The sequence below is a fragment of the Scomber scombrus genome, chromosome 23 (genome assembly GCF_963691925.1).
Source record: "Scomber scombrus chromosome 23, fScoSco1.1, whole genome shotgun sequence".
Taxonomy (NCBI): Eukaryota; Metazoa; Chordata; class Actinopteri; order Scombriformes; family Scombridae; genus Scomber; species Scomber scombrus.
The window spans coordinates 9,929,564-10,194,224 of NC_084992.1; the positions used below are offsets into that span (position 1 = coordinate 9,929,564).

At 40.3% G+C, this 264,661-nt stretch overlaps 7 protein-coding genes and 5 non-coding genes across 12 annotated transcripts; 4 read left to right on the plus strand and 8 right to left on the minus strand.

The window, feature by feature from the left end:
- Window positions 1–19,835: 19,835 nt before the first annotated feature.
- Window positions 19,836–34,613, plus strand: nat8l (N-acetyltransferase 8-like). Its single transcript, XM_062444661.1, is given in 4 exon segments — window positions 19,836–20,139; window positions 21,604–21,768; window positions 34,245–34,588; window positions 34,590–34,613. Coding segments are annotated over 4 exon segments (837 nt in total).
- Window positions 34,614–44,772: 10,159 nt separating this feature from the next.
- Window positions 44,773–97,530, minus strand: poln (polymerase (DNA directed) nu). The gene is made up of 24 exons (XM_062444448.1): window positions 96,786–97,530; window positions 95,356–95,474; window positions 92,402–93,211; window positions 91,752–91,927; window positions 91,450–91,568; window positions 91,217–91,353; window positions 90,654–90,722; window positions 90,417–90,477; window positions 89,996–90,060; window positions 85,850–85,933; window positions 85,575–85,670; window positions 85,268–85,324; window positions 84,968–85,024; window positions 83,413–83,478; window positions 72,428–72,485; window positions 68,694–68,771; window positions 60,849–60,960; window positions 57,714–57,796; window positions 52,389–52,520; window positions 47,863–47,973; window positions 46,500–46,578; window positions 45,705–45,772; window positions 45,444–45,505; window positions 44,773–44,865 (listed from the first exon to the last, which is right to left on the minus strand). The coding sequence occupies exons 1-24, from the start codon at window positions 97,528–97,530 to the stop codon at window positions 44,773–44,775; spliced, it is 3,537 nt and encodes a 1,178-aa protein (XP_062300432.1).
- A 3,650-nt stretch (window positions 97,531–101,180) lies between these two features.
- Window positions 101,181–105,578, minus strand: haus3 (HAUS augmin-like complex, subunit 3). The gene is made up of 5 exons (XM_062445015.1): window positions 104,547–105,578; window positions 104,239–104,448; window positions 103,775–104,007; window positions 102,768–103,053; window positions 101,181–101,858 (listed from the first exon to the last, which is right to left on the minus strand). Exons 1-5 carry the CDS (start codon window positions 105,576–105,578, stop codon window positions 101,631–101,633), a joined length of 1,989 nt encoding a protein of 662 aa, XP_062300999.1. The 3' UTR covers window positions 101,181–101,630.
- Window positions 105,579–107,357: 1,779 nt separating this feature from the next.
- On the plus strand, window positions 107,358–112,569 carry LOC134005789 (prostaglandin reductase 1-like). Its single transcript, XM_062444784.1, has 9 exons — window positions 107,358–107,436; window positions 107,983–108,111; window positions 108,276–108,321; window positions 108,438–108,497; window positions 109,946–110,113; window positions 110,796–111,069; window positions 111,265–111,370; window positions 111,670–111,788; window positions 111,947–112,569. Exons 2-9 carry the CDS (start codon window positions 108,006–108,008, stop codon window positions 112,055–112,057), a joined length of 990 nt encoding a protein of 329 aa, XP_062300768.1. The 5' UTR covers window positions 107,358–107,436; window positions 107,983–108,005; the 3' UTR covers window positions 112,058–112,569.
- Window positions 112,570–114,299: 1,730 nt separating this feature from the next.
- On the plus strand, window positions 114,300–118,632 carry txn (thioredoxin). Its single transcript, XM_062445114.1, has 5 exons — window positions 114,300–114,425; window positions 116,211–116,315; window positions 116,737–116,802; window positions 118,026–118,091; window positions 118,218–118,632. Exons 1-5 carry the CDS (start codon window positions 114,402–114,404, stop codon window positions 118,281–118,283), a joined length of 327 nt encoding a protein of 108 aa, XP_062301098.1. The 5' UTR covers window positions 114,300–114,401; the 3' UTR covers window positions 118,284–118,632.
- An 89-nt stretch (window positions 118,633–118,721) lies between these two features.
- svep1 (sushi, von Willebrand factor type A, EGF and pentraxin domain containing 1) lies at window positions 118,722–218,421 on the minus strand. Its single transcript, XM_062445111.1, has 49 exons — window positions 217,882–218,421; window positions 190,524–190,779; window positions 189,091–189,267; window positions 167,283–167,441; window positions 165,608–165,787; window positions 162,673–162,852; window positions 159,543–159,737; window positions 156,340–156,458; window positions 155,504–155,633; window positions 154,135–154,248; window positions 151,777–151,908; window positions 151,381–151,572; window positions 151,148–151,269; window positions 150,869–150,974; window positions 150,546–150,758; window positions 147,181–147,414; window positions 146,929–147,090; window positions 146,553–146,714; window positions 145,942–146,103; window positions 144,915–145,003; window positions 144,539–144,635; window positions 143,669–143,782; window positions 142,878–142,991; window positions 142,312–142,513; window positions 141,959–142,116; window positions 141,373–141,571; window positions 141,099–141,274; window positions 140,812–140,936; window positions 140,505–140,634; window positions 140,162–140,332; window positions 139,605–139,778; window positions 139,366–139,485; window positions 139,077–139,253; window positions 135,839–135,923; window positions 135,520–135,711; window positions 134,662–134,829; window positions 133,472–134,144; window positions 130,162–132,854; window positions 129,155–129,389; window positions 128,792–128,947; window positions 128,118–128,181; window positions 127,314–127,487; window positions 126,822–126,998; window positions 126,155–126,334; window positions 124,023–124,193; window positions 122,379–122,474; window positions 121,153–121,248; window positions 119,892–119,985; window positions 118,722–119,074 (listed from the first exon to the last, which is right to left on the minus strand). Exons 1-49 carry the CDS (start codon window positions 218,413–218,415, stop codon window positions 119,044–119,046), a joined length of 10,860 nt encoding a protein of 3,619 aa, XP_062301095.1. The 5' UTR covers window positions 218,416–218,421; the 3' UTR covers window positions 118,722–119,043.
- trnan-guu (transfer RNA asparagine (anticodon GUU)) lies at window positions 147,674–147,747 on the minus strand. Its single transcript has one exon. It is a non-coding gene; the product is annotated as a tRNA-Asn (tRNA).
- Window positions 148,260–148,333, minus strand: trnan-guu (transfer RNA asparagine (anticodon GUU)). Its single transcript has one exon. It is a non-coding gene; the product is annotated as a tRNA-Asn (tRNA).
- trnan-guu (transfer RNA asparagine (anticodon GUU)) lies at window positions 149,094–149,167 on the minus strand. Its single transcript has one exon. It is a non-coding gene; the product is annotated as a tRNA-Asn (tRNA).
- On the minus strand, window positions 149,607–149,680 carry trnan-guu (transfer RNA asparagine (anticodon GUU)). Its single transcript has one exon. It is a non-coding gene; the product is annotated as a tRNA-Asn (tRNA).
- trnan-guu (transfer RNA asparagine (anticodon GUU)) lies at window positions 150,143–150,216 on the minus strand. The gene has a single exon. It is a non-coding gene; the product is annotated as a tRNA-Asn (tRNA).
- A 23,128-nt stretch (window positions 218,422–241,549) lies between the features above and the next one.
- On the plus strand, window positions 241,550–261,839 carry slc7a8a (solute carrier family 7 member 8a). Its single transcript, XM_062444533.1, is given in 15 exon segments — window positions 241,550–241,682; window positions 247,800–248,004; window positions 251,398–251,549; window positions 256,762–256,775; window positions 256,777–256,820; window positions 256,822–256,886; window positions 257,870–257,889; window positions 257,891–258,024; window positions 258,627–258,750; window positions 258,945–259,022; window positions 259,024–259,049; window positions 259,745–259,841; window positions 260,002–260,151; window positions 260,828–261,005; window positions 261,685–261,839. Coding segments are annotated over 15 exon segments (1,575 nt in total).
- Window positions 261,840–264,661: the final 2,822 nt, after the last annotated feature.

Below are 264,661 nucleotides of genomic sequence, written 5' to 3' on the forward strand. Positions count from 1 at the left end.
AATTCAACCTGCTGATGAATTCAGGATAGCCAGGTTCTAGGCTCTGTGCTAGGGAAGAAATACATTGCTCTACGCAGGGGTTCTCCATTGTTGTCTATTTAATGGAGGGTGAGATTAAGCAGTTGTCATGTACAACAAAACAGTGTGATTGGCAAAGGTGTTGTGCGGTAGACACCTTGTACTGTAGCTTGGACAGTGCACTAGCCTAACTAAATGTGGTGGCCTACACTATGGGGAGTAGCTTACTGTATAAGAGGGGTAGCCACAGCAGTTTCTAGTAGCTCTGGTGGTATCTCAGTTTCTATTTCTTAATCAGGCTGAAATGCATGGTAGTAACAGACAGTTACAAGCTCTCTGTGTCACAGGGCTGATGGCACGCTGTGTTTTAATTACAAAAGGAAGGGCATTTAAGTTAATAGCCAATTCTAACTGCTCCACTACATTGCATTGAATATGTGGTATTCTGATGCTATACCAAAATTCTTGCAATTCATACAGGGCAGGCTAAACCTGAATGGCTAACAGTATTATGAGGGCTTGCTTGCTATTTCTGTTAAATTTGATGAATAAATCACTTCTCACCAGATTGCACTTGTTTGTGAGTACAGCTAGATATCTACTCCTGTGCCAGACTAGTTGTGATGAAAGTAAAGACTTTTGGAATTGGACAATGAATTATTTTCAGAAATTATGCTGAAATTAATATTGCCCAATTATGAGTAATTGGCAGCGATATTACGCCTCACATGGGGTACCATTTGGTTTGGCCTCTGCTACAGGTCTGGCTATTGGTAATACTTAATGATTATCAAAGACAATTATTAATGATCAAATTCAATAAGAAGCAAGATGTGCAAGTTGTGGGTCTCAAACCTTGTAACGTTGTAAGTCTCTGTCTGAGGCCAACTGGTCAGGGCTATAGGTGCCAGGTTAGGAAGATGTTAGTTGCATGCAAGGCCTAGTTACTGGATGTAACATTTGTGAAGCATGCTAACATCAACTTAGCAGTGTAGTTGTACAATAGCTGATTATGAACAGACACCATAACAACAGCACTCAACAATCTTAGATCAAATAGCAGCTCCTGCACCAGCACTGGAGAAAGAGCATTGAATATTATAATAATAGAATAATATATTGAATTGCCTCTGTGGGGAAGTTGAGTTTCTTAACTGAATTTGTCCAGAGCTGCACAGTTAGCAACTATGCAATAAACAAAGCCACTGATTGAAAAGGCAGTCTTTAACACATCAGTGTTTTCCATCTGCCTGTTTACAGACGCAACAACGTTTTGCTTAAGCACTGCTGATTTATTAGTGAATGAGCAATACAAATAAACACAATCTAAAATGTTATATCTACACTGACTTATTAGTGCATTCATTCACCTGCACAATACAATAGCCCTGCAAGAATATTATTTTTTTTAGCTTAAAGTGTTCAGTGTTACATGACACTTTGTTACAGAGGTCATGGGTACATTTTAGTGTTAGAGATGTATTACATTTCCCCACAATAAGAGGTGTGTTTAAGACGTATTTCTCCTTAAATGAAATGTATAAAAAGTCGGAACAGCTTTCAATATTAATGCAATCCAACACAACACAGGTCAGAGTCACAAAGCCACACAAGAGGTTGCTTCTGAGAAACAAAAATTCATTACTAGACCTGTGGCCTTATACATGAAGTATTTTATCTTAGCTCTATTTATTCCTCCAGTAGGAAAAATAGTTTGACGCTAACAAATTCCTCTTGAGACTCACTCATGAAGCTGAGCATGAAAGCAACCCTGAGTAGTGGGAAGGAATGATGTCGACTGGGGCTGGGCGATGGAGAGTTGATGACAACTAAACTTGTTACGTTCACTCATTTTTACTTAGTTCAGCCATGTTTGTTTATGCTGCTACGCTAGCCTGCTAAGTTGCAGAGTGGTGAGCAATGCACCTGCGCAGTAAAGCCCACAACTGATCTACAAGGCACGTTGATGGCTTGTTTTAGACAAGTGGCAGTGAATTCATGGACGCTCAAAGCAGTTTTTTAATTGTTTTTTTACAAAGTGAGGGACATACTCGATAATGTCAGCTCGCACATCGTTAAAACAACAATTAAGATGTAATCGTAAACTATATATATCGCACATCTTTGATATTGACCTTAAGATGTTTTACAAATACACCTGTTATTGAGGTTTTTGAAGCTTCTTGACCTGATAGCTTTTTTCATAGCTATTTAAACTACATACAGGATATATGAACTGACCAAATGTGGAATAGTTGATGAGGGCAATTTTTCTTTATGGCATAAGCTTCCTTAAACCACTGACAAAAGAATATAATTTACCTGCGGGTCAATGATTTACATTAGAGTTTAGTAATTTAAGTCTTCTTTAGTTTAAGGCAGGAATGTCCAAACTGTCCTATGAAGGGCCATGTGGCTGCAGGTTTTCATTCCCATCACACCAGGCTTGACTCATTTAATCAACTGATCTCAGTCGTCAGACACTTGATTGGTCGAATCGTGTGTGCTCTTGATTGGTTGGAACAAAAACCTTCAGGCACATTACCCTTTATGGAATAATGTTGTCATGCCTGCTTTAACCTAACATCAGAGACTCTGTCCTACTCTACATTGCATCATATGCCTTGGAGCATTATTTGCTACTTCTGGCAAAACGTGTGAACACTGGATTTGATGGGCTGTGGGCCAATGATTTAGTATAAACACAGAACAAATATGCTCAACAGGAACTCAAAAGTATATATATTTGAAGTGAATCAGTCAGAAAGTCAGAATACTACTGATTTGAGTTGAAGTATCAGCTTGTCGACAGAGATAATACCTGACAACAAGGTGAGCTTTATTTGATGCTGTACATATACCCAACAGAATCCCTTTATAATTACTCAGAGTATTTGTTTGTATTCTTGTAACATTTTGTGTTCTCTTTCAGAAAATGAAGATCCAAATTGTGTTTCTGCTCTTTGCTTTGGTGGCTGTGATCAGCGCAGCACCAACTCAAGACGATGCTACACAAGTCAAAGGTAACAAGATGATGAAGTAATGTGTTATGTGCACTCGTCGATGTCTTATATGTTGAAACAATGTCATAACTATTTATACTCTTTATGTACAAGTTCATTTGTGGATATCTCATGCTATCACTTGATGAAATGAGACTATAAAATGTATTTTTCAATCCCTATATTAATGGATTAAATTAAATGTCTTTCTAAACCCCATAGCCTCTGATTCAGCCAGTCATGAAAAGGTGAACAGTGAAGAGCCAAAGAAAGATGCTGCTGCTGTTGAAGAGCCAAAGCAGGAGGATTTGGAAGATGTAGAGCACGAGAAGATAACTGTGGAAGGTGACGAGCCCAAGTATTTCTCTTTGGAAGATGAAGAGTCCATGGAGGATGATTATGAGGATGAAGAGCTCAATGATTTTGAGGACGATAGGCATTATGAAGACCTCGATGAGGACGAATTGGAAGATGAAGAGCTCATGCAGGCCGATATGAAGGATGAAGAGCCCAAAAAGGAGGATTTGAAAAAAGAAGAGCTCATGCAGGCCGATATGAAGGATGAAGAGCCCAAAAATGAGGATTTGAACAAAGAAGAGCTCATGCAGGCCGATATGAAGGATGAAGAGCCCAAAAAGGAGGATTTGAAAAAAGAAGAGCCCAAGAAGGATACTCAATAAGCTGTGGATGCTGATCCCTCACAACATCCTGTCTGTAGGTATATGAAGTATATGTAACTTATTTTCATACTTGTGTCAATTAGCACCAAAAGACACAGAAAACTACCATGATGTGAGGTAACATTTAATCTCAAGAGAACATGATATACAAATCATTGAGTGAAGAACATCTCTGCCTAAAACAGATCACTTTTATCACATTTGTAGCCTATAAATTAACATGTATCTGTTTCTGCTCTTCCTCTGCAGCTCTCCAAATCAAACCTGATCTTCAGCTTCACAGCTATCACCATCGCTGTACTTATATTGACAATATAAAGCATTTCAGCATTGAACCAACTGAGACAATGTCTTACAGTAATGGGATCATGTAACAGCTTTAAATAACCTCATGAAATAAAATGTGTCTCAACATCAATTCTAACAGTTTTTGTGCCTTTGACTCCCAAAATATTTATTCATGAATCACAATCCACTAAAATAGCATTTTTTTCTATCATTACTCTATTTTAATTCCTGAAGTTATATATTTAAGAACTTTGATATTACAGGAAAAGTTTAAGTCTGTGTCTATTTAATTACAGAGTTGGTCACATTGCTTTGTTCCTAGTCATTTCTTAAATCTGCACATATTGACCTTTCTGGAGATCTATGACTGATGCCACTCTGTTACATATGTTTCAGTTTTTTACATACATTGAGTCACTTCAGGACCTTTAACTGAATTTCTCCAGAGCTGCACAGTAAGCAAATATGTGATAAACAGAGCCACTGATTGAAAAGGCAGTCTTTAACACATCAGTGTTTTCAATCTGCTTGTTTACAGATGCAGCAACTTTTTCCTTAAGCTCTGTCTGAACTCTTTGAAAAACAGTTGTAGAAAAGTAGAAGCAGTAAAAGTAGCTTTGGTAGTTGTAGTGACTCTGACATCAATAGTTATATTAATCATACCAACGAAAGACACTATTGTACCTCAGTAGTTACAAAAACTGATTATACAGTGATCCCACAATTTACCGCTTACATCCTGACAGTGGTGTTGGAAGATTGTTGATTTACTCATGAATGAGCAATAAAAATAAACACAATCTAAAATGTTATATCTACACTGACGTATTAGTGCATTCGTTCATCTGCACAATACAATTGACCTATAAGAATCTTCATTGTTAAAGTGGTCAGTTTTTCATGACACTTTGTTAGAGAGGTGATGTTCATATGAGCGTTGTATTAGATTTAACCAGATTGAGAGGTGTGTCTGAGACATATTTATCCCTTAAATAGATATATCAAAATTTATAACAGCTTCCAATATTTATGCAATCCAATGTAACACAGGTCAGATTCACAAAGCCATACCAGAAGTTGTTTCCGAGTACATACAGGGTGCCTACTACAGGGGAACCAGGGGGAGCTTGGCTCCTCTTAATAAGACATGAATTCCCCTGAAAACATGATTTATGACATTTTGGGGGATCTCTAAAATATGACAATATCCTTCTTTTGCCATGCATTTCTATTTTCCTGTATCTTCATCATGATGGGTCATGCATAAAATTGAGCTATTGTTGACGTATGATTCACGCATCAGGGTTTTTTTACCACTCGGTCGAGCATTACTCCGCATTTCTCCTAAATGCCATTTGTTGGGTCTCACCAGCTGACCACATGTTTCAAGACTCTAACAAAGACAGTTCTTAAATGTCCTTAAGTGACAGAATGTATGTCAAAAATGTAAACATGTGTAGCTGAGTTGCATCATTCGTAGACCTTCAGAAAGGCCGGTATGTGCAGATTTAAGAAATTATTAGGAGCTAGGCAATGTGACCAACTCTGTAAGTAAATGAAAATAGACACAGACACTAGACATTCCCTGTAGTGTTAAAGTTCTTAAATATATAACTTCAGGAATTAAAATAGAGTAATGATAAAAAAAAAAACCAGTTACTTTAGGGGTTTGTAATGCATGAAGGAACATTTGGGGAACACAATTAATGAGTCAAAGACACAAAAACTGTTAGAATTGATGATGAAACATTTTATTTCATGCAGTTATTTAAAGCTGTTACATGATCCCGTAACTGTAAGACATTGCCTCAGTTGCTGAAATTATACTGTCATTATAAGGTGGAAATCATGATAGCGTTGATGCTGAGGATCTCTATTAAGGGATTCTGTTGGGTATATGTACAGTGTTAAATAAAGCTCACCTTGTTGTCAGGTATTATCTCTGTCGACAAGCTGATACTTCAACTCGAATCAGTAGTATTCTGACTTTCTGACTGATTCACTTCAAATATATATACTTTTGAGTTCCATATTTGCTTACTGTGCAGCTCTGGAGAAATTCAGTTAAATATCCTGGGGTGACTCAATGTACGTTAGAAGTTGAAACATATGTATCTGAGTTGCATCATTCATAGACCTTCAGAAAGGCCGGTATGTGCAGATTTAAGAAATTATTTGGAGCAAAGCAATGTGACCAACTCTGTAAGTAAATGTAAAATAGACACAGACTTAAACTTTTCCTGTATTATCAAAGTTCTTAAATATATAACATCAGGAATTAAAATAGAGTAATGATAGAAAAAATGCTACTTTAAGGGGTTTGTAATGCCTGAATGAATACTCGGGGAACACAAATAATGAGTCAAAGGCACAAAAACTGTTAGAATTGATGTTGAGACACATTTTATTTCACGAGGTTATTTAAAGCTGGTACATGATCCCATTACTGTAAGACATTGTCTCAGTTGGTTCAATGCTGAAATGTTTTATATTGTCAATATAAGTACAGCGATGGTGATAGCTGTGAAGCTGAAGATCAGGTTTGATTTGGAGAGCTGCAGAGGAAGAGCAGAAACAGATACATGTTAATTTATAGGCTACAAATGTGATAAAAGTGATCTGTTTTAGGCAGAGATGTTCTTCACTCAATGATTTGTATATCATGTTCTCTTGAGATTAAATGTTACCTCACATCATGGTAGTTTTCTGTGTCTTTTGGTGCTAATTGACACAAGTATGAAAATAAGTTACATATACTTCATATACCTACAGACAGGATGTTGTGAGGGATCAGCATCCACAGCTTATTGAGTATCCTTCTTGGGCTCTTCTTTTTTCAAATCCTCCTTTTTGGGCTCTTCATCCTTCATATCGGCCTGCATGAGCTCTTCTTTGTTCAAATCCTCATTTTTGGGCTCTTCATCCTTCATATCGGCCTGCATGAGCTCTTCTTTTTTCAAATCCTCCTTTTTGGGCTCTTCATCCTTCATATCGGCCTGCATGAGCTCTTCATCCTCCAAATCGTCCTCCATGAGCTCTTCATCTTCCAACTCGTCCTCATCGAGGTCTTCATAATGCCTATCGTCCTCAAAATCATTGAGCTCTTCATCCTCATAATCATCCTCCATGGACTCTTCATCTTCCAAAGAGAAATACTTGGGCTCGTCACCTTCCACAGTTATCTTTTCGTGCTCTACATCTTCCAAATCCTCCTCCTTTGGCTCTTCAACAGCAGCAGCATCTTTCTTTGGCTCTTCACTGTTCACCTTTTCATGACTGGCTGAATCAGAGACTATGGGGTTTAGAAAGATATTTAATTTAATCCATTAATATAGGGATTGCAAAATACATTTTATAGTCTCATTTCATTAAGTGATAGCATGAGATATCCACAAATGAACTTGTACATAAAGAGTATAAATAGTTATGACATTGTTTCAACATATAAGACATCGACGAGTGCACATAACACATTACTTCATCATCTTGTTACCTTTGACTTGTGTAGCATCGTTTTGAGTTGGTGCTGCGCTGATCACAGCCACCAAAGCAAAGAGCAGAAACACAATTTGGATCTTCATTTTCTGAAAGAGAACACAAAATGTTACAAGAATACAAACAAATACTCTGAGTAATTATAAAGGGATTCTGTTGGGTATATGTACAGCATCAAATAAAGTTCACCTTGTTGTCAGGTATTATCTCTGTCGACAAGCTGATACTTCAACTCAAATCAGTAGTATTCTGACTTTCTGACTGATTCACTTCAAATATATATACTTTTGAGTTCCTGTTGAGCATATTTGTTCTGTGTTTATACTAAATCATTGGCCCACAGCCCATCAAATCCAGTGTTCACACGTTTTGCCAGAAGTAGCAAATAATGCTCCAAGGCATATGATGCAATGTAGAGTAGGACAGAGTCTCTGATGTTAGGTTAAAGCAGGCATGACAACATTATTCCATAAAGGGTAATGTGCCTGAAGGTTTTTGTTCCAACCAATCAAGAGCACACACGATTCGACCAATCAAGTGTCTGACGACTGAGATCAGTTGATTAAATGAGTCAAGCCTGGTGTGATGGGAATGAAAACCTGCAGCCACATGGCCCTTCATAGGACAGTTTGGACATTCCTGCCTTAAACTAAAGAAGACTTAAATTACTAAACTCTAATGTAAATCATTGACCCGCAGGTAAATTATATTCTTTTGTCAGTGGTTTAAGGAAGCTTATGCCATAAAGAAAAATTGCCCTCATCAACTATTCCACATTTGGTCAGTTCATATATCCTGTATGTAGTTTAAATAGCTATGAAAAAAGCTATCAGGTCAAGAAGCTTCAAAAACCTCAATAACAGGCTGTATTTGTAAAACATCTTAAAGTCAATATCAAAGATGTGCGATATATATCATTTATAGGGCCGGGACTTTAACGCGTTAATTATGATTAATTAATTACACAATAATTAACGCGTTTAAAAATTGACGCATTTTAATCGCACTTATTTTTGCACCGCGGAACGTTTCTCACTGGATGAGTTTCAGGCGGAACGATTATACTGGAGCACCAACTAGCGTAGTTCAGACAACAACAAACCACAGTGAACATGAACGAAGTAGCTGATGAGACCGCTTTGGTTGGCCCCGTGGATGGGAAATTTTGTTACAAAAAACGAACGGATGGAAGTGTCGATAAGAGCATGGTTAACATAGTTCAAAAGAAAAGGGCAGCCTTGAGCTCTGAAAATGTGAACAGGCTAGTTTTTCTCAGCAACTGGCTGAAAGAGAGGTAGAAGAAGTAGTCATAGAGGTATCCTGAGGCCAATGGGCTTGTTGTTACTGAAATGTTGATCAAACAGTGGCCTAAGCAACAGAGAGATTTTGTTTTTCATCAGGATATTGGAAGAATAGAAGGGATTGAGGTCAATTACTGGCACTTTTTTATTTTTTATTTTAAATGGAGCACTTTATGTTGAACTATGTATTATGATGTTGGTGCAACTGGCACTTTATGTTGAACTCTTTATTGTTTTGGCCAAGGTTATTGAGAGAGTTGGACTGAAATTAATTTAATTTTTTTAAACCAGCTGTTGGTAAATCAACAAAGTCTGTTATGGCCTCTGAAGCAACAGAGAGATGTTTTCTAATAGTCAGGGTTTCCAATGTTCTGAATGTACTTGAAAGTATTGTGTTTTACTTAAAAAACCAAAGTATTATAGTTTACAGAAGGTCTACCTACCTATAGGCTACCTGAATTTCTGAAATGTACTATATTTCTAAATATGCTATTGCTACACTTAATGGCAAAAATTGCACTGGTCTGTTGGACTTGAACAAAAATAAACAATATTTTTGTTGCTTAAGCTTATGTATTCAGTCATTATTCAATGGTATACTAAAAATCCATGTGAAAAAAATTACTTCTCACTGTTCTCAGGTCAAATATTTATATGCGATTAATTTAGATTAATTAATTACAAAGCCTCTAATTAATTAGATTAATTTTTTTTAATCGAGTCCCGGCCCTAATAATTTATGATTACATCTTAATTGTTGTTTTAACGATGTGCGAGCTGACATTATCGAGTATGTCCTTCACTTTGTAAAAAAACAATTAAAAAACTGCTTTGAGCGTCCATGAATTCACTGCCACTTGTCTAAAACAAGCCATCAACGTGCCTTGTAGATCAGTTGTGGGCTTTACTACGCAGGTGTATTGCTCACCACTCTGCAACTTAGCAGGCTAGCGTAGCAGCATAAACAAACATGGCTGAACTAAGTAAAAATGAGTGAACGTAACAAGTTTAGTTGTCATCAACTCTCCATCGCCCAGCCCCAGTCGACATCATTCCTTCCCACTACTCAGGGTTGCTTTCATGCTCAGCTTCATGAGTGAGTCTCAAGAGGAATTTGTTAGCGTCAAACTATTTTTCCTACTGGAGGAATAAATAGAGCTAAGATAAAATACTTCATGTATAAGGCCACAGGTCTAGTAATGATTTTTTGTTTCTCAGAAGCAACCTCTTGTGTGGCTTTGTGACTCTGACCTGTGTTGTGTTGGATTGCATTAATATTGAAAGCTGTTACGAATTTTTATACATTTCATTTAAGGAGAAATACGTCTTAAACACACCTCTTATTGTGGGGAAATGTAATAGATCTCTAACACTAAAATGTACCTATGACCTCTGTAACAAAGTGTCATGTAACACTGAACACTTTAAGCTCAAAAAAATAATATTCTTGCAGGGCTATTGTATTGTGCAGGTGAATGAATGCACTAATAAGTCAGTGTAGATATAACATTTTAGATTGTGTTTATTTGTATTGCTCATTCACTAATAAATCAGCAGTGCTTAAGCAAAACGTTGTTGCGTCTGTAAACAGGCAGATGGAAAACACTGATGTGTTAAAGACTGCCTTTTCAATCAGTGGCTTTGTTTATTGCATAGTTGCTAACTGTGCAGCTCTGGACAAATTCAGTTAAATGTCCTGAGGTAACTCAATGCATGTTAAAATTTAAATATATGTAAGTGAGTTGAATCATTCGTAGACCTTCAAAAAGGCTGGTATGTGCAGATTTAAGAAAGGATTAGGAACAAAGCAATGTGACCAACTCTGACTCAGACTTAACACTTTCCTGTAGTGTTAAAGTACTTAAATAAACTATAACTTCAGGAATTAAGATAAAGTAATGATAGGAAAAAAGTGACTCATGAATGAAAATTTGGGGAACATAAATAACGAGTCAAAGGCACAAACACCTTTGTGTTGAGACACATTTTATTTTATGCAGTTATTCAAAGCTGTTACATGATCCCATTACTGTAAAACATTGCCTCAGTTGATTTAATGCTGAAATGCTGAGGATCAGGTTTGATTTGGAGAGCTGCAGAGGAAGAGCAGAAACAGATACATGTTAATTAATAAGCTACAAATGTGATAAAAGTGATCTGTTTCAGGTAGAGATGTTCTTCACTCAATGATTTGTATATCATGTTCTCTTGAGATTAAATGTTACCTCACATCATGGTAGTTTTCTGTGTTTTTTGGTGCAGCATCTGGGATTATTCTTGTATTCCTTATCCAAAGGACAAAGTAGTGCTGCGAAGCCCGTAAAACAATTATTTGCTTTATCCTCCATGGACTCTTCATCTTCCAAAGAGAAATGCTTGGGCTCGTCACCTATCGCAGTTAACTGCTCGTACTCTGCATCTTCCAAAGAGAAATGTTTGGGCTCGTCACCTATCGCAGTTAACTGCTCGTACTCTGCATCTTCCAAAGATAAATGTTTGGGCTCGTCACCTATCGCAGTTAACTGCTCGTACTCTGCATCTTCCAAAGAGAAATGTTTGGGCTCGTCACCTATCGCAGTTAACTGCTCGTACTCTGCATCTTCCAAAGAGAAATGTTTGGGCTCGTCACCTATCGCAGTTAACTGCTCGTACTCTGCATCTTCCAAATCCTCCTGCTTTGGCTCTTCACTGTTCACCTTTTCATGACTGGCTGAATCAGAGGCTATGGGGTTTAGAAAGACATTTAATTGCATCCATTAATATAGGGATTGAAACATTTTTTTTTTTTTAGCTTCATTAAATTAAATAATAACATGAAATTTTCACAAATGAACTTGTACCTAAAGAGTATAAAAATAGTTATGACATTGTTTCAATACATAAGACACAGACCAGTGCAAACAACACATTACTTCATCATCTTGTTACCTTTGTCTTGTGCAGCATCATTTTGAGTTGGTGCTGCACTGATCACAGCCACCAAAGCAAAGAGCAGAAACACAATTTGGATCTTCATTTTCTGAAAGAGGACACAAAATGTTACAAGAATACAAACAAATAATCTTTGAGTAATTATAAAGGGATTCTGTTGGGTATATGTACAGAGTCAAATAAAGCTCACCTTCACTCTGCCGGAGTTGTCAGGTAAGAACACTGTCGACAAGCTGATACTTCAACTAAGCTTCTGACTGATATATATGTACTTGAGTTCCTGTTTAGCATATTCGTTGTGTCTTTGTACTTTGGCATCAGTTTGCCCAATCAAGAATTTCCATCTTTTGCTTGTAAATGCCAACAATACTCCAAGGCATTTGGCATACTGGTAATTACAAAGCAATCAAGAGTTGCCATGACATATAATGTCATGAGGCATACGAGGCTGTGTTCAGCCCCTTACAGAGCAAAAACACAGTTTAACTACACACTTATATTCACTAATGTCAAATACTGATCAGATGTAATGTGTTTCGAAATTTCACAATTCAACAAGAAAAGGATTTGAAACCTTGTGTTAAATTAATCAAGACTTACTGACACTAGTGCTGTTATACTACAACATGTGTTACAACTGTTTCTATAACTACAACAGCTAGTTTTGGTACTTTCAGCATAAGAGGAGTGTTGGATACTGAGATGATCATGCAAGGTTAAAACCTGTGGATGTCCTGGTTACAGAAAGTGATGGGAGCTGGATATTTACAGGAAAGTAAACAGGAAAGCAGCTGTTTCATAAATGTGTGGTGGAAGCTGAAGACTGCTTCTGGAATAATTACATACTTTTTAACTGATGTGTTCCTGGATTGTAAACTTCACCAAATCCAGTAAAAGGCAGGACATAGTTTCTAATGTAACCTTAACTAAATTATCTGAACTCTAATGTAAAGCTTTCCAGCATTGCTTTGCAGTAAATTATTTAACTATTTTATAACTTTTGCTGATGGTTCCTTGATTGTAAGCTCCCCCAAATCCAATAAAGAGCGATGTAGATGTAATCCTAAACTAAAGTGAAGTAAGGCAAGCTAAATTCAACTAAATATAATATCAAAAAGCTTTACTTTCCCCCAAAACAGGTCATGTTCATAAAATATCTTAAGGCCAACATCATCCATTGCAAAGAGTTCAGACCCGCTAATTTTTCTTAGCTCAGGAGATCCTCCCATTCCTTAAAGGTTCAAGCTTTCTTTACAGCTAGCAGTAATACATAGACAACAGACACAGCAAACAAATACAACAACAAACCAAATATGAATTAAATGTTAAGAGAGTCATTTACAAGGCTGATAGCAGGAGGAATAAATGACCTCTTGAACCTGTTAGTTCTGCATTGTGGCAGATTTTCATAAAAGTGATGTTGATGTTAAAACTGTGAAGCTTGCGATAAAAGTTCATACGCTGATGTGCTTTTTTGTTAGCTACGAACGATTGTTCCTTCTGGAGGAATAACTAGAACTAAGATACAATACTTCATGAATAAGGCCACAGGCCTAATGCTCAGAAACAACTCGTGTGGCTTTGTGAGTCTGACCTGTGTTATGTTGAATTGCATTAATATTGAAAGCTGATGTGACTTTTTATACATTTTAAGAGAAGAGAAATACTGTACATCTTGCACACACACCTCTCAATGTTGTGAAATCTAATACAACTCTAACACTAACATTTCTTCAAAATTTACACGTTCACCTTTTTAACAAAGGTCATGAAAACCGAACACTTTAAACTTAAAAAATAGGATCCTTGCAGGGCTATTTATTGTGTAGGTGAACTGATGTTGCTGACATTGCTAATGTATGAATAAATCAACAGTATTGCCCTACCACTTGTCAGGATGTAAGAGGTTAATCGTGGGATCACTGTAGTCTTTTTTTAATACCTTCTGAGGTACAATCGTGTCTTTTGTTGATATAATTAATATAACCATTAATGTCACAGTCACTAAAACTACCAAACTTACTTTTACTGTTTCTAATTCTCTTATGCTGTGTTTTAAAGACTTCACACAGTTCTTAAGCTAAAAGGTTTTGCCTCTGTAAACACTTACATGGAAACATTCATGTGTTAAGCACTGCCTTTCCAGGATGCCCTGAGGAATTAATTAACATTTTTAAAAACCGCTTTGTTTTTTCTTTTACTTTGTTTGTCTTACACCTGTTGCTCCAGTACTGGCAGTCCGCATAGTTAATTATCTCCTGCAGGGAAATTATGAAAGAACATGGTGAAAAACAAGGAGCTGTTCTCAATATCTCACCTTTAAAGGCAGAAATGATGTGGGATAATGCATTTCTAAACTGGCAGAATAAGGGCATAATAACACTGTAGGACCATACCTCACACTGGAGTATAGAGAAGTTGTCAGAGAGATTCCCAAACATTGAGCAAGCATGTAATCGTTGGAAAATGATCCAATCTTCATATATACATACATTTTGGAACCGCTCCAAGATATCAATTTAATGGACCTCTCAGTTTAAGACACTCTCAGAGGTTGTTGCCCTATGATAGCTCTTTTTGGAGTACCCTCTAATGTCTACTCTTAAAACAAGCTCTTTCGTGACTTCTATGCATTCTGTATGCTGCTTGCTCATTGTCTAATCCTGCTGAATTGGAAACAAACAACTCCTCCATCTAATACGCAATGGATCAGAAATACCTTGTTTTATTACCTTGAGGTTAGAAAACATTTAGCACACACTGCGAGGTTCATCTGTAAGATCTGGCAACCTTTTCAAAGACAGAAGAGGAGTAGTGCTACATGAGAACCCTTAGAGCAACATTGATTATAGGAAAATGGTTTTGGTTGGATATCCTGCTCTGAAAGACTTTGAGTATTAGGTTAGTCTCTCCTGAATCAAACTTCTTCTCTATCTCTATATTCTCTATTCTGTATTTCTATGATATTTGATGTTCCTATTTGATGTCCCTTTTTACTTTTTTCAATGCTGGGGTGGGGTGGAGGTTGATTTTCCAGTAGCGCTAGTACTGACGCAGTGGAAAATCAAACATTTACTTTAAATATTAAGACGTCAATTTCACTACCGATTCTTCTTACGGACTTTTTTTGGTGGCATCCCTCCAATTCTTGGGCATGAGAATTTACACGCAGCACAACACCCTCCCTCCTGATATTTGCACACAGTGTGCTGAATGATGGGATTCATCATTCGACACACCTGGCCAACAGCAGACTCAGATAGTTAAGAACATTTGTTGAGAATTTTAAGAGTGTTGCTGCATAAAGCTCAGTGTCACTTAAATAGTGTTTATAAGCAATATGGTGGAAGAAAAATCATCCACATCAACTATTCCACTTTATTCGGTTCATATTTCCTATAGATAGCAGTGAGGTGACCTGAGCTTGCTTAAATGCAGTCATTGATCAGAATGGAGAATAGGAGGACAGCGGCCCTGTTAGCTGGCCACATTGTCATTTTAATGGTGCTTTTATGAGATGAAAGAAAAAACATCCTCATCAATCATTCCACTTTGGTCTGTTCATATTTCCTATATTGTTTTACTGGTTATAAAAAAAACCCTGTGTGTTAATGCTCCCGGGTCAAGAAGCTTCACTTACCTCAATAACAGACTGTATTCATGAGACATCTTAATGCTGACATCAACCATTGTAATAAGGTCAGACCAGCTCATTTTTCTTAGCTTTGGAGATCCTCCTGTTTCTTTCCACTACTCAGAATTGCTTTCAGCAGATTCATGAGTGTGTCTAAAAAGGCAATTGTTAGCTACAAATTATTGTGCCTACTGGAGGAATATTTAAATGCTAAGATCAAATATTTAATTTAATATGTCCACAGGTCTAATGGTGAATTTCTGTGTCTCAGAAACAACTTCCTGTGTGGCTTTGTGCCTCTGACTTGTGACCACAAGAGGGAGACAGGCCTCTGGAAGTAAGTGACAAAGAGAGATTTGAGTCTGAAAAAGGACTGAACTACTTTGTAACGCAGGCAGGCACATATGACAGAAGGACAGATAGAAGTACAAAATACTAAATAGCTTAATGCTTTACTTTACTTTTGTCTTTCCTTTTTTTATTGCTTCAATATATATTAGTCAAACATTTTATTAACCTTAATTCCCTGTTTCCATACGTGTTTAAATCAAATGTTCAAATGAAAAAAAATACACACAAGTAGTCTATGTTGATCTTTCTGTGTTCTTTTCTTATTCTTATTCATAATATCTTAATGTATTACCCAGTACGTCACATAAGTAGAGATACCATTATTTCCATTTTATTCTATATTTATGTCAGCACCAGTTTGTGCACATTCATATGATGTGCATATTTGTCAAGAGGAGAAAATGTGTTACACTCTCATTGAGAGTTGTGACCAAGCTGCTTTGATACCTGTTGAAAACAGGAGAGGAAAACTAACCCGGCGCACCGTGCACACTGTGGGAAACACGCTGAAGCTTTAAACTTCTGAGCAGACTCCTGCCGGGCTGCCAACTCACTGAAAGGAGTCAGAGGTCACGGCAGAAGCAGGAGAGCCAGCAGTGGCATGGTGTGACCTTTTGAGTGGGGGCAGGGTGGGGGTTTCCTCAGCTGCAGGGAGACACAAAGTGTCAGAGTTCACATTCAAGATAATTAGAACAATATGTGGAGCTCTGTGTGGGGATTTTCAACTAGTCTGTTAATGTGGGGAATGACTGAAAAGTACATGGACACACAGTACTTTGCATTTTGTTTATGTGTAACCACGCTACACATGTGGCTTTAAGATGGCGAGGTTGCTCAGAGTGAAATATTTGTGAAATTTGGTTCAGAAATTCAGTCGTATTTTAAGATTAGTGCTAACTGTTTAATACAGTGTATTATTTTTCTTTCCTCTTTCCTCTGGTTAAACATTCACAGCAAACTTGACATATTTTTTGTTTTCTAGTTTGTAATCAGAAAATATAGCATGTAAAGGAGTAATAAATCCTCACAGGGTTGCGTGTGACCAGACTTTGGGACACGTTTAAGTATGATTGTGGTGTAATTGTTTCCTTTAGGAAAGACGGAACCTAAGCATGTGTTGGACATGCTGATGTACTTTTCCCTCCTAATTTACAGCACATTGTAATCCAGATAGTACAAGTATTGTTCACCATTGTCATGGATGAATTTTAAACAGGTCATTATAAATCCATTCCCACACACCTCTGATCCATTAAGTTTTGAGAGTTTTCATCAGGTTGTGAGTTCAAAGCAATGTCATGACATGTGATAAGCATTCAGCTTTCTGTTGCGCTCAACCTCAAATGTCTTTATTCTGTTGGTTGATTTTTTGTGTTTTGACTTTTTGTTTGGCATTCACAGTCATTATATAGACATTACTGTTTGGTATTGTACATATAAACTACTGCATATGATTTGTGTTGGACTGCCGCACATTCACATATGCTTCAAAATATTATTGGCAAAAAAAGAAAAGAAAATGTCATGAACTATCCACCAGCTGGCTGAATAACAACAAACAGTAAACTCAGAAAGCTAAACTAATTTTTACTAACTTTTTTCTTGGGGGGTAAAAAGTCTTTAAAAAAAAAAAGAAGCAAAATGTGTGAACTGCAATCTAAAAACAATACTGCATTTTGCATGAATATTTTTTCTCATGTTTTAACACACAAAGTACAACATGGGGCTGTTTTACATTCTCACTATGTATATTTTTTTAACTTTAAATTATGTTTTATGGATTTTATTTATGCATTTATGAATATGGATTTTATTTATGCATTCATGAATATATTTTTGAACAGTCTAAATGGCCACTGCTAGTGCTTTTTCGTGTTTATTTATATTTGATGTGGAGTTGATTCATATGCACCTTGTGAAAATAGAAAGCTAACTGAAGTTGTAGCATTTCCAAAATTGTGGCACAGACATAGTACTGCAGTGGCAACATGGAGATAATTAAACTTACATTTGGGCATATCATCAATATTTATTTTCATCATGTGCCTTTTAGTAGATTTATTGGGGTTGTCATATGTATCACATCCCAGTCACTATAAAATGAGTGTTATTATGAATGTTTTTACAACCTCATGTCATGGAAGCGAAATTATCGACAGCACTTGAAGGCGGCATTGCCAGGAGTGAACCAGAGGGAACCACTGCGCATGCTCGGAGCATCATCCACCCGGTCGGCATGGTGATACCCGCTGCAGGTGCTGATGCATAGAAAAAATATCTTTCTACCGCATTTTCTTGTAGACTAAATGTCCAGGCTGAGCGGGGACATGCGAGGACTTGCAGGTTATGTGTCTGCCCTGCACCTGCAGACTCCTCATGGGTGGGAGGGGTGGGGGGTAGTAAGAGATCTCACAGAGGCAGGAGTGGGGGTAGGCGCAACCTTATCAATAGCAGGTTGCCTCCGATGATCCAGTTCAAACTAGTTCTGCTTTTACATATGCGACTGTGACTCTGCGAGGTTCAACTCTTCATCCAAGAAGTCTCAGCTTTAGAGCCAAAACACACTCTCATATGTTCTGTTGGCTTCAAGGAAAATACTCATTCCAGTTTTCTTCATTTCAGTGCCGAGGGAAACTTTATCGCATAATATTCATACTGCGTGCCAGTGATGCGCAAAAGTGATATTGTACGGACGTAATTTGAGCATGTTTTTCATGCAGCATCTTCATGAGTTCTCTTTGTCTCGCTTGAGAGGGATAATTACACTATTCTTTATGACATGCAAATATAAACTTCACCCCTTGGTCGTTAAAAAATAATGTGCTATAATTAAAAAAAGAAAGAAAAAAAGAAACACACACACAAATAGTGACAGCACTCATAGTTCGTGACTCTGTAATAACAATCACGGTTAATTACAGGGAGTGTCGAGGGACAACAAAGACCGGATCAAGCATCATCACCGTCGTCATCACCAGCAAGTGCCGCCGCCGCCGCCGCCACAGTCGTGCGTAAAAGCCGGTATCGTCGTTGCTGTTGCTCCTACGGTGCTAGTCGCCGACAGATGGGCTAATGGCAAGTTTCAGATATGAAGTAAAGGCGAGATAATCTCGGTGTTAGGAGGCTGATAGATGACAGGAGCAGGGCGACAAGGCGAAGGGAAGCCGTGGAGGAATCACTGCACTGCAGCAGAGCTGTCAGTCAACAGGCAGATGAGGCTGCACACAGTGATGTGCAACCACTGCTCAGACATTAGGGCGACTCCCAGCTGAATTTAAGGCTTTGTGATGACCTCTTAATGTCGATTTATATCAGGATATAAATCTATAGCCTATGTCTCACATCAGGGTCTTCTCCACCCCCCTCATTGTCACAGTAGCGTCAGTATAGTATCGGAGATGTCCACCGATGCAAGTCATTTAGGAGTTTCAAAGCAACATCGACTCATTTTCACCTCAAAATGTAATTATAACCCCAAATGAAAAGTAATTGCAAACTCATTTTTTATTCTTCTAAGGAGCTGCAGTAGCCTTGACACTAGGATTTCCTCCTGTTTTGACGCATCGCCCCCTCTTTACCTTGCGTCTTTGTGCTGCGTAGGCTATATCTCATCCTTTTCTAGCCACGGTATCTCAACAAACCGGGGGATCCTCCTCATTGTGAGACATTATGAAGACAAGCCCTTGCTCAGAAACATCCTCTCTACGCAATCTCGCCAGCACCCCCCCCCCCTCCCCCTGGGCCCACATCCTCAAAATACACACTTCGCCGGCACAGATGCAGAGAGAGATAGCGAGAGAGACAGAGACAGAGAGAGAGGCAGTGTATGTCTCTCCCTCCTCCCTCGTCCATCAGCATCTAACGGCGCATCGCTTCCACCAATCTGTGCAGCGAGAGGACCACCCCAACCCCTGAACCTGAATCTACCCGCCCTGCCCGCTTATAAATACTGCTTGACTCACGCCGGCAAGTCTTGGTCGTCAGAAACGCTCAGGGTTGCAGCAGTACATCCCCCTTCGTCTTATCCCCTTCATCGTTTCTCTGTTTTTTAAGAAAATCTCACGCATCATCCATTTTCACTCTCATTCTTTCCCCCTTTTTTCCGAACTGTAGTTGTTTTTTTGCGGCCAGTTGCATGCATTTTTCGTCTCCCAAAATGGTTTGCGAGACTAAAATTGTTGCGGACGAACACGATGCTATACCTGGGACCAAAAAAGAGTCGATCATGTGGAGCTCTCCTCCGTCCAGCGCGGCTATGAACCCCAGCGAGGCCAAGGATGTGAGGAAAGATGCGGTTTTTATCCGCGAGTTCGAGCGCGGGGATCAAGAGGAGGTGCGCCGCATCTTTTACGAGGGTATTATGGAGAGGATACCCAACACGGCGTTTAGGGGGCTCAGGCAGCAGCCCAAGACCCAGTTTTTATATGCTCTGCTGACAGGTAAGTACCCTCATTACTTTTCATCATGTTGTCAGATAAAATGCATCACGTCGACTTTTGCAGGCGTATTTATTCCCACAACAAGCCCCAAACCCACTTTTCTAAAGATGAGAAAAACTTCAATGAAACATTCATTTTGTACAAAGTAATTATTCCACTGCCCAATTTAGCCATTTCCCATTTAATTCCCAGCTCATATCACAATATAGGAAGCTACATATTTCTGCTGCGCTTTCTTTTGATGTTTGCATCCCTCTGTGATTTATTTGAGGAACTTGTTTTTTTTAAATCCCACACAAATAACGTTTCTCTGCACCATGTAGCCCTGTAGGTAATGTATACAGTTAAGTTGAAATATATTGCAACACTTAATTTAAGGTGCCAGCGCGGCATTTCTTTACCCGGCACACAACACCGGCATGTTGCTCATCATGCAACAAAAGGCATGGCCAGGCGCATGGTGCATGTGTATAACCGGCGGGCCTGCTGATGATGTGATGACATACCGGTGCCGTGAATGAATGAGTGAATGAATTTGAGGATTGGCCCACAGGGTGCGCGCACGTTACCCAAAAAGAACTCCCCGCGCAACCCTAACACACATATTAGCCACCCTCACCCCTCACCCCCCTCCCCCATGGGCACTCCCCCGCCTCTGCACAGCAGCCAATGCGCCAGTCATGCACGGACCTCGCTCGGCTTTTGTCGATGTTGCCGGCGCAGATAAAAAGCCTCATGTTTCGTGACCGATGCCGTTAAGCACGTCGAAATCAGACAAACTGTTTCAAACTCAAACCATATTATGAAGTTTTGGCGTGTGTTAAAAAAAAAGAAAAAAGCATGGCGTTAATTAGACACATGCAACACATATAGGCTATATCGATTATCTTGCCTGTAAACTCGCCCAAATATTTTTTTCCCAGCGCGTTCTGAATGTTTATGTTTGGATAGTTAGATGCTTTTTAATAGAGAGTGACGCGCTGAGGTTTCACACCACGCCGGGGTGCAGTGGAGTAAACCAACTACTGTGTTATTGCATGCCACACAACAACATGCTATGCAGCATCCAGCCTGCCTGTTTGTGTTCCCCTTTGCGCCCCCTAGCGACACATCTGACTAATTACTCCAATATGGACAATACTGGTTTGAAGAATTCAACACTGACAAATCAATCTCAATTGAAATCTGAAGTTTTATCATGTGTAATTGTGTGCTCCTGCAGCTACACTGATATGCCTTCTTTCAAATTGATGAATGTTATTTTGCTGCCTTGTGTGAAACTAATCCTAATGTCTCTTGATCAGACTGTTATATTGTACTGTCATGTGATGAAACTGTTGCATTTATTGATGCTCATGTCATGTTGCCTCTTCTGTGTCTGTGTGGGGTCAAATTCTGCCAAAATCAAACATGTGATTCTCTTTTCTGACAGGTTTCGTTTATTTTTCTTCCATTTCTCCATAGTAATGTGCTTTTTCGTGACCAAATCCGTCACGCTGACCTGCTGTGCACCCCTCATTCTCATGGGTGCGCGCTACTACTACAGCAGGAAAGTTATCCAGAGTTATCTCGACTGTGCTCTGCACACGGACATGGCTGACATAGACGCTTATTACATGAAACCCACAGGTAAGACGAGGGACAAACCTCAGTGTTCTCACTTTAGTGTGAATAAATACACATGTGTTACCTGGTTTGTCAGTCGGCAATGCTCCACCACCAGTGTTGTTTCATGAAGAAAGTCGAGAGGGATGGCGATGAAGAGAATGTATAAAACTCTCTGTTTGTACTTTAAGAAGTTCAGGGCTGAAACTTTTCTGCAGCCGGAGGGATAAAAGACAAAATCCCCCAAATAACAACATGAAAGGCAGAGTGACTGACGCTGTGAAACGTGGCTGCTTTTTGGGAGTCTTCAGGCAATGCAGAGGCAAGTCATTAAATATGCAGGTCGTCTCTCTGATTTCCTTTTCCTCTCTCTCCTTTCTTTCCCACCCCCTCCTCCCTGTCTCTTTCTCCACTGCTTCCCCCACTTGCTTCCAATCTGAGCTTCACTTGGTCATGGGCGGGGGTGGGTAGATGTATACAACACAGGACTATTGATCACACGGAGGAAACTGCTGATACACTTTTCTGCGGTATACTCGGTGTCAGTGAGGCTCATTTCCTCCACTGAAGCTTCTAATTCGGAAAAATCAATCCACGTCGAGTGAGACTTCATTCCTCCTCAGGAGTTTAGCTGTTTCAGTTGTGAGTGATGAGAATGAGTCAACCACAAACACATGACACACTTCACACATTCCCCCTGCCCTGGAACTTCTTGGACGCATTTATCCCCTGTTAACCCAAACCACGTGGCCAATATAAAAAGCAGGTGTTAGTTAAGCCAGTCAATTGCCCCCTCATTGTCTCTTTCTTTCAGACATTGTGCCCTCTGGCTTGGTAATCCACTGCATACACAATTGCAATTTAGCATTCCCATTATTGCTGCAGGGCTGTGATGGTTTAGAGGGGGTCAGGCACCACTGCTCTTGGACAATGCTAATGATTATATCCATGCAAACTGAATGGGTCCAGGGGGATGAACACCTGGGCACCAACATGCAGTCCTGATGGAGAGGCACCGCTGACGTCACTGTCATTTGTTGCGGTGTGTGTGTTGTTTTGTGTGAAGCGTGTGCAGGATGGCACGGCATGTGGCACGTAGGAGTGGGCGATTATGTGAAGAATACATAATTTGGCATACAGCAGAGAACTTGTTGAACTTAAAGAAAGCCGAAAACATATTTTCTCAATCGGGTTCTTACAATGATTGAGTTTGACATAAAAACATGATTTTCTGCCAAAGTTAGCACAGTTTTGATCATTTTTACTGTTGTTGCTGGTTTAAAGTTGTGGCGCTCGGTTGGAAAAAGGTGATAGGTGATGTCATGTACTTTCCTGCACCAATCAGAATTCAGCAACGTGTGAATGAACATCTGATGGCAGCCGTGGGGTTATTTGCTTAATCAAACCAAACCTAGCGAATAGTTTTCAACTTTTGCACTCTTGGTAAATAACACGTGAAACCAAGTTTTTAGGGCCTCTAAGCCTGAATTTCATTAATGTCCGTAAGAAAATAGATCCAAAAAATCTTTCTGACATATTTTCAGACAATGGATTAATGAAAATGGAGATATATCAGAGCGTGGTGAAAATATGTCTTGTAGTGTGCCTTGTAGAATCACATGTTCTGGGCTAGTTGACAACTAAACAGCTACTTTGTGCGATTTTGCATTTTGGTAATTGGCTTTCATTAGCAGCTACAAGCAGCTGGCAAAGGGAAGCAATTGAGCGTAGCTGAATCTTCCAACCTGCACAAAATTATGGCATATTTGAGATAGTGTCAGCACATTTCTGTCAGGCAAGCAGAAAAGTTTGCCCTGACACATCTAAACATCTCAGTACACAATGTCTTCAACTGAACACTGTAAGAACGAGTGACAAAAGTTGGAAATTAACGAAAGGGTGGAAAATTTGAATATCCTCCCCAATACTGCATGTATACACGACAAAGGGCTTCTTCTGTAAACATGGTTGCCATTCAGATATAACATAACAGAGACAATAAAGACACCAAAATACAGACTTAAGGTGTGAAGGTATAACAAGGGTATAATTGTTACATGGGTGCATGAGCTGTGTGTGTGTATGGACCTTTGTGTTTAAGGGACATTTGTGAGGCTTCATCTTCACTTCAACATTATTTTAATCAGTGTTCAATTACTGAGTTGTCGATCAGTTAGAGGATCAAAAAATGTAAATGTTGTATTTCTGCAACTCAGCACTCAATCAGCTTATAGGCGAAATGCTGCTTTAGATGTCGAAAGAAAGACAGACTCAAACAGAGATAACTGTGTGACCCGTTCTTAAATTTTTTTTATAAACTGAACAAAGCGGACACTGACCAGAGACCGTTTTGGGTGACAGGAAAAGAAGAAGACAGAACAGAAGGTGAACAGTAATAGAGAGCTGAGAGCGGCCACATGTCCCTGCCCACATGCCTCGACTACACCGATCAATACTCTTATCTCCTCTGTGTGTGTGTTGTGATCACTCACTCTGTGGCACTTAAGGCCAGCTGTCACCTCTTCATTCGCCCCATAATAAAGTGTGTGTGTGTGTGTGTGTGTGTGTGTAGGCGGTGAGGTTGTAAAGCAAATTGAGGGAACAATGGTCAGAAGCATGAATGTATATAACTGTATAAAAAGCCACAAAAGCTTGTTACTTTAACAAAAACAGCGGCCGGCACAGCAAGTGCTCAAATAGATCAATATCGAATTTCATTCTAAAAAGCTATTATTTAAATTCAATAGTTCAATATGAGCTTGACAAATTCAAATCAATGGCAAATCAATGTAACTGTAATATCTGCTGGCACAAATCTCTTTGTACATGCTGACTCCTCCCTATCTTTCTCTCTCCTTCCCTGAGGTGATAAACCAATAATGAGTCAATCTGGCAATCAATAAGTGACCACCAATGATATGTTAACAACTGCAGTGCATCTTCCTTAATGTGAAACTGTAAATGAAGACAGAACACTCATAACTATTGAAAGAGTTTATCACATTTAGAAAAAACTATCACAAAGTGCTATTTGAGCAGTTGACCCTGATTCATTGTACTGTATTCATCTAATCCACTTTGTACTCCTTCACTGGAAAATGTTAATATGCATATTTATTAATCCATGTGGTTTTATTACCAGAGAGAGGAGTGCATGACTCACACAAGAGAGACAAGACTTGTAATTTTCTCAGATAAACGAACAAAATTCAATTAAACTCAAGCCCAACCACGATCTGCAACCGCGTTTCACTGCTGACGAGTTGCAGGCAACCGTGTTGGGTGTGGTGATAAACGAGTCAAAAATGTAATTAAATAATAGTAGTGAACAATCAATCAAAGTGAAATATTATGCTTTTTATTGTGTGAACATACCAAAGCCCATAACCGACCATGTTTTTACTCGCACTATATGTGTGTGTCCACTCCAAACAGTAAAGTTAGGCTTCAAGTCAATTTTCCTCTGGTTTGTAATAACTGTGTATTTGGCTCTGGACGGTGCCAATGAGTGGATGACCTACACCCCTCACTGTTCTTGAATGCATCCTGTGTAGGCTTAAGACTGAAGCTGCTGCTGTGCTACCAGCATCACAGAACCAGTTCAGTTTGTGGCAGGATCATTAGAAGTGCAAATATGTGTGAATGGAAATCTAATTTGCTTTTCAAGACTTTCTTAATTTCTTTTCGTCTAATTAGAATCTCTGGACTTTTTTTTTTTGGAAAGTGCAATCCGAAGATTTTTTAGAGTTTTCTCAGAGGAGCAAGCTAGAGTTGAGTTGGGCTGAACCATTTGTAGCATACGTAGCTGAAATATTTTACTATTGTGCTCATTTGGACCTGTTCATGTCAAGCACTGATCTCATCTAAGGAATGTTTACACAGTTGTTCACTCCTCTCATAGGAAATTAATGTCTGAGCTACAACTCTTCATAATCAGATCAATCTGAAGATTAAAATTTACGCCAACTCTGATGCAATACATCAAATACAGTTGTGCACAAATTCGCGAAAGTGCAATGACAATAAGGTTAACTGTAATCTAATATAATGCTAATATTTATATTTTATATTGAACTCACTCCCTTACAAATCAAATCAAACCAAAATAAACACACCAAGATGTTCAAACAGTAGGTGGACAACTTTCCTCCTCCCTTGTATACTTTACTTGCTAAATCACTTTAGGTCACTCTGGAGCAGCTTAGCGCCTAAAAAGTGAATATAATGTAATGAGGGTGGCACTATACACCGAGCCAAACCCTCCCCATCTGGAAGTGATACCCACTCAGTAATACTGGCTGTTTAATGAGGCGTCATGACCACTGCAGAGTCTCATCAAGGCAAGAGACCATTATAATACTTGCTGGTCATTGTCACTGTAGTTGTGTGTGTGTGTGTGTGTGTGTGGGGGGATGAGTTTGAGCTTGCTCTGTTCCAGCGGAGAGAGCAGCTTCCTCCACCAGTACCTGCTGTGCTTATTTTAGCTCTGAACGACAGACAGAGAGAGAGAGAGAGAGAGAAAGGGAAATATGTGAAGTGAGGAAGTGAGTGCTAGATAGAAAACGGGGGCATCTGTGGGAGGGGTGTGATCCTCAACTATAAAAGATATGTTTTGTGTGTGTGTGGGAAAGAGAGAAAAATTAGGAGTTTGCTGGTTAGCACACAGGCGAAGTAATCTCTTGGGGGATATTTCAGACTCGTCAGCTAAAGCAGTGAGACTACCATTTCTTCCATCCTTTCCTCTACCATCACACCATCGTTTCCTCCGACTAAACTCTAAACAAAATGTCAAAGATGTAGCAATTTTCACACAAATCACTACTCTCGTATCACAAATCGTGTGTGAGGCATGTTATTAGCTAACGAGCCACTCTGGTTATATGTGTCTTACACTAGATATGAGCTGCAACATCATTTTCTCTTTCTCTCCCACCTGTATCGCTCCTCCTCCTCTTTTCCTCATCTACACTGAAGGTGCACTGGAGGCGCTGCAGAGGCCAACTGGGTTATCCATTATCCTGGCACAGAGGAAGTGATGCCTCCTCCCAGGAAAGGAAACAGCCTTCGGTCTCATTTAAAAAGCTGAAAAAATGCAAGCAAAATGTAATTTACTTTTAATTTGTTCATTTATCAGCGGCTACAGACTTTAACTGCAACATAAATACAAACTAGGCATTTAATTTTTAGACAGAAAAACATATAGAAGACTGTACACGTTCACAAACAGTAAAATTCACATTAAGGTAGAATGTGCTGAAAAATAAATAAGTAGTTAGTTAGAGTTAGTTAGAGTAGTTAGTAGTAAGCCAACAAGAACTTTACCCATAATGTCAAAATGTCACTTTAACCACAACAAATACATGTTATTATTTTATGTACTTTTCATTTATGTTGGACATACAAAGCCAGTGTATCTGAAAAAATCAAAAGGTACTATCCAGAGATGCATTCACTGATTTACATTGATTATCAGTACTCCCAAAGCTCTTTTAGACTACTGGCTGACTGCTGTTCCCAGACTGTACATGTGAGAAACTCAAGGCCTCACTAGTCCATTACCCCAGCTGTGCTCTGCACCTATGTGAACATGCGCATCTCGTCTATTCAGCGTTTTGAAGAAGTGGATCATTAATAATGCCCTCAACCTTTTGTTTCACATTCTGCTTCAATCAATACAGAACAAAGAGACTCATTGGAGACACAATATGACGTGTCAACGGCAGCATCATTAATCGCAGCATTGTGCATTTTCTCTTCATGATGACAGTCTTGTGACCAATCACACATCTGATCATTAGAGAGGAGCTCTTTTTAAAGCCCGTTATTGACATGTGAGTGATTACATGTGCGCACTAGAGATTGAATGTGCTTTCTAGATGAAGCAGGCAGGAGTCACATTTGGCATCTTGGTGTAAAGCCCTATGTGGTGGCCTTTGACCCCAGGAGAGAGACAGAGAGGGAGGGGGAGAGAGAGAGGGAGAGTAGCCCTAGCTGCCGTAGTAAAGCTGTACATGTGAACAATGGCATGCACACAGTAAAGTGTAGCATGTGTGTAAAATGCGCGCATGTACATGCATGCTTGTTTACATACAAGCAACATGCATAGATGCGTTGATGGGCAGGAAGGCAGTAAAAACCAACAGTAAAGGGCCAGATAATGAGTTCCTGTGAGCTAATGGACACAGTAGAGAAACTTGCATATTGTATGAGTGCGTGAGCCTCGGTTAATTGTGACAACACACAGGTCAATGCGTCAGTCTCCTTTGCATATCGGGTTTGACTTCAAGGCCAAGTTGATAGTAAGACCTCTTCCACTTTAAATCCAGGCTTCGATACACATGAATTATTCATTTTTTGTAAGTGCACTGTTGTGTGTTTGTGTCTCAAAAGTGTGTTCGGCATCTGACAGTCACCTCCTCTCACCCTCATTTGTCCGTGCCTGAGGAAAGAACTGCTGATGTGTGGCTTACATGTGACAGGCTAATCCATCCTCCTAACATGCATTCTGACCTCAGGAGAAGGGTGTGTCTGTATAGAGGGGCATGAAGGAGGGAGTGTGGGTTATATATAGGAAAAAAAAAAACAGAAATCAGTTTCAAAAGCATCTAAACCATTTTCTACTACAATGAAAAAGACGTATGTTAAAAAAAGAATAATATAAAGATAAAATGCATCAAAATAATTTTTAATTTGTGCCTTTTGGATTGTCGGTTCCTTGTTCACTCTTTTCTAGTTAGCTGCAGCTTCTTGTCTGGTCAGTTTTCAGGCTGCTAATATATTGAAAAAGATATATGAATGTTGCTTTTGGAGCATCTATTGGTCCTATAGGATTTCATATGTCATTCAGCTCCTTCAAAGCACAACATGCATGTCTTTTTAGTGAAGAAAGTGACAAAATTGTGGTTAGGATGAATAATTATTATAGACGGTGATGCTTTAACATCATCCGATCTAACACTGTGTATATGTCAGGTGTTCAGATCATCGCCAGAGGCCTATTCGCCATTAACACCTCCGAGGGTCACATTAATCATGCGGTGATGCAACTGTTTCAGAAACACTCCTGAAACATAAATCACCACTGCTTAATGTACCCTGCAAATATGACACACATGCTGCGCTGAGATATGAAACTCGCACACACACAAATAACCATATAAATATGCTGCTTCATTATTAGAACACAAAGCAAATAGCAACTACACACAGAGACTAAAGTCGAGCTTTTGTCAGCGCTTACACCCACAGAGTGCTCAGGACAGTGTTTGGCTCACAGAGGAGTGAACCACAGCGCAGAGAGGCGGCGTCTAGACTGAACGCTTATCAAATGAATTAGCCCTCTAGGTTTCATCTGAAGGAAAAGAGAATAATCTCATTAGACACCATAAAACTATTCCTGTGTATGCCCCATGTGTGTGTTGAGAGAATGTGTGCACTATTTGTGCCGGGTTCATATCGCAGAATCAGCCAGGATTTAACACTCCCACACACATGCATGAAGGCATATTAATATCCTTGTAAAGTAGTTAAAGATATTTGATCCGTCGCATTAAGACAGCGGTAATCAGATTTTTGCTTGTGAGAGAATCCTTCTGAATAATTTCCAGGGTTCACAGCTCTTCTTCTTTTTTCTCGCCTTCACTCTCTGCCGTGATTTATTTTTTGTCTTGAGATCATCTGTATTCTTCACGTCCCCTCCCCCCTCCGTAATAACGGTAGATTCTCTGTTCGCCCTCCCCCCCTTTCGGGTTTGTATGCCCTAACAGCAATAATGGATCCTTTCAGGCTCATCACTATTACTGTTAACACAAATACTTCCCTCCTCCTCCTCCTTCTCTGCTCACTCTTTCTTTCAAAGGAGAACAGATGCATGACTTCTTCTTCTTCATTGTTCCTCTTTCCTTTCTTTTCAACATCTTTTCTATGTGAGTAAGCTCCATTAATATGACTTTCTGGCCTCACCTAATTATGGGTGTTGCATTAATATTATATAATATTCATGTATTATCGCTGTATCAACGAGTACTACACCGAGTAATCATTGCACTACTACAATGTTGTTGGACTCAGTTAAAAAAAAAAGAGGATAAAACCGATGCAGCATAACCAGAGATATTAAAGCAATTCTTCCTTCTTCCAAAACCTGGTGCCTACATTACCCACAATGTAACCTCACTGCTCACAATTCAGATGGACAATAGTGAATGTTATGCTAGTAGCAGGTAATGTGGCTTCAAGCCGCCAAACTCAAGCACAGGAGCGGGTTATACAGGTCTGGTAATCTCACTTCTTGATGCTCTTTATTTTCAAAGCTCAAATTTGCATTTTCACAAGTATTAAACTTATCCTATCTCAGGTACTGGGTTGACAGGAACCTTTAATTAATCCACCTCATATTCACACAGCGCCACTGAGGCAGTTATAAGAAGTGTCTTGCTCAAGACAGGCTTTACAGTGACTGTAGGAACTTTTTCTCACAGTCAGTGTTTTGATTCCAATTCGCCACCCTCTGGCCACAAATTGAGGAATGATGCATGACACAAAGCACCTTTTATTTTCGTTAACCGTGACATTTTAATTGAAGATTTGCAGACTTGATGAGGGTCTAAACCTTCTCCACTTCTTTTCTCATGAGCTACTTTCTAAATCTACCTTTAGTTCTTTCTATTTCTCTCAGTATCTCTGTCCATCTTCTTATCTCTGGGAAGTGCAGTTCCCAGCAGAAATAGTGATAGGGCATTACATCTACGTAGTTTAATAGTAGCAGTGTCAGATGCAGCAGATGTGAAGTTCCTTGAACCGCGATGTCAGGAAGCTTAGAGGTCAATATACCCTTCTTAGCTTTCGGAGGAAAAGTAGAGTCAGAGGGGGAGGAAGGGCAAAGAGGGATGTAGAATTAGTTTGTTTCACTTTGGTTCATTGTAGTGCTGGGAGATATGGACAAAATCAAAGATCCCCATATTTTTGACGAAATACCCCGATATTGATATTGCAACAATATTGCAGGCAATAATCACCAGAAATGTGGATATAATGATGTGAAGAGGGTAAAGACAAATAAAAGCAGCTAGAACAGTTTGGCAAGTTTACAAATTACATAATTTTACTGCAATGCAGCTTTTAAAATTAGGGAAAGAAAACACTTATGACGTATCACGATATTACAATTCCCAAATCTTAGACGATACATAGTCTCATATCGCGATATCAATATAATATTGATCTATTACCCCATCCCTAGTTCATTGTCTCATGTGATCTTTTTGAGACATGTTAAGTAATACGCACAGTCTGACAGGCAGATATGCAGAGAGGCGGTTGGCGTGCATGCTTTCCTGTGCTGTCCTCATTCCTGGCACAGGGCTCAGTTCAGACAGATGGTCAGGAGGGCTTTATAGAAGCGTACCCCCCCCCCCCCCCCCCCCCCGCCTCCAACACACACACAAACACAGACACACATGGGCACGAGCATAAGAATGCCGACCGAGTGCCCCAGGAGTTGACAGTGCAGCTTTGACATCTGTCCATAATGAAACATCATTGCATCGTATTAGTGAAGGCCGTGAGACCAGTTACAACTTTGAAGCATTCAGACAATCGCTTAAATCCATTAGTCAAAGCTGTGCAAATTGACTTCACACTTTGACGGCCCCGAACGGCAGCGAGGAATTAGGCTTTAATGTCCTTAAAGTTTGTGGAATTTAGTAACCAGAAATGTAGCGTCAGAAAACTTTCTTTCATTTCTTGATCTGTCACTTTTCCTACCAGCTTGTCACCAAAATTGGGCCACGTAGGGTGAATCTACAACATCTCAACTGGGGTTATTGGATGCTCTGTTGTTATCTTGGATGTTTGGGAGGGAGCCTTTTAGCACTTCAGATAGCTATGAATCTTCCTGCAGATATTTCAAGAATTCCCTCAGAGATTAGTGAAACACACTGGTTGCACATAATCTCCCAGTGACACCATACCCCCGTCTAGCTATCAATGCGGGGAGTGCTTGGGCTTGTCTGTTTGCCGCTGCAACCTACATGAGACAGTTGTTTGATTCAGTACCAGAAGCCTCGAGATCGGCTTAACGCGGGCCTGCGAGGGGCATCAAATCCCTCCTGACACACAGGAATCCCGGAGAAGCGTGATGTAAATGTCACCACCTGCATGTGTTTGTGTTTTTATTTAAAGTTTTGTACGTGCAAGAATTCAGCAGGAAAAAAAGTGAGTAATAGTAAGAGAAAGTTAAAGAGAGAATTAGGATTCAGTTTTTATGGACAGACGGATTTTTATTGTCAGGTCAGGTCAGGTCAGGTCAGGTCAGCCTCTGCCAGTCACGACATAGTCAGATTTACTTTATCTATAACAAACAGATGGCATTTTAGTTCAAAACCATGTAACCACTGTCGCCACATGCCATAAATATGACTGACATTGATAGAAAGGCTATTTGAACATGGTTACGTAATAAAAACGGGAGGATGAGAGGGTAATTTTCCTTGAAAGATTACGATCGGTAAAGGAAATTAAGCAAGGGCACACACCTTTATGCCCGGCTTGGTTTAAATGCTAGTTTAAAATTGCCTGATAAAGATTCAAAGGAGAATGATTTCAAAAGAAGCATGATGACCTGTTACATTACTTACTTGTGACATTTTTCCCTTTTTAACTGAACCAGTGTAGTTTTTGTAGATGTGTTGAGTCAGAGTAAACGTGGGGACTTTGAGTAACTGAGGCATTTCACTTTTTTTTTTGTGGTTGTGAGCATTTTTCAAGCTCTGTAACTACGCACAAAAGAAGGTGACACAGCCAACAAGATACATTTTGAGTTATACTGTAGGTGCTCTGTATCTTTTTCTCTCATTGTTATGTCCCAAACACTATCATTGTGAAGAATTTTGCAAACACAATCACTCAGTGTCAAAATGAACACGCTACAAACTGCAGAGCGAATATAGATTGATATTAAAACGGGTTGCTATTTAAGCTCTTAGCGGGACTCTGGTGGAGGAGCATTGTCTGCTGACATTTTATCTGTATTGGTCTAACCTTGTTTGTCTGTCTGTGTATGTGCTAGTCTTTTTATATGTCTGCCTGTCTGTCTGCCTGTCACCAGTACCTGTCTGAGTGTCAGATCTATTAATTCTGGGAAACAGCAAGTCCCTTACACAGTATGAGTTGCTGTAAAAATGCGTTATCCCTGCCTATTTTCAAATTACACAATGGTGTTTATCCAAAATGAGAATCAGTTCATGTAACACAATTGACCATCTAAATCTGGAAATGCCACATTACTTTTTCTAATTGCCAAAAAAATGTCTCTTTTTCTATTCTTTTTGTCTCTGCTCCACTACACTGTAATCCCTAAGTGACCGCTCTGTCATGCCTTTGCTTTTAATCAGAAGCATCTAACTGAGTGGCTAATGACATTAAGCGCCAGTCAGATACTGGTCTCTGCCCTACTCATTCATCTACTCCCTGCCTTCCTTATTCCTTTTCTCCCTCCCTTGTTTTCTCCACTCAGACCATTTAAGCCATTACGACAAACCACATGCTGCTAATGGAAATAGACAACGTTCATTTTTACTTGAGTTTGTGGCGCTAAACACTTTCATCCAATCCCCCTTGCCATTCCAATCATTGCTTTGACCCATCTAATTACCAGTTTTGTTTTTGCAAACCATTCATGTCGCATACTTGGTTAAATAAGATTTGCGTACCATTACGTTAGGGCATGTTTGCAAGGCAAGTTGCCAGTTTTTCTTCAGTATCAAATCTTCAACCGTAGAAAGTATTTGGTTTCAACTTTTCTATGAAATGTGGTCACGAGTGTCAGTGTATTGGAGCGGCTGAGAGTGAGAGTCTACCCTTCACTGCTTCTACTTAAAAAAAAATCAATTTTTCATTGATCCCAAAAAGATTAAAACAATAGAGCGATTAAACTAAAACTAAACTATATTCTGAGAAGCATTAGACTCTGTTACTTTTATATCTTGAAGGTATAGTTTGATATTTTTGGAAACAAGCATATTTGCTTTGTTGCTGAGAGTTAGATGAGAAGATTGATACTGTGTGGTGACTTTGAAGCTATATGGTAGGTCACATTAGCTTAGCACAAAGAGTGGAAACAACTATGCTACCTTTTCTTTGTCCAAATGTAGCAAAATCCACCAACCAGCACCCCTCATACTCAAAAATGAATTACAGAACATTAAATGTAATATGTCAATTTAAATTGTTTTTTACACTTCTGATTCTGATGACCTTTGGGTAAAACTATGCTAGCTGTTTCCATTTGTTTTCAGCCTTTGTGCTAAGCTAAGCTGACCAGCTAATGATAGTAGCTTCATATTTACCATACAAACATTAGAGTAGTATTGGTCCCCTAATCTCTTGGCAAGAAAGCAAAACACTTTGAAGTGTTTATCCTTGTTTCCAGCCTTTGCAATAATCTGCTTGCACAACAAATCTAATTATATCAAACTTTTTTCCCTCTTGCTCTCTGTCAGGCTCCTGTTTCTGGGTGGCAGTGCTCGACGGACGTGTGGTGGGCATCGTGGCTGCGCAGGGCCGTGAGGATGACAACACGGTCGAGCTGAGACGCATGTCGGTGGACTCTCACTACCGCGGCAAAGGCATCGCAAAGGCACTGGGTCGTCGTGTTCTGGAGTTTGCCGTGCGCAACAACTACGCTGCTGTAGTCCTCGGCACGACGGCTGTCAAATTGGCCGCTCACAAGCTGTATGAGTCGCTGGGCTTCCGCCGAACAGGCCAGAGCGAGGACTACAGGCTCCCTGGGATGAGCCGCTCGCCGCTGGAGAGGCTCTTCTTCCAGATCCGCTACAGCCGCTACCCGCCTGCAGCTCCGCGAGGAGTGAGAGGTGACAGGGAGAGGGAGAGAGAGATGGAGATGGGGAGTTGGAGAAAGAGAGGGACAGAGAGAGAGAGCAACAACCCTCCTTCACCTGAGAGCCCCGACTGCATCCTCTCCTCTGACAGCTTTTATTTATTTTGTGTCATTAGAGATAACTTCGAGTACTACTTAACACTTCTACTATTTCATCTTTAAAGTCACTAACGTTTTTATTACTATTATGCTTTTGTTGCTGTTGTTTTTGTATTATACTTTTACATTTTAAATAAGAGTTTGTTTCTTTTCTTCTATTTTATTAATCTATTTTTTTGTATCTTTACCCCTCCCTTTCCATTGTGGGAGAAAAAAAAAAATTGGCATTCATAGAAGACATCTAAGTGGCACCCTGATAGGCACCCTTCCGTGTCCCTTTGGTTTCAAGATCATGTGATTCAATCAATACTACCCTTCATTACTATTCCACAATGCCTCTCTTTACCCCTCCCCCATTACCTCAAGCCTTCCCCTCCACCTCCCCTTATTTTCCCAAGACAAGTGCAATGAGACATTTGCATTGTGTTTCACTGGGGGTGGACAGAGCAATGAAAGGGTTGGGAGGGGCAGATATGGCTTCCTTGAGAGGAAAACCCATTTAAAGTGGCTTGTCACGTACACTCAGACACACTCTGTTAAAAATAAGAGAAACACAATTAAAAAAATAAATAAATTGCAACGTTTTATTTTGTGTGTGCATTGTGGACAGAGTGTGGTCTCTCTCTCACATACACACACCAGGTCATATGGCTCTTAGCCAGTCTCTCAAGACACCATATTGAAGCACAGCAAGAGTGTGTTACTGACCCCCATAGTGAGAGAGAAAGATGACAGGATGGTTACCGGAATATGCACTGTGTATCCTGTGTCCTAAATGGACATGAAAAAGCACAGTCCATCTTCCTCATGAATCATCCTCTTAATTCTCCTCTCTGCTTATTTAACTGGGTGGAATTATCCCTCCTTCTTCTCTATTTTTCCTCCAGATCTATCAACAGTGTATCACTCCTTTTCTCACGGGAGTTGTGGGGAGGGTCTCTGATTGGTTGAGGTGACAGGAGGGTGGAGCTTTCTCGCTTCAGTGTCGCACTGACAGATCCCAAGATTGAATAATAGCTGCATGTCAGTGCTTGTGTGTGTAAGTGTGATTGTTAAGAGTATGTGACTGTGTATTTGTGCGTGTGTGTGTGTCTGACGAGGCTAAGTTCACACATTAGAACATGCCTCAACCGTGTATGATGAACAGTTATTTTTAATTTGCGTGAACCGACACGCACTTTTCTTGCTATGAGTCAAGTATAATTTAATTAACATTAATACTGTCTGTGTACTTATAAATTGTTTACTGACTGAAGAAAGATAAATTCTAACATTTTGAAAATGTTTAGTATTTGATTGATAATTAGTATTTTATAACTTTAAACACATATTACCACATTGTAATACGCAATTTTACTGTCAAAACTACGACAATGACAAAGAAGCTGCAGTCTACTCGCTGCGTCCTTAATCCAGGTTATTTGGGTACAACTTGGGTAAGACATGACTACAAGCAATATTTGCAAACCTTCAGTACATAACTGAGCACAAAAGGCAAATAATTATTTAAACCAATATATTAGGATCGGTACCCCCCACCCCCATGTATTTATATTGTGTAACTCATGTAGCAAAGAAAACATAAAAGTTTCTCCCATGTCATCTTTCTCCATCTCCATCCTCCCACCATACAACCAGCAGTAGATTCAGCCATCCACTACTCTGAGCCTAAGTTGTGTCATCATATCAGTTGTAAAAAGTAAAATAAAATAAAAATGACCAAAAAAAATCACATAAGAGGAAAAAAAGTGAAAAAAAATTGAATACAAACGTAATCGTCATGAAGTTAGCACTGACCCTCTTTGCCTTGCCACCCTTTATCCCCTCAAACTCCCTAAATCCCATTCATGAATCTGTCTGCAACCCTGGGCAAGACCCCACACCTTCCATTTGAAACCTGCACACCCTCCACTAACCCTTGACCTTTCCTGTCCCAGGCCCCACCCAATCCCCCCATCCCTCTCCCCGCCCATCTCTTGCATGCGCCACAGAGCCTTGCTGCACTGCTTTTATTATTCCATTTGAAGCTTGTTGGACCAACCCTAGACCCCGCCCCGACTCTGATGTCATCTGGGCAGTGTGACTCTGCCTCTGTAGTGTCACAGGACAGATTAGTGCCTGGCTGCAAGAATGACGTATGGTTGTGTGATTATGGATGTTATTGCAGAAGACTGAAAGAGAGAGGGAAAGTGTGTGTGTGTTCAGAGTTGGTGAAAAACGTAGGATACACTCACCAACTGCGGCGCTGCCTGGATGACATCTCGCCTGCCAGCCAACCAACTGTAGAATGCAAAAGCAATGCAAGTGTGGCATGCCTCTGTACCCGGTGCGTGTACGGTGCCTGCCCTGGAAAAGTGTAGAAAAAAATTAACTGATATACATATTCTATATATAAATATATATAAAAAGAAAATAAGCTTCTTTTTTTAGATGAACATATAAAAGAAATGCGTGTTTCTTTGTTTGGAGAAAAAAAAGAAAAATTGTACCATTTGCATGAAATGTGTCTTTGAATGCAAATATAACTTTTAGGGGAGAAACTCCTAGCACATGGCATACAGTGGAACCATAGACTTGTAATTTTTATAATTTCTTTACTTTATTTTAAATTAACTTGAGTGTAAGCGAGGCAAGGATGAGAAAAGAAAGAATAGCCACTAGCCAGTGCTCATAAATCTTTGTTGTTTTAGAAGTTGTGTCCCATTCTAGCAGGAATGAAAGTGGATATTACTATTCAGATATTTTTGGACACTAGCTGGTGGACAAAAGAGTTAGTTTCCCTCCTTGATCACTGTGGGAGAGTCGGCTTATGACTACTAACTGTCGTAGCTCTTCTTCTATTAAGCCAGCTCATGGTAAGGATCCCAAACACTTGTCAGGAATAAAATCATCAATGGGCATTTCAACAAAATGATGCAAAGGAAAACATGTATTTCCCTGCAGTACATATAATTATTGCAGTTAACGTGATTGAACCTCAACCTGTGTCAGCTAAATGCCTAAAAGTACACACTACGTACCTGTTTTCTTTTGGATCTAACTTTGGATTATACTTGCCACAATCATCTTTTTTTTTATATTTAGGGATCTACATAATAATCCCCACAATGGATAAAAGTTGACTTTAGCTACTTGAAGCTGTTGAGATGCATATGTATGTCCCTCCCTTTGTTCAAACCATGTGAAATGTGATGCGCTTAGAGAACGTTGAGCAACTGACACGTTCCTCGTCTTTTAAATTACAGCCAACCCAAGATTTCCCTATGAAATCCTACAACGTAAAAGCGAGCCGTAATGGCTCAGAGAGCGTCAGACAGTATTGTTTTCAAAACGACATAAGATGTTTTCACCGGGCAGCATGTGGAGGATGCTTCAAACCTCCTTGATGATTCTGCTTTGAACTCAATTGATGCTGAATAGAAGGACCAGACTGTATTTTGTAACGTGTCTGAAGCAACAGCTACCACTGACCTACTTTGAGGCAGAATACTAAAAAACTACACGAGGCACAAAATTAAAGAGCAGGATACAACATCCAAACTACATTATGAGCAAGATCAAATTCCTGCCAGTTCTCCAAATATATAAATCACTCTATAGAGCAGACTATTAACCATCTTTACTTCACTTAAAGTAAAATGTGATATAACAGCCGTGCTGAGGCTTCAGATGTCCTCACTTCATTAAAACACACAGGCATCAAAATTTGGTGCGTTGTGTATGTACTGTATAAACTTGGCTAAGGTCTGAAGGTTGAAAATGAAACGTGGGCTTTGCTGAGGTGGGTTGCAAAATAAACTGTGGTCTGGATCCTGTGGAAGAATGTGAAAAATGTAAATTCTGAGCCATTTCTGCTGCTGCCAATCTCAGTTTTTGCCTAATGAAATTTAAAACACTCCTTCATGTATTTTGGGAGAAATTATTACCCCATGCTGTTACAGGCTCTGGAAGAAGGTATTATCATTCAAAACGCCTTTGCCAAGGCCTTATGAACTGGAATCAAATGCGGGAGTTTGAATAGCTTGTGGACTGCATGGCTTAAGGTAGTTAAAAGGGTGATTTTGAATTGTAAAGATGAAGTGCACTGACTATAATGCATTAATTTGTTCTCTGGGTAATGTCTGTTTTCTACTTCATGTGAATGCTATGCCCTGTGAAGTCTCACCTCCCGTTTAAAACTGCTAATGCATACTTAAATGTTAGAATGTAGAAATGTATGCAACTTCCACCAGGGTGTAAATTTAGTTACAAACCATTCCTCTGAAATGTTCTGCTGATGTACAATCCAAAATCAATCTCACACTTTTTTCTATTTGGTTTTCTGTGATTTGTTTGACTGTGAGGGTGCTTTCCTATTGGTTGAGGTTTGAGAAAAATGTGCTGCATAAAGGCCTCTCTTGCTGGGGAAGGCTCTTTTAGTTTAGAGTGCTTTAGAACCCAAAAATGATCATCTGATGCTCTCTGATGGCAGACACAAAGGCACAAACTAAAACGACTAAAGCCAAAGCTTCAACTTCAGAAGTTTTTAAAATCCTAAAATGTGGCCACATTCAGTTCTGACCATTAAAATAACTAAATAGTACAAATTTCTGTATTTCTCATGATCAGTATTCCATTCAGTTTATCTACTGGTGAAAGAGCATAGAATTCAAACCTGCACAAATGTACAGATCCTGTGTTACTCTGATGGTGTGTCAATGCTCAACAGCCTTGGGGGCGAGCACTCGCAGGCATGAATGTAAACTGCCAACATTTAAGGTCTTAGAAAGATTTTTATGTTTTAAATCTTTCCTGGTTGCTTTTTTTTACTTTATGAATGAGACGAACAGTGAAAAAAAGGTGAAAAGCAGCTATTGGTTCTTTCATTAAGTGACTAAATCACTACATTAGATGTTAGACATTTTGTGTGATTGTAAATAGCTGTATCTCCATCTATTGCCGATTATTTACTGCAACCTGTCATTTTTGCTAGTTTTAACCAATCCTGATGGAGTTCATTTTTTGTCTGAAGATGGCTGTCGCCTGGATCGTTCCACCTAATGAGGAGTGCGAGGGTTGAGGGAGGAATGTGGCATATTTGCAGTTAAAAGGGGGATGTGTTGGGGCAGTGGGAGGAGCTCTGCAGCAACATAGCTCCACAGCATGGACTCCCTCTCTCTCTCCACCTCTGGTGAGGATTTTGCTCCACTGTGGCTATTACAGAAGGACTCACTCTGGACTGAGGCCACAGGTGCCAAGAACACATAAGCACTTGTAGCACAACTGTGTCTTGTTTTGCTATTACGGTACAGGTAGTTTTGATTTTTTACATTTCCTATGAAAAGTATGGATAAAGTTTCTCTTTCTCCTGTAATACCAACTGTATGTATCATAAGCATATATACAACAGATGATGATACCATAATGTGTAATTCGTACTATGACCCATGGCTATTTTTTTGAGGTGGAAATTTGCCAAAGGTGACAGTAATTGCTGCATTTTTATTCCTTATGTGGCTATATTTTGTTCAACACAATCCTGTACTTGGTATTATTTGGAAAAGAAATCCTGCCCACGTGCCATCTAATCAAGCAATAAATACAAAAGAAACAGACAAAACTACAAAGCAAATTACACACTATCAACAAGGGTTTTATTATAAACATGAAATGCTGCATTGATGTTATATCCCTTATACTGTATCAATTAGTGGCAGTGATGCCATCACAGTACTGGCATTGCAACGTTACCACTCATAGAGAAGCCTGAGGGGGTGATTGATTGTAAAATGTTTCTGTTTTTTGTATTTTTCTTTACAAAGAGGTGTCAAAGATGTGTTTTTTTAAAACTCGAAATGGAAGTACACAGGTGTACCTCTACATATTTGTACAGATGTCAATAGGAAATGGGAGAAATGACAAGAGGGGGATAATGGACGCTATAAAATGAGCAAGTTCAAGCAGACAGGAAAAAGATGGCGCCGCCACACTCTGAAAGTGGTTTCTAGTGTAAGTCTCTTAACTGAGCTTTTATTTAACCACAAAGACATCCGGTTAAAGGAGACGTGCACTGCATCTCCACTACCACCACTCTGTCAGTACAATTGAAAATAATCAATTTAAAACATGCTGCAGCTGCCAGAATCAACTCTCAACGTTGTTGAATTTTCTTACAAGTGAGATTCAAAGTCTTTTTTTGAATCTGTAAGTTAGTAACTGTAAAGTTGTAAAGTATATTTACTGTAAATAGCATCTGGGGGTCATTTTTACTCCTTTTGTAACAGAAACTGTGGATTTAAAATATATAAAATTATATTTTAAAGATATTTACAGCACTAATAAAGAGATTCTATAGTAATGCAGGTGTCCTCATCTGTATAACCTCACAACAATCCCATACTGACTTACAACCACTTTCAGGGACTACAGCGCTCGTCATCACAGCCCTGGTGTCTCTGGCCCTCACTGACGGGTTCAGACACAGCCTTCCTTGTCCTGTCTGTCTGCTTGAACTCTCAAGTTGTCAGAGAGATTCTGTCACTGCAACAGCAGCAGCTCTGTTAGCTTATAGCTCACACCAGCTGTGACCATGAATATCAGTGGTTCTGGACTGAGCTATCTAGCTAGCAAGCTGCTACGATGCAATGGGCTCTCTCTGCCCTGCAGCCCTGTCATGCCTGTTGTCTGTTGCCAGGAGACCGACCCGCACAAAGCACAGCAGGGGATTGATATGCAGCCACACTGTGGGGAGGCAGGCAGGTCAACCAGCCGGCCATGATAGAGGAGAGGAAGGAGGGATTGATGGATAGATGGAGATGAGATGGATGGGCTTAGGGGGAAGGGAGTTAAATTATAACTGAGGGAACTTTGTAATAGGGGGTTAGGGGACTTGTAGGGGAAGGAGGGGTGCTTTGGCTACTGCGAGGAATTTGAGAGAAGGGAGGCCTCATCTAGGGGAGGAGTGAATAAATATTGCTCGGGGCCCGTTGGGTTACAAAAGGTGACAGAAAAGAATGTGAATGAAAAAGAGGAATAGCAGGGTCAAATAAAAGAAATAAAAAAAGGGATGATGTTGGCTTTGATTCTCGTGTACAGTACGGACGCCAGGCATTGTGTGGTAATCTATCAGATCTATTGATCAAGCGCCATCTCCCAGTGCTTAAGATGAAGAAGAATGTCAGAGATGGAGTCTGGAGACTGTAAAATAGTTCAGGCGCTGTTGGTTCACCCAGTCTGCCCCAACCTCAGTGAGACTGCAGTGAAACCTGATTTTTATTGCGGTCTATTAGCTTTCAGTTCCCTTTCTGCCATTCCTTTGGAAGAGTGCTGCATTACGACACCAGGATTACTACTATTATTGTGATTATTAACCCTTTCTTTTATACTGACAACAAAAAGGAACTGTATAGATGTAAAGATGGGATTTCCTGCATTATGATGACTATGATTGAAACATGGATGTACATATATTGTATCAATTAAACATGACGATGCATTAAGCTTTTATATGTTGCCATAGTAAACAGTTTTTTCCCCCCCCTTGGCGAACAAGAGGGCAGGGACGGGAGGGGAAATGACGCACACTGAGAATACTGAGAGATAAATATTAGATTTGAGGAGATATAAGTGTCGTTAATCACACTGTGAGGATATGTGCCGCAGGGTGTACTTACACTTCTCATGGTCGCCATGGTAGCTAGGGGAAGCTCATGCTGTTGCCCATGACAACTGGAGTCTTCCCGGGGACCGGCAGGCCTCGGCTCCTGATAATGGCACAGGTCATTAAAGCCAAGGCTTCACACTCATGAGCATACTCATAACCAAGTTCACCTCTTCAAAATGATATTAACGTCCAAAATATATAAGGGAGGTCAATGAATATCTGTCCTGCATTTGCATTGTAATTCAATTTAGTGAAGCAGAAGAGAGCTTGCATAGCATAATAATTATCCCATTCGTCATATGAGTGTTGCAAGACCATTTTCACAGCTAAATAAACAAAAATGAAAATGTTTCCACTGACTGTTGAGCAAAGGTACAGTGCCAGCATGCTGTTGCACCCTGCACAATGGCTACAGCTAAACAGTGCACAAAGGAATTTGTTAAACACCACAAAACAGTTTTATTGGTATTTGTTTTACCTACATACCTACTTTGAACACCCCTACTCCAAAAGTGCAGAGTACCCTCTAGAATTTAAACATACCAGTCTCACGCTCCCCTCTCAAAGGGGGGAAGGCCGCGCACCCTTAAACCACAGAACAATGAGAGAATAGAGGGCCAGATTTCCATAACACTGTCCATTTCTCTGGCTCTGAACTGCTCATACTGACCTGGTGAGAAAAGCTTCCCTCACATCAGAATAGTCACACACACACATGGAGCACATTCCTGTCAGTGGGTTCAACAGGCAAAGTGAAGGTTCATTCCACTGAAAAAGAAAAGAAACTAGAGGAATGTAAATACAGAGCTGCTCCTGGATATGCTGCATGCCACCTTAGTGACAATTTAAAAAGTGACAACTCCTACAGTTAGCAGCCAACATGAGGTGACATTTCAAATAGGTAATGGGGGTTAGGCTTTGTTTAAAATGTCACAAGAGGTACGGTTATGCCTAGATGCATTTTGTAGACTTAAAAGGACCTAATTGGAGGACAGCATAAAAGGGGCAAAAAAGGGTCTTATTGTGACTGCCAGAGACAAGGAAACTCGGTCAGTGTGCCTGGAAGTCTGCGACTGTGTGTACATGCATTCATGGTGGCTGGAGTGGATAAAAGGTGTGGGCGTGTGTGTTTCTGAAGTGTGTGAAGACTCGGGAACGAGCATTTGTGGAATGTGTGTGTGACAGAGGCACGGACAAGACAAAGGGGAGAGTGGGTTAGAGCCAAGTGAGCGGATAAAAGATGAGCTTGGAGGGAGAGAGCGAGGTGCTGGATGTTTCGCGGTTGAGCAAAATTAGATCATCTGCTTTGAATCAGCTGAATGTAACCAATACATGGGGGAAGTTTATTAGAGAAAACATCCTTCAAAATAACATGGTTTCATGTGATTATAATAACAGGACACAAGCTTAATACTACAGACTTTTTTTTATTTTTTAATATTCCTTTTTCTTGCCATTTTTCTCTTAAATTGCTCATCAACACTTAATATTGAGATATATTACCATGAAACTGGTGTAATTTCTAACATTGTGGTGTTGAGATTTAAGGATGAAATGCTGGATCAGTTGTTTCACGCCTGTGTTAATAAGAGCATAATCCCTACAATTAATTTAGAATTAATTCCTAGTGTTCATATTAAAAACCTGCACGAAGAAATGAAAATGAGTTAAGGAGGTCACTGGGTTTATCAAGTGGGAGCTCACGCAATTATTTATTTATTATTTGCTTTATTCAGCACGAACAAAGCATATAACAATAAATACAAAGAAGAATAACATTTTATATGTACAGTAGCTTAACGGCTACCAACAAAATGTGAGGATGGCTTTTTTAAAAAAAGACAAAATCATACTAACAACCAATTTTATGAACCAATAAATACCAAGCACTCTCTCAAACATGTAGCTTCACCATGGCAACGAGGCAGAGAAAACAGCGTTGGTCTTAACAAGATAGTGTGAAAATAGAGGAGGAGAGGAGGAGGACAAGGAATCTATTTTTTTTGTTTTTGCAGGATGGAGAGAGAGAAAGAGAGAGAGAGAGAGAGAGAGAGAGAGAGAGAGAGAGAGAGAGAGAACTGGTGCTATCCAGTCTGTGGCTCCTGCCGTTGCCCCCGGATACGGATGGAGTGAAAGCAAGAACTGGGAGCTGCGAGGAGCTGCGAGGAGCTGCAGCTGCCTGGTTTCCATAGTAATGTGGATGCAGGACAAGTGAAGAGAGAGATAGACTGATTGAAACAGAGAGAGAAATTGAACAAGAAACTCAGGAACTCAGGTAGAACATACCAACAGGGAGCAGAGAAAATGTCCACAGCGGTAAAAGTAAAAGTATATTCAGTACATGGGCGTGGTGGCTGAGGTGGAAAGAAGAAAAAAGAGGCAGAGCGAGTTAAAGGGAGGGAGGAGGAGATGTTGGAGGGATGTTTAGCTCAGACATGGATCCCCAGGACTTGCCACAGGAGACTGCCACCTTCAGGGGGACCTGGTAACACACACACACACACACACACACACACACACACACACACACACACACACACACACACACACACACACACACACACACACACACACACACACACACACACACACACACACACACACACACACACACACACACACACACACAGGGAAGAAAGGAAAAGGGTGGCAGTCTGCTGGTATACATGTGTAGTTGTGACCAGCATCGATTTTCATTATTCACCAAACTGTTCCCTCACACACAGCTAATGATGGTTTGATATCACTAATCCCTTTCCTTGGAGGCATTATATTTGCCATTAGAAGGTATTTTAATCCATCATTTGAAACACTTTTAAATAATAGAGGGATCCACATTATACCTGCTGTACTTAAGAAATGTGTGTTTGATCACAACACTAGCATATAAAGGTGAAACCAAACACTACAAATACACTATGTGCATATTTCTTGGCCATGTTCTTATCCAAGCAAATAAATAAATAAATCATCAACGTTGTGTCTATGAATAAACAAATGGTGTAATATTGACACCATCATATCATTGAATGGTTTTAATTGCAGGTTTGATTCACTCACTCTGAGATGAACTCCGAGAAGGTCGATGTGCTGAAGAGACTCCATGGTGCTCTTCACCAGAGCTGCACACACAAATATTAACATAAATTCACAAAAACATACTTCAATGTCCAAAGGAAATTTAGTACAAAACTGAGGTAAAACTGTATAATACAATGTAATACAGTATTATACAAATGGTGTCATAAGTACAGTGTGTTTTTTGATAAAAGTTTAATATTTGATAAGTTTGAGTGTTAATATACAATATAAGAAATTCACCTGCGAACTGCTCCATCTGGGAGTCCTCCACTTCGTACAGAAGCTCATCATGAAGCTGGGCGATCAGCCTACAGTTACAAACACATTCAGAAAAACATAACACACGAGGGTGCAGCTGTTATTGATTATAATCAATTCATCTTTGGATTATGTTCTCAATGAAATGATTAGTCATTTGGTCTATAAAATGAAAAACATGTATGACTGTGTCTCAAAGCCCAAACTGATGTCCTCAAATGCCTTCTTTGGTCCTGAGCAACAGTCCATAATCTAAAGATATTCAGTTTATAATCACAGAGGAATAAAAAAACTAAATATTCACATTTGACAAGCGACGAGTATTTGGACTTCAAATGATGATTAATCGATTATTTAATAGTTGGCAACTAACTGAATGATCAAATAATCGCTTCCCCTCTATAACACGCCATCCACTACTGATAATGTGACACTGGGTTGATCTTCATCAGCAAACCACCAAGATGGCTCCAGTCCTCCCATTAATGTGCGCCCTGCTCTCTCAACATCCAAACATATCAAATGCTGGTATATTCTGGCTGTTGCTTCAAGTGTGTTTACTCTAGCAGAATGTTTGGCGTGTAACAGCGGCAATCATTTGGGAACACTTCTCAACTCTACAAATTTAGCTGGCTGGTAAACAAGTGAATGTTGCTTATGTGTTTTGGCATGATAGACTCAATCAGTTTCCCGAGTATAAATACAGCTTGTTTTGAAAGCATAGATTCAGAAGGACGTACGGAAGAGTTATGGTTTAAAATATTTAGTGGTCGCTACCTGGCAGAGATCGAACTAGAGGCCGAGACGAGGTTGAAGATTCTGATCATGGCCATCTTACAGAGATCAGCAGCCGAGCCTGTACATATACACACACACACACACACACACACACACACACACACACACACACACACACACACACACACACACACACACACACACACACACACACACACACACACACACACACACACACACACACACACACACACACACGTATATAAACTCATCTCATACACATCTGTTCAACCACAAGCGTGCTGTGAAAGGATAGTCATAGTGATGACTGATGTTGCCCTGAAAGAGGTGTGCAGGTCAAACAATGTTAGCAAGCAAACAGAGGAAGCTGATTTAATGATTGAGACGTAATGTCCACATATTTTACTCTAAAGGTGTCACATTATATTATAATGATTACCTTTATGTACAAAACTGTATTTTCTAGCTACTGCCCCTTCCTTTATGACCTAAGATTATGATATTGATCATTAATTTATGCATAAAAATAAACTAAAAACACTAATTCAAAGGCTGAACCCTTTGATTTGCGATTTTAATATAGTGGAGAATGTCTTGGCTCAGACTTGGAGATACGATGAGGAGCTCCGACATCCTGGGGGGAGGTCAGAGTAGAGCCGCTGCTCCTTCACAGCTGAGGTGGTTTTAGGCACCTGGTTAGGTGACCACCTGGATGCCTTCTTCTGGAGGTGTTCCAACTGGTAGGACACCCAGGGGCTGACCCAGAACAAGCAGGAGGGATTACATATCTCTTCTGGACTGGGAACACCTTGGGATCCCCCTGGAGGAGCTGGAGGGCGTTGCCGGGGTGAACGATGTCTGGTGCCATTGTGTCAAAGATAAGTGGCAGAAAATGAAAGAATGGGTGGACTAACTCAAAGGTTTTTAAACCATTTTGTTATTGTTTTTATCACAAGTTTGTATTGTCTACCTTTTCATATGTAGAGTTATTTGACTTATTTTCTGATCTTTATATTTGGCTTGTTTTAGTTTTTCTGTTTTTACTGATGAGAGTAGATGTTTCTGTGATGATCTTGAAGATACAAAGATGAGGAGAATCAGGAGTTCTTTCTTAATGCACGTTTAATGCTGGCTCGGATCATCAGACAGCATGCAGGATAGATACAGTTGTGATGAGACTCGGCGACCAAGAGTGAACAGCATATATAGTCTTACTGGTATGTCAGGTATTTCCCAAGGAGTAACATAAACAGAATATGATCTATGCATATGAGGCCCTGCCAAGTATTCTTATCCAATGTGTCAGAATTTTCCAGTAATCTTAGACTAGCGACCGCTTTGTGGAAGCTAATGGAGATCCAAATAAAGAATGCCATCCTACCTTGGACCACAAAGTTGACAGCCTGCCTCTCAGCCTGCATGCGGATCCCCCAGTCTGGGGAGTTGATGTTGCGAAGGGTCCGCCGACGACCCATGATGGATAACACATAACCTTAACGAAAATAGATCATTCAAATTTTATAATTAACATCCATCATTCTGATCAGCCTGGTCCATTGCTGTAGTTTACTCATACTGAAAATGGAAGTGTGATAAAATGAAGTAGCTTTACTTTGTGATCTTTCTCCAAATCAAGGTGAGTGTGTTTCCTTATGGTGGACCACAATAGGACACATTATATTATATATTCAAGTATTAGATGATATGACTGGATATGATTGACAAACACATTTATACTAAAAAATTGTGAATTTGCTTTTCTACAGTAGGTGTTGCATTCTGCTGAATTCAGGAATAAGTTATATTATACGCAGCGAGTATGTTTTTTCTTTATACAGTAAGCACACAGAAAGCCAAAAGTATGGAACCATGTTAATGGCTATCGGGATTGAACGGAAATTAATAGGTTAGAAAGGCAAAAAACCCACATTAATGCTGTGTTATTTTTGTCAGATATTCTTCTGATATTTGCACTTTTCTTAGGAATTACTGTGAAAAAGTATCTCAGTCCTTGCTTGACTTGGCGATAATCTCTACCTCCACCTCAGCTGGTGATGATCTGTCATGACATTGATGCCAAAATAAAAGCCAAATATCAAAGACGGAAAGAAGGATGATCAAAAACCAAGATCTTCCAAGTAAAAAGAAATCCAACGAGACAGACACAACTTTGAGATAAGTAGAAAAAACGGTTTCTGCCTCTTTTTCAGAACCGTCTCACTCCTTTCAGTCAAGTGCGTCACCTGTAACGACATGCTGAGCAGAACTGAAGCTACAGTGTAATATACGGATAACAGTTTCATGAAAAGTCATTTGTTGATACAGCATTATGGGTGATTATGGTAACAGCAGGCTTATACCCACACCCACACACACACACAAGCATGCAAAACACAAACACTGGCCGGCAACCGCGTGACAAAAAACCGCAAAGAGACACACATTCCCACTCCCGAATACATTCACGCCAAATGGAAGAAGGTAACACGAGTGCGGTGACGTGTTCGACTCATAACACATAAGCGCACACATGTTATCACACGCAGGTATGTGGCACACACACACGAACGCGCTCACACACAGTGGCCCAGTACATTCCACGAGCCGGACAATGGACCGGGCTTTACAGCTAAATCCCTCTAGTATCCCTTACTATGAGGAAAGCCAACCAGGGCATGAAACCTGAATGACCCTCTTCCTAGAAAACACATACACACACACACACACACACACATAGACTCACAAGCATAAATACATAGAAAATGGGCTCACGACAGATAGTGACATACACGAAAAAAACACCCTTCTACTCACTGTGAATTGACCCGTGACACACATGCATGTGACCTTTTTTTGCCAGGAATGTGACCTTTGTTCTGGGCCCCAGTGACAGCGATGTGCGGTCTACTTTGTGACAACACATTGCACAAACGCAGTTTCTATACGGACAGGTATGACAGTAAATCACACTGGTATGTGTGTGTTTTTCATACCCAAAAGGACGTTTCTTTCCAGTAAGTAACACGGTGCTGTGAAGGCTTTTCAAGTTCAGCCTGTTTTCAGAGTCAATGGTGTGGAGAAAGTAGTACTGTACATTTAATGACAGCAGCACTAAAAGGTAGGGCCGGACTACAATTCATGAGTCATATATCAACTTTCAGTGGTGATGATGTGATCATTTTATTTTATTCTGTTACAATGAATGATTCCAAACAAACTGCACTTAAAAACAACGATGTGGTCCTTACAGGATCACACAGGTTGCAGATCGAGTTAATAAAACAGCTTTGGCTGGACTGAGTTGGAAAAAGGGTGATGTCATGTATTTCCATGCACCAATCAAGATGTAGCAATATTTGAATCAAAATGAAATCAAACCACACCCAAACCCATTGTTTTACACTGTGTCAGTCTTTTCTCCAAACTTTGACCTTGTTTTTTAATGCGACGGAGAAACACTTCTCAGGGACTTTAAGGTCTTTGCTTTACATATGTGACGAGTTTAGTCTGATTAATTGCACTGAACATCTGTTTGGTTATTTTCTAGGTAATTTGGCAATTTGCATTTTTTTGCCATAATATCAAGATATACTTATTGGAGGAACAATTACATTGGTATTGTGATTTTGGCTTCAAAGCCCAACTTAACAGTGAAATGAAACACTAGCACGAATGATTTAAACATTTTTTAGCCTATCTTGGTCTCCCTCTTGACAAATCTTCGGGTAATCTCTTGTAAATACATCTGGCCTTAATTTAAAATCTCTAAATGTTGAGGAAATAACCTTTCAGAGAAAAGGAGATGACTTTTCTTATCATCATGTGTGTTTGCAGTGTTAAAACTGAAGCAGCTGTGTTATGCCGCCATTTGTGCTTACGTGCTAATATCCATGACAAAGCATAATATCGCTAAACTGCACATTTTAAAAAAACATTTTTTTAATGAATGACAAGCCATTACCGGCTCCTTTCCCCAATTAATATGCAGTTGAAATATCTACATATGTATTGTATGTGCATGGAGAATTTGACAGTGAATCAGCCAGGCTGTGTTAGCCCAGCGGGGGGTGGTTACATATCTATGCAGATGTAGGCTTCTCTGCATCTTCTGTGGCCTTCAGAAGATTTCATCTCTGTGATTCCCTGTTGTTCCTCAAAGAAAAATCCTCCTTCTCTCCTCATCTTTTTATATCAGGCAGTCTTTACAAGTGACAGTACAGCATTCATCCCAGGAGCATTAATGAAATGTTGTATGACGAACAACAGGAAGGGCTTACCCAGAGAGTGGTTTTATCTTATTTTAATATCAAGGACAGAGTCTGTCAAGCAGAGTGTGGACCATTCAAAGAAGCGTGGCCATGGTAGCGATGGCTATGAGGTAATCTTTTGTAGTTTATATATTATAAACTATAAAAATATCCCCTTCCCCAGAGAGACACAAAAGGAGGAGATGTGGAAACTGTGAGTCGACTGGCTGAGGATGGAGTAAAATATGATAAAAAGACAGACAGACAAACCGAAGGGATAGCAAGACAGAGAGACAGGCAGAGAGTGTGGGATGAGCAGGGCAGATAAATCTCTGATGGGAGTATCACCATGGTGATGAGCTGAATAAAAGCCACAACTGTTTGGCGCAACATCCCTCTGCCCCTGGGAAAGAGGAGGCTTCCACTGTAATCTGCACGCAGCATTTTGGAAGAATGAGTCCATTACGCCGCTGTGATTAGGAAGCCGACACCACGGAAAAGGAAGTGATGAGCAGGGAAGTGGGGTATTTCACTAGTGATAAGTTACTGTGGGTGATGGAGCACCTGTCTGTGCATGACACCGGGTCAGTCGTCAGCGACACAGGCATCCGTGATCAAATCTGGCATGAAAATCATCTTCTGCCCTGACCTGATTCTTCATGTTTTCTACGAAACGGGTTATTTTCCCACGCTTGTTACACAAGAGAAAGTAATAAAGGACCTACTTCTCCCTGCAGCAACCGCATGGAAGAGTAGGTGAAGTTGACATTGTGGCATTCACTGACACAACCGGCTCTTTCTTATGATTTCTACTAATTTGATTGGGGTGTAATTGGTTTACATCGAAACTAACTAGTTGATTCTCTAAATGTTTTTATGGACGGGAAAAGCAAACACAGGAGCATAGTAAGTTAAAATGGGATAAGATATGGGGCCATGGGCTGAAGTCTTAATGCCCCGTCTGTGTTAAAGGTTGGGAGATACTGCTTTGCTGCAAGCTGACCTCATCCCTCTGCCTGTCGACACTAGGCTCATGCACTATGTAGGATGAGGGTTAAAGTGCAGACTTCACAGTATTTTGTGTGAACGTGTTCAAGTCTCAGGTGTGCTGTGTTGGCAGTTCAGTACGAATATAAATAGCGCGTCCCGTCTGAACCATCATGCCCCTTCACACCCCAACCCGCATCCAACTCGCCCCCCCTCAGGTATTGACCCGATGCAGTTTGTCTCATTCCTGCCAGTGAAAGCACATACACAAAGCCAAACACACAGAAAGAGAGGATTCCTGTATGTTTGCACGCCAAAGAAATTCAATATAGGTAGTGTGTGTCAAAAGGGCAAGACATAACCCATAACCCAGACACACAAGTTTTTGTTATATTTGTGGGGGTATTCTGCTGATCTAACACTAAAACCTAATGTCCCGTGCCTCAACTGTCACTCTGACTCCAACCTCTAATCTTTTAAATAAACATTTCACTACAGAGTTTACATGTGTCATATCTAAATACTTTATGAGCATTTGCACTACGGCAGACACACACACACACACACACACACACACACACACACACACACACACACACACACACACACACACACACACACACACACACACACACACACACACACACACACACACACACACACACACACACACCTTGTTTGTGGCACTGCTGGATGGTCCTCTGGATGAAGGCCTGGACTTCTCTGTAGGTCTGCAGGAAGCTGTCCTGGAACCGGCTCGCCTGCTCAGCGCTCACCCCCAGGATCCCCGACAGACGCTCACGACCTGCAGCGAAACAATTATAACTCATTAACTGACTAACTGATATTTAAAGTCAACGTCCTCTAAAAAATGTCATCGTTAATTCATCTGCTAAAGGAGGAAAGTTTCTCGACGCTCTCCTGAAATCTGAGTTTAAGGCGTGTTCCTACGACCTGATCTGTGACATAGCAACTATTTTGGGAGCTAATCCTGGTCCAGTTTGCAACTTACACAAATTGAAGCCTCTAGTGCACATACACTGAGAAAGGACTTTGCAGTTAAGTAGAAAACATCTTTCGCACCGCAGTTCAATTTTTTTATATTTCCATATACTGGATTTTTCAATGAGGAAGAAGGAGGAGCTGTACTTTTAATGATTTTTAATATAGTAATTGGACTTTTATTTATTTTTTATTGAAAAAAGAAACATCAAACACATTGTTATTCCAAGCAGAGTATCCTTATATATATTGAAACATGTCTGGAGGGGATGTTTAACTATGCAAGTTAATATTGGGGCGTGAGGGCAAAGTTACAAGGGCGACACGGCAGCTATGCAAATATAACATAAGCATGGACTTGTATAAGGTATAAGAAGTTGGATTTTTTAATTCATTGCGGGTAGAGATAGAGATAGAAAAGTTGGCAAATATCTGCAGTATGTTAATATTGATGCTCTGTGATGATCTGCATTGCCAGCGACCAAACTACTGAAGACCTTGAGCTCACAAATGAACAACCGGAGACTGAAAAGCAGCAAAAAAACGTTAACATTATTGACTGAAGAGTAGTGAAAAGAGACGGCAAAGGCCAGAGGAAGAGGAGAGGGTTGAAAGAGGGAGAGGTGAAAAGAGGACAGACTGGACCAGAGGGTAAGATAAATGACTGGGTAAAAAAAAAAAATAGAGCCAAGTGAAGGGTGAGAGATAGAAGAGGACAAGATAAAAGCAGAATGGGCAAGGATCAGGGCAAGACTACAAGGTGTGTGTGTGTGTGTGTGTGTGTGTGTGTGTGTGAGTGTGTGTGAATGTGTGTGTGTGTTTGTGTAAAGCCTTTTTCTTGCCAGTTTTGTTGAGTTAAAGATGCACAGTCGAACAGGAGAAGAGGAGCAGGCTAGGAGGTTAGGAACAGATCGATAGAGGAGTGTAGAGGGAGAGCTAATGAGTGCCACTGTTATTGTGTGTGTGTGTGTGTGTGTGTGTGTGTGTGTGTGTGTGTGTGTGTGTGTGTGTGTGTGTGTTTGTGGTTTTGAGCTCTGAGGGGTGTGTGTGATATGTGGTCGCGGATGAGTAATGTCATGCCAAACAGCCTTAGAGCTGGTAGGAGGGTCAGCAGGAGGGGACAGTAAGTTCTGCGGAGATTCGAAATCACAGCAAACACACAAGAGACACACACACACACACACACACACACACACACACACACACACACACACAAAGACTTTAGTGTTCTTTGTGCGTTGGCATAATGGAGCCATGCAGTATGATTAGTGCACTGTGGGAAATTCAATCAAGGAAATGTATGGATAAAATAACTGGTAATTATTTATGGTGAATCAAGTGAGTTTTATACTTTAAGTCAGATTTATTCCAAATATGAGTCAGAATTAATGATCCCTGAAAGTTGACTAAAGTGAGATTTTTATCAGGAATTACTGGTGCTGCTATTTTACATATTTAACATTTTGAAGTCCATAAAACAATTCTAATGGTGCCAACATGGGCTTAATTTTTTTTTTTTTTAATCTGCCTTTTAGAAAACGGGGAGACATCTAAATTAATTCAAGATGGCACATCAATGTGGCTGATTATGTGTTGGGCCAGAAGCCACTGATATGTCATTAGTGTATGAGTGTGTTCCTGTGTGTGTGAGTGAAGCCCCACATTCCTGCTGAATGAGGTCAGTTTAGGGAGTGACCTTTAACCTTCGTTACAGATGCTCCCTGCACCCCTCTAGTACCCCTGTCAATCTTTCAGTTTGCCCTCACGTTAGATCTGCCCTCTTTGCTTTCTATTTCCTCTCTCTTTCATTTTGCCATTGTCCTTTCTGATCCCGACTTATTGAAAAGTTTTTGTATATTTCAAAAGGCAAAAATGGTCCACTCAATTAAAGTCCTTAGCTGACAAACTGTGAACAAGATGTAATGAGTCAAGTACTTTAAGTTAAATTCTATGTATTCTTTTTTTAGTCTTTATTTTCACACTGTACTGTACCTGTGTCTCACCTTCTTTCTGTTACATTTTTAACTCAACATCACCGCCTGGCCTTCTTACTTGTTGACCTATTTGTGTGTGTGTGTGTGTGTGTGTGTGTGTGTGTGTGTGTGTGTGTCTGTGTGTGTGTGCGTACGTGCGTGTGTACGAGTCCGTAATGACGCTCTGCCCCTCCTCCCTGGCCTGATTATTGTCTTGCCGGAGAAAGCTTCCTTTTAGTATTCGGTCTCCATGGCAACGCATCCTTCCATGAAGAGCTGTCTGTCTATGCTGATCAGGAGCTCTTTCCCATTCCCTCTTCTGGTTTCCCCTCTCTATCTCTCTCTCTCTCTCTCTCTCTCTCTCTGGCTCAGCCCCACCCACTTCTCACTCTTCCCCTTTCCCCTACATTACACTCTCTTCTCCACCACCACCCCCACCCACTTCTTTATTGCCTTCGGCCTACATTTTCTACATCTGCCTTGTGATTTCTCGCCCTGTCCCGCTCTTTTACATCTGCGTCCACACTCCATATTTTATTTGCATTTTTAGTGCTGACCTTTTTGCTTTGTGAACTGTCCCTGCATGCATGTAGTGCCATCCCCTCCACCCCCCTCTGTATGTCTCAGATGAATAGCTTTTACACATTTGCCTCATTCGCTATTATTGTTGAGGTTTATTGAGTTCTTTGGAACTGACTCATTCATTGTGTGAGTGACTGTGTTTGTGTGCCTGTGTTTGTTTTCTCCCGCTGAGCTGTGACCCCGGCTAAAGTAGAAAATACCACAGAACCCTCCATCATCAGCTTGAGAGCATCAGATATTGTCGGGCTCCTGAATGCATCCTAAGCACACTCAAGTCAAAGTAATAACCGCTGGCTCCATTCCTTGCCTGTAGATTCTGATGCAAACCATGCGCTTTTGGGTCACTGATTGGTTAATCGAATCAAACATTTTCTGGTTGTGTCATGATGTTGTCTTCAGGGAGAACAGTAAATGTCCTGTTTTGATAATATATCTCGTCTAGGTCACAGCGAGCGGCGAGCACATGAAACTTGACAAATTCACAGGGTCAGAATGGGTGTTTTCTGTTTCTGCTTTAATAAAAACAACATACACTGAGTGATGTGTTTGATTACATTACAGCAAATAAGGATAAAGATATTTTCTGACTCAAATATTTATACTTATTGAGGTTTAAATGTTGTTAGGATACAAAAAAAAATGGTGAGAAATGATAACTGGTGCAATCTATTTAGCTGTGCACCACAAGTTTAGCACATGTGTAGGCAACTGATCATTCACATTTATAGTAATTTCACGCTCTGAGTGGAATGAGCCAGAAATTCTTTCACTACACTGACCTACAAAGCCAAAAGAGCAGCGCCTTTCTGAGTACTGTAACAGAGATAAATGACTGATCTCAGCTTCAACCCAACATGTTGGCACAGACACGGACTCTGAATCATTATAACCCCTGCATGCTATCCTATAATATGCTTATTGTGAGCATGTGTCTCCTGTGGCCATATGGTGCCTTTCCCCCCCCCCCCTTCTTCTTTACTTTGGCTCAAACACGTTAAATACGGTTAAACATAAGCAGATGCCTCAAATTTTAAAAAGCAGCAAAAATGTTTCTGTGCATGAAATACACTTCTAGGTAAACAGAACTGCTCAAAGCGTGACACGTTTTTTAAAATCAAAAACATCTGGATCTGGAAGAGAAGACTAGTTGAAATCAAACCCCCAACAAACACACACACACACACACACACACACACACACACACACACACACACACACACACACACACACACACACACACACACACACACACACGTTTATAGTAATAAATTAAAGCAAAAAATAAATACTGACAATAATGAGCTTTACATGTATAGCTGAAGCCATGCATGTTACCCTTTTTAATGAATTATGATGGATTATTCATATTTTGACCACTTGCTGTAGTCTGGTATAATAGCAGTTTTGTCAAAACTGTTGTCATACCACGTTACAGGCATTTGGAGATCAGGTATTTAAGTTGATCAATATCTTATGGCTCACACAAGACCAGAAACTGTTATAGTGCGTTGTGTTAGCCTATGGAAAAAAGCTGCAGGTCTACGTAAGGATTTAAAAAGGCCACTGGCAATAAAACCTGATGAAGAGTGCAGATCGACTATAAAACGTCCCTTCATCACACACTTAAAAGCACAAATGCACAAGTAAACATGCATACGTATATCAACATAAATAAACATCCGATTCTTACGGCCCCCCTGCTGGCTCAGATATCTACCATATGTCCACTCCAAAGCAAACAAACACCACACACAACACATATGTTTGTGTAGCCTCCTGTGACACCGTGGCGTATCACTTTGGTCATGTGTGCGAGTGCATGTTCACGAGAACGCCGTAAATAGGTCACAAGTGACACGGACGAGCCTCTCTATGGAACACAAGGGTGCATTATACATTTATCTTCCCCTCACTCTTTTTCTCTCTATTCTATTTCTTCTCGTACACTCACATCTCCGTCCGTCTTGTGCAACCGGGAATGTGAGAGCAGAGCAGGGAATTTCTGGCACAAGTTCACCTGCTTCTAAGGTGAACGGAGAAGGGAAAAAATATTGGAGGAGCTCAAAACTCCAGCAGCACTACAGGCAAGCTGAAGCGTGCCGGTCTAACAGGAAAGATGTTCTGTATACTACAAGTGTTGATGGAGTTTGGAGTTGTTTGTGTGATCCACAGTTTGACAGAAACACATTGAAACAGGTAGTTTTATGTGCAGATAACCTGAAATCTTTGGATGAAATGATGACATCCTTGTGCTACTATGATGTCCCCCCCTCTCTCTGGTGTGTGTTTTATCTCTAAATGATCATGGATGCTAACAGCTATCCTCTTAACAAAATCATCCACTTGTAGGCTTTCGAAACCTGCTGCTAAAATGACACTTAAACCCGCTGTTTTATCATTTTGAAACAATACAGGTCACCGATCATTTATCACCCACTCACCTGCCCCGTAAACGACAGAGTACACGATGCGCTTGGCGTGTTCTCGGTCCTCAGAAGTCACGTCGCCCTCACTCACCCCTTTCCTGAGTGACACAGATATAGAGAGAGATAGAAAGTGTGTTTCGATTGCTTAAATACAATGCATACGATGTTATTATACATTTTATTGGAACCATGTGGTGTGGAAGTGAACGATTTGTTCCAAACTGTACAAAATGTGACCGTGTTTTCTAAAGGGAGTCATCTAACCTAAAGGATGGGTTCACAGATTTTCAAGTTTGTCCTAAAACAACAGACAGGCGCCCAAACAAACACTGACATTTATTGTTCTTGCCGTAATCATTCCTCCCGTTCATACTTGACCATTAGAAGATCCCTTAAAGTAAGTGCAATGTAAGTGATGGGTGCCAAAATCCACAAGCCTTCTTCTGTGCAAAAAATTTAGTTAAAAGTTCATGTGAAGCTACTATAAAGCTTCAGCTGTCAAAATTAGTCAAATCAAGCCAATATCTTTCAAAGTTTTTGTCTTTTTAGCGCCAAAGTCCTTTTTGTCTGATACTTCCATTGCAGCTGGACAGAAAAACAGAAATTAACTTGTGGACACCGTTTGGATTTTCTCCCCATCACTAATATTATAATTGCATTAGGTGGGGATCTTCTAATAGTCAGTATGAACAGAAGGAATTATTACAGTGAGGAAAACATGTACTAATATATGTAATACTATATAAATATACTGACTTCAGTTTGTTTCTCGACCAACATAGAAATACAAAACTGTAGAAATGAACACTTTATTGGTCAGTGTGGTTTCTTGTGTATGAATGCGGTCTTTTCTACATGTTTATATAACTTTTCGATTGTTGTCTGGTGGGAATTTTTAAAATGAGATGAAGAAGGAGGTGAATCAAAACAAATAAAAAGAGGGAACAATGGCAAAGGGAAAAGGCTGAAGTTAACAAAGTGAGACAGTTGGAGAGGGAGAAGGGGGGAGGGGAAAAAAAGGAAAAACGCAGCACTTTGGTTGTCATGAGGTCAGAGAGAAGAGAAGGGATGGGAGATGTGGAGGTAAAAGGCACATGAAATATAGAAAGAGGAAAAAGGACAGGAAAAGAACAGAGACGGAAAGAGAGAGAGCGAGGCAAGGGATGGACGGACAGACACAGACAGTTATGTAATGTGACTTGTAGACAGCCGTAGTACTGGGGATCAGACAGGGTGGGGTGACACGTCTGCAAAGTGGCATGTCTGGAGGCGCTGACGGGGAGCTGCCACTGCTGATCAGTGTTGAGGGAGTGTCCCACATAAACTAACGCAGAGGCACACACAAACACACACGCACACACACTGAGAAAATGTACAAACATGTCTGGTGAGCTTCAACACTCCAGCAGGTCCTGATGCCAAATGTCTTATTGCCTGTAGCCTCAAGAAAGGGACTCAAAAATATGAGGTATTGACACTTGAATTGCCCCATCAATGAGTATCCTCTCTCTCTCTCTTTCTCACAGACACACAGACACACAGACACACAGACACACACACACACACACACACACACACACACACACACACACACACACACACACACACACACACACACACACACACACACACACACACACACACACACACACACACACACACACACACACACACCTCTGTTAAGTGACAGGTGAAGGTTGATGATAGGTAACCTGTAACCTCCAGGCTCCTTTCCCATTTAAGGCTCATCTGGCTGTGGGAAATCCACACTGGATTTTCACTGCCCCCTGCTGGATAGGCATTAATCCACTGGACACTTTTTATTTGCCTCCCTTTTTTTTTTTTTTTTTTTTTTTTTACCTCACCAGCTTCATGTCACTTTGTAGAACTGAAAGAAACATCAACATTTGTTTTAACCTCTTTCAAAATTAGCTTACTGCAGTTTGTCGTATTGGAAGACAAGAAAACTGTAAAATGTAGCTGCAGCTTCTGAAGTTTCCATGAATTTGTTGCATTATTAAATAAAATATAAATAATATTGGCTGTGAATGCAAAGCTTTCAGCATGCTTCAGCTTCTGATCTATAGTTGTTTCTCTCTCTCTGCAGCAGTCTGGTAAGAGCTGGTTCCAACCAGACTAACAGAGGGATCAGGATCAAGACACTGCTGGTGGGAGAGTGATGTTGAATCCTGGGAGGAATTAAAGAACCGCAAAAAGAGAGGGAGAGAAAGAGGTAAAAAGACGACAAGAAAAAGGCTGAAACTGCAGTTAACAACCAAAAATGGGAAATTGGAATAACAGAGGAGAAACAGAGGGCAATAAACAGAGCAAAACTACTTGAAAGTAAAATCAGAGGGAAAAAAAAAACAATAGAAAAGAGAGAAGCATCAGAGGGTCCAAAAGAAGAGAGTAAAGCAGGGTAATCCTAGAAGAGCTTCAGTGTCACAGGTTAATTTGTTTAAAGGTGAACGAGAGATAATGAAAAAGACACAATGTAAAGCCCCTACAGAGCTGTTAATATGGTCTACGTGACCAGGTAATCTGTTTAACCGACCGCCCTCTGTCACTTACTCGACTGTGATGGATGACAGGACCAGAGGTAGAACACTGTGACACTGACACTGACACTGACACACACACACACACACACACACACACACACACACACACACACACACACACACACACACACACACACACACACACACACACACACACACACACACACACACACACACACACACACACACACACACACACACACACACGTCATACATTGGAAAGATAGACAGAGGAACATGTAAACACCAGCAGCGAGAGAGAAGCAGAAAAACACACACACGCTCACAAAAATACTTCAAAAGTGCGACAATGTAATCACCAGGGCGACCGGCCCAGGGGTGTCCTGCCCATCGGAGGGAAAAAAAAAAGAGAGAGCCTATGAGTGAGTTGGCATGGTAGTCATGGCAACAAGGTTATTAGCGTTTCAAGTGCAGGAGCCGGCAGTCTGGAGAGAGCGAGGGAGCAAGAGAGGGGAAGAGAAGCCCTGTGGAGCATCAACACTCACCTTGGCAAGGAGATCTGTGTGTGTGTGTCTGTGTGTGTCTGTGTGTGTGTGTTTGTGTGTGTGTGTGTGTGTGTGAGACGTACCACTGAGAGGCCAGCATGGTAAAGACGTCGGCCTGAGGGTTGGTAAAAATGCGGAGTAGCTCAGGGTCAGAAGAGAGGTGAGCCAGCAGACGTAGCTCCACCTGGCAGAAGTCTGACACGTATGTACAGAGACACACATACACACACACACACACAGAGCAACTTGTTTAGCTACTAAATTACTATATTACTCCAATGCTATATTCAGAAAACATACAGTACATCCCAAAGGTTTTGTGTAAAGGCCTTCCACATCCACCCACACAAGTGTTTTCACTTTGCCTGATTAGACATCTTTTCAGGAGTGTATCGGCATGTGCGGACTGCGCTTGATTGATCTGATCTGTCTAACCCTAACCTCACCCTCATTAGTGTTGTTTTATCAAAGTATTAATTTGTCATTCTTCGAGGCCTTTGTTAACAGCAGTTATTTTGACTTGTCACACTATGAAAAACGCAGGTGTTCCTAATAACATTAACAATGTGTTATTCTATTCAAGTGTCCCAGTTAAGTCGTGACAGCCGTTACACAATACCGAGAACCTGAACCTGAAGCATTTGAATGGAATTCAGCCATGATACATTTTTATTAGATACATCTGTGCTTTTCCTACTGTTGCATGTCAAAATCTCCTTTGTGAAAAAAGGTCTGTTGGTTCATGAACCTCGAGTAATTTCAGTAAAGCTCAGCCAAACTTAATCATGAGCAGAAGTGGTCTGATAGCCAGAATAAGTGAAAACACCTGCTGTGTGAGTGTGCAGAGCCTTTAAACCATTTTACCCAATAGATGTATATGATGTTTATTTTATACTTATACTATATAGGGAAGATTTTAGATATGCAGTACCAAAATGCAATTCACGCTGAGTTAACCCTCCTGTTGTCCTCCCGGGTCAAATTGACCCCATCTCTTTTGACTGTTCCTTCTTTCCTCCCTCTTTCTTTAATTTTTCCTTCGTTCTCCCCCTCCTTCCCTCTTTCTTTGCTCCCTCTTCCTTCCTTCCTCCTTTCCTTCCACCCTTCCTTCTCTCCTTCCTTCCTTCTTCTTTTCCTCATCCCTCCTTACTTCTTTCCTTCGTTCCTTCCTCCTTTCCTTCCTTCCTTCTTTTCTTTCCTCCCTCCCTCCTTACTCTTTTCCTTCCTTCCTTCCTTCCTTCTCTCCTTCCTCTTTTCCTCCATCCCTCCTTACTCCTTTCCTTCCTTCCTTCTTTCCTCCCTTCCTCCTGTCCTTTCTTGAACTGAGGACAACAGGAGGGTTAAATACAAGTAAAATTATGTGCAAAAAGTTGTGCAGTCATAAAAAATGTCTACTTATGTTCAAATATTTGTTTTAGCCAGATATAACTTTACCAAAGCACCAGAGCTCATATATAAGTGACAGTTAATGTAAACTATGCATATAAACTATAAAATGTGTGTGTGTGTGTGCGCTGTAGAAAAATGGAAAAGTGAAAGTTTAAAAGGGAACATCGTGGTGCAAGAAAAACACACAATACTTGTTCATTGTTACAGTAAACACTATAATTAATCTGGGACATTCAGTACATGGGAGGTTTTTTTGTGCTCAAGTGTTGCAACAACAGGTTTTCCTGTACTTGCTGATCCTCAACCTGCCATCTCTGCGTCATGCAGTGACTTCTTACATTTCCCGGAATAACTTTGAATGAAGAAAATACTGAGAGTGGCTTTGAAATTGTTGCTGTAAGCCACATGTGAAGGTGAAGAGTGCAACAGAAAAGAAGAGACAGTAGAAGCAGAAGAGTGAGCGCTTCCCATCAAGGAAAAGAGGTGAGAAAGTGGAGTCTCTGCAGCTTGTTTCTCGATGTGTTACTGTTGATGGCAGTGAAAAAAAGTGGGTCTTTTTTTCATTCCCTCACCAAAGCATGGCGCTCGCTATTCATGTTTTAGAAAGCAGATCAATTTTGTGCAATCAAACTCAACCGCACCTAAGCTGGAAAAAAAACATTTTAAATTTCAAAGTAACACCTATACAAGAAACATTCATATTGTATTCATTCACTCCCAATGCAATCCAGCTACATCATAACTGACTTCACCATCATTAAATATAAGGATTATATTTAGATATATGCATGTGTATAACAGCAGTCCTGAAATATCCTCTAAACTGGAACTGAACTCACTGATGAAGCAATTAAATCTGAATCAGGACACTTGATCCAGTGACACTAATGTTACTGTATCTTAGTGCACCGTCATCATTGTGAGCATTATGTTAACACACAAATACAATTATTGAACTCAGAGTGGCTATCAGAAAGCTAACAATAGAAGTTGACCCTGTGTTTCTCTGACATGACAACATAGTGAAAAGCTAATGCTGATATCACATAAATCCATTTAAGCTAAAGAGAAGTCATGCTGCTTCTCCAAAAATAAGAGAAAAGAATCTTTGCACATCTGAGCAGTGGCAGGTGCATAGGAGGAAGGTGCAATCACAAAATGCACCCTATCTCACTAACTGTTGTTTGTTTTATTAAATTACTGCAACGTTTTGGTCTCTCAGACCTTCATCAGGCATCATGATCATGCCTGAAACCTGGCAGTAATTTAATAAAACAAACAACAGTGAGCAAGACAGTGTGCAGGAGCCCTTTTTCCACTTGTGAAAACATATAAAAGCTGTAATTTAACCCTAATGTGACCTCTCTCATTGAGGATTGTGTAAATGCTGGTGACTATTTTGTGTCAAGGTTTTTGTTCATCTGTAACTTATGAGGGAATATATTTGATATCATCATTCAGAGCTCAACAGGATATAAAAGGGTCGATATAAAGAGTCATATTCATTCTTGTTTAATGTTTTCAAAACTACAATGGATGCATCTTTTGTTCAAGAGTTAAATTAGCTTGTGTTCAGGCATCTGGTGACAGTAGAGGCACTGCAGCTCTGTAGTGGGTAATTGCAGGACAGACACAGTTTCGGGAGAGCAAATTTGCAGAACAGACAGAAAAACACACCAAATAAAAAAGGCCTCTGAGAGCAAACCGTTTCAGAAAATTGCTGGAGGCAGTTACATAACAGAGAGATAACCAGAGGCTATAAATGGGACACACTGATGGGCACACAATTAACACAGGCGCAAAATAAAGCAGAAATAAACTCCCGCCTTACCGAACTGCACACCGTGATACACACAAGTGACGACAACTGTGAACAGAAATGTGGATGGTGACACAGAAAGAGGAAGACAGACATCTCTATAAAGACAGGTGACAGCGTGATGGGGACAACTCCTCTTGTCAGTTTGGCAGATCTGAGCTGAAAACATCTCTTAAGACACACACACACAAACACACACACACACACACACACACACACACACACACACACACACACACTCACACACAAACATGAACACACTCGCAAAGTAACAACAGTTCATTCCATTACTGCCACTCCAGCCGGACACATCTCTTCCTCTGCTTGGCTACTTCGAAATCAAATTAAACTCGAACAAATGTGAGGAAATATGACTCAAAATGGACGGGGGGGGGGGAAATTGAAAGATTTTCCCACTTGGTCATGATGAAGCAACCAGCTGTAACAGGTTCCTGCTAATGTGGGAAGAGCAACGGTGATGCATTTGAAAAATAAGTTATTTTTACATTTATCATTGTTGTGGAAAATCTGATAGTTTACTGATGCAGATTTCAGGTCCTGCTGAAAAAGGGAAAGAGTGAGAAAGAAAATCCCTAAGGTGCTCAGTTCACAATGTAGGTTAAAATGAACACCAGTTACCATTTAACCCAGGTCAGAGATAGACTGCAGAGGAAAATAAAGATTAAAAGGGGACAGGAAAGCATCGAGACTCCAGTGGAGGAAAGGGCGGCGGAGGGGTGATGGTGAGGAGAGAGATGGAGGAGAAGAGACGACTGGGTTTGGGTTGGGATGAGGTGAGGAGGGGAGTTTCTAAAGATATCTTCCCATCAATGTTTTATGAGTCAGATCACATTTCCTCCAAGCATGGCCGGCAGCCTCGGAAAACATATTGCTGACCAGGATCTGTGTGTGTGTGTGTGTGTGTCTGAGAGAGGGAGAGAGAGGGAGAGAGAGGGAGAGAGAGAGAGAGAGAGAGAGAGTTTTCCTTTGATTGATATAAAAAGAAAATATATGTGTATGAAACAGAGAAATAATAGACAACTCACGTGAACCTTTGGGCGTTATATGTGCGTGTACATGCTCTCCCGGCATAAAAACACCACGATCAAGAATCCTTGTATTGATCCACACAGGAATATCTCTATCCTCTAACAGGGTATAGATTACACTGGATCAGTCCGATGCCTTTTATGACCTTAAACTGGAACTACACAGCTGGGAATTTATAGGTTTAGATGCTTGTCCTGGATGGATTAATTAGGATCCATCCATCCATTTTCTTTAATGCTTCTCCTCTAGAAGGTCACGAGGCAGCTGGAGCCGATCTTAGCTACATAAACAGTTAGTAAGCGGTTTATAACAGACTATTGAAGCTGACATGATTAGTCAATCCACAGAAAATTAATTCAAGTTAAACTATTTTGATAATCAAGAAAGAAAAAGAAAAAATCCCCAAATTGTCTGACTTCAGCTTCTTAAATATGACCATTTTCTAGTTTATTTGGTCCTTTATGACAAAAAACTGGTTATCTTTGGGCTGTGGACTGTTATTTGAGACGAAACAAGACATTTTAGATTACATCTTGGGCTAAATGGTGATTCCCATTTTTCACCATTTTCTGACCTTTTACAGGCCCAATGACGAATCGAGGAATAATCAACAGATTATTCAATAATGAAAATGTTCATTAGTTGCAGCCCTACAGACTATAATGTAGTTGTAAGCAGATATAAGTGTGGATTAATGTATTTGTCAAAAACAATAACTCCTCCATCCATGACTGAATGTTGGTGTATAAACAGATTCTGAATGACAATGTAGTAAAACAGATATATAGATATTAAATATGTCCTTATAGGAAAAGTTATAATTACAGACCGATACTGAACATTAACCCCTTAAAAATATAATTTTAATGTCATTTTAACTACATTATTTGTGTTATAAACTCTTTCTTAAATATTTATATACTGCATTTAAACACTAGATAGGGGGACTTTAAGTAAAATGTAACCTGAGTCAGTGTAATTTTTCGATAGGAAGAAAATAAATATGCGACAATTTGAATAATTGTTCCAATGTTACAGCCTGCAACACCTTGATTGCATTGTTAGGCTAATCACATCGAGCACTTATGATGGGTGCTTGTCATTACTTTTATGAACTAAAATGAGTAGTAATCTAATTAAAACAATACTAATTGATGTAATTTGAAACCATCTCTCGCTGCAGTTCTCCTGAGGTATACTGAGGTAACTTTTTTTTTTTCATCTGCACAGCAAAGAAATGTAGTAGTTTAATCTGAAAGAACAGAGACAATGATTTTCCCCTCCGGATTTCATGTTTCTCTCAATTTTGTGGACAGCATGAATGTTGAGTACAGAGGCATGTAATACTTGAGACAGTAGATATTAAAAACAATCCTGTAGCTCCTTGGACAGCATGTGAGGACACTTAGGTGACTAAGCTGTTTCTCATACCTATTTAATTCCACCTCCAGCAGTACCTTGAACAAGCCCTCAGTGATGCTTCACAGTGCAGGATGGAGAGAGAGGGTTATGGATAAAAGCTTAAGAGCTCGACTAAAACCTGCACAGTGAGAATATGAAATGTCTCTTGTGGGTTGTAGTGATTTACAGAAGCTGCTAGGAAGAATTAATCGACCAGCGTACAGGTTAAGGGCATAAAGGTTGGGCAGCATTGTGAAAGTTAGAGTCTACTGAGGGAAAATTAAAATATAAATTACAACTGAAGCCAGAAATGAATCCAAACAAAACTACTCTTAATTGCTACGATACATTATTTGAGATAATGTTTCAATTTGAAGCAGAACCAAACCTGAGTGAACGCATACGCATCTGTAAAATATATTATTTAGCAATATAAACCTTGCTATTTCACACCAGAGATACATGTTGCTCTTCCTCTCTGCTGCACACAACTACTGAATTTTCTTTTTCTACAAGAACAGGGTTCAAAAAGAAAAAAAAAGAAAAAAAGAAAGAAACTTAAACTAATTTAAATGTGTGCTTTTAAGAGGACTAACAGGACTCAATGAGGGAATTAGGCCTGCCTTTGTTCTCATTTTGGCTAGCTTCTCTTTTCTCTCTCTGCTCCAGCACACATCCCCTCCAATAGAAGGCACAGGCAGGTTGCTCAGGGACAGAGAGGATGTTGTTTCCAAATTTTAAAAAACTAAACAAATGTACTATAAAGAATAGTTTGTTTTATCTTTGGTAAAACAGATTTAATATGCCATGCTTCTTTTTTTTTCAACTGAGCCATGACTTGGATTCTGCTGAAGCTGGAATCGATAAATAAACACAACGTGTACTCAAGACAATATCGACAACTAACACACACACACACACACACACACACACACACACACAGACACACACACAGACACACACACACACAGACACACACACACACACACATATACACAAAATGCTTTCGCAGTCAGAAAAGTCAAATTCAGACACACAATACCTCTTGACGTGCCTCTGAGTTGAACTTTTTCCTAGTGACTCTGTGATAGTGATAGTAGTTGAAACACACACTACACACAGACAGCAGTTGTTCCAGTTTGTGAAGGACATCGGAGGACATGAAGGGGGTGACTGGGCGAGGGCTCCCTAGGAGGGATTGTTTCCATGCCAACCTGGCCTCTGAGTGCAAGTGTATGTGTGTGCGCATGGTAGTGTGTGGGCATGTGCTGGCCTGCTGGCGTGTGTGTGTGTGTGTGTGTGTGTGTGTGTGTGTGTGTGTGTGTGTGTGAATCCCCGCCGTGTTGTGTGTATATGTGGGATCCTCACTGTTATCCTGCTGCTGTCCTCCTGCTAACCCTGGTTTATCTGTCTGGTTATGTAAGTGTGCGACACACTGTCAGGGCCAGCAGACACCCTCTGTTCCCCACAAAGCTCTCCCAGGCTGACAGTGTCCCAGCTCTCCCCTCTGCCTACACAGCACAGACCAGCGTTACACCCTGAAGTGACCTTATGATGCCAGCTGAGGTCTCGTCAGTGTAAGAGGTTTTATAAGCTAACGGTAACGAACTTGAACAGACAAATCCGGCGGAGACAAAATATTGACGCTGATATCAGACTGTACATACGAATCCAAAAGTACAAAACTCTAAATATAACTGTTTGATTGTGTCCCCTTTGATTATGGAAAAGTCAAAGTTGATGTGCTCACACTGGCCAAAGGCTGAGCCATAAAAGCAGAATTAAAGTTTGTGTAACTTCGGAGGCGGCCTTAGGTTTAGTTAGTGGCTGGGTCAAAAATGAAGGCAATGACATGCCCGAACATCTAACATCTGTGTCAAAACATGAGCAGTGATTTGTTTAACTTTACTAATTTACTAATGCTAATCTGTGTTATGTAAGTAGAATCTGTCTTTGTTTCAAAGTCAATCATTTGTTAACTTTTTAAACATTAAACACATTTTTAAGTGATTGAAACATGAAAGAAAAATACAAAATAGGCTTTTTTCTATGTGGCATATTGGCAACCAATATGAACTAATTTCTTCTAGGGGAAAAACACACGAAACAAGTGATACTTCCTAGAGAAAAATATACCTGATTGCTTTAAACGTATTATATTTATGGTATCTGTACTAATGTCTTTCTATTCACTAAGTCGACAGATAACAGGAAGAGTAATGAATGACAAATGAGTAAAATTATGCTTTGACATCACATATCGCCCTACCTGCAGCCAGAAAGCCCCAACCTTCCTGAGGAATGAACATGGCCCGAGGATGAACAGTCACCACCTCTTCATCCTTTCCTGTGAGGACCAAACACAGAACCCTGATGAACACCTAAACACATCATAACTCACCGCAAAATTACTTCAAATGTACAAACTATTCTGCATTGGCCTTTAACCTTTCAGTTTCAATTTCAATGTTCCTGGGATTCAGTAGTAGGGACAGCCTTAAAATCCAAATATATGGAATTCAATAGACATTAGTCCATTGTGTGCCATGTGTTACAATAAAGTGACAAACACAAAAATTGCAATTGTGGACACGTATAAAATACGCTGTGTTCTGTCACGTCTCAATTCTGTTGTGAGAAATGCTGCCAGAATTCAAATTAAACCATTATTTCATCAAGTAGGTTACTGTGGACAACGTAACATCACATTTCAAAACAAACAGATTTAGCTCTAATACTCTGTGTGTGTTATCTGACAGAGAGACTCAGACAAACCCAGACAGCGAGCGACTGGGGACCTGGAGGAGTAATAAAGAGAGCTAACACCGACATCAGACTTAATGAGGAGTTAAGTTATGAAGCCGCAACAACCCCATTCAGAGGCAAATCCGGCTCCAATCAGTATCAGTCAGTCAGGATCACTGCACTCTGCTACGAGGACTTGGACTGAAGTGCTGACCTTAGTAGAGCAGGGATGAGGTGGTCCATAACAATGAGCCATCACATCCCACATCAGCAGGATGAAAGTAACGCAGTACACGCACTCACAAACACGTACATGCTGACACCGACAACGTGGCCTCGCTCGCTCACGCACACTGTGAGTAAACTGCAGCGATGTAATCACTTACAGTACGATTAGGGCTTCGCATTTCACCTCAAGACACAAGAAGATAAGTGATATGGGGATGACAGAAGGAGGGATGCTGATGGAGGGAAAGAAGGGATGATACGAGGTGATGTAGCTGGGACACAAAGAAAGAGAGAGAGAGGGAGAGAGAGAGAGAGAGAGAAGAGGATTTGATGACAAGGAGCTTTGGGAATCTGAGTGAGTGAGGAGCAGAGGTGCTGATGTTAGCACCACTGAATCATTCAAACAGAGAGCGAGAGAAAGAAAGATGGACAGAAAGACTGAGAGCGCCAGGGACAGAAATAGAGCTGAGTGTAGCTCCACTAGCTGTGAGTGACATCTAGTCAATGTGGCCTGGTCATGGCAACAGATGGATGGACTTTGTTTTGATGTTTTATGCATCCACAGATGGAGAATTGAATATTTGTCCTGTGTGTAGGACACACTGCTCACACTGATCCTCCAGCACCCCTGGAGTAGGCAAATATGATATATATATATATATATATATATATATATATATATATAAATCAAAGCAAGGCTGTAACTTTGGTTTGTGAAGTGGGGGGAGACACAAAACAAGGGGATCTTCCATTTCCTGTTTTTTTTATACATACATTTAGGGACTATGGTGATACAAAATCCAGGAAATAATGAAGTGGTCATAATGATATATTCTGCTAGAAAGTATAGTACCACCAATCTAGACTAGTAAAATCTGGACAGGATGATCTCAGAGAGACCAAAGTCTCTTTAAAACACAGTTTCGGAATTGTGAAAGTTTTATTCTATTTGTGAAAATACAATAAAGGCAGATTTCACTGTTTTTTCCATATGTAGACCACTTTAGACCATGCAGGAATAGATGAAAAAACTGTGATCGTCCATGGAGATGACGCCATGCGGTTAAAAAAATAATAATAGATGAACTTGAAAAGTGTGTGTGTGTGTGTGTGCGGGGGGGGGCATGTTCCCTCTGTCCCCAGTGGAAATTACTCCTCAGAATCAAAGCTCTCCAGCAGTCAGATGACCTTACAAAACCACAAACTTGGCAGCTCATCATTGATCAAGTAGTGAATGAGCGATGACAGTCAGACGCCCTGACATCAGATTCGTGGATGAAATTTTGGGTGCATGGATAAATGGGACATCTACTAAGGCACAGATTACAGTGCAGTAAAGATTTAACTTAAGTTAAAGTTCCAACTAAAATAATGTATCTCTTCTTATTTGCATACGGTGTGTGATCTGAACATCCATGTGTGCTTTTTAATATATGAGAAAATCTAAAGTGCCCTGCAGGAATCCATCTAGTAATTTGACTCTGTGGAAAATAAAACGTCTTTATCAGGCAATAAATCCTCCTTCAACAAAGAATGTAATCTAAGCGAAATAGGTAATGTGTCAGTGTAAATCAACGTAAGCTTTAGGAAATGATGTCTTTTAGAATTTGATATTAAATCACTTCAATTGTTACAGAGCAAGTTATTTTTAGCAGAATGCCGTCATGCATTGTAATTGCGTTATAATATAATTGCTGCAGAGCTCTCAAGCTATGGCCCCAAAAAATGAAGGGTCATGTTGTTCTCCCAAAGTGTTGGCGTGGCAGTTTTTAATCAAATAATAATTATGTGCAACAAGGGTAAGACAAGGTAATTGAAACTTTATGCACAGCAGAGAGAAGTGAGTCTTTTGTTTGTTGACGGCGAGTGTGAGAAGAGAGGAGGAGCGATTAGATAATCATCAAATCTCAGATTGCCAAGATGATGTTTGTGTCCGCTCTGTGCAGATAATGCTCTCCTCAAGATGTCTTCGAGAAAACATTGTTCTAATGAAAGTAAACAGAGATGCTAAGTTACTGGTCAAAGATGGGCTTCGTATGGGATGCATACTTCATCAAATACATTTTTTACCCCCATTTTCTCCAATCTTTCAACTGACTATGAAAGATACAAATAATCAGGGTATCTGCACATTTAGAGACATAATAATAATAATAATGCAAAAGCAGGATTTTACTGTTGTAGTGGGTTGAAATGGAGCTCGTTTAGGACTGTAACTAATGATTAGTTTCATTAAAGTTCCAACTGCTGATTATTTTTCACTTTAATTAATAAGTTGATTGGTTGTTTATGTAAAATAATCCGAAAAATAGTCATAATCATTATGATGAACTGATCAAATATAATTACGCTCATTCACTCTGCCCCAGCTCAAATCCAATGTATTGCCTTAACTTCCACAATTCCAGACATTTTAAGACATTTTAGGGATCTGGGACCCTGACAATACACAGATTTTCTAACAATGAAACTTGTTACTTCCTAACTCTATTTGTTATTAATTCACCGTCCACATGCGTACATGAAAACCAAAAAAACCCCAACTTTAATTATCTATTTTAGGTCCTCATTAAATCAATATAAGCTTACACCAGAAGAGAGAAACAACTTTGCATTTTAAAACACAATTAATCTGTTTTACTCCAACCTTCATTGCCTTTTTTCTTATCTTCAAACTTTTAGACAGCAAGACAAAATAGGAAAAAAAAGGGAAAAAATATTGAATTGTTTATGTCATGTATTTATGTCCGGCTGAATAAACAATTTGATTATGTTAATTTAAATAGACGTTACACGGCTAATTGTGTAATTAAGTGACCGGGCCTTTTGCTCTGCTGCAGACTTTTTATCATCCTCGTAAACCCTGTTTACTGGCTCACTGCTCATCTGTTTTTGTATGCCCTGAGAGATGTCTCCCTCACCCACACCCACACATTTATCACTGTCTCGTTCTCTACGGCGTGTGGGAGGGGTGTTTCTCTGTGCGTGTGTGTGTGTTTGTGTGTGCGTTAATGAGTGTGTGCACCTTACCCTGGATGTACTGCTTCTTGGTGATTTGAAGTGGCTGTCTTGGCAGCGCCTGGAAGTTCTATATTTGGGAGAATGCACATTGTAAGCCAGCTGGAGTAACAATCGGCCTGAACGGCGTGTAGTTATACATAGATGTACTGTAACAGTGTCTCATTACTCTATAGAAGTGGGTCTTCCCCTTCTCAGCAAATAAAGTATTCCCTATTGGATAAAAACCCCTCAAATTAAAACGGATCTAGCTCTACATAAGTGAGAAAGGTCAGCTGTATATATCTGCAGCCACTCCCAGCACGCTCCTTTGAGGCTGTAATGAAGGGATAGAGGAGTAGATGAGTGGAGGTGACCTTAACATGTGTATATTTGTGTTCCTCCTTCCCCAGCTGTCTTCTTTTAATGTCTGTAGGCACGTGTTTATAGCACATAAGTCACATTTAATCATTCATACCACATCTGACATCTGTGAGAAATCATTTGGCTGCAAATATTTTCATAAACCATAAATATAAAGATGTTATTTCTTATTATTTTAAAGCTTATGCTGTACATGATTTCACGCTTGCATGAGTTTTGAGACTATCCTCCAATTTTTGCTGCTGCAACAACCCAATGTCCCTATGGAAATTGATACATTTGCAAATAAATGAAGTTGGACAAAGTAAGTTTAAATTTATGGACCCCTGCAGCTAGAGTTCACAATGTTGGCACTATAGAATTTTTCAATGACTTTTTTTTAATACTTTACCACAATATTCCCTCACAAAACAAACAAAACAGTGCTTACATTACTTTAAAAAGCTTTCTGAGACAGCTACCATCTATTGCAATAAATGTGGATTTTCTCAGTGTAATTCTATATACATGCCGGTGGCTGCTCTGATTGGCTGAGATTAGACAAACAGAGCCATCCTGCGACTCAAGCCAACACTACAGATCTTTCAAGTTTTCAGACACACGTCTTAAAATAGGAACAGCCTGATGCTCGCTGGGCTCCCGGCCCAAACCTGCATCGACCCACAGAGTAATTTAAGACTGTGCTGATATAGACATGCGCAAAATTACACGCGCTGTATGCAGTTTTTTTTTTCTGCCTAAGAAAGGAAAAAACAGAGGAAAGTGCTAAGGCACACCAGCACATGCACAGTGTATGATGGAATGAAGGTTCGGACTCAGCACATCCATTTTAATCCGTGTTAATCCCGCTGTATCCATCCTTTTAAACACACACACACACACACACACACACACACACACACACACACACACACACACACACACACACACACACACACAAACAACTCAAGGTGTGGGTGTGTGTATGAGGAGGGTGTTAGGATGTTAAAGGTTATTATCAAGGACTTGAAGGACACATTAATCAGTGGTTGCACAGAAAAACACACACACACACACAAGGCAGGCAAAGAAGAGGACAGAAACACACACATACACAGGAACTACACATAACAGGGTTTACCATCATGGTCAGAATCTTAAATTGTATGTGGTTAGCGTGACCGTACAGTGGCTCTACATGGTTGTATGTCATCGAAAGAGGGGAAAAAAAGCTCCCTGCTCAAACCACTCATTTATTATTCACTAGATAGAGATAGATAGAGAGAGAGAGAGAGAGAGAGAGAGAGAGAGAGAGAGAGAGAGAGAGAGAGAGAGAGAGAGAGAGAGAGAGAGAGAGAGAGAGAGAGAGAGAGAGAGAGAGAGAGATAGGGGAGATAGAGAGAGAGAGAGAGAGAGAGAGAGAGAGAGAGAGAGAGAGAGAGATAGGGGAGATAGAGAGGACTGCAGTGGCAGGGTGTGGACAGTGGAAAGAATACATTAGGGACCAGTCACAAGCGCGCACACACACACACACACACACACACACACACACACACACACACACACACACACCACACACACACACACACACAGAGGTTCAGTACAGTTTAGTACATACATGACCTGCAGTGTGTATTTGGGGCAGAATGAATGAGCAAAATTGCAAGTACAAGTATGTGTGTGTGTGTGTGTGTGTGTGTGTGTGTGTGTGTGTGTGTGTGTGTGTGTGTGTGTGTGTGTGTGTGTGTGTGTGTGTGTGTGTGTGTGTGTTTGTGTGTGTGTGTGTGTGTGTGTGTGTGTGTGTGTGTTTGTGTGTGTGTGTGTGTGTGTGTGTGTGTGTGTCTGTGTTTCCTTGTGATGTGACAGGCGATTCAGCGTATCAGATGTGAACGCTCAGCTTGCAAATCGTACAAAGTGTTGCAGTGACGACAGCATAAATCAGTACTGGGGTTGAAAAAAGAAAAGTACACACAGGCACACATGCAGTGTACAGAAAAAAAACCCTATTCAAACAGTTAACTTAAAGGAGACATGTTATTACATCATGCTTTTTCTGGTTTTCTGTTATTTATACACTGTTAAGATGTTTGATATCTATATTAAACATGGTTATAGTCGAAAACTTGAGATTATGCAGAAAGGCTCCCGGGCAGGAAAAGAGAGGGACAGAGATAAAGAAGTAAAGGGAGAAAAAAAAGGAAGCTGAACAGAAAGAGAAAGAATCAAAGAACTGAATGGCGAGGACGCAGAAGTACTACAGTATGTGCGTCATTGAAGCTTGAGCGAGAGGATGAATGAGAAATTGTAAAATATAAAATAGTCTGGGTCAGCTCGCTGCTGACTGTACAGTTTTAAACCCACACAGGAGTAGATACAGACACAATGGCTCTATACATAAAATAAAAACCTCTATGTACACACAGATGTCACACACACACACACACACACACACACACACACACACACACACACACACACACACACACACACACACACACACACACACACACACACGAAACACAACAATGGATCCATAATTACACATATAAACACAAGGTGGAAAACAAACAGACATTATATTAAGAACCGCTGATGTTGCAGGACAATGAATCTGTTGACAGATGTAAAGTCAATGGATCCTGTTTATTTTCTATGGAGAGCATGAGATCTGGCTGCACAGTGCATGATGGATACGGCGAGTCAACTGACCAATCTTCATATCTGAATTTACACAATCATGACTCAACTTCAAGATTATGGAAATGAGGTCCATCCAGCGCAACACAGCTGGCTCACTAAACTAAGATCAAGCTGTCAAACTAGGCCATGCTGATCAAATATGAATCAAGATTATGTTACTGTATTGCTTATTTCACAAGCTCAAATATTCTCAGAAAGCAAGCATGCTCCATTACTAGGGAGGGAGCATGCTTGCTTTCTGAGAATATTTGAGCTTGTGAGTGACATGCAACCAGCCAATCATTTAACAGGTGTGTTGAGAGAAAATTAGCTCAGGAGAAGAGCAAATGTTGATAAAGTAAAGGTAAATTAAAAGAAATGTAATTAAACTTATTTATTCTTTATTAAAAATAGATAATTAGAAATCACGTTTCCCACTCTTTTCTTGAAATCACTTTCCAGGACTTTTCCAGGACATTTTCAGCTGCTATAGTATGACAGACAAGTACATTTTATTTTGTTGTATTTTATTATTTATTTCACTAGTTTTCACTATTTTAATGAGATTTTATCCTTTATTCTATATCTTGCATTATTTTATCCACTCATATTTTATTGCTCAGTGCACATTAGTTACCAAGTACATTTTTTCTTTATTTTCTATTTTGTTTTTGTTTTTTAATCAAACTGTAAAGCACTTTTAATTGCATCTGATTTGTTTGAAAGGTGCTATATAAAGAAAATGTGACTGATTGATAGCTGTGATGCTAATTTCGTCATTCATTTAGGCTAACAACATTAGCAATAAGAACCCTTCTAAACCAAGAAGCAGAGGGAGGAGAATTAATTTTCCAAGGCAACTCAAGCTTTTCCAAGACATTTTTATTTTTTCCACTAACCCTGAAAATGATCAATACTGACTAGAATGAGACATTTTATTGTGCTACTTTTTTCAGCTATATCGCACAGCCCTAATTCTACGTGAACTGTCTTTCACAGTAAAGTGCAGACGTGCAGGATGACACATGCAGGCGCGTCTGTCTAACACACAACTCTTAATACAACACACACCTGCTCTGCGTGTGGTCGAAGTCATTATCACCCTTACTGTGTCACGAGGAACGGAAAACCAGTTCATTAGTGGACACTGTGGGAGTCAGACTGAGAGTCAAACGTACACACACACACACACACACACACACACACACACACACACACACACACACACACACACACACACACACACACACACACACACACACACACACACACACACACACTCGCAAATAAACGATTTTTAATGAAGTGTGTCCTCTAAATGTCTAAAGCTCAAACTCGTCCTCACAGATATAGAGGAGCAAAAACACCACAAGTATGCACAGGTATCAGACACAGAGAGCAAAGCAAGCAGCCATGCAGGCAGTGTGTACGGCACATTAAAATGCACAAACACGAGCAGTGCAGGACGGGCTCTATTAAATGATGATGCTGATGTTGTTGTTCCTTCCCTAATTACATCAACATTATACGCCGCTGACACAAATACTTGTGTGTTACCTTCTGTTACACACATAAAAAAACACACAACATAAATATTCCTGGGCTGTGAGAGACAAAACATACACAAACACACACACACACACACACACACACACACACACACACACACACACACACACACACACACACACACACACACACACACACACACACACACACACACACACACACACACACACACACTCATAAACACTACTTAGAAATATGCCTGTCGACTGCCAAACAAACCGCCGCACATGCTTGTGTTTTCTCTCTTGGGCTCATTGACTCTGAATGGGCCACTTAATCATGCAAATGTGCTGCTTTTTGTGTCATCTTTCCTCGGCTGACACCGTGAGCAGCATCGTTCCTTATTCTCCATAACAACCCGTTGTTTGTATTATTTATAACCCCCTCGTGTCCTAATATGGCCGCACAATAGGCCTGATAATGAACCCGCAAGTGGCTCCCATCAGCGCTCCAGTGGGTGTGCACAGACCCCACAAGGGCCTGACGATGACACTTGCTGCCAAAGCACCTGTTAGCCCTGTCGACCCAAGGATTCATGTTTTTAGATTAGCATTGATTGAAATATTCATGCTGATTCGTTTAAGGCCCCACTTCATTTGCAGGTAAGATGCAGATAACTAAACAATCACTTAAGGCGTATTGTGAAAAAGAAGGATTAAGCTAGTGTGAGCCATAATGAGAAGCTCATGCTGATCCAACAGTGTTTAATTACTGTATAGTCAGCGTGCATTTACACGGTCTTCTTATCATGCTGCTGCTACATCTGCGTTGGTGGACCACAAGTTCACGAGGATCGTCTGATCTGGATCCGTGTTTCACATCGGAGTGATGCATGTTAACACGTCACTCTCAAAATGTTATCCTCCCAGAGAGAGAAAACTTCCCATCACCCAATTATCCAGCCAATCTAAACCAATTTAAGCTTCTTGCTGTGTGTAATATCAGCTGACTAAAAGCACTCCGCTACTGTTTACCTTTCTGCAGCGACGGGGGTGGCGTGGTGAATATTTAGACCATCATTCAATCACAGAGGCCTGACTCAAGCCCCAAACACCTGCTCTGCTAATGAGTCTGTGAGCAAGACAACAAAGCTGACTGAACATTGAAGAAGCCAAATGTTTTTTTTCCTAAAATAATAACTATTGTATAATCTATTCACCATCAATATTTGTGTATTAAGGAGTTCAGTACTGTGTTTGCTGCTGGTATTAACCTCACTTGTAATTATAGATTTTCATGGTAGACCACACAGCCCTTTGTCTACTTTTAGTATGTTTACTTTATTAATGAAGTGACCAATGCTACTTAAAATGATTCACACTGCTACATTAGTACATCTGCCACTAATTTCACACACATGGAGAGCATAAACTGAATGAAAGGCAGCCAGGAAATTTACTATGTGCTTTCATGAACGTAAATCTAGCCCAGAGAGGACTACACTGCCTTGTTAAACAGATGGGGACGGTTGAATTGCTGTGCTGGTGTGGAGTAATTTAATCACGCTGCATCAGTTTAATGACTCATCACAGAACATATGCACACATATAAACACGCATGCATGCTTGCCTGCGTGCACACTCGCACACATGCCTGCTTGTGCGTGCACACTCGCATAAAACTGGATGCTTATTTTCATTCACGCTGCATCCACAAACAAACACGCTCGCCAAAATCCGTTTGTTCTGCTTGGGGAGGCACAAGGCTGCAAAACCCACAGCCAACCTATCCATTAGCTGGAATGAGGTGACTGACTGGAGGGCTCTATGACCCAGGGTGAAGGCAGGTTCCAGCCATCAGTTGCTGCCTCTTTGAACTCTGGGATTGCTCCTGTAGCTGTGCTGAACAAAGCCAGTGCATCTAAAAGTGGCCCGGACTGATTGTCTGATGTAACGGGCCATACAGGAAACTCTAGTAGCAATTTAATTTTGCCACTGTGATTTCGCCTAAATGTCAGCATCATTATACACCTAGGTTACTGCCAGAAATTTATTGGAACAGCATTTAAACTAAATGGACAAACATAAAATATGAATGAATTATGGTAAAAAATGACTTTGGTTTATGATTGATTGTGCTGCAGTCAAGTAGTTTTCATAAATATTTAATTCTTGCATTTTACTATCACTTTGAAAAAGTACATTAGTGTACATAATACAGGGAACACCTGTGGGACTTCCTTAGATGGCTGAGTTGAAGGAACAAGGAGTCAGCATTCACAACAAACCATTTTAATCTGCTCGTGAGATAGTGTTGAAAGGTCTACAATAAGCTACAGTACTGACTGAAAGTATTTTGCACAAACAGAGAGTTCTTCACCTGAGAAGCCCCTGTGTTACTTACCCCTCCCTGCCCCTTTCACTCTGTCTCACTCTGTAACAAATCAGTAAATAGAACGACTCATGTGTGCTATTGTGTGTATGAGTCTGTCTGAGTGTGTGACTTTGTGTGTGTGTTCAACCCTGCCGGGGAGTCAGCAAAATCAGCCAAGTGCTAAGATCAGCCTTGGGAGGAGTTCTGCGAGTGGAAAACATTTAATGACTAAATGCAGAGCAGTATTAAACTAACATTAAACAGCTTGACAAGCCCTGAAGGAACAGATGAAGCTGCACCATCATAAAAGTAGTGCAATGTGTTGCTACATCAACCATCCTGTCTACATTACACTGAAAGATTTGGATCAGTCTAGAGTTCAATTTGCACCAAATGATTAATCTGCTGCATGTGTTCAATTCTCAGTTAATTATAGATTTTGAGTCTTGCTGTAAGAGGAACTACACAAACATTTTTTTTTTTAAACAATGTGGTGTGGAGAAAAACAGCAACAAAAAATAAAGGACACTCTAGTTTCTCATAAACCTGAAAATTACAGCATGTTTACATCTGTTTTATGTGTATTTGCATGAGTAAGTGAGTAAATTTGAAGTACTTGTGTGTGCCATGAGGGTATAAATCTTTGGAAGCCATAAAGTACTCAGGCACAAGCTGCACAGTGCAGAAAGAGAGAGAGAGAGGAAGAGAGGGAGCATATGATACAGGGTGGAGTACTGCATCAAGGACCTGGAAATCTAAATAGTGCTTCCGTCTCTATTGCTCCAAGCAGTCAGGAAGAAGGTAGAGGAGAGAGAAGAGAAAGTTCAATGTTATTTGTCTTCACCTATCCGTCACACTATAAAGAGAACGAGAAAAGGAGAGAGCAGGAAAGACATAAAGGGATAGTACATAAGGAGATATTAGAAAATGTGATGAAAGACAAGAAAATTAGAAAAAAGGGTGAAGGAAAGAGAGAGCATAGACAAAAAGATTTAACTACTGTAGACAAGAGTAGTAGCTGAGGCTCGCAGGCTTTTAGTAGATAAAAACAGATGAGGCAGAGCAGAAAGGCCCCTCTTCCCTCTGCAGAGACACTCGCTCGCTCCTCACAGAGCTTCTTTCTTTTTTTTCAGCACCAGTTTACGGCTGGCCTGCTTTAATTCAGGCGCCCCTTTGTTGCTGCAGTCTGGCTTCACCTCGATTGAACTCACAACAGATGAAAGCTAAACCCCTCTGCAACACTCCTTCATTTGAATATGTGTGCGTGTGTATGAACTGTATATGTGTGTGTGTGTGTGTGCGTGTACAAAAGCAGCTCGCTATTCTCCCCCAAGATCCAAAAACCATAAACTGCTGCCTTTCTCTTTCAAAGCAACGTAAAGACAGGATGTGACATGTCAGTGAGTATTCAATCAGATACTGGCACATTCCACTCCACATCACGACGAGAATAATTACGAGTGAACTTCATTTACATGCTAGAATAATGAATTTAATTTGAGGGAAAAGCTGGGAGGGAGTCGACTCTTCTCCCTCCTGGCTCTCTTACGGTGAAATGATTTTCTCATTTCAATCAAGTTGCAAAGTTTCTATCCACTATCCTCTGTTACAGACATGTATCTTCCTCTGTGAATCACTATATTAGTCATTTTTATGTTTTTTATGATGTTTTTTAAATATAACTTAACTCGCTGTTCTCACAGTGAACTGTTTAAAAAAAAAAGGATAAAAATGCTACAAAACTAGAGGTATTATCTTTTTTTTATCCTATACATTCTCCTTCATCTTCTTCAGCACGGACTCAAATGACATTATTCGAGGCAATTAAACAGATTTTGCACCCGCTCCCTCTAGTCCCACCAAAAGGTTTTATACAGCTGTTGTTTTATTTCACTTAAGCAGCTGCACTACCCAAGACATGGAAACAGACTTTGACATTTCAAAATCAATGGAGTCTCCCTTTAAGCTATTTATATTCTTTACAACTGGCTGTGTGAGTGCAGTATGAACAAAATGTCAAGACAAATAACAGTTCTATAACTTAGTTGCTTATATATATATTGTTATATTTAATATTATTAAGATTAAAATCCTGTTTCATGCTACTTAAAATTTAAAATAACTTTGTTTCAATCTATAAATTAATTGATGTATTTTATTTACTTTACTGCCTTCTTGTTAAACAAGCCCAACATTCATTTTGAGCATAAGCTGAGTGAGTTGAATATTCTGCAGTAGCGGTGGAAGAAAAGCAGAAATGCAAACAGCTGGCGTCATTTCGTAGCCATCAAACATTGACATCGTTCCACCTGCTTCTGCAGAAAACTAATCATATAAAATCGAACACCACATCTCTTAGTGTATTTAAGCACCGTCTTTAGTTTATTCCCCAGCGTGTAGTATTTAATCAGCTAATGTTACTAATGCCATTTTTGTTTTCATTATTCATACTAAAATTACAGCAAAATATACACAATCAGCGAACAAACAGGCATGTGCACACCAACACAGATACACACAAGCATCTACACACTTAATGGGATCCACTATCTCTTCAAATCCCAGAACTGTGTTGTAGCTGGGAGCAGAGCTTTGTTAAATCACAGCTGCCCAGCAGTCACATAGATCATTCAGTTGGCAGGGTGATCAATTTCATGTGTAGCACACACCGGTCACAAATCGCTAAGTGAGATTAGACAAGTTTAGTGTCTCCACTGTTATATATACATATATATGGTGTGTGAGTGTGTGTGTGTGTCAAAGTAATACTCAGTGACAGGACCACTGGACCCTGACAGCTGGGTAATGTCGAAATGGGCTATCGACCGCCCCGTACTGAGGAGGAGAGAGAGAAGGCGATAACCCAGTCGACAAGTATAAGAGAGACAAAGCATTTATTTGTAGTAGGTTTTTTTTATATTTATACTTCAGCACATTGTGTCAGGATGTGTAAAAGACTGACAGACAGAAGATAGATAAGGTAACAGTGATACAAGGTACACAGTTTTATCTCCGATAACTATGAATGCTACTTCCAATTAACTTTTTACTTTCTGTGATAATTTCATAAATTTAGTTATCCTTTATGCAATCAAATCCTCAATTTAAACACACCTTCCCACTCCCATGAATGAGAAAGTGTATCCAAACTTTTGACTGGCACCGTCTATCTTATAAATGTCTTCACTGTTTCACATTCTTTGATGGTCTAAATGTTATTTTAGAGGCTTTCTTAGTTACCGAATATTGACACAAAACGCTAGGCATGACTAAAGTCTAAAATACTAGAATAATATCGATTTTATTTTAGTTAAACCTCAATCTTAGTATGCTACAGGTAAGGCTTACCGTCACATCATAATAGGCTTGACATTCTTCCATATGCCTGTGAAATGTGATGAGTTTTCCTACAGTCATTATAAACTTAATAAAAATCTATGACCTCAGTGCCATATCTTACAGTCGACTGGCTATATAGCTACGTTTTTCTTCAGGCTACAATTCTGCAGATTAATTTTATGACCACTTACACTGTGATTAGATTACGGTCTGAATCTGTAGGTAGGAGAACAGGCTTAGTTTCCTTTCCTTCAAAACTTCTAACTCCTGTGTTTGAAGGACAATATTGGTGGTTTTGCATGTTTTAGCTCCTTAACCACTAATTGCTTACATGCATAAAACATCAGTGTTACTGCTGGTCACTTTTCAAAGCATACTGCAGGTTTTGTGATAGATTTCAACTATTATTTTCAATTCATTTTAGTTTGATATGAATATCTTTGCTTCAAAACTGTAGCACTACATGTAAAAAAGGTGATTAATGCTCATTGTGATTAATTATATCAGGTAAGTGCTTTATAAACAGATATAATCAGTGGACGGATGCACAAACCTGGCCTGCAGGGTAGTGAACAGCACTCACTCTCTTTCTACCCAGTTTCAGCTTGAAGTTCAGCACCATGGACAGCTCCACTAACTGAACACAAGCCTGTAGCGGCTACTGCAAAACCCATACAACCGGTTTCATGAGCAAAAGACAAAGAAATGAAGAAAGAGAGGGAGATGTGGAGGAATGACAGGCAGATTATACTCACTGGGTGTTTGGCTGAGATTCTCCCAGTCACCGCACTTGTCTGGTACCACATAGAGGAAATGTAGCTCTGATGAGTTGAAAGAGATAGAAACAACATTTAAAATGCAAAAACAACACAAAACTCCTTAATTAATGATTATACATGTTTCAATGAGTCAGCCATGTGATCACTAATGTTTTCATGTAACTGATTTCCATTCAGTCTGAAAACAGCAGCTGTGATCCTCGTTGCCATCGTCACTCTGCTTTTGGACCGACAGGCACCAACAGTGCCATGTGACCGCCCGATGCCCGATTTGAGCAAGCTGTTTTCCGAGTGTGGTGCCAGTTATGTTGGTACAATAAACAGATAAAAAACAACAACAGTATCATGCTCATGATTGCTGTTATGTGATGCAACCCAAACATCTGCCTCCAAAAAAACTCATCAATGCTTCACATAAGGAAACAAGATAATGAAGTTACTGGAGCATAAATAGAGTAAATAGATGAATGACAATGCAGTTTCCAAGATGATGCTACATGTAGAAATGGGAGATGTATTGACAAATGCAGTGTAGATTTGGTGTAAAAGACTTGCATTTTCTACTTTACAAACGCTTAAACATAACTAACTGTTTGTCTTATTTAACAGTCTAACTGCTTGGCCATCATATCTTCAGGCTTTAATTCTGTATGAAAACACCAAAAATACCAAAATACAACCACCTGTTTGATTTCTAGGCTATGAGAAAACATCACCATCAACAGCCTCCAGTTGGGATTGTTGCCAGCGCTGTCCAAACGACCACCACATGATTCACCACCATCAGAGAGCCAGACAGACTCATTTGCAGAGTTGAGTAAGCACAGATGACAAAAACAAGCTGCTTCTCACATATACAGCGAGCAGAAGATCGTGTGGAGGGACCGCCAGACACACAGCCACGTCTTTGCTCTGCCAATTCAGCACAGCAGGGGCAGTAAACAGGACCAACAGCTTGAAGAGATCAGCTCAGGTGATGTTTCACTTACATTACTAAAGCAGGACCTGTCCAGACCTGTGGGTGCTCTCTGTTGTAGAGGGTGCAATCCCATGTTATAGTCACCCTGCTGCAGTATGTAACTGTGTTGTACCTGTGCTAAACAACTATGAATACCCCACAGTCTTATCCTGTGGTTTTCTATTAGAGTACTGAGCAGTGATGTTCACATCAGCAACAGTTTGAAGGTGGGAAGGTATCAGACGGGGTTTTTTATAGTAGCATACAAGCACAGCTGTAGCAAACTTGTGCTGAGTCAAACTGTGAGTAAAGAAAAACAAAATCTGTGAAATCTGTTTGAGGCCCTTCTAGCCTACAGCAACCTCTCAACGACCGGTTTTGATGTCCCGGCCTCGAGGAGAAAAGTCTTAAAAATCCACGTCCCGGTGTCAGCAGAAGAGGGTTACAGAGTTGTAGAAGATCCTGTTTGTTAGACTGTTTAAAATATCGTCTTTTATGAATGTGTGTTTACATTTTAGGGATTTAATTGACAGTTTTGATACATTGCTGCCTTAAACCAGCTGTCGGGCTCACCTTGCTCATCATGCATGAGAGAATCCCGTCAACAAAAGTGGACTTGATTTTGTGAACCTGTGGGTAAGAATGCAGCCGTTTGTTACTCCAAACTCAATAGTAATACATTGAGATGCTTTATTATTGTGTAGTTTATCCATATACAGAATTAAAGCCCTCAAAAGCCAAAGCTGAACACTGTTCCTGATAACATACACTGGCTATTTAACATTTAAATTATAATGGTGAGAGACCCGTCTGCAGCATATCCTTTGATATTGATTAACAATCTCTTTGACAGCTGTTGCAACCATAACAAACCTGTCTGTACTCTAAAATGATCTTTGGTAGCGGGTGCAAGTCCTGAAGCTGCAACAACTGCAACAAAGACCAGATAGGAAAATGAAAGGATAAGAAAAAAATTGAATGAATTGAGTATGAATGTTTGTTTGTGTATTTGCGTGTGTACACCTCTGGATGCTCGACTTCATCTGTGTGAATGTGTCATTGCGCATAGCAGAAATTTCGAATAAGACTGAACTGTTTTTCTTAGATTAAAGGAGATTTGAGGATCAAATTGACATATCTGCGTTTCGTGTTTGTGTTTACGTGTCCGTGTGTGCCGTACTGCAGCTTCTGATGTTGACTGCTGTTGTTTGTTCACCGTCTTGGGAAGCTTCTTGTTCTCGCAGCGCTCGTGGAGGCGCAGCTTCTCAAACAGAACCTTCAAACATCATAAATCCACAATATCAAAAAAGCCATAACACACACACACACATACACAAAGTATAGAAAGAAAACAGCAGAAACTTTCTAATCAAAACTTCACAGCATTGAAATACAGGAGCAGGGGCATACACACGCATGCACGTCACACATAGATGTGCACTTAAATTTACGCACTGTTCGTAGCTGAGTGTTGCTGGTGACCAGAAACATTTGTCCAGCTGCCCGGTGAGCCTCCTGCTCCAACTGCTTCATCTTAGTCTGACAAACATAGAGATTGAGAGAAAGACAGACAGAGATAGAGATAGAGCACAGAAGGTAAAGGACAGTCAGACTTGTTTCATGTCAAATTTTACCAGGTTTGTTTAAGCCTGCTTAGCCGACCAGTGATTAATCACTGAAGGTCAACGTAAGACAATAAACATACATCACATACCCAATTAATGTGTGGCTTCCAAAAAAATACAAATGTATGACAATTGTGAGCTTTGGTGCCTTCAGTATTTAAGTAGCAGCCAATCCTTACTGTAAAATTGAAGCATATGTGTAGGCTAAAGGACTTTAATAAAAAAATGCTACAATTCCTCATCATTTTTGATGTTAACATAAAACTTACTGCTTCATTTAAAACATAAAGATGACTGACTGCAACCTAGAAAGTTGCTGTTTTCTCATAACTTAATCACTCAGTTGATATAAAGGCAATAAAAAATGTTGGAAGACAGCTTTGTATTTATGCCAATACCTGTGCAACTTTCTTAAGATGATTTCTGTGCCTTAGCGGATGTTAGCGTGCTAAAAACTTTCCAAGACTTTCCATTGTCAAACAAAGTTTTTCAGACCTGAGTATGAACCCTGCAGTAAAACTGTGGAGGTTACTCGAGGAGAGAAATGTTAATATGTTTAAAACAGAAGCTCGTCTCATTTCTCCTTCCTTTCAGTGGACAAAGGACTGTTAATCTGTCTAATGCCAACATCAGTCACACAGAAAACGCATTAGGATCAAACACTGACAAACTGGCCTTATTCAACATCTACTTTCAACCACTCCAAAAACCATAAAATATTAAACATAAAATACTAATATTAAAACATAAAACATTCATATATGTAAAGAAAGAATTAATATCGTAGAAACAACTACAGAAACACAGGCAGACACACACGTTTCCACTCACACGTCCTGAATCCTTAACACACACAGAAGAGCCAGACAGGCTTTAATGACTGCTGTGATAATCCATTCAAATACAGGATGAACTTTGTTACTTAGCACAGCAGACAAAGACAGCATGACAAACACAGCAAGACAGAGGAGGCGATAGGAAGAGAAGTGATAGATGATATGGATGGGGGGGGGGGGGGAGTATATATGCATGGGAAAAAAGGTGAGGAAGTAAAAGAGAGCGATAGGGAAAAAAATGAAAGGGAAAAGCACTTGAAAAAAACATATGATGAAAGAGGCTAAGTCCCAGAGAGACAGAGATAATGATGAAAAGTAAATGAGTAAGATGAATAAGAGTAAATGAGGCGGGGGGGAGGGGAGTGAGGGAGGGCAGACAGTTTTAAAGAATTTGAATGAAGCAGAAAAACACTCCTTAACGTGACAGACGAAGAAGAGAACGAGGGGAATTGAAACAGGGACAAGAACGAGAAAGAAACAAAAAAGGGGGGCGGGGGGGTGAGGTGATGAAATGAGAGACAACAGACAGAGAAGCGAGAGAAAAAGAGGAGCCGAGCGACAGAAATGTGATGCAAATGCTTATGTAAGCCTGTAGACGAGAGAAAAAAAGAAGAGGGTAACAAATGAGCGACAGGAGAGGGGGGAAAGGCTGCGGCTGGACAGTGATAGCAAATGGCATTTAAAACCAACAGACATCAGTCAAAAAAGGGAGACGCTTAGACGGACAGAACTTGACAGAATGATGGGCTGAGACCAGGGGCGGGGGGGGGGGGGTGGGAGCGACAAAGGCAGAAAGAGCAATAGAGTAGGGGAGCGTGGCGAGGGAAAGAGCGACAGATACAAAGAGAAAGCAAAAGAGAGAAAGAAATAAAGGAGAATAAAAAAAAGCTGGGGGAGCTGGCAGACGTGTGCCTAAATTCTGAAATATGTACTTTTCTCTCTCTCTCTGCTTCGCTCAGCGCCCAGAGCAGCCACCAGACTGCTTCATCAATATTGGATGCTAGCCCCTTTAGTACTTCATTTGACACACAAACGCACACACATATACACATACACACACACACACACACACACACACACACACACGCACAGGGTGGGTACAGCATTTTGTAGCAATATTTTGGATAATTTCAGCGAGATTAATCATTCACTTTTATTCAGGACTTTCCAGTTTGATCCCATCTTTCTCTTTCATTTCTATAAGCACTGACAAACAGGATGCACTACATGTTCATAGAAAGATTTCTCTCTGAAGTGAGCTGAATAGTGATGGCTGCAAAATACAAACAGAATGTGAAAGAGGTTTATTAAGTGATGTGAGACCACCCCCTCCCAAACACACACAGACACCCCTCCGAAATGTTATTTATGCTGTCTGAGAAAACAAAGCAGCGTGTGAGCATGTTTGTGCGATGTGACCTGACAGAGAGGAGGGATCCTCTCGTTTGAGTGTTCAGACTGGTGACCTTGACAGCTCACATAAAAATAAATCTAACATGACAGAGTGGGGGACATGAGTGACTGTGCAGACACGCACACACACAAACACGAGAACGTATCACAAAAAAAAAAAAAAAAAAACATGAGCGGACGCCCATGCATGCACACGTAACTCTGCAGCTGTCAGCAAAAAGTTTGGTTGCCTCAGCGTGTGTGTGTGTGTGTGTGTGTGTGTGTGTGTGGAGGTTGGCAGAGGCAGACAGTGATGTTCCTTCCTGCAGCACACTCTCTTGAAGGAAAAAGACAGACTCTCCGTCCTATTTTTAGCAACACGGCAAGATACCCAGACTCGCCCTCCCCCTCCCCTCTCCCTCTCCCTCTCCCTCTCCTCTCTCTCTCTCTCTCTCTCTCTCTCTCTCTCTCTCTCTCTCTCTCTCTCTCTCTCTCTCTCTCTCTCTCCCTCTCTCTCTCTCCCTCTCTCTCTCTCCATAACAACACCCCTGCTGGTGCTCGCAATAGTTGGAAGAGAGTTTTACAGCGCAAAACTGATAAACATGTATGTATTTTTGAGCGCGTTTGTGTCAGGAACGTCCGCACGGCTGTATTTGTGTGTCGGTGACGACGCTGAAAATGTTGTCTCCAGAATTGTTTTTTATCTGCATGTAAACAGGACAGGTCCCCGGAGGATGTCCACCCACCACATCGCTAATCCTGCCCAGAAGAAGAAAAAGAGAAATTCTATTTTTCCTTTGCTTCTCTGGCTCTTGAGGGTTCTTTTATTTAATTATTTATTTATTTCCAGAGGTCTCTCCTGTTTCTCACATCCTCCTACTGTTTTGCTCCCATTTGTATTAATACAGCAGCTGTCTACTGCAGCCCAACTAAAACCAAATAAGCTAAGAATGATGTGGCACAAACCTGAGCTGACCCTGAGCATCTTTCCTATACGCAGGCTGGTAGAAGCTTCCCGAGGGAACTTTTACATTAAGTCTGTGTGATGTAAATACATAATGTTTCGTTACGTAAGACTCCGACTGATTTAGCTTTGAGTATTTCACTGGAGATTTTTTTTTTTTTTTAAAGTCTATAAATTCCCAGTTTTACCATGTGTATCCATGTGTGTCAAGATTAGGTAATGTAGATGTAAATGCTGCTGAGCTTAACATCTACCACAATGTCTCTATTCAAACTGCGGAGCCCACAGATTTTCAGCTCTCATTATGTTCTTTTTAAGATAAAAGAGTATCCACAGAACAGGCTATAAAGACTAGCTGAAGCAATAATCCAACTTTATCTAAAATCCCTCTGATCAAATGGAATAAGTGTGTTTGTGACTAAGCTCAGTCCGCTGTGGTGTTATAGTATTCCACTTAAAATTAAGAAGTCAAATAAAGGTTAAATTAAATTGCTTAAAACCAGCCTGACTATCTTTATACACACAAACTGCACAGTTTATATTTGCATACACTGTAGCTCCTGTTCTATTGTTGTATCCTGTTGGGAAATTAACACTAACCATAAGGCAAATGTTAGTAACTCCTGGCTGTGAGAGATAAGTTTGTCTGTTCTACCTGCAGCCTCCATCTTATAGACAAACTCCTCTGCTCTAAATAGAAATAACGCTGACAGAAAACTTCAAACAGCCATACTCTGACAGTTACTACTGAGGTTTGTTTTTGGCGCCCTTATTGCTATCTTACCCCCAGCAGGTCTGAAGTTCTTCTGAGAGCCTCTTTGTCCACGTGGATGTGATGACTCTCCATGGCTGAAACAACACAAGCAGACAGTTACAGATCCACCAGACCCTTCAGCAGGAAACTACAACATAATGGGGTAATTATCAAAGTAGAAACCTGGTTTGAATGTTAAGATTAAAGAATGGAGGTAGATGAAAATTAATGAAGGCAGTTCCAACCAAGTGCCTTCAATGATTTAGAGAATTGTTGATACTATTTAGTATATAATGTTATCTCGTAGTCACAGCTTCAACAAAACTAAACAACCAACTTAATTTCAGATGTTGAAGTATGCATGCAATCAGGACTGTCATCATTTCATGCAACCTACTTAATTTAAATACAGTAAGAAAAAAAATGACTTAATGACTTGATGAAGCCTCACCGGCCAGAACAGGTATCATGTTCAGCTCCATGTCTGAGTACAGCTCCCACAGGCCCTGGCTCTGCAAACACTCAGTTAGAACATGTGCGTGTAGTCTATGTACAGGTGCTTGTGTGTGTGTGTGTGTGTGTGTGTGTGTGTGTGTGTGTGTGTGTGTGTGTGTGTGTGTGTGTGTGTGTGTGTGTGTGTGTGTGTGTGTGTGTGTGTGTGTGTGTGTGTGTGTTTGTGTCTCCTAACCTGTAGTTTACAGCACAGCTCTGTGTTAAGCCAGTAGAGTGAATAAAGACCTGAGATGACCTGAGAAACCTGAGACAGTGAGTCAGACAGGAGGAATGGGGAGAGTCAGTGGGGAGTGACAAAGTAGTTTTCAGGAAGATGATGCTGTCCTTGTATACAGTGGAAAACTAGTGGTCCATGGGACAAGAAATAGGTGCTTTCATACTGTCTCAGAGTCCATCCATCCAACATATTCCTAAATGTGCACTCCTCTTAGTGTCTATATTAATACATCAATCAAACTTTATTTGTATTGCACTTTCCATACAAACAAAACGCCCCCCAACCACAAACAGAGTGATGACTTTGTAATTAATAAAGCACTAAGTAATAACAGCACTCAATAAAAACATGAACTGAGGAAACTAATTAACTACAGTAGGATAGTGGGGTGATGTATTATTATTATTATTATAAGTTAAAGCTACCACTTTATCCCAGCATCCACCCTGTCGGCTCCAAAGACTTCTCTCGTGGTGAAAAGAGAAAAGAAAAGGGGTTAAATAATTCACATTTTAACTAACCTTCTTGGTACCCAGTGCAGGTGTTTTTGGGGATGTTCTGATGTGTTTATTAAGAAGGTCTTGGTAGTTAGAGGAGGGATCTGCAGGATCCAGTAGCCACCCTGACACCTGTGGGTCTTGGATACGACACCCTGCAACTAGACAGAGATGAAAAACATTAATTTTGACTGCATGGTCAAATTTCTTTCTATTTTGAAGTAGAACTACATGTGTATATGCATGTGTTAGTATACCTTGTTTCCAGTTTAGGTCTTGTTTGTAAAACTGCAGAGCTGTCCGAAGCAAATCCTTGGCCTTATAGCACACCACCGCCACCAGCTGAGATTTTGACAGCACCCGTAGCAGCATATCTCTGTGGGACACACACAGAGTTACAGAACTAATCATGGATGTAAAAAATAATGGATGTACTGCAATTTCACCCACTTTTACAAAGTCATACTCATCATCATATTGACTCTCACCTCTCTTTCTCTCTCTCTCTCGCTCTCTCTCACACACACACACACACACACACACACACACACACACAGACCTAGTAAAAAGCTCCTGGCAGCTCTGGTGGTGTGTGTGTTGCTGGGCCCATGCAGGTGTGTGCTCCAGTTTTAAGTAGACCAGACTGTCATTTGGCCCGAGCGAGTCCTCTGGTATGCTGCTGTCCAGATCGTTCTTCATCAGCACGAGGAGGCCACACACTGGGGGAGTGAGCTTCTATATCGACGATTAGAGAGGGGAAATTAGCAAGAGCGCAGGGGCCACCAGCTAATGAGGCAGTAGGCCACAAGGGTACAGTTTACACTAATCTTATAATGTGTGGGAGAGATTAAAAGGCAGGAGGCAAAGCTTTTTGAGCCTTTTTTTCTTTACAGATAAAAATATTAGAACACTGACACATGTAAACCCTTCATTTCCAGTTAATGATTAACCTTTTCTGAATTGTTGTTAATTGTAGCATATTGAACAACAGCTTTGAATATGATTATATATGAGGTGATTCTCTTATTAGACGTTGCTTTGTTCTTTTTTAAAAAAATTTCACCCAACTGAAGTGCACCTATATCCTCTCATCAGCTTTGAATATTCAGCTCATGAGAGGAAATAGACAGATTAACTTTTGCTAATGATTTTTTCCAAGAGTGCGAATACTCCTTTACAACAAAAAAAACAAGTCCAGACCCTGCTCACCTGTTCTGGGTCTAACTGAGTGGTACCGTCTCTGTACACCATGCTGAGCACCAGCGCCTTGACCTGCTCAGCCTTCTCAAGCATTTGCATCTTCTCGTCTGGGCTCAGCTTCCCAGAATCCTTTACTCTAGGGTCAGATGTTAGGGTTGCGGTGAGACATCCAGCTCTGGATTGGTTCTTGGTCTCACTGGTATTGGATGATTTTGGCTCATTTGCGGCCTGGTGAGGCTCAAATTTGCCTCGCTTGTGCTTGGGTGGTTTGAAGGTGATAGAGGACGGGATTTGTCCGGAAGCATTCGTAGTGAATTCATGGCTCCTTTCTACCACCTCTCTCTGCCTTTGCTGAGTTTGCTTCGGGGCATACATGTCAGTAAGCGCATCTAACACTCGTTCTGTTTTATGTGAAGGACTGGCTTTAGTCTGTGGTTCTCGGGCTATAGCAAGGTGTTCAGGATTAGAGGCTTTGGGCCTGATTGTCTTCCGCTCACTGACTCCTCTTTCAACTTTTTTTTCCTGGGAGGAACAAGGTGGCTCCCATTTTAGAGGACGCCTGGTGAGGGAGATTTTGGACGGAGGGTTAAGATTTTGGGGCTGGGGCACCTCATGCTTCCTCTTTAATGAGGAAAAGGAGGGGATCAGGAGAGGCTGATGTGAAATTGAACAGGTTTGGTTGCTGTTTTCTAGACTCTCTCTTCGTCTTATGGCAGTTGTGTCCGAGTCCTTCACTGAGGAGTTTTGTCCAGACGTAAAACAGTTTTCTGTGTCCAGCGCTGTGCTGGAGCTGCTCCCTCTGGTGCTTCCATTAGTGGCCTACACAACAGAAAAGGTGGAACAGCGTGCAGTCAGACAGGGACATGGAAACAGGGAGACAATAATAGATTTAGAAGGATTCAGAAACTGCAATGGGCACTTGGAAATGGACTAGCGCTGTCTGTGCTGGTTCTGTTACATAGAAAAATCTAATCGGTTTAGAGAGTGAGCTGAATGAAGTAAAATATTCTAGCTGCACATTAGATTTAACAGAAAAGAATATAAGCCTTAGTTCATTATTCTCAGTAATGCTTACAGTAGATATAGAGGCACAATGAAAGCTGAAAAATAAACAGGTAAGTGGTTGGGTGAGCAAAAAAAAAAAGTAAAGAAATAAAGTAATAAAAAAGTAAGAGAGGCAAAACAAGCAGTAAAAAGGATGGAGGACATGAGGAGGGGACTGGTGCACCCATTGAACCCCCGGCACTGTGTCCCAGACAAAAACACAGACAGTCAAGACACTGTTTGTCTGACAGCTTGCCTGAAGCTTGGAGAGGGTCACACACACAAACACACACTCAGACACAGGCAGACACACACACACACACACACACACTCGAACACATACTCACTGGGTCCCTCACACTCATTCACACTTCATGAACAGAAAAAAAGCTCTTTTTGGCTGAATGACAATAAATATTTCACACTATCCAAAGGGATTTGAAAGGGTTTCAATGAACCAATCTGAGGGATTATATGTATATGAGATAGTATATGTTTACAATATGCATGTGGTTTAAATAGTTTAGTTGATGGTGAAGCTCTTTGAGATATCACAATGATACTGGTGAAAAATGTACAATAAATCACTTGATTTTATATTAAACTGTCTAAATAATCAAAATTAAAGATGCAAGGTTGTCACTAAATAGAGATGATATGATCCCATAGAGGCAAGTGGAGGAGGTATGGCAGGATGACAAAAAGGTGAGGTGGTAAAATAAAAAAAAAGGTGAGAAACAACAAGATGGACAGAAATTTGAGTGCCATCTCCCAAAAGTACAGCCTCACCTCCCTGTAACCTTGGCTGCATCTTGAAAACATCTCCATTATTCATAGCTGGAACTCCCTCCTCTATTTATGCGAAAGCACCAAGTGTGCATATGTGAAGCTGCGTTCTCTGAAATATAGGTACAAGCTTTACAGTTCATTATTCTGATCATTTTCTAAAGACTATTTGAGAGTTTATGTAAGCGCACGGTTTTGCATGCTTGTCCGCAGTGGACTCAGTAGGTAGGAATTCCTGTGATTCAGCTCCCTGAGGAGAACGCTCCTCATTTTCCTGTAAACACAACCAGTTTTCCTGCTGACAAAGTCATGACCCCCTCCCCCACTCACCCCAGGGTGTTGTGCTTCAGGATATAGATAGAAAACTGAGGCAGGCCGTCGTCAGTAGCCTAGTAATGGGCGGATGCAGGAGAGTGTGAGAATGAATGAGGGAGGAAAGAGAGAGAAAGAGAGAGATTTGGTGTGTATGCTGCTGATTCTAGCAATACAGTCAAGTTTGCACTTTTTTTTAATCACTCTTCTTCTCTTCCCTCCATCTTTCAGCCTTACTCACTTTCCATCCCCTCAGGCCTTTTATTGCTTCTCTTTCTCTGTGGCTTATCCAACACCATCTATCCATCTCCCTTCCTCCCTTTATTGTTATGTTTCTTTGCTGTTCTCTCCTTTTCTGCCAATATGTATCGAGGACTACTTTGTCAGGACTTTTTTTTTTCACTTTACAACTCAGCAGGGAGCTATCACTTGTCAGTGTGCTGCAATATTGCCGACGGCCCCCTGTTTCACACAAGCCAGATTGATTTCTGTGTGCATCGGAGAAATAGAAGCCTAATCCTTTTCAAAGCAGCTATTTAAATTTTTGGGACTTTTTGCCGTGTTGCTGCTGTACACACTGTTGCCTCTGCATGCAGGGATTACGTAGGCAGAGTGGGAAACAAGAACCGGGGGGAAATAAAGACATCAGTATTTTGGCAGTATATATGGCCAAGAAAAACAGCAAATAATGAACACTCTTACTAAACCAAGTGTTTTAAAGAAAAAAAAATACACAAATGTTTTAAAATTGGCTTTAAAAATAACTGAGGCCTTCAACATTACATCCATAATGTCTATTACCTCCACCCTTAGAGACTCACTTGTTCATTTTCATAGTGCTGGTGGTTTCCACGGAGACAGCGGGATTCAACCCTTGACCCCCCTGCCTCACACTCCTGGGGCAACGATAGCGTGGCACAACTTCCTCTCCCTGACTCCTCTAGAAGTGAATAGGTGAGTACGTTTCTATCTGATCATCACTTTTCAGACACATCCTAAATCAATGTTGTGTAAGCATGTGTTTGAGTAAGCATGTATGGATGCTTGCACAGCATGTGTGTGTGTGTGTGTGTGTGTGTGTGTGTGTGTGTGTGTGTGTGTGTGTGTGTGTGTGTGTGTGTGTGTGTGTGTGTGTGTGTGTGTGTGTGTGTGTGTGTGTGTGTGTGTGACAGGACAAGGTCAGCCAACAGTATAAATCCTGGCTAAGATCAACCTGACGTTTTGTTACAGCATAACTGGTGACTTGTTTATGTGTGTGTAGTTGAGCGTGTGTCTGTAGATGTGTGTGTGAGTTGACTCAGCATTGTCTCAGCAGCTGAGACTCATGCTCCCTTCCTGCGGCTGAAATGTGAGCAGGAACACAAACATCCCTCGTCAGTGCTGAGTCTCTTCAGCACTGCTATGTCATCGCCACCATATTGATAAAAAAAAAAAAAAGATGGCCGAAAGCCACCGGCAACACTTTCACAAAACTTGAAATGCTTTAGCACCCCCTAGTACTATTTTTACGACACTAAGCAACTGGCACCCAGACAGTCCCCACAGTCAGAGAATAAATTAAACACATTTATAGCCTGGGTGGAAAAAGATTAAAAGCACTTGTTCAGTGTTTAGTTTTTCTTAAACTACAAATTAGATCCTAATTTTTTTTTCTTTTTTGTCATTTTGTGTGGCCTGGAAATTGTACATACACGATAGCAGCATTACCATTAAGTAAACAACAACTTTTATGCTATATATCTTCATTTTCCAATTTCCAGATTCATAATCTGAAACTATTCACTCTCCCTCCTAATTGTTTACTATACTATACAGCTGCAGCACTCATGATTTATGTATATATAATATATAATATATATTTTGACTCTCTCCATTTTGAATAAGTGGCATCAGTACTGCTTGAAATTAACCTGTCAATGTCTGGTTGCCTATTTCACCAACAAAATTGATTTTGTTGTGTATTTTGATGGTATTAGTTTGAGCACCATTACACCTGCAGTTAGTTACAGGACATACTTATAAAGGTATTCTTGCGCCCTCTAGTGTTGAATGCTGTAAACTGCATATATGTTAGCAGTTGAATCACAGTGGGATGAGACTATCATCTGTAGTGAACAACAAATTAAAGATTCATGATGACCGGAGTTTGATGTATTTTCTGTGTGTATTAAATCAATTATAAAGGTTATCTAAATTCCATCATAAACTAGAGGTATGTTGTTTGTTGCCCCTCCACCCCCCACACACTTACCTGTAGATATACTCTCACCCTTACTGTCCACAGCTGTCATCACTGATTCATCTCCGACCTTCCCACTCTCTCCTGGCTCAAACAACTCACTGACTTCTCTATAATCTGGCCCACACTGTCTGTCATTTAGACTGGCATCCAAACAGTGGTGCTGCTCTGTCTCCATCTTATCTCCAGCGCTCTCTGTCTCCACTTCCAATCCGATCTCCATCTCATCTATACTTTCCTCTGGGGCTCTTTTCAGGTTATCAGCGGTTGAGTCACGCAGAACTAATTTGTTAGATTCACAGTGCAACAGTGGTGCTATTTTTGTGGGGTGCTTCTCTCCTGTTTTGGTTACAGTATGACTCAAGATTTGAGTGTTTTCAGCCTGGCAGGGGCTCATCTTGTGGTCTTTGATCTCTACGGATAATAAGATCTTTGCTGGACTGTCAGTATGATGTCCCACTGTTACCTCTTTATTTTCACTGCCACGTTCTATGTCTTTGATTTCAGGCGTATTAACTCCGTTCTCAAAGTCATTCTCTTCTTTCTGCCCAGTCTTTGCACAATCAGTATCAAAGCTTTTGTCCGTGTTATTTGTTGTAGAGACCAAGTACAAATTTCTCTCTAAACTACTGTTGTCATTGTTTCCCTTTTCATTGGCTGACTCTTTCTCATTTGGCAGGATTGCATCTCTGTGTCCTTTCTCCTTCCATGCAACTTCATTTACTCCACCCTGCATTCCATGTTTGATGTCCCACATATGTCTCGCACCTGCTCCAGCAATACTTTCTGAATCTACCATTTGTTTCATCCCTTCCTCTCCATCTAGCCATCTCAATGGTCTAAAAGTACGAGTGTCACAACCTGTTCCCTGTCCTCTTACATGGACACTAGGAGGTAGACGTACCCTTCTAGTTTTGATTGTTCCAGACTCTGACTGCTGATATAATTCATCTTCTCCTCCTCTTGCAGCCTCTTCATAAGGGTTGGATATGTGTTGCTTCCACTTTGAGTGGCTGCCTGAAGCTACAGTTTCTTCTCGTTCATTTCTGGAGCGACTCCAGCTCTCTGTACTTTTCATTTCTTTCTGTGTGCCGCTATCTGTCTCAACACTTATTTTGGGGCAGGATGAAAGTAGTTTACAAGCCAACGCAGGCTCTTTTTTATCAGTGTTAGGGTGTTCCATTGTGGGGAACAATACTTTATCAGGACCCTCATCCTCTGGAGAAAGACTGAGGATAAAACATGGCCTGATTTCTTCAGTGGAGCTACGAGAGAGAGAGAGAGAGAAGATGGTGAGTATGTAAAATTCATAATCCATGCTTTTCACTCACAAAAAACAGCAACAGGAGAGCATCAATAATACTAAACTTCCAACAGCTTTCCTGGGTATTAAAGAGGATTATATATTTCTTTAGACTCTTAACGGGCAAATGTCAAAGCAGTGGTAATATAGATGTCATTCTTAATACCTGGGGAACATTTCTGACTACATGAAGGTTTATGCTTAACATGATTACCAATTAAAACAGTATGTACAGTATATATCCTTTGTTACTCACTCTCTCCAGGGGGTAGCCTGATGTTCAGAAAGTATTTCTGGTATTTGGAGGGACTGGGTGTTCATGTCTCTGTGGAAAGAGGATGCTGGTGTCTCAGAAACCACATGCTGAGTAAATGGCAGAGTTTGGCTGAACTGGGAAGCAGGGGGTCCAGAGTACTTTCTATGGCAATAAATCGGTGAAGGCTGATGAGCGACGTCAGACTGAGACGTCTGCCTTTGCAATGATGAATCCCACCGGGGGGAGGAACAGGAGGAGGCCTGGGATGACAGGGAGCAGTCTGATGTCTGCGAATGCTGATAGCAGGCTGAGTTCAGAGAGCAGCTCTGTCTCTGGTTGAAGGAGTCATGATAAGAAGTGGAATAGGATGACATCTGGGGCCTGGACCTTAGTCTGAACCCAAAAAAAATAAAAAATTGGGAGCAGGATTTCTTTTACGTATTCAGTTTTACACTTGCAATGAGGATTAGGACTTATTATTGCATCAATATATAAATGTGACACATTTGAATATTAGAGGGATTAAAGCAAGAACAGATTTGTGAGCCAGGGAAATGTGTACAATGTATTGAATTAGTCATTATATGAATGTAAAACTGCTGTACAGTATGTGAGAAATCTGGCATGGTGCCTGAGAACTTTAAACCCTGATATTGTCACAGTTAATTACATTACGTGTTTGCTATTTTAGAGCAATCCAACCAAAACCCAATTACATATACTATTGGTTAAAAATCCTGTGTGATGTCTTCTTGCCCTTGTACTATAGAGATATATTAAATTGCTTGTGTTTGCTGTGTCACTGTGCAGGCCAAGATGCCTCTGCACCAAATCTGCTCAGGTGAAAAATGTGAGTGTAATATCTTTTAATGCGAATGTATGAACAAAACATACTCTGAACGAAACTGAACAATAACTGAATAAGTTGCTGTCAGAAAATCTGTGTATCATCAACCTAATCTGACTTACTGGTCTGTTTCTCTTTCAGATGACTCCTCCTGATTTATTCTCCAGCTGCTCTGTGCCCACGGCTCCCTCTGGCTGCTGTAATACCTCTCCACTACACATAGAGGACAAAACCATAAAGTCTCTGGGAACAACACAGAGGCTAAATAAATAAAGTATTAAATAATTTATATACAATGCCTCATGGAGCAGCAAATGTAATAGTAATCCAGTCTGACTGTTCGAATTCTCCATCACCTCTCCTTTGTGGACGCTTCATACAGACGTGCTCACAAACCAAATTAGCAACTTTTCAAATATGCAAGATTTAATATTATTTTTTGGAGCCCTCTTTCTACAAACCAGGCTTGGACTTCAAGGGGAAATGTGGTTCTGTCGAGCAGTTTATCATTGTGATTAACCAAGTAAGCCTGTTCCATCACGTAAGTAATTTGTTCAGCTACTGAACACCACACCTACAAAATTCACAAAAACTAACACGCAGTATCCCACAGCAACACATCTAAAACCAATAGTCAACAATGATCTCCAAATGTTACTCAATTAACACTGGTTTCAACAATGCCAAGAAAAAAACATTCACTGTAATTATTAAAGGGCTATAATGTCTGTTGGCAGGGAATTGCAGGAAATGGGACAACAAAATAGGACAATATTAAATTATATAATGTAATGATTTGATAAAGTATTTTCCACAGTGAGGAAACCAGGCTAAGAGTTTTCAGTCTTCTGTGAGCCTGCAGCTAAGCACAGTTGTGCTTGGGGCTATGTTAAGGTTTAATGTTAACCGTGTTCACTGCATAGTTCACTGTGTTAACATGCTAACACGCTAATTAGCTGTAAATACAAGGTACAGCTGAAACTGATTGGAAATATCATTAGTTTTGAAGGGATTTGGTCACAAACTAAAGTATTGGACAAATTAAAATATTGACCTGATGGTGGCGCTAAATGAAAATTTAGAGGATCCTAATGATTGTGTGCATCAAATTTCATGGTAACTGATCCATAAGGGTGCTTCGCTATTTTACTCAAAACTACAAATGTGAACATGATGGCACAGGAAAAAGTCAGGGGATCACCACAGTCTCTAGGATACATCATTTGAAAACCATGAACATCTGTAAAAACTTTTGTGGGATCTACCATATCTGGTGGATGTTCACAGGATACGTGAAAATGAGGAAAAGTTAGGGGATCATAAAACTTTCTTGGATTCATCCTCTAGGCGCCTTCGAAATTTGTGAAGAAATCTCATTACACGCCATAAATGTTAACCTGCTGATGCTGCTAGAGGAAAACTGAGGGAATCAGCCTCTAGCGATCAAGCTTATACTAAATTTCTTGGCAACCCATCTTATTGTTGAAAAATCTGAGCCTGGACCAAACTGACAGTAGCATTCCTTGAGCCAGGCTGCTATCATTATATGAACATTATTTCAATACATAACATGAAACTACCTATGTGCCCTGACTCACTTTGTCTATTATTATTGGAGATGCTACGGGTGTGTCTGGCTGCCTGTGGACTTTGGGCCCGGAGAACAGCCAGGATCTTCTGAGCTGCCTTGGACAAAGGTCCTGAGTACAACCTGCTGCCAGATTCTTCCATCTCCTCCCTGTCACAATGCCTGTCACTGTCCCTTTCTCTCTATCTGAGGATCTTTGAGTCTTTCTCTGTCAGTTGCCTAAACGAGAAAAGGGAAGACTGAAGTCAGTTACACACAGACCTGGTTTAAACATCATCTCATCTGGCTTGAATTACATTCACAGGAGACTATAGCAAGTATGCTGCTAGACTTCAAGATATATACTTCTCTTAATTAATAATAATGAAATAATAAATAATGCAACTTTAACAACTAATCCTGCATAACAGACAACATGTGTGCTTTATTTATTAGATCTCAGTGAAAACGGAAACAATAAATTTGATATCACAAGACGGAACAAGACATTAAATTACAGTTAGTCTCATATTAAAACAAAATGTTTGAAATCAACACACTAATAAATCCCAATTATTATATAATCAGCAGAACTCTTATGCAACCAAGATTTTTTCCCAGAATGAGTGTTCTCCCCACGTTGAGTGAATTAAGACTCTTCCTCTCCAACTTCAAGTAAAAGGTCCAGAGTTTGAGCAGGTTCATATTTTGTGGTGTCAGCAGAAAAGGTTTACTAATTAAGCCATGCCAGGTGCAGAGTGAATTTATTATCAGCCTGGCATCTCTTCAAGCTTTAATAACACAGGACGACTCCCTTAACACGGAAACTGAAGGTTGCAGTTGGGCTGGCTATGAGCACTCGTCCTTCATTCTGACAGCTCTGACTACTGCTGCCCTCCCTTTGTGGCCATTTTCCTCTCCAGGTCTTCAACTACTTTCTGCAGTAGTCGGGCATCCAAGTGGAAATAGATGTACAATTCCCTCTCCCGTCTGAGGAGGGCGCTGCGTTCCAGCTGAGCGCGCTTGGTTTTAACGTCCCCCATGATTTCATGCAGTACATGCTGCAAACTCTGCAGCTTAGAGTCTGCTTCCATAAGCTTTGCCGTCAGCTCCTGTGAAGACAGAAGGGCAAAGATGAGAAATGGATGAAGAACTTTATCACTTCATGGTGATTAAATATTAAAACATAGCACATTATATAATACGTGAATTTACAAATGAATACACTAAAATGTTTCTGTCAGCATTATCTTATAATGGAGGGCATCAATATGTTTTCACTATGTTCAATTATTTATCATTATATTCATGTTTCATTGTTTATGTAAATGCATCATCAAGTTGCTCCTTGCTTCAAAATCCCATTTGAGCATCTAATCCCAAGAGGGAGCCTGTTTACTGTATGCACTTTAATGTGAAGTACATAGAGTTTAGCTATAATGAAATGTGATAAATAAACAACACATACGTTTTGTGTTTCATGTGGTGTCAAGTTACTGTGTGCTCATGAATACAACTCTACACAGAGAGACTTACAGGCACATACATGCATAAATGATTCCTATTGGCTGGCTTATAAAAGTATGCATATAATGACAGTTTATTAGTCGACACTGCCAACTCGACCCTGACATTAAAAACAGCAGCTGCTCCTTCTAGACATTTTAAAGAAACACTACACTTTTTATTTAGCTGTTCACCCAAAACTGTTAAGATGCTGATATAAGAAATATATTATCAGGCAAGTTGGCAGGGTCAGACAAATACACACATCACTGAAACTGAAATTAAAGCTTATGTCATACATTAAAGCAGTTTCTTCTTATTTTTCATGCAGTGCTTTTACACTCAACACCTGTGTCACTATATGAAGTATGAGAAAAAATTGTGCTACCAGCTTCCCTCACCAACAGTGACTAGTAATTTAAAATTCAATAGACTCACATTAAGGATTGCTTCTTAAATACACTTTTTATGGTTGACCAAAACGACTGAATAGAATAAAAAGGAAACAAACCCACCTGTGCATTGGGGCAGAGCAACTCCTGGTCAGTGATGGCAGTTGGACATACCTGTGGACCTAAGACCAGCTGTTGTAACTCTGTGTACATGGCCATGTGGAGCGCCTCGCAGTCGCCATGAAGACGAGCTGTTGTGTAGAGCTGTTCACGGCCAGCTCCAGCCAGCGCATCTTGGGTCACCTGGAGGTTGCTTGCGAGGACACAAGCAGCTTGGTCCAACGCTTCATATGTGCGAAAAGGCTCCGATCTACCTTGGTCTGAATCATGGTCGAGGATCTGGAGCAGTCTGAGGAAAGGATTGATAATAAATAGACTCCAAATTAAGACACCCTGCATTTAGACATAGATATACAACGTCATAGACAAAAAGCTGCTAACATAGCATCACAATATTGCAGTGGAGAGATGCGAGAATAATCCTGGTTCAGGTCTGAGAACATTCCCATACCACAAATGAGGCAGATACACTATACTGTGAATGAGTAAATGGTACTAGATTACATTCTGCCCTTTCTTTGACTTGGATGGATGAATAATTCATTATCTAAATGAATACGAGCAAAGAACGTTATGTAAAACAAGTGCTTCCAAAATGCTGACATAGTGGAGAAAAAAATTATTTCAGGAAAAGCTTAAAACACTTTTGACTCTGAAACTCAGGTAAATAGCGAGATTTATATATAATGAAGCTTTCAGAGAGCTGAGAGAGTTTATTATTCAGTTTTTACACTTTTCATTTATGGAGAAAAACATGAATTATATGAAATGTGAATAAATGCAACAGTATTTTTTTTTTTGATTTTTTGAATAAATGTGGGTCAAATACTCTAGCTACACAATTTCAGGCCAAAATTAAAAAATATTTACTGCTTACAAATGAAAAAAATTGGTCAAATTTGACCCCAAACAGTATGTGAGGGTTAAGGAAAATGAAACTTTCTCGCATCATATATTATCTGCAAATGGTGTCGCCAGGCGTGTAGTGCACACAGCTCAAGTCTCTTTACCTGCTGAAGGCTGCATCCTTGCAGCTGATGATAGGGTTGGGCCTTGAGTTGATTGCCAGGTCAGGATGTGCCAGGGCCTCAATCCTGAGTGATGTTCCTTCACCTTCCTTTACCAGTCTGCTGTTTAATTCTCCGAGCTGCTTCAGACACGTCTTCCACCTCCTTAACTCAATCTCCTGGGCCAAGAGGAGCAGGTCAAACGATGCCTTCTGGCGGAGTAGGTAATCACGTACCTGGGTGGAAAGATTTAAGTTAATTTTACTAAACTGTTTTAGTTTGTGTTGTTTAGTTAGATGGATTCAGTAACCTGACCAAGAGGACAAAGGCAAATCTATCTGAACCTGATGTCTTACCTGTCTGTGAGCGAGAAAATGCAAAAATAACTAAACTCAAAATGTTACAAACAGTTTATCCACAAAAACAAACAAGTTGAAATATGTGATATATATGTGATACCAACTAACCTGATTCTGTCTAGTTGTGTAGTAGTCCTGCCTGGCTAGCTGCAGAGCCAGGTCTCCCCTCACCACTGGCACATTAAGTAGCCTGGCTGACTCTCTAAGGGCAGCTGGTACTGGTCCATGGAGCAGAGCGTCCAGCTCAGCCTCCACTGCTTCCAACTCCTTCCTGGAAACGACCTCGCGCACATGAAGAGAGGAGGATGTGGAAATGCTCTGGTAGAGTAATGAGAAGTATAAGAAAGAGAGCTTGAGAGAGGAAGTCAGAGCAGTTACCATTAAATATAAATAATACTAATGTGTGTCTGCTTTACCTTAGTATGAGAGGACTTCTCAGAGAGCCAGTCCAGTCCAGCTTTGACACTCTTTTCCTCTGCTGTGGCCTGCATCAGTTGATGCTGGGCTACAATATGAGCCCACTGGAGTCTTGCCATCTCTGTCCTCTTGCATTCCACAACCAGCTTCTCCCTCTTTTGCCCCTCTCGTTCATTTTCTCCTTCCTCTTCAACTTCACAAGAGCTGAGGTCCAGGACTTGGAAGCGTTCAGAGCACGAAGTTTCAACAATGTCAGAGATGCCCTGAAAGAAATGTTTCTGAGTGAAGGCAGTGAGTGTTTTTGTGTTGAGCTCCTCTTGATGAAGGTAGGGATCCAAGGGCAGCTGAGAGAGGAGGACAGAGGGCTTTTTGTGGACAGAAGGGTTTGACAGGACCAAGGTTTCTCCTTTTTCTTTTTTATTAGCTCCTGGTCGAGCAGGGAGATAGGAAGCAAGTTTGCTCACCTCATCTGTTAGGTTTTGTAAAAGATTGTTGGCGTCAGCATTCTCAGCTCCAATTGAAGCATTGGACTCCTGTAGTTTACATGCAGAGCTCTCCAGCTCCGCAGCGAGTCGCAAGTCAACATCTGCACGGGAGGTGGCCACAACCTGCAACCTGTTATACCGTCGCTGCTTCAGCTCTTTCTCTTTACGTAGTGCCTGAAGCTCTGCCTCCAAATCCTCTATGCTCACATCTTCCCCTGCTGCAAACATGGAAGATGAAGAAGAAGAGGAGGTGGGCCCCAAGATGTTTGCGCTGCTCCCATCTGAAGGTCCAATGGTTTTAAGCACCTCGCCCAAGGCTGCTTCATCCAGGATTGGTTTGCCGGACTTGCGTAGCTCCCGAAACGCACGTGCCTCCTCCACAGTCAAGACATTGCTCCGATTGAGCGTCCGACAGACAAAACGCAAAAAGTGAAGGTTTTCCGGAGCGCAGTCAAACAGCCAGTCAAACTTGGAGGCCTCCAGTGACGACGCATCAGGATAACCGAGACGGCCCAGGGCCTCCACAAACTGGCCACCGTCTAACATGGTTGATTCTGCACTGGGTGTCCCCCCCTTGTTACTGTGCTAGTCAGTCATACAGCAACACAATGTGGATTAAAGAGGATTTGGTGAAGACATAAGAACATAAAAAACATAATCCTGACCTCCTAAGACAAGTAATGTCCCAGGTTTATCTGCACCATTTGTCTAATCAGCAGTCTGAAAGTTTATCTACATATGCTCTATTTGTGGTTTGCTCCAGATGTAAGAGCTCTTAAGTGACGGGAGTCCAAGATCCACGGTGTGTCCATACGTTCATTTTGTGCAAAAATGCATTTTTAAGTTTATCTGAAGCATATGAGGCTTCAGCAGTCTGAGTGAGTCATATCAAATGGATATCTGCCACATTTACAGTCTTTTTAGTATCAAATTCCCTCTTTGTGTTTCTTTGTTGAGCTGTGGTGGAAGTATAGTAACAAAAGAGACTTTGACATAAAAAGACTGTAATGATTGAGGATATCTAACTAATTTGAAGCTTCCTATTAGCTTCAAATACACTTTTAAATACATGTCGCACAGAAGAAACCCTTTGGATTTTGTCCCCTTTCACTTACATTGTAAGTGCATTAAGAAAACATCTTATAATAGCAAGTATAAACAGAAGGAATAATAACAGCAAGACAAACCTGTTTCATTGTTCATCTGGGCACCTAACTGTTGTTTTAAGATAGACTTGATAAAATGTGAACCCATCCTTCAAAGCTAACGATGTCACTATGTTATGATATATTCAGTAGGATCCATAAGTCTGACAAAATCCCAAACAAAATATAGTTTAATGTTAATTATAGGTCAACTAGGAGTAAGAAAACGTTGCAACAACTAACCAGACACCTCTGAATCTTCATCAAGAGTTTCACTTCAGTTGATTGATATATTAGTCAGTTGATATTGACCTATGACAGATATTTCGGTACTGGTGTATGTGTCCCATAAGTTATATAGGCAGCATTTTATGTATATTTGATACTTTTTCTTAATTCAAGTTTAATATATACGTACATGGGGTTTTTTTGTTATGTATTTTTTTTGTTATTTAGTTATAATTAGTTAGTTATTACATCTAATTATAAGTTTTAAATTCCCAGTGAAGTTTACTGTTTCAGTGCACTGATGTCATTTTATACAATAAATGGTAAATGGTAAATTATCATGGCCTTCATTACATCTTTGTCACTAGTGTTTTTAAGTCACAATTGCATACAAAAAAGTATGTTTATATATAAAAACTTTACATTTACTCCTTAGTGTCTGTATTGGCATGGGCCCCAAAAATCCACTATCGTTCTACCCTCGATGTTAGATCAGCTCTCACTTTGTTGGCAAAAAAACGATGCATTAATAACAACTAAGGTCTAATAGAGCTGACAAAGGAAGTGAAACTACTATCCTCGGTCATCTGGTGAATGTATCCCAACATAGTACTATTTAGCATACAGATACCTGACAACTGGCTCACTAAAGTTAACATTAACTACAGTACAGTAGTAGTAGTGTGTCGAAAGTAAGGTATGTGGTGTTATTATCTTACCAATAAATCCAAACTGGTGAAGTGTCTCTCCTTATCTTGTAAAGTTTTCTCACAGACTCGATGTTGTTAGCAAAGCGTCCTCGCCAGTTAGCTGCCCGCCAAATTTTCATAATTGCCGTACACCGGCAGTCAGGGATAACGTAACATCCTGCGTCATACGTAGAGGGCTGCGCCTAATCGTCGTCCAATCAGATTTAAGCACCGACCCTCGTCTCCCGCCCTCTCTCCTCCCACGCTGCTATAACACCGCCGCTAAAGATATCCCGTCCTCACGTAGTGAGTTCACCACTTCTACCGTTTCTTTGTGAACTGGTAAGTCATGTGGATTTTTAAAAAGAAAAAAGGCTAATCGGGGCTGTGAGTGACATAACATGCTAAAATGAATAAGTGAAGTGCTATTTTAAAGGGGTAGGAGCAGCAGCGAAACAGGAGTCAGTCCACAGCAGGATATTCACTTCTCACTTTTTGGCTTTTACCTTTTAATCCAGCTCTTACTTTCTTTTGTTTCTTATTATTATTCTTGTAACTTTAATACGAACAGTAACGTTTTAATTGCTTTGTTTTTGCAGAAAGACATCATTCATTAATGTGTTTAAGCTTTGCAGTCTGAAAAAAATGTCCGACTTGCTTCTGCGTGTTTTTGTATGCGTGTGTATGTGTGTGCATGCATTGTTAATTGCATTCCACTTAAATTACTGTCAATGTAAGAATGTAGTTATAACCACTTAATGTTTTCACTTCCCCCTGAAATCACACCAGCAACTTGATAACAAATCTAACAAGTCTTATATTTTGCTCAGGTGTTGCTGCATCATGTGTCTCCATCTGTTTGATAGTAAACTGCTCTGTCTCTCACAGCTGCCCCAAACAACACAAAAATCATGGTCCAAGCAAAGACATGGATCCTGACCAAACACTTTGAAGGCTTCCCAAAGGAAAGCAACTTTGAGCTGAAGGTGGAGGAGCTCCCCGAGCCCAAAGATGGAGGTAAGATCTGGGTTGGGCATGCTTTTTGTTTGCCTTCATTTAGTGTTAATTATTAATCACCAAGCACCTTTAAATATGAGTCAGTATTTACTCAACTGAGTCACATACAGACATTAAAAGCTTTGGTCATTTAATGTACACACAGGTGCCTCTTTGTGTTTCAGAGGTGCTTTTGGAAGCTGTGTTTCTCAGCATTGACCCATACATGAGGTAAAAAGCAGGATCATGCAAAAAAATATTCTGAGTTATTACAGAGAAGACTCTTTAAAATGACAATCATTTGTTAATCAAAAATACATATTTAATGTATTGTAATGTTTCACTAGGCCGTTCAGCGCAGTTCGCATGAAAGAAGGTGACGTGATGATTGGAACTCAAGTGGCCAAGTAAGAAAAACACACACACACACACACACACACAGACACAGAGACATGTCTTTATATGTCATGATGTACATTGCATACCAGGTGTTTACTGAAACAGAACTCAGCCTACATCTGTTGTTAATCACCGCAGCCTTTGATTCACAGTGACTCATGAATGAAAACAGACAATTGAAACGTTTTTGGCCAAGAGTTCAGACACAAATGTTTCAGCCGGAATGTTTTCGCTGATAAACATTAACAAACTTTCCAAAGAACCTCAAATTTCTCTTTCACAAATCCACATGTTTGTGTTTTCTTCACTTTGCGGTGAACCAAACTCATCTTCCACATGGTTTGAAATCATACAGTTGTCAAGGGGACCATTACAGATCTAAAACACATAAATACAAACTTCAGAGTGAGAATCTTGAGTTATGAGTGTATGCTCTACTATATATATGGTTTAAGCCTGCAGTGATTCCATGAACTGAATGTAAAACACGTGATTGCTTCTAACTGTAACTCGTTTTTAAAAATTCATTCAATGTTTATTTAAGCATAAAGATCATTGAGGGTTTGCTCTCTTTTAAAGTGATGTCGAGTGTACAAAACAGAATAATTACACACAAAAAATTAACAATAACAGAGCACAGCTAAATGCTACAGGTACAATTGTGTCAAGTTTCAATGTATGTCGCAATGTGAACTTGAGCATTGGCCGGTCACTTGAACGGGTTGTGTGATGACAGTAGCACCATTTCAACAAGGAAGTGATATATGATGGCAAGGAGCCATTAGGCCTGTCACATGAGACACCCGCACGTCCTTTTCAGACAAGAGGCAATCATGTGTGAAATAACTATTACTGGTAATAAGCCTTAGGGCAGAGGGGTGTAACAGTGGAGGCAAAGGGCGTTTCTATTGATAACATCACCATAATCAAAACCAAAACAGACAAGAAGACAGATTCAATTATCCGCTTCCTACTAAATATAGAAAAATTTGCGTTGTTACTGTACAAACATCCACATTTTTGTCACAGCTTGCTGACAAGTGTGTCATTGTAAAATTTAAAAGTATCTTTCTGATCCAGCCAGCTACCAAGATAGTTAAACTTCAAGACCCTCTCAATACTGTGTCCATTCAGGGACACAAATTAAAAAATGCGTCTTGCAATTTGTCAAAGGCTTGAGTGCAATAAAGAACTGTATCATCCACTTTACAGTTTCTTATAAAGGATGTAATATTGTTCATATACATTCTGAATAAGATAGGACCCAGTATTGAACCTCATACTGGGTATAAATACAGATCAATTATTTTTCAAGTCCACACATTGTTGTGTATGAGGATACATTACCAAAACATAAGTCACATTGCATCTGTAGAGCATGATCAACAGTGTCAAATGCTTTTGTTTGAAAAACCTTTTTCTTTTTTTCTGTCATCACATATTTTGTTTTCTGTAGAGTGATCCAAAGTAAGAACCCAGCATTTCCTGTGGGAAGCCATGTCGTTGGTCGTTGTGGCTGGAGAACCCACACAGTCTGTGATGGCACAGATCTAATTCCCGTCATGCCTGAGTGGCCTCAAGACGTCTCGCTGTCCCTCGCACTGGGTACAATCGGCATGCCGGGGTAAGGCAGATGTTACCCTGCCTGTATGGGTAGTCTGAGAAGGTGAAAATGTATATCCAGCAGCTGGATTCCAGAAGTATAAACACATTTTCGCATAAATAAAGTAACGTCAACATTTACAAGAATTGGTTGGACATGAAGCCACCTGAGCTGAATCATCAGGACAAAATAAATTCACTGCAGTCTGACTGAAAAAGATCTAGTTCAAACAAAACAGCTCAACATAACAGGAGATTCAGGAAATGAGCTGTGAAAAAAAACAAAAAAACAACTGCTCGCCGAAAGTAGAAAACTAGTGTGAGCTAGTCCCATGTGTGAATAATTATCTATGTAAAGACAAAAATGTACTCAGTAGAGTAAACCTCTACTGAGTAAATGTGAGTTAAAGCTCCTAATCTGTAAAAACTGTTGCTGCTTCCTGCTAATTTTTTAGACAAGGAATAGGGAGTTTTGTTCTCAGCTATTTGTTTAAAGACTTCTCTCTTTGAGAAAATAAACAGATAAGGCTCCAGATGCTTTGTCCTGCTGTTGACCTGAAGTCACCTAATGAGCACCGATAAGCTTTCTGGAAACAATTACAAAGAGTTTATATTATGAAGGTCAGAGGGGCTCCTCTGTGGGACTGGAGTTAAAACATGCTTCCTTGTGCAAGTTGAATTTGATTTTTTCTTGTTCTCTGCAGACTGACAGCTGTGTATGGGATAGAGGAAGTCCTGGGACTCAAGGCAGGTGAGACTCTGCTGGTAAATGCGGCAGCAGGAGCAGTGGGCTCTGTGGTGGGTCAGATTGCCAAGATCAAGGGCTGTAAGGTGGTGGGTTCAGCTGGGTCTGATGCGAAGGTGGCTTTCCTCAAAGAGCTGGGTTTTGATGAGGCCTTCAACTACAAAACTATTGGTTCCCTGGAGGAGACGCTGAAGAAAGCTTCTCCAGAGGGATACGACTGCTTCTTTGAAAATGTAAGCAGTGTAGGTCAAAGCTTGAAAAATGTCTTTGTTTGGTTATTGTGCTCTTTTTTTCTCCCCAATTTCATATATTTTCCTAGGGTCCTAGGAAACCCTAACCCTAACCCTTTTCCCCCTTTGAAAATTTAAGCCAGGTGTAGGGTAAACAGATAAAACTCTTAAAACACTTAACTGACACTTTGATTGCAGGTGGGAGGCCCTTTCTCGACTGTTGCCTTACAGCAGATGAAGAACTTTGGAAGAATTGCTGTTTGTGGAAGTATTTCAACGTACAATGACACCACACCCCAAACTGGTACACAGCTTCTTTCTTACATCTTTTTTTTTTTTTACATCAGTAGTCCTGCTGCTTTCAGTTTAGTCCATTTAAAAAGGTTGGAAGTAAATCTTTCTGCTTTTTACTTGATCTGTGGTGACAAGTTACTCAACCTTTTCCAACTTCACGTGTGTAATTTTATGTATTTTTCACTAGAGGGCGACATTGTCATGCTGGAAGAGACATACAGAGAAACCTTTACCTTAACAGAAGTAGCTTGCTTAAAATGTCCTTAAAAGCTACTTAATTTTTTTTCTTCCACTATCTTGCTCCATCAGGCCCGTACCCCCAGTTCACCATGATCTTCAAGCAGCTGAAGATGGAGGGCTTCATGCAGAGCAGGTGGGAGCATAAGCACCCTGAGACCCTCAAGAGGCTGATTGGATGGGTTAAAGAGGTTAGTGATGGAAAACAGTCATGTTAGATGCCTAAATTATTGGTCATGTTTTTGCTGAAGATTTAATACTTAAGTAGGGCTTTCCTCAGGGATGTCCTACTTTACTCTGTTCTTTATGTTCAATGTTGGTTTTTTTTGTTTTTTGGTTGCATCTGCAGGGCAAACTGCAGTGTCGGGAGCACACCACAAAAGGCTTTGAAAACATGCCAGCTGGTTTCATGGGGTTGCTGAAGGGAGAAAACATCGGCAAGGCTATCATCGCAGTGTGATTTGGAACACAGGACGAATTCAAAACGATCAGTATTATTATTAACTAACGCATTAATCACAGACTTTATACATGAAGGACAAAGCAACAGATGCCTACTACTAACCAGCATGATGACCATCTAGCTTATTAGTTATTTATTTTAATCACAGTGAAAAGTAATCGTAGCTGCAAATAGCAATAAAGTGACTATGCTCCAGTCTAGCTATTAAATCACAAAGTGCAAAAATGTAGTAACATTTTTTAGCATTATTTCAGAAAAATCATTCATTTTCAAAATTTAGATGATTTGTATAGCTTGTGTGAAACTGATTAATTCTGCTGGTGGATTAAAAATGAAGACAAAATACGACTGACTATTTCCAAAAAAAAAAAATCATATTTGAGTGTACAAGGATTACACCAAGTGTGTTTTGCTAGTGAGTATCCAGATAAGAGGTGTGGCTCTGCTGCTGATACTTTCATACATTATTAACTGTAACTGTAACACAAGTATTCATGTGCTTTGTATTATGTGGGAGTTTTTCTATTAGTAATAAAGTTTTTTTTTGTCTTTTTTCTATCTTGTTTGTTGTCTTTCACTTGTGTTGGACTTCATACTGCAGACTGAGTGTCTTTACAGCATTAATCTGATATATACATTTCCTGCACTTGAGGCCTGAGGTAAAGGAAAAAAAACCATTGAAGATACGTCCTCCTTTTAATCCATGAATGAGTTGAAACTAGATAATAGAGCAGGCGCTGTTAGCCTCCTGCTGCCAAGTGGAGCTCTTTGTTTGATCAGGAAATAGACTATTTGTAGGCTGATTTGAATTTCATATGGTGGTGATGAGAGCATCAGTTCAGTGGTTTCAGAGGAAGCAAGTAGCCTGTAGTCTGTAGTCTGCGTAATTTACAGGAAATTGATTTCTTTTAAAAGGCATATGGGGGCATTGAGCAGAGGCCAAAACAGCACTTTGCAGCAGAAACACTCTGGGTAGTACATAGTTTGATGCTCAAGGATCAAAATAATGTTATTGCGATGTGAGGGGGAAAAACCTAAGAAAATTAACAAATATATAACTTTATAAGTATTACTTTATATTTTTGAGTCTGGGAATTAAACCATTATGCCAGTCTTAGAGGGACATAATTGGGATATAAAATGATTACAGGTCTATGTTAATATTTAAGCTTTTTCTTTCAAGTATATATTGAGTGCAGGAAAGGCTAAGACGTGTCATTTACTGGTTTTGGGTTGGGTGTTTTGGAGGGCAGGGCACCCCACCCATCTGGGCCACAGTGAGATTATTTCAGGATTTTGTATGGTTAACAAATGTTCATGCCTCTACATCAAAAATGATCAAGATTTACTATTAAAACTGAGTAATCTTTTAATCCTAGTATCTGGAAGTTTGATTCTTGAAATGTATGACTAAGGAAGATTACTTAATCCATTTTCATGAATTTCGCTGCAACATTAAATAATCTATTTTGTGTTTAACAACGTCAATAAAACATATACATTACATCTTTAAGTTAAGGGCAAATCAGAGCAGAATAGATGAAAACAATAAACAACAAGGAAATAAGCAAACTGAGGGGAACAGAAAAAACTAGAGTGATGACGTAATGACGGAGGTTACGTACGGGAGCTACGTCATGTACGGTAAATCCAATTCTGTCAAGTCATTGTGACTTGAATAACTGTCTAATCTCTGTTCCCCTGTATGTTAATGAATGAACAGATACTCCACTGTTTACGAGACAGATAAACTGCATAATGACAAATTGCAAGCGGTCGTGCAAATACTAGTAAACAGCTATTTCATCATGGGATAAGTATCGGTGTATAAACCTTATCTCTCTGTGTTGACTGCTGATTGATGCAATTGATTTCAAAAACATGCAAAACTGTGGATTAACCGACACAAAACATGCTTTTAAAATGTGTTTAAATTGATCCAATCTAGTTTGGTGGCTGGATGGAAAACAAATGGACATCAAACTGACAGAAAGAATACAACTTCCGGGACATTCTTCAAAATAAACGTCCTTACTGTGGAACACTGATACCTAAAGGACACGTTCGCAATTTTTAAGTAAGGTATGTGCAATCTTTACAGAATACAATAATGGTAAAGTGCATTTTTACAGACACAGCAGCACACATTCAATTTCATATTACCTATCAATTTGCACAAAAAGTGAAAACGCTTTTATTTTTAAAGCACCATACAACGACTTCCGCTGTGGTCCCGTGGAGCTTGACGCAGTATAATAAGTGTGGTGTGTCCTATTCAGTACACGGCATTCCCGAAATCCGCCGCTCGTCGTCTACAGCAAACCCAATCCCTCTAGTCACCATGGTTCACGAAGTGCAAGATCTGGTGAGTTTTAACTTGTTTATTATAGCTGCTGTCACCGTCTACTGTTTTTAGAAGCCGCCATTTGTTGGCCGCTGGTAAGAGTTACTGCTGCTGTCTGAAGAAACGACATGGTGTAATGGCGAAATCTGTCACCCTTCGAATGGTGTGCCCTTGTGTTCAAAATCGTATTCCTCAAAGCACCACATCCGCAGTTGGAGTCAGTTTATGGTTATGGTTAAGCTGATTGATTGTGTTACGGTTGTGGGTGCACATCAGATGACTTCTAATCGGGGTTATATTGGAGAAGGGGGGCACGCATTGACAGGGGGAACCAACTTCTACATAACACCTTGTGGCTTGTTTGGTTACGCGCCTGTTTTTCCTCCCTCGCTCTCTTGACCCATTCAAACACTACTATGGCTTTGTTTTCTAGTAATTTACAGCTTCTTTAATACGTGTAGACTACCTGTACATCAAAAACACGATAATCTTAACATAAAACTTAAGAGTAAAACTTCTAATTAGCCACATAATGTCAGCCGCCCATACCATGTGTGGAGTGGACTTTGCCTTCTTTTTGTAGCCGCATGTGGGTAGCTGCTATAGACATGCTTAATGTGGGACTGCCTCATTAATTAAATTATGTTAACGTATCATTATTAGGTGTGAAAGTGTTTTGTATTGTATGCTGCATGGTGGAAACAACTTGGAGCTAACATCAACAAGGTTGCATAATGACAGCAGGCCCCAGCCGCACAGGAATGGACTACTCTTCGTTTCTACTACTACTACTACAATAAAGGGGAAAAAAAACCTTATAATACTAAAACTTTACTCCAGAAAGATGCATGTATGATTAAATAAAACAAGTTAAGTAGCAAGTCGGATAGTGTATGAAAGAAAAGAAAATAATTTATTTTTTAGAAGTATTTTTATTATTGTTATTGTTATTATTAATATTATTATTAAGTGCAGTTGTTATAGTATCTTTTGATGCAATAAACCGAACATGTGTGATTGCGTATAAAAAAAGAAAAGTCTACCTTTCAGCCAACACCCTCTGTGCTTATGCTGCGTTCATGGCACATGAAAAGGAAAATTGGCATGTTTTGTTTATTTTTACAATAATTAAGAGTTTCCACAGTGCTTGTAGACACAACATTAAAGCAGAATACTCAAAAATAATGATCAAATTCAATTTTTTTAAAAACCATTTAAAATATGGCATCACATGAAAGTCTATTTTTAAAAAATTGTCTGAGAAGTGATTGAAGTTACTGATAACGTCATCGGAAAACTAAAGAGGGTTGGACAATAACAGTTGCTCATGTCAGGGTTTAAAAATGGTGCATTAAAAAAATTACATATATACATACATTAGATCGATGACCAATATCTGCTTGAATTTCACTTACCTCCTCATTAATTGACATTAAGTGTGTATTTATTGGAGAAGAATCAGTTTGTAACTATGATTTCTCCGATGTGACCTGACTGCAGCATTAGCAGCACTTACTGGAAAAATCCACCTTAAAAAAAAAAGTTAGAAACAGAAAGAGAAGGTGGTGCTTCCTCCTTTCAGGAGCACACTCATCCTGTGTGTGTCACACACAAAAACAGAGCAAACAAAAGCCAAAGTGTTTGAACTTTGAAGAGACTAATAAACTAACTGCATTTCCAATTATAAGATGCTATAACTGAGTTCAGATTGGATAATGATTTGACTGCTAGATCAAAATCAAGTTACTGACACCATCTCTTTCTCTTTTTCTTTTTTCTCCCCCCCCCCCCCCCCCCCCTCTTTAGGATGAGTTCAAGTCCATCCTGAAGGAGGCTGGAGACAAGCTGGTGGTGGTGGACTTCACAGCCACATGGTGCGGACCCTGCAAACAGATTGGACCAGAATTTGTAGTAAGTGGATAATTTACTTTTCAGACTCATAGCTGAATGGTTTTTGAAATTGGATAGAAAAAGGAACACTGTTACATGAGCAAAGTAAGACTTTTTTGTAATCTGTGGCATGCATTTCTGTGAAGGAAGGGGAAAACACAAGACTAGATGGCGGGCACAAAGTAATCCTTTCTAAACTGTACTCAGTTTAAGACAAGTCCTGGTCACTTTCATAAGTCTGCAGATATGAGAGATGGAAGTTTGTATTTAGTTGCAGCCTCTGCTAAAAGTTTCTAGTCCATAAAATGCAGATGTTAATTTTCTTTTCACATTTTAAATAACGAACAGGAATGCATCAATTTATACTCACTATCATAAGCACAGCAGACATCATGTACATCCTTTATATCTCCTCAATGCTCACTGATCCCCTTTCTTGCAGAAACTGTCGGAAAAACCCGAGAACAAGAACGTGGTTTTCCTGAAGGTGGACGTGGATGACGCTCAGGTAAAAAAAAACAATTTATCTGCAAAGCCGCTGCTCAGTTTTCTTCACTCTAAATATCAGATATACACTTTTATTTATTTTGTGTTCACCACATTGAGGTTAAAAGAGCACTTCTGTAAGTTTCCCATCTTGTATAAAGCCTTGTGTGTAGACGAGGGGGAGGTGGGGGGGCGGGGCTATACCATACCATACCATTAATTCTCAAAGCAATGCAGACTATTCATGAAATCCATGTGACTCATGTGACCCAAGTGCAAAATGTTTCCTCCTCATTGTTACGACGTAGTGTAACAAGCACAAACTTTGCTTGAATAATTCGTTCAGTATTTAAACCTGGAATGTAAAAAAGCAGAACAGCGTGTGAGCATTAAACATTAACAGCATTGTTAAAGATGGATTATAGCTGCTGGTAGAAGAATTTGCCTTCATGTTGGTTTATTTTCACCACATGTGGTAAACCCTCCAACACACAGTGTGACATAACGGCCGTGTTTACATATGAGCGGTAATTCCGCTTTTGGCCAAACTCCAGGTAGTATTCGATCTATTAACCTTTGATTCCCTTGATCTCTTGCTCACAATCTTAAAGTTATTGTGACCCAGATAAATTGGATTAGGCTTCCTGAGCAGTGCAAGAAACATGCCTATAGAGATATCCACCATATAGCATTGATAATAATAATTCTGCTGTATAAAACCCTGATTGGGTGACTTTTTTTCTTTTTTCTTTAAACATCAGTCAGTATTGCAGACCTTGTTGAGTTCAGCAACATGTTCTAGATAATCTAAATCTACCTATTATAAACCCTGTTACTTGTGCTGTACCGTCACTGCTATTTGCATATTTGTGGTTAGAAAAACTCACCGGTTGGTATGTTTTGTATGCAAAACAGGAACTAGTTAAGATGAGTTATTTGGTTCAGCCTTGTGGTGGTGATGATGGTGATGGAGTATCTGAAACACGCGCAGCCTGGCAGCATTCAAATATGCTCACATGTAAAATGTTTAAGTTAGTCTACCGCATACCTGAGATACTTTTCTCCTTTTTTTTCTCCTTTATTTTAAGTCACCTTTTTGCCCAGTAAAGAACTTGTTGCCTTGTTTACCTTTTTTAATAGCTCACATTTTGTTTCTTTTACACATGCATTTGTCTGTTTTTGGCTCATGCACATTATCTCCACCGACAGAGCCCATCTGACTGTTCTTTTTCTTTTTTTTCCTAGGATGTGAGTTCACACTGCGACATTAAATGCATGCCCACATTCCACTTTTACAAGAACGGAGAGAAGGTAAGCTTTGGGAATTTGTCTGACATTTTCTAATATGATGATCACTTTTCACCCCACCGACTATAAAGGCATCATCATTTCATAGCATCATTTTAACATGCTTTTATGCTTCTTTTTTTTCTCCAGGTGGCCGAGTTCTCTGGCGCCAACCTACAACAGCTGATCGAGAAAGTGGAAACTTTGAGATCTTAAATTCCCACCGACCATCCACACACACTCACACACCCTCGTTGTATAAACCACAGTCCCGCTGTAACCCTATGTACATGCTTGAGAAATTCCAGTTTATATAGAATCAGGTCTTCAATCCCCCTGATGGGATGTGATTTATTCCACTCATGTTGGTGACATAGTCTATCGGTGTCTGTATCAACTGTCTGAACAACTGGTTGAAATATCATCTTAAAAAAAACCTAATGACCACTTTTAACTCAGTTTTATATGACTAGATTTTGCTCCCGACAAACTTCCCCTGAACTTTTTCTTTGTATGTTATGTTTTCATCAAGGTGGATTTAATAAACGAAGATGAATACCAGAAACTTTTTGCTGTTGCGTTGATAATTTTGCACATTTTCATCATTATGAACTCATATCTTGAATGCATAAAGCACAACAGAGTGTGCAAAATCTTGCTGTTGAGAAAAAGAGTGAGGTGGAAAAGCATTTAATGGTATTTTATGCTTTAATAAAAATGTGAGAATAGTTTACACATATACATTGGACAATCACATCAATAGTTTTTACACATCGTACAAGTATATAGCAGCATATGTTTTAATACTGTTGATTCTCTATATGAAAAAATACAGCTTTATTTTACAAAATGGTTCTTGCTTTGCCTTTTTTTGCGGAGAGATGAGTTGAATGAATGGTTTACAGGTTGAGTCAGTTAACTATACAAGAATTCCCTTCATACGATGATTCACATGGAGCTGAGTGGAAACGTTTTTTTAGAAGTGATAATATCCTGATCTCCTTTTCCTGTAAAGAGAAAGAAGAAGTGTGTAAATGTTCATTCTATTGGTTATACTGATTATCTACATGTAACTTGAGTTGAGGACGCAAGAGTCAGACGCTGTTAGGAAACATGGAGACACAAAGATCTCTAAAATACTGTAGCTAAGATATGCGGCTGATCCAGGTTTCTGAAGACAGGATATGATGTTTATATGCTCCACCATATTGGCCTACACACCAGCATCTTATGATCTCTTCTCATTATGATTTGGTTTTTGAGTATCATGGCTATGAGTCCAAGCAGAGACCTTTATCTGCTTAATTGTAAGGAGTAGTACTTCATCTTGTTTGTTTTGACACTTGTCATCAGGGATTAAAAAGACAATACATCTCTAGTAGATGTTCAAAATAATGTTATTTACTTTAATGCCAGAAATATGTCTGAAAAAGCAGACAAGAGCTTTTACACTAATGACAAAGAGTCAGTCTCATAATGTCAGAACTGTTTACAGCTTTGTTGCATCTCTCTCTCTCTCTCCCTCATTTCCCTAATTTTTCCAGTTTGGCTGCACAATTCCCCGAGAAGCTGATTGGGCATTGTGTATTTACAAGTTAAATACAGTATGTCTATAACGAAGACACATTTTTTATTCAAAGGGTGGCCATTTTTATACCAATAGCAGCTAATTTAAACCATATATACGTTTCTATTTATGTAGCAATGATTTATCACTGTTCAAGGAATTCTAAATGTTATATAATTGTTTAATTTAAAGTTGTTGTTTTTTTTTTTTGAAGAGCTTCATTTTGTGTGTGTGTGTGAGTGTTAGTCTCTGTTCACCTGGAGCAGTCGTGTCCGCTCCACCCCGGACTGCAGTGACACCTGTTCGGCCTGATGCATCTGCCCCCGTTCAGACAAGGTGATGAACACACAGCTGAAAGCGCGTCACACACACACACACACACACACAAACACACACAGGAAACGATACAATCATTATTACTTTGAAATGACTACAACCACAAGTATTCCCCCTGATGAGGAAGTACAGATTAAATTCAAAAGGTATTTCAGGGGAATAAGGAAATGTCTTTTACGATAAGGTAGTCAATCAATATTTACTTTCTTTACACTGGAAGCTCACCAAAGGGAAAGTGTGGCTGCGAAAAAAGAGTCTGGAATATCCCTTTAAAGGAGTGTCGACTCATCTCCTGTTTAACATGTTTGCTTTGAGATTTGAGCCCTCGGAGAACAAAACCTGAAACATGCTGCCATGACACACAGATGGTCAAGTGCTTTCTCACTCTGCACTTGATGCCATCCATTATCCTGAACCCTCATTAACACTTTTATTGATAAACCAATTGAGGAGACTGTAAAATGCACAGTTTGTAGGTACTAAAAATGAGAGCACAATACAAGATAAATCAATAAAATACAGTAGGGAATTGAATAAATTAATGGTATAAAATAATAGATATTATAATCTGATATTTAAAAGGTCAAAACAGTTTATTATTATCTGTGTTTCTCAGTGAGGGCATATATCCACTTTTTATGATCATGTCTGCCTGTCAGATTGTGAAATGCTTTTAAGGTTATGAGTAAAAGTGAGAAAGGATCCTCTAATACAGTGAAGCTGATTGGAGATCAACAAAACCAAATCACATAATTATAAAAACAGTGAATCACTTGAGCAGCACGATCAATGTTTCAGGTTTTAAGTAATCTGAAGCACTTTTATCTGCATTTACACATTGCCTATTCAACTACCTCCACAACAAACCCGCTTTGTTCTCTTTTTTTTGTAAAGGAAATGTTTTGCTATTGCTTAAATGTGTCTCTGAACCTCATAAAGTCTCATAATAGGCGGCAAAAAACATTGTTAAATAGAGTAAATTAAAATCAATTTTTAAGATGAAAATCTAGAAATCCTTCCTCTGTAATCAAGATATATTTGAACAAGTGAAGACAAAAAAAAGTTGACGTCAGACAACCCTCTTGAGTCAGCGCCATGGGGGAGATCATGACGCTGATGTGAAGAGAATCCTTTTAAGTAACGCTTTACTCAAACGCATCACTGACGCACGCATGAACTCACCACTGTGACAGCGCGTGCCCGTCCACCCGCTGGGACACTCACACTGGTAGGGGGCCACGCAACGCCCTCCATTCAGGCACGGCAGGATGCAGATTGCTGTTATTAGAGAGGAGAGAGAGGAGAAATAGGGAGTCACTCTAGGTCATCGATCTTTCCTCTCTTTCTCTTTTGAAAAAAACACCTTTGATTCAGTTTTTAATTTCAAGCTCTTTATGACCGCAGGCTTGAGAGACGCGTAATTTAATACGCAGGAAGAAGGAATCCGTCTCAAGTTTTAAGAAGACACTTCGGAGCCTGTGTAAAGAGCACAGTCACTCCACTAGATACATCTTAAAGCCCCAATATGTAGAGATTTTCAAATGTAAAGGTTAAAATCACTAATCATTTTCATTATAATTGAATCTCTTGACATTTTTTGTGTAATAAATTAAACATTTATTCTATGAAATGTCAGAAAATGTCATGAAAATGTCCCAGACTCTAAAGCGACATCTACAAGGGCCCCAAACAATTGCTGATAATAAATGCACCTCTGCTCAGGCTGAAGGTGGGCAGAGTTACACTAACTTGACGTCACCAGACTTCATGTATTAGTAAGCGTGAAACAACAACAGGAGTCAGAGAGATGTCATCAGGTACTTTCTGTACACCTACATAGTCCTGAAAATACGTCTTATCAAGAAAAATAGGTGAAAATTTAGAGGTTCTGTACTTTAAACACATAAATGTGTTAAAGTTAAAGTTTAAAAGTTAAAAAGTTTATCATTTAAAAAAGCACATGGATCATTAAAACAAAGACAAAGAATCAGTGCTGACTCCAGTTCTTCCCCCAGTAGCTAAAGATTTCTGCACAATACTTTGTCCACAAAGATAACTTTATCTCCCCATATCCGTTTCACATCATTTCCAGCCTGTGTTCCTCCTGTGTTTTACATTGCGATGGTGCCTTTAAAAATGTGTTGACCGAGCAAGAGACAAACCGTACGTAAAAAAGCAACAACAAAAAAAAAGGCTGAAAACAACCTCAACTGGCTCCATTATCTCTGAGCCTCTTTTGTACCATTGTCTGCTAAAACCTGCTTAGCAAGCTGGACGGATTCCTGAGCGTCAGTCGGTGTTTGTTTGCGTTTGAGTCGTAACGCACTTGGGATCCTGTTCTGGGCGTTAATACGGCGACAGTGTGCAGACAGAGTTCACAGGATGATATCTGACTATTAAATACTTACGCTCCTCGCAAAGTCGGCCCATCCAGCCTTCGGGGCAGGAGCAAGTGTTGGGCCGCTGACACACACCTCCGTTTTGGCAGTGGAGCCAACACACGGCTGAGAGAAAGAGGACACACACACATATGAAACATGTGGGCAGACAAATGTTCATACTTCATACAGGTAATCATCTTAAAGTGTACACAGACAGACACAGAAAAGAGCAAGATAAGGAGAATATTCGATCCTCTTCCAGCACATTAAGAAAAGGAAACAACGGTTACAGCTTCCATCTGTTGGTCATGCAACATAATAAACCAGAACAAAAGACAACGAGATCAAATTCATCTGAGCGGACACATCGAGACATCAACAGAAAAAAACCCTTTACGGTCTTCCCTGAGTGTGAGAGTATGTTTGTGTGTGTGTGTGTGTGTGTGCATGTGCGTGTGTGTGTAGTAGGAAGGTAGGAAACGTGCACAAACTCAACAGCTGTTCGGGGAAAAGGCTCACCTGGATCCAGCCCCTCGTTTTTCATATGTAAAACATTTGGGGTCATTTGAATTTCAGGTTGTGCAGCGTCAGTGGTGGTTTCGGGTTACATTTGCAGAAAGAGGAGAGGATGTGTGTGTGTGTGTGTGTGTGTGTGTGTGTATGTGTGTCAATAATAAATATCCTTAGATACTCCTACATTGTTTGATATCTTCAATGTGTCACGTTCAATGCTTTCTACATTTACTAGGCTGGAGTTTACATTTTTTAGTGACTCTACAGTATTTTACTTGCCACATGTATTTAAGGTTTTTTTTTTCTAGAAACAGGCTTAAACATAAAGTGAAATGTTTATGGTTTCTGTTCAAACCACAGCTATTATTTCAATGAATTCTGGTTGTTGTGTGGTACAAAATGGTACGCTGTCTATTCTAGACACAGCAGATTTTATAACTGCACTACACTCTAGAGAATTGGGCCTGTTTTGAGTTAAGAAACTGACGGTTTTCTTACTGCGAGACTGATGAATGTTGATAGAAGTCCAAAAAATGAAGCAGCTTCCACTTTGGTCCTGAAGGTCTTACAGCTAAACTTAACATATGAATGTCATGGACAGCTTAAAATAAATATAACCAAATAAATAACTTCACATGGTGCTGGTTTGTTGTTTTTTTAATTGTTGTGTGCCTAATGAAGGATTTTTAGTTGTAACAGGGCTGTATCCAGGCTACAGACAGTGCTCCACATATTCAATATATAATGTGGAGTCACACGTCAGAACATGCGTGTTATAATGCACAGAAAAGACGTATCAGTCACGTTACAGCAGGAGGGAAGAGTTTCTGTGGCCAAGACTTCCTTTTCAGGTGGACTAAATGAACTGTGTCCTTTCTCAACCTTCACTGGTGAAAAATATTGCATACAAACAAATTCTTGGCAACTTCACCCACTTCCACAAACTGTACACATGCACAACTGGTGTTAAAGAGCAGAATTAGGCAGAAACAGCAGGAACAGAGAAGGTAATGTATCTGTTGGAGATGAGGAGAACATTATTGAAAAGCTAAAAAAAGCAGCGTAGCGTCATGTGCAAAGATGACAGAACAGTCAGGAGGCGTCCGAGGAAAAAAGGGAGAGTCCCCTCTCTGAAACACATTGATGTGTTCTCTCTACCTCTGCATGTGGGAGGCGGCGTCCAGGTGCCGTTCTCCAGACACCTGCTCCTTCCAACGCCCTCCATGGCGTAGCCGCCAAAACAAGAGTACACTGCAACGTCCCCGAACTGGAACACTGCCCCCCGCACCACCCCATTGGCCACATGGAGGGGGGGGCCACAGGACACCCCTGTACAACAGCCCAGAGGGAACGACCCACCAGTTACTCACTACAACTCTTTGGTTTTTGTCTCCTCTTAATTGTCTTAATTGTCATGATTATGTATGATCTGAAACATTGTAGTGTCCTAACTGAATGGCCTAAAGAGGTGATGGACTATGTGATAATCTCATGTTTGAATAAAGAGGGAAGTCTACAGGGAGTGGACATTACAATCGAATCTAAGCATGTTATTTAGATATCGTTGCTCTTTCCTTAAAGATGCTTTCCTGTGCTGTCGTCAAGATTATTGAAACACTCCCTCTTGTGACATTATGCAACTTAATGGTGATTGACTAAGAAAGAGCGACTTTCTGGCTCAACAAGAAATTAGCTTGGCAATAATTCAAAACACAACCTTAATAAATGCCAAACATTAAGAGTTAAATAAAATTGGTATGTTTTGTGGGCTTCTATATCATATAAAAAGGGTTTTTTGTTGTTTTGTCCACCCCTGTATTTCTGTACAAAATGTTACTATGAAAAAAAGATTTTTTGTTTTCTGTATCACTCATTACCTGTGAAGACAATGAACGTTATGCAAAATATCCAAATGTGTCTAGTAGCTCAGCTGTGTGGCTTGACGATACCTTTGTGGGTGAAAATTCCCCTTACAATCAAAACAGGACTGAAAGGATTATAGTACACATGCATATAGGAGGACGGACACCATGCAAATACAAACATTGAACCATAGCAACATAAGCACCATTGTGTTGCAAATTCAGAACAACTGCGCCTAAGAAAGATCAGAGGATTATCTGATAAAGGTTGCCATAGAAGCTGCAGAGGTGCCCCGTAATTAGTCCGGCACACAGGGACACCAACAGTGTTTGATGCGGCCTCATTTGTTTGGATAAAAGCTCGGTGAGAGACAGACGACAACAAAGAGAAAAGGGAAAAGTACGTCAGCTGACACACAGATTTAAGTGAGGGGCCGTGCACGTGTAGAGAGGCATTTGGCGACAAGACGAGGGGAGCATGCAGAGGTGTGTAATATATATATAAATACACTTTTTTTTTTTAAATGGATTATCTCAGGACTTAAGACATGATTTGAGTACAGAGTGTATTAAAATCCTAATAATAAGAATTGATTGATTTCCTCAAACATCAAACTAAATTAAATCATCTGGATTTGACACATAACACACATTTAACACTTAACATAAACATTTCAGGCAATAATCTGTCAAATTTGAGTGAGACACAGTTGAATCAAAGACACATACTAAGCCAGCATAAACAAAGATAGCATAAACATATAACATAGAAGGCTGTGAATTACTACTTGCAAACCTCACTGCAAACTCAATAATAACTAAATAAAAACACAAATTCAACAAAAAATATTTAAAGAAAAATTGGGTTATAGAACATATAAAACATGTATGTAATGCGACTTATATGCCAACACTGATATATTTATGATACTTCTGGATTAACTGATAATAGAGGCCTTTTGATATATCAGTAAGGCTCTATTATTGATTCATTTTGCATTATAAACTACAGAAATTGTGATTCAATCTATCAAGCCTTTGGTTTTTATTCTATTTCAAATAAAATATGTACTATTCATTTTCAGTTATGGTGAATCTGGCTCTTTGATTTGAAGAAATATTTTGAAATATTTGCAGCAGAAGATAAAATCCTTATGACATTTGATTGAAAGTCACAATTATTTTGTATTTCAGCTCGGGCAGTAGTCCCTCTACAGCTTCTTTAGGTTTATTATCCATCAGGACTTGACTTAACATGCAACTGAGTAGAATTACAGCAAGAACGTTTTTTTAAAGTTACATCACGATAAAGTGAATTTGCTATTTTTCCTACATCTTTTGTGTATCTATTATATGTATGTACACATTCCCAAAACTGAATAAACCATGTAGTGAACAACCCATTGAACCTATAAAGATGATACCTACTCTCACACGCAGTGCTGATGAGGCTCCAGGTCTGGTCTGGCCTGCAGGTGATGGTGCCGCTGCCTTTGACCTGCTGACCTTTGGAGCAGGAGACACGGACTGACTGACCGACAAAAAACTCGTGGGTTCTGTTCCCGCTCCTGGCCCCCCTCCAGCCCGGAGGAGCCGGGCAAGACTTAGCTGTGAGGAACACAAATAAAGTTGAATTTTATACTCATCAAGTTGACACACTGTATACAGTAGGTTAGTAATGTGAAAGTGTAATATCTTAAACATTACATTATTTTACATATCCAATTATATAGAATATGTGATTTATTGGCTGCATATAAATATTTCTCAGATAAGAACAATATTTGTGCATATCTTAGAGACTCAAACATGTCTATTTAAATGAACTTCTCTGACTCAAACTGTTACTAGAAGTTAGTAGGAAGTCCTCCTCTGACTCATTGACCGACTCATTGTGAAACACATGATGACATTGATGAGTGGTGTTGCCAAGAATTGAAGAGGTGTGTTTGTTTGCACTGTGTGGTCTACATATGTTGCAAATGCACAGGAGTCTCTGAAAAAGCTGCTGCTGCAATAGTAATTATGTTGACAAGTTGTAACAGTAAATAAGACACAGTGGGTCTAAGTAAGAGAGAGAGGCGGGGTTTCTTACGTTTGCAGGTGGGGAATGTGGAGCTCCAGGTGTTGCTGCCCAAACACACCACCAGAGGATCTCCCATCAAGGTGTAGCCTTTATCACACAGGAACTCCACAGCGCGCCCAGTGTTGAGGTTGTGATCCTGCACTTTACCGTGCAGTAACTCTTTCGGGCTATCGCAGCCCTGTAGCACTATGTGAGATATGATGGAAAACATTGTTAAAATTAAAATGTAGAAAAACACTGAAAGAGAAAGAAAAAATAAGAAACAGATTTTTTATTGTGGTATTATTCCCGTTAATTACACAATCCTTCCTTTATTTATTCAAACTGCTCACAGCTTCTTATAAAGTAAAATGTTTTAATTCCTCCACATCACTGGGCTTTTTCTTTTTCTGGGACTGGCGTGTAGTTTTTTTGGCACTTGGTCTTCTAAACACTAGCTTTCATCTACTAGATTTAGCTAGAACTGTCAATGATCATTTTTCTTTATTGTTTGCTCCATACCTTCACATGAAGGTGCTGGCAGGCTCCACGTGCCATTGGCCAGACAGATGAGAGTCTTTGAACCAAAAAGCTGCAGACCAGCACTACAAACATAGCTGGCATTGTGCAGGTAAGTCTCTCCTGTTGTCTGGACCTGTGCATGTTTTACTATGGGAGGAGGCCCACAGGACTGTGCTGGGGAGACAATAGACAAGCGTGTCAGAGGTATGGCGAGGTTGACGTACGTGCACATGAGGTTGCATAACACAATGAGGAGGTTTAGGTTACCCCCTCCACACAATAACCCATGTTATATACTATGTTATATTCCAGTTCATGAAGTTTTAGTACAAAGCCACGGCAAAGCTGCAGCTCACTTTACTCTTTTTCTCACTTCCAACTCCCTCTGCAGTGTCAGTCTTTGTTGCATACATCTACCATCTCATCCATTTCTGTTAATTTTGTTCTTTCGTTGTTTTGTTTCCACACAACTTGCAGCACACAGCAAATTAGCAAAGCAAACTGATTTTAAAGGAAGTCCATTTTTGTTTTGTAACAGGCATGTAGAAATTGTGCCGTTGTTTTATGACATAATCACAGTCTGCCAAACACTGTGTTGTCCTCTGTGTTTACTCAGCCATGAAACATTACAAAAAAAATCAACATAAATCTGTGTATGCTTGTGGAAGTAGCCATTATGTTTGGGGTTTCAGTCTTTGTAGGTCCTCAGCTTTCATTTTTCTGAGTTTTAACAATAGAAATATTAAACATTTTTTACAGACCGCCCTCCAGGTCTATCTCTCTCTCATCTGTAAACCAACCTACCAACACACACTGGCTGAGTGCCGCTCCACGTTCTGTCTCCTTGGCAGGTCTGGACAGAGTCTCCCTGCGACAAAGAGAGCAAAGTGCAAAGCTATAAAAGATAATAAATGATCTGAGCACAGCAAAGTATAGTCAACATTGATTTGCAGTGATAGCAGGACACATGATACAAATGCAGGATATAGATCCTTTAACTTCAGACTGAGGCAACGAAGCTCTTACAATAAGCTCTTATAAGATTGTCAAACAGTTCGGAATGTCAGTTAGCTCTTTGTGTGTCTTCAGTGCAATAATGGAGAAAATGTTGTAGCAAGTGTTCATATAAAGGAAGCTAGAACAACAGTATGAGAGCATCAGGAAAAGAGCTCTTTCTGTTTGCTCTCTATTTACCCTTGTATTGATTGCTAAGGAGAAATCACATGACTTTCTGTTATCTGATGCCTGGAAAAGACTGGTAAATTGAGGAAAGTGACTTCCTGTGATTACATCTTTATCAAGAAAACTTGAAAAAAGGCACATGATTACATCAGAACTCAGTTACACAATTAAGCAATAATGATTCATCCACTATTTTAGGTCTAGTTGTCCTTTAGATTTTGCTTGTGATTATGATTTAGTTTTGTCTGTATGAGGTAATTTCTATAAGAGCTGCGTTTTCTAATGATGAGCAGTACCTTCATATCAAAGCCAGACAGACAGGAGTAGATGACAAAGTCTCCATAGCTGTAGCTGTCCCCCTCAGTGAGGCCATTAAGCAGAGGAGGGGGTTTCTCACATACCACCAGCTCACATGAAACTGAAGAGATGCTTGGAGCCCAGCTTCCACCCAGCTTATCACACAATACAAAGACAGGACAGAACAATACAACATTATGTATAGTTTCTTATTTACATCATCATCTGCACTTTTCCAAATCTTTTGCTAGTGTTAGAAAATACTTAAAATAGCAGGTCGAAACACTTTCTTTCAACGTTGTCACAATAAAATTAAGAATCTTATGAGATTTGGACAAACCACTGACCAACATGTTTCATACCTGACATTCAGTTAGTGCTGACCCCTGCAGGTAGAAGCCAGGAGCGCAGGAGAGGGTGATGGTGCTCCCTATAGGGGTGAGCTCCTTCCCACTGATTGACAGATGGGGTATTGAGAAATTGGTGGGAAGCAGGCACGGGCTTGGGCGGCATCGAATGCTGTGTTTGGACCAATTGGCGTCACTCTGGCAAGATAGAGTCGCTGTGTGTGTTGCTAGTTTGTACCCGTCTTCACACCTGGAGAGCGAGAGGAAAATGTATTAAAAGGAAGAGAGCAAAAATAATGAATGAATATGTGAGAAAAACAAATTTAGAAAAACTTCATCGCTTACCACAAAATGACAGAAATTCATCTTTGACAGTACAGACAAACAAATGTGTGCTAATCCTAAAAATGATTTCAAAGTTAGGGCTATTTCAGTAAGTTTGACCTGGTACATCAGCCCAGCGCGGCAGGGATCTGCAATTCAATTACAACACAGCTACCCGCTTGAATGTGTGTCTGTGTTAACTGATGAGGCAATTGTTTTGAGTCGATGAAATTTTAAAAGCAGTGCCCTCTTTAGCGCTGTTTCTTCAAGCGCCCAGGAAGTACACCGGGATGTGATAGTGGTCTGAGGAGCTGTAAAACTGCAGAAACACTTTTTTGATTGTCACAATGACTCATTTCACTATCAGTATTTGATTTTATCGGAAAGTCTAGAAGAGCCGCACCACTGAATCACCTTATCCCATTTAAGTTAGGGTACGACTTGGTGCAATTTAATGTATTTTAATTGGTAAAGGGAACTCTAATCAATCCACAATGGTTTGACTCAGTATGAGTATAAAAGTCATATAGTACACATGACAGTTTCACTTGATCCCAAAAACTTACTGGGAAGGTTATGATACAAAAAACATGTAATAAAACCAACAAAACAAAAGATTATGTGGTGACTAATGTCTGTCAGAAATGGTAGAAAATGCAGGTATGAACACAGATTAAAGTACTAATTATAGTATTTACCTGTATGTGATCTGGTTTGGGAAGGTGAAGGTCTCTCCCACCACCTGAGCATTGGCTACAGATGGAGGCTTCCCACAACTCACAGGCTCACAACTGATCCTGGGTTCCCCCCACCTGCCGTCTCTTCCACAGGAGAGGTGAGGGAACCCCTTAGCCCGGTAGCCAGGCCGACACCTGTATATAACTGTGTCTGGGAAGGTGGCACTGCCGCCCTGCTGGACAGCGTTAGGAACTGTAGGCGGAGCGACACTGCACCTTCCCCGGCCACAGACAGGTATCCCTGGGCTCCATACCCCTCCCTTCTCACACACCGCCTGAGAGGGACCCAGCAGCTTGTAACCGTTGTCACACTGGAATTGCAGTCGGTCTCCGCAGGAACGGTCGCGACCTAGAACCATCCCGAACTTTATCACCGGCAGGCCACAGACACAGGGCCGACACTGAGGCACGGTGCCCAGCCAGAATCCCTCAGCTGAGCATCGCAGGATGGGATCCCCGACTACCTCATAACCCTCGAAGCAGACGTACTCCACTAGGTCATCGTAGTTGAAGCTGGACCCATTCAGGAAGCCGTGGCTTATGTCTTCAGGTGGATCACAACTGATGATATCACAGCGAGGTGCTGGTTTGTCCCAAAGTCCATCTGATTGACAAACAAGAGTGGAGTCTCCATTGAGAGTGTATCCGTCATCACATTCGTACTTGACCTTGCTGTTGAGGCCGAACTCTGACCCCAGCACGTGTCCATTGGGTATTGGTGAGGGTTTCCCACAGCGGGCAGGTACACATGTTGGAGAGTCATTGCTCCAGGTGCCGTCAGTCTGGCAAACACTGATAGATTTCCCCTTTAAGACGAAACCAGGCTGACAGCTCAGTTCAATCTCACTATTATAGGTGTAGTCCTCCCCTTTAAAAGTAATATCACTGGGGACTTTAGGAGGACCACATGAAACTGGCTCACACCGGGGCTTCTGTCCATTCCACTTCCCATCTGCCTGGCAGATGATAGTGTCACTACCCTTTAGGACAAACCCAGGACTACATTCATAGTGCATGACCTCAGGATACACAAAAGCACTGCCATGAGTTGTGCCATTACCGATAGACCCTGGGTCACCACAAGAAACAGGGCGACAGATTGGGGCGTCATTAGTCCATAGTCTACCTGATACACAGTGCCTCACAGGCTCCCCCTCCAGCTCATATCCTTTCTCACAGGTATATTTGACCATGCTGCCAAGGGAGGAATCAGTCACGTTAACCCAGCCGTGCTCTGGGCTAGGTGGTGTCTGGCACTCTGCCGGGACGCAAGATGGGGCCGTCCCGTTCCAGCCCCCGTCCTCCTGACATACCAACCTCGTCTGGCTTGTGAGGTCGTAACCTTTGTGGCAATAGTACTCAATCAGTGTCCCATGAAGGAAGCTCAAGTCCATAGGTGAGGCTCTTCCATGCTCTGTCACCCTAACATATTCCCCAAAGTCAATGTGAGGAGGCAGGCCGCAGTCTGAGGGCACGCAGACAGGAACAGAACTTGACCAGCCGAACTCTTCACACGTCAGGTGGTCCTGTCCTACTAGCTGGAAGCCAGGGAAACAACTGTAGAAAATAGTGACACCAAAACTGTGGTCCTGACCCTCTACGAAACCATTTTCAATGGGTTGAGGGGGAGTGCAGGATATCAGCAAACAAGAAGGTGGCTCGACATCCCAACCTCCATTGGCCAGGCACTTCAGAGTCTCTGGGCCTTGAAGACGGTAACCGCGACGACAGGAGTAGGTGACACTGTGACCAAATTGGAGTTTTGTATAAATTACTTTTCCATTGGTTATCTGTTTAGGGATAGAGCATTCAATTGGGCGACAAGAAGGCACTGCTCCAATCCAGAGTCCCTTGTCTCCACAGAGAATAGTAGAGTTTCCCACTAAATTATATCCAGTCTTACAGCTGTACAGTGCCTTACTGAGGTACATCAGACCCTGAACATCAGCAATACCATTAGAAATCTCCACAGGCTGAGGGCATTCAACAGGAATACACTCTGGGTAAGGACTGCTCCACTGCCCGCTTGATAAACACGACACAGCGCCTTCTTTTCTTAAAGTGAAGCCATCCATGCATGTGTAGTTCACCACGGAGCTGAAAGGAAATGGGGTTGAAGATGAGGAAGGCCCACCAAATGATACCTCTGGCAGAGGGCCACAAAGCACCTGCTTGCACACTGGAAAGGTGTCGTTCCACTCCTGGGACAGGGTGCAGCGGAGGATACGGGCCCCTTCCAGTACATAACCATCCTCGCAGGATAATTCCACTGTTCCAGATTCAGAGTCGAGACCTTTCAGAACCAGGTGGTTCTCCTCCAGTGGCGGCTCTGGACACTGCACCGGTGAGCAGCGCGGTTGTCTCGTCTTATCCCATCTTCCGTATTTTAGACAGGTCCAGATGGCATCCCCAGCCAGCTCATAACCCTCATCACAGACATACTGTACTTTCCGGCCCACCTGGAAGTCAGAGCCCCTGTAGTGTCCGTGGACGACGTTAGGAGGAGGGTCACAGGTCAGAAGGACACAGGCAGGAGGCTCAATATTGGACCATTGGCGGTTTGCTTGGCACATTCGCTCTGAACGACCAACCAGTTTGTAACCTGCATTACAGGTATATGTCACCTTGCTGTTGAAGGTGTATCGACCTCTGACCTACAGGGGGATAAACAGAGAGAGATATCATTTAAACATATATTGTAAACATTTGAAAACTGAAAATATAGAAAAGTATAGAAAGATAATTTTTACTGAAAGAAGACAATAAAACTTATTGTTAAACTTTGTATTGTGGGTTTTGTTCCCAATAATTTCTATTCAGTTTGGTATTAAAGGAAAAAGGGATTCAAAGTTATTTTAAATTTGATAGTTCCTGAGTATAAAATACGTTTTTCAAAGGAATTGTCTTGAAAAAACTCTTCCATTTTAACCAAGTAAATAATAATTCAACATTTATTTATTAATTTATTGAATTAATGTCCACAAAGAGCCGGTTCACAGTTTGACCCTGAGGAAGACTGGTTGAAACGTTCTGGTCTTTTTTATTATAATAAAGGCTCTAATACAGTATAATAAATGTTTTTCAGCTTTAGTACTTTGACGAAATATTGTGTGATTTCTTTTCTCTATTTTATTACAAGTACAAGGTTCTCTCCATTGCCTACTTATTTAATCTTTAAGGCTGAAATGATGTTTTCCCCTTTCTGTTTTTGTTTTTATCTTTATAAGACTAATTTACGTGTACGGTGTATATTCTGGTGTCAGTGGCTAACCGGGTAGTTTCCATTCCTGAGTGGAGGAGGAGGTGGGCAGGACACAGGTATACAGGTAGGAAGAACTCCGCCCCATTCCCCGTTGGCCTTGCAGGTCCTTCTCTTCTCCCCTCGGATCAGGAAGCCTTTATCACAGCTGTACGCCACCACAGACCCAAAACTGTAGTTTGTCCCGCTCACATAACCCCGCTCAATGCTCCCTGGCTTGGAGCACCTCACTGGTACACATCCAATATCATATGGTGAAGGCTCCCACTGTCCTCCCATCAGGCATCTCAGTGTGGCTGTGGTGTTGAGCATGAAGCCCTCTTCACATTTGTAGCTCACTTCAGTGTTGCTGGCGTATTTAGGTTTGCTGCCTGACTCTAAAATTGCGTGGGGTAGTTCAGGCGGACGTAGGCAGAAGTTTGCGATGCAGCGAGGGGCATCCATTCCATCAGGGGGCGCCCACACACCTTGGGCATTACACACCATCTTGGAGTTGTTGCCAGCGGTGTATCCATCAGTACAGTAGTAGTTGGCAGTGTCTCCGAACAGCTGGTGGCTCTCATAAGGCTCTGCATGGTCGATTTCAGGTGGGGGGCCACAGGAGCGGGGGACGCACTGGGCAGAGCTGTCACTCCATTGGCCGCTTGGCAAACATTCTCTGGTCTCTGGGCCAATCATGGTGTAGCTGTCAAGGAAATAGAAAGAGATTAGGGAAAAAGATCAACATAATAAGATATAAGAATTTAGCACCAAATATCAAATCAGCAAGTTTTGGTTGATTCAAAATGTAAGTTTTGGTTAATCAGGACATGCTGACAGTTCCCAGCATAGCAAGCTGTATCTTAATTGGTTGCAATAAAGAGAAAATACTTGCCACTAGACTCACTGTTACACACTGGTGATCACACATTTCAGGAAAGCAATGAACTAATTATCAAACATATTTGCTTTGTTTTCTTATTTTTATGTACAGTAGGTGTTACATTTGGAGGGAATGTTGTAATACAGTACACATGCACTGATGACATTTGTCACAATTTTGTTTTACTGTGATTAAAAGGCTAAATCATTGTGATACCCATTGTGAAGACAGTTAAGAGGCGTGAAATGCAAATACTTTTCCCCATATACAGTTTTTTTTTTTTTTTTACACTTTCAATCGACAACACAGTGTAACAACTTGAGACTTCAACCACATTTACCCTTCTTTGCAGACATAGTGCACCTTGTTTCCCAGTTCATAGTTATCTCCTACAGTCACAGCGTCTCTCAGGGCCGGGGGGTCACTGCACAGGACACTCACACATCGGGGGAGAGGCCTGCTCCACTCCCCTGTCGCTTCACACACCACTTCCATGGAGCCCTGTGGTCTTCACACCAACACACTGCTTAGTTTACACACGCATACGACTGCAATTATAAAATCGAATTTAACTTGTGAACATAAATCACAACTGATGACAGCATATAAAGTCATACAGAGTTCATATTGTCACTGGATATTGCAACCACATTTGTGCAAACAAAGCCAGAGTCTAAGAACTTGTGTTTGGTGCACTTGTAATAAACTTAAGATAAGATTAACTTAAATGTCCTGAGGGAAATTTCAAGTCAAGAAATACATGATAATACAAAAATATATACATTGCAAAAATTGGTGCAAACGAAAAAAAATACATGGCATTAAATAAACAACAAGACAATGCAGTGGTGCACAATGCAAAACAAGAGTGTTGCACCCAGCTGCAATCACACAATGCATTAATGATCAATAAATACAAATACAAAACAACGCAGTGGTGCATTCATGTTTAGTAGAGTGATGCTCCAAATATAGTTGACATTTTGATGGATTGTTGCAGTTACATGTAATTTGGTTTTGATTTATTTTGTTTCATATAACACATTGTGGCAATTGTATTCCTAATTCAGCTTTGTGTCATCTTTATTCTATTCAGCAGCCTCAAAACACATCAAAGCAATTAAAGCTATAGATTCGTTTAGCATCACATGAACAAAAATTATAGACGACAGTGTAGTTGACTGTAATTGATCCATACCTGTATCCCTCATTGCAGGTATACATGACAGTGGATAGGTACGTCTCTGTGTGGAGGATGTATTTGGCATTCCCGACAGTTGGAGGCCCCCCGCAGGTCACTGGGTGGCAGACAGGCGGCGTCCCGCTCCACCTCAGACTAGAGAGACACTGGAACTCGTAGGGGATTTGAGGCAGGAAGCCCTTCATACAGCTGAAAACAAGGTGAGATGCACATGTTAACAAGAATCTCCAAGCTTGTGATGTTCTCTGTTGATACTTGTGTAATATTTTCTACTGTCATCATTACAACGTGGTGTTATAAGGGATGCAAATGATACCTGAAAGTCACCTTGCTTCCATAGGTGAAGTTGCTTCCCTTCATGTCGGAGTTCTCTGGAACAGTTGGCGTCAGGCAGGAGAGGGCTGCAATGCAACATCAAGTAGACAGTAAATAACTTATATTTTCTATCATTTTAATAATCTACTGAAACCTAAAAAATTTGAGCAGCACATTTCAGTCAGGAGAGAGGGTTACTCATATCATTAAAATGTTATTGGTGAATTGTAGATTACATTTTGGCTTAGATTCATCTCTGGGATTAATGCCCTGTTACATTTTACACTGACAGCATAATAGAGGCAAGCAGGAAAGTAAAGTCTATTGGATAGAAGCCAAGAGGTATGACTAAGAAGCATTTTTCCTTATCAAATCTTTCACTCCTCATCCATTGTGTATAAAGCTTCTTCAATGGCAGACCATAAACAGCAAGACTAGACCTCATCAACCATCATGACTAATATCAAAACATTCAGGACCTGACCCTGAGCACCTTTCTCCTTCACATCAGTGACTCAACGAACATATTTGCTGAACAGCTGTACTTTCACTCCTTAATTACAAAGAAAGAGGGAACTTTTCCACCTCACACAGTGACTGAACTGACTTTGGGTCTACAGAAAACTCGGATCTGCAGCCATGTGTTAATCATTAAGTGTATTGGTAAAATACCCTTTTGTTTTGTAATAAGCTCTGGCTTCAGCCTACGCCATTTCCTGTTATTGGTGCAATCTGCTGTTTAGTTATTATTATCATTATTCTGTTTTAACTTAAAGACTAAAATGTCAGCATCAGCTAAAAAACGAGCCTAAGTGCTCTCTCTATGTTATTTAGTTTACCAAATTACACAAATATTGGTTTAAATAAATATCAGATGGCATAAAGAGTCGTATCGTTTCACTTTCATTATGAGGAACCATCATGAGTTGAACATAACAAATGATCACAGTTGCAGACGCTGAGTAAGTCAGTTCCCTTTCTGCTTTGTAAAATAATGTGTGGCTTAGAGCCAAGATGGAGGTGCCAACAGAGCAACAGAGGTCTGGCCCATGTGTAGTGCAGTCCCAATGCATAATGTTTGTGGAAAATGTACACATGTATTTTCTGTCTGAATATGTCAGAGATATTCACTTTTGTGTGTAGCCTCCATCACTGCCGTAAGGAATCTGGGAGTCACCTTTAATGAGGCAGGATTCGTTCTTCAGCAATTAAATTTCAAAGACTGCCTTTTTTTTCACCAACAGGCACATCCTGCCTCAAAATGATTAAGATTCCTCCCTGGAGTTTTTGTACTTTCTCGCTTCAAAGGTTTCTGTGGATCAGGGTTGTGGACTCCCTAATTGTGGATCGCAGGCTTCCATGGACCTGCTTGACAACCACGCCTGCCTTATTATTATTGTTGTTGCTCTATTTCTCTGTGTGTGTCTCTCTCTCCCCCTCCCTCTTTCTCTCTCACCTCATCCAGTCAAGGCAGATGCTTCACAGCACCTGGGAGCCATCCTTGATCAGGGAGGATGTGTCCCTGAATTCCCACATAAAACAAGTTTCAAGGACTACCTTTTTTTCACAAACAGACACATCCTGTTTAAAAAGATGCAGAAAAACTTGCCCATGAATTTGTTACTTGTATGCTCGGTTATAGAAAAATAGATCATATTTCCCTTATTTTAGCTTCGCTGCACTGGCTTCCCATAAAAGCCAGAATCAAATTTAAAATGCTTCCCTCACCTACAAAGATCTTAATGGTCAGGCTGCATCATACCTAAAAGAGCTCATAGTACTCTATTACCCCACTACAACACTGTTCCCCCAGAATGCAGGCCTACTTGTGGTTCTTACACTCTCTAAAAGTAGACTGGGAGGCAGAGCTTTAAGCTATCAGGCTCCTCTCCTTTGAAACCATCTTCCAGTTTAGGTCAGGGGGCATTGGGGACACCGTCACTACATTTAAGAGTAGACTTAAACCTTTTCTTTTTTTTAAAAACGCTTATAATAAGGGTCCCTCTTTTGTGGTTTTGTGCTACATAAATAAAATTGAAAATACAAGATCTGTGTGTGCTTTTGTTTTTTTTATTTTTACGGCCTCTAAGAATAAAACTGTTGTGTAACAGGACATAGAAGAAAACACGTATACTACTTTTGTGTACTTTTGTGGTTACAGTGGGAAAGATTTGACTAGATATCAACCATGACTGACAGACACAAACGTGGGAAACAGATTGCAAAAACCAATGTTGACGTGACCTCTGGCCCTGTCACATGGTCTCTACACCACAATAATACGTTCTTCACCTGCAGCTGCAGAATGAAAAGTAATTAAAAGTCAAACAGTGATGATGCACACATGATGCTGACAGACATTTGCATCAAGTAGTGTGTCTTACACATTTCACAGCAATGCTAACTTTGCCTTTTGATTTATATTCCACACATGTAAAGATAAGACAGCATTAATCTTATATATCTTTCTTGTTGTCATCAAATCTCATGAAGCTCTAAAACCAGCCATGCATTATTGCATCTCTTTTAAAACTTCCTGACCTCAGTATCCTGTTTGTTGCACTCTGTGGTTTCATTTTTAGAGGCTCAGTATTTTCTTGGACTGTTGACTGCAATACTGAACTACTGTTTTGGACAACAATGGAGGTCTGTGGCACAGATGAATAAAATAAATCAGAGGGAATACCTTTTGGTAGGATCAATTCAGTGCTCGTTTGGGGTTTTTTTTATTTCAAGTCCCTGCACTCTGGATAGATTTTCTTTCAATGTTTCAAAGAAGCACAATGCTCCTCTCTTGTGGTAGAAGCTTATGGAAGTAAAATTGTCAAACAGGAGGCTGAACAACCATTTAGTTTTTTTCTTTAAATTTCTATTTTGTGTCTTAGTTATGTTTTAATATTTACTTACAGTCTTATAAAGTAATTAATCTGATACAGTACAAACCAATACCTAATAGAAATATACACTATATATAGAATCAAATCTAAACTACTTATACTAAATTGGGCACATCATCACTGCTACTTATTATCGTACTTGAGATGAATGCAACTTACAGTAAATCTGGTGAAAATCAGTTTTTAACTTTAACAGGATCACATGCTGACATTTAGTTGACTTCAGTGGCTTTAGAGGCTTCAATGATTTTTTTCCAACAGGAAAGAGTCACATATTAAACAATACACAAACAATATGACCGATAATGCTTCACTGAGATGGCATGACAAACTACCCCTTACCTCTGCAGTAAGGGACAACATCATCCCAGCTTCCCGTCTCCAGACAGCGGAGACGAGCCGAGCCGATCAGCTCGTAGCCGCTCTCGCAACCAAAGACAACCTCGCCGCCCATCAGGAAGTTGCTGCCTTCTCTGTGGCCGAACTCAGGAGCCCCGGGGTTCTGACACTTCACTGGTTCTGGTGGTTCAGTCATATTTTAATCAGTATTTGTTATTTTTTCTGGTAATACTAATTAAAAGGACAGCAAAATATTTCTATCTACATTAAAATCCTCACGTGAAGTATTTACCTGTGCAGTTCTTGCCGTCTCCACTGTATGGATGGACACAGGTGCAGGTGTAGGAGCCATCTGTGTTGTAACAGCTGGCGTGATCATCACAGTCTGATCCCAGAGCACACTCATCCACATCTGAACACATCCACAGAATAATATATTGTGTTACTTGTCCCAGTCAGGATTTACATTTTCCATATATTACTGATATAAAATGTAGCTTATGCCTTTAGATATATTATGTAATGAAGTACCGAGACAGGCTGGTGGATTTCCTCCCCACTTGCCGCTGTTGGTGCAGTGCAGTTTGGCGTCTCCCAGCAGGTAAAAGCCGGCATTACACTGATAGTCCACAGTGCCGCCAGCGTGGAAGTCTGTCCCCTGAAACACGCCGTTCTCCAGAGGACGAGGAGGCCCGCAGGACACCCCTGTGACACACACAGGACACAGAGTAATGTTATTGAAGATCTGTGTTATTCACTGAGTCCAGCAAATGTGCAGCACAGCAGAAACATGTATGCAGCTGCTGCAGGTGGAAAATATGGTGAATATAATGTATGAATGTTAAAATGTTAAAGTTAGTCTTTGTAAGTGAGCATGAAACACAAACATGAACAACGTTTTAACGTTCTTTCACATCACCACAGACTGACAAACACATTTAGTTCAGAACAAATTTATTTAATTAAACATAAATGCCACACGCTGTTAAATTGTCAAGAGTGAAACACAAACACAACATGGGGACATGCAGTATGTCAGTGACTTATTTGCAATGCAAATCAGACAACAGTTCCGGTCTGTGTCTCACGTTCACAGCTGGGCAGAGGGTGGCTCCATTCTCCTTTATTTTGACACTGCAGCACCGGCTCCCCCAGCAGGTAGAACCCGGGATCACAGGACAGCTGGACCTGAGCTCCGGGGCTCACCTCCACCGAGGAGACATGCAGGTGGGACACGGCATTCTCCAGCTTGGGGCAGTCTAGTAAGAACACACAGAGTCACTGAGGTTTTACTAAAATGCAACAAGACAGGTCTAAACTTGAGTTTGAAAGATTAAGACCTGCATAAATCTAAATATCCTCCTCATGAATACAAAGTTAAACAAGTTTACTCCATAATATTCAACGCCAACATCTATGAAGGACCCTTACCAGCACAGAAAATGCTGCTGCGGTTTACTTTAACTCGGCCCACCACCCCACTGAGGAAGTCTGGCCAGGCCAGGACGTTTCCTCTGTGGGTGACATGAGAGGCTGGACAGTTGCTCGCCAGGACCTTGATCTACAACAAAACATACAGATGACCAGAGGAGGTGAAATTCAGTTGGTAAATCACCTTAAAAATTACATTTACATAATTCCTCTTTTATTTCTTGGCAAAATATTAAATTAAATGAAGTCTGACTCTGTATGTCATATATTAAAAGTAATAATGCAGTGGAGGATTTCCCATATTTACCTGCTCCTGCGTGAGAACACGATCCCAAATGTTGAGCTGGCTGATGGAGCCAACAAAGGATTCGACAGGGTTGAAGCCCTCGCCCCTCTGGTCTTGGTCCTGTCCTAATACCAGTGCCCCTCCACCTATAGGACGCAGGTAAAAGCTCAAAGGTTAACCACTACTCACTGAGAAAGTATTCTCCTTCTCTACTTGAATACTGTGTTATATGAGAATTTTATCTATTTCTAAGTTCATTATTGTTGCCTGTTGACAGAAAAGTGACAAAGCCGAGGATAGCACTACACCTGGGATAGTGGTGCCGACTGACAGGCCTTTGCCTCCGTCTGAGGGCTTCCCATTGATGTAGATTCTCCAGTCTCCATCCCAGCTCCTCCAGGACACACCGATGTGGTACCAGTGACCCGTGTTCACAGCAGGGCAGTCAGTGATGCGCTCCTTACCGTTCACGTACAGCACCCACCTGTAGGGACGAGGGTGGACACCAGGAAGAAGAAAAAAACGGTCAAAGACGGTTTTATGTGTGTGTGTTTATATTCTGTTAACTCTTTGTACACTGACCCGTTATAGTCTATGAGAAGGAAAGCGTTGTCGCTGCCCTCCACAGCGTATGAGACAGGTGTGCCATAATTGGTGGTGTCCCATGACCTCATCCAGAAGGTGCAGGTGATCTCTGTCAGTGATGGCATCACTCCATCCATCATTACGTAACCATGGATACCGGACACCTCAAAGTCCAGGTTGAAGGAAGATGACATCTCTGAAAGGACAAATCAGAGAAATATATAATTTATTCTTTATTACTTCTGATTTTTAACTTGATCTTTACAACTTTATCTTCTTTTTGTTGACTGTTCTTGTCTTTTTTTCAGGTGTTTAGGTGATGCTGCAATGCACTTTTACATAAAATCATATCATAGTCATAAAATATACTGGAAAAACAAAACAACACAAAATAAAAGCAAAAAAAATAGCAAATCACCAACCAGATAAATGCTCATAAAAAACAAATAACTCGTTACCAGCTTTGCTCAAATGAAAACAACCCCTGAGGTGAAACTAACAGTATGAAATTAACATCAGCAATCTTTGTCACTCTCTTCTTCCTCTACAGTTGCCATGGTGATGCGTCTCTGTCCTATAGTACCTGTCTCACACCTGGTTCCGTTGAACCCAGGGAGGCAGCGGCAGGTGTAGGACCCCAGACCGTCCATACAGCTGGCCCCGTTCACACAGGGGTTGGGGTCGCACTCATCCACATCCACCTCACAGAGCCGGCCCCGGTAGCCCTCGACACACTGGCACCTGGCACAGAGACGCATTATTTATTTATTTATACAATACAATACAGCGGTGTCATGTTATAAAGCACACAACATGAGGAGATAGGTGAATATTCATGTCTTTTCTGCATCTGTTAGAAATGAGTCTTGTATGAAGATGACTGATGGGATGTCTCAAATATAAAAAGTTGCTTCTTCCCACATGAATCTTTATTACCTGAAGTTGTTAATAGCGTCCAGGCACGAGCCTCCGTTCAGACAGGGGGCGCTGTAACATTCATCGACGTTGACCTCACAGCGATCCCCTGAGAAGCCAACAACACAATTACAAGTGTAACCGCCCATCTGGTCCTCACACACACCTCCGTTCAGACACGGGTCAGATAGACATTCATTGATCTCCAGTTCACATCTGGATCCTGCAGAAACGTGAAGAAGACAGATATGTACAAGACATGTGAGTGTACAGTTCTCACGTTCTACTAGAAAGAAGACAGACAGCAACAAAGCACGAAATGCCAGCTTTTTTTAATTCTTTTTTATAAACTGTGTTTTGATTATTTGCACCTGGTATAGTTACAAGTATATATGCACTGTATATGCATGTGCAGTAATAGTAGATAAAGGATGACACAAGCAGTTCTGCAGACTTCAGTCCAACATGAATAATTATCAGAAGTTACATAATACACTAAAACTGTTGGCCTAACTGTCTGATGAGGAGATCAAATGTCACATCGATGTCTGATGCAATGACAATGTAACGCAGTCCTGTTATCTAACCTGTGAAGCCGCCAGCGCAACTGCAGGTGAACTTATTGACCTCGTCCACACATACGCCTTCATTCAGACAGGGGGAGGAGATACACTCGTTCACCTCCGCCTCGCACAGAGAGCCTGAGACAAATGAGACAAAAAGTAAAGAGTTGAACAGAGATAGATGATAAGCACAAAGATTTGTTTATTAAGTGCATTTTAATCAACACACTGTACTTGTATGGATCATTAAATGTTGTTAAATGTGATTACTGACGTGTCGCACGAGGCGGACATATTTGTCTTGGCTTAAAGATGACAACTGTATGTAACCTTTAAATCATTTCATCTGAAACTATTGTTTTTCCAGTCTTTTATTTGTACTTGGTTTCATATTTTGAGGATTTTGGCTGTTGTTAAATATCACTGCTATGATGGGGAAAGTTTGTTTTTGTTCCAATGAAATGGCCACATTATCTTTTATGGGTTTAGACACTCTGGAAATACAAAAAGAGCCCCAACTGCTAACTGTGGCTGTTCTTTTTTGCACATCAAAGTTTGGTTTTCACCTGACACAGCAAATACAAGTTGATAATGGCAAGGAAACCTGTTGGATTATTCAATGAATATAAAATAATGCTGGCCTTTATACCTACATGAAATGTGGCCTGTAAGTCAACTGTTTTTCCAAATCTTCCAAGATCTGGAAACAATCATGCTGATTTTCCATTATTTCATACTGTTCTTCTCCCTTTTTTATACTTCGGGCCATTGTGTGAAACAAAAACTAAGCCTTTAGTTCCTAATTGCTCCCTTACCTAAAAATCCAGGCTTGCATTGACACTCAAAGTCTCCCATGCCGTCCTTACACAGGCCTCCATTCTGGCACGGAGTAGAGTCACATTCGTCTATGTCGATTTCACACTTGGCACCTGAGGGGGAAATATCAGACGTTGCATGAAGTACCCGTTATAACATACAACACAACAGTGGCTGAGATAAATGTCCTCTGGCATCAAGGCAAACATGAGAGAAAGCTGATGACAGGGAACATGGTGTCAAGAATAAAATGTGAATATACTGTAAACATCTGGAAAGTGAATGATGCCGATCACTGGGTTTAGGTGAACTCAGTGTCAATCAAAAAAACCATAAAGTGGATTTATTTAAATCTGAAACACTGAAACATTGTGATATGTCTGGCTGCTTGATGCTAGTGTGAGACAGCCTGTCAAAGTGCTTTAAACTGTTCATTCAGATATCCGTTTGTTTCTATTCGTTTTGATTTATTTCTTCTTCTGCATAAAAACTAAATTAACTGATATAACATCTTTCTAGAGAGAGGGTAACATGAGTTAATAAAAACAGACCAAAAGACAAACAAAAAAGCAAATAATGTGATTAAGACTTGACATTATATTCACAGCTGAGAGGCAAATCAAAAGTAGCTTTGAATCTGACATTTTATAGGCTGAGAGCAGCTCTTGCAGTGTTAAGCTGCACATGTGACACAGTGCCAAACAATTAAACTTTAGGAAATTATCTATAATAGCAGATAAGCAGTCAATCAGGACATCTGGGTAACATTAATGTCTATCAATCATCATCTTTGTTTTACCGACTGATGAAAAATGATCTTCACAACACAGCATTTATATGATCAGCTGAAGCTCTGACTTGTGCTTTACCTGTGAAACCAGGCATGCAGGTGCAGACGTATCCCGCCCCGACCTCCTCACACGTTCCTTTATTTTGGCAGGGATTCAGGAAGCACTCATGGAAAACCTGCGGAAACAGCCGATCGGATCATAGCGTCATCTACAGACAATGCAGCATCGCACAAAAACACTCCCTCGCACTTTGTCTACTTTCAGTAAAACCCTGTCTGCACATGCTGTATATTTCATTTCAAATATAAATGTTACAGTTATTAATGTCATAATTTAATTGTCTGTCCCTGAAGTAGTACATTTGTTTCTTGGTTGTTTTTTTCACATATACTGTATATATATATATATATATATGACAGATGTGCTCCATATTGGATTTTGAGCTTTGACTAACCTGACTGCTGGCTTGGTAGTCCTCACTGACCTCAACCTCTGGAGCTGCCGTTACACTCTCCTCTTTAGGAAGAAAACTGGAGCCAAAACCTGAGAATGACACCCAGAAAAAAAGACAGACAATATGAGGCAAGTCGGAAAAACACAGCAATGGTCTTTCCCCTTGCTACCAGACTGGCAGACAGTTGTGATCCAGCTGAACAAAAGTCTGTATTCTTATTTAAATCTGGCAGCGTCTCTTAACCACTGTTCATTCCCACACTTCAGCCATGCAGTGTTATTCATTTCCATTCTGCAGCAGCGTAATAAAAGTCATATTATTTCCATTTCCCCCGTGATCCCGTGCAATTCTCCCTTTTCCAATTGGACTAAGCTGTCACAACACAGATCAGACGCCGCACAACTGGAGCGATGGCAGAAAGTTTTGAGACTCTAGAAAAGCTGTCACACAGACACAGAGCAGCGGACACAAAACGGCGACATATATTTTACTGCTGACTTGAGCTGGCGAGACCTCCAGAAATTTAACATAAGTCATTCACATGACAGCTCAACATAGCACAAAAGTGTTAAAAATAGAACTCTGGTGTGTGAAAGTCACTATTTTGCCAGATTATGCATCTGCAGTAGGAGGGAAAGAGTTAGAGTACAGCTTTTGTTTTCAATGTACTAAGAGTATTATCACAGTAACTACGACATTGACATACAACCACATGCTTAAAAAAAAGCCATTCCAGCTTTGTGAATAGACAACAAACCCTTTATAAACACTGTACTGTTAAATGTGTTCCATGTCACTCTTATTGTGTTGGCTTTACAATGATTGGAGGGTCTCCACAATGGGCTCCTGACACCACCATGAGGACCTTAAGGGTGGTATTAAAAGCCCCAAAGAATGTAAAAAATCATCTGCACTTCATAGTTTCTGTCATAGGACGAAAAAGATTATGAAATGAAGCGTCTGTGTGTGTATTTGTATTGGTTAGACTTGGAAAACATGTGTGGTCTCTTCAACTTTGGACACTTACTGGAGCAGTGCTGGATGGTGGTTGCCCCGGTAACCGTGGTGGTTCCATAGAAGGGGCAAGAGAGGCAGTAGGAGCGGCCGTGTTCAGGCTGGTAGTAATCTCTAGGGCAAGGGTAACAAGGAACCAGACCGGTGCGAGAGAAATGGCCCGCCGAGCAAGGGACTATAGAGGAGAGGAGAGGAGAGGAGAGGAGAGGGGAACCAGAAAAGGGGGGGGGGATACAGAGGAATATGAATGAGCAGGCTAAGCTCATGAATCACCTCAAAATGTTTAAAAATTGGCATTTGTTGGTTGGAAAATCCAACATCTGGGAGCTCCAAGTCCAAGTTTAAAGGTTACAAAGTATTTTTATATCTTAACTCGGAAACTCAGGTAGCAAATGGGTCTCAGTTTCCAGATTCATCATCCAACTTTTAAGGGCAATCATATGACATTTCCAAAGAGGAATTTGCCCGTTCTGATATATTTGCTCATGAAGGCACAATAATCACAGACTAGTTACCTAGCTGCTTTATGGGTAATCTGACAGTGATAAATGCTTTTTAAAATGTACAATTAGCAGGTCGATAGGACATTAAGGGTGTGTACTCTACACTGTCAAACTGTATCACCTCCACACTCCGTCTCATCCACAGCTCCTCTGGTGACGGTAGAAGTCTCGTCGGGGCAGACCAGACAGTCCCTGGCGCCGAAACCAGACTGGAAGTGACCCAGTGGGCATGACTCGCATATCTCCAACCCATTCAGAGAGTGACTACCAGGCTTACACTGCCCTGCAAACACATGAGGTAACGACGTCATGAGGAATATTCAGAAACAGGAAGTGAAAAAAATACAGTTCTACAATTAACATAAGTTGCATTTAGTGTTCATTTCTTAAGCATCATTTGCAAATAATCTATATTTAGGTAATCCTGCTTGTGGCAACCAGTAACTGAGAGGCAGAGCATTCTAATTTATTATCAAAATGTAGAATATGCATCATACCTTTGCACTCAGCCACGCTGCGGGAGTGCAGGTAGGCCGTGGAGGTTTCCTCGGGGCAGGATTTACACTCCAGCTGACCCTCCTGGTCCTGGTAGGAGCCCAGCCAGCAGCTCTCACACTCATTATATTCCAGAGAGAAGTACGTTCCCACCGGACATTGGACTGCGAGAGTGCACATGATTAGTGAACATAAAACTATTAGAGCATTGATCTTCTTAACTTCCTATTTTCAGACAAGCCCGTCCCACTCACCACACATTCTGCCTTTGAGCACAGAGCCCGGCCTGCAGTACAGAGAGGCCCTCTTGCCTTCCAGTGATTTAGGATCGGCTAAAATCATCTCCGAGGACACGTGGAAACTGGACAGCGGCTGCTTGGCCAGCGTTCGCTTCAGACGATTGGTCAGCTGCTCAAGGGTTCGCAGGAGCCTCCTCTGATTGGCCACTTCTATTGAGTCGTTCCTCGACAGGGGCAGAGGGATGCTTGCTGGGAGAATGGGCAAAGTTTAAAGGACTGATAACTAACAACAGATGGTATTAAATATAAAAACAGAGATATACACAATGAGGAATAGATAATGTGGTCATAATGCAAACAATATGCTTATTAGTATTATCTGCCTGACTGAAAAACCTTAAACTAAGCTACAGCAAGACATGAAATGTAAGACTTTATTTAATAAAGTAATGGTTCTTTTTTTCAAACTACAGATTTTTTAAGTAGTGCTACAGAGTAAAAACATCCTCGTCCCTGGGTGGGCTTGAACCACCAACCTTTCGGTTAACAGCCGAACGCGCTAACCAATTGCGCCACAGAGACTCCTATTGTGCTTTGATAGGGGTGTGGCCTCTATTTTGAATCCCCGCCCACATTTATTACCATTTTCTTCTAGGAGGGAAATATGGAATGAAATTTGAACTATGGTATACTAAAAAACCTTTGTATTTTAACCATCAACCTTTGAGTCAAGAAGTAACACAAGAAGTAACACAACTGTTGATTGTATTCATTCTACCACCCTTAAGCTAAAGGTTGCTTTATATTCTTAATACGAAGCATTACAACAGTCTGCTATGCAAGCACAAATAACTACATCCCTGGGTGGGTTCAAACCACCAACCTTTCATCTAGCTGCAACTGCTATGCCATAGAGAGAGATATGCTCAGCAGATGAGTTAGTATGGTTTATATGTAAGGAAGACGTTCTCTTTAACGACATGCGATGTATTTTAACCATCAAGCTCTAAGTGAACAACATCCCAGTACACTGTCATACTGAAGCTCAAGCTTTCTCACACTTAACATCTTAGCTATTGTTGTGAAAATGTCCACGTCCCTGGGTGGGCTTGAACCACCAACCTTTCGGTTAACAGCCGAACGCGCTAACCAATTGCGCCACAGAGACTCCTGTCCTTTTTTCCTGAATGGGTGGGAAATATGGAAGGAATTTGAACCACAGCATACTAAAGGAAAACCATTTAAAATAATGTATTTATATTACACCACACTGAAGTTACAGCTTTCTTTATTCTTACTACAATGAATAACCAACAACCCTGGATGGGCTTGAACCACCAACCTTTCACCACAGATACTCCTGTGCCTAGGTGTTGAGGTGTGGCCTCTTTTTTTTTTTTTATTCAGCAACTACCAGCCATACTATGAGGGGCCGTTAGGGACATAATTCAGAATTACCATTCGCACACACATACTTTTCCTCTCACATACACATATGAAACCAAAAATACTCACATACCACACTGAAATTCACACACACATACAAGTGAAATGCTTTCACACACACTACTGAAACGCTCTCATAATATTGTGAAATATAACAATTCTGTAGTGAATATGACAATTATAGTTGAAAAGGAAGGCTTTCCTGTTGTGAAAGAAACAGGAAGAATTTGTACTATGATGTGCATGTGCTCATGATGAATTTGAAATACTTAACCCTCCTGTTGTCCTCAGGTCATTTTTGACCTAGGATGACAACAGGCATTAACTCAAAAATGAGGTATAGTTTCATTTAAATGAGGTCTGTTGACCATCATTTCCAAAAATATGTGTGAAACCTTTGGTAATAAGTTAGAATGAAGTTGGCTAAAAAGGTCTTACACAGAATTGGGTGATAATTTCAGTTAACAAGTACAAAATGTCCACGTCCCTGGGTGGGCTTGAACCACCAACCTTTCGGTTAACAGCCGAACGCGCTAACCAATTGCGCCACAGAGACTGCACTGTCTTACTTCTGAGGAGTGTGTGCTCTCTTTTTAATCCCTGCCCACCTATAGTACCATTTTGTCTAGTAAGGAAATATAGAAGGAATTTCAACCACAGCAAACTGAAGGAAAAGAGCTTTCAGTACATGCTATTTAATTTGAACATCAACCTTTCAGTCAAAATTCTTATGCACTGATAATTTGGTACAGAAGAAGTATAGCAACAATCAATTTCACTCATTCTGCTGTAGTGCAGTTAGAAGTTTCTTTATTCTTACAACTACATCTCTGGGTGGGTTCCAACCAACAACCTCAACGTTCCAACTGCTACGCTATAGAGAGAGATGTGCTCAGCAGATGAGTTGGTATGGTTTATATGTAAGTCCTATTGAAGTTCAAGTTGTGTCACATTTAAGATCTCAGATAATGTTGTCAGTTAATTGAAAATGTCCTCGTCCCTGGGTGGGCTTGAACCACCAACCTTTCGGTTAACAGCCGAACGCGCTAACCAATTGCGCCACAGAGACTCCAGTCCTTCATTCCTGAATGGGTGGGTAAAGATCTTTCCGTACATGCTATGTATTTTTAGCATCAGCCTTTCACTCAAAAATAAAATGCACTGATAATTTTGTATAGAAGAAGTACAGCAACAACCAATATCACTCATTCTGCCGTACTATAGTGACAGGTTTCTTTATACTTACTACGAGGCATTACAACACTGTATTATGTAAGCACAACTATGTCCCTGGGTGGAGTCAAACTGCCAACCTCCGATTTAACAACCCAACTCTCCAACCGCTTACACCACAGAGAGAGATCCACTTGGTTTATATGTAAGGAAGCCATTAGCTTTATGGACAAACAATGCATTTTAACCAACAAGCTGTCAGTTAACAAGATCCCAGGACACTGTCATATTGAAGCTCAAGCTTTCTCACACTTAACATCTTAGATAATGTTGTTGGTTGTTTAAGTGAAAAAGTCCACGTCCCTGGGTGGGCTTGAACCACCAACCTTTCGGTTAACAGCCGAACGCACTAACCAATTGCGCCACAGAGACTGCTATGCTGAAGAGTCTATTTTTAATCCCCAAGTACCAGCATTACCTTTCACTTCTACAAGGGTAATATGGCCAAAAGTTATGACACTTTGTTATGTAAGCACAACTGACTATGACCCTGGGTGGACTCAAACCACCAAGCTTTCATTAATCATCCAACGTGCTAACCTGTTGTGCCACAGAAACACCTCAGCATCCAGAAAGTTTGTCATGAAAGGGTAACTGTAACAACTCAAAACTCATCAGGGTAACATTTAGACATTTAGACCATGGTTGATTTTACTGTAAAGGTAATAAAAAACATATAAATCACATCACATTTATTCTACCTGTGATGTTGAAAAAGATCTGTATCTTTTGGTCTCTGGTGGGGCCTCTGACCCTTCGGTGCCTCTTGGTGCGTTGGGTGCGTTGTTGGCGTTGCATGCTGCTGCGTTGCTGCCGGCTGGTGAGCTGTCGGGTGCCCGGCACAAAGCCTGATTCAAAGTAGGAGTAGTCCTGGGAGCCCTGAGGACCCCAGCTGTTACCCCAACCTCCTGGTACTGGTGGAAATTAGACAGGAAGAGAGAGGAGTGATTATCAAATAAGACGCTTCACTCACAGTTAAAGTGTTGGTGTTTAGCGAGGGTGATTTTGTGCATGCAAATCATACCAATAGAAAATCCATTCTCATAGTCGTAGTTGTACTCGAGACAGTGACCTTGTGACAACACTTCCAGCTTACAGGTGACGTCATCACTGCTACAAATGTTAGGGAGCTGTGAAGTAGAAAAAAACAAGTGATATAACTTATAATGGAAGAATGTTGGAGAAAATGATTGGATCCCTACAACTTCTGTGTTTGTGTGTGTGTGTGTGTGTGTGTGTGTGTGTGTGTGTGTGTGTGTGTGTGTGTGTGTGTGTGTGTGTGTGTGTGTGTATAGCTCCTCACCATTCCTCCCAGTTTGGTGTTGAACTCCCCAGTAAATGACTTGACCAGGTCCACATCGTCACAACGTGAGGCTTTAAACAACATCTCAAAGGGCTTGAACCCATTGTTCGCGATGCGGTTCACTGGGAAAGACAAAATATAATTTTATACTGCACACAATATTATGTCCTTAAAATAGTCTAAAACTATGTATTAAGAATCCTAAAAATAACGTGTACTTGTGTTGTACTTACCTGAGCAGTCGGGTCTGTCTGCAGAGTAGGGCGGCTTCCACACGCCGTTGTAAGCGCAGAAGTAGCTGTTCACTGCCTCCTTATTGAAGCTGTAGCCCTCCTTACAGCGAAGAGTACAGTTAACCCCCTCCTCTTCTTCAACGCAGACAAACTCTCCGTTTACTGGGACGTACGGCTGGTCGCAGGTCGTCCCTGGACAAACACAAATATGACATCATTGTTGACATCAAAATGTTTGACATTATTTGAAGAATATGCAAATACCTTTTATAAATGATCTTTTTTTACATATTTGCCCAGTTTAAGTTATTTATATTTGCATAATTTAATGGGCTTAACACTCTTTATACACCGAGATCCAATAAATATTCATGATGATGTCTGTCAGTTCTGCACCTTGTACAGTGATGGTGAGGTTGCAGGTGCGGCTGTTTCCTGCAGCATCAGTTGCAGTGTACTGGACCAGAGTCTCTCCGACTGGGAACAGAGAGCCTGGAGCGTGGCTGCCGTTCACTGTGAGGCGACCACCTGAGAGAGACACATTACAAAAGTGTCGGTAATAGACATACAGTACATTTAACATTATTTATTCCACAAACCTATGTACAGTATATGATGAAATTATGTCTCATGTGTTTTAACTAACAGCAAGGCTTTGAAAGAATGTAAAGTGTTATTCTAGTTATCCAGCAGAGGGCAGTATTAGTCTTACTCCATTTTCCAGGACTAAATGACTCACTTTTAGTAAACCATACCAAGTTATGCTAAACAATGATATGTTGACATGGGAAATCTGCGCCTGGGCATCACATGGCAGCTCTGGGGACTGGAGTGGGAAAATTGCTACAATCTGGTTGACTTAAAAAAAAAAGAAACGTGAAGAGAGTGATGGATAGGGCTTTAGGTGAGGCAGCGGTGATGAGATGTGGTGTGTATGTGTGTGTGTGTGTGAGAGAGAGAGAGAGAGAGAGAGAGAGATCCTGTGGGTCTTGCCTGTACGCTGATTCACAGGTTCTGGACAAAAACTATTAAAAATATCTGAAGCAAGTGTCAGAGGCTGGAGTGAAAAAGAAAAACGAAAGTGGGAAAACTCGTTTCCGTCCACTTCATCTACAACACTTACAGTAGAAACGTCGTTCCAACAGGGCTGACACACGTCTGGCCTGCTGGAGTCTGGTGTCTCCCCTTATATATAGCCTGTGTGTGTGTTTGCACATGTGTTTATGTGTGGGTCTACCAAGTCGTGACTATATATAGAGCTGGCATCAGGGTGTGGGCCTGGAAAAACAAAACACTGACGTCGAAGCAGCGCTCTGCTGATGTCATGTGGCCCCAAAGCAGCCACAGCAGCCTGTTATTACAGCGTATGTGTGCGAGACGAGTGTGTTTGAAGAGGGGTTCACCTCTGCAGACACGTGGGGAATGATCACTTTGGGCACTCAGGAGTGAGACGTGAAGTTTGAGGCTTGTGATTGTGTGTTTGTCCATGCCTGCCTACGCATATATGAGCACTGTTAGTGTTATTCCAGTGTGTGTGTGTGTGTGTGTGTGTGTGTGTGTGTGTGTGTGTATGGAGCATGAGCCAGTGAATTGCATGGGTTGTGGGTTGGATCGTTGGAGAAGTCTGGTTTGTTGTCTGTCACCACTATGGCTGTTTGGGTACAGCAAGAAAACGCCTGCCAGCTCTACGATATTTAATCTATTTGTCAGAGTAGTCTTGATACTCTTCTTTACAGCAGGACTTGAACTGCGCTTGAACAAAAAAATGAGACTCTGCCACTTAAAAAATGTCATGGTGTAAAAAAATTAATAGTGCAGGTTGGATCACAGCTGTAAGACCTCAAAGGAGTTACTACACTTTCCCAATATTACATTCATCTGGCAGCTGTTACTTTAGAGATAAAGATTTTACATATAAAACACATAGTAAGCTGATAAAGTACTCTGCATTGGTGCAAATGAAGTAATACTTCAAGATACTGCTTACTCATTAACCTATTAAGGTTAATTCATCATAATAAAGAAACTTAATTTTAAATCATTACTCAGATGACTTTAAGTAGAGACTCAATACTTATTCCAGTGCTGCTAATTTGAACAAACTGGCTGGGCAACTAAATTAATATTTTGCTTGAGTGTCTACTTTGCAAAGACAGTGATCTATTGTTTATGGTGGTCACTCTGATTAGGAAAGAAAAAAAAAGATTTGAGCATTTAAAGCATTCAACTCCCATAATGTACTGCCTGCGCTCACATAATTATACAAATGACTGTGTGAAAAATGGATGGAATGAGCACAAATTCCCACAAAAGAACATTTTTCATAGCGAAACCACCTGCTTCTCTTGACGGCCACCATCTGGTAAAACATTAATGACATTAACAGTCGCTGTAGCAACAACTTAATTTGTCCACTATTCTCTATCACTCTTAAACACAGACGCACTAATGAGGCATTTATGTACTCAATTACAATCCATCTTCTCTGTGCAGTGTCTATCATTGAAAATGCACACACACACACACACACACACACACACACACACACACACACACACACACACACACACACACACACACACACACACAGAACAGCACTGAATCCTCTCCTGATCCTTTTTTTCCAGTCACCCAATGGAAAAGATCCTGTTTAACCATCATCAGTGGAGGAAGAGGGTGGAGTGGTGTGGAACAGAGGAGCAAAAGAATAAACCATCCACGGAGCTGCCATCTGAGAACAGCGACTAGACATACCTGAGTTGTCGGAAAACTGTGGCACCTCCCAGACAACTGCCGTCTCCGTCTCCGTGTCTGTGGCCTGGACCGTGGGCGGTGACCTGCACCTGTCAATCACCGGGGGCTCCGCATCTAGAAAAGGCACATAAGGTTGTTAAGGGTAGTTTTTTTAATGTCTGATGGCCAGATGAGGGAAACACACAGAATAAATAGAGCACATTTGTGAACATTATTATACATATTGATGGCGGTCATTAAACATTCACCAGCTGTGAAAAACAAACAAACTGCAAGCTCAGAATTGCTCCCAAGACTGGAATAGATTACAGCATTATTACAGATGTGGTACACTGTGATCTGACTTTTTCAGTGCAGCAGCGCAGAGTGTCAGAGGGCACTAGTTAAACACAGGTCTCTAATAAAAAACCACAATGTTCCACCCCCATTATAACATATGGAAATGTTCACGGCTACCACACTTGAGGTTTTTCCCCCTGACTGCTGTGATTATTGAGCGGTTGACATGGGACACCCCTGTTTTTCATTCTCTGCTGTTAGCCTGTTTGTCACCTGCTGGGGCGCACAGGCTGCCTGACTGTTCAGTATGTTGATTAAAATGCAGTTTTACACTGAGTAGGTAGGTTACAAGGTAGTAGGGCTTTTCCTATAACTGTCATGTAACTGAGAGGCCACAGATAAAAAAGATCAGCATGTCCTTACATTAAAGACTAACTTAATTTAGGATATATCTGGCACTGTTGGGTAAGTGAGTTAGTAAAAAAAAAAAAAAGTAAAATATAAATTCATTCACCATGCATCTGATGAAAGTACTCCATTATTAAATGTCTTCCCTATCATGTGACACAGATCTGATATTTTATACTCAGCAAAAACGTGAGTGCAAGAGTTGCTTTTTTTAGTTCTGATTTAGAACCACAGTGATCACTATTAGATTTCAGAGTGGCACTAAATCCTATCAAATTATTTGGATTTGAACATTTAATTGAACTCTGTAAGCCCTGCCTTCAAACTTTAAACATTACGCTACTCATCCGTAAAATATCTTAGTCTATAAGTATTCATATTGTAGCAAACAAGACAAAACAATGGAAAGAAAGTCAAATAGTTGACTTTATTGTTATTTGGGGGGACGCCTCAATATGTGTTCAAAACATGTGGAAGAAGTCTAAATGCATGTCTTACACTCTTTTTCTGATGTTTTTAAAGCTAGTATGTGTAGGAATGCATGCAAATTCTACACATACTGCTTTTTGGGGAAGTGAAATGATGCATAAATATCCAACAGCGTGAACCAAACTTTTTCCTCTCTCTCACTAAACCGAGCTATGGGAGACATTCCTCGGGCCATATGGAAAGGTGAGCTCACCAACGACAGTGACTGTGAAGGAGCAGTTGGCCTGGTTCCCGGAGCGGTCCCTCGCAATGTAGGTGATGGTTTCCTTTCCGATGGGGAACAGCTGGGGAGGACTGTACACCGGTTTCACCTGCACCACCACCTGGAGAAGTGAGAGGCAGTAAAATGTGAAGAACTGACTGAAATGTTTCTTCTCTGCCAGTATCTGTGGGCTGATTTCTTTTGCAAACCTTTTCATTTTATTTTCAAGCACCAGGGTTTAATTGATCATTGTGTGAAACTTAACTCTGAATATGAATATGACATATAATGAAGCATCTCACATGGTATATATGTTATATAGAAGAATGTGTACTTGGATCAGTGGTGTGACTCATTATAAAGCAGCACTTTAGGCTTGTGTCACAATGGCAATGTTTTTCTTTCATATATTGTTTTATTTGAAAGAATTTTATGGATGTGAAGAGGTAAAAGTATCAAATGTTTCTCAAGTAAAATGCCAAAAAGGATAGAAAAGTCAGAAAAATAGCAATTCTTATCACTTTACTCATTTTGTGGCCACTCAGATTCATATTGGGACTCCTTCGGGGGCCATGACCCTCAGGTTGGGTTCCCTTCACTAACAATTTGTCAATGACTCTATCAATCAACAGAATTGCCAACTATTATGATAATTAAATAATCAAGTCACATATCAGCTAAAATGAGAAACATTCTCTGGTTCCAACTTCTCAAAAGTGAGAATTTACTGATTTGACAACTATTGCTCAGATGTTTTTTGACTGACTGATGTTGAAAGTAGCTTTTAGCTGTAATCCTGCAACGCTTTGTTTTGTGAAGTGTCTGACCTCCTCATTAGAGTTGTCAGTGGCAGCAGGGACGTTCCAGCTGACGTTGGCGGTGCCCCGACGCTCATCTGTCTCTGCAACAATGTCCACTGGGCACTGGATCGGCGGTGGTTCAGTATCTGAGGAGACCCAGTTAAAAAATAGAATAATATATGTGTTAGAGGAAGCAGAGATATTGTGATGTTCGCTCTATAATATCCTGCACACACACTGACCTCAGCCTACTCCTTGTTATCACTGAGGGAGGAGGCGTGATGTCACCTGACCCTTAACCTCTTTAATCACAAGACGTCATACACTCATTATTGGTCATTACAGAATGAAACGCTGCGCTAGCGCTGTTGCTATTACAACCAGACCGAATCCCAGTGAGGTTATATTTACATGTGCTTATAACTGCCACTTATCTCCGTCCATCCATTAGCTCAACACAAGACCACAATAGTGAAGAGCATAGGTTAAAAGAGATGGAAGTGAAATTACATGTGAAACATGCTTTATGTCATTGTCAAAACAGTTTGACTCATGGAAACTCTTGCTTCATTTTGGATAAATGACGAGTATTGATAGGGTTGCTGTTGTTTTACAAGGTGGAAGCTGTGGCCTCCTTTCCCCATGATCTCCATCTGGAGCTTCACCCATTCAGTCCCAACAGAACAATCTGTCGACATACTTATATTTCTCCTTGTGAGCAGATTTAGCCTGCACGCTTGGCTGTAATCCGTTGTTACAGTATTTTTTTTTTTAATGAATCAAATATTTGGTTGTGAGATTCTCCTGAATGGGGGAAGAGGCTTTAAAGAGCGCATTAAATAGTTGCTTATGTTACATATTGGTAATGTTTTTGTATTCAGATTGTAACTGCTGACAATTTACTTCTATGGAAGTCAGAAAGGTAAGTAACATTATTTGACTTGAGAATAACTGTGTAAAAGTTTAAGTACAGAACTTACTGATTCTCTGTCTTTGCCCAGATACAAAACTAAACTCAAAACTGCTCTGATTACAACATAATTTGGATATTGTAATGTTTGGTTAATTTATTTATTTTTCTTTTGTTTTGTATTTAACTTACAGTTCTTTGCTGTTTTCCTTTATTTTATTTTGCACTGTTTGTACATAATATTATTTAGGTAAATCATATTCATGTTTATTTTTGTTATTTTACTTTGCTTTGTTATTGTGTATTATCTCCTAAAGGTGAGGTTTAAAGATAAGCCCAGAGTGGGTTTCTACCTCACCTGCACATTTTATTTTTATTTTTCTCTTACTTTTATTTTACAATTGTGCAAATAAACCAATAAACCTATACATGATTGGAGTTGCACAAAATTTGAATATGTGTTTAACAAAAAAAGCTAATTGTGAATGTTCTCACTTTCATTGTGATTAACTTGCCCTTGAGCAATAAACAGAGGGCGACACTAGATGACGCGCTGCCCTCTCAACATGAGGCATGGTGCTGTTAGAGTGGCTACTCAGCGCCCACCCAACCCTCTGATGAAACTGTTTTTTTCCTTTGTTCCAGCATGTTGTAATAATGTAAAGTCAGCACAGTTCAGTTCATCTCAGTTCAGGCCTGCAGCTTAAAGGAGTTAAACAGTCAAATTTCTCATCGATCAACAGTGGTCATGCCTGCTGCCTTGTGTAAGAGAGCTGCTCCCATCTGGACCTGATGACCCATCCACTGAGGCATCCATCTCTGCTAAACAATAACACACATAGCTCCAATCGGCTCCATTCATCTTCATAACAAGGGAGGAATATTTAACTTTGGGTGTCATCAACATGAAGTGAGAGGCGAAAGAAGCCAGGAGCTTTCAAAGACGTCTCTCAATTACCTTCAAACTTTCTCCTTCTTGATCTCCTTTTAATGTGCTGCCCATACCAGAGCCCTACCTTTTCCTCCATTTATATCTCATCTACATCTTCTCTTTTCCTACTTCTTTATTTCTACCCCGCTGCTTCTTTAAGTCCATTTATGCCAAAGCGGATTTGATAAATGGCTCTTCTCCCCGTCACACCGTTATGAAACACCTATGGATGACTCATCCTCCCTTCACACTTCCCTGTCCGCCCTACCACACCATTTGTTTTCATTTTTATGGCACCTCTTCCTCTTCTTAACGACGGCAGTTCCTTCATTAGCAGGATTTCTCCGTGAGGCAAGGAGGGGATTGAGGACATTCAAGGGGAGGCGGGCAGAGCCGCACTGCACCACCTGTTTCTCCTGCAAAGGCATCTGGAGGGCTGCAGTCCATTATAATGATCTCCAGAGTCCAGCCGGAGTGGATGGGAGAGAGCTCGGACATGGTATGGTTTGAGTTAGCGACCCGAGGCCTCCTTCGGAACGAGGTTAGCGCGATTTTCACCATTCACAAAGCAGAGAAAAATGCAGAGAGGGGGAATGGAGAATGGAAAAATATCTCCATCCAAGTTTCCTGCTGTTTTCTCTTTATATCTTTCTCTCCTTCTCCAAGTCTTCTGCATCTTTCTTTCCCCTTAGTTTGCAAATAAAACCACACATTGAAGTGTCAGTCATTCAAACCCTGTAAAAGTACCTGTAATTCCAGGCTACTACTCCCTACTGCATTGGACTACAAACTAACTAAAGTGGGAAACCATGTTGGCAGAGCAAATAATAGTACAAAATAAAGCCATAACTACCAATGAGGGCATATTTTAAATCCATTAATCTTTTTCCATTTTTAAATATGTTCTTAAATTACAGCCTTGTCTCCATACTTTAAAACTATACACCTGTTCACTTTGTTGCTAAGAAACAGCTGAGATCCATACCACTCTCATGTCACTGTGATAAATGTGAAGTCACGAAGAACTCACAAGAGCCATGCTAGCTCTCATCTAATTCTCATCAAGAGAGCGAATAAGCATATTTTCCAAAGATGTTGAACTGTTCCTTTAAATATACCCCCAATTAAATTACCATATTAATTGGTGGAAAAACTAAACCTCTCCATTTCACCTCTCCCTAACCCAGCAGGGAGTCTTGACCTCAACATATTTCACATCCTTATTACGAACCTTCAACCAATTTACCAGTTGACCCTGACGTCTGACCCAAGGACACACACACACAAACACACACACACACACACACACACACACACACACACGCACACACACGCACACGCACACACACACACACACACACACACACACAAACACACACAGTGCATTACCTCTACAGACTGCTTTATGGACATTAGCGGTCCAGTTCCCAGAGCCTAGACACACCGCCTTTCTATTTCCCTGGAGACTGTAACCTTGTCGACAGGTGAGCAGGCAAATGGAGCCCGGCGACACTGCCCTCTTCCCACATGCAGGGGGCGACAGCAAGATGTTCTTCATGGTCACGAAGGTGGGACAGCGCACCTCTGGAGAGAGAGTGGGAGACAGAGAGAGATGCATCTGATAATCAAATCAGTCATTGTAGTGTGTTGTGTAAAAAAAAACCATCTGGGCCTGACCGTCAGAGTTGCTACAGACCGGATTCAACATCTCATGACTCTCTTTGTTCATTTTTCATAATCATAAGTAGCTGATCGAGTTTCCATTTCACGCTGCAGCATCAGTACTACAGTTGGGTTATTGGGCATTAATGGGATCAGGCTTGCACACAGGGAAATACTTTTATTACGTATTAGAAGATAAGTCAAGGTATAAACAGAAAAAGAACTGGAGCGAGCTAAAGAAATGTGGGGAGGATCATGAGCATGTTTCCTGTTCTTTCACATTTTTACCAGAATGTGATAAAAATCTTACTTTAAGCATCAACGGTTCATATAAAATGCTGACAATAGGGCTTTTATCAGGGGTTGATATCAAACACCGGCCCAAACACAACAAACATTTGGTCGGAAATTAACCTAAGAAAGCACTGATCACAGCACTCATACAGAGCAGATTTTTCAGGATTTTTTGGGCTTTTACTTAATGATGGACAGATCATCCTTTCTAACTCCAGTTTCATTGGCTTTAGCTGTAAGAGTTATAAAAGGAAAACTCACTGAGAGGGATATTCAACATAGGAGATTTCAATCGCATGAAAACATATCTCTCCATCCTCTCAGGGCAGCCGAGGCGATCCCGTTTCACCACAGAGCAAACAAACACTAAAACGAACCACTCAGCTGCAACGGCGGCCCACAGAGCCTTCTTAGCTGTGTTAAAGAGGTAACGACAGTCTGCGGATGGTCAAACAAACAAGCTGTAACTCAGTGCACTGCGAAGAGATGGCAGTTATCGATTACAGAGTTTTCAGGAAGCGGATTAGTCGGGTGTTTTAAATAGAGCTGGCTGGTTGGAAGTGAGTCAGTGCAGGCCAGAGCAGTGAGCCCGGAGGTTTGTGGTCAAACACTCTCACACTGTCCCTTTTTTGTGTGTTTTTGTGCCTGACCTGGGTGCTCTCTGTGGCGGGCATGAGTGTGTGTAACTATTTTAACTTAACTATCAGTTTGGAAGTGTGTGGGTAATTTTGTGTGCATGCAATAGTGTGCATGTGTGTATGTGGTGACTGTAGCTTTGCTATGAGAAAGCAGATGTATGTTTCTCTGGATGATGTATAAACCACACCATATGCTTAATCACTGTATGTGAGCTTTTTATGTTCTCTGTTACATATATGTGTGTAAACCCACATGTTTTTACATACAAATACCCAGATCATACACTCTTCTAGGGTCACGCTTTGATAAATTATCTCCCTGTTTTTTCAGCCAGACTAAACTGACACTAAACAGATAATATAAGCTTACAGTTAAATGCAGTCACGCTGCAAAAAAAGATGTACTGCCAGAGAAATATATGCGTGTGTTTGAGTGAACACAGGCGGAATTTATCATGGAAAAAATGCAAATTGAATAACCAAATAAAGAAATCTAATTTAACTCTGCAGAACCACAAGACTTTGGATGAAAACACAACAGATGAATAAAACAGAAAAATGATGGTTGAGACAGATGAATTCCCTTAGAGAGGACAAAAGTTGAGTGATTAAACTGGGAATGAACCAAGCAGGTAGCTCCAGGTCTGAGAAGTGACGCCAATGCAGGAGTGCCTTACTTCTGCATTATTTGTATTGGCCAGCAGGGGGCGACTCCACTGGCTCTAAAAGGAAGTCCGATAGTACAGAAGTCCATGACCCTACTTCTTACTTGATTTAATACCTTAGTAAACAGTTTTGTATAACGTTTGTGGTCTCAATCACTAATTTCAAGTCTTCAATACAGCATGAAACAATTGTAAATTTTGGTCCCATTTAGAGTAAAATAGAGGATAAAACAGGGTGTGTTTTGGGACGTGGCTATCTTGCAATTGACAAGTCGCTACCACGGCAATACGATGTTGGTTATATAACGTAACTTGGCATAACCCCAGATTCACAAAGTATAGGCTTAGCCATAGTGGTCGCTCTTTCAGATTGTTTTCAGTTTATGAAAGTTAATTGTAACATTTTGGTCACATAAAAATGTCTGGTTCAGCATTTGGTTGCATTAAAAGACCCTCTAAGCAACTAGATGTTCAATTTTTCTCGTAATGGTTCTAAGCATACATTTTGCTAGCAAAAAGTAGTATTAGCATCATCACGGTTAACCATAAACCAGTAGGTGATGTCAAGGTGGCTATGTCCATTATTTCTTACAGTGTATGACTGACCCAGTGTCTTCTGGCAGGTTTTTATCCAGGTTTTCCAAAATAGCCACAAAAAAAGTTCATATATTTCTCAAAGCCCTGGTATAAATTAGCTATTAAAATAAAGTTACATCCGTGTTTGCAAAATGATTGATAGTATAAAACTAGTCATGTCTCACCCTTTGAAAAACAAACAAATAAAACTACTAGACCTCAATTTTTTTCCTCTGGTGGCTTAAACCTTTTCAGTGCTTGTCCAAACAGATTGTGGCACTTTCTGAATGAGCTCTTTCATTCTTGCAATTAATCATGGGTCTTTCTGAGCCTCCAGGATCTTTATGTGTCTTTCTGTGTTTTGGAATCAAATTTTGCCTTTAGATATTAGGTCATAAATGTCACTGCAGGCACCAAAAATGTATTTTGAGACAGAACTCTGCGCTGCAAAGACATACACGCATGCAAATGAATGTGTAGCTTGAAACAAAAAGACAGTGACAGCACAAATGGAGCTAAAGAGCTTTCTCACATTTGCAGATGGTGGGGTGAGTGAAAGGCTGATGGAAAAAATTACTTCAGCTGCTCCACACGTAACACCTCATGACATTGTGAACCAGAATTTCTCCATGGTTGTCTGGTATTTTCGAGGTGAAATAGAGGTTTGGGGTGATGAAGGCTTACCCACACACCGAGGTTGGGGTCCACTCCACTGGGAGTTGGCCTGGCAGGTGAGTCTGGAGTCTCCCTCCAACCTGTAGCCTCGCTCACAGCCCACCTGACACTCCGCCCTGTAGGAGGCACCGCCACCATTGCACTTCAGGAAGCCGTGCGGGGGCCGAGTGAGGGGAGGGCAGGAGCGTACTGCAGACCGGAAAAAATAAACATGAGACAAATTATGTTTTCAAAGATCCATTTCTTATGTTTTTTTAAGGCTTATTTTTCTTCAACCTCCTTCAGTTTATTAGTGTTTCATTTACCGCATGCACTTTTGAATGGTTTTGAAAACTGAAACATCACAGCAACAAAGAAGGGAAGTCCCTAAGTGATAAAAAAAGGAGCGTAACTGATTCAAGAGCAATAAACAGGGATGAAAAAGCACTGTCAAATAACTCTTTTGGTTTATTTTACACGCAAGACTCAAGTAAACATACTTTTTAATTGGCGACCAACATGAAGCTGAATCACAGTTACTCAGCAAATCCCACCTGCATCGTCAAGACGACTAAAACAAACGCCATTCATTAAGTTACTAATATATGATTTGAAAATGATTTTCATGCCAAGTCTCTGAAGTTTCTGAAAAACATAGGTACTGTATATAAATCATAAGAGGAGGAGAAAGCAGTAAATCACATGGAAGAATGTAGAGCACTATATCATCTTAAGCTACAACTTGCGGCCTATCATTTAACCCAAGGCGTGAAAGTCCCCATGAAATAAAAGACAAAAAAAATCCTCATGTGTGTCTGTTCTGAGTTATACTGAGGTCTAGAAAAGGGTGTGTAGTGTGTTATTTCTCATCACCAACCATAGACAGACAGGCAGTTTAGAAGAGACCCCCTCCCTCAGGGCTTAACTAGCTGGGAGGTCCCACCGTACATTACGTGGCAGAGACTAGACTAAGTGTGACACGTACAAGCTAACGTATGCACACGCTCAGAAAATATATACTCAAAGCCACATAATATAAATCTTCAACACGCCCTTGAATATTCAGTGTCTTGGTATTTCTATGAGTCACGCTGTTGCTGTCTTTCTGTTAAAACTGGCACTTTCCTTGTTAATCTCTTGACCTCTTTAACTTCCTTTTCCTTTCTCTCTTTCTTGTACTCCCTCACATTCTTGCTTCTGTACAATCTTCCGTCCTTCCTTTTCCTCATATAGTTTCTTCCTGTCACTCTGTCCTCAATGAACCCCCCCCCCCCTCTCTTTAATTGAATCCTCCCTACCTTTCTTCCTCTTGACATCTGGCATGGCAGGGAGCGGTAGTCTCATAGTAACATGTCAAGTCCTCATTCAATCTAAAACACTTACGATCTCATTACCTTGCAAGGTGGATAGATTCGCATGTCACCTGAGATTTCTGTGATAACTTGCTTTTCCTAACAATGAGATTTTGCTTCATTGTGGGCAGTTCCACCTTGTTAAAGTCTGTGTAAAGTCAATTCATTGATTTACTTCTAAACATATTATACATGTTGGAAAATGGTTACAGAAAACACGTGAAAAGGCTGATAACTATGCAGTACTGAATTGTGGAGATAACGCCTTAAACTGTATCTCACCCTCTCATCGTTCCTGATTTTCTGAGCCTGCAAAAAAGGGGTACCCGTGACGTAGTGGCGTACCCTCCCCTACTATATAGGACCCCGAGTCCGCTCTCCTCAGTGGTTAACCTGTTAGTGGCTAGTTATTGTTAATATCTAACACTACTACTACTACAGTCTACAGTTAGCCAGTTAGTTGAGTTAGTTGAGTTAGCCGCTGAATTAGCCGCCGAGCTAGCCGCTGAGCTAGCGGCAGAAAGCTCTCAGACTTAGTCCATGTTTCTGGTAGAGGTGGTGACTTTGATTGACAGGTGACACTTGGTAGGGGGCGGGGTTTCAGCGAACTCGGCGGGCACTCCCACAGCGTTTGGGAGCAGAGAAAGAGGCTGACTTTTACACAACTTTGAAGCCTAATTTCATATATTTGGCGATTTTTTTAATCATTCAAATTTGGCAGGGTGGTTAACAACACACTTTTCTGTGGTATGTCAAACTCAGAACACATATTTATTCTTACTTTACACAGACTTTAAGTACAAAAAAAAAAAGATGAAAACTTGATTGAAGCTCCTCGAAGCCTCCTTCTATTGGAAGACTGGAAGAAAAATTCAAAATAAATCCTAACGATGCCTCAGTCCAACTTTGTCTCTCTGTGGGAGCCACAGATGGATTTATGGTGCATTTATAATGAATTGGATATTAGTAGTTTCGTGATGGTTAATATTTTGGGTTACTTTGGGGGATTTTTTGTGTGCACTGCCACGGTGATTGATAATCAGGTAACATGGATATGGATAGTGATATTCCTGTAGATAATATAAGCACCTGCTCACCTGCATGGCGGATGGAAGGACAGAGAGGAATGGTGACAGTACTTTTTTGCTGCTGAGTATATTTTGTGCATGTTATAATAAGTTGATCTTTTCTTTAATAAAAGTTATTAAATATAGTGAGACAAACAGCAAACCATGCCCTACGTCAGCCTGTCAGCGACTTTTTGCTTTGTTTCCAGTAGTCGCTACGCTCTCCAACATAGGCTTTCTTCAGCCTTTTACAGATTTGGTTCTTTGGTCCAGCACCTAGTTTTAAGTTTTTATTTTGGATGTGAGCATCTACCACACAACTTATTCATATACCTCACTGTGATCCATCAGTGACAGGTAAGTTACAGGCAGTGTAAACATTAATTTTATAACAGTTTGAAATGATTAACTCTCATTCCCCAGTGAGGGAATCAGAGATGAAAAAATATCATTTCTGTTGGTTGGTTTGTAATTAAGAGAATCAGTTTTCAATGAGGGAAAGTTTTACTATCATTCTGTTATTTATTATAGCTGTTGCGTCCTCACCTTTACAGCTGGCAGGTGTCCCTGACCAGGCACCGTCAGCCTGGCACAGTCTGATGCTTGTTCCCTGAAGATCAAACCCCTGCTGGCATCTCACGCCACAGGCTGCATCGTACTGGTTATTACAAACATTTTGGATGAAGAAGCCATTTTCTGGAGGAGACAGCACTGGACAGTGTACCACTAGATGGAAGAGGAGAGCAATATTAGTTTATATTGTAGCAAACACACAAACATAAACAAACATAACCACACAATGTAACACAAACACAAACAGGCTGCTGATGGTTGAGACTGACTGTGGATAATTGATGTTCCTGACAAAAAGGATACGAGCGTGAAAGCAGAAAATTACAGGTTGTCAAACATCACCTCTTTAAGCTACACAGACGGAAGAATAGAGAGCAAAACCCATTGTAGGAAACGAATGATTGATGGTCATCATTGTGTTCCGATGAACTGCTGTGTGGAAATCATTGGCTCATTCTTCAAGGAACGGGAAGGCCACTGAAATTACTGGCAGCGGATTCATAACACAGGACGCTCTAATCTCATACTTGTGGAATACAGTGTTTTTGTTCCAGTTAATTCAGCTTCATACATCACTGCACTTACCAGCGTTCACAATTTTCTCTGCCCTGATCTAATGTCAAAACAGCTACTCATGACTCATAAGGCCTGAAATTCACAGTATTTCCAGTTTCCAATTGGATGAATTCTCAGTCGCGATCCGACTGGTCTAAATTAGCTGACTTGATGGGGTCAGCGTGAGAAGACTAGCTGAAGTCTGCACGAGAAAGGAGAGATTTTCTTTCCTGACAGAAATTATCAAGGGATACGTTGTTTGCAAAATACATAAGTACATATATTAGTGTGATTTCCCTGTTTTTTCCGTTACTATCCAAACTTCCCAAGAGCAGTGAATCGCCAAAGTGTAGCGCCGAGGGATCAACTCCAGGTCTGAAGCTAGTGTTTCGATTAAGGGCAACGGCAGGAATATTCACCTAATGTGAATTTCATTTGGGGTGCGAAGGAAGGGGAAGGGAGGGTACCTCAACCATCGTAGGGACCGAGCCCAGCACCTTCTTGCTGTGAGGGAACAGGACGTTACATTCTGAGCAGTCTTGCTGTAGCGAGCCAATAAACTGTCTATAAACTGTTCTTCTAGTTTGTAAGTGGTGTATTCAAACTGCACTATGGTTTCTTAAAGGGCGTCATTAAAGGGTCATCAAACAGTCATAAAATCTGCTCCACCTACACAATACAAAGTATTAATTCATTTGAAGCATAACAATGGAAATCCAGGCTCTTTTTTTCCTCTTATTTTCAGCTTTGGTCTACTTAATGAAATTTAAAAGGCTGAACATTCTGGAGACGTCTTTATCCTTGGCTTTTCTCTTGTTGTATTATATTTCTAGTATTGTATGTGGTGATTTTTCCTTCATCTTTAAACTACGAGGCCTATTACTGCTCATGCTAACTGCTAACAGTTCAAACACACAAATCTTGCTGCAAACAGAAAGGTAAAACAAATCATTTAAGATAGCAAGCACATTTGTATTGACTGAACATAGGTTGGATGACTAAATGGGGTCACAACAGCTGCAAAAGCTTTTGCAACCCATTCTGTTAAATCATATATATTTTATGATGCAGTTAACAAATCAGTTCCTCTTACCCTGGCAGGTCATGCCTACTTGCTGGTACCCTGGTTTGCAGACACAGTCACTGAGGGAGGTGCTGCCAGGCTGAGAGGTGTGATGCCGGTCTGGGCATAAGAGGCAGGTGCTCAGACCTCCTGGTGTTCCCTCTGGTTTATAGGTGCCGGGTGGACACACTGTTAGAAAGAGAGGAGAGGAGAGATGGAGAGAGAAGAGGAGGTTAGAAACCAATCCCAAAAAATTGTGAATTTAAATGTATGTAATATCACACACAAGGAAAAAACACAAGGGGACAGCTGTATGGAAAGACTTCATGATGGACACATATGAAAGAAAATTAAGTTGAAATGAAAAACTGTCTCATGACTGGAAGACAGCTAAAAAGGCTCTGTGACTGAAACTGAAAAACAGCTTTACAGACATGAGAACACTTTGATCATATTCATGTCTGGACATGTAGCGGTGGAAAATGTGGCAGAAATGACAAAATTATCTCACTGGCTAGGTAAAAAAAAAAAGAAAAAAGAAAAAAGGCATGTTCAGCTCAGCATCTTAATTATTCCAAGCAGGGGAAAAATTGTTTTGTAGCTCCGAACACGATAAAATATTTTCATTACAAAGAAATGCAACAATCAAAGACGGGTTTATGAGCATCTAAAAACCATTTATGGTTTGCATGCCGGCACATATGGGTTACATTAGGAAAAAAACCCTTTTGATCACCTGTGAGTACTCACACATGCACACAAAGACATAATACTGTGTGTTTCCTATTAGCATCACCTGAGTCGGATGAGAGGACATGCTCTAAAGATGGAGAAGCAGGTCATATGTAGGGCGTCCAACTATTTCATTTCATTCATCTTCAATCAACATTTTCACAGAAACTTTTTCTCAGTGCATCACAGAGGAGTGAAAATGAATGACTGCACCGCTGACATGGTCTTATCGGAGGTCTGAAAGGTTACTTTCACATGGGATTGTTCGTTATTTACAGATTACGTGATTAAAAGTTTGATCAGTAATGTAAATCACTGTGACGTCATTCTAATTTACTGCTATACAGTTATCTCATAAGTCTCTCATATTTTAAAATGAACTACTTTAAATTAGCTCCAAAATTCAGATTATGATTATTTATTTATTACCAGAGACAACAGCCCTTATCTGACATTATAGGGGTAGTTTCACTCAAGCAATTTGCTGTGCTGATAATTCCCATAACTCTCAATGATTACTGCCGCACTTAGCGGGGGAAACCCTTTATCAGTTGCTCCCCCTACTTCCAAGCAATTTTCCTCCTTGCTGTTTTTGTTCCCGCAAATCCAAACCACTTCAAAAGGCAGCAGAAATGCACTAACTAATAATATCTTTAATGACATTCATACTGTGACTACTCAAACTTCAGAGATGTGGTTGTTTTCTTTATAGATGCTTCACACTTACTGTTTCATATCAATAATTATAGTAAAGACAACACTCTCAGGGATTATAGCCAAATTATTTGCTTAACTAATGATAGTAAATTTGTGGTAAGTATCTATAATCTTCCAACAAGAATGCATTTCGCCATCAAAAACCATCAAATATGGAGAAATCACTGGCTTTTATTTTATCCCTCTGTCATTAATAGAAACCACAAATGACGCAGGTCTATTAAATGCATGTTTTAAAGTGCGTTTGACCTTATTTAGATGAGACTGCTGTCTGTGACCATTGCTTCACATATTACTGCTAAACTAAAGAATTATATGACAATGTATTACATAAGTACCATGTGAAGCTAATTTGTAAACAGATGAGAGTTAACATTTCCTCTCCGGGAATAAACTATGAGTAACGTCAAGCAAATCCAAATGTCGTTTGCCTTGGACTGCGTTGCATTGGAAAAATAAACCTGTAATATTGTTTCCAAATCAAAACAGGTTACAGAGAAAAGGGGAGTTTCAGCTTCTTAGGAAGTTTAATATGAGAAAATCATAAACTCTCTCAATCCACACCCAAATATATATTTATACACTTTTAATAAATGGAAAAAGAATATACAGAAAAACTTGTATCCATATGGAATATCTGATGGGATTCAAACCCCTTTAATGTGAGCAGCGAGACTAATCATAATATCACTTTTTATTAGTGACTTAAAGCAGGTCAAAGGTCTGCAGTTTAGGGCTTTAAGCTTATGTATACAATGTCAAAGAATCATTCAACAAGCAGCTTTATTTATAAGCCGCTCTGTAGGTGCAACGGAGAATCCGCAGCACTAATATTCTTCACAACTCATTTACTCGCTGCTAAGCCAGAGGCCAGGTGTGAATTTCCACTGCTGAGCCAATGCCAGCCTGGCCTCTCACCACCCTCTCCTCGCTCCCAGCTGAAACCCAGCGGCAGGTCAGCCAGGAGATGTTAGCCGACTGTAGAGCAGGCACCGGCTGCTGGCACCGAAACGCACCCAGTAACCCACATCAAACACAAACATACTGTACAGTACATACACAGAAAAAACATGTGGTATATATGTACTGGTGCAGTTCCAATACTCGTGTGTGTGTGTGTGTGTGTGTGTGTGTGTGTGTGTGTGTGTGTGTGTGTGTGTGTGTGTGTGTGTGTGTGTGTGTGTGTGTGTGTGTGTGTGTGTGTCCGCATACGTCCGCAGTTTTCATTTGATAACAAAAGCAGGTTACGCAGCGTATCCATCCTGTGACTTTGACACTCACAGGAGGCCTCTTACTAAAGGCAGGATGACAGCTTAAAGTGTCCCCTCTGTTCAAGTCCCCAGGAATCTGTTTTTACAGCTTCATTTCAGGTTTACAGGAAGACTAGTTATTTTTAATGTGAATAATAATTCACCCGGAGCGCAACAGTGGAAACACTGTATCGAAAAAAATATAAAATTTCAATTCCTGGCAGGTTGCGTGTGCTGGCAGGTAGAAATGTACACAGACTGATGCATGTTCACACACATACACACCCACACACAGAGTTATAAAGAGCAGACCTGGTTTCTGGCTTCGGGAATCAGGTGAAGGAAGGAGGGAGGGATGAACAAGAAGGGATAACAAGTGGCCATGAATCTAAAATAAAAAAGGGAAAACTGGAAGGTGAACATGGAGAAAACTGTGTGAATTTCCTTTAAAATGCTTCACTTCTCCATGACTTCAGCCAGAAGACAGACCCCAGATACTGAAACTCATTGTGTTTGGACCCTGGACGTATTCTGAATTACACAGCAGCCAGTAGTCTCGTTTTGGGTCCATCTACTTACTGCCTGTGGCTTCAGAGTGACGCTGCTGCACTGTACCCTTCATTTAGAGAGGAAGTGGAGCATCAGCAGGCCAGATGACCATAAAACAGAAAGAGCCTGCTGTCTCTGGACTTGCTGTAACCACATGGAGGGACAGCAGCTGGTCAAAGAGAACTACTGTATGCAATAATGATCTTAGCCAGCCTCTACAATCAGAAGATATTTATCCAAAGTTAAATCAATATTTGAGCAATCCTAATTATTAGAAATACTTAGAATTAATTACATTTAATGATGTATCATAACATCACTGGTATTCACTCTGTCTGAATCCCATGGCGTCTGCTTTAAAATGAAGCTTTTATTCTAAAGGCCTTCTTAAAAAAACTGCTACATCAAAGAGAAATATTACTTTAATAAAGAAACTGGTGAGCAGGCCAAGTAATCATCTTTGAGTGGAGACAGAGAGATAAGAAAAACAGAGTTATTAGATGAGAAAATTTTGCCAACGAGGCGTATCTCCATCACTCCTACAACGTGGCGGCTGACGTTGACTCCTTTCAACTACTGACCTGATGTCTGCGCTGCCTCCTTTTAAGGGATACGTCTGGCGGTTTTCTGTATTTTGTTACTGTCGACTAATCCCATGAAAAACACCAAAAACAACAATGAATTAGTCCTACTAACAAGCGCCGCTTGTGTAGCCAAAGCCAGACATACTGTAGCTTATTCCTCTGGGCCATAGAGCTCAGCTTAAAAACATGTCAATTAGCCACACCTTTGCACTGGCTGACGTGCCACTTTATTACAATTAACACTGAAATGTCGTTCATTTTCAGTCAAGCCGACATCAACGGTCCACAGGACTGTAAATGTTACTAGAGCACCAAGTGTTTTATTCCACATCTGATAATACTGAGAAAAACTAAAGTTAAGTTTTAAGAAATAACTTGCCCTTTTAAAAAATGAAATTATATATTTGTGACTGTTTTTACAGTTTTACGTCTTCAGCAGGAACGAACGGACTTATGGCTGAGTGTCAAAACAAGCTGGGGAAGTCAGAGAGCATTAAGAGATGGACTATGCTAGTTTGATTCATACTCAGAGGTATAATAGCAGGAAGTCCAAACTTAACCTTGAATACACAGACACACAGCTCATGTCTTTGCTGTCACTAAAGATGTCATTTATAACCGGAAAAATTCTCTCTTAGGATGAAATAAGACATAAAATAGAAAAAGACAAGGACAAAACCGAACGGATGCCAGTTCATCTGTTAAACTCCTTTCTCCTAATATTAAGTAAGTCAATTAAACTGGCAGACATCTTGGGCCCGGGAGCCAAACTTACTATCACACGAGAATCTTGGGTGTCTCTGGGGACTGGCTGCGTTCGATTAGACAGGCCTAAAAACAGACTGGGAAGGAAACGATGAAAGGAGATCCAGAGGGAGAGCGAGAACATCTGCCTCCTCCACCACGGTGACAAACAGAAAGAGGCAGAGAAACAGTGGTTTTCATCTCAGAGGGGGAATGTTCTGCTTAGTTCACAGAAATCCACAAACACGTGCTTGCAAACACATGCTAATCCATGCAGGACTAATACACACACTGCTGCTCCATGTGATCTTTAACAGAAACCATTTAAATTTATAAAAGAGGGAGAGAAATAGCTTAAAAACCTCATTCCGGTCACTTAGAAGCCGTTGCTGATCAGATTTGTCATCTTGTTTATTTGCTCTTTGATTGAGCTCATGATTTAAGTCAAAATGTGGTCAGTTTTAGGGAGTTTTACGCAGGAAACGTTCTTGTATGGCTGCTGATGTGTGTTTAGACAGTATTTTATATTTGAGAACTTTGGTTTCTAAAAGGTTTGTAAAAAAACGTGTTCTCGAAGGAAAGTATTAAAAAATCATCCAGTCAAATGAACAGGTAAAGGACTTTTTTTGATTCACTTTTCATTGATCTTGACTTCAATCTGTCCACATACTGTTTTTACAACTGAGAGCAAAATAAAAAGTTACCACATCCTTTTTTTCAACCTTGTGAAAAAAACAATGTGACACGTTGAGTAGAGAAATAAACTAATTAGATATAGGATTGGCATGTTTTGATATCTGTGTGCTCACATAATACTTGAGTTTTGCCACCTATTACAAAACATTACACTTCTCTTGATATCACATTTTGGGGAATATAAAAATGCTTTAACTGGTTTTTCCCCTGTGAAACTGCTGCATCACTGTTAAATAAAGAATTTAGTCCTAGTAAGATATAGTCTAAAGTTAAAAGAGTCAGAATCGGACCATGTTTCAGTGCTTGATATTTGGTTCATTGTTGAAAAGTATTGAGATTTGACATTCAGTTGGATGAAGATTTTTGCTCTTTATTATTACTGATTTACTGCTCAAGTATGTCTCCAGGTGTTTGGCATTTCACTACTATTTCTTACCTGCATCTACTCACCCCTTTAATGGTTATTCAGTCAGTGGATAGACAAAAACTATCACCAACATGACTGTGTCTTTTACCACATTCGTCTTTCTTCCATAAATAACAAACAACACTTAGATTTAGGCAACATAACTGTAGCTAACACAGCGAGTAACATCTTTGGCATTATGTGCAAAGCAGACAATAAAAGTGAGAAATAGTTCTACTATATTTTTTCACGTCCTGACCTCATTCTGTCTGTAATCTTCCTCAAAGCCAAACAATGCAGACAGAGGAAGTGCAGCAATATTGTGAATGGGCTGCTAAATCTGGACAGAGGCCTGGCCGCTTGTGGTCGAAGGCCCTCACACAAGAAATGCTGTTAAGTCGGGCCTTAAATTCCAGGGGTTTTCACTGAGAAAACAATGTTAACATGCGAGGGAACTTCCCACTCCTTCGCTGAGACGTCCCATGCACACTTGAGGTGCATAAATAGACAATGGAAATGGACAATTAAAATGTATAGTCTAGACCGCAAAAACACAAACACATTGACGCAAGAGCCTGACGGAGACGTGAAGAGACTGGTGCCCGGTTTGAATGTTTCATTTCAGGTAAACACAGTCTGTATATACATTAATCTTACTCCGACATGCATGAATTCATCTGGACCACCAGTGGAGCGTATTTATGAATATGAAGAATGTAAAGAGTATATATGTCTTATAGTGATTACCACACCTCTACATCCAGCTCTATTATTGCACTTACAGTACAGTATGGTTGCCTAAGTCACGAACCGCCAAAACAAGAGAGTACTAGCATCTGTCCACCATTCACTTTGCTCCAGATGGTGAAGTTTCCCAAGTATCAGTACTCTACCATGTGAGGAGAAGAGAAGATGCCTCTGTGAGGTCCACGAAGCTACCACATGCCTCCAAAATCCTTGTATATCTGTGATAACACTAACAAGAGAAAATGATGTTGAACATAAGTTCTTGAGAAAAATACTCCCTGCTGAATTGTGTCTAAGGATGATACTGGAGCCCTTCCAGCACTAATAAAACTACTATTTCAGCTATTTATTATTTATTTTAAAGTGAATCTTCCAGACGCAAGTTTCAGACTTCACAATCAACTGAGAAGAATCCCACAGCTAGCGTACAGACAGCTGTCACCTGGTTCTGATTTTGGCACTTTCAGATACACTTTGCCCTCATATATTCAAAGATTAAAAAACCAAGATGTCTGTGTTTGCAGTGATGGAGCGGGTCACAGGAATTTTTCAACGCAATATACAGGTCACCTGAAGAAGGGAAAAAGTTTGGGAATCCCATCCCATCGTGGAATGTCAGGAGGCTCTAAATCACATCACCACAGTCTCATCAAAGTCTAGTCTGCTCTCCAGCTGGATTGCAGAGTGAAAAAGGGGGGATGGTGGTGAGATGTGGATTCTGCACAGCTGTCCACCTACACATCCTCCATCTGGGGAGGGGGTGAAGAGACCTCCACGGACCCCCCCCCCCCCCCCGATCCCAAGAAACGAAAAACTACAGAAATGTGATGCAAAGCAGTCTTTGGAGAGGAAACTGAGGAAGTTCAGTGGCTGTTTCATCGCTGTTCGCCTGCTTATTATTCAATCCTATTCCCAAAGGAGAATGACTTCACCACAATTGCTAGATACATCTTTCAGATTCCCAAGGACAGGGAGACTGTCCTGCTCGCTTATTACAGAGTCCGGGAACACTGGGATTCAACGAGAGAGAGCGAGGAAAACCGCTAAACAACTGTACAAACACAGGTTGGTCCCCAGTCTGGTGAGCCTTGATTACAGATGTCAGTGTGCTGAGAACTGTTGTGATAAAAGGCCGCAGTATGTTCTCAGTACACTCGGGACGACGTAGCATAACAATCAGACCATGTTAACACCAACACTTGAGAAGAAAAAAAAAAGGTCTGTTTTCAATTGTCACCAAATTCCTCCATCTTTTCACTCTCGCTGACACGATTTGAAAGATGTGTTATCAGATGTGCTGATGTGTGTGCAAAGAAACGCCAAAACATTCAAACACGTGCTTATATACATACACACTAAAGCACCACACTTCCCACAGTAGCCTCAGATATGTTGTTGTGAATTCAGAGAATGTTTCTGCTCTTAAAACCCCCCCCCCCCCAGAGGTGAACATCTCATACAGTTGTACACGGAAATGTGCCAAATGTCGTCCATTCATGGACACAGACTCAGTATTTCTAGAAATGAAGACAATCTGGAGCAGGAGCTGACTGGCGGGTCACTGAATAAGAAAAATAAGCAAGAAAGACAGATGCTTCTCTTCCAAAAAACTGGCAGCTGCTGACTTCCTCCATCCTTAACCTTCGACCTTTGATGTAGCGTGTGTCCCTCTTCATAATCTCCTTAAAACTGGAGAGGTTTCAGTCAACAGCTCACACGCACTGACATACATACTAACACTCACTTGCAAAGCAGGGAGATGAGAAGGTGAAAGGAAGTAGGAGGGAGCTTAAAGAGCCATGAAGAGGGTCAGTGAAAAATTCCAGAGAAGGATGAGGGTCACAGAAAGGGACAAACATGTTGGATTTGAAGAAGGGCAAAGGCCTCGAAAAGGACGCTGGAGACGACCATTTAAGATGCTAAATGAGAAATTCATTCCACCTTAAATTCCCGTGGGCACATTATTTTTAGTTTAAATTATGCGTGAGACACGACTGGAAGCATAAAGAAGTTAAAGTATTTGAAGAGCAAAAAGTCAAGTCAGAGAACAGAGTGTAACCCCGGTCAACTCTACAGTAGATGATGTTTGTGAAAAACAAGATAATAATTAAAAAGAAATAAAAAAACTTTGCCAGTAAAAGAAAAACACTTTGCCAAATCTTGGCTGAAGATTGAGCAATAATGGTTTATTATTGGTTTGTTTACGAATACTGTATTGTGTTGCACAAGTTGCTGGCACACAGTACCTGAAGAAGTTTCAGTGCACTGCTAGTAATATTCCTTTAATAAAGAGATGAATATTTGCTCCCACTGCTCACCAGTGCTGTCTTGTCTATTTAGTAGCAGTAAAAGCCACACTTACATAACAGTGTAAAGCAATACTTCAGAAGAAATTTCCATAAATCGTAAAGGAACTGTCCTGCAGTCTATTCATGATTTCATTACTGCATGGTTATGACTTGCTTTTTAGATTAGTGTGTCAATTAGTAGCAGAAGCAGTCTAGCAAACAGTGCATTTTCAATAAAACAAAATAATCATATAGTATCAACTATATCATAGTTCGACAAATATAAATAAAAACTGATCACAGTACTTTGTTGTTTTACTAAAAAGGAAGATTTTCACCATTTAGCTTGGTCATATTTTTTATAATCAATTAATGAATTTGTGAATTGACAAAAACAATTATGATATTTTACTTTTTTTGTCGTTTATTGAGCAAAAATACGAAACCTTCCTGATTTCAGTTTCTCAAAAAACATCAATTAGCAATCTGGAAAATTCTGATAGTCTGACATTTATGGACAAAACCATTAATTCATTACTTTAAAAAAAAGAAACGTTAATTGCAGCCTCAACTGACACAAACAGAGCTATGGTACACCAGGAGTAGATGACGTTTGTAGTGTATATTTGTGTTGAAAGTGTGCGTTTCTTCGCGGTACCTCTGGTCAGTCCTCAGGCAAGGAATCAGATCAGAACAGATTTAACAAGGGGTGTTTCTGGTCTGCTGAATACCTCTCTGTAAATGACTAATTTAGGTCTGGTGCACCTGGTGACACGGTCGAGTAGCTGGAGAGCAGCTCGGAAAGGCGGCGAGAAGAGAGGGAGGCAGTTAAGGAGGCGAGGAGGTAGGAGACCTCGGAGGAGGAGGGAAATGAAAGAGGAAATTGATGGAGCGACGGAAAGAAAATTGAAGGGATGGATGGACAGAGGAAGGGTGTTAATGACACAGTGAGGTTCTGCTTCGCACCACTGGCTCTTTCACGGCTCCTTGTTTTTCATGCTCTCCTGCAGAGGAGGGTCCTATTAGGCTGTTTATAGCTTTCCTCCCTTTTCGCTCCTTCATCTCTCTTTTACACACACACACACACGCATAAAGTGGCCTCAGTGTATAACACAAGTCATGTCTGCTTTACAGCATCTCTGACCTACAAACACAGCAGCAGTAGTCATCAATTAAGGCTTTTTACAGACCTGTATGTGTTGTTTAATGAGGGGAGAGAGGACGGAAAAGGGGCAGAAACATGTGGCGTTGAAGGAGGGGCTAAAACGGATCTCAACACTGCACGGTACTGTAAGACTGATGTATACAATCTACAGTAAAAGCAAAAACATCAAACACCAAATGACATGAAAGACTGTCCGAAACACCTGAGGGCAGCTCCAACACTTGGCCTTTTAGCAGAAAAACTATTTTCTAGTATATTTTTGGTGAACTGCCTAGTTTTCTTTTAATTGATGTCCCTCCTGTTGCTTTATTTTCCCTCCTTTTTCATCTTGTATTTCACTTGTTAAAGGATTATCCCAGTTTATTACAGTGTGGGTTTTGGTCCATCATTTTTTATCAGTCTGGATAACACTGCGCCCACCAAAGTAATTGCTGAGGTTTGGGAATGCGGAGACATCGCTACATGAAACCCGACAGGACAAGAAAACAAGAGCAGGCAGAAGATCAGACAGGACTGTAAACAAGCCAACAGCTGAGTGAGATTATCTACTGTTTTATTTGGAAGTAAAACACAAAGCGAAGCAAGTGAGCCCAAAATGTAAAATAAAAGCTCAAATATCCAGCTAATATTGTAGGTCAAAGTTGAACCTAGGAGTAGGTCAGTTAACTATGGATGGATGTTAAGAATTTACATTTTGGGTAATAAATGTACGCTGTGCTTTCTCTTCTGAGCTAATTTGTAGGGCTTGTTTAAAACCTGTATGATTGTTTACCTAATTATTATTTAAACATAATTATCCGTGAATACCTAAAATCTTCATATGATGTGACACTTTCTGATCCAACATCAGATTTACTGTTGTTGTGAATAGAGAGTGTTTCACTTTCACTGGCAGATTTACACAGGATACAAAGTATACTTCATAAACAACTTGAACTAATGCATTGTGTCATCGTATTTTTTTAAGGTTCGGGCAGATTTTTTGCTGTATTTTTTTGCATGACTGGGCCTTTATACAGGTTCATAGCAGATTATCATAGTGCAGGAGTAGATCATTTACATGTTTAAAAAAAAATCTGAATTAAAGTAAATACAGGAATTAGCCACCTGTAGCCCAAGTCTACGGACTCACAGTATCTACATGACTATCCCACTAGATTGGTTGAGGCATGAGCAGTGAGATGGTTAGGCTAAGCGGTAAAAGGGGGGTGTTGTGTACCTTGCCATTACATGTATAGTAAACTGGGCATGTCATTTAGGTCTGCAAGACTTCAGATAGACCCTTCTCCCTGTAGCAGCATTATGGCTTTCGGGACAGTTTGTTGCCTAACCGAACCACCGCGGTTAGATTGTAAGGAAATATAAGCGCAATGATAGATTATTATATGAACTATTATGAGGATGATTGTGAGTCATTTCACTGTGAATGGCCAACCATTTTTATTTCAGAGGAGATAAAACAATTGAAAGAGGAGACACAAGGAATGGAGGAAAAAAGACCATCAGGAAAGTCAATGTACAGTAACCTCTGAGAAACTGGTGCTGTCCCAGCAATCACTGCTCTCCTGAAGAATGAAGAGGAAAACTTGTGCTGCACAGTCGGACCTGTTGCTGCCAGAAAATCTATGAGTGTCCACAGATGAGAGTAATCCCAGCTGTGTAACCACTCCACATGGATTTACAGAATTTATCAACATTTTTGTCCTGGAGTTTTATCTCCACAAAATCAACTGGAAGAAAGAGCGAAGCCGACCGGGCCGGCTCTACATGGTGAGAAAAATGTGATTACAACACATAGCTGAGTGAGGAATTACAGTGTGGAACTGTTTAGTGTGGATCTTGTCATTTTATCGCTGCAATTTGTAAACTATAAACCATTTTATTTAATCTACTAAATGACTACTTCTCTGGCATGAACAGACGCTGAGCTGTCCACAGCCTCAGACACAAACAAACCAACGTGCAAACTGCCCTGGACGTAGTTCCCCATGCAGTTAGCTGTAATGCTAACATGCGGCTAGTTCCTGTGTTTACTTTTGTTCAGACTCACACACTTTTTAAAGCGTAAAAATCATGTAAAAATCACGTTTATTTCTAAAGACAATAAGCATTTTTGCACGTGAGGCTTCGTTCCTCTCAGTATCTCAATCTAAATATCTGGAATCTTAATAACGGAGCTACCTGGTTAGTTAGCCAGCTGTACCCTGCATGCGGTTAAGTGGTATAATTTTGTAAATGTATAATAATTAGTGTTACAAAATTGGTGGTGCTATGGTGTTTTGCCAAGTTAAAGAGAGTTAATTGTAGGTTATTAATTGTTGTGTGAAAATGTTATTACCACAAGAAGGTTATACAGTTAATAAGAATCTATTCTCAATGTACTCAAAACTGTTCACGGCAAGTATATATTTTGTTGCCTATTGAAGAGTTACAGTAATTATTTCACCTATACGTCAGTATGGCGGTATATGAAAAATTCATGTCGTAAGGGAAATTAAAAACGGTTTACCAGATGAATTGGTAAACCGCCAAGCATTAGTTTGAACTCATTTTATTTGCCTGTTTTATTCCTCTGTAATCAAATTTTCAAATGTTTTATTTGTCTGGCTTTCATTAATATAACATCAAATCAGAATATCACAAACTATCTTATGGGCTGTAAATCACTTAGCAGCAATGTTCCATATAAATAATCTTTATTATAGAGCTTGTTAGTGGTAGCATTCCCCCCTCCCCTCTCTGTCTGGCACAGGGCCAGTCTGATCTTTGCCCAGTCACTGAAAGCTCTCCATCCATCCACCACAAAAGACGCATGGCTCCGGGGGGAAGGAATCACCCTCCCTCTCTCTCTTTCCACTCTCTGCGCACCATAGAAAAACACAAACCTAAACTTCCATCCAATAAGTTAAGCAATAAGTGGGAGATGGGGGGTGAACTTGACCCCCACCAACCCTCCTCTGTTTGTCCTCAGGGTATCCTAGGCAGTTTGCCCCCTGCTCATAACTATACCAGAACTGGACCACAATTCATGTTGAGCAACTGAGGATTTTATTTTTGCCACAAAACATTGAGAAACAAGAAATTGGAGAGACGCAGACATACTGTACAGAAGCAGCCAGTCTGCTGTGGTTATTGATGCTGTGGGGATTCGGATTTGCACAGTTAGAGGAAACAGAGAGTCTTCATAAGAATGTTTATGTAACACGATGGAGGAGCTGGCCAAATTCACTCCTTTGGTAGAAATACAGTATATTTACTCTAGAAAACATTTAAGTGCAAATTACGACGGCTGAGCAAATAGAGGGCCAGTGTCAAGTATTAAGCCACTTTTATCCATGTGCTGGAAGTGGAGCTAACGGATGTCAGTTGGAAAGTCAGTCAGCCCATCCATCCAACATGTTGGTCCAAAACAAGCCCTGATTTAGGTAACTCTCTGACCTGTCGTCAGGCGCTACTGTGAGGTAAAAGTTTCCCCTTTTGGTCCATGACAAGATATCTTATAAACCTCTGGCTGATTTTATGTTTTCAATCCCCTGACTCTCATCTAGAGCCTTCAACAAGATATTTTTTCCACAAAATATTAAACTCAATGGAAATGAAATTTGCTGAGTATGTTCATGTTTCTTGGCGACCCTTTTTTGATTTTAGTGACACCCCCCCCCCTGACCTTTCCTCTGGCAGCACAGTCATGAAAAACTTTACCTTTTGAGAATCAGTACTGGTAAGAACAGAAGAACCATTATTATGTTGTTTATATTGGGTGTGAAATGAAAATTATAATCTGTAGGGTTTTAGTTATTAAATTTGTATTATGTAATTGTATTAATTTGGCTTTTTTAACTGACTGCTCCCTTGTTATTATGACATACCTGACTGAAGGTGAGTTGTATAACATTGCTCAACAACCACCAAAATCCTATGAGAACATGAATCCTGTGTGGTTCTGTACCAAAACAAAAAACAGCATCTATTAAAAAGTGTGTGCTAATTTATAATGTGCTATTAAAAAAATAATCTTAATTTGAAAGGTTTATAATTGGATTGAAAGACACATTGCACACTGTATAACTATCAAAATCAACAGATTAGGCTCAACATCATGGCAGCTCCTCACAAGTGAAGCCCAAATATCTCAATCGCCCCCTGGTGGCTGGCTGCAGTACAGATCATAAGTCCTGCCCCCTCAATGTCAGCGGATAGGACATGAGCCAAACTGAAAAAATAAGTACACGTCAAATAAACTTTTCCCAAAGCTGTCATTTTATGTAATTTTTAGTACAAGTGCTCGTTGTTCTGAGAAGTTTGTTTTTGATTAGTTATTTGCGATGTGATTTGAATGTGATGTCACAATTGACACATGTGACAGCAGATCTCAAACCTACAACAGATGGCCGGACGACTGACGGGGCGTTTCTCGCTGTCTGACTGTACTGCGCAGACTTTGGCTACAAATAATGTCACAAAAGCAAAACAGAGATATTTTGGCTTCACTCATGCATAGCATTATCACGTGGAGACAAGTAGTCAATGTTTATATACAGTCAATGGTCACACCCCAAAATCAGCTAAACCATAATTTGGGTGCCTGCCTTTACTCTGTATATCCAAAAACGAGAAACAAATCAACAAAGAGAGAAATATAGTAACAAAATTAGATACAGTGGTAGAGAAGACTATTTTCATTGTGCTGTCAATCGACTACAATGTGTTTAAAGGGTTTTCTTAAAGAGAAGTTTTAGTATAAAAGCTGTTGGATTCTTGACTTCTTTGTAAAAGTTTCTAAACACAGATCTAAATCAAGTGTGCAGCAAAAACTGTGTTAAGTTAGAACTCACTGTTGTAATGTTTCTATGACTATGTGGCGTTTGTGCTGTCTCAGGTGATATAAACAGGCTCTACCCTACTGCCTCCTTAAGACAGGGATCTGGTATGTGTCATATCCTTGAATGTGGTGCATTTCATTTTAATGAGTCAGAGGTGTCTGCATGCAAAGTTTGCCAGAAAAACGTAAGTGTTGAGCCCTGCATAGTATATACTAGTGTGTAAACGGCGCAAAGCGAGACGAGCTGCAGGGCGTCAAAAGCTGATACAGCGATAACCAATATGGTGTCAGGTTCAGCCGTTCCTCTGAGTTCACAAAAACATTTGTCCTTTGTAGCTTATTTTTATTATGACTATTCTTTGTTAACAGGGAGACCTCTGTGATGCGGGTCAGGCCAGACAGTGAAAGGAGAGAGGGAAAGAAATAATCATTGCAACATTCCTCCCATTTCAACACTTTTCAGCTTTTTCATCAACCTCTTTAACATTTAAGCAACCGCTCTTGTTGTCATTTTAATTCCTCACTTTAATTTATATCCACCTCCTGGCCTCCCCACCCCCACAATCTCTCGGTTGTTCACATTAAGACCACAAATATTTACTGTGCAGAAGCAGTGAATACCTCTTGTCTCCTTGCAACAGACACGTGGACACAGACGGTCCAGTCCATCCGTCGAGAGATGGATGTGTTCGGGGGTTGTGTCGAAGCTCACTGCCGCCACGTGTCACCTCTTGGGATCAAGAAGCTTTTTACTAAATATTGCAAACATTGAGCAACTCTTCCAGTATCAGCTCTAAAGGGATGTTTTGTTACACTCACAGCATTCCAGTTGACAGTTCATATCCTGATAGCTCATAAAGGGGCCATGTAAATGAATTTCCTCGATTCCTAGTCACAGACATATCATAAACAAAATATCTTGAGTACTACTCTTTACTTGCAGTGATGAGCGAAATAATGAGCGTGAAAGTTGATTATTGACTTTGGAAATACAGCCGTACTTACTTAATCTGCTTTTTCCACAACTATCAACCACATCTCGCAATCTTTATCTGGGGGGTTTTTATGCTAAGTTGTCATGGAGATAGCTCAGTCGACAAGCCAGCAAACATCTGCTGAGGAAGACCGTGAAGACGCTGAATTCTTGAGAAAAAGCTAGAAAAATTAACTTTGAGTTTATTTGTGTCAGACAAAATATTTCTTAGTGTCCTGACATTTACTGAGAAGCCACAGTATGATTCAGAGGCAAAATGTGCAACTGTTAGTCCAACTAAAAAGCACTTCTGCTGCACTCCAATCATTTCCTCTTAACTTTCTTAGGGAATGATTTGACTTTTTTTTTAAACCCTTCATGTTTTTCATTCCGTAGTCACTATGTCCACTAACAGCAGGAGATGTGAGTATAACCAGGCTTTTGTGAATCCAACATAAGAGTATCACAACTTGTAAAAACATTTAAGTAGATATCCTTGCTTAAAACCACATAGTATATTGCATGAAATAAACTGTAACATAATTTGGCATTGAAGGACAGGTCCAATTAATAAGAAGAAATGCAAATCATTACAATTAAATGGTCATTATCATCCATCTACCAGTCAAATCAAGCTGTGACAGACAGCATGGAAGGAGCAGACTTTATAATCATCACATTCATGGACATCTGAGGTAATTCTTCCAGCAAAACAATAACCATATGAGAGAGACAGAAAAGTATGTATGTACCCACACACACACACACACACACACACACACACACACACACAAGTCCAGTCATGTATGATTTAGACATCAGAGAGAGATATGTATATTCAGTAACCAAAACGCAATACTATATACTTCTAAATCAGGCTGCAACATTTTTCCAAATATTTTTTCTTGTCTTCTCATCTGCCTTGGTCCATCTGTCTTCCTTTTCTTTTCCTCTCTTTTCTTTCGTGCTGTCTTCTGGACCTCTCACTCTCTTTCTCAATCTCTCTCTCTAGCTTCCTCTCTCTCTCTCTCTCTCTCCCATTCATCCCACGCAGAGCCATCCTGAGCAGAAACAAAGCCTGTGCTGACAACACATTAACACAGTCCAGAGCTCCTGTCATTCTCGCGCTACAGGAGAGGCTGATAAGACACAATGTGTGACAGGAGACAAACATGTAACCCCCCCCCCCCCCCCCCCCCCCCCCACACACACACACACACACACACACACAAACACTTCTCTTGGCCTCGGCCTCTCGCTCCCATTTATCCGCTCCCCCATTCCTCTGGCGATCCTTCCTGATACAGATATTGCAAGCTTGGGATTGGTATTTGAAGACGGACAACGAACGTCCTGTTTGGTCTGTCCGAGTAAAACCAAACTGCACACGAACAGGTTTCATCATCCACCTCTATCTGCTGGGATTCCAGTCGTGTTTTGTGGAAGAGGCTGTTTCACTTGGCTGTCGACAGATTCATAAACAACACTGCTGTGCACTGTGGGGATTTGGGTAGTGTTTCCAGCCGAGCCATTTAGCCAACCATAATAATAATCCACTGACAGGGCTGAGGTTTGCTCATATTATTTTCAGATGTGTCAAAGATGTTAAATGTGAGAAAACAAAGTCCAAAAAGCATAAAACTTCTCCAAACTCTCCGTCTAGACAACGAGCCCACCTGAAGCCGCACACCGACCGTCACATAAACCAGAGTGGCTCTAACTCTGGCGGTGGTGTTGCAGTTGTATAGCAGCATTTGTGTGCCACTCAAGAGCCCTGGCATCAATGAAGCACACGGCGTACCCATAATTTACACAACACCTACGGTTCAGCCAAGCCCACTGAGGTTACAGCAACAAAATATTAAAGAGAGAAGCTGGATTTTTCTTAAAACAGCAGGCTCTTGTCAAGTTTACTTGTATGTTTCTTGGTTACGTACTGCTCTCACCACAAATCTAATTGGTTTTGGAGCCACTGCTACTTCAAAACAGCCTCATAAGTTATTAGAGAATAAAACCTTCAATAAATGTAGAGTTCAAAAACATATATGAGGGTATTTCGCACCACTTAACAAAACCAAAACTGAGATGAACAGGGGTAATAGAGCCTCTGTTTGCCAACTTATCCACAACTGTAGTGACAAATATTCCAGCCTGGCGCTCTGTGAAAACATATCCACGCTTTGGCGTGAGAATGACGACACAAACACAATCAAGTGTCCGCAGCAAAACAGCAAACCCTTCTCCCATGAGACCTGGTTATATGAGAGTTAGAGACAGACAGAGGAAGCGCTCCTCAGTTGCGGTTGCAGCTCCTCGCTGTGTCCTTCCTTCTTCGAGCCGGCTGAGCCAACTCTGCAGTCTGCTCTCTGCCATTAATTAAACCATTAAAACAGATTAATAAGCAGAATGGGGCTCCAGTCTCGACAACATCTGATGAGAATTAGGGAGGCGTCCTTTTTGGCACGATGACCCCAATGCCCTTTCCTTTGGCTCTTTATATGCAAATCCTCCTCCTTCTTCTGTTTCCTTCCCTGAATTTAAAACGCTGATCTGAATAATTTAATCTTATCTGCTGCTCAAATGTCTTTTTCCTCCTTGACTTGCTATTATCTGATTATAGATCAAAAACATGTGGGTACAGAGAGGAAGACCCAGAGGGCAAATACAAGCAGGATTATGCTTGTATTCCCATTATTGAGAGTAGATTGTTATCGGGATTTCTAATGTGATTGTTTCGTCTAGCAACGCACTCGGGGTGGATTTTTCTTAGACCTTCGTTCCCTCCGACCTGCTTCCACTGCATCAAGAGTAAGCTGTCTAAATGACTGAGGTTTCACATAGCAGTTACTTAAACACACACACACACACACACACACACAAACCAGCCAGTGCATCTGTTAGCTGTTCTGCTCTCCAACAATCACACAGACTGCTATGTTCCACTGTGAGTTTGGTGATTACATATTCAGTGAAAATAATGTATCAACCCTTAACCTTACACTTAAATGACCGAGACCACCTGCATCAAATTGCAACGTTACGCTGTGTAACTTGGAGGCCTAACAGACCATAGAAGGGATATTTAGGAGACAAATGGATCTATCACGTATACGGTTACTGCTGGCAACTGTAATAACGTGATTGCCCTGCTGTGTTGGATTGATTATAAGCAACACGCTCAAGCAAAACTAATTCATGCATTGCCGCAGCGTTCATATATCAATTCTGTGGCCGGACATTTCAAAAGAATTAAAGGGTTGAATTTGAGGCTTTCCACACATACGGCGTAGAGAAGCCACCGCCGTTCCACTTATGGTTAGGAGAGACAAACACAACATTTTGGGGATCGTTTAAGATTCTTCTCATCTCAATAGCTCATTTACAGAGATTACTTACTTTTATTTCTGATGATAGGAGTCATCCCACTAAGTGATGGGTTTGAAACCCAGAAAACCATATTGTTTGACCTGAGTTTTGTTTTAAACTGCCAGGCTTTACTGTATTCTCATCAGTTTATCAGAGGTTTAAAACATCATGCAGTTTCTTAAATTGTATAAACATAAAAACTTTGAACAAAAAGGAGAAGATTAGAGGAAAGAGGACAGGGAAGCTAATTGTAGGTGTTTAAGAGAAAGAAAAAGACAAACAAGCTCTTTAGGCTGTTTATGGTGGATCATTTAAACTTACACTGAAATCTTTCAGCTCACCATAGTATGATTTTAGCTCTATCTTACATCTTACAGATCTGTATTTATGAGTGTCACGTATATGATGCTAGGAGGTGAATGCCCTCAGTTAGCACACTAAAAGTAAATCTATTAATTTATCCAAAAACTTGCAACCAAGAAATAATGTGTCTGCTTTATCAAACATCTTTTCCATCATCAGAGTGCTGACTGGACAACTAACAATCAAAAATAGACTCTGAAACTTCCATTTGTCAAGCACTGCTGTCTTCATACATAAATGAAATAATATATATGAAGTAAACAATGAGAAATTGACAAAATGACAAGATACAATATAATACATTTGAACGGTATTTTTATATACATATCAACAGATCATATTTTATATACATATCAACATATCATATTTTTTGCTGAAGGTGTTTGACCCCGATGGACACTCCTGTGATGCTCTTCCTCCAGCTGCAACTGCAGCTCTGCAGTGCTGCTTTAGGGGATGAGTATCATTAAAACGATGGCACCCAGTACACCAACAGTGGAGGCCATGACCTGGAGCACGTCTTGCCACAAGGTACTCTGGGAAGTTGCTTTCTTCGCGAGCCTCGCTAAGAATTTTCTTATGTGGGTCTGCAGTGTCTGGACAATTGCTGAATCCACAACTGGATCCTGGAGTAACATTAGAAACTCAAGCACGTGCCTCCCACCAAACATCTTGGTCAGGTCTCTCATTACGGCCTTGCACACTTTCTTGGTGCTTTTCGTATGTGAGAAGAAGCCATTCAGTTCAGTTTCGGTCAGCCCATCCAAAGTCTGGTTGATCAGTCTTTGGGTATGGGCGATCCATTCCTCCGGTCTCAGGTGTTGAACAGCGTGACATTTGGTCAGCAGCCTCACCGTGAGCAGTGTGGTGAACAACCTCAGCTGGTGCTCGCTCTGTGCCTCGCTTGTGGACTCACAATGTGAAGCAGCAGATGGATCACCAGGCTTTGGTGTCGTTTGTTCTTGGTCCACGGGGACTTCAGAGTTGTTTGTCTTCTCTTGGATTGTTTCTGTTGTATCTTCAGATACGGTTTTCGCTTGTTGGTCTTCCATTGTCAGGATGCTTACTTGTCTCTGGTTTTGTTTTTCAGATAATCTGTTGAAGCTGTTTAATCTGTACGAGCTGTCTCCGATGTCTGTCTCTGATCTGGGCAACTGTGCTACTAATAATGTGTTAGAAAGATTCTGGAATGTACAGATACATGGGTTCTGTAATGGAATGTGACATCACAGACATACAATGAACACTCGCGCGCTCACACACACACACACACACATTTTTTAACTGATACATATAAGTATAACCATAAAATAATAATTCCTACAGCCCCGACATTATAAATAACTACTAGTAAAGAACATAAGGGTAAAAGCCAGAGCACTCTGGCACCAGATAAAAAAGATTTTTCTCTTCCTCAAATGGATATGTATGAAACAGAAGTGGGAGGCAAAAAAACACATAAGAGCCACAGAAAAAGACACTTCATTTTAAAAAGACAGCAGCAATTTCAGTGCATGTGCATGAGAAACAATGCATAAGTGGATATATGAGATCATATGTGATATAAAAGGGGAGGATTTAAAAGTGGCAGGATGTGATATGTCCAATGAAAATGAGTCATGACAGAAAGAGAAAGTCGGAGGTGAGGAGGTCTTGAACACACACAAACACATCACTCATTCTTCCACCCCGGCACCACATTACTGGGTTTGTTGATAGTGATCTGTCCCGTGGACAGCTTACTCTGTGTTAAGTAGAAAGGTTGCTTATTTAGCTTTCACTTATAGTGAGCTAGGCAGCGACCTGACACCAAGTGGGCCTGATTCGAAAGAGACGCTGACAGGAAAAATTAGACAAAAACAAGAACAAGAACAAGGAACTTCCACTTTCTATATCTACAAATAAGCACAAACATGGTGTTTTAGTACAGCAAAGTTCTAGCAAAAACAATGTTGGTTAGTTTGTGGAAAGTGGTGAGAAACAGAAAAAACTGCTAAATTAAACATGCCACATATACAACTGTTTATTGGGTCTGTTGTCTGCTCCTTCAAGAGCTGTTGTAGCTTTTTATATGTTGTGAACTGCAGCTTCAGCTAGGAACTGTTTCAAGATACAAAAGTTGTGAATTGTAATTAAGTTTTAGGGAGATCATAAAACCTGTAAAACTAATTTACCTATATGTGTCCCTTAATGCACATACTGTACATACATTAACATCTGGCTGCTTTGGTGCTTTCTGATTTATCTCTGATTCATTACACATACATTTTCTAAGAGGGATCAGTTAGTATCAATGTTTGGCAAAGAATATAGAGTAATAAAAGGATAGGACTTCTCTTCTGAGATGGTGACTGCAAAAGGAAAAACGACACAGCTGAGATAGAGGTGAGGATGGGGAAATGTGGCGAGAACTTAGCATCCGACCGCTTCTCCTACCTGTGCACTCGTTTTGCAGTCCCTTTCCGTAGTATCCCTTCTCGCAGATGCAGTCGTACTGTCCGGTGTGTGTGCCACATTTACAGCTGGCCATCATGTCGCAGCAATCCCTGCCTGCTTCGCACAGGGAGGAGCAGAGCATCAGATCCTCCTGGATGTAGCTGCCTGTGGGGAGGTCTGAGGGTGGAGGACAAACACATAGGAGATAAGAACACACATTTGCAAAGACAGTATAAAACCTTTGATCAGACTGTGTATATTTGTGGACTATCACAGTATATTAGCAGGTCATTAAGACATGCTGCCTTAAACACTCTTTCCACTAAACATCTGACATTCTTTAGTCAAATGTTACACAAGATATCAGAGAATAAAGTGAACAAACACCTCAACCTCATCCCACACACACTTACAGTATACACAAGTATGGCCAACACATATACACAAATGCACACAGAAATGTCGAAATCAAAAACAGTGCAACAGTGCCCACAAGACACATAGTTAAAATCACATCTTTGGGAAAGAAAGACCCAACTCCTCTTTTCCCAAATGTACAAATTGCTCCTGAGTTGTTTCGTTTTACTTCATTTCCCTCTTGATTTTGACAGCAGAACAAGAAGTGGCACGGCTCTGGTGTAATTTCTGTGATTTGGTCCTCGGCCAGTTAAAGCAGCTCAACATGTGGCTCTATGTTTGAAAGCTAAGTGTATGTTTTGAGGCTGTTGTTGGCAGAGACGTTGGGCAGACTTCAGGACAAAGCGTGAGAGACGGAATCGAGGCTGAGCTGATAGTGCTGTGAACACTGGCTTTCATTCTCACGGCCTTAACCTTGTACTTACTCGCTGATCTCTATTGCTGCACCTTCTGTCTGGGATTTCAGATACTGTGTGTGCACATACGCAGTCTGCGTGATTTACAGCTCACTATACACTCAGCACTGTACTCAACTCTGATATTTTATGGGGATATTTTATGTTTTAAAGCCATGAACAAATCCCTCTTTTCACCAAATTGTGGGAATCATCCTCAAGTGTGGGAAAAAGGTCTTACTCTGTCCAATCTGTGTGGAAGTGAGGTTTAATGGCTGTTGGCACTACATAACAGAAGAGACCATGAGAAATTTGCGTTGTCAAAGTCCATTTAAAATATTATCTGTTGCTCTTTAAGTAAACATTGAACTTTCAACTTTTAACAACCTTCACTTAAGAAGTATTTCTGAAAGAGCAAAAGATGATGGGGGCGCTAAAGCTTCAAAGAGACAATAGAGTAGCCGTGGCAGCTTCAACATCAAATTGACAAAACACAGAGTTTGGAGATCTGATATGTGTTGAAGGCTGTGAAGTGGGCCTCCAATCACAGAATCAAACCCAGATTTGGTGTTTAAAAGATGTAAAAACCCCAAAAAAACACACTAAATACTGAGACTGTACCTTCGTGCAGTGCGTGGCGAGCCAGTGCCTCAAATTCAGCAAAGTTGTGCACCAGGTAGCAGTGTTGGTCCTTGGGTTGAGATGCCATGTCGTGGAGCTCCCTAATGTTACCCTGCCAGATACCCAAGGTGAAGATCTCAACGCCTCGTTCCCTCAAAACTGCCGCCACCGGTCGAGGGTCCCCACCGTTAGAGTAGCCGTCAGTGATCAGGAAAATGACCTTTGTGGCGTTGCCGCGGGAATGGCGCAGGATTTGCTGTTAGGAGAGAAAATAAAAACTCATTAAGTGATTAACACATTTTGGTTAACACATTCAGTGTTAGCAAGTACTGTGACTCCTGAGATTTGAAAATTACAGTAGGGTATACTGTGATTTTTATACAATTTTGATGAATTGTTCAGCCATAATTTTGGTTCTTACACTGATTTTATATGGATAATGTGTTAATCAGAGAGCTTTGGAGGTGCTAATTGTCAGAGTTTGTTACAGTTGAAAAGAGCCAATGTAACTATTTCCCCCTTTTTCACTCTTTATGCTAAACTAAGCTAACTGGTTGCTGGCTCCAGTTCCGTACAGACAGATATAAGAGTGGTATTAATCTTCTCATTTAACTCACTGCAAGAAAGAAAACAAGTGTGTTTCCAAAAATGTCAAATCATTACTTTGAACTTGAGGACATAAAACAAGAGAAAAAAACTGAAAAAAGTATACAGGTTAGGTTAAAAAAAGAAAGTGTACTTTTAGTGACAAGCAAAACAAAGAGACTAGAGTTTTTGTTAATGTAGTCATGCTGTTACTGTACTGCAAAGGTTAACCATTCATATACACACTTCCCACACATTTCTCTGCCTGCCAGCTAACTACCAACATAGCTCTAGTTTTAGTGACATGACTAAATTGAATAACGAAGAACGTCACACATGACCACTAAAAACAGCCCTCAATTCTAGGGTTCCTCAAAACCCAACATCAGCTAGAGAGGGAACGAGGGCAGGACAGGGAGGAGTTATAAAAAGAGAGAGAGAGAAGAAGAGAGAGAGAGGGAGAGAGAGAGAAGGCTCTACAATTATTTCTCCTACAGACAACGCAGCTGCTTGCCAGTGGTCTAAAACCACCAGAGAACACTGGGCAACGCAGACCGGGCTGCTGTGTCCGCCCCAGACACCGGCTACAGTTCCCAAACTAACTTTAGCCACCATTTACAATCCACCACATACAATTAGACAGGACATTAAAGTCAGAGAAACATATCTTTATTTTCTCTGGAGTAAAAAAAAAAAAGAAAAGAAAAAGGCAAGACCATCTGCTAGCTTTGCTGTGAAGGCCAAGCTGAAAGTGTGTCTTGGTTTGTTGTAAGGGTGTTTCAAATGAGGATAAACCCTGTGAACAATAGATGAAAAGAAAAAAGAAAATGAGGCAATAAGGTGGAGAGAAAAAGAGAAGACATTGCAGAAGCAGTAGGAGCCAAGATGAAGTCAGTAGGACTGATATCCAATTACTTACTTACTGAAAGCCAGAAAGGTCACGGGTATATCATAAAAAATTAAAGGATGGAAGGAAAACAAAGCATGTGTGTTTGGAGGAAGTGGGTGTTTTTTTTCTATATTCTGGATCCAAACAAGACGTAATAGCCACACATGGCAGACTGCAAGAAACAAGAGGTGAGGAGAAAAGGAGACACGCAAGGGTGTGACCACCAAGGGAGCGAGGGAAACAGAGCAGAAGAGAAAGCTCTGGTCTTTATTGTCTAATTGGCTAAACTTCAAGCAGCTCTGGCAGGAGTGGTGTAATTACAGAGCCCATGGAGCGAGGGAGTGAGGGAGGAAAGGGATGGACAGAGAATAGAGAAGAGAGAAAGCCTTGCTTTCTCTGATCCTCAAAGCTCCGGGCTGCCTGCTGCTGCCGGTTCCCAGCCTAAGGAGGTTTACTTCGCCCACTCCCAGCTGTCAGTGCACCCTGTCAGGTTGCTGCGTTAAGGAGAGAGGAGCCCTCCCTCGTCTTCCATGGCTCCTGCAAGCACTTTAATATTTGTGTGTGAACATTTAACATCCTCTCATGTTAGGATACGAGCATGTCGGTTTGCTTGGCCGTTTCACCTTCAATGTTTGAATGTGTGAGTGTTACGTGTTTTTAGGTCTTTTATGAGGCGTCTGCTCAAAGTGCTGCTGGGCCACAGTGGTTTCTGTGTTAGCCATGAAGCAGTGGCTGGTGTTAGCGACTGCAGAGATGCCACCAAACAGAGCATACGCATGCATACCCACTAATAATACCCTCCCAAATAGCCTGCACATACTTTAGGTCAGAGTATTAACATAAAGGCGACCACATGAGCCAGTGTGTGGGAAGGGGCTGCCCTTTACAGTAACTCTCAACATGCACCTTATCATTCAAGACATATACGGCTGTCGTGGTAAAGGAATTTCCCCTGCTGTAATTCAGGGTGGCTCAACAGCACGGTATGCACTCCCTGCGGTATTAGGGTTTTAGTTTTTTGGGGGAAAATCAAATCAAGGTATGTCCGCTTGATTATGTATCGACTGAATGGAGCCGCGGTACCTGACGAACATGGAAAACACTTAAAATCATGTTGTGGCAGGAAACAGCGTTGGCCTACAGTCAAGTTCCCTTAAACCTAGGATTTATGAACGGAGTCTGCCTGGACACACCTTTAGATTGTGTGATTGGTTAAATGGCAGCCGGCCCAGGACACTTCAAACACATACCCAAGACAAAATATTCATACAGGTGTGTTTTTAACTACCGACCAATAGCACCGACCCTCGGTCAGCTCACCCTGAGCACGGCTCTGTTATGAGGGCTGGGCGCCAGGTTAGCTTGTTAGCCTGGATGCCAGCTGTGGGAGGTTTGCACGAGGTTACACAAACAAGAACTCGGTGTGCGAGATGCTTCGCGCGGCGGGCGGGATCCTTCAGAGCCGCCAGACCAGGCTGGGGGAGCTGCTGAACATTCAATATACACGAGTTGAAGTGTAAAACTAGAAGGGCCTAACTTCATGGAAAAAAGAAAAAATGTGAACATAGGACAATTGTGGTGGTTGTTCACCATCCACCAGGGTTGGCTTGTCTACAGCGCAGCACTGAAATACTGCGATTATTACGACAACCCTGAAGACAAACAGTACATAAAGCAATAAATAATAACATAAAGATCATAACACAAATAAAACAATCCTAAAAGGCTGCTAAACCGTGACAGCTAGTAAGCACAACAGTTTGTGTGTACATGGGAATTTGTTTATATTTTTATACAAACAGAGAAGAAGAAAACAAAAGGGAACAACAGAAGCTCATTTTTATAATCAGAATAAATATAATTCAAATTCTTTCTTCACTACAATATTTTCTCTGAGCACTAAAGATAAGAGACATAAAGTGAAAGAGGAATTTAAGCGTCTAAGGTTAACGGTCTGAGACTTGTCTGTAAAAGTAATGACAACTGTAAGTCATCTATCATCAAGCATAATTTCTAAGTTTTAATCTTCCTTATACCAACCAAAAAGCTGCAGAAAACAATAGGGTGAAAGCAATGTGATTATAGTTTTAACTTCGTCCTCTCTAAAAATAAAACAGTGTTTGCACAATGTCTTTTTTCCAAGAACAATGATGAACTCAACCTGAAAGAACTTTATTTGAATTGCAAGAGAGGAAAAACTGACTGGGTCCACTCCTCTGATGTAATGTTCAGACTCTACTAGACGTCCTAAATGATTAAAATGGGACACGTGCAGAGGAAAGGGATTAATTAAGTGTCATTTCCTATAACCTCATCTTTTACTGTACATGTATCTGAACTTGAAAACCTTGAACTGCTGTATGTCAGCTCAAGGCCTCCTATGCATTTCTTCAATTACGCTCTTGGCAGACCCTTCAATGCTGGTGTAGGTCCAAAGAAGAGATAATAAGCCGGCAGCTAAGGGACACTCCAAGTGTCTCTGCTTTGGAGCTGATGATATCTGTCAAAACAGTGGTGATAGCACAGGGACCAACAGGCCTGGAAGGATTAGCGGTAAGAGCAGCGGATCTATCTCCGCTCCAAAGCGCCTCGAACTCCGGAAGACAGATGAGCGCTCCTTATGTGGCGCTGGTGACTGGGTTTTTTTTATAGACACGTACAATAAGCTGTACACACAGTGACAAAGACAGAAATATAAATGCTCTTCTGTTAAAGTGACATTAAGACCACTGTGGTTGGGGTTTAGGTTTAGTTTTCATTAACAAAATAACAACAATGATGAAAAAACATGAACAATAAGAAGCAAAAACTCAAATATTGAAATGTAAATGACTCAAACCCCACATTTGCTTGATACATGACGACCTGAATACTCTTTGAGAATAAAAAATGAGAGGAAAAAAACTTGAAAAATTACAAGAAATGTATTAGATTCAAAGCTAATAAAGAATCTGGTTATTTTACCATGTTGGAACTGGATACAAAATTGAACTGGCTATCAGAACCCAATCCACAAGGACCAAATCCATATCAAACTCATTTCCAAACCACTAATAAAAATAAACTGAATAAACCTTCAGTCCACAGAAGAAAACCTGGATCCTTCCTCAGAAGGACTTGCCATCTCCAAACAGATGCTTGTATGATTAGAACTTCAAAAGCAGGCACGTCGTTGCATTTGGCAGGAGGCAGTAGGAAACCTTTCCACACCTTGAGGGGCTAACGGTGGTGCCAAGGTACCCCAGCTGTTAATCAAAGGCTTATATATGCATGGCAGCTATCCTGAATGCTAAATGAGGACCCCCCATCACCGCCCATGTTGCTGGCCTCCCATCAGACCCTCCTGTGACTTTGATCAGAGCCTGAACCCACCCGGCTCTGAGCAGAGCTGATTTGTTTCTTTCTTCATTTGCACCTTAAATGAAGCAATGACACAAAGGATGTAAAGACGCACAAGGTCTACATTACTGTCGGATATGAGTCAAATGTGTACTATTCCTCTACTTGATAACTGACTACTGTTAGTTTGGCTACTATTTAAACACAGCCGCATGTATTTCTGGGAATAGGAGACCCACGATCAATGACATGAACCCCTTTGAATATAATCTATGTGGAGCACTAGATGGTCCATATAAACATTTGGCACTCATTTGATCTGCCTTCAACAACACTGAGCACCGCATCCTCGCTGTTACTTCGCTGCCTGCTTCTGCCACATAACCGCATTCACCACCCAAACTTACTCCTGCATTTGGTTTTATGTGAATATTGACTGTTTCTTTTGAGATGTATTCATGTTCATGCAGAGACCTTTGTGAGCTCAGGGGCAGTCTGTGTCAAGCTTGCCCAGATTTGTTCCACAGCATCAAAAGAGAAGTATTATTGTGTTGCAATACATGGTTACGGGGCACAAATTTGGCACCGTCTCACCAGCCAAATGCAAGTGGCTGGTACATTTGCTTCACTCACTAGCCAGAAAAACAACAGTGAGCTATGAAGTGGCTGGTAGAATTTGTACATCCACTAACCATTTGGCTAGTAGACAAGTTCATTTTGAACCCTGTCTGGTTAGATCCTGTCAACATTGTGGATTCAGGGCTGCATGTGACCAAAAATCTGTCAGGTGCAACATTTTTTATTGGTTGCACCTAAAATGTCTCTCCTGTGTCCCTGTTTGTACTTTCAGATATCAGCCTTGTTTTACTGTTTCCATCCTGATTGCTTTCAGCCGTATCGGGGAGGTGTTAAGTTACTGCTGATGAAAACATCTCCTGCTGCTTCATATTAAAAACTTTTCACTGACAAACTAAGAGAAGGCTTTTATTGGTAATAACTTACAGGAAATGAAATATGTTTATTGCTGAGTTAGGGGAGCTCCATTAGTGTTGCTATTCTTCAATGAAAACAAGTCGACCTAAGAAGATCTGGAGATATTTGGAGATATTTATTTAGCGGATCAGTCACAAATACTGCAGAGAGGAACAGTACAAGTAGAAACAGCCACAGCGAGATGTTTGACGAAAAGCTACAGACAAGAGGCTCTTAATGCATTTTTGGCCAATAGCACAACTCCAACAGAGTTTAGACTTTTTGATACATGTGGCACGGAGAAAAGTTTGTCCACTGAATAGAAACAGATTTTCACAGAAAGAGAAGAGTGGGAAGACAGTGAAAGGTTGATAATATTATAGGGAAGGCAATGTGCAACATTCCTTTGATAATAAGGTGCATCTGTACAGGTGAAGGCACACTGACTGAGAACAGCACACACAAACTACAGTGTATATGATCTTTGTGTGTAAAGAGACACATTTCCTCTGCAGCTGTTGACTCAAAGATCCTTCCATAGTAAACTGCTGCACTTCACAGTAGAAATAAACTACATCGGTCTCTCGCCAAATAGATGTCATATTAGTGAATGTGTGTCTTCAGAAAGTTTAGACTGCACAGCCACCTGCTGCTCAGAGCGCCTGGAGGGGTTTACAGTCTGGTGACAGAATACACAGGGTGCGACCATTTTGTCAGAGGGGCACGGGCCAGCTGAGGGGGAAATTCTGTAAGTGCACTGTTGTGTTTGAGTTATTTGAGTTTGATTTATTTATTTGAGTTTGTCAGCCACTTTAAAACGTCAGTGTTTTAAGTTTATGATGGGGGAGTTTCTTGTTGAGTTTGCTGTGATTTACATAAAGAAAAATATTTATCTGCACCTTAATTCCTGTGTTAGGAAATTACCAATGTGCATGGGAACTGACATCATTTATTATTTATTTCAGTGCCAAAATGCATGGTGAAAATTTTGGGGTTCACCTAAATGAAAAAGTTAGTGCCACCAATGTAAAAAGCTATGCCTGGAGCTCTGGGATTGCTATGTTTTAGATAAATTGCTTGATAAACTTTTACTTAATGCTTTAACAGGTTACATGGTGCTTTTGGAAATACACAGGAAATATGAGTGTCATCACATTTTTAATGACACTCATGGAAAGTCCAAAATGCCTTTAACAGATGTAGATGACGCATGCTGTTTCTACTGGTTATCAGTCATCACATTCACTGTCAGCCTGTTTCTTCTTGTGTCACTGACAGAGAATGAAGAGCACACCACAGCATGGGGTTTTCACTTCCCTGAGATCCACCTTCCAAAAACAAAACCAAAATCCTTATTTGCAGGCATTCCACAGTGGATAAAAAAAAATGCAACCCAACTGCATCCGCTCTGAATACTCTCCCCCCATCGGTCGGAAGTGAGAGCGCTTGTTTTGACAGGCTATCTGCTCTTGGCTTGGGTGGTAAGAATAACAACAACAACTCTGCAGGGGCCCAACAAAAAAACACGCACGCACATTCACACAATTCAGACACAAGACTTGACTTTGGTATTGTGTAGAAGCATCTCAGGGACATATCATGTGGATATTTGAGATACTCTAGGTCGCTTCCAACATAGTTTGTTTACTGGTTGAAACAGTAATGTGCAGTGATCTTTTATCCCACAAACATCTTGTTTTTCTGAATATTTCTCATCTCTACCATTGCCCACATGAATAGCATTATTAAGAGGACTCTGATTCAAAAGGATGTTCACTTCAAACTCAAAAACTGTGGTTGGATTGCGTTTTAATGGCAAATGAATCCTGAAGTGTTTTTACTTGCAACCACATGTATTTTCTTGAACTGCTTATATGGTAACATTTGCCTTGAAGCTTTGATTTAATTTCTTCCATGCTTCTCACACATTGTAGTATGTTTCGTGCCACATCATCTCTGTTTTACAAACTCTTTTGCACACACACAAAAAAAAAGAAAACCTTTCCATGTTCATGTGTTTCTCAGTGGGTAGTCATGACACTGACACAGCAAGGGTGAAGAGCTTGGTTTCCACAAGGGCCACCCAGGCTGCTAAGGGCCATACAGGTGACTTTGCGTATTTTTAGTCAGTTTATTGGAAGTCACATATACCTAAATCAGAACATGTCTTAAATCGTAACACTGATTCTTAGATTGATTTCCAACTGTTCAGCTTGTCGGTTTCTATTCATGCTAGTGAAGTATGTAAATCAACTTGCAGAGACTTGAAACCTGCCTGTGATACAGCAGGCAGTCCGTCTCATAAATGTCATTTCATTCTTTATTTTTTTGGCAAAGCTCCCTTATTATTACCTGGTAAAGCAGCTGCCAGACAGCTTTGACTTTGCTTCCTGTATGAATTAAAAATAAGCTGCCAAAAAAAAACAATGCTGACACAGGCGATGTTGAAGAATCAAATCTGTACGTGTGTTTCTTGCATTAAAGGCTGATTATCTGATCCCTGATGTCGTTTCTTAAGCACATACAGAAGTAAAACTTTTCAATAGTTCATGTATAGAACTGCACTACTACCACAAAAAGATCAAATAACATGTCAAAATACAGAAGGCTAAAAATCACTCGCTGTGTTGGATAATCTAAAACTTATGCTGCAATATGCTTTGGGAATTGCTGTGCGATGAAGTATGCACAGTTTGTAGTGAATTGCCAAAAATATGCAAACCCTCCTGTTCTTTTATATCAAAGTTCTAATGATGAATTGCTTCTTCGACGCAGCAGCAAAGACAGCTGAACGTGCTGCGCTGCTGCCTAGCTGTTCCTCAAAACTTCATATGTGGCAGAGAAAGCAACAGCCGCACAACAAGGGCTGCTCGTCAGGATGACAGTATCATCAGTAACCCACATTGGACAGTGTCTGTGTGTGGCTCCTGTCCATTATCAAGGCTGCACAGTGTGTAGCTGAGTTGTAAGACACTACAACAAATACTCTGAAACAGCCTTTCCAACCACTAAAATTACTTAGGACAATCAGGATGTTGGCTCTACAAATGAGAAATGTGTCAGCATTTACACTCGAAGCACGTTTTCTTAACCCTGACCTGCGTCAATTGGACACATTCTGTTTTGATGTTAGTTTGAGTACAGCATCATTTTGTATTCTATTATCAGGAACACTGAGGGAGCTCAAGAAAATAATTATTAGTAGAGTGGAAACACTGATACTTGTACTACATAATATATCAAACATCAATGTACAAAGTCTTAGATATTTCCAAGTGCACATCAACGCCTCCCATCCTGGAAAAAAGTTGATGTATAGGTATCTGTGCTCAAGGAAAAGTAAAGGGAAAAAATTGTAAAATATTTTAAGAGAACATCACTCATCAATCATTGTGCTTCAAGTGGAGGTTTCTAAAACTGTTTTTGACAACATGTACAATCGTTGCAAGTCTGGGGCATAATTGGCAAAATTAGAAGCAGAAAACTATTCCTAGTAAAGGGTAGCCATTACAGGAAAATGCTCAACCACTTACTTACGACCACTGTCTAATAATCGCTGATTATCACTGGATAACTATTTGCCAAAGTGTGCCTGCGTAATGTGGATATGTAAGCAGGCCCAAACTGAACCAGACTTGACTGAAAAGTGCAATGGCAGCTCAAGTGGTGGAGGAAGAGAGCGTGGACAGTCAGTTAATTGCCAGACATGGTAAGCTGCATGGCTGCGTGTGTGTGTGTGTTAGCTTGACGGTTTCTGTCACAACACTATTTATCAAACTCAGCAACTCAACCGGGAAGAACGAAGAGAGCGAGAGAGACGCAGAGAGAAAGAGAGAAGTTAATTCCACAATGTGATGCCAAGGGGAAAGGCTATCTTGGCGGGCAAATGAGAAACTCATTCAATTATCCCCCTGACTGTGTGCCTCTGTGTGGTGCTGGCGGAACGAAGCGCTGAGAGAAACATTTTAGGCACTGACCGTGCTCCAATCGGACACGGCCTTCTGGGTAATTGGACGAGGAAAGCTAGTTTGATTGAGTAGGAGAAAGAATACCAGGAGCAGTTACAGTCTGAGTGCCAGTTGGACCATAGTGGGGTCAGACTGGCTTGGCAATCTGTCTCCCGTCATGTATCTCTGGTTATTTATATTTATTATGCTGTTTTCTATATTTATTACATCTGTTTGACATTTTAAATATTTAAATATGTCAGGATTGCTGTATATGGTTCTCAAAAAGGAAATATGGAGTTTATATGCAGGATCAGTATCAGCACAGGATTCAATATATCTACTTCGTACTATAGCGTATCTGACCTCATCTGTTTTATTTTGTGGGCACTGACATTTTGAATGTTGTCCAACTGTAAGTATAATCACACGGTTTGCACAATATGTCACATATTATGTTATGTTATGGCTACTGACCAATTTTATTCATTGGATATTTTTCTGCTGTCTTCATGTTTTTATTCTGATAAATGAGTTGATATGTTATGCGGACATGGATTACGTTTAATGTGTGATTCATTGTCTGGTGATTTTTAGACATTAAACAGAACGCCCATGAGAAGAGTTAGGAAAAAAAATGTTACTTTCACATTTAACTTGAAAGAGTTGTTGACAGTGATAGTATAGTGAAGGGTTTCTACATTGGGTTCTGGTGTATTGAGGATGGCAGTAGAGAAACTATCTGCCTCTCTGACGATGGATTGCTTCTTATATGACTGGTTGGCATCAAGACATCAAGATCTAATATTTACAGTTCATATTTTCAGATAGTTGGAAAACGTTCTCCCACTAAACTGCATTGTGGCCACACTGGAAATGTCTACTACATGTGACAAATAATGAACCTTTTCAACAGAATTACATGTATGTGTCTTTTTCCTTTAAGAAATCCGAAACGTTATGCAATATCTGTGACATTCATGAGATCATTACCTCACTGCCCGAGCACCGAGCAGCCACAGCATCATCTCTAAGGCCGAGCTTTGATTTTGAAATAAACAAAGGCAACAGTGTGGTGAGGCGCAAGGCTTTTCTTGACTCCAGACTGGTGTTTTAAAAGGGCTTCAACAGGGAATGATTTGGGGACTGTCGCTGGCTTAAAGCACCCATGAAAATTTCTCCCATGTTGTCCAGACTTAGCTCAGACCACACTGTGGAGACAGACGCAGCATTTTCCTTTGTTATGTTGATGGTTGTTACTGTAGTTGCATTGCTCCCTCTCTTTCTGCTTTCTCTGTCCTCCCCTTCTTTCTTCTCCTAAGGGGTTTATTTGTCTTGGCACCAGCTGTAGGTGGAGATTTCCTCTAATAGAGCAGGGAATTGGAGAGACGTCAGTGTTTGTAGTACAGATTAATGGAGACGTTTCAACTTATTGATTCTCCTGTTTGTTCTGGACTGAGGCCTTCCTTGGTAGGATAAATTATATTTGACCTCATGGCATGGAGAGGAAGCAGAAATTTTACACAAGCTGGGAGGTCATTTGAGGAGGAGGAGGACACATTTTGGGCGTCATTGCTCTGAGATTGTATGGACTTGAGTTTCCATGGATTTTCATAAAAGCTCCGAACCTCATAATAAATCAAGAGAAATTTGGAACTCACTATGATGTTGCACATACTTTTTCTCCAAGACAACTGACTAAAATACCAATACAAATATGCTGTTGCTGGGAAACACCTGCATTTAATGTTTGGATACCCTGAACTGAAGCTGATTATATCTGTATGCTTTGGTGTTCTCCTCTAAAAATTTGGTTGGTCTTGGTTGATTGGTATCAGGTCCTGGGGGATGAGTTTCTTGCCAGCATACAGCATTTTAAACATTAACTGATTAGAGTTGAGACGAGTGCATTTTGTCTCTATATTTGGGCAGCTACTTGGAACGGGGTTTCTTACTGAGACTAAAAGAACAACTAATAGCCCCAGAAATTGAAATCAGACCTGGAGTATGGGGGGGAAAAAATACATGAAAAGCACACAAACAAAGACAGCAGGATGCAGGCTAATTTGTGGGTTCACATACATGTTCCAATTACCTACTTATAGTCATTCACACAAACAGAGACATACAGACAGACAGACAAACACGTACACACTCACTCACCAAAGAAAACAACCCAGTGGAATCTGGCACTCTCAAAGTCTAACCTCAACATAGCAAGTGGTTTACTAATAGACCTACACGCCTTGGCCCATAAAAACATGTTATTTAATTTGCCACTGGCTCTTTGAAATAGTTTTGGTTTCTTCAGGTGCCAATGTATGACGCTTTTGCTAAATCCTAATCTCATTGATGCCAAAACAAATCCATATGCTTAAAGAATTTGTCTGATTTGTGCCTTTAATCACAATGCTAGGTCTTAGTAGTTTTCTGTCAGCACGAACAGCATGTCATAAGTAGGTTATTGGTGTAGCAGCAGGATGAAAAGTTCAAGTACAGTCATCAAATTCAGTTTATTCCGTCATTTTGCATTTTGCATTTGAGGAAAACTGATTTGTCAGCATTGTAGATATTATCTGCTGAAGAAACTGCAGCGCAGAAATGCAGAAGACTGTGTTTCTATTACCTACTTTATGCACCAGAGAGCAGTTTTAAAAAAAATCAATCGAGAAATATCAATAGCTGTATCTGCCTCAAATTAATCAGTATCAGTTGGGCTCTATTTAATATATCTATAATGTGTTATCCAAAAATATGTCAGACAAGGCTTTGAGATAGTGTCGACTGCATGGTGGCCTGGTGGAAACACATTTTTTCCAGTGAGATCAGAAAATAACCACAGTTACTATTTTTAATGATATTCATAGTAAAATACGACAGTCAAACACAGGCCACGAAAAGCTGCAGACAGCCACTTCCTGTCCTTGCTGATGCCTCTGTGGCCTTTGACCCCACCGACAGAATATTCGTCTTCAAAGCCTCCTCGCCACTCCTTTCTGAATCGCAAATTTCACTCCGTGCCTCTCCACATCAACACTTTCGCTGACCCCAACCCCTCACCTCTCATTTATCGGTTTCCCTCAAACACACACACACACCCACAGACATTCATAAGGCCAGTGCCAGCAGCACCTATCAATCGCTGAGCAGTATTTTAAGTAAGAGGGAAGCTGTGTGTAAGTATGTGTGTTTGTGTGAACACGCACTCAGTGGAAAGAACAGTGTGTGAGTGAGCATGATGTGTGCAGGAAAGTGTGTGTTCACCACCATATGTGTGTGAGAATGAAGCTGCAGCTACTATTTTTGCATCCAACGCTCAAGCAGAAAGGGAATTTTTTCCTAATGTTGCAAAATAATGTGAATTAGGGGCCATATATTAAAATGTTAGGTAGGTGACACTAATGCACAATTACACTAAATGTTGATCAATTACTCATAAGAGGAAAAAGTAATGTAATAATTCCATCAATCAATGCATCGTAAACCTTCACATTTTAACATGTCATAGTAGGGGAAGCACAGGTGCAATTTATAACCTAAATTAAGCAATTAAGCAATTAGAGGCTCCAATCTTTGGTGCTCTGCATAGCTTACATAACCCCAATGGAACAGAGCCATAATGAAGGCGATTCCTGCTATGACAAGTCAATGTGTCTATAATGGTCTATTGGAGTGAAACAGGTGACGATCTTTGGTCAAATAAGCTTTTTAAAATGTTGTAACATTGAGTATCTTTCATAGAATTCAACTTTTTCCACAGAAGACCATAAATGAATGTGTATATGAGTGAGTGTGTGATTCATGTTTGCACAACGGGGGCTGAAGTGGTGAAATCTGCCCTCAAAAAGCTAACAGCAGCTCCTGTAGACTCCCCACTTTGTAGACCAGATTTTTATGATGGGACTTACACTTCTTTCTGCAGTCATTAAACTAAAACCCATGTCTCAGGGGGGCAATTAACTGTTCGGGTAAAATGTGAAAAAAGGCAGTGACGGATGTATAGGGCCGATGCAGAAAGTACATTTGAGTCCGTTGAGGGGGTTTACTGACATCTGTGTTTTACAGAGCTGGGAAGTGTAAAGATTGCCCTTGTAAGTCTCATGCGCTGAGCTCATTTCAATGCCCCATTTTTCTGAAAGGAGTGAAAAATGTCTAGGGGATAATTGTGACTTCAGTTTTGCAAGTAGCATATGAATAATTTCTTTTGGGCCTGGGTTGAGAGACAAAGTGGTGTGTGGTAATTTTCCCTCTGGCAAAATATCGGACTCCTGAGGCATGTAACAGGAAAAAGGGGAGAACAAAAATTAGAAATACCTCAAAAACAAAGTAACTAAAGGACTGTGTGAAACAGTCTATTACTGTTTTGTATTATCTCATGATGTCATGATGCCTTTCGTTATTTTCCTGACCTCCTCTGTGCACATTTTCACACATTCAGTTACAACATAAATCTCCCTTTCTCATGTACAGTAAAGACACTACTAGTTGTTAGAAACCGTCACTGATTCATATCCACAACCGCACAGCCACAGTCACACTGAGGATGTGGCTCATTGGATGTGACTGGCCTGGTGGTGGGTTGTGGTGTGGTGAGAGTGGATGTTCTGGGTGTTTTCCTTTCTCTAGCATACAAATAACTGTTGTTTTCACTGGTTTCAGATATGCATGTCGAAAAGCGCTCATGGAAAAAGCACACTAGGGGGATTCAAAATTAAGAGTTATGTCTTTTTAAAAATCTCTTCAAAGAATGTGCACGCACACTTTGACTGATAGATCAATCCCATACACTGGACAAATATCAGAGCCAATACTGACCTAATTAAATGGATCTAGTATTGACCAGATGTGAGAGATCAAAGTAAAAACTGTTTCTTAGTCACTGTTATAAAATTATGCAATACAGCTGAAACAATCAGCCTATCAATAAAAAAATAATCAACAACTATTAATCATTTAAAATCAAATTTTATAGTGGGGCTAAATGTGGAGAAAGGATTTGATTCAGTGAGATGGGTGTTTTTGCATAACCTACAGGGAAAATTCGGCTTTCAAGATAGATTTATTAGAGTAATTACCAGCTTATATGACAGATGTACAGCTCCGGTAAAGATTAATGTGGACCTTTCTGACTATTTTGTTCTGGAAAGAGGAAGAAGACAGGGCTGCCAAATTTCCCCTCTCCTCTTTGCTTTATTTATTAAACCCTTAGGCTAATTAATAACACAGAGTGAAGCTGTCAAAGGCATTAAGGCGACAGGGATCGAACAAAAGGTAGCACTATTCGCTGATGATGTTCTGGTTTATTTGGAAGAGCTGGTAAAATCATTTATAGGATTGATTGCACGGCTGGCTGATTTTAGGAGTCTATCAGGCTATAAGCTAAACATATCAAAAGCTTAGGTTGTGGCCCTAAACTTTACTGTATTTAGAAATAACTCTGACAAAAGACCTATTACAATTATTACAAGCAAATTACAGTCCATTATCTTCAAAGATAAAATCAGATGGACACTTATCTGGATTCAAGGATAACTGCAGTAAAAATAAACATTCTCCCTCAGCTGCTTTAGGGAAAATGGGACAAATGGATTTCTCAGTTTATCTGGCAAGGAAAGAAACCAAGAATCTGATTTAATATCTTACAATTAGGAAAAGAAAGAGGAGGAATGGCACTTCCTTGCCTAAGCAACTATTTCTACGCTTCACAGTTAACTCCTTTGCTATATTAGTGTAATTGAGAGTACAAGGCCAAATGGAAGGAATTACAATTAGGAATGATTACTAATTTTCCACGATTGCTGATAGAGGATTTGCAGCCTCTGGAAAACCCTGGATAAATCTCACATTAAAATATGATATGAGGTGTGTTGAATCCACGTGTTAAAACTTTTCAGATGGTGTGCCTGATACAGACATGCCTACCAAAAGATTTGAATCCTGGATAAGGAAAAGGCTTACAACTTATCTCTCATTTACACACAAAAGTGCATTTTCAAGTTTTCAATTTGTTCAAGACAAACATGGTCTAGAGCAGAAAGGTTTTTTTTTTCAGATACCTCTAAGTACAATATTATTTCAATCAGACGTGCACATCTACAGACTTGCCAAGACCAAAATCTGAGTTTTATCAAATCCTGAAATCAGCCTTCAGTTCTATACCAAATAATTTCATTTCTAGGTTGTACAATGTTCTCTTTCATGTTAAAAATGAAAACACCTTGTAAATAAAAGAAAAGTGGGGCAAAAAGAAGCAGGAATGGGGCTTTCTGAGGACGCTTAGGGGGAGATTTGCAGTTTTCAAAGGTCCTCAACTAACTCCATGCATTGGAGAGAACACTGCTGGAAAAACATTATAAGATATTTAGACCCCACACCAGGAAAAATAAAATACGAGAGGAAAAATAAAATAGTTTGAGTTTGACGTGTTGGAGACAATGTGGCTCAGTTGAGGCAAATCATTTCCATATATTCTTGGGCTGTCCTAAACAGAGTTTATATTGGAGTGGCATTCAAAAACATTAAGCATGATATTCAAGACTCAAATACCCCTGAATTTGAATAATTTACATAATTTTCATTATCTGGGCCACATTTTGTTATTGCAACAGAGAAAGGAATACAAAGCTGCTGCAGGCCCTTTTGGTGGCAAGTCAAAAAAAAAGTCAATCAGTAAAAGCCACCAGCAGTGGGTTTAAAATGGAAAAGTTGACTCTTTCTTTGAGGATCCAAAAAGACAAATTCTATCAAATTTGGAATAATTATAAATCCAATGCCAGTAGACACTGTTTGACTCGATTAACGTTTCATTTTCCTTTCCTTTTCTTGATGGGAATAGTAGAAATATAAGCTCCCCTGGTTCTAATGTTTGTAGTATCATTTTTAATAGTGTGGGAAGAGCACATGTAAGTATGATAAATATAAACATTTCTGACAGATTGACATACAAGTATGCATAAATATGTAGGTTGCATTCATATGGGTACGCAGGTGAATAAAGATGTAGATGTAGGGAGGGTATACATAGATATATAACCAAAGATAAAAGACTGAAAGCTTGCCTGAGAACTGAGGCCCACAGGTAATGTGGTTTTTAAATACAACCTCCTGTACATATGCTCAAAACTGGAAAAGGGTTTCACATAAGAAGATCAAAAAGGTTTTGTACACCTTGCAATATTGCCTTGTCGGAAGATTTTAGTTTTTAACAAAAGAAAAACAATTTTCTGGTTCCAGCTCCTGAAATATGAATATGTATTTTGCTTGACAAATGTTGATGACTGTTGCTGAGAAAAAACAAAGAATTGGAAGATATTACCTGGTGTTCTGGGAAATAGTTTTATTATGACATTCTGTCATTTTCTAGACCAAATGGTTGATGGGTAAGTCAATAAAACACAATGCTCAGATTCATTGATAATGAAAGTAATTGTTAGCTGCAGATGTAATCTGTCATTTTAAAAACCCTCTAGAGATGAACTGCATCAATAGTCCAGTAGCCAAAGCCCTGAGTGTATGAGTCAGACTTGGTATTGAAAGAGAATAAGTGGCATAAATATCAGTGCACAAACATGTGCACATAAAAGTATGACATAGAGACACACTCCCTGTTGTTTCCACTGGCCTCAATCACCTCATTTCTATTCTCTAATTCTTTCTCTTAACTGGAGTCGCTGGTTTTGGCCAGAGCAAAGCTCAGTTATTTTGACCACAACAGCTTTAACCCTGGGCCAAGTGGGACACTCTCAATAGTGTCCAAACCAGCACATACTGTATACACTACGTCTACTGAAAAATGCTGGAACACACCCTCGAGGCAGGAAAATTAGGCCTGATGCAGAGGGAGAAGCAAAGAGAAGCACTGCAAACAGAAAGAAATGGAAGAGGAGAAAGACAGGCAAATCACCTGACGCTGAAGAGAAGACAGTGACTATAAACTCTAGTCACTCTGTCATCTCTATTTTGTGGTTTTTGTAGTCAGTTTTAAAAACTCAGCCTTTGCAGAAGCCAAATACTTTATCAGCAATAACATCAGTAATTTACAACCACTCAGCAAAGTCCCAAATAACTGAACGATGACTGATTTGGGGCAATTTTCACATAACAATTCCAACTCTTGCTTTTGTCTCACCAAGAGTTTTCAACACTTTGTTACACAGGATAATGAATGTATGTACTGTGTGCGTGTTCAAGTGCACTTTTGCATATGTGCATTTTATCCACCACCCAATGACAGACTACACTGTTGAAAAATGAAGTAACATTGTATGTTTTTCAAATCAGGCTTCCAAACCATTCAACACTGGGTTTTTCCCCAGAATTTGGGTTGGACTAAGTTTTCATGTTTAATATCTCTGAGGAGCTCCTGATGCTCACTGATCCTTCGAAAAGTGACCTAAAAGAAGATCTGTCTTACATTGTCAAGCCAATAGCTGCTGAAATGAATACAAGTGACACCAGATACAGTTGTTGGAAACCAATTGATCTTGGATCGGATTTAAAAGAAGTCTACTGTCTAACTGGAGGTTTTTGTTCTAAATGAGATATGCACCGTTTGGAAAATCTCTAACAAAATGGTTTGTGCTTAGAGTTGTATACATCAGCACTTCCTGTAATTAAGTTCTTTAATGACAAAATGACACATTCAAGATCAAGTTGCTCTGTATTCTCATCACAGAGCAGCTCTTCTAAGAACTTGTCATTTACTTCACTGATAGATCTCACTGGAAAGATTAGAGCAGGCCACATGCTGAAATTCATTTCCCCCAACCGCTGGGACTATTTCAAAGAGATCCTTGTGAGCATCCAGTGCCCAGTTTTCTGACAGGCAGCACATATTTGGGCCTCGTTCAGCCTCCCAAAGGTCTTTCGACACTATAGTGAGCTGCAGATGCACCCGCTGCAATGACTACTGAACTCAGCTGACCTCACAGCCTGCGTATCTCTGCCCTACCTGGCTGTCTGTCAACACTTCTCCACAGATATGTGATAGTCGGGGAATTCAAAGGCTTCCAGGTTATCCAGGGTGACAGCTAGAGAATGGATGAGTGAATTAAAACACATCTGTTGACCACACCTGCAAAAAAATGCATCCTAAATACTATTATAGATAATCTGACATCCAGTCAAATGTCTCTACTGCTACTACTACGTTATATTTTAATTGAAATAATAGCGTAGTTTTGCCTCACAGGGAACTTGAGAGCAATCTGACCTGTTTTTGTGTGTGTCTGAGAGAAAGAGATAGCGATGAATGAGGAGGCCTCAGGGTCCTTCTAGACGTTCAGAGGTCGGAAAGTAGGCCCCTGTTTCTGGAAAATACTCAGTATCCATTTCAGAGAGGAGGGCAGGGGTGAGAGGAGAGAGACGAGAAAAGGAACAGGAGTGCACAGGCCGCCGTTAAATAACAAAGGCAAATATTGTCCATACAATTAGACATGGCAAGACAGAGCAGAGTAACTATTGTAGAGGGCAGACTGTATGCATCTTGAATTCATGGACGGTTAGTTTTGACAGCATTTATCTTTAATGTAAAGACGCTGTAAAAATAAACGTACTGTATAACAAAATATCTCTCAAGCAGCAAATGTACTGTGTCAGCAGAAAGCTTAATCTGATTTTGATGATTTTTCTTAGGAATGAAGACCACATGCAGCAGTAGTTTAGCGAGCGTGAAGTAAAAGTTGACTTTTATGTCGACTAAGCAAGTAGAGCTGAAACAATAACTCAATTGATTGATTTGTCATTCAAATTAAATGAATTGGCAACTATGATGACAGTTGCTAGTTATCTGGTTCCAGCTTCTCAAATTTTGAAGTTTGCTTGTTTTCACTCATTCATATCATTTTTAAACCAAATATCTTCAGATTTTTAATTGTTGGTTGCATTTTTCTGTATTTTCGGAGTATTGCTAGACTAAATGATTCATCAAGAAAACCATCAGTAAAGTAAGGTACCGACTTATACGTAAGCAATATCTTAAAAATAGGCAGGAGTAATGTAAAGAAGGTGGAGGGGATGAATGATAAAAAGAGTCAACTCAAATTTAACTATGAGCTACCATAAGCTATCACTGATGTTAAATGATGTCGATAGTTTTAAGATTCCTGAATCACAGCTCATTCCATGAAAAGCCAAAGCAAAGTTGAAAAATCACTTAAAAACCGACCGTTTCCTCTCCTCCCAAAAGAAATATTGTTGTTGACAATACTGACAAAAGTTGGTCAAAGCATTTTGTGGGAAAAATGCTCCAACAGGCCTCAGTAAAGCATATTTGAGGTTGATGGACAAACTTATGAAAGAAGAGAATGGAGAATATTTCTGTCAGAGTGATTCAGTATGAAGAGGCCCAGAGGACCAGAACCCGAGACTAATGCATTTCTTCCTCCTAAACCCCTAAAAATACACACAGACAGACACGTACACACACTAATACATGTTGAGTCTATTGTGTCGATCACCATGACAGAGTCTGAATAACTTTCCAACTACGCCCTGAGCATAAGTGCCAGGTAAGCACCAGTGTGTGTGTGTGTGTGTGTGTGTGTGTGTGTGTGTGTGTGTGTGTGTGTGTGTGTGTGTGTGTGTGTGTGTGTGTGTGTGTGTGTGTGTGTGTGTGTGTGTGTGCGCAAAGAGTGGACTTGTGGATACATTATTTTGAAATTAGAGTTTATTAAATGAAAGTTAAGCACAAAAAGCATGTTATGGGTCACTACTGAAGTCAAGAGTTAAATCAAGATATCTGCCTGCAGCCCAAATTACATTAACATAGAACTCAGACTGGGAATCTCAGGTAACAGCAGCTTTCTAATGGATTTGTGACAACATTGAATTGATTTGGGGCAAACAAGCGTGCATCAATCTGATTAGTGATTTTGCTGATTTATGAGGTGATAAATAAAGTAATGGTAATGACCAACATCCCGCTGCAGACTCTAAATATTTAAATCTGTTGTCTGGTGTTTGTGGACGTTCCTGTCTGGCTTCGGTCTTATCATGTCCTTCCTAGCTATTAGGTGAAGCAGCCTGACTGCTCCATCCATGCTGGATGGATCCTCTGATACTGAGGATGAGGAGGAGGAGGAGGAGAAGGAGGAGGGGGTTAGTAGAGGGAAGAAGCAGACGGACTGAGTGGGAGGAAATGATTAAGGGGCGAGATGACGGGAAGTGGCAGTTGCACAGACAGGAAGCAGAGTCTTTTCTTATCAGCTTATCATGGCTGGGTCCTGCTTTGGGTACCGGATCAAAGAGGTGCACCTTGCTTTCATTTGTTGCACTCGTTTGCATTGGCTCTCTCACAGAAACTGTAGTCGCCTTTTTCCCTTTCAGCAGCAGTTGTACACTTATTCTAGAGAAGTTTGCAGGGGAATAAGTTTATACTTTTCTGGAAGCGGCTCCCCACCCTGCTATCTCTCCTCAGTTTCACTTACAAACTTCTTACACTGTGAGTTGAGCTCAGATTTATCAACAAAAAAAAAAAAGCCAGTAAGATTTCTTTAACTTGGTCGAAGTTTGCTCCATGACTCAACCAACAAAATTAAAAAAATGCTCCAGTGAGCAAATATATTTTTCAGAATAAAACGGCCCCTGAAAATCACCCACCCGTAGACAACATTTTCCAGCATTCAGTTGATGAATGGTGTTTATTTCCCCTCTTAATTTGCAGCGCTCTACATCTCATTACTGCCTATTCAGAAATTCATGCAAAGGCTCAGACTCTCAAACATTAACATCAAGTGTGTGTGTGTGTGTGTGTGTGTGTGTGTGTGTGTGTGTGTGTGTGTGTGTGTGTGTGTGTGTGTGTGTGTGTGTGTGTGTGTGTGTGTGTGTGTGTGTGTGTGGGGCCAAAAATGTACAGGTTCCCCACAGTGCAGTACATCTTCAGAGGACAAATATAAGCAACGTACACAAGCCTCATTTAATCTGATAGACAATGTTTTGAAAAACAATACAGCATATTTCAGCTGTAATGCATCAAACCCGGACGACAATGATGTTCCACCGCCTAACAGACTACCGGGGAGGTCTACGGCTCTGAAGGAGAGAATGATGGAGAGGCGAAGAAATGGGAGGAATGGGAGAAATTGCGCTGACTCACTGGCATGAGACGGAGGCCTCATGAACTCAAGCCACAATATTTGATTTGCCTATTGTGGTCTGGCGAGGTTCAATAGAGACAGGCGTCATCTCGAGTAGGGCTGCGAGACATGTGACTGACAAGTGTTCTCCGTCTCTGAAACATTAAATTTGATTATTTGTACACTTTACTCCACAAATGTTGCCTTTGGCTCTTTCTAAACAACATGAGGTGAGAAACACGCCTTGCAGTTGCAGAATTATTTTTCATTTTACATCCACAATGGTTATTTAAATTTAAGAACGTGTTTATGGTGTTTGAGAGTTGGTGAGTCAGCTTCAAACTGTGTTCGGCTGATTCTGCAGGACTTAAACCCTCGAGCGAAAACTGAGTTTGCAAGATTTAGGTTGACTTTACACATTTAGAGATATACTGCACATATACATTATGTCTATAAATCAAAGACGTACAGTACATTCTCATGCATTCACTCTGTTTACTGTCTATAATGTGACCACTCTGCCTTATAGTATATATGACAACCATGTAAAGACAAGCAGCTGCTCCATAAACTCTGTTTGTATGAGTTTGTGTGTGAATAATGAGCGTGAAAGTGTGTGTTTTGCTGGTGTGTCGGGCACATTAGGAGTCATTGGAACTTTTCGCTGAAGAAACACAGGAAAATAACCCACCTGCTAGTCCAACTTATACAGATTTCAGTCCCAGAAACACCACAGGCTGGCTGAGCAGAAAGCTCCTTTTATTATAAGGCCAGTAAACTACTCCAATATCTGTTCTGACCCAGATTCAAGAAGAGCCTCCCTATAAGTCAGGTAAAAACATTATTGGGAATAACCACCAGAAAGAGCCACATTCTTTCTCTCAATCCCTGGACTTTCCCCTCTTTCTTCTGCTTTTTTTTCCTGTCATTCTTCCATCTTTCTCCCACTTCTTTTCTCTCGTCATCTCTCTTCACATGCTGCCAATCTGTCTGTGTCTTATGCAACTATGAAGGCAGATTGACACGGTGAGGCCGCCAAGTCCAGTTTAGTGCTCGGCGTTTCTTTGCCAAAGCCGGGCCTGCCTGCACAGAGCGAGAGGGGGTTTTATCTGGCAACACATGGCAACCCAAAGAACCAAGAAGAACGCAAATTCTTCAGGATAAACGATCAGACAAAAAACAAGTGATGGCGGGGATTTTTAACTGGCTTTTACGGCTATAGTCGTTTCTCTCCTGTATTTTTATGGCTGACACTCGTATCCAAAGAAACTTATTATAAAAGCAACAATGGAAAAAGCTATAATTCCTGGATCAACAAGATAACAAGCAACCGATAGAATAAAATGAAAAGCTTTGAGCCATATTGCCTAGAGGATATTTGGCCACGAACAAGGCAAATACATTGAAAATAAATCAAATGCTAAAAAGCTGCAGGAAAATGGATTGACGTTTGCAGAGCAATTAAAATCAGTTGAGGGAAAGTGAACACGATTCAGTTTGTAGAAGGTGATGTGAACTATTTCTCTCCTGTTCCTCAAGGGTCTGAAAGCATTTAGTGAAAGTTATCAGTCAGCTCTTTTTTTAAAGAGGTCAGGAAAGTGCTGGAAAACTACAAGGCGAGTGATGTCATCAGCTACCAGGTCATGTCTGATGTGAGGCTGAGGAGACACAGATCCTGAAATGAGGCGCCGTGAATCATCAGGATACAGTGCAGAAATCCTAACAGACTCATGGTATATGACATTTACCCTCATCTACGGTATTTCACACACAGATGCAGCCCTGATATGGTCATTTATATCAGTAGAGCACGACTTTGAGCGCTTTTTTTAGAGCTTTTAATGCTAAATCAGTTAGTTTTGTTAATGTATCCTTTAATTTGTTTCCTTATCTGAATCAATGAACTTGTGAAATATAGATTATTTTATTTTGGAAAGTTCTCAAAAAGTTTCTAATATCAACATTATGCATTTAAACTTTGAGAAATTTGTAGCAAAGTGTGTTTCTATCATTGAAGAGGTATCATATTAGCTTACATGTGTTTTTTGTTCAAGTGATGCACAAACTGAGAGTCCTCGGTACACTTCAAAAGAATTCCTTTTCAGATCATGTAACTATCCGAAATTTTTACTGCAGAATTGAAAAAGACTGGTCAGATATTTCTGTAACTTTCCGAAACTGACAATCCAACAATCGTGCCCAAATTTACACATCGAGTAGCCAGATTTGCAGAGGTGTGAAAGTACGCAGAGGCTCAACTGATCTCCCAAGTTTTTTATGATATTCTTCACACAACTATCACTTTTTATGAGTACAACCAAGAACAACACCACAAATACACAAGGACAGACTGACCAAAAAGTGTGCGCCATATCCTCATTTGTTTGATTCATCATGTCTGATGTCTTTCTGTAACCGAGGGCTTTCCCATCCCGCCTTCGAGTGTGGCCGTTCAGAGCAGCTATGAACACTTGGTCACATGACTCATTGTAAAACCTATGTGTGACATATGTGTCGAAAAACAGCCTAAAGCACTTTACTCACTATAAGGATATATATGATGTCTGCTTATTTGGAATTTTTGGAGCGTTTGTTTACATTTTTTAGTTCAACACTTAATGCAATCTTTCCATAAACTAAGCAAAAAACATATAAATCAGAAGAGAAATCATTACCGAAGTGATACACACTGATGCTTGAAACCTATGATGTATTAGGTGAGAAGAGAGACAGCAGACAGACAGAGACAAAGAGAGCTGGAGGAGAGCCCTGTCTCTACATGCACGGCTGGTGGAAAAATGTTTCTCTTAATGGATCCCAGCTTTCTACAGCACTCACAACAGCCAAGACCAGCCAAGGGACTAAAATATGGCATTATTATTATTATACTGCAATTATCAATTATCCTCTCTCCCTTTTCTCTCTCTCTCTCTCTTTTACTTTCACCGCTTCTTTCTCTCTGATGTGCACAAACACACTTATACACACACACACACACATGTTCGCACACACCCTTAATTTTCCCTTAGATGAATACACAGAAGCATAAACACATGGAGGCACGTGTACAGGCAAAAGCACAAAATGACTGATTACATGCGCTCGCACACCGCAAAATTCCCCAATTCTACACAGTCATACATTGAGGCGGTTGCCCGACAGTTGAGTTGGCACACGGTGACAGTCGGATATGCGAGCTGTAGATTAGTGTTAGCGGATCCATCGTTTATGTAGCTAACGGAAAGAGATGACAAGCATTCCTTTTTTTTCACTTTCCAGACAGATTCACACGATAAAAAACAAACGATAAAACACCCAGAGATTAGGCGATTAATCACATTTTTTGTTTGGGTTTTTTTTTTTTTTTTTTTTTTTTACAGCATCTCATCCTCGATCAAACTCGATCCGTCAGGTGTGGGGCGGTTTCGAGCATGCTGGTTAAACTTGCGACGTCTGCGTCTGTATCTGCTAGGCTCATCTATCTTTCCAACAAATCTGTGTAGGCTGCACATAGCTCACCAGTTACTCACACATCGATCAAGTCGGGCCTACGGACTCTCACCTTGCAGATGGCACACTGGAAAGAAATAGGGGAAACCTAAACTGCAATGCACATTATATCACAAAATATACCAAGACGACTAAGACTGATTGTTGGCTCTAGTGAGTGAATAACAGTGAAATCATTACAAGTGTTTGGTAGCCAAAGTTAAGAGCCTGAGCAGTACGTGCTGGTTTTATTTTTTTAAAGCCATCTTTGGATAATTTAGGCTACTGCATCACTTGATAAATCACCCAAAACATTCAGAGTGTTTGTGAATAATGATAAGGCACTCATGTTCCACCAGAAAGCCTTTTCTTGGTATTGTTGTGGTCTTTAGTAGCTGGGACACGGCCAGAAGTCTCCTTATCAGCACTTAACTAAGGAGGGCGAGCTGAAAACCTGTCCTGAGGGCCAAGCTTTCAGTGCTAAGCAGGAGGATATGGTGCAAGGCTATTAGCTTGAAACAGTGATGGAGGGGAGAGTAAACATGCCAAAACTTAGCCTACCTATCTTTTGTCTGCTAAACTAGGCTGACATGTTATTTTTTCTATGATATATACAGTAGTTAGTACTGTAGCAACAGAATGATTTAGCTTTTAAGGAGAAAAAACATAAATTAGTACTTAAACTGAGCTATTTGCCTTGTAATGATTATTGATTAACAGCATGTCAAAGACTTTCAGTTATAAGTCGTTTGGACAGCGATAACCTCTGTTTGATCGTGTGATTGTGATTGTGTGAGATTTCCCTCCACCCAGTCATAAGATCTATTTTGTATTTTTGTCACCATGCCATGATGTAAGCCTTTTGGCCTTCTGGATGGTTGGTTTTTGCATCAGCAGACTTTAACAGTGTGACAAGCAAAAAGGGAGCTTGCAGCATTTCATTGACCCCCAAAAAACACCTGAATTTTGGCCGAAGAGCCTCACAAAGCTCCAAACTGAAGGCAGGTCTGATGCATGAGCAGAGGTGTGTGTGTTTACACAGGACCAGCTCCTATACCACCAACATGGTTTTTACAGCTGGGCTGTTTGGAATTGACGAATGAACTGTGCCATATGTCCTGCGTGTGTGTGTGTGTGGTTGGACGTCAGGCAGCTCAAATCAACAAACCATAAACAAGCTAACATTTTGACCCTGTGTAACCCTGTGTAACCCTGCGTAACCCCGCAATCCTTACCTCCACAACAGAGTCATTTTGAGACCTGTTATGCTTCTGTTAAGAGCCAAAACTGTCAGGAATAATGAAGTAAAGCATGAGTAGTACCGGACAAAACCTTATCAGTAAGTCTGAAGCAATTCATATTAGACCACACAGTTTAATATACAACACACTGCCCACGCATCACATACACCGACTGATTCTTGACCTTAATTCTTGACTCATATGTGTCTTGCTCTCTGTACGCCTTTTCAAAACCTACCTCTCAGTATTGCTCCATTCAGGTAACATTAGAGGCATGTGTATATACATTACAGTCCTATGTTTATGCATATGTATGTGTATGTGTGTGTGTGGTTGTGTGTGTGTGTCGGTGCATGCGTGCATGTGCTCACTCCTTAAGGTATTTTTATCACTGGAAACTCCTGAACAATTAGCGGCTTCCCCTCACTACCTGCTGGTGTGTAATTTAGAGGAAGCAGCAGCAAGGCCACGCAGGGCCTCATTAACATCAGCTTGAGCCACAATCACTCCCCGCACACACAGTAGGCTTAAGACTCACTGGCGCACACACACACACACACACACACACACACACACACACACACACACACACACACACACACGCACACACAGATCTTATGCCTAGTTATACATACAGAAAAGGGGTTCAGTAAAAGCGAGTCAGGCTCAATATGAGGGTGCCTAAGAAATTATGTAACTAGAATTTAAGAAAAGAAACTTATACACACATATGGATGCAAGTTTAGATGCACAGACTTACACACATGCTTCTATGGCATCAACAACAAACCCACTTTCACTTTATCTCTTGGTCTGACTCACCGCTGCCCTCTGGAAGGCTCCTTTCGTGTAGGTGCCCCCTCCTCTGTAGTTGATGGCTGGAATCTCCTGGTTGAACAGGGAACACTTGTGCTGGTGGGACTTGGGCGCAGAGATGTGGTCCACCCGCGTCACTACATGGGTCTTGGATGAGAAGGTAACCAACGCCACTCGAGTGTCCTCTGGTGCGACAGGAAAGTCAGACAGCATCTTGCGTATAAACCTCAGCTCACTGAGGAAGTTATTGGCCCCCACACTGGACGACTCGTCCACCAGGAAGACTAGGTCCAAGCAGGAGCTTTTCTCACGTAGTTCACGGACATTTCGCTTGAATGCCTGGCCGAGGCGCTCCACTTTGCTCTCGGCGCTCTCTGACAGGTTGCCCGCCGACGAGGAGGAGGTGAGGGGTGACATTTGCCTGGAGCGACGAGACTGCAGCTGGGGTTGGGATTGCTGTTGAGCTGTGGTCCATATATCCAGGATGCACAAGATCAGAAAGCAAGAAGTCCATAATGATGAGTACCTTTGTGGAAGCATAGTGACAATCAGCACAACACGTGCACTGAAGAAGGACTGTGTAGAAAAACAAAAAAAAGAAAACAACGTGGATCCTCTTCTGGAGAGAAGCTAGTAAAGATAAATGTTTCCTACGCCTGCCGGGACCATAGCAGACAGTCACAGCTCACTGCAGAGTTCCTCAATAGCATTTCTGCAAGAAGATGAGGATTCTTCTCTTTTTGTTCAAAATGTGCCTCTGTCCATCTGCTTCTTTCTCTTTCCAGTGGAAGAAACTCTGGTCCTCTTTGGAAAAATGTTCAGGCTTGCTCTCTATCTTTTCTACAAAATTAAATATCTAATCTGGCTTTTTCTTTGCAGGTTTTCATACAATCTGTCTAAAATGATATTGTTTAAAAGATTTGTGTGAGTCTGTATCAATCTGTATGTCCTTTCTTTCTACTACTGCCTTCCTCTTCTGTCTGTCAGTCAATTTTTGTAGTTCTGTGCATCAGATCCAAAACCACCCTAAGCCTCTTCAGTCCTCTTCAGTCCCAGTGTGCTGCCCCTCAGGCTCCTGTTTGCCTGTGTGACGCTCCTGCCTGCACCGTCAGCCAAGCTCCGAATGCTTGTTCCCCTCTTCTCCCAAAATCATTTAAAAAAAACACACAGAGGAGGAGGAGGAGGGAGGGAGGAATAAAGTTGGGAGACAGAGAGAGGCTGAGGGGAAAAAAGGGGGCAGTGCAGTCGTGGTCGTGAAGTCATATTTTTTCCCCTTCATCTCTCCTCCTCCTTTTCTCTCCCACCTCCCCCTCTCTCCCTATCTCTTTCTGTCTCTCACCCTCCCCCCCTTTCCTCCCCACCTCTTCTTTCTCTCTCTCTCTCTCTGTGTATCTCTCTCGTCCTGACAGTGGAGTGAGGTTTGATGTCAGTGCAGCGCCTTGCCTGTCAACTTGTCAACATTCCCAAAGAAAACATCAGCAACAGGCGCTGTGATCAACTCCATATGTCCACGCTCACCGTGCGGAGGAGATAGCATCAGGACGAGATCAAACAAAGTGAGAATGAAAGGTGGGATAAAGGGAGGAGCGACCAAAAAAAAAAAGATAAAGTCAGATTACAGACTCAGACGAGATTAAAGAAATAACGTCAGACAGATGCAAAGTTTGGCAGAGCTGAGAGGAAGGACTGAAATCTCAATCTGCGCCTCATGAGTAAGGAAGCACATATCCAGCCTGCTCTGGATATGTGCTTCATCAAGTCATCACTCTTTTAGTAGCTATCACTTCCTCTTCTCTTTCTCTCTGTGTATCTTGTTCGAGGAAAACAGGAGGGAAGAACTGCCCCTTCTTACCCTCTGATTTGTCTATTTCTTCCTGCACCACAGGGATTCACACACACTCTTTCACTGCGCTGTTTTTCTTCATCTCTTCAGTCTCCTATAGCCTCTCCCTCTTTCTCCTTCTCTCTCTCTCTGTCTCTGTCTCTCTCTCTCTGCTGACGTGTTTTCCTTCAGTGATTTTATCTGTAACCAAAACAAAGGCAGTTGGTGTTACAGAGGCACACTGCGCCTATTAAAGCAAAGGCTTGAGATTTACAGCAAAGAGAAGCACGGGCTCGTGAAGAAGAAGGAATTAAAGAGTCCCTGAGATATAGAAGGAGAGAAAAAGAAGTAGTGAGGGGTGCAAAGTAGAATGCAATGAGAATAAAAGAGAGAGACAGGCGACATGGCCCAATATGTGAATACCTGCCCCCATATGTGAATGTTGTTCAAAAGCTATAGGCTTTAATATGCTGCCAGAAAAGCCTCCACTCTTCTGGGAGGTCTTTCCATAAGATTTGGGAATCAGACTGCAGGTCTTTGCTCCCACTGAGCCACAACAGAGTTACTGAGGTCAAATAGCGATGCTGGACGATAAGCCCTGGCTCCCATTCAGTGTTTCAATTCAACCCAGAGGTGTTGGATGTGGTTGAAGCCACGGCTCTGCGCAGGGCCAGTCGAGTTCTTCCACACCAATCTGGGAAAAACATTTCATGCTCTTTGTGCACAGAGGCAATTGTAATGTTGGGAGCTCGCTGCTTTCTCCAATATCTGTATGTTGTGGCATTAAGATGTCCTTCAATTGGAGCTAAAGATCCAACACCAGCCTCAAGTACTGTGTGTGGTGTGGGTGTCCACGTTATTTTGGCCATGTAGTGTATAGACAGATAGAAACAAGACAGACAGATAAAAGACGAGCAGCGAGAAAGAGAAAGTGATGAAATAAAGAGTAAAAGTGGGAGAAGCAGAAACAATAAAAGAGAAAGTTGACAGAGGGTGTGTGTGTGTGTGTGTGTGTGTGTGTGTGTGTGTGTGTGTGTGTGTGTGTGTGTGTGTGTGTGTGTGTGTGTGTGTGTGTGTGTGTGTGTGTGTGTGTGTGTGTGTGTGGAGGCAAAGCTTTCCACCAGAGCAATCCAGTGCAGTCAGTCTTATGCTATTAGCCACAATGACACACAGACACACAGCTCGAGTGTTTATTAGGCTATATAAGCCAGGCTCTCTCTCTCTCTCTCTCTCTCTCTCTCTCTCTCTCTCTCTCTCTTTCTCTCTCTCTCACTTGCATTTAACGGCACTGGAAACTTTTGCACAAAAGAAGTGGGAATAGAAAATAGCGTCATACTGGCCAGATAAACTGGATGGGAGAGTGTCAGACACACAAATACAGACGTATATATAGGACTAAAAACACACACACAGACACACACTGACCCAGATCTACACAGAGATGCAAATACAGACACACACACTCTCGCTCTCACACATGCTGGAAAGGGGGATGAGCACAGCTGTGACTTCCTGCTTTTTTGCACCGGAGACCTCACCAGACTTTCGTGGGAGTCCCAAGGGAGATTGGGGGGGGGGGGGTTGTTTGTGTGTAACTTGGTCACACTGAATATTTATGCATAATCAAAGAAGAAGGATGATCTATATGTACAGTGTACTAAAAGGAGGAAGATATATGCACCCACTGACTTTAAGTAACTTTTACATATGCCCTACAGATAAAAATATGATTTCCCCCCCCCCCCCCCCCCCCCCCCAAAAAAAAAAAAAAAGAAAAACTCAAAATAAAGACACGTTCTTCCTTTTCAGGGTTAAAATTTGATGCACTGCCACAGAGGGCATGCAGCCACCTACTTAGCAGAGTCTAAACTATTTAAAACCCAAATAAAACAGCGAAAATTGTCATTGTTGTGAGATATAAAAATAAACAAAATATAAGGACCGAACAAATAGGCAGACATGTGCTCATTCAGTCTGCCGCAGATTAAATTTAATGCTTTGCTTTCCTCAAATTCCAGACAATTTAAGGCCCTTTTTTTAGACCTTGACTTTCAAAAACAAAAATTAAGATTTTTTTTTTAAGGGTCTGCGGGCAGCATGTGAGCACAGCAGGAATAAAGCGTGTGTGTGTGTGTGTGTGTGTTGTTAAAGATCTACATGCAAGGCTTACAACTAGTTACACACACACACACACACACACACACACACACACACACACACACACACACACACACACACACACACATACACACACACACACACACACATACACATATGTACAAATAAATATGGTAAAGAACACAATAATAAATAGCAGATAAGAGTGTAAGCAAGTATCTGCAGGGTGCTTGCACACACTGACTGCAAGTCAAAGAATCTGAGAATAGTTTTTCCTGTGGTTAGCGCTCTGAGGATGCTGATGCTGCCCTCGGCCTCTGGAGTAAACACACACACTCTCATACACACTCACATGCACACACACACTTGGAATAACAAATAAAAAATACAATTGATAAAATAATACACTGAAGGAAAGATAAAGCCTTCAGTATCTTTGTTCTGATCGCTTTTTTTTTTTATCTGTGATGAATCTATAAAAGTAATTAAATGTGTACTTGAGAAGTGAGTGGATACCTTCATCACCACATGAATAATGCAGGGTGTGCTGGAGAAGAGCTGTGAGACGTGCTTTCATTTGAAAGGACTTGCTTCAAAGCTGGTCTGCGTCTCACTGTAATTAGAAATGGGCACTTAAGAGTTTGACAAGATTTATAGATGTCACTTATTATCCCAAAAACTAGTACTATCACTCTGTTGATTAGTTTCTAAATTAATCTACGAATCATTTGATCTATAACATGTTAGAAAATGGTGAAGGTGACGTCCTGAAATGTCTTGTTTTGTTTACAATATTCCCTTTAAATTCATACAAGACTAAAGAAACCAAAAAATGTGAATTGTATTAAACTATATTAATTTGACAAGGATGGAAAGTGACAAAAAGTGACAAAAAATGTCATCAACTATCAAAATAGTTGCTAATTAATTATCTGTTCATCAACTAATCAGCAGGTCTACTTTTAACACATTACATAGTCCAAAACGTACCTTCTAATAACAGCAGGTCAAACACACTCACTCTCTGTTGCTCCCACACTGCTCTTCTTCTCTTTTTTTCTGCTTCTTCTTCTTCTTCTTCTGTAAAAAGCAAAAAAAAGAAATCAAGGACTGTACAATAGCAATAAGCAGTCAAATTAAAAGCATCTCTCAATCATCTCCTGTGTGAAGTCAAGTCGGACACGCATACCCACACCTGTTCCCTCACCTGTCCGTGATCTGTCAACACATTCCTCATTTCTGGCCTAAAGCGTGAAACACATATCTCAGCGTTAGGACAGCCTTCCTAAAACATTCCTTCACCACTCAGTTTGATCTAAAACCAGGTTAAATATTTATGTCTGAGAGCATAGACAAAAAAAACTTTGAGCTGAATTAATGTTAGACTCTCTTCGTCTTGGTGAGTTTAGCACATGTGGACATTAACTGGTGTTTAACACCCCCCCCCCCACACACACACACACACACACACACACACACACACACACACACACACACACACAAAAGGTGGTTAATTAATTAGTCAACTGAAAGAATTAGAGACAATTATGATAACTGAATAATGATTTTTCCATGCTTTTCCAACATTTAATGGGCTAAACCATTCATTGAATACAGATTAATAATGAAAATACTATCAAACTACAGTCCTGATATGTATTATTTTGGGTTAGTTTTTCATGATATATTACAGGCCTCTCTGTGGTGCTTTCTATGCAGGCTATTTGGGTCTTAAGGACTACAACTGTGAACTGCATTACCCAGGTGTAATTGCAAGAGAAGTAACAGGTAAGCTCTATTTTAAGTCAAAAAAGCTTTGAGATACTTTTTATGAAGCATTTGCCAGTGAGAATAGCACTACTTTTAACCTCTGAAGACTTCAAATACATTTTTGTCACCTTTTATCACTCTTCGTCCATGACTATTTTACTTTTAACGAGCTTAAAAACACTTAAAAACACTAATACATTTATAGTTATGTTTAAAGTATGCTGTCATTGACATTTAGTGATTAATAACCCCCTATTTTACTTGGCTAGTTAACTGATGACTAATAAAATTGGAATTACCTTTGAAGAGTTTCTAATTGCATTCAAGACTAACGTTAATGTCATCATTTGGAAAAGTTACAGGGTGTTTAAAACAACTAAAAGGAGCCACCACAGACCGAGAAACAACAAAGCCTTCCAGTTTTAACGAGCTTCTTCACCACGTTTAGCTACTTTAATGGTCTTAATTAAACTAACTGTTGATAATTAGCAGCGCCGGGCTAATAGGGTTGAACTTTACAAAGCCTGTAAAACTGGCAACAGCTAACTTGAACCATGAATGAAAAGCCACACCCTTTATTGGTAATTTTATCCATGTCAGTTATAAATAAAATGCCAATTAAAATGAGAGGAAAAGCCCACTTAACAGTTACCTGTTAACTGCATGCTGTCCTTTTTTTTTTCTTTTTTTTTTTTACAACTTTATTATCAACAGTCAAACTCACAAAATAGTAACATAATAAACAAGTATGAACAACAGAGGAAACAAAGAGCCAGACATTGTGCAAGAAGCTTTTAACATTCAGTAAAACAATATAATATATAGGAGGAGGAGAAAATAAATATAGAAAATGGTACGGATTAAAAGTCAAGTTTGCTGCTTTGATTAGAGAGTTGTGATAAAGCTCAATATCAATTAGAAATGAGGTATAGTTTGGTTTTCTATTGGCCCATTTATTTTTATTTACATGGAATTTACCAACAATTGTAAATAGTTGGATTAAAGTGCTTATATTCTTGTTCAGGGCCTTCATCAGGGTCATCATAAAACATATTACAAGCAGCATTTATATGGGGTATTTAAAACATTAAAAAAATAAAAAAGGTAAGAAAAACATAAAATAAAAAGTGCATCCAGATGTGCATCAGCCAATGGGTAATCCACCAAGGTGGGTTGGGTACATGGTCATGTGACTTCAGGCCAATCATTGTACCAGACAGGCAGGGAGGCAAGGGGGGGTATCCAATAAACATGGGTGACACCATGAACCAGAAATATACAGCCCGAGATTTAAACTGTGTCTATTTGATATGCCATATTGGCTGACGTATAAATACATTTTATTTGTATTGCACTTTACATTTAAGCAATTTCTGAAGTGCTACAGAGCAACAACAAAAAAAAGGTTTAGCAAATAGCAAAATGGTTTCGTAAAAAGATAACAATTAACGTATTGGTCTGTTAATAAAGTTTTCCTATACTACAAGTGTTGCTGAAGTTTTGACTTACTTCAGACTTTTTTCTTCCTCCATGCACCTTGAAAGTAGTACCGGAAAAAACAATTAAAAGCACACTTGCCAGTTAATGGTTATTGACTTTGTTACACCGTTATGCTACACTGCCCTCTGCAGGCGGATTAATGGTAGTACACTATAAAGTATGAAGTCTGTTTTAACACAATGTGGCCGCTAGGTGGAGCAGTAGTGTAAACTTGTGTGAAGGGCTGAAAAAAGCTATCAAACCCTTTACTTAGGTGATAATAACTTTAATATCACTATGAAGAGATTTTATTTTAATGATCAGCTGTAACACTTCTCCTTTTTTGGGTCACAACACGTGGTAGCTGTTTTCAGGGAGGTAATTATTCTCTGGCATTATATCCTTTAATAAGTGCCTTTTTTCAGTGATGATCTTACTTTCTCCTGTAAAGCCCTTTGTATTGTTACTTTCCACAACTGGCCTTATTGCATTGGTTTTGTGTTTATAGTGTTATGTTTGACGAGTCTGATGTTATAGTTCTTATTCTACATCTATTGATTTTAATTAATCAATATTTTAAATGGAAAAGGCAAAAACACCAGAAAATACACAGGATATGGTATAGAAGACTTAAAAATAACATGACTCATAGATTTAACTTTCAATGAAACCGGTCTTTTTAAACCATAAACTGATAGTTGCTCTGCATCAAATGGTTCATAGTGTAATGAGCAAAGCAGCAAAACAGCTCCTCTTTGTACACTTGACCTGTTAGATTAAGATGAAGTGAAATTGTTATCTGAAGCTTGAAGAAACCAATTTCAAAGTTATATTTTAATGAGCTTATCAGCTTTTCTTAAAACTGTGTTTAATGATCAACAATCTAACATGATATGAAAATGAGTTGTAGTGATAAATGCTGATGTGAGTCTGGTTGTAGTGTAGTTCAGGGTACATACATGCAGTAAACACGTGCAGTAAAGGGAGTGTTCGCCAAAGAGGGAAGTAAGACTAAGTGCATATGACAGCATCACGTCTGCTGAACACCACACATTCACTTTGGTTTGTACTTTGCACTACTTTGCACTATTTTGTGGGTATGTGTCTGTGTCTGTGCCCTTTGTTTCCTGCTGTGTCACTTCTCCCCCTGCTGAGTTTGGTATCTAAAGAGGGTATGGAAGTAAAAGTAAAGTTTTGAGATCTTGCAGAGGCCTGACAGACTTTCAGAACATGCAATGTCGTGGTTTTGATAGGCCTATTCTTTTTCTACAATCCAGATTATATTAAGTGTAATCAGGTCTGGCAGCATCCTGTCTAGTTTATTGCCGGTGTACTGTTGTATTGCACCAGGCCTCTTGTGTCTCTGTGGTAATATGTATCATACAAGAGGCCATCCAAGGACACAATCAGCTGTCTCATATTGGTGCTCTCTCTATTTGGTGTTTGTTCATGTCAACCACATTTTGGACAAGGTCTAATTGATCCTGGGGTCTGTCTTCATCAAGTATAACTGTTCAGGGTCCATTCCAAATATGGCCTATTTTGGGAGGTCAAAATAAATGTATCGATTTCAGATTCAGGTAGGTTTACCATTGGACAGTTTCAGATTTAGAAGAATGATGTCTCTACATTTGAGCAATGTTTTCTTTGCCTACTATTTTCAAATCTCTGCTTCCTCAAGGTGCAAACAGATTACACAACTAAAGGCTGCAAAGGCTATCAACCAGTCTGGTCCTATCCTTTTCCCCACTGAAGTTTGCTGCCCTTGATCTGAGCTCATGACTCAGCTGGAAGATGGACAGAAAACCTCAGTTCACCTTAAATATGTCCTTCGTTTTATATTTTTCTGATTCACTGCTGTGCATCAATCGCTCTCTGAGGACAAATAAAGATTGACTTAATAGTAAACAGATGAGAAATACAACGGGCACGTCCTTATGAAGCATATTAGTCCAAATGTCTTGATAAGAATCAAAGAAATTAGTGGGAGCAGCTTTTTAGCTGAATGCAAATCTGAATCAGGCTCTGTAGGCTCTCAGATTGATTACAGCTTGTATTTATTTTATGCCCTTGCTTGCTTAAGTCATCAATAAGCCTCCACTGAGAGATGTGGATGATCACACTTGGCACAGAAACAGACTGCAGGTTGTAGGAAATGTGTGTGTGCTACTGCAGAGTCATCCTGAATATAAATATATGTACATGACCAGAATGCAGCGAGCATCTGGTGTGTCGATCAAGCTGTGTATGAATCTATGTCTGTGTGTGTGTTTAAGACATAAAGCTGTGTGAGTTAGCAGTGGTGAAATAATGGTAAAGTAATGGTTTCTACATTTAGCTGGGACTATTTATAACCCAGGCTGCACTCACACAGAGTAAATATTTTATAAGGCCTGCAAGAAAGTGACGTTCTTGAGGTTGAAAATCCAACACGGACACAGTCACAGATTTATCGTCCTTTATTAAATAACCTCACACATCAAAATCTTTAGCTCTTCATCATATGATCAGGTGATCCTCCTGAATAACTCACAGTGCAGAACATTGTAACAACCATAAAAAGGATTTGGGGTATGATTTCCAACCCCTCACATCACCAAGGTTACAATCAATCAATACACAATGTCTATCTATAAATAATATCAATTACATTCTTCTTTCCAGGTTACAATACTCTAAATTAACGTCTATATCATGTCATATCTTGTCATATCTTGAAAATTGTGCTACATCCTGCAATCCTCCAATCAGTGACCGTCATTCTCTAAGGCTGTCCTCTGGCAACCAATCAATCAATCCAGCATAAAACGATATTTACCCTGAAAACAAATTAAAATATGCAAATGTGCAGATGTTTGCATTCACAACAGGCGTTCACGCACACTCTTTAACCTTTCATTTTCAGCAGCTCTCTGCCACACATGGATGCTGATTAAGACAACAGAGAAAGGCACAGCAGCTATATTTTTAAAGGATAAGTTCACAGTGTTTCAAGTCTCTTTTAAGGTGCCCAAATGAATATTATATGACATCTGAGTTAGCTGAAGCTTCATATTAGCTTCAAATAAACTGTTAAATACATTTTTACATAGAAGGAGGCTTGTGGATTTTGTTCCCCATCCTTTACATTGAACGTTCATTATGAAGAGATCTCTTGATGTCCCGTAGAGAAGGAATGATTACAAGAAACAAAAACATGATGAACACAATGCTTGAATGGGCACTTGACTATTGTTTTAAGACACTTGAAAAATTGGATGTTTGTGTGTTCATACAAGGACAGATAAACACACACCGATACACAAATATACATTAACCAAAGAGAAAGAGTATGTTAGAGACAGAAAGGAAGCGTCTTCGTGGGAAAGGTCCACAAAGAAGGATGGTGTCACATTCTGCACCTTCGCTACAGTGATAGATCATATAGGACACACACACACACACACACACACACACACACACACACACACACACACACACACACACACACACACACACACACACACACACAGAAACACACATACACACACCAAAGCAAACACAACAACATACAAACACAGGCAGTCAGTATAGACTCATACCCTCGTTCTGTCTCTTTCAACGCCTGCCTACACAAACCAACTGTGAAATGCACCTATAGGATTTTTTTTTCTTCATGAGCCTCCAGACACATCTTATACTCTGGAGTCTGGACTGAGTCTTCTCAGGTCACTTGCTCAACTCCGTCTGTTAACCGAGGAGGCTTTGGGATGTAGATGTTGTGGAAAGAATTTTTTTATTTATTTTATGTCAAACTACTCTTTTCACTCTCAAGAATGAACTTCTACGCTGAACTCTGATGTGAATTTAGTGTAGCAATCATTCGATTTTTCAATCTTAGTTTTTCTCTTTTGGCTTTTGATTCATTCGTTGACATAGTTGCTGATCTTGCAGATCTTCTCACAGGCATAATTGTGTTTTTGCTGATCATTGAATAAAAGAGAGCTATTTAACTCTGTTGAAGGCTTAACAGCTGGAATGTGTCAGCAGATTTGTGCGCCCATTAATTGTAAATAAAATTCAACAAAATGACATTGATGACAGTTCTTCCTTTTTAAAAAAAAAAATCTACTTGTGAACCACTTTTTTGTGCCCTGATCTGTTTTGGGGAAAACAAAGGTATTACAGGCAAAACACCCAACTAAAAGTTCACCATTGTTCTTTCATGAGCAATGTTGTCTCATTAGACAATTAGCCATATCTACATCTTTGCATATCATGTAAACAAAGTGCAAGCAGCTCCAAATCAGCTGTAGTTTCCCCTCTTTCTATCTGTCTTTCTCCACTTCACTCTCGTACTCCCTTTCTCATGGATTTACAGTTTGCTGAATTGACAAATACTCAAAGAAAGGCAAAAGTTTGTGGAAAAAAGGAGGGAAAAAAAGATGATGATTCAGAGATAAGAGACAAAACAGACGAACACAAAGGGGGGGGGGGTGAAGGAATAAAGAGCAGCAGATAAAGTAGAAAAGCAAGAGAGTAGGAATGAACAATAAGGGCAGAAAGAGGAATGAGATAAAGCAGGAGGGAGGAAGGGAGGAATGGGAGAGAGTAAGACGAGGAGGTCGTGTCTTGAGGCAGTGTGAACTGGATTCAGCCAGACTACCATAAAAACAGCCTCGTCCAGGCAGCTCTGACAGTCAGGGAGGGGTTAGACCGAGGGGGAAAGAGGGAAATGAATACGAGAAATGTGCATACACAGACACACAGACACGCACACACACAGACTGACACTCTTGAAAAAGAGGATTTTTCACTTGCAACCTCGGGAAAAAACAGAGCAATCTGTGTTGTTTTTCACACTTTTGCCAGCTGTAAAAGCGTTGGAAAATTGATGATAGAGAATTCAGGAAAACATTATTGTCACTCAGTTTGTACGTTTTCTTTTTAGTTTTTGTAAACTAAACAGAAGATTTACATTATTATAAAACATTTTTTAGAGGAAGTGTATAGATTACAGCTGATTTTGATGTCCTTCATCCCAGCCATGAAGGTAACGTTGATATTAAAAGTCAACAGTGATATTAGGAATCTGGGTAAACAGAGAGCCGGATGAGAAACATACAGTGAGTGTGTCGGCTGTAGGGCAGTTTGGAGGCGTACCTCTGTGCAAGATGAGAGATAATACACATGGAGGACAAGTTTAGACTGGCTCAGGTTTTGACACAGAAACATTCACAAGAAATCATGAACATAGATGGTTGTGTTCCAACCTTTATTTATATTCAGGAGCAAGATGTCGACATAGTTTTTTATGGACTGGCTGACTACACTTTGTCAACATAAATGTGACCATATCAAATAAAGCAATCAGCAACAGAATAGAGGAACTGAATATAAACGTAAACAGTTGTCCCTACACTGAAAATCATCATCATTAATAATAATTACGAATGTCAAATCATTACTAACAACGTGACAGTAACTCTAAACTAAAATAAGACCACAATAATTCAGACAACAACATCACTGCTGACGTCAGAGATTAAGTTAAATTGTGTGACCATCGATCCATCATTTAACTCAGGAGGGTTGTTATTTTTATGGCGTTTCCTGTTTGGAGAAATACGACAAAACAGATGATGGAAACTTCCATTAGAGATGTCAAGCTTCATGCCTTAACGAGTCCTGGAAATAGTTTAGATCCTTGAACACAATTCATTTATACTGTTCACACAATGCAGTTTTGTATTTGTTGTTGCATTTCTTCTTCTACTTCCCGTTGGTTTCCATTAACGTCTGTATGATATCAGAGTCATTTAGCACACTTTAAACTCGCTCATCTTGTGTAAAACATCACAGTGAACATCAAGGTATTAAATTTACTTTGTTTGTTTTATACATCTAGCAGATACGTAGCAACATTAGCATTCAGTTAGAGTTGCATTTCTGACCACCTGACAAATTTAAGTCCGATATTCACTCATTTTTGCTCTGTTTTGGTCTCCACCGACTCCAGAGGGACATATCTGGCTCTTTAGCTGCTAAATAACACACTGTGTTCACCAGGTAGTTGCTAACTTTGATTGTCTTCACTTTGATGCTGGGCAGCTAATGTACAGTGGATTTTATTCAGCTGAAACGTGGTTGATGAGAGTGAAATCTAAACAGTAAAGTTGGGGGCGGTAAATCCAAAACAATGAGCTAAAAGATGTTAATCTTGATTTGGGTTTGTCGATAAAAATATTGAATAATGCAGCTTTAAGCAAGTTCGAAGAGTCTGATAATTGATCTCACATCATACAGAAATGAATGGAAACCAACTGATTACTGAAACTGTGTTCAAATACATACAAAGTGTAAAATGAAACAGCACGTTTTGTGAAATGGTCTGTTGTGATGTCATGTCAAAGCATTTTGTAGTAAATGGGAAAAAACGTGTAAAAAACCTGGAATGGATTTTTTTTAATGGCAGTTTCAGTTGTTATATTTGAAGTTGACAAAGACAGAAGCTTTATTTAAAATGAGATACATGTACATAGTTTGTCCATTTATCATTATACAGTCTACCGTTCCTCTACATCTTATTGATGCTGAGCAATAAAATTCATTTCCTGTGTTTTCAGGTTTTAGATTCTATGTAGTAAATGAGTTTGTTTGTATCGTGATCTCTGCATGTGCTTTCGAACACATTGTCCCAGGAACTCATATGTTTCTAGGAACATGGTAAACACATGGCTCCGATTACCATCTTCACACGCCCCCTTCACCACTACCCTCCACCACTCCCCTTCTTCTCCTCTTCCAGTACTTCAGTCCCTTCTTTTTCCTCTCCTCTCTCTCATCTTTTCACCCCTCTGTTTTGCTCCAAATCTCACTGTAAATTCTCACATTCCTCTCTTTCTCGCAGGTCACAAACTTCTTCACTTTCCAAACATTTTCTTCCCCCGGTGTTCTCTTCCTCTCTCTGCACACATCTCCATCTCTCTTTCTATTTCTACCCCCCTCTATCGGTTGTGCAACCAGCCTTCTGAGTAACACCATCCGACGTTTCTGCGAATAAGCCTTTATAGTAATTTGAGAATGAAAAAAACCCTTTAAATACATTACCTATCCCCGTGCCTCTAAATGAACATGTGCTCTGTCTCCCTCCAGACTGAAAGACATGGAAAACAATCGGTGGTGATATATCCGCACCGGTGTCATCACTCTGCTCCTTATTTGGTATTGAATGCAAAACAAAGGATCCTGTATTAATATGGGTTGTTAAAAACCTACTGAACAAAAGCATGTGTCTACAGCATATTATATATATCTTTAATTTAAGAAATCAGTGTTTTCTATTTCATAAGTTGCATTAGGCATGGAACAGCATGTGAAGGAAAAATCACTTTAAATTCATCATACTTGTGTTACTCCCTGTTCTGTACTCATGCATTTAGGAAAGCTGGAGATGTTTAGATGTTTTTGGGTCAGCGCCATTGGGTACAAAGAGCTGTTTGCATGCTTTGTATTAAAAAACGTTACAGTATGTGCTGGAAACTTGTTGTTATGACAGCACGGCTACGCCTCCATCTCCTCCTCTTTTTCCTCCACCTCCTCAAATTATCCTTCAGTCTCCAGTGGAGTTGTTTTTGACTTATGCTCCTGGTTGATCAGTCGATGCAAACACCCATGTTTTAGTGCCAAAACCCCTTTGTTATCACTCGGGTATAATCAAATTACAGAGGAGATCGTTTTTCATGGACTATATTCCACAACCTGTTTTGAGAGAGCCTGAATAGGCCTGTAAAGAATTTAATTTCGATGTCAATGTGAAAAGGCTAAGGCTAGATGAAAATAAAGGAAGAGAAACAAGCTATGAGAAAAGACCAAGCATTATAGAGATACTAAAAGACAGGAAAAATGACCCACTATTAACAACTTAATTGACCAATCTCATCCCATTAACACAATAATGCTAACCCTTTCATCAGTGAATAAGCAACACCTCCCTGATTAAATATACACATCCTGTGAATTACTCTACTCAAACACTCAAATCCCTATGTCCTTATTCAGCTGGTTTCTATTTAACAGAGGATAATTGATGAAAAAGCGGTATCAATTAGTATCTTTTAATTAGCAAAAGAGATAAAAAAGGTATGGGACATTAAAAACACCAATACATTTAAAAGAAAAGCATTTCAGATTATGGTTGTTGAAGGGTTAGGGTTAGGGTTAGGGTTAGGGTTAGGGTTAGTCAAATTCTGTGAGACTTATACACAATGTGACATAAAAAGTGCATCTGGTCACATTTTTTAAACTGTGTATCAAGTAGATCTGATACATACACACTTCATTATCTGTTTTTTCACCACGTTGACAGGATGAAGTTTAGGGAAAGGTGGTTTAGGTTAAACTAAGGTGAGAGAAACATGTGATGTTGGTTAAAAGTTACTACTTCCTATGTTGTCATGGCTACAGTACTAACCACAGAATTAAGATTTGGGGATGTGTGACTTTTTGACCCAAAGACAAACAGTAACAATACTTTCTATCACATTGTAATGGTTATTGATATACTGTGAGTTGAGCTATAAAAGGAACTAAAATATGCCGACATGTTGGGAGTGAACTGACCCTGTTTGAGAGTGTAAGCAGAAAGCAGAGGAGCTCAGTGCATTAGTGAGATGAAGCGTCATGGCACTGGCCCACTTCCAGGTTCTTGCACTCACTGTTTAACAGGGGAGATATCAAAAATAATTTTCCTCTGAAAGAATCTGGCATTGTGTCATTTTTGGTTTTAACCGGCAGTAATCTATCCTCTTTCATCTTTATTGCAATTAGACTCTGGCTGCACCAGACTGAGATGCAGGCAGCTTTTCAGGGACATGAAAAAAGTTTTTTGACTTAATCTCACATTTATCACATGATTCAGACATGACTTTAAAAAAAAATGATTGTGTAACCAGAGGTGAGAAAAACAATTTTAGCTTTTCTGAACATCATTAACTTTTAGCAGATTAAAATACTTTTATGTGCAGCTCACGTGCATAGTCCACAGACTTCTTGCATTGAGGACATTTATTAAATCAGTACATCAAATTATTGACAGCTGTAACATTAAATTTGATGCATTGATTCAAAAAAAAGACTTTAATGCAGGAGCAGAGTACAATATCTCATTTTCTATCCTTGTCAAGAATTAACCTGCAATTCAGGCTCATATAAGTGTCTAAAAACATTCAAATGAGGCTCCAAGGTCCGTAAAAGAATAGCTTGACAAATATGCTCATTTGAAGAGCTAGATGAGAAGATCAATGAGCCTATAAATATGGCTACAGTAGCATGTTAGCTTAGCATAGTGTAAAGTTTAGAGTAACCGCAAAAATCTGCCTACTAGGACCTCTAAAGCTCAATAATGAACACAATAGATCTCCTTAAAGTGTAACATTGACAGGTTGCTGTGTCTCGTAGCTCTTAGCTTGTAACTCACTGAAGTCTCCAGTGGTTTCCTGGCAACCGCATGAAGGCCACAAGACTTCACTTTGGTTTAAATTAAATTGAATTAAACAGACAATAAATTGTGTTAATTATTGAGATTTACTGGTATATATTTGTTGTTATCTTTGCACAAGACCCGCCACCACTACTCTACTTCTGATTGGCTGTGATATTTTTTACAATAACAATAATCTCACGCCTCACGCCCAAACCTACCTAACCTAATCAATGAAGGCAACGAGTACCAGCCAATCAGAGGCAGAGTAAGGCAGGTTAGGAAAAACATGAGGTAGCAATGCTAGCTGCTTCCACCTGTTTTTTGTTTTTTTTAAGCTAAACTAAGCTAACATGCTGCTGGCTGTAGCTTCATATTTACTGTAGAAAACATGAGAATTTAATCAGTCCTCTCATATAACTCTTAACAAGAAAGCAAATAACCTCCCACAAAAAATATATCATTTCAAGGATCCTTATCGGAAACCAACAGAGTTTATTTTAGCAGAGATTAGTATACGCTGCAATGCAGTTATTTACGCATTGCATCACCTCTCCCCTCATTTCCTGTCACTGTCCAATAAAGGCATAAAAAATATAATATACTATAAGAAGATAAGAAAATGAAAGATATATTTAGATGTAGTTTGCCATATCTTTAAAAATACTTTATCACTGTTGTCATGTGAGTGATACTATAACCCAAATGAAACATAAATAGCTTTTAATAGCATGTAAGTGACACAGTGTAAGTGAACCAGCCTTATTGTTGATGTTATGGTCAGGTTCTCGTTGGAGACCTGTATCTCCCTGTGGTCTGCCTGCCTGGCACCACAGCCATTACCTCTGTGTTTGCATGTTATTGTTCCAATTTTCCAGCCACTGAGCAGCAAACAACCTGAAATAGCAGAGTTACTTATTAACAGCCTTATCTGGAGAATCTCCATGCCTTTCACTACCCGATCTGTTACCTGCGAGGCAGGTACAGCGGCACATAATGCGCGTGTACATGGACTTATGTTACAGTATGTATGTGTACAAATGATAACGTCATTCGCCATGTGAGGGAAAGGTGGAATGTGTATGTGAGGACCGGAAGAAAGGCGGCATGGGTGCATTAGGCGTATATCACAGCGGACAGATTACATAATTGTGTACGGACAGCACCATCAGAGAAAAAGGCCAAAGGATCATCTTTACAATGCTGATAAACTCCCAGTATCAGATGTCTCAGGACATATTGCTGATGTTCAAACCACACCGCCACTCCTTTGTCGTCTCCTACACTCCTTTGTCGTCTCCTACACTCCTCTGATCACTGCATGTCCTTTTTTTCTTCCCTTGGGTTTCTTAGACTTTTTCCACAGGCCATTAATCTCAACTCATGTAAACTTCTTTCTCAGTTTCACCAAATGTTATGAGCTGTGACTGAAGTGCAGAAAGCTGCACAGTGAAGTACTGGTGTTGTCAGTTTTGGATTTGTGTTCCTGCACTTTGTATTTGACGACTTTAAGGTTTGAGGTTTAATTTGAACATCCATGGCAGAACAATGACCCTTTAAGGAAGAAACAAAGGGATTGTTTTTGACTGGCCAAATCAGTCACCTGACCTCAATCCAGCTGATTGTGTGTTTCACTTGTTAAAGAAAGAGTGTACGCACATAACCCTAAAACAAGCCAAATGTGAAGATGGCTGCAGTACAGGCATTGCAGCAGAGCAGTAAGTGCACTGAGGTTATGTCCTCTGTAATTGTTCAGGGAATTTGAGATGTTTAATGGCACAAAGAGGAGTTTACATCGATTTTACACAAATTGCTGATTTTTACACTTTTAGGACAAAATATCTTCCTTTTCTGGGTAAGAAACTAATTTCAAATGACATGTAGACCATATTTATTGTCCCTGAGAGGACATTTTTCTTGAGGTCAAGTGAAACACAGAAACACAAGGAAGTTGAACATAAACCATAAACATAAAACATAGAAGAGTATGCAAGTATTTGCACTCATGACCCCAATATTTACAAAATCACTTTTCTGGCAGCACTGCCTGACAAAGCATCAAGAGTTTTGTTTAAGTCTGTATATTGAACACTTGAATGACGATGACTTCATTATATTTATGCTGACTTGTCCAATTCTGTCCCCTAAAATTAGGGACTATGTGTAAAAAAAAAATAAGGCATGGAAATAGAGCTGAAATGATTCGTTGATTGACAGAAAATGAATTGCCAACTGTTTTGAAAAACAATTAATTAGTCTTTTTTTAAGAAAAAAAATACCAAAATGTTTTGGTTTCAGCCTCTTTAATGTAAATATTTTCGGGTTTCTTTAGTCTTCTATTGTCCTAAACTGAATATCTTTGGGCTGTGGACTGTTGGTCATGGCAAAATAAGACATAGCATACTGAGCTTTGGTATTTACATTTGGGATAGACAGTTTATGTGTTAATCAAGGAAATAATCGTCATATTCAGCAAAAATTTAAATAGTTATCAGTTACAGCCCTTAGTACAAGTACTTCATTGTTCATCTAATGTGGATGTAAACACCTCCGATTCAATCTGAAAGTCAGCACTTTAACCTCAGTCATTGCTTCATTTAAATCCTATATAGTTGCGCCCAGAGACAACACAACAGAAAACTCGTTGTTGTTCTCATGCTGTCTCACTGCACTGCACTGTATATACAAGTACACCATGAGATGATGTATATTTTAGTTTAGCCCCATGTCCCATGTCCCCCTCTGCACCCCTCTCCTTCTCCGTGTCTCCAGGGTTTTAGCACGCTCCCCCGAGCCTTATCTCTTTGCTCAAATGGTCCAATAAGCTGATCAAACACACACACATGCAGAACAAGCCTTCAGGAAGTCACCCATCCAACAAACACAAGCCATTTATTGATGTGAATACCTGTGAACTCTGTAAATACTGACCCCTCCTTTAAGCTGCTAAGTGCTCACCGGCTACATAGAAGTAAAGTTAGTAGAATATTAATGATGACTGCTTTAACAGAGGTGAAAATGCATTAGGGGGGCATTTATTGATTCAAACTCTAATGGACTGGAGATACAAATTAGCTTTCTGATTACAGTTACAGCCATGTTGGCATTATAAAGTGACTGACTCATTACCAGTTCACAGCCCGTTGGAGTCAAAAGTGGAAATTTTGACATAGTTGATGTCAAAACAGGCTCATTAAAGTGATGAGTAATGTTGAAATTTCTTGAATGTTGGGTCAGGGTTGTAGCTAAACTGCGGGTCATATCCTCCATGATTTTTCCGGGAGTTTGGTGTTTTTAGCAACCTGGAGAAAGAACTCATGGTGGGTATTTTAAAGGTTTAATACAATATTTTTACACTCATATTTCACATTTAATTACTTTTTGGTTGAAAAATAAATAAATAAAACATTGAGTATATTCCAGATGCAGTAGAAGAGACATGTATTCATAACCTTTAAAATCCAAACATTTTCCATAATTCTTGACTTTGATTTGGGCGGTTTTTCCTCATCTATTTTCCTAATCTCACCTTTCCATTTTCAAACAAAAGTGATATGGTCCATTTCCCAAAGCTATTACCTGGTAATTATTTTACCACAACTTTTGATCTTGCACTAATTAGAAATGATGCAATTACAAGGAATCTAATTAAATCAAGCAAACAATGCCACATGGAAGGCCTTCAGACCTAATCAGCAGGTGGGGAAGATGAAATTAGATATCTTCTACATCTGCAAGCGAAACTATCAACACTATCAGAACAAGATCAATAACAGCCATTGTGTTTGATCACAAAGGCTACCAATGGGGATATTGATCAGCAGAGAACGGCAACATTTCTGATATTCCTTTTCCTCCCTAATCATGCTTTAAATTTAAACTAAAGAAGCATTTAAGACATTGATTCATTATTGAAATCTTGTGATTTCACACAAGCTGAATTGGATTTTTTAAAGCCAATACTACACCGAAGTAAAGAGTTGTGGGTATTTTATGATTATGATGATGATTTTAGGATCCTTAATAATTCTGAGTGGATAAACTTCATAAACAATTGATATTTGTATTCTTATTAGTGACTTCTACTAGAGCGGTGCTATATAAATAAGTTATTCTTTCTTTTTACAACATGTCAGGGTAACAGTGACATATTATACCTCATATAAATTCAATAAGGAAATAATTAAACAAGGTAATTCAATTTAATTGCAGGTTTTACGACCTTTTTATGTAGCTGTAATTAAAGAGGAACTTCCATCATATCAGTTGTCCTCATGTGGCCCAATATGTCAAACAGCCACTGGTTTAACCTCTAAAACTACAACCGAACATGATTCAATACCATTAAATGAGTTAAATCGTAGTGTGGATACATCGTGACATTGTCTGTGAATGTGGTTTTAATGGTGGCGGTTGGTTAGACTGGCCATCCCACCACATAAGGAAGAGTTTTAAGGAAGTTTGATCATCATATCAGCAAGATGCCACAACCCGGCAATGCTCCCTCACCCAGAAAACGTGCTGTCGACGTGAAAAAACTGGCCCACTGACCTGTTTCTTAATGGTCGTGTGTGTGCGTTCCCCTTCCTGCACCACTGAGTGGGTGCGTTTTTTACTGTACAAACTTTCTCAGCTCTGTTTCCTTGCGTACTGTGACAACGGCACAGAGCCAAAGGCAGGAATTTGGGCCGACAGAGGAACAGGTCAACTCTGTCGGACAAAAGTGACACAAGAATGCAAGTGGTATTTTAGTGTAGTTGGAGCATGTTGAAGGGACTCAGGTGACCTTGTTGTTCTGTCCACTCAGCAAATGGTAATGCTGTGTCACTCAGTTTTGCAGAGATTAGTTGCTGAGGTTATGTAACTCCTGCCATTTGTTCTGCACTAAAATCATGGGAGATGATAATAAAGTTACAATTAACAATTAACTGTGTTGTTGCTGCAACGTGAAAGATGTGACTCAGGTACAAGGATCACATCTGTAAGCAGCTGTGACGGACTATCAGTGCACATGTGTTTTTACGCTGCACAATAAATGATGTCAAATACAGATTAAAGCTAGAGAAGCTCTAATGAAGGCAGGTAGGTGTCTAAAATACATCCGCCTCTACAACATTAAAGGATAGGTTCACAATTTTTCAATGTCAGTTGTCCATATGAACACCATGATAAATTTTGCTTGTCATAATCATTCCTCCTGTTCATATGGCTGTTCAAAGATCCCCTTAAAATATGCTTTCAATGTAAAGTGATGGAGGCCTTCAAAAGAGACAGTAACTCTGAAAGATATCTACTTCATTTGGACAGCTGAAGCCTCATATTAGCTTCAAATAAACACGTTTCTGCACAGAAGGAGAGCTGTGGATTTTGTCCACCATCAACCTACAGATTATATCACATAATTTCTGAGTTCAACAAGCATTTAGGAGGCTTCAGCTGCTGTGCACCTTTCCCAGCTTGGACATTAGACCTGCATGTGCATGTGCCAGTGAATGAAGACTGTACATAAAACATTTGCATTTTAAACAATGTTGAACGTTGTCATGGCAGATGGAAGCTTTATTCATTCTCATAATAAACAAGCAGAAATTATCCTGCTGTTATTTTCACTGTGTGGCCAGAAAACTGACAAAAATTCAATTCAAGGTTCTTTTTTTTGTATTTATGTAGAGTCAGAAATTAAATTAAAGGGTCATTTTTTAGTTTTTATGTGGAGTCAGATTGGGTTAAAGGTTGAAGTTAGTTATGTTTTTTTTCTCACGAAATCAACAACCAATACTTTCAGTGTGACTTGAAACACTATATATAGAGTCTACGTTTTTATCACATGTAACGTGAACATACACATGTTGGGTGTCAGCACACCAGCAGTCTTGCAGCCTGCAGAGTGAGGAGTGATGTCACGATGAAAGGGCTAAATTTAGACTGTGCCTACTGCTGCATCTTGAATAATAAGTGTGAATGACTGAGAGTGTGTGTGTGCTACTTATGTGAGTGACACAGTAGAAAAAGGCAGGGAAGATGTAAAGAGGAAGAAGAAGACAGAGAGAAAAAAGCAACAGAAACGTGACTTGTATTCCAGCCATAGGCTGGAAATTTGAGGGAGTGGTTTCTGCATATGGAAGGTGTACAGTGCAGCAGCAGAAGGGAATTTGGATGAACAGCTGATGGTTGAGAAAAAAAAGGGGAGGGAGGGTCCTAGAAAGGCTAGGGGAGGAAAACAAGCTCAGCGTCGGAGGGGGTGGGGGAGACTGGAAGGGGGCGGGCTATATTAACTCATATGAGGGAGAACATGTATATTTACTCAAATACAACCTCTCTTGTCGCAGGTCCTATGTTGACGAGGCAAAGCTGAACGACTTTTAAAAGTCTTGTTTTTCAGCCACTGCTGGAGAGGTTAGTGTTTGCGCACAGAGAGGATGCTTTTGTCTCTTCACCTCACACCTGGAACAAGGAACCACTGAGAACAGCTTTTTTGTTGTTTTTGAGAGCCTCTTATTGCTGAATTCAGAGGTAAAGTAAAGAGACTAAGTTATTTTCCTCACTTTGGCAGGCTGCCATTGGAATATGAGCATTTGCCTCGATAATCGGACTTGATGCGCTTTTAAACTGCGACCTGAGGCACCACCTGTGACACCCAGCAGTCACCAGTACAAGAGACAATTGCTTGTCAACAGTGTTTAAACAAAACGTTACAGTTGCAAACCGGATTTTGCATCGACAAGTGAAGACAAGCATTCATCAGCTGCATTTATTTATATAGATTTTTTTTGTTTTGCATTTCCCCCCCGTGTTGTCTCATTTTTTTGTATTGTTTTTTGGAAAATCCTCATTGTTACAGACTGCTGACAACGCAAAAACAACTCTTCATCACCTAAGTGCAGCACGTGCCGTAGTTTTACGCACAAGGAGACGCTCGAGCGCAACGTGAGACGAGTGCACGACAAGCATCGGGTGGAGGTGAAGACAAAAGGCACAGCCAGAAAACCACAAGGTAGACATATCCAGTCGGTCCAGACATCAACATGACGGACGGTCCAAGACAGCGAGCCAGCACGTCGGGCTCTGCCAAGGATGCTGCCGGTGAGAAGGAGTCCGGAGGAGGAGTTGCGCTCAAGAAGGAAATCGGGCTTGTGAGCGCCTGCGGTATTATTGTTGGTAAGTCTGTGCTATTATCATTTCTACCAGAGTCAGAATCTGCCTTATGGTGCGACCAGTTGTCCCTTTCCAACCCCACAACTATTAAACTCCACACACCCACCCTACATTTTAATACATTACTGCCTGACAACGTGTGTGCTTGAGCGTAAAAGTGAGAAAACAGAGGGAAAGAAGGATAAGCAAGAAGGAGAAGGAGTTTGTGGTGTCACCTGTGTGTCAGTCAGTTCTTAATAAGATATAACAGCTGCTCAGATTCCACCACTTAGGAAGTTTATGATCAATAAATGGATAGATAAAGATGTTGTAATGAGGAATTGAAAGGTCAGGTAAATTGCCTAGCTGATAACTAAGAATGTGCTTACTCTGTATAGCCTATATTCAGAACTGTGTGTAACTACTTTGGAGAAAAAAAAGCACATTATTCCTTTAAAATTTAACATCATAAAAGCCTAGTTGCACTGCTCAGCTATAAAGGTATGAGATGTCCTAAACTGGATATACTCCCATGTTAAACTACTTTGTTCTCAACTCTTTTTAAAAAATTAAGCTGGCTACTTCTCAGTCAGCTGCAGTTGTTAATCAGTGAAAGCTTTCATCATTTCGGTGTCCCCTTGCCAATGATGACGATGTCGTCACCCTCACTCATCTCTGATGCTGAGAGGATTAGCCCATTCAGAGCACAACTTGTAGGCTCACATGACATACTTGGACACAGTGGCGGCATGCGGATTGTCACAAACTGGCCTGCAGCTCCTGAACTCAACAATAATTAAATATGTAAATGCTGAGTAGGTTTTAGTGACTTCGACCAAAATTACATTTACATGCAACTTTATGAACTTCTTACCTACATTGATGTTTTGAGGTCATTGCACATGATAATGCATTTTCACTTACAATGATGTTCACACCACCAGCACATGCACAGTCATCACTCTCCTCATATTTCATCAGTGGCATTTCAGCATTGAAATACATTAAAAGTACATTAGTGCATTAAAAAGTATAAATGTATATTTTTTTGGTAATGCTGATGTCTAGACTCAATATTTAAGTGCATGCATGATATGTGTGTGTCAGGAATTTATATTCAGTGTATGAGATTGAGTGTGATTTTTATAAATTATACTATATAGTAAATGTTATCAAGATAACATATGTGAGGTGTGTTTATGCCACGTCATTACTACAGAACTCATAAACGCCTACAGTCACTAATTACTTTATCTTGTGGTTTAAGTACAATCAGTTAAGTTAGTTACCTTGAGATAATCTACATAAGGGAGGGGGGTGGGGGGTAAAAAGGACAAATGCATAGCCAGTCAAGCACAGTGAGGGTCATTTTCATTCAACGCTATCGACAAACAGGTCGAGATAACACCATCAGGCGACAGATCAATACAAACAGGGGGGATGAAATATAGTGCAGGTTCGTCCAGGTGGGTCTGGACAGTGTGTGGCCTTTCTCTTTGACCTTGACGGGATGAGGGGAAGGGAGGGAATGACTCATTCATTCATGTGTTTCCACGGTAACAGGAGGAAAGAAAAGAGGGAGGTGGAGGGGGGGAGTGAGAGTGAGAGTGTGTGCAATCGGGAATTCCCAAGCGGTTTGCTACGAGATGGGAAAGAAAAAGAGGCAGAGAAAGAGAGAAAGAGAGAGGTGTAGAATAGCTTTGGTATTGAAATGTCTCTGAGAAGACTTTTGTTCCTCCTCAGTTTTTGTAACTCACTCTCTAAATCCTTGAGGCTTGCACTGGAACATCCTTATCGCTGCACTACTGCACCTTTCCACTTGATTTACACACTTTTATTGATAGGATTTTCACACCTTTCCAGGTCAATGATCACGTCCTGATGATGGCAAATATTGACTCATCACTTATGAGCTTTAAATTGCCTCATTAAAGTCAGAAATGAGCAGAACCATGACATGCTGCCAACATCTTTGGGCCTATCTCTGTACCGTTTACGTAATTTAATTACTTTATTTATCTCCCCCAATTGATAATGTCTTACAATCACGCACTGTGTTGCCAGTATGTTCTGGTAATGCCAAATTAAAGGATCTTTATGGCCCACCTCGGGTCAATTAACCTCGGCGAAGTCACCAGACTGTTCATGTCTGGAGCTTTTGTCCTTCATTCATGCTCCCTCAGCTTTGTGCAAGAGAGAAAGAAACGTGAGGTCAGGTGACTCCTCTCAGCCGCGCGTCTGAGCCTTTGCTTCTTGGACATGCCCCGCTGGGTTTCCATGAAAAGATCCGAGCACATGAGGACATCAAACAGTTTTATGGCCTATTGTACAGTGCACACATTTATCACCTACACACAGACACACACACACAAAAATCTTAACCGTGCTAAACCAGGAATTGGGATTAAAAGTGAACATTTAGCCACTTAGAAGAAGGCCCCACCCTGATAATGCTGTTTTATTAGCCTGCCTGGCTTAGCTATGTCTGAGCTGGTCTCCGCTCCATTTCTTGTGTAATGTAATTGCTGCGCAGACTTCAAATTTACATCACTTTGATTAAATATCCACTTTAGCTTCTTGTCTTTTAAAATTGAATTGTACTGCAGAGTTTAAATCCTTAATTGGCAGGAATATTGATGAACCTGGGTTACATCCAAAAGAACAAAAGCTGGAGTTGCCGCCTCTTTTTATTATTAGCATTCTTACACAGACACATGCCTGCAGGGTGGGAGAGGGTCTGGATGAGAGCCAAGCAGCAGGTTGCCTCAGCTTGGTGGCTGTTTGAACAGGGATTTAACACTGTGAGGAAATGCAAGGTCTAATCTTAGTGGGCTTTATAAAGACTGATTAGAGTTATATCATTATGCTGCTTCTGCTGCACATATACTCATTAATATTCATAGTTTGATGCTGCTGTGAGTGACTGCAGGATGGCTTCTAACTGTGTGTCATGGAAGCCCAAACAGTAACATAAAAAACTAATTTCTCTCAGGTTTAGTGTTTGCATGTTTAGACTCCTCTTATTAAGATTTAAAAATATAAACTATGCAGGTTTAGTTTTTTTACATAGCTGCAAAAAATGTATCTGCATGTAAATCCACATTATTTTATTTTCACATGTTTAAAATCATTTGGTTTTCCAGCAAATATTCTATGCAGAAATATGCTCCTCATATGCCAATAATCATTAACTGCAAACAGTAAAATCACTATACATAACTATACACCCTGCCCAAGATAAGTAGTACTATTCAGCTGGCAACACAAAATGCTGAATTAAGCACAAATGTGGTTGTAAAATCCTAAATTAATGACATGAATCATAAAAAAGATCCTAGAAACAACGCAAATGGCACCTCTAAAACCATAAAAATACTTCCTGTGAAGTCTGAGTCTGAGACTGTTGGAGCCTGTCGCTGTCAGACAACATCAAACAGTTCAAGAGGAACAGAAAATAGCTCAGAGAGCATGTCTGAATCCAAGCCTCTTCCTTTATGAAAGAACACAGCAATAACAATGTAGGAAATCCAAATATCCTGGCATAAGGGGGCCGAGGCCTATAGAGTTTTTCTTCAGAAACATCACAAATGGACAGATCTGATGGATAGCTTTACGTTTTTTATCTGTTTCTTTCTCCTGCAAATGCTCATTTGGTCAAAGATGAAGGTCAAGTTTGAACCTCAAAGAAGGAGAGAGAGCCAGCAGTGTTGGGCAACAAGCTGATTGGAGACAAAAGGAAGAACAGGAAACTAGATGATTCCTCATTAGTCAGCATGTCTCACCAACTCACATGCGACGGTGCACATGACACGAACATGCAGCGTGCGAGTGTGCACATTTACTTTCACTCATAGACGCACTCAAAGACCTCATTCAAACCCTCTGCAACGTAGCAGGTTACCTTTACTCAACTCTCAAAGTTTTTTTCATGTTGCTGAGGCAAAAAGTGCTGAGTCCATTTTTTTTTCTACAGAGGTCAAAGTTCATATAACAAAGACCTCTGCTCCCATAAAGGTGTCAGCGTAATCAGGGGAAGGACGACTTGTTTGTCATCTTTTTATCTTTTACCTGCAGCTGGAGTTACATAAGATGTCCTCGCCACTTGCATGTGGTATCTGTTAGAGCTGAGCATTTCAGATTCAGTATTTTTGGCACAGCGACAGTTTTTTGGCCTTTGACTTGAGGTGCTGAAAGTTATATTATCAACATTTCCTCAAATGCTATGATTATATTTGTCTCACTTATACACGTAGTTGGAAATAAAGCTGTAAGTGATAGTCCCGACACAAGATAAAAGCAGTTGCGGCTTTTTTGCTTATTGCCTTCTTCAATTATAGCAAGTTATATTGTAAAACTTCACTCTCTTTTTCATAACTTTGACTTTTGTCCTGTCATTTTCCACTCAGCCTATAATCCAGTCAGTCAGTTATGATTCAAAATCTTCAACCTTTGACCCCAACGCCTTTTTATTGGCTGCAGAGCACAGTCAGCTAAATCTGATTGGAGGCTCCTGACCTCCGTTCTCTGCTTTGTCACGTCGCCATTGGACAGGAGTGAATCAGTCCGGAGGTTCGGGCCGCTTCTTTCACGAGGGACCAGAACTCAATCGTCCGTCCCTCCATCTTTAGGCTCCTGTATAAACTGCCTGGCACTCTGATGCTCATTGGATCTGTCAGGGTATTATTCTCCCCCCTCTGCATCTCATCCCTCCTCCCTCTTTGCACTCTTTCACCCCACTCTGTGTCCTGCTACATCTCCTCATACTCGGTGCTAAATCAGCAGATTACAGGTTCCGCTTCGCCCGATGGCCCGCCTGCTTTATCGCTTTTTTCTCGTGACCGCATTCTCTTTTTCCTGTTCAGTTTGTCTTTTTTTTCCTGTTTGTGTTGTCTGTCTGTGCCTGCAAAGCTATCAGCGGTACGTCATCAGTGAAAAAGAAAGTCTTCCTTTTATAGTGCATCGTAATGTCCACAGCTCCCCTGAAACCTCCACGCCACATGCAAGCATACTCTTACACAGAGGAAAAAGGTGTAAAGATAAATTTTACTCAAGGGAAAGTAATGTTACCTGACTTCAATACAACACAGGAAATCAAGACCTCTGACTATATAAGGTATACTTAGTAGAAAACTTAAAGGAGCTTACCAAATTCCATTTTTAAAAGCATCATTACAAGTTTTTGATGTAGTGTTTTACAGTTTTTTTCCATATCGTTCAAAACCAATTAACAGACATGAAACGTGCATGAATGTGTTGTGAAATTCAACAATTGTTGTGTGATTGTGCCGTTTAAAGGTACGGTTGGTAATCCTCTCCAGAAGCACTTTTTATTATACTGGGTGAAATGGTCTTTCTATTATCAGAGGTATCAATACATTATGACTTTAGAAAAAGGAACGGAAAAAATCAGACCTCTTTGGCAGCCACAGGACTGATAAAACTCCGACCAATCCATGCTCTTCGCACCGAAAAGCAAAAACCAATCAGGTGCCTTCATGTCTAGTTCTGCATCCGCCCCCCTCTCCCCCTGCCTACTTTGCGCGTGCACAGTCTTCACCTGTCGCTGTTGCCAGTTTGTGGGGGCGTGGCTTGGACGGACTCACTGACGGGAGGGGGAGCAGCGGGGTGGAACTTAGAGGAGGCAGGAGGACGTGCTATTTTAAAATCTTGCTAGCTCTCTTGCTAGCTTTCCAACATTACCAACCCTACCTTTAAGTGAAGACTGATTTAAATGCAGTGAATAACTGCATATATAATATATATAGTATATACATTATACAAATATACATTATACAAAATGCATCAACAAACATGTCCTAATGAAAAAGCCGTATCCCATTCAGAACATATGTGATACATATTTTTTTAACAGTCAAAACCCAAAGACATTCAATTTACTATCATGTATTAAACAGAAAAGCTTCAAATCCTGTCACTCAAGGAGCTGCAACTAGCCAATTTGGCATTTTTGCTTAAAAAATGGACCAAACCATTATTCAGATATCTAAATAGCTGCAGATTTGTTTTCTGTCAATTGATTAATTGACTAATTGTTGCAGCTCCAGTTGTCTAGAAGTGTCTCACTGTGCACACTATCCACCTTTTTGACAAACTGACACCTCTCTCTGTTCCCTCCAACAGGTAACATTATCGGCTCAGGTATTTTCGTTAGTCCGAAGGGAGTGATGGAGAATGCCAGCTCAGTGGGCGTGGCCCTGATCGTCTGGATCATCACAGGAATCATCACCGCCATCGGGGCGCTCTGCTACGCCGAACTGGGTGTCACCATCCCCAAATCGGGAGGAGACTACTCTTACGTCAAGGACATCTTCGGAGGGCTGGCTGGGTAAGCAAACACTTGACAGTTTCAGTCGTTTGCATGTGGTCTCGCTCTGAGTGTGAACATCCATAGGGGATTTTGATTGTGTTTACATCTACATTTGAAGGTCTGATTTGACTCAGGAAGTCCAATACATCAAAGCAGGCTGACATATACAACTGGAAACAGTTTTTTAAGAAAGAGGAGGCTTAACTTTGTATGTACCACATCTAGGAAAAAACAACCAGTTTGTGGGTTCTCTGAGTAAGGTTTTTTTTGTGGAGTTGGCATTTAGAAATTTTGATCAGGAGGTTTGTCTTTACTGCAAACATGTTTGCATGAAACATGATTTTAGAGATTTTTAGCATGTGTTAAAGGCTCTTTTTCATTAGAACCTATTTTATTTTGATGCACTACATATTTGCAAATGATGGACAAAAACTCCTCACTTTTAAGAGCAGAGTTTTTAAGGTTTTTTGGAGTCTTGGGTCACTACGGTCTGATAAACCACCAGTCGACCCTGTTCAAACGTACTGTCTGTTAAGTATATGACCCAGTTTTCAAGAAGAAGGGGGCCTCTCAAACAATCAAAGTTAATTTGACAAGGATTTAGGTGAGCATACCAACATGTCTAGATTCCTCTCTTTATCCTGGTGGATGAGCCTGCTCATGTAGGTCAGACATCTTGATCTGAAGCAGGGGGTCTTTAGCTGGTACTGAAGTGCAGATGAAGGTGAATGTAGCAGAACAATATTAAACCGACAGCAGTCGAAGTGACTAGAAATTACAAATGTCAAACTGCTGCTGCTTTTGAATTCAATTTCCTGGAAGTACGAGGAGCACACCGCCCTCTTCCGTTCATCCATGAATGGTAACGGTTAGCTTTAAGGTAACGGTGCTTACAGTAAATGCTTGGGAACCACGCTAAGTTAATTTCCTAGCAAAACAATATCGTTTGTTACCGTACATTTCACACACTGTGCCTTTGCCCAGACTGTAAACACAGATTAGACCATTGTTTTTTCAACTATCACAAGGATACATATTATTGGGGTATTTTGGGAGAGGAATTCACCCAGACAAAACAGCCAATGATTGTTTTTGTCCCTTTGTATGGTAGCTATCATTACACATCAGGGAACTTTTACCTCCAGAGACTTTGTTGTCCGTTGCTTCAGATGCTCGGTTTGAAGTGTCGCGGGGGCCGCACCGCTTCCCCTGTGCCCTCTGTCTCAGAGAAATAAACTTAATTCAAGGGGTGTTTGTTTTTGTTGTCCCGCTCCTTTTATCCCTATGTGTGTGTAGGTGGGCGTCGGAGGGGTTTGGTTGTGAGAGTAGGTCAATAACTGGAGTGACGGAAATACTTGCATCACTTTGTCACAGCTGGGCCAAGGCGAGTGTTCGTAGGAAAAGGGAAAAGCTCGTAAATGTGCGTGCTCAGACACAACTTGAATGGACAATGTTTCAAGAACAAAGGTTCTTTGTTATGTCAGATTAATGAGGGCTGTGTTACAGATTGTTGGAGTGATGTAAAACCAACATTTCAATTATTTTAAAAGGGAGCCTGCTGATAACTCTGTGCATTTTTGCATGTGCTAAACTATGTCATACGTGCGTTTCTACCAGTGCAGGGAGAAGTATAGTAAAACTAGTTGTTGTTATAAATCTTTTAAACCATTTTCTGAAGCAAAAATGCCAAATATGCTGCTGGTTTTAGGCCCTTGAATGTGAATACCTGCTGTCTTTTTTTTGTCTTCTACAACAGTAAACTGAATATCTTTGAGGTTTTGGACTGTTGGTCTGTCAAAACAACAAAACAATAAGCATTATTTTTCAGTAAAAACACATTATTAGTACACACACAGTATTATCAGCCCTATGTGTTGAAGTGAAAGCATGTTTTATGCAGAAGGACTCCTTTCAGGGCGTTATCAATTATTGATACGTTAACCTGCAAGCTGCATCTTAATATTGAAGCCATATCAAACTACTATACTACTACTAAGTCTTATACTAGCATTTTTATTTAGCTTTTGTTAATCTATAGCTTTAAACTCATATAATCTTAGTTTATCATATGTTAAACGAGCAAAATAACAGTGTTTCTTTGTTAAATGATGAGTCATAGAAGTAAAAAAAAAAGGGTGCAAAATTGTAAAGTAGAACAAACTATATCGACAGAGTAGTACTTCCTATTTTGGGAATTTAGTTCACAACGTTGCTGTCTAATTAAATGCTTCAAGCAGCTCGGGCCCGCTTTTAGAATTTTTTTACCTTAAACACACACACACACACACACACACACACACACACACATTCAAGCGAGACACAATTCCGTTAACGCAGTCAGGTGTAATGATCCCTCTGTAAGCTTTCGTGGAATTTGGTGGAAAAACCGCACGCCCGGTCTCTCCTGCATCACCCGACTAAGCCCGAGCCGCCCCCCTCCTCTCGTTCTCTTTTCCCGCCTGTATTTGTCCGTTAGTGCAGTTTCAGTGAGCATCAGTCTTGCTATTGACGAAGGCTTGAGATAAGATTAGTGTGACTCATCCTGTCAGCTTCTAACACAGTGAACATGTGTTAGGGTCAGACTATTTCTTAGAAAAATCATCAGTCATTGACAGCACAGATATGATTTTCCATTTACTGTGCGACAATCAATGCAGATTTTTGTCTTAATACAGGCGTCAAGTCTTGATGCAGGAGTATAGTAGGTTAATCTTAAGTCATGCCCACTTTAAGTAGATTTTTTTAACATTTTGATTGACCTGTTTTTTTATTAAAAGTAGTATTATATTATTTTTCTTTTTTTTCAGAAAATGATGTGTTTGTTATAGAAAGAGATCACATAGAGACAAGACTCAAACACCAAATTCATTATTTTGTATGGTTTCAATGAGCTGCAAGGAATCATTGTTTTCATTGTTGATTAATTTAACAGTTTTTTAAAAATCTTACAAAATAATGAAAAAAAACATGATTTTCTCAGATCCAATGTTGACTTCCTCTTATTTCTTTTCATGACTATTCGACAGTCCAAAACCCCAAAGAAATTCCACTTTAAAATGATATAAATAGGATAAAAGCATAAAGGATATTTGCTTTAGTCCTTTGTATGTTTTTACAAAGTACATTTAAAAGTAAAATTACAAAGCTCCTCTATAGCTGGACAACAGCGGATATGAACACTATGAGAGATAAAGCAGAGTATGAAATAGAAGTTTACATTAGTGTCGCCTCGGACCAAAAATAACCTGCTTTGAATGGTAATCTGTAAATGGAAGGATGTATATGTGTGCTGTAGTAATGTGCTTCCTCCAGTGTGTGTGTTTCTGTACGCTGTATTTGATCCTGATGTCCTGCTGTTCCTCCCACGCCTGCGTTTGTAACCGTGCCACCCTCCCTCCTCTTGTGTCCCAGGTTCCTTCGTCTGTGGATTGCCGTGCTGGTGATCTACCCGACCAACCAGGCTGTGATCGCGCTGACGTTCTCCAACTACGTCCTGCAGCCCCTCTTCCCCACCTGCTTTCCACCGGAGAACGGCCTGCGCCTGCTGGCTGCCGTCTGCCTCTGTGAGTGACACCCAAATGACGCACATACACGCCTACAAACATGTTTCTTAATGCAGAATATACCTCAAATATACCTTCTTTATTAGGAATGTTCCTTTTTCTATGCTACAAGTAGGTTTTGTTCCACAACTTAATTCATCACAATTCATTTTTGGGGTTAAAGTATTCGTCTAAACTGGTGAGGACATCTGTAAGTAGTAAGGCAATATAGTAGCTACAAAATAAATATGTACAATACCCGTTTAGCCAATATTGAATCAGCTGTGTTTAATGTCATGATGAGGAATAATCATCAAAGGGAACTTTAACGGTCATGTAAATGTAACCCTTAAGGTTTCCCTCTCTGTTCTGTTCTCTCTTTTCTTAAATCAATCAAGTCGGCACTTCAACTGTATTCCGCCTCGAGGGAAACTGCTCTCCATCTCTTAACTTTAATGTTACAACATGCTTCGACAGCCCCCCTGAATCTGTTTGAGAGGGTTCAGGCTAAAGGGAGCTTATATATACACTTACGAAAAAATGTATAACTTGGCCTCTTGCAGGTTGCATATGTCTATGATTTGCAAGCAGCTCTGCCAAAAAGTAATGTTCCCCTAAATACTATTCAGTAGTTCATAATAAAGAAGCAAATATTGGAGAAAAGTCAGGAAGAAATAATCATTTTTGTAGAAGAACACGTTTATTTTTTATGCTTGATCTTGTTAATCGTGACTTTAAATAATGTTATAATGTTGGATGTCTACGTTAAATGCGGTCAAAGGTCCATGAGTTGAGGTTAACATATGCAAAAATGCTCCCTACAAGTCAAAAACTCAAACTTCAGGTTCATTTTCAGGCCTTAAAGAGACAGGAGCTTAAACGGCCTGTTTCAGATAGAGGCTGAACTGAGGGGCTGCATAAAGAGCCAGTATAAGATACATTAGGAGTTTATTTAAACTGTAAGACACGTAAAGTTATTCCAGTAGAGCCCAAGATTATAAATATAGACCTGGGAATGTGCATGATAGGTCTTCTAAATCTTATAATCTGGAGGTTTATGTTAAAGAACAGAACAACAAAGGAATATATCCCTTGGCACTTTCCTTTTTCAAAAACACACTTTCATTGTGAACCAGTGAGAAGAAGACTTATTTTTGAGTGTACATGTTGGGACGGGCTCAAAAGCTGAAAACCTGCCAATTAATCCAAGACTGAATTGAAACACTGGTACATAAGTGGTTTGGTGGTTAGTAAGTAGGTGCTAACACACTTATAAATGTAAGACTGAACATTAAAGCACATGTTCACATATATGCTTTGTTTGTTGTATTTGAATCATCAAAGCTGTCTATAACTGGCCAGATAATTATAGCAGTCACAGTTTGGCTGAATTACGGCTCAATTTCTCCGGTCTATGTCGGTCTGTGTCCTTTTCTGAAGCTCCTCTGTTATTTAACCCTCAGCCAGAAAGCAAGATAATAAACGAGATAGCAGAGACGCTAGAGGAGTGTAGCAGTGAGCAGTGAATATGTGAAGACAAATGGATAAATGTGTTGGCACTGGCATGACAGTTGTTGATTTGCCTCGACAAACTTCACACACACTGGTGAAATACTGCAGGCAGACTTCAGACAGCGAGAGAGACACGGGGGAATGAGTGTGTTCATTGTCTGTGTGTTTGTGCATTTCTGTGGAGCAAACCTTGTGTACAATTTCAAATTCAGAGTTATCTGATCATTCTCTTATCTAACACTTAGACACTAAGGTGTTTTCCATAGTTGTTGTTTTTAGTGACATAAATATGAGAGCTGCAGCCTAACTCCTGCTACTGCATTGAAGTTTAGGTTTTGTAGCCAACTTTAAAACCACAACTAAATGTTTTCAAGCAGTCAAGAAGGGAGAAGAAAAAGATCTGTGTCATTTCAAGTTCTGAAAACTTTTTAGAGTACACTTCACCCAAATATTATCCCGGAAGGTTTCAAAGGAAACCGGTTTTGTCATGTTCCAAAAGTAAGTGACTGTCATGTAAGCTAGCAGCTGGTGGAACTGGAGGAACTGGAGCTGTCGTGCCGAAACGCAATTCAGCAGTTAATAAAAGGTGATACCAGGTATTAGGTTTTCGTTTGGGAGTGTCATGCCATGTGTCACTTACGTGCCTTTGTAGTGCCTACAGCTGAATTCTTTAGATTCATCTTCTAGAAAAGTTTTTTTTTTCTAGAGTTGGAATGCACCCTTGATGTCCTGCGACATGCTGTTCACAGGCAGATGGGCCCAGTTGGCCGCCCCAAAGTAAAAACCTCACTTTCCAAAGGCATGCACAAACACATTTGTACTCTGTGAACCAAGAGAGCTACTATTTAATCGCGCCTGCCAAAAACATTTTGACAGATTTGGTGTATCATCCGAATGTTGTAGTCATTTAAGCAGAGCTGCAACGATTTTGAAAATATGTGAAAACATAAAATGCCCAATAAATGGCCGCCTAGTTGACCTTTTGGGTCCTATCCACATGAAAAACGAATGACTTCTCCTCATGGCTTAACTTTATAGTAAACTTCATTGACATCTGATCTGCTTGTGAAACTAAAACACAGCCTCTTTGTTGGTGGTAGTAATAAATCAACAAGATTGTACAAACTTGTCTCTAAATATATCATAGTGTTTGTATTACTGACACATTGACCTACATTTACCTGTCTTCGAAAAGTGTTCTGACAAGAACTGCTAGCAGTCATTTTATTGCCTAACTCCTTTGTTTTGATGCTGAAAAGATTTCTGATTGGCTGAGCCAGCAGAGTGATTGAGCATCTCTCCTGAGTCAGTTAGACAGATGTTGTCAGGCAGCTTTTTATTTGTTTTTTTTTAAAGATGTTTCATCCGTGTTTTGCTGTTGTTATTCAGAGGAAAAGTGGGTGAGAGGTTAGCCATTTCCCCTCTACTCTGATGTCATTCTTGTTGCCAAATTTGGCCTTTGCAGGAGATCACATAAAAGTATGTAGGATATAATTTTACTTATTTGCTTATAAATCCAGTCAAAACCAGATTCAGCGACGGTCAAAATGGACTCTGGTGTGCAGAGCAAAAGGTTTTCCGAGGTTTACCATTTCAAAACACATTGCGGGGTGATTCTCTATGGGGTCCGTCTCTTCCTACAGATGGCGGAGTGCGAGGTCATAACTCTGTCATCATTTCCACCATGCTTGTAGTTAACTCAGCAAGTTCCACTCGCACACACACACACACACACACACACACACACACACACACACACACACACACACACACACACACACACACACACATACATAACATTACATTTTGTATACTCAGCTTACAGACAGCTGAGCGGCCCCAGAGCTGAGCTCGGAGAACATCCCTTCAGGTGTTTACCCGAAGCTTTCCAATCAACAAAGAAGAGTAGTTATGTTGTTACTGTAATGGTATGCAATGTTGAAAGATTCCTAAAACCACTTTGTTTACTGGTGGTGGAGTTAAGAGGTTTAAGACTTGTTTACTGGCAGCTTCATGAGGATCAATCAGTTATATTTTAGTTCATCGTGTCTGTGTGTGTGTGTGTGTGTGTGTGTGTGTGTGTATACAATACTCAAATGAGATCATAAGCTGACTGGTTTACACACACTCTCTCATTTCCTGTTTTTTCTGTCGCTGTCTCTCTCACCGCAACTGTTGTTCTGTCTGCTGCAGTAATTTTGTTTGTGAGTCATCCAGGCAGTTTAATTCATTTCCTCCCGTTTCCCCTCTTTAAAACACCTACCGACCAACCTGAAAACGCCATAAACCTCACCACAACGACAACCACAAACATGCTTTGCCTGTTTATTGTGTGCTATTGTGTGTCTCTTTGTTTGCAACTGTGTGCGTGTGTGTGCATGCATGTGTGAAAGACCGCCTATACACCGTCGTCTACAGTACATGTATGTGCATATCAGAGCATGCCTGTTAATGTCCATCTGCCCTGGTCCCCTGCAGCTCAGTTCAGAGTTATTTAATGTAATGAACTTAATCCCACAGAGTCCAACAGGCCTATTATTTAATGGCACCCTATTGGCCTGAACCCGCTGGCCTGTTGTACCCGGCAGCAAAGATCAAATCCATTATCTCTGTCTGTGTCTAGTCAGCCTCTAGTTGAAGACTGTTAAACAGCATTTCCAAAACCTTTTTAAGGCTTTTTTTTCATTCTTAAATACCATACAGGTGGAGTTTGGTGTATAAAACATTATGAAGATAATCTAAAGGAGCAGACCTAGGACTTTGTCCATCACTGTCAAACTCACTTAGCCTTCTCAGCTATGGCAGGCTTGTTTGTGTATATCTTGTCTTATCAAATCAGCAAACCGTGACATGAAATCAGCTTGTGTTTGTTAATTAGACTAAAAACTCCAAAACTTGTGTGCAAAACGTAACAGTATCAGTATATAATATGAATAAAATGTGTTATAATATACCCCTAATTGATTAATATGTACCCACCCTAATAATAACTGCTAGTTGATGTAATGATGAGATTTTAATCCAGTTACAGGTGATGAATTACACGAATAGATTTTTAGGTTTTTAAGCCTTTTATGATTACACGAATAGATTTTTAGGTTTTTAAGCCTTTTATGTCATTATTACATATTTTAAGATCGATATTTTTAATCTCTCTTTTTTTTTTTTACCACGTTTGAAAGGGAAAACCTGCAACTTCTGTATGTGGGCATCAGGTCTGAGAGATAGCAGCAGTGTCAAAGATCGCTGCCGTTTGTCATCTTAAGACACGTCACATACGTGTTCAAATGTGCAGCTTTTAATCTTTCTACGTTCACTAACCTGACATTAGTTCACCTCAAGGTTGTTGACTTGAACTCTCGTGGCTGTGCGGGTTTATCAGCCGGCAAAAAAAACGATTCTTCTCTTGGGCAATATCCAGAGTACTACTACTACTACTACTAACATAGAATTGATCATTGCTTTATAACACCAATAAAAGCAAATAAACAGCACATAAACCAGTGAGTGTATGTTGCGTAGAAAATATTGCAGCATGTTAGTTTTAGTGTCATTGACATTTTTTTATAATCATTTGATGTCATATAGTATGTGGAACAAGATGGTTTTAGCAACTTAAAGCCACTTAAAAAACAGGATTTTAAGAGCTAATGAGAGTTTAAATTTGGGTTTCTATGAAATAAGACGCACTAACTCTGTTTTCTTGTGTTTTTGTGTGTAGTGCTGCTGACGTGGTGTGAACTGCTCCAGCGTGAGGTGGGCCACCAGGGTGCAGGACATGTCACAGCGGCAAGCTTCTGGCCCTCGCCCTCATCATCATCATGGGCCTCGTGCAGATCTGCAAGGGTAAGCTTACCGTCGCCATACCTGCGTCTGGTGGTTTTTCTGTCTCTCTGCGAAAAGAAAGAAGGAAAAAAAAAATGTGCGGTCACCGGGGACGTCCTCAGGCATTCGGGACAGTATAGACTCCCTGTGGATGCTGTATGGGTCAGTGAGTTGCTGAGGCCCTCTGGTTAAAACTCACATCGCTAATAACGGCCCGCCTCTGTGGGTTTTGCAGTCACAACATGGCTGAGGGCCAGTTATTTCAGGGGCCACACAGACTATAGGCCTCTGAAACAACAAAATGGGGATTTATGTGCAAGAAGATAATGAAGAGTTCAGTCTCTGGCTGATTAGATGTAGACTTTAGGTCATATATTGGGGGGGGGGGGTTGTGAGAAAGCAGGGCAGACATACATTAATGTTTCTGGAAACATACCAACACAACCTCATCATGAGATTTTTCCAGAAATCTTATGATGAGAAAAAAATAAGTTTCCTAAAGATCTCAGATGACTTAGACATTTACCCCAAACAGAGTATTTGATCAATTCTGAGATTGCAGTTTTTATTTACAAAAACAAATTACCTTACATGGATTTTAGAGATTGTCTTTTACGACTTGTTTTACACACATTGAATGCATCAGGTGATGGATTTCAGCTGGCTTTCTTTCCAGCGAGCTTTAGTGGAAAAGACTTTGTTTACCCCCTCAGCAAAACAACATTAGCAAACCACGGTGAAATTATCAAGAACAGACCCACTTAAGTGAAGAGAAAGGCATTCAAATTTATGTCAGTAACACTTAGGATACTGAATTAAAGAGACAGTTAAATTAGAAAAAGGAGGATTAATGACTACTTGATGATATTTCCACAAGTAGCGAACAGCATGGTTGATCTTGATTGTATGGAAAACAAAACATCTCCTAACTTCTGTGCTGAAACGTCGCCTAAAACGAAATATAGAGCCTCATTTTTTGCATTTATCGTCCTCTCCACCTGCAGGAGAGTACTACTGGCTGGAGCCCCGCCAACGCCTTCGAGCCCTTCCAGGAGTATGATGTGGGTTTGATAGCTTTAGCCTTCCTACAAGGCTCCTTCGCCTATGGAGGATGGAACTTCCTCAACTACGTCACAGAAGAGCTGGTGGATCCCTATGTGTATGTTTCCCTCTTTTTCACCTTGTATGTAGAAAAACCACCTTCCACAGTCCCGAATGGCTCATTGCTACTGGAATATGGTCCGATTTCAAAAGCTGCTCGTAGCTATTTCAGTGATTAGCGGTCACATACCGGCTTAAGCTTCCCACTTTAATCCCTGATCCTTTTTGTTAAAGCTCTCTGATATTTATTTAACTTAGCATGAGAGAAATTCTCACTGTCATTCCCAATGTCTGGCCCCTCACCTAGAAACAATATGTATGAAGTGTTTATTTCTTCATTTCCTCTGCCTTTTTTTTTAAAAATCTCCACTTTTAATTTAATAGTTATTTAGTTTAATAACCTCCCCCAAGGTATCAGTTTTAATTTCCTTCTTTAAATCCCCCTCCCCATCTCCCTCCTTCTTTTTAGCTTTTCTCTCTCTTTCTCTCTCTCTCTCTCTCTCTCTCTTTCTCTCTCTCTCTGTCTCTCTCTCTCTCTCTCTCTCTCTCTCTCTCTCTCTCTCTCTCTCTCTCTCTCTCTCTCTCTCTCTCTCTCTGTCTCTCTCTCTCTCTCTCTCCGTTCTGTGGACTTAACATTTGCCTTTTTTAAAATTTCTCCAGGAACCTTCCTCGTGCCATCTTCATCTCCATCCCCCTCGTGACCTTCGTTTACGTCTTTGCCAACATCGCCTACGTCACGGCCATGAGCCCGTGGAGCTGCTTGCCTCAAATGCTGTTGGCCGTGGTGAGTAGGGTCCGCCAGTGATGCAGGTGATACTGTGACGTCAATCGAGCACACACACACCTTGATAGTAGAATAACTCTGATGCCCTCTAGTGGCGAGTTAAAATTAAAGAAATAAAATGAAACATGTTGAAATAAGGGTCTAATCTTCTGCATGTGTGTCTTTTTCTCATCCTCCCGTTCCTCCGATCCCAGACATTTGGTGAGAAGCTGCTGGGCGTCATGTCGTGGATCATGCCCATCTCTGTGGCTCTGTCCACCTTCGGGGGAGTCAAACGGTTCCCTCTTCACATCCTCACGGTTAGTTTGGCCGTTTGTGACTTTCAACCCGGGTTCAAGCTGTTTATATTCAGGGTTTGGTGCAATGTCACAGGAGTACAATTACTTTAAAGGGTTCATTTTAACAGTTGGTGCATCAAAATCACTTTGTCGCTCTAAAAATAGAAAGATTTACATAACATAAAATAGTATAATCTGAAATATCACAAAATATTTGGCACCTGGCTCAAGAAAAACACATTATCAGCATTTGTTTTTTGGCTGATTTGCTTCTGTATTCTATCAAATAAAGCCAAAATCATGCCAAAATCACCTTTAAATAGTAAATATATTCTGTTTAAGCAAACATAAGTGAGGTTTCCCCAAGATTTGCTTATCAGACATTGGTTTCAATGATGTTCACAACCACAAACATACTATATGTGGTGTCTACCATGTGTAGGTTGGATATTTCACAGCTGGTATTGCAGTTAATTTTACTAATTTTAAAGTCTTTACAGTCCATCAGATATGTACTTGGAGGCAAAGACATCAGTTATGAGGGAGAAACTGTAAATATTAACTAACATTTTAAGCCTTTTAAACTTAAGTTAGAGAAAACACTTTCTTATTTCCTTGTCATCCTCATGTTAAATCCTCTCCACAAGATCCCTCCCCACTGTAGTCTTTCATTTTCATCATATAATTGATTTTTCTTTTCTTTCCGTCTTTTGCAGATTGTTCTTCGCTGGAGCCAGAGAGGGACATCTCCCTAGTCTGCTGGCCATGATTCATGTGAAACGCTGCACTCCCATCCCAGCTCTGCTCTTCACAGTGAGTACACCGGCTGCTCTCACCACTGCACATCTTCATCTTGCAGTATTTTCCTCAGATTAATCATCTTCAGTCTCATTTGATACTCAGTTAATCCCATAAAGCAGCATCGGGACAGATGAACCACAAACTGTCTCTCACCTTCCTTTTCTTTCTCCAGTGTCTGTCCACTCTGCTCATGCTGTGCACCAGTGACATGTACACGCTCATCAACTACGTGGGCTTCATCAACTACCTCTTCTACGGAGTCACTGTCGCCGGGCAGATTGTACTGCGTTACAAGCAGCCCGACATGCACCGGCCAATCAAGGTATGTTTTCAGCGTTAATATCTCACCTTAGTCAAATTATGTAAATAATGATGTCAGTTAATGGTATCTGATGCACGATAAGATGCAATTTGGTCCGTTTTTTGGAAGGATTTACTTATATTCAGGCACAGGTGGTTAGGGGCTGTATTCGAGCTGTGTTTATTGTCTTATAATAACAATAATAATAGTAATAAACTTTATTTATATAGCTCATTTCATACTAAAAGGTGCAATAAAATGTGTTTCACAGTGTGTTGCAGTAGTCTAGAGGTATTATAAGTAGAGATAGGTAGAATAAATGTTTTTCTGATATGATTTATTATTTTGAGGAGAGCCATCTCTGCTTTTTTTGGCGTGGAAGTCAGGTTGAAATTTTTTGAGGAAACAGAACTGGAGACAGTAAAGTCTGAATGCAGTTAAAAGTAGTTTTTTTACATATTGATGTTATCGGCATCTACAGTCCTAAAATATTTTATTAAAGATAAATGCAGTTTTAAAGCCGTAGAGTCTGCTGCAACATTTATATGTTAAATTCATGCAGGATTCAAGTCATTACTGATACAGAATTAATCAAGCACAAAGCAAATAAAGCATTTGCATGTTCAAAGAGAGAGAAAATACTTAAGTGCTCTCTTGACACGAGTGTTAAATATTGTTCCTTTGTTCTCTTTTCCAGATCAGCCTGATATGGCCAGTCATTTACCTCATCTTCTGGGCCTTCCTGCTCATCTTCTCCCTTTACTCTGAGCCCGTGGTGTGTGGCATCGGCCTGGCCATCATGCTCACTGGAGTCCCCGTTTATTTCCTGGGAGTCTACTGGGACAACAAGCCAAAGTGCTTTGACGCTTTAGTTGGTAAGTTGGCTTAGCAGAGTCACGAGTGAATTTTTTTTACATCTGCAATCTTAAAGTCATGCTTCTAGTCTTAATGTTAAGCTAAACTAAGCCTCCAAGCTCTAGCTGCATACTTAAAATGCACAAACATAGGAGTGGTATTGATTCTCTCAAACATATTTCTAATGATTTTATACAGAAAGTGGCATTAAAAATGGTGAAATATTGGTATGATTTGTCCTATTTTAGGGAAAACTTGAGGGAGAGTTGATTCATATGCTTGCCAGTTGTGTGTTAACTAACGTACCGTTTATATCGGGGCTCCAACTAATGAACATTTTCATTATCGGTTGATTTCTCAATTAATAGATTAGTAGTTTGGTCCGTAAAATGTCAGAAAATGGTTTAAAAAAAAGTTTCCCAGAGCTCATGGTGATGTCCTCAAATGTCTTATTTTATCCATATCAGTCCACAGATATATTAAAATATTCACATTTCAGAAGCTAGAATCAGATCATTTTTATATTTTTTTAGATGGCAATTAATTTTCTGTCAATCAACTAATCGACTAATTTAGTTAATTGCAGATCTAATGTAAATTCCACTTTGAAAGAGCAGTAAAAAAAAATCTTCATACACACTCACAGTTATGACATCATCTGAAAGCTCATCATGCCCCTGTGTCGCTCTCTTCTTCCAGGCAAGATGACGTACTTGGGCCAGAAGTTTTGTGTGGTGGTTTACCCGGAGCTAGGCAGCAGCAGCAGCAGCGAAGAGGAAGGAGAGGAAATGAAGGAGGCCATGTCTCCTCTGTCCAAGCAGGACGGAGAAAACCACAAGTCAGCGGATTGCTAAAGCACATGTCTTTATCCCTTATCCTTTCCCCAAAAATCAAACAGACGTACGCAGACGCACACGCACACTTGGGCGTGCACACGCACACGTGGGCGTGCACACAACATACACCGCAGTTTGCAGTGGATTTACTGATCAACACTTGTGCTCCAAAACTTTACATTTTCATCAGTTTTTATTTGGTTTTATTTCCGCATGAATCAATTGTTTCTGTGCCAAACATGGTGCCACATGTTTTAGGGATGGTTTTTTTTTTTCCGTGGAGGCGTAACGACCAGCACTAGCAGCGCTCTGACTGTTTGGTGTTTTCCTGATCTTGAAACTCTTTGTGTGTCTGTGTGAAATCAGCATAGAAAATAACTTAGAGTGATGTGATTGGCTCAGAGAGTATTTAATAATCACCACATGTGCTGATCTATATTTACCTTCATGCTGACCTTTTGCACGTGGCGCTGCTGCACAGACATGAACCAAAATCACAGGAGACGTCCAAACAGTCCGTGTGCCTCAACCCGCTGCGCTCGTCGTTGCCCGGTAGAGTGTTAGTACCCCAGTATTTTCTGTGTCTGGGGTTCTTCAAGAGTGCAATAAAGCAAGATTAGCACCTTCCATCTCTTTTCTTTCCTTTACAACTCTTCATCATCATCATCCTCTCCTCCACACACTCCCTACACACTCCTACTGTAAGAGCATCGTCTTTTTTTTGTTTGTAATTTTATTATTATTATTATCAAAAGACTCTTACTGTACTGTGATGGCTACATAAACACCTTTTTATTTTATTTTTTTTGTTGTTTTTCTTTTTTTTGCCACATTGTAAATTTTTGCTTTGTCATTCATTCAACACACCAAAGCTGTATTTTGATTGTCGAAACAGGAAAATCAGATTCAGATCAAGTCATTTCATGTCGAGAAGTACACTAAGTACTGTGTTCTGTTTTTAAAGGTGACTGTGATTCAGAAATGTTGTTTTTTTTTGTATTTGTTGTAATTGTTTATATCATTTGTTGTTATTTTAGCTGTTGATTTTAGTTTTGTTTTTCTATTCAACATCATATTCATCTGCTTTTGTTTTTTTACTCTTGCGACTCCAGAGGTGTAAACCTTAAAGCTGATGTGTGATCTGGACTAAAAACGATGGTGCACACTTCTTGTTATAATTGCCTTAATTAGATTCATAATCTGTACTTAGGTGCCATTATAGCCATGTTTTGACTGAAGTGGTTCAGGGCAGATTTTAATGGAGGAAAAAAAAGTGTTGTTTTTTTTTTAACATTTTTTGTGAGTTCTTGTATCAACAGCACACAAATAACCATTAAAACTGCGAGGCCCAACATGGCGACGCCTGGAAAAAAGAAAAAAATTTGGCAAGACATGACAGTTTTCACCACCACAGATCTCTACACCGACACATGTGAATGCCTGTGTGAAAAGCTGTTTTTTCTTTTTTTTTTTTAAAGGCATTGATTGTCTTGTCTTTCTGTTTTACAGCCAAAGTATTTTTATAGCTAACCATGAAGCTGTGTTTTAAATCATTATTTTGTGCTTTATTTTAGGTTGTAGCAAAGAGAGCTGTAGAAGACAATTCAGTAGTAGAGATTTTAGTGCAATATTAGTACAGGCACCAGCAAAAACTGACCCCCCCCCCCCCCCCAACAACAGCAACCTGTTGTTGCTGTGAACCTAACCCTAACCCTAACCCCCCCATGGCCCCACCCCCCACGAATGAACCCATTTGCGTTGACTGGTAATAGCTATGTATCTATACTCATCCTATATTATAGTAACAACACTCATGCACATAAACACACACATCATTTACATTTTCTTGTGTCTTCAGTCTTTCTGTAATCGATTAGTGTCTCAGGGCATCCCCACTGCCTTCTCCTTACATACACTGCCTAAAACCTCCAGACTGAAACTCAACAGATCTGATTGATTGCCTCCTTTGAAAATCAGTCTGTTAGTACTAATTGTCTGTACTGGTGCTAGTTAGATACTTGTTCCTCAGAGTCCTCAGGAGTCTCATGGGACCCCGTCTCCCCCCACTCCAAAAAAAGAAAAAAATCTCACAAAGAATGACTGAGGTGAAAGAAGAAAGTATAATTGACATTAGACCAGTAAGGTTGCTGTTGTTGAACTGTAAGGGGAACAGGGTGTCTTGGATGTCTTTACAATGATGTGTTTGTGCCTGTATGGTTATTGTGTACTCACATAATACAAAAAAAAAGATGTCATGACAGTCTGTTTTAATGTCTTTTAGTGAATAAAAACCACTGACAAATGTATTTAGAATTTGTAATTCAGGGACTAATTTATATATAAAAAACCCTGCTCCCTGTCTTTATTCGTCTTTCATTGTGTGATCACTTCCAATAATTCGATTTTAAAAAATTGGCATTTACATAATTAATATAAACATGAACTGTCATGATCTGATTTTGAAATCTGGATTATTTTTTTTTACATTTCTTTGCGAGACTGTACAGAAATGAGGCCTGATTATTACATTTTTTTTCCCACCTCAGAAATCAAATGCTGCAGCTGTGCGTTACAGACTGTGACGTCCAGCTTCATCACAAGTTCAGTCAAAAGTCAAGTTTTTTCATGACTTGCTGCATAAAACCTAAAGGCAGTTTTAACAGTGGCGATATTTTTTGACTCGGTCTCATTTTCTCGCTGCTCGAGGCTCCCTGATACGCTGCGACCTCCGCTTCTTGCTTGAAAACAGACCAAAATGGGCCTTCAGCGCAGTGAAAAAATGAAGTTTTCTATATGTTGTAACAGTCTTTATGTACAGTAAACTGATAAATCTAAGCAAC

Coding starts and splice junctions, on each gene's coding strand:
- svep1 (XM_062445111.1), bottom strand. CDS start 218,415: ATGCTTCCACAAAGGTACTCATCATTATGGACTTCTTGCTTTCTGATC. Junction 150,975..151,147: donor ACACCAAACTGGGAGGAATG/GTGAGGAGCTAT, acceptor TCTACTTCACAG/CTCCCTAACATTTGTAGCAG. Junction 126,999..127,313: donor GCCAGCACCTTCATGTGAAG/GTATGGAGCAAA, acceptor TATCTCACATAG/TGCTACAGGGCTGCGATAGC.
- poln (XM_062444448.1), bottom strand. CDS start 97,530: ATGTGGGACATCAAACATGGAATGCAGGGTGGAGTAAATGAAGTTGCA. Junction 85,934..89,995: donor GAACTTCAGACCTGCTGGGG/GTAAGATAGCAA, acceptor TATGTTTGTCAG/ACTAAGATGAAGCAGTTGGA. Junction 68,772..72,427: donor CAAGAAGCAGTACATCCAGG/GTAAGGTGCACA, acceptor TGGTCCTCACAG/GAAAGGATGAAGAGGTGGTG.
- LOC134005789 (XM_062444784.1), top strand. CDS start 108,006: ATGGTCCAAGCAAAGACATGGATCCTGACCAAACACTTTGAAGGCTTC. Junction 108,498..109,945: donor ATTGGAACTCAAGTGGCCAA/GTAAGAAAAACA, acceptor TGTTTTCTGTAG/AGTGATCCAAAGTAAGAACC. Junction 111,371..111,669: donor TGACACCACACCCCAAACTG/GTACACAGCTTC, acceptor TTGCTCCATCAG/GCCCGTACCCCCAGTTCACC.
- haus3 (XM_062445015.1), bottom strand. CDS start 105,578: ATGTTAGACGGTGGCCAGTTTGTGGAGGCCCTGGGCCGTCTCGGTTAT. Junction 104,449..104,546: donor AGAAGTCCTCTCATACTAAG/GTAAAGCAGACA, acceptor TTACTCTACCAG/AGCATTTCCACATCCTCCTC. Junction 101,859..102,767: donor TGCTCTGCCCCAATGCACAG/GTGGGTTTGTTT, acceptor CTGTCTTCACAG/GAGCTGACGGCAAAGCTTAT.
- txn (XM_062445114.1), top strand. CDS start 114,402: ATGGTTCACGAAGTGCAAGATCTG. Junction 114,426..116,210: donor TTCACGAAGTGCAAGATCTG/GTGAGTTTTAAC, acceptor CCCCCTCTTTAG/GATGAGTTCAAGTCCATCCT. Junction 116,316..116,736: donor AGATTGGACCAGAATTTGTA/GTAAGTGGATAA, acceptor CCTTTCTTGCAG/AAACTGTCGGAAAAACCCGA.